At 46.0% G+C, this 228,383-nt stretch overlaps 1 protein-coding gene and 1 long non-coding RNA gene across 6 annotated transcripts; one reads left to right on the top strand and one right to left on the bottom strand.

The window, feature by feature from the left end:
• The first annotated feature begins 42,773 nt into the window (after positions 1-42,773).
• On the top strand, positions 42,774-164,304 carry Cracdl (CRACD like). 5 transcript variants are annotated; one of them, XM_076557469.1, is made up of 11 exons: positions 77,231-77,421; positions 90,305-90,407; positions 121,200-121,279; positions 127,566-127,734; positions 133,110-133,245; positions 133,593-133,754; positions 136,560-136,769; positions 141,709-144,184; positions 161,210-161,379; positions 162,452-162,596; positions 163,490-164,304. In XM_076557469.1, the coding sequence occupies exons 3-11, from the start codon at positions 121,210-121,212 to the stop codon at positions 163,630-163,632; spliced, it is 3,681 nt and encodes a 1,226-aa protein (XP_076413584.1). In that variant the 5' UTR covers positions 77,231-77,421; positions 90,305-90,407; positions 121,200-121,209; the 3' UTR covers positions 163,633-164,304. The 5 variants fall into 5 exon arrangements, with proteins under 5 accessions (XP_076413583.1, XP_076413584.1, XP_076413582.1 ...); XM_076557468.1 differs by lacking the exons at positions 77,231-77,421; positions 90,305-90,407 and adding an exon at positions 42,774-42,990; XM_076557467.1 differs by lacking the exon at positions 90,305-90,407 and having other exon boundaries at positions 77,233-77,421.
• On the bottom strand, positions 95,617-103,478 carry LOC143269921 (uncharacterized). The gene is made up of 3 exons (XR_013046721.1): positions 103,346-103,478; positions 96,802-97,014; positions 95,617-96,087 (listed from the first exon to the last, which is right to left on the bottom strand). It is a non-coding gene; the product is annotated as an uncharacterized LOC143269921 (long non-coding RNA).
• Positions 164,305-228,383: the final 64,079 nt, after the last annotated feature.

Here is a 228,383-nt window from a genome sequence, read left to right on the forward strand (position 1 = left end):
CCTGAATGCTACTGTATTTTACTGGTATAAGCTATTTGTATTCTTACATTTTAATAAAAAAGCAAGCCCTGTCATTAATAGTATTCCTATGATGAACAGTTTCTCATTGTATCTAGTTATTATTCGATATGGCAGTAGTGACGAGGATAGTGGCCTCTTGAGATCTGATTTCATCATGACACAATCTCTAGTCCTCTGATACTTTATTACAAATTCATGTCGCATACTCACTTTAGCTTGGTCTTCCAAAACCTTCAGGCTTAGTCATGTAGTTTTAGACAACCATTACAGACTGGCTAAAAAATCAGATAAAGTACGGTGCCTGCTCATAAATGTGTTAAAGAATAATATGCAGAATAACTTTCCTTGCTCATATCAAATAACACACTGACATACATATTGCAAAACTAACCTTTGTTAGGGTCACCCAGTGACCTTGGCACTAGATCACCACAGCATTAATATTAATCTGTTCTCCTAGACAACCAACAAGAGCTGAGCACCACTGATGGAAAACCCTCGCCAGGTCATATGCAGAGTACAGGGTGTTAGGAGAGGGGTACAGGAATGAAGTGTGCGAGAGAGTCTTTCCATACTTGATTACAGTTGTACAGTACTTGATTTGTGCCATTAGTTACAAACTGTTTCAAAGGAAAATTATATGGTTCATACAAAGGAGCCACTGTTATCTAAAGGCAAGAGAAACCTCACCCATGTTCTAGATTAAAACGTCAAAGACGCTGGGTGGTGGTGGCGCACACCTTTAAACCCAGCACTTGGGAGGCAGAGGCAGGTGGATCTCTGTGAGTTCGAGGCCAGCCTGGTCTACAGAGTGAGATCCAGGACAGGCACCAAAACTACATGGAGAAACTCTGTCTTGAAAAACTAAAAACCAAACAAAAACAAAAACAAAACTTCAAAGACAAGATTTTTTTATTAAGGTAAAATTCAAGAATATTTGCTTGAAATGGAATTCTTGTCACTTGATATAAATACTTAATAGCCTGTTGATGTGGTAGAGCCTGACTGCAAACACAGTATTTACCAAACTTATTCTTTCTTGGATAACAGCAACAGCAAAAATCTCCTGAAAAGGGCTCTAAGCTCAGAAATGTATATTCAATACAAAATGTGTACTCTTGCTGAAGTAAGTGTGTTAAGAAGAGAATTGTTAACTCACTGAGTAATTTAAAAGACAGGAGTTTTGAGCTGGACGTGCCTATAGTTCTAGGACTTGGGCGCAGAGGCAGAATGATTGCCAAGAGTTTAAGACCAGTCCTGTACTATGTAGTGATTCTAAGCTAGTCAAGGGTACATAGAACCTATCTCAAAAAACATTTTTCTACAGAGAGCCCACTTTGAAGTTCTAGGCACCCTTGGGACTCCTTTGGTCTCTTTAGTAAATAAGAGTCATCATTTAGTTTTCTTTAAGAAGCAGAAGTCATTCGTGTGAAAATCTGTGCTGCAGTTCATAAGAGAGTTTTGAAGGGAATGGGTGTCCCCCTTTGATCTTTAGAATATAATTATTAGAGAGTACAGATGTGGCTCAGTGGGAGAGCTTGCCTCACATATGCAAAGGCCCAGGTTCCATCCCCAGCTTTAAAAATCACTCCCATAGGAGTTCACCTCATTAGAGTTGAACAACAATAGGAATAATGGGTTAATAGTGTTCAGACAGTGTCAACTACATAGCACGTAGGTTGAAATGAGCCAATGTTGTTCAAGGCATGAGAATCTGACTCTCGGGGCCTGATCGGTGTCTGCTCCTCTTCCCTGCCTTCAGTGCATCTCCCCAGACAGTCTGGCTCTGGCTTTTAACAGTCTCCTCTGCTCCCCAAATGCTGTGCTCCAGGTTGCATTCCTTGCATGATCAGCAACAGTTTATAACTAGGCTGTTGAGACCCATTTACTACACTAAGGTCGCACGAGAGCTGCCAATGGAGACAAAGACTCCTCACGGCCCATCTGTCTGCAGTCCTCTCCGTCAGCACTCACAGCAAACCAGAGAGCGGGCGGCACAAGCTTTCACTCAAGGACAAATCATAAACTGTCAGAATATAACGTTTTAAACCATGGTCTGATCTGAATTTCAAAAGTAAAGAAAAATTGTCTTTATACCACAAAACATTAAAAACCTCAGGATAACTGACCCACCCTCTCAGCTCCTGAAAAAAACAAAACAAAAACAAAAACAGAAACAAAACCCAGAATGAGTTAGACTAATTATTTTTAAGTTTTATATAATTTCCCAATTGAATGGAAAAAGCAACATATTTTATAAGAAGACATTTATGTTAAATAGCTTCCAATGCAACTTGTCTTAGATATGATTTCCACCAAATACCCAGCCTTGCGTCCTGAACACCATTCAGAATTTACCCCCCAAGCCGTTTCAGTGGGCCAGTTTGAACTTGCCTTGTTCTTGCAATAAATTCTTGACTTGAAAACAAATGTCTTGTAAATAAATTTTTAAGGAAAAGTATTCTATTAGTGCATTATAATTTAGGAAAGACTCTGAAATCACCAGGCTGAAGAGCCAGAGTATGGTTATAATCACACATCAGGCTGTTTCTCTTAGCTGTACCTCACTGGGTTAGAATTCAGAGAAATAAGGAACATGTCCAACTGCATGATGAATGTGCAATCAAACATATTCAAGTATGTTCGTGTATGGCCTCTTCTGTTAGGCAAGAATTATGTAAGATGCTTTAGGTAACAGTTCTTATTACAAAAATGTGATTCCTTGGTAGAATATAAAAATAACATGTGTAGCAGGGTGATGAAGTGCTATACTGTATTAAATCCATACAGTGCAGACTGGAATGTGACACAGATAATAAGAAAGATATCACCAAGTGGTGGTGGCACACACTTTTAATCCCAGCACTCAGGAGGCAGAGGCAGGCAGATCTCAGTGAGTTCGAGGCCAGCCTGATCTACAAAGCGAGTTCCAGGACAGCCAGAACTGTTATGTAGAGAAACCCTGTCTTGAAAAACAAAACAAACAAAAAAATCTATCATTTGATTATTGTCTTATTCATTAATTCCTAATCCAAACTTTACTTTGTGTAGCAACTTAGACACCTCCACAGAAAAGTACAATAATATTAGTTGACCTAGGGCACCAGCAAATGTGCCTAAAGAAGAATTAAACATTATAACTAAACTTTAGAGACTCTAACCAATTCTTGTGAGTTTTACAAACATAACTAAATAGATTATAATAGATTTATAATACATATCATACTTATCTCATATTACATATGCTATAGTATATAATGCACATGCCTCAAATTGTATTAAATTTTTTCTTGTAACATTAGCAGTTTTATTTTGCTGTTTCCCATGAATTTCTAGAATGTTTTATTTTTTAAGATTTACTTTTTATTCTGTTTTTCAAAATTGTTTGTTTTATTTTATATATATGCATATGTTTTGCCTCTACATATGTATGTGTACCACATGCATGCCTGGTGGATGCAGAGACATAGAGAGGGCATTGAATACCCTAGAACTGGAGTTATCTATTTTTATTTTTTAAATTATGTGTCTATATGTGGCACATATGAGTGCAGGTGCCTGCAGAGTCCAGGAGAAGGCATCAGATACCCTGGAACCGGAATTACAGCTGGCTATGAGCCACTCAATATGAGTTCTGGGAAATGAACTTGAGTCCTCTGAAAGAAGAATATGCACTCTCAGCCACTGCTTGCTGATGTTTAGACCATATAAAACACCTAAGAGATGAATTTTTCAGAGAGATCCTATCCAGCTAACCTTTTTGAGGGTCTAAGATGACTAAAAATGAGAGGTAATAATGGAAATGCATACACACACACTATTTCTCTGGGTGACACATACAGACAGGGTTTGTTTGTGTTTTAAATGAAAATATTCAAGCGTGTGTGTGTGTGTGTGTGTGTGTGTGTGTGTGTGTGTGTGTGTGTGTGTGTAGACATTTGCTGATGCTCAAGAAATTACTTCCAATGGTTTGAATTTCCCACACACTTAGTCTTCAAATGCATATGTTGATGGTAGTTAGTGGTGGACACTCAGGGAGGCAGTTAGCATTAGGTGAGTTCATGAGGGAAGTACCCTCTTGGTGGAATTGGCAGCTTTATAGGAAAAGGAAGGGACAGCTGAGCATACATGTTCCCTTGTTCTTATCACATGATGCACTCTACTGCATTATAATGTGGCAAGGAGGCATGCACTCACTGGTGGACAGCACCTCTATACTGGTGTTTTAGACTCCAAACTATAGTAAATACATTTCTTTCCTTTATAAATTACCCAAACTGGTGTTCTATCAAAGTAACAGAAAGCAGACTAAGCAGTCATTTGAAGGAGGCTTAATTTGGTTAAGAGTTTAATATATAAGCCAACTAAAAGGCAACTCCTTAAAAGTTAACCCCCTCAAAAGCTAATAATATTCATTTATTGAAGAAGTAAAACTCTCAGTTTGATCAGTTTGTCTCTGAGAAGACAATCGAGGATATTAGCCAGCACTAGGGACCAGCAGGTGGAAGAACAAAGAATTGGATGGTGGTGATGCTGTGCTCCTGATGGTCCTCAGGGTATCAACAGACCGAGTCCCCTCTTTCTCCCAGTATGTCTCGGTGTTCAGCTATCAGGTTGGGAGAGCCTTGTCCTGGTCACTGCCCTATTTTCTCACACCTCAGTCACCAACAACACTTCTAGGTCCCAGCTAGGTTTCCGTTCTTATCATGAACAAAAGTGTTTAGAGCCCAAGGTATTTACTGTAGAGATTGGGGCCACTTGGTGTTCAGAATTACTCATGATGTTTTCATACCCTGTGCCTTTTTTAAAAAAAAAATTAACAATCTGAACCTTAGAAAGTTCTGATCCCTTCTTGCTTATCAAAATCATACTGGGTTCAAGCAAAATCTTTACTACACATTTGTTGAATATTTACCGAGTTCTGGTCACCTGGACTACACAGATAAAAGGCACAGTGTTTGCCCTTCGAGAGTTCACACTCAAGTTTCAGGAAAACGAGTAAGTAGAGAAAGTAATAGAAGGATAGATTAGGGAAGACACCTCCAGGACTAAGGAGAGTGGACAGGCCTGCAAGCAGCAAGTGACACACGACCGGTGGTGAAGAATGGAGAAGAGCTGTGTCACGGGAAGGAAGACCGACTTGTGGAGTGACAGCCAGGTCTGAAGTTGAGGTCTGTGGAAACGGCATGAAAACAATCACAAGGTGGAGTATTATTCGTGAGTCTGGGCACTGTGGTTTAGAAAGCATGGGTTACAAAGGGTTTTATATACTATAATAAGAAGCTTCCATTGTTAGCCATTGGAAATATTTCAAGATGCTGATGAAGAATTTTAACTAAGGGAACGATGATTCAGATTTTCATTTTGAAGAATTACTTGATATGGGGATGGTGTAGGCTACACGCCCTGAACCTAAAACACTGCCAATGGGGACATGGAGCTGACTGCCCAAGTGTTTAGCAGGTAACAGTTCAATGAGGAAGGTGGGAAGGAGAGTGGCTTCTCCATTGCTTTCAAGGTTGCTGGCTCAGGCACCTGGGGACGTTCTGTTTTCCACAACAGTGAACAGAAGATGACTAGCGGGAATAGGTGCACATCCTCACTGAGATCCTCGAGGGAACTGCATTCACTCCTGGTTTTCCTTCTGCCTCTCTGGCAGCTTTCAGATTCTTACATCTCTCCCTTTAGATGATAGCTTTTTAGAAGAGATCTGTTTTGATACCCCTTCCTTATAATAAATTGTCCCTGAGATCTCATTTAGTTCCTTGGTTTTAATTGCCATCCCTATCCTGGTGTCTTCCTTATTTCTGTTTCCAGACTTGATCTTTCTCTTGATACCATATCTTAAAGGGCCTACTTAATATCTCCACTCAAAATATTTGGGTTCAGGCTCAGGATGTCTAAAGAACAGCTAGCAGTATTTCTTCCTGGATCCTCTGTTCTTGCCATCCAGGATGCCACCAGTCATGGTCAGATATCTTGACTTTTAAAGCTAGTTGTCATCCCACAAAATTTTTTCCTTCATTGTTAGCTATAGCAGCTAGTCAAAATATCACTTCCTACCACCAAATACTGCTGAAAGAAATTGATACCCAAATAGTTGGAAAAGCAGCCTGTGCTTGTGGATTAGCAGGCCTAAGATTGCTAATATGAGAATACTCCCCGAAACCACCCACAGGTTAAATGCAGTAGTATCAAAACCGCGATGATGTTCTTTTACAGGAATGGGAATCTGATCCAAAAAATTTATGTGGGATTTTGAGAGACAAGGAAAGCCAAAATAGTAATGTAGAAAAGTAAAGTTGGAGGGTTCATATTTCCAAGTTTTCCTCTGTAGTAGTCAAACAAAATTGACATTAAGATAAACATACCGGTCAATGACATAGAATTTAGAGCCCAGAACAAAACCTATTGATCTAGGATCTGTTAATTTCCAATGCAGGTACCAAGCCCATTCCATAGGAAAAATGACAGTGCCAGGACAACTGGATAGACTCTTGCAAAATGATGAAATTGAACCCTTATCCTCACTTCATACAAACAGAAAGTTAAAATGGACCACACACTTGATTTTAAGAGTCAAACTATAGAATTCTTAGAAAAAAAAACAGATCTGAAGAGATGACCCAACAGTTAAGAGCATTTGCTGCGCCATCAGTGGACCAGAGTTCTGCTCCCAGCACCCATGTAGGGCAGCCCACCACCACCTGTAACTGTAGCTCTAGGGGATCTCAAGTTCTTCTCTGGCCTACATGCATGTGTGCTTGCATGCACACACAGATGTACACACACACACACACACACACACACACACACACTCATAATTTAATGATATAGGGACAAATCATTACTTTGGGTTTGGCAATGGTTTCTTAAATACAACTTAAATCACAAGCAACAACAACAACAAAAATCATCAGACTCTTTAATTTTGTGTAACAGAAGATACCATCAAGAAAGTTAAAGATAAAGACAATAGACACACTAGGAGAAAATATCTGCACATCATATCTAAAAGGATTTATATATTAAAAACCCATAACAAAATCTAGTCCAATTAAAAATAAGCAAAAGCACCTCAAATATTTCTCCAAAGAAGACCGATAATCTTATGAAAAGATACTCAATGTCATTAGTCATCAGGGCGATGGGAATCGAAACCTTAAAACACTAGATCATAGTCACTGTTACAGCTATAACTAAAAGAAAAGGTGTCTAATGTACTGATGGAAACGTTTGGAACCAATATTCATTGTTGGAAATATAAAATAACATGGCCACTGTGGGAAACAGTCTGGGAATTCCCAATTCCCCAATAAGTTTAACCTTGAATTATTATATGAACTAGACATTCTCCTGAATATATCCCTAAGTGAGCAAAAAGGAAGTGTTTATAAATAAAAACTTTCATACCAGTGTGCATAGTATCTGTATTCACAATAGACAAAAGGAGTTAGAGACCATGACTATTAGCAGGTGACTTGATAATCCAAAAGTAGTAAATCCATATGATAGAATACTATTCTGTCATAGAAAATGGAGCAGTGAGTGATACATGCTGTGGCATGGATAGTCCTTGAAAACCTTACCCAACTTTAAAAAGTCAGACATAAAAACCATGTACTCTATGATTTAATTCATATGAAATATGGGAACTAAAACTCACAGGGGCACAGTTAAGATTAGTGGGTGCCAGATGGTCATGCGAGGAGACTGCCTAGGGCGGACAGGTATCTAGATGGAAGAAATTCTGGAATAAGCTAGAATGGAGTAGTGGTTGTACTGCATTGAAAATGTACATAACGATGGAATTGTACCCTTTACAGTGTTTAAAATGGTAGATTATGTGTTATGTCTATTTTATCACAATGTTAAAGCTTTTTTAGATGGTCTCACATAGCCAGACTGGGTTTAAATTGGTGATTCTCTTGCCTCAGCCTCATTAGTACTGTGATTGTAGGCATACACCAACCATTCCTAGCCTCTGTTGGTTTTAAAAAGTCATTTTCTCAGGGTTTCTATTATTCCCTGTATTACTCTGTTGAGTATGTTTCCCTGTAAAAATCACAGAATACTTCTCCTTTGAAGGGTTTATAACAGACAGTCATCCATCTAATTACTTAACTAATAAATGTCTTTCATCTGTGATGATTAATCTCCACTGTTGACTGCCCTTAGAATCAGGTAGATGGCACAACACTTCTGGGTGTGTCTGTGAGAATGAATCTGTGTGGCATCTGATTGTCTCAGGTCCTGGACTAAATGAAATGTGTGAAAGAGAAAGCAAACCGAGCTCTGACGTTCATCCTCCTCTTCTGTTTGATCCACCAGATGTGAGTAAGCAGCTTCCTGCTGCCCTGCTTCCTCTCCCCTGAAAGACTGTACCCCTTCAAACTGTAAGAGAAAACAAAGGCTTCATCTTTTAAGCTGCCTTTTATCAGCGTTTCTAAACTTCCTCTGTGGGGAGACAGAAACAATGTCTACTCTTCCAGGGTCCCAACCACAAACCCAGGCACAGTTCCACTGAAGTTCACTCTGGAGGATAGATGAGTTTATTGGGTTTCCTTACACCATAGGTGAAAGGTTACTTTCAGGGATGAGGTGTAGGTGCTTCTCCCCACCACAAGCTGCCCCTGGAAAACATTTATCCAGTAATGTGTTTTTATATATTTCCCTAGTGGTTGCTCTAAGGATTCACATATACTTCACTAGAATTTGCTTCTTATTTTTACTTAATTCCAATTAGATAGTTGATAGACGGATGCTTATCTATCTACCTATATCTACTTTATATCATATGTATGTGTGTATATTATTCATATATACAAGCCCAGCAATAATAATTATGTCCTTACGTTTTTAAAAGAATATCACATAAGAAAGGGGAGCATCATTCTCTTTTGAGAACTTTAAATTTTTTTATTATTATTATTTTATTTTATAATTAATTTAATTTTACATATCAGCCACAGGTTCCCCTGTCCTCCCTCCTCCCACCCCCCAGCCTTCCTCCCCAATCCACCCTCCATTCTGACCTCCTCCAAGGCAAGGTCTCCCCTGGGGATTCAGCTCGGCCTAGTATATTCAGTTGAGGCAGGTCCAGTCCCTATATGAGTGCTTTTTTTTTTTGTGATATGAGTGTTTTGCCTGAATCTGTGTATGTGCAACATGTATGTGCTTGGTGCCCATACCAATCAGAAGAGGAAATTGGATCCTCTGGAATTGGGGTTACAAATGGTTGTGAGTCACCATGTGGGTGCTGAGACCCAAACCTGGGTCCTATGCAAGAACAGTCCAAGCTCTTAACTTCTAGCCACTCCCCAAGCTTCAAGAGAACATTGTTCTTATATTTACAGAGTTTTAAAAGAATAATAACATTGTCTTCCCAGTTTTGCTTTTCTCCAGTTTTTCATGTGAATTCAAATTACCAAATGGTGTTATTTTCTTATTCCCTGTCCTCTTCTTTTGTCATTGTCAAATACATTGCATATCTATCTCTTATAAGACTAATTAATATGATTATAGGCATATTATTTTATATAATGCTCTTAAAAGTCAGTTAGGACAATAAGAAAGAACTGACTTTGTACTGTCTTGTATAATCACCTGAACAGTTACTTTTACTGGAGCTCTGTTTTCACTTACGGATTTGAATGACTCATGTTATTCCTTTTGTCCTAAAGAACTTCCTCTAACATTTCTTCTAAAGTTGGTTTGTCATTAACAATTTCTCTTCATTTGGGGAAACCTGAAGGTCTATTTCTCATTTTTGAGATATGGAAATCTAGGTCAATGATGTTTTTCTTCTAGCGTTTTAAACATGTCATCTCATTGTCTTCTGGCCTCCATTGTTTCTGTGAGAAATAAGCTGTTCTTCTCTTAAGGTTATCATGTAGCTGCTGAGAAGTCAGAAGAGGCAGAAAGTTCTCATGGGATATAGGTTACTTCAAGGGAGGTTGATACAAAAGAGCTAGCCTGGGCCCGAGCTGCTGCTGCACTTCTTTTTTTTTTTTATTTAAAATCTTTTTCTTTTAAAGATTTATTTTATTATGTATACAGTGTCCTGCCTGCATGTATGGCTGGTGCCAGAAGAGGGGGCCAGATCTCACTACAGATGGTTATGAGCCACCATGTGGGTGCTGGGAATTGAACTCAGTACCTCTGGAAGAGCAGCCAGGGCTCTTAACCTCTGAACCATCTCTCCAGCCCAGTTGCTGCACTTCTTAACATACATTTCCATAGGTTGTGTCCTTCTGCCATGACACAGCATATCAGTCATGAAAGGATGCAATGACAGGGCCCCTACCCAAACAGCATCATCCTGTTCAGACTTTCATCCTCCAAATATGACCCAAATAAACCTTTTAATAAGTTTTTATAAAAATTTATATTCATAAACTTTTTAATTATAACATTTTATTTTTAAAAATCTGCCTATTGTTGATTGTTGTGAAATACACACACACACACACACACTTTATATGAAGATGTGTTACATTTGTTTATGTTGTAGACTATTACTTTAACTAGGCAAAGATGTGTTACTTTTGTTTATGCTGCATTTGTTAAATGATGTAAAGATGTGTTGCTTTGCCTGCCTAAGGCACCTGATAGATCTGGTAAAAAGCTGAATGGCTGATAGCTAGGCAGTAGAGGGATAGGTAAGGCTGACAGGCAGAGAGAATAAAGGAGAAGGAATCTAGACTTGGGAGAATGAGGAGGAGAGAACAAGAGAAAACGAGAGGGTGATAACCAGGGCCAGACAGACACAGAGCAGGACATACATAATGAAAGAGTATAAGTAAAAAGCCCCAAGGCAAAATGTAGATGAGGAGAAACAGGTTAAATTAAGTTATGAAAGCTAGTAAGAAATGAGCATAAGCTAAGGCCGAGCATTTATAACTAATATTAAGTCTCCATGTCATGATTTAGGAGCTGGTTGGTGGCCCAAGAGGAAGCTTGCTACAGTTGATGCTTTATGAGACATTCTCATTATATCTTATGTGTATGTTTGTGTGCACACTTGTGTGCTTGTGTGTATAGGTGCATATGCATATGGAGACCGTAAGTTAACTTTGGGTCTTGTTCCTTAGGTCATGTCCACCTTGCTTTTTGAGCTCCAGAGATCCACCTGTTTCCAACTACCCAGCACTGAGATTGCAAGTGGGTACCACCACAACTGGCTTTTTTTTAGCATGGGTTCTGAGGTTCGAACTCATCCTTTCACAGCAAATACTTTACTGACTTGGGTATTTCCTCATCCCATATTTTAATTATTTAAACATGGTTCCTTTTAGTTCTTGGAAATACTCATAATACTTCTTCTGAAGTTTTTGTCTACTAAGATCAATAATGTCTTGGGACCCTCAAAAGCACTACCATTGTTTGCTTTCTCTCTCTGTAATGGTCAACTCTAACACTTCCATTCTGCAAGCCCTGTCCTGATTGGTTTATTTTTAAGATGTATTTTTAGTTTTAGTTATGTGTATGGCTATGTATATCTGTGTGTGGAATTGTGCACATGAGTGCAGGTACCCACAGAGACCAGAAGAGGGCATTAGATTCCCTGAAGCGGGAGTTATAGGCGGTTGTGAGCTGCCTGATGTGGGTGGTGGAAACAGAACCAGGTATTCTGCAAGAACAGCAAGTGACAATTTTTTTTTTCCGAGACAAGGTTTCTCTGTGTAAAGTCCTGTCTGTCCTGGAACTCACTTTTGTAGACCAGGCTGGCCTCAAACTCACAGAAATCTGCCTGCCTCTGCCTCCCAAGTGCTGGGATTAAAGGCGTGTGCCTTGACCATTGAAAGTGCTCTTAACCATTAAAGCCATTTCTATAGCCTCCTGGTTTTTTTAAAATTTATTTATGTGCATTGGTGTGAGGGTGTCAAATCCCCTAGAGCTGGAATTACAGACAGTTGTGAGCTGCCATGTGGGTGCTGGGAATTGAACCTGGGTCCTCTGGTTCTCTTTTACTTTAAAAATGTTTGTTCTGGTTTGCATTTGTGGGTTTTGGTTTGTTTTTTCCTCAACTACTGGTGAAAATATAGGAATGAATTGATCAAGAGTAGCTGTTGATGTGGGGTGAAGGTCTTAGAAGGTTGATTGTCCTTGATGGTCTCAGAGAGAAAAGATGAAGTTGACGGGGTCCTCTTTTGTTAGGCTGTGGGTGGGACACTTATTTTTATTCATTTCAGTTGAGGTGGACGGGAAGTTGAAACTGAGAAAAACAACTGAGATTAATAAAGAGGAGTGAGGGAGGTGTGGCTCACTCTGGCAAAGACAAAGTTTTTCAAACAGTAGATGAATATTTGCTGTGCTTTCTGGGTGAGCCACGCCACTACGAGAGTCTAGGATCTAGTGCTGGGAAGATCCATTTTTTCTTTGTGTTTTAAATTTCTTGTTTCTATACTTACAATTTCATGTCTTACATTTACACTTAGTAAAATGAAGACTGAATCTCCTAAGTCTTGAACAAAACCAAAAAAGATAAAATATATAAACACTCCACTGTCCCTCATTAAATAATTGTTATGGGAGGTAATGTGAATTGTATATATGGTAATACTGAACTGGGATCAATTCAAGCAAGACAAATATGATGTCACGTTTTTGAGACTGAAGGAGGAAAAGTCCATTTTCTGTTTGCTGCCTATTTAGATGTGCATTCTGCTGAGCCCAGTTTAAACCAGTTTCATCTTGGCAGGATACAGGCTTTACAGTAATGCATCTGCATCATCTCCTAGGCTACAGCATCTCTGGGCAGTTTGCAGTTGTCTGAGACAAAACATGAGACTCTTCAATGTGACAGAGCTCTTGTGCTTCCCGAGTTGTCCTGACGGGGGTTGGAATCTCAGAGATGAATATTAACAGGGTCAGTTTCTTTAATGATGTTTCCATTGATGTCAGGACGACTAGAAAGAAGCCTAGCTCAAGGGCAACTAATTAACTCCACGTGTGCATGCCTGTGGTTCAGGAGAACAGTGTCTAGATAAGTAGAGCCATCTGTTTATCTAGAGGCTTACATCTGACGGGAGAAGTGGGAAGAATCAGAAATATCTTGTGGCTGTTTTTGACATTAAAAAAAAGTCTGAACTGGCATTTGTTTCAATATAAAATAAATCTATTTTTTCATTAGATTGTTCCCATCCTTCCCATTAATTTTACATTTTGCACCAGTGACTCAGAGATGTTCAGTGACTATTCGTTGAACAAATGAGTGTAACTTTTTACTTTCATCACTGTGAAAGGCTTTTCTCAGTGTTTGTCTATAACTCGGGGGAGTCACCAAATGATAAACTCATGCAGCCAGTCTAATATGTTTCTTACATCCTGCCAAGTGCTGGTAAACCACACACCTATCCACTGGCCGCAGCACCTCTCCACTCGGGGAGTCCTGCAGTTGTGATCCAGTGTCCCACATCTGCCCATCTTCTAAGGCATTTTAAAGCCTGGGCTACTAGCAATAGTGGAGAGGGTGCCTGAACTGAACTGGCTTGCCCCAGAGATCAGACTGGTGAATACCCTAACTGTCATCACAGAACTTTTCTCCAATGACTGACAGAAGCAGATGCAGAGATCCACAGCCAGTCCCTAGACAGAGCTCCAGGAGTCCAGTCAAAGAAAGAGAAGAGGGATTCTATGAGCAAGTGCATCAGGATCATGATGGGGAAACATGCAGGGATGACCAAACGAAACTAGAGGGAACCGGTGAAAGTTGGATCAATGGCTGTGGAGCCTACATGGGACTGGACTAGGCTCTTTACATGGTGAGACAGTTGTGTAGCTTGATCTGCTTGGGAGGCCCCCTGACAGTAGAATCAGAATCCATCCCTGGTGCATGAGGGGGCTTTTTGGAGCCCACCACCTATGATGAGACACCTCCTGAAGCCTTGAGGTACAGGGGAGGGCTTGGACTTGCCTCTACTGGATGTGCCTCCCCATGGGAGGTCTTGCCTTCTTGTTGGGGGGAGTGGGGGTGGGTTGGAAGGGGGAGGTTGTGGGGGCTGGAGGAGGAAAGAGGGGGATCTTTGATTGGTGTGTAAAATGAATGAAAAAATTTTCTTAATAAAAAAATAGAAAATGGCCAGGCGATGGTGGCGCACGCCTTTAATCCCAGCACTCGGGAGGCAGAGGCAGGCGGATCTCTGTGAGTTCGAGGCCAGCCTGGGCTACCAAGTGAGCTCCAGGAAAGGCACAAAGCTACACAGAGAAACCCTGTCTCGAAAAAAACCAAAAAAAAAATAGAAAATGAAAAATGAAGATAGATGTATTTCCCTCAAAAATAACATAGATTTAATAAGACAATGCCATGGTTTATACACTCAACCATGCAGAACAAAAAGCAGACAGTGAGTCTTCGAAGTGGGAGGTGAAGGCAGACCTAAAGGTATAGTCACAAAAGGAAAACAATCCAAGAACACATCCTGAGATGCTGAGAATTGTAAGTCAAGGGCAAGTTAACTCACAATGGAACCCGGATCTGGCCATTGTCAGGACTTCAGTAAATACTGAGTGAACAGATAAGATTGGGGTTTATAGTCAGTAATACATGGACTTGAGTATATCTTTTGGAGAAAAATTATAGATAGTGCCTTTTGAAACACCCTTTAACAACTACACAGGTGTGTGTGTGTGTGTGGGTGTGTGGGTGTGTGTATGTGTGTGTGTGTGTGTGTGTGTGTGTGTGTGTGTGTGTGTGTGTGTGAGAGAGAGAGAGAGAGAGAGAGAGAGAGAGACTGTATAAAACCAGAACACTCAGTTGCCTATTACAAAATCTGTACCTGTGTTAGAAAATTCTAAACTGTATTTGTGATACTATGCTTGCTCTAGTACAAGAAGAAAATCTTCCTCTAATCTGTACCTTGATTCAACTACAGTTATTGTTATAACGGATATATATTTGAACATGACAGCCTTCCTATGACATCTTTCAAATCTCTCTGCTTATCACAGTCCTCAGATATTTGTGAAGTTGGGTTGTTAAGAGAGAGAAGGATTCTCAGAAAGTACATCAAAAGACAAATGGCTTCAGACTTCCAGTCCATGCCCATCAGGCAGGTTAGCCTTTGGAGGTTTTGAATAAACCCCTTGTCTAGGGCAAGTGAGTGATCGTATGTGAAGCAACAGAATAGTGCCTTCCTTTATAGCAGTGAACGAGATTTTAGAGGCTAATGCTCAATGAAAAAGGATGGATAGGCATCATCTATTTGAGTTACCATAGCATCGGAACCAGACAGGGCATTCTGTTGTCCCCCTGGCTGCTTCTCTGTACTATCTGTTCTCTTGGTGTACTGTGTTCATTGTTTAAAAGCCCTCTGGGGCAAAACAAAGCAGACATCTCTGGTTCTACAATGAGGAGGGAAATTTTTTCTTTCCTTGGAAAACAGTCTCTTTGTGACTAGGATCTCATGGGATCCTAGATCTGACACCTGATATTTCAGATACATTGAAAATGACTAGGCAAAGCCACTTGCTGGGATGAGTTGAGGGAGAGAAGCATATGGTTCTGATTTGCTTTTTTTTTCAGTATTAGAAAAAGACAGTAAAAAATAGAGCCAGCAGTGCGCTTAGAATGCATCTTTATTATACATGTTACAACCAGGCAGAAAAGTACACAATGCTCATGTTTTATAGACATAATAAATTATGAGACGATAGAACCATAATCCGAGTAAACATATGCACTACATCAAGTTTTAATAGTTTCCTTTGGCCCCAATTTCAGTCACCATTCCTGTCTCCTCCAAGTAACCAACATCCCGATATCTAAGACTGACAATTTGGTTTTATCATGCAGAGGCTTTCATCGGGGAATCACACTTGTGTTTCCCGTTTCCACTCAGTATTTTATTCCTGAGGCTTGCCCCTATTGGCAAACAAGATGATAGCTTCAGCTTGTTCTTTCCACTGTACAGGCATGCTATTACTTATTCATCCTGGTCTGCCAGGGCTGGAGAGGGGCTCAGCTGTTAAGTGTGTGCTCCTCCCCCAGAGGACCCGAGTTCAGGTCATAGTACCCATGGAGCTCACAACCACCTGTAGCTCCAGCTCCTGAGGACCCAACCCCTGCTTCTGGCCTCCTTGGGCACCTCATACACACATGACATACACTCACATAGACCTATACACACAATAATAAAAACAAATCTTGAAAGAAAGAACAGTGCTGCAATGTATATCTTTTGGCGTGCATGTTGGGTATACAAAGTAGAGACGATGTGCTAACGATGTCTGCTTGAAGCATTGTCTTCTCCATTATACAGGGACTTCATTTAAATTCCTTTCATATATCTGCAGGGTAAAGGGAGCCAGGCTATCCCTATAGTAAGTGTATATTTTAGGAAGCTTCTGCAGCAGTAGGGTTCCATATGGTGTAGCTAGAGTTTTCCTGCCTTGCCCACAGTCAGGACAAATCTTTGTCACCCGCCAGTCCCACAGCTGCTCAGACCCAACCAAGTAAACACAGAGACTTATATTGCATACAAACTGTATGGCCGCAGCAGGCTTCTTGCTAACTGTTCTTTTATCTTAAATTAACCCATTTTTATAAATCTATACCTTGCCACATGGCTGGTTGCTTACCAGAGTCTTTACATGCTGCTTGTCCTGGCGGTGGCTGCAGTGTCTTCCCTCAGCCTTCCACTTCCCAGAATTCTCCTCTCTCCTTGTCCCACCTACTTCCTGCCTGGCAACCTACTTCCTGCCTGGTCACTGGCCATCAGTGTTTTATTTATATAGAGCAATATCCACAGCAATATGCCTTCTCAGAATGCCTTTTGTGATAGTTGTCCCTCCTCACATTCCCTCCTTACCCTGCTCTCTCATCCATGTCCCCATTTAGTCTTCCCAGTTTCCCCTTTATCTTTCAGTCATACTATATTCCCCCTTCCTTGGGAGACCCGCCTCCTTCCACTTGATCCCTCACTGGGTACCTAAAGCTCTGTGGTTATTTGGATCGAAACACACTTATTGAAAGATTAAAACTTAGCCAAGTAAAACCTCCTGGTGTCAGGAATGGGTTACATCTTGTTGGATCATTGACCAAAGGGGATCCCTGGAAGCCCCCACACAACACCGGCTGTGCCAAGTCCATTGGTTGTTCTGCACAGCCGGAGACCAGGGCCCTGTTGATGAAGACAACACTTACTTAGGTCTGCAAGCACAGAGAAATGGAGCTACTGCCTAACTAGGAGCTTCACCCTGACCGACTGGCATTCACAATACTGGAAAATACTCTGCACGTGACTGGAGGAGAGAGGTGATTACCGATGTTTCCCAGCAACAGCTCCCGAGTCCTGCAAGTTCCACGGGTGAAGGAGTGGCACCAATCTTTTGAGAGGGACTCAAAAAAACCCACCCACGTTTTGATTGGAACCCAGACTGGTCACTACTAAAGTGGCCAGATACCTGAACTAGACAGTCATGGGCACAGGGGAAAACCTTTGACTGTTATTGTACTAAAGGACCTGTCTTAGTTTAGGTCACTATTGCTGTGATGAAACACCATGACCAAAAGCAACTTGGGGAGGAAAGGGTTTATTTGGCTTACACTTCCACATTACTGTTTATCCCTGAAGGAAGTCAGGACAGGAACTCAAACAGGGCAGGAACCTGGAGGCAGGAGCTGATGCAGAAACCACGAAGGAGTCCTTCTTACTGACTTGCTCTCCTGGCTTGCTCAACCTGCTTCCTTATAGGCTGGGCCCTCCTGTATCAATCACTAATTAAGAAAATGCACTAGAGGCTTGCCTATAACCCACTTTAAGGTGACATTTTCTCAAGTGGGTTCCCTTCACTCAGGTGACACTAGTGTGTGTCACGTTGACATTAAACTAGCCAGCGCAGGAGCACAGCAATAAAATGACTTCTAGTGACCTACTGTTGTACTCATAGATCTGCATTCTCTCACCTTTCATCGGAGAAGCTCCTTTTTGCCCTAGATGGTAGTTAACACAGAGACTCACAACTGGACAGTGTGCAGAGAGTGAGACTTTGGAGTACACAGTCCTAAGTGGGACGTCTTCATCAAACCCCTACCCTTAAGAGTCAGGGGTTGGGCTGGAGAGATGGCTCAGAGGTTAAGAGCACTGACTGCTCTTCCAGAGGTCCTGAGTTCAATTCCCAGCACCCACATGGTGGCTCACAGCCATCTGTAATGAGATCTGGTGCCCTCTTCTGTGTACATAATAAATAAATAAATCTTTAAAAAAAAAGAGTCAGGGGTCTTTGTGGAAGATTGTGTGATCCAGAGGTGATGGGTGACTCCAAGAGAACCATGTCTTCCAGACACAAGACTGTTGTTGCACATACACATCACAGAGACTGTAACATGCACAAGACCTGCACAGGTTCAAGCTGGACAAAAATCCCAGTTCTGAAAAGAGGAAATGGACACTAAGTCTCACCCCTAACCAAGAAGCTATTTGCCGTTGGTAACCACTAGAAAGTGAAAACTAGCTTTCTCCAATGGCGTGTTACTGGATATATCAATCACACTCCAGGTGGACCCCATATCCAGGAGTAGTTGGCCAAAAAAAAACAAACAAAAAAAAAACAAAAACAAAAACAAAACAAAACAAAACAAAAAACCAGCACCACGTGCTGTGGGATGTCTTTCTGTATGCTGTGAATATGTGTTGCTCTGATTGGCTGATAAATAAAGCTGCATTGGCCTATGGCAAGGCAGCTTAGAGGCAGACAGGAAACTGAAGGAGAGAGACAGGAAGAAGAAAGGCAGAGGCAGGACAGACGCCAGCCTGCGGTCCAAGGAGCAACATGCTGGCAGACTGGTAAGCCACAGAACACGTGACAAAACATAGATTATTAGAAATGGGTTAATTTAAGACATAAGAGCTAGCTAGCAAGAGGCCTGCCATATGCCATGCAATTGGTAATTAATATAAGCCTCAGAGTATTTTATAAGCCGCTGTGGGACCATGGGCCAGGCGGGACTGTGGGCCAGGCGGGACCAGAGAAACCTAACTACAACCATGCATTACAGGAAGGGGGCATTGTTTCCTTTTGTTTTATTTTTGAATTTTCTTGTCACATTGGGTTTTTTTGAGGGGGGGGTTGTTTTTGTTTTTGTTTTTGAGAGGAGAGAGAACATGAAGCTGAGTGGGTAGGGAGGTGGAGAGGATCTGAGAGGAGTTGGGGAAGGGGAAAACATGATCAAATACATTGTATAAAAAAATTACAAATAAAAATTAAAATAATTAATGAACCAAATAGTGTGCATGTGTTCAAGCCAGTAGATAATCCATACTGTTTTCCAAAGTAACTCTCCTAATTCACACACTCACCAGCTGTGCAGTCGAGTCCTTCTCACCCCATACGTCTGTCTGGAACTGTCAATTGGTTTTATTTCTGCCATCTTGGTGAGTGTGAGATGGCATTTCTCTGTGTTTATAATTTGCATTTTTCTAATGACTAATGAGGCTCAGTACATTTTTAGATGCTTATTTCACAGTTGGGATATATATATATAATTTCTGAAGTTCTGATTCAAGATTTTATCTAGTTATCATTACATTTTAGTGATAATTCTTTATATTCCCTGGATACAAGCCATTACTAATACTGTGTGTTGGAAACAGCTTTCCATGTGGCTTGCCTTTTCACTCATTTACTTTTCGAAACTTTCTTTTATTTTCTGAGATTATGATATAATTGCACAATTTCTCCCTTCCCTTCCCTTCCTGCAAACCCTTCCACATACCACTCATTGCTCTCTTTCAAATTCATGGCCTCTTTTCTCATTATTTTTACATGCATATATGGATATGAATGTGTATATACATATATATTCCTAATATAACCTTCTCAATCTATGCGTTACTTGTATGTTTTCAGGGCTGACCATTTGGTATTGGATAATCAATTGGTGTGCTCCTCCCTGGGGAAGACTCTTTCTCACTCACACTCTCAGTGTTCCTCACTTGCCTACAGTTCCTTTTGTAGTGTTGAGGCCTTTCCCACATCCACTTTGGCATGTCTATTACTGTTGTCCTCTTTCAGTTCATGTTTGGGCAGTCATGTTGGTGGGACTCTATGGGTGTGGTTTCTGACATTACTAGGAGACATATCTTACAGCAAACTCCCTGATCCTCTGCTGTTACAATCTTTCCACAGTGTTCCTGAGACTTAGGTGCAGGAGATAGTTTTGGATATATATCCACTGGGACTGGGCTCCACAACTCTGCATTGGCTGTGGTTTTCTGTAACGGCCTCTGTGCGTTGAAAAGAAATGTTTCCTTGATGAGGAGTGAGGACTCCATTTATTTGTGGATATAAGGACAAGTATTTAGAATGTAGTTAGGGATTATGCAGGTTTGGTAAAGTGATTTTCCTCTTGTTGAGTAGGCCTTAAGTTCAATTAGAGAGGTGTTAGGTACCACCAAGGTATGCACGCCACTGCTGTACCCTCAGGGTTATCGTGCCATGGGCAGTGGTTGCCATGGTTCATATGTGTCATAGCTGGGTAGGACTGTTGGTTGCTTACCTCCTTTGAAGCTTACATGGTACCTTCTGGTACCTTAAGGAGGAGACATTTAGGGCAGTTCCAACTCAGGGGCCTCTGGGCCCTGTGTCCAAAGTGCACGGTGTCTCCATCAATAGGGACTTACTGTCCATCTCTGAAGGCCAACCAAAGGCACTAGTAATAGCCTATAATGTTTTAGGATGTTTGAGGAGCCTCTTAGAAAACCCTGACCAACAACTCAAAAAGAGGGCTTCTCATGCTTGGTGGTTTTTTTGTTTGTTTGTTTGTTTTGTGTGTGCATGCACGCGAATGTGTGTGTGTCTGTGTGTCTGTGTGTGTGTCTGTGTGTAGATCTTTGGCTCTTGGAGGGGCAACTATCAGGAAAGATAAGAAATTTTCATTTAAACTATATATGTATGATATATTTATGCACAAACTTATGTGTATCATAGGGTTTTTATTAGTTGGCTAGTTGATAATATGTATGACTCCTTAAGACTTTTTAAGACATCCTTACTCTTCTTTTAATTTCTACCTCCTTCTCCTGTATCTATCTCCTTCCCCCTACATAATTAGAGCCCCCCTTTTTTCCCATTTCCCTGATCAGATATCTGTCCCTTGCTATTCCCCTTACGATTGCCCATTCCCCTCCTGGCAGTGGTCCCTTTTAATTTTCCTGGTTTCTGCAGTCACTCCAGGATATAGTCTCACATCTCAAGATTTGGATCTAGGAGCCTCTGATGAAAGAGAACATGTGATGTTTGTCTTTCTGGGTCTGGGTCACCTCACTCAAGATGATCTTTTCTAGCTCCATACATTTACCTGAAATTTGATCATTTCATTTTTCTTTACAGATGAATAGTAAGTATTTCATAGTGTGTATATGCCATATTTTCATTATCCATTCATTGGTTGAAGGACATTTAGTTTTGTTTTTTCTATTTCTTAGCTATTTTGACTAGAGCAGCAATGAACGTGGCTGAGCAGGTATCCCTGAAGTAGGATGTCAAGTCCTCTGGGCATATGCCATGGAGTTGTACAGCTGGGTCATATGATAGATTTACTTTTAGCTTTTTGAGAATTCTCCATGCTGATTTCCATGGTGGTTGCACCAGTTTGTAACCTCACCAACAGTGAGCAATGGTTCCATTTCCCCCATACCTTCTTCAAAATTTGTTGTCCATTGTTTTGTTGATTTTTGCCATTCTGACTGGGGTAAAATGAAATCTCAAAGCTGTTTTGGTTGGCATTTCCCTAATTTCTAGGGATTATGAACTTTTAAAAAGGTATTCTTAACCATTTTTTATTTCCTTTGAGAAGAACTCTCTGTTCAGGTTATAGACCCATTTTTTGAATGAATCATTTCCCCCCAATTCTTTGGTTATTTTTCTTTTCAGTTCTTTATATATTCTGTATACTAATCCTCTGTCAGATGCATAGCTCACAAAGATTCTCTCCCTTTCTGTGGGCTTCCTCTTCACCTGAATGATTGTTTCTTTAGCTGTATAGAAGATTTTTAGTTTCATGAAAATGTCAATGGTTGGTCTTAATTCATGGGCAAATGGAGTCCATTTCAGAAAGTCCCTTCCTACAACTATGTAATGAGGGTACTCTCTGTGTTGTTATCTGGCAGCATTAGTGTTTCAGGTTTTACATTTAGGTCTTTGATCCATTTGGAGTTAGTTTTTGTGCAGGGTGATAGATGTGGATCTAATCTCATGTGGACATCTAGTTTTCCCAGTACCATTTGGTGAAGATGTTTTTTTTTCAATCTTACATTTTTGGCATCTTTGTCAAATATTAAATAGCCAAAGTGATGTATACTCGTTTGAGTCTTTGATTTTGTTTCATTGGTCTACATGTCTGTTTTTGTGCCAATACCATGTTGCTTTTATTACTATGACTGTGTAGTACATCCTAAGATCTAGAATGGTAATCCTTCCAATATTATTCTTTTTGCTCAGGATTATATTGGCTACCCATGATGTTTTGTGGTTCCATATGAATTTTAGATAGCTTATTTTTCTATTTCTTTGAGGAATGAGATAGGGATTTTGATTGAGATTGCATTAAATATGTAAATAGTTTTTAGGAGAATGGTCATTTTTACAGTGTTAATTCTACCAATCCATGAGCATGGGATGTCTTCCCATTTTCTAGTGTCTTTATCTCTTTCTTCAAAGGTTTAACATTTTCACTGCAGAGGTCCGTCCTTTGCTTCCTTGGTTAGGTTTATTCCTAAATATTTTATTTTCTTTGAGGCTATTGTGAAATGATTGAGAGTGTGTCCACAAGCTCTGTCTTTGCATATTTGTTGTTGGTAGATAGAAAAGCCATTGATTTGTGCAGGTTGATTCTGTATCCTGCCACATTGCTGAATTTGTTTACGGTTTCTAGAAGTTTTCCGGTAGAATTTTTGGAATCTCTAGTGTGTAGTATTTCACCTGCAGATAGGAATAGCTTGACATATTCTTTTCCTATTTGTATCTCTCTAATTTCCTCTCTTGCCTTGTTGCTCGTGCTAGTTCTTTGAGTACAATATTCAAAAGGAGTAGACATAGTGGACATTCCTATCTTATTCCTGACTTCAGTGGGATTGCTTCAGGCTTTTCCCCATTTAGAATGATGTTGACTCTGGGTTTCTCAAACATAGCTTTTGTTGTGTTGAGATACGCTCCCTCTAGCCCTATGTTTTCTAGAACTTTTATCATGAGGGCATGTTAGATTTTTTTTTTAATCAAATGCCTTTTTCTGCATCAATTGAGATGATCATGGAATTTTGTCTTTAAGCTCATTTATGTGACTTATTACATTTATTGACTTGCATTTGTTGACCCATCCCTGCATTTCATGAATAAATCCAACTTGGTCATGGTGGATAACCTTTTTGATGTATGTCTGTATTTTATTTGCAAGTATTTTATCGAGCATTTTGAGTTAATGTTGATCAGGGGTACTGGTCTGTCATTTTCTTTTCTGTTGTGTTTTTACCTAGTTTTGGTATTAGAGTGATACTGGCTTCATTGAAGGGGTTTGGGAATGCTCCCCCCTCTTTCTCCTTATAGTTTAAGAAGGATTGGCTGTAGATCTTCTCGGAAAGTCTGGTAGAATTCTGCTGTGAATTCATCTGGCCTTGGCTTTTTGATTACTACTTCAATCTCCTCGTTTGTTATGGGTCTGTTTGGGTTGTTGACTTCTTGGTTTAATATTGGTGGTTTGGCTGAATCTAGAAATCCATTCATCTCTTTTAGATTTTTCTATCTTAATGGAGTGGAGGTTTTTAAAGTATTGTCTTACAGTATTCTGTATTTCTCTGGTGTCTGTTGTATGTTTCCCTGTTCATTTCTGGTTCTCTTAATTTTGGTCTTCTCGTTTTCTCTTTTGATTAATTGGACCCAGGTTCTGTCAATCCTGTTTACCTGTGCTCTTTCTGATTTTTTTAATGTCGGTAGTTAGAGCCATAAATTTCCCTCATAGGGCTGCTTTCAGTGTGTCTCAAAGCTTTTGTTGTGTTGTGTTTTTATTTTCATTTAGTTCCAGGAAGGTTTTTTTTTCTATCTTGATTTCTTCTTTGACTCATTCATCATTCAGTGATTAGTTGTTTAATTTTCATGAGTTTGTATATTTACTAGAGATTTATCTGCTGTATGTTTTAAGTTTTATTGCATTGTGGTCAGGTAAGATACAAGAAGTATTTTTAATCTTTTTAAATTTGTAAAGATTTATATTGTGTTCCAGGATGTGGTCTATTTTAGACAACCCACAGCCCCAGAGAGGCTAGATAACAAGGAGGGCCCAAAGAAGGATGCATGGTTTTCTCTGGGAAGGGGATCTCCTGGGTAAACTGGGGGTGGGGAAGATGAGAGGATGGTAACTTAAGGGAGCAGGATGGGTAGGCTGGGCGCAGGAGGCAGGTTAGGGGTGGATGGAGGGGAGAGTAAAGAGACATCTTGAGGGGGGCACATCTTGGGGTTAGGGATAAACTTAGTGTCAGGGAAACTCCCAGGAATCCACAAGGATGACCCCAGCTGAGACCCCTAGCAATGGTGGAGAGGGTTCCTGAACTGGCCCTCTACTGTAATCAGATTGGTGACTACCCTAATTGTCATCAGAGAGCATTCATCCAGTGACTGATGGAAGCAGATGCAGAGATCCACAGCCAAGCACTGAGATCTGGGAGTCCTGCTGAAGAAAGGGAGGAGGGAGATTGTATGAACAAGGGGAGGTCAAGGTCATGAGGGGGAACCCACAGAGACAGCTGCACTGAGCTCATGGGAGCTCATGGACTCTGGACCAACAGTTAGGAAGCCTGCACGGGACCAACTTAGGCCTTCTGCTTGTGTGTGACAGTTGTGTAGCTTGGTTTGTTTGTAAGGCTCCTCGCTAAGCAGCTGGTGTTTGGGAACCCACTTGGGCTTGCTCCCATCTGATTGGAGTGCTTTTGTCCATCCTGTCCAGCTCTGAACCATGTGCAGCTTTGTCTTTTAAAAAGGCACTTTTACAACTCTCTCGGTCTCCTTACCTATGTGTCAAGCAGATCATTCTCCTAAAGACTGAATTTACGGTGAAGCCTCGCTATCTTCCATAGCACGGGTGGCTTCGTGGCCCTGTTCTTTGCGTTTCCACATAGGACTCAGATGATGGAGGCAGAGTCGGGGGGATCCCTGTGAGTCCCAGGCCAGCCAGTGCTATATAGTGAGACTGTCTAAGATGAAGATCATTTAGTGAAATTCTGTTAGGACCTATCAAATCTGTGGATGTATATAGAGAAAACTGACATCTTTATAATAATGAATCTTATAGTCAGTAAATATATATATATATATATAATTTTCAATAATGTTTTGTTGTTTTCTGTGTGAAATTATTGGTCCTAAATTCTGAAAATTTGTTACTAGGCATATAAATTTTCCCATGATTTTAAAATAGGCATGATAGATATGCATCACTGTTTTAAATTACAAGTTTTCATTCTTACTGATGTATAGCATTTTTTATTTTATCCTTCTAATATATGCTAAATAGTTTGATTTGCATTTTCCTAATGACTCACATCTTTTTGTATTTATTGTTTTTTTTTTTTTTTGGTTTTTCGAGACAGGGTTTCTCTGTGTAGCTTTGCGCCTTTCCTGGAACTCACTTGGTAGCCCAGGCTGGCCTCGAACTCACAGAGATCCGCCTGGCTCTGCCTCCCGAGTGCTGGGATTAAAGGCGTGCGCCACCACCGCCCGGCATCTTTTTGTATTTATTAACTTATATGTATATTTCTTGGCTATTCATATTGTGAGAAATGTTTTTTCTATCTAAGGTGGCTAATCTGACAAGGATCAATTTTTTGTATGTGTCCTCCACCTTGTAAAACTTTTTTGTTGTTGTTGTTGAAACAGGGTTTCTCTGTGAAACAGTCTGGCTGTTCTGGAACTCATAGAGATCCGCCTGCCTCTGCCTCCAGAGTGCTGGAATTAAAAATGCCACCACTACCAGGCTCCCCTTGTAAAGCTTTTATGCAAAGGTTTTCAAATCTTTTAATCTCTCCCATCTAGTAAAACTTCTGGTTATGCAAAGACCCTGCTGCGTTCCCAGAACTTGATGGCCTACATCAGCTGTGCATTCTCCTCCTTTGTTTCCGTTACACAACCTTTCAAATTAGCCAATCAGAGCAGCCAGTGAGGAGCAGCCAATCAGAGCAGCCAGTGAGGAGCAGCCAATCAGAGCAGCCAGTGAGGAGCAGCCAATCAGAGCAGCCAGTGAGGAGCTTCCAGTGAGGAGCAGCCAGTGAGGAGCAGCCAGTGAGGAGCAGCCAATCAGAGCAGCCAGTGAGGAGCAGCCAGGCTTGCTTAGGGGGACACAGACAGATGTGTGCTAGCCTGGTTTGGGCTGTGGTACACCCATTTCACAAAAAGAAGTCCTTGCTGGGTTACTTTGTGTGTTTCTTTGTCCAACATTGAGAACATTCTTTTCCCACGACATGTCTTTGGAGAAATGTCTGTATAAATCATTTGTCCACTTTAATGAAGTTATTTGCTTATTTATTATTGAGTTGTAGGGAGTTTTTCTACATTCTGAACACAAGTCTCTTGCCACATATGTAATTTACAGCTGGTTTGGTTGCTTTCTAACTTGGCTGATATATTTGGTGTGGTGGTTTGAAAGAAAATGGCCCCCACAGAGAGTGGCACTATGAGGAGGTGTGGCCTTGTTGGAAGAAGTGTGTCACTGTGGGGGTGGGCTTTGAGGTCTCCTATGCTCAGAACACCACCCAGTGAGTCAGTTGACTTCCTGTTGCCTGCAAGATGTAGCACTCTCGGCTCCAACACCACAACAGCCTCACACTGCCATGCTCCCCGTCATGATGATAATGGACTGAACCTCTGAAACTGTGAGTGAGCCCCCTCGATTAAAGGTTCTCTTTATAAGAGTTGCTGTGGTCACAGTGTCTCTTCACAGCAATAGAAGACCCTAACCAAGACACTTGGAAACACAAAAGCTTGTGGTTCTGATGAATTTTAACATCTTTTTGTTTATCGTTGTGCCTTTTGTGGCATATCCAAGAGAAAGAAGTGCCTATCCTAAAGATACAAAGGTTTACTCCTGTGTTTTCTGAGAGTATTACCATGTTAGCTCTTCCATCTACCCATCCCACCCACTGTGACTTTTTATATGAAAGGAATCGGATCCATTTTCTGGAATACAGATACCAATTACTCAATCTGCATTTGTTGAAAAGATTGTTCTTTCCCCAGTGAGTCTTCTTGGTGTTGTGGTTGAAAATTATTTGGCTTTTAATGTGAGGAATGATTTTGGTATTGCATATATATGGAAGAATATATATATATATTCTTATATATATATTCTTATATATTATATTCTTAATATATATATATATATGGAGGAATGTGTGTGTGTATATATATATATATATATATATATATATATATGTCTGTCTACAGCTGTGTGGTACTGCCTTGGTTTCAGTAGCTTCACTCTAACTTTTAAAAAATATTTTCAGGCCGGGTGGTGGTGGCGCACGCCTTTAATCCCAGCACTCGGGAGGCAGAGCCAGGCGGATCTCTGTGAGTTCAAGGCCAGCCTGGGCTACCAAGTGAGTTCCAGGAAAGGCGCAAAGCTACACAGAGAAACCCTGTCTCGAAAAACCAAAAAAAAAATAAATAAATAAATAAATAAATAAATAAATAAATAAATAAATAAATAAATAAATAAATTTTCTTTTTTGTTTGTCTATGTCTGTCTGTCTGTCTCTCTCTCTCTCTCTCTGTGTGAGTGTGTGTGTGTGTGTGTGTGTGTGTGTGTGTGTGTGTGTGTGTATGTATGTGTGTGTGTATATACAGGTACCTGCCAAAGCCAGAAGATGGCATCTGCTCTCCCAGAGCTGGAGTTACAGGTGGTTATGAATGAGCTCCCGATGTGGGTGCTGGGAGCTGAACTCAGTCCCCTGGGAGAGCAGAAGGTGCTCTTAGCCACCGAGCCATCTCTCCAGCCACCTTCACTGTAACTTTGGGTCTGGAAAGGCTGAGGCTGACTATATTTGTTCTTCATTTTCAAGATCATTTGATTCCTCTGAATTTCTTATGTTTCACTATAAATAAGCTTTTTGGTTGCCAGCGGGGAGGGCAGGTGAGCTATTGTTTGGTAGGCATGATGTTAAACCTGTAAATCCATTTAGGGTACATTGTTATCTTAACAATGAATAGTAAGACTTCAGACCAGTGTCTGGGGCTAGCTCTCCACCCATTTAGATAGTCGTTCATTTTTCCCCACAGAGTTATTGTTTCCATGCACAAATCCTGTGCTTCTGTTGTTAGACTTATGTCTATGTTCCCTATTATTCTGATGCTGTTATAAATGGAATTTCCTTAACTTCAGATGGTTTGTTGTCAACATATTATTGATTTTTATATACTCGATCAGAGACCTTCAACCCTGCTGAATTTGATCATGGGTTCTAATATCTCCTCGAGAATTCTTTGGAATGCCCATATGTAAAATAATAATATCTGCAAATGCAGTTTTCCTTTTCCTATCCCGTCTGGATGCTTTTGTGTCTCTTACCGCCTGTTACTTGGTGTCTTAGTTCCTGTGTTATTGCTGTGAAGAGATAGCACAGCTAAGGCAACTTGCAAATGAAAGCATTTAGTCAGAGACTTGCTTACAGTTTCCGAGGGTGAGTCCAGGATCATCATGGTGGGAAGAACGGTGGCAGGTAGGCCAGGCATGGCGCTGGAGCAGTAACTGAGACCTTACATCTGATCCACAAGTAGAGGCTGAGAGAAGGAGAATGGGGCTGGTGTGGGCTTTTGAAACCTCAAGTCCGTCCCCAGTGACACACCTCCTCCAGTAAGGCCACACCTCCTAATCCTTCCCAAAACAGTCTACCACCTGAGAACCTGACATTCAAGTATAAGAGCCTAGGGAGGCCATTCTCTTTCAGACTGCCACATTTGGCTCTACTCTCCAGTACAGTGTTGAACAGAGGTGGTGAAAGCATGTGTCTTTGTTCTCTTCCAGCTCTGTCTCGGTGGGCAAACATTCAGTGTTTCATTCATTAGTGTGAAGTTAACTGTCTGGTTACTATAGATCACCTTATCAAGTTTCGATGTTTTCCTTCTCTTCCTACTTCATGAGAACACGTTGGGCATGGTGTTTGTCCCTTTTTATATGTTGTTGAGTTAACTTTGCTATTATTTTATTTTTAAAGGGAAGAAGTACTTTCCTTGTTACAAAAACATGTGAGGCAGGTGCTAGAAACACACATTTCATCAAACACTTTATTTATAGTTATAAGTATAATTATAAAGTTATAAATACTTTCATTATGATCTTCCTTAGATCCCATTCATTTAAAAAATGCACCCCTCATGATCAGTAAAGCAGCTTTACCTTCAAAGATATTTTGTTGTTGTTGTTTCTTTATTTTGTTTGATATGATGAACACGACTTAGTAGCCAGGTGAACTACTTGTTGGACTGTAGTAAAGCCACGTTACAATTGACTTAGGAGGTGACAGCCCTGGCCATCACACTCAAATACTCAGAACGATGTGCTTTGCATCTACAGGTGTCTGTGGAACAACAGGGTAGATTTAATATGGACAGCCAGAGGGATAGAAGGGTCCCAGTGTGTGAAAAAATGTCTACATGGAAGAGGCTGGGGTTTGCGGCAAAGCGTAATTCTATAGCGACTCCAAGGAAGGTCAAATCATTTTAAAATAGAGTTCTTCAGTATCCCAAGTTAGGCCAGTTACTTTGGGGCGAATTTAGAACAATGTGGGGGAAAGACTGCTTTTCTTTTCTTTTTTCTTTTTCCCCTTTTTGTGATGGTTTCCTCCTCTTTTACTCTTTGGTTCCTTCTTCTCATCCTTTGTTTCTTTTGTTTTGAAGAGTCGTCTTCAGTGGAGCTGGAATAAGACCTTTTCCTCTCTTTCTTCTTCCAATTTAATTTTCTCAGTGCATCCCTCTTAGGATTCTGTGCCACTCCCGCTACATGAAGGACCGCACATGCGCAGTTTGGGGTCTTGTATCTTACATCATCAGTGTGCGTTGGCAACTATGTATGCGCCTTAAAAGCCGGACACAGACCCCACCCTCTCTCCCTGCTCCCTGCTCTGCTCTGCCTTGCCCCCACACCCCCATCTTTCTCTTTCTCCAGGCCTGGCTCTCCTCTCTCCTATCCCCTCCTATCCCCAATAAAGCTCTCTGTAACTCTGGTAGTTGTGGCCCTGGCTTGTGACTTTCCTGCTGGTAACCTTCCAATCCCCCCTTTTCTCCTCTTCCTCATGCATTCTGTCCTGCGAAGGCTGCGGTGGTTTGCCCAGTTCCTCGTTCTCTTCAGCCCTGCCCTCACTGCTTCCGTTGCTGACATCAAACAAAATGTGTCCCTTTTGGGGTCGATGCAGGGAAAACCGTGGCGCTCAGGAGTCAGACGGCCAGGGTAGCCACATTTTTTTTGCAGCCTGCTCTGACATTGCCTGTGTTGTGACCTGAGATTGCCATGACGCAGGTAAAGCGGGTCACACGTGAAGTGAAAGAAGAAAGGGGAAGGATGGGGACCAAGACGTGAGGAGATGAGGAATAAGGGAGGATAGTAGTGGAGGGGACAAGTAAGAGCAAAGGATATTAAAGTATAAATGCAAATATGTTATAATGAAACCTATTATTTCTGTATGATAACTAAAAAAATAAAGTCACGGTATCATTCTGTGTTGACGTGCATATTATATGTGTATTTATAGTCAGTAAAAGTAACAACAGTAATTGACATACATATAAATGCATATTACATAACTATATGTATATCAATACGTAGATATAACTTAAAAATTTTTTTTAGAATTTCCTACACAAATACTGCATTTACATTATTTCCATCCCTTTCTCTTCCCTTTCCAACTCTTCCCATGTTTCCACGCTCCCTATCAAACCCATGTCTTCAATTCTCTCTCTCTGTCTCTCTTTCTCTGTCTCTCTCTCTCTGTCTCTCTCTGTCTCTCTCTCTCTGTCACACACACACACACACACACACACACACACACACACACACACATACACACACTCGTATGACCTGCTGAGTCCATTTAGTGTTTCTCATAGTATTTGTTTAGGGCTGACTACTTGGGATTGACTAAGCTGTCAATCAGGAGGCTCATCCCTGGAGATGACTGATTCTCTCTCTTAGCAGCCAATCATTGCCTATAGCTCTGCATTTAGGGTTGGGCCTTGTGAGATCTCCTCCATCCATGTCGGCATGTCAATTAGTGTTGACATTATTTTGTTTAGGCAATTTTGGGGATTTCATGGGTGCAGCTTCCTCCTCACTCATGGAAGACACTATTTGAATTAGATGCCCTGGTCATCCGGCTCTCACTATCTTCCCACCCCCTCTTCTGAGATGGTTCCCAAGAGCCTTAGGAGTAGGAGTCGCGTTGTTGATGTAACAGTTGCAGCTGGGCACACCATGGTCAGTTGCTCTCTGCATTTGACCAGTTGTGAACTTCTGTAGTAGCCTCCATCTGCTGTGAAAGCAGCGTATTGATGAGGGGTGACAGCTACGGTTATCTGTGAGTATGAAGATATGTATTTAGAATGCAGTTAGAACTATACAGGTTTAGGAAAACGGCAGCAGTAGGTTCTTCTTTAAAGTCCCTTCCTCTTTTCCTCCATGTATTGAGTGCTAGGATTGCTGTTGTGTGATACCAGGCTCAGCAGAGGGTCTTGATTTTGTTGTTTTTGTGTTTATTTTTTTAAAGAAACTATTTAAATTTCTGTCATATGCATTGATATAAACATTAAAATATTTCCTTCCACTAGATTAAAAAATTTCTGAAAGACAAAATATTCTAAATTATTTTTCTATTTAAGGATATTATTCAGTCTATAAAGCTTTTCTCTTCCTCTATTAGAGTATATTTTAGTTTACTCACTGGAACACCCTTTGCTATGTATGCATTCATAGACTTAGAACTCACATATATATATATATATATCCTTTTGGATACAGTTAGCAGAAGGCAAGCTTATAATAAGAGAAAAACAGCCTCGTTGGTTTAAAGTAGAAATAACCAGGTGATGGAGCCCATGGCGGTTGAAAATGCTGACCTAGTGAGCTGCAGGACCTAGAAGAGCAGCTCTTCACAGCTGTGCCGTCTCTCGACAGCCCCCCAGACCACCCGCTTTGCATCTTAGCATGTATAATAAAGAGAAAAACAGTTCCGCTCTCCCCCCCAGCCCTTTTCCTTTGGACAGCTTTACTTTTCCTTAAGACTTTCGTCTGATGTGTTGTCTTAGTTACTTCTCCATTGTCGTGACAAAACACCATGACCAAGGCAACTTATAGAAGAAAGAGTTTATTGGGGCTTACATTTTCAGAGGATTAGTCCATGACTGTCATGGCAAGACCATGGCATCAAACAGACAGGCATGGCGCTGGAGCAGGAGCTGAGAACTTACATCTTGCCCATAGGTTGAAGGCAGAGAGGGGGGGGAGTTAACTGGGAATGCCATGAACTTTGAAACCTCAAAGCCCACCCCCACTGATACACCTCCTCCAACAAGGCCATATCTAATCCTTCCCAAATAGTTCCACCAACTGGGGACCAAGCATTGAAATATATGAGGCCATGAAACCCATTCCCATTCAAACCATTCCATTCCATTCCCTGGCCATAGACTTGTGGCCACACCACAATACAAAAAGCATTGAAGTCCACCTTCAAAAGTCCCCATAGTTTTTCCATCTCGAGACTATTTAAAAGTCCTAAGTCTCTTCTGGGACTCAAGGCAACCTTTTTAACTGTAATCTCCTGTAAAATCCAAGAAGCAATTACATATTTCTAGCATACAATGGCACAGAGTATACATTATCATTTGAGGATCTCTTGGACCTCCCTGACCAACATCTTGAGAGGTTTCTCATGTCTGGTGCTGGCATTCTTGTTAGCTAGTCCACAACTCTTGGGGTTATCATTGTCACTCAATGAGGTGATACTTCATTATACTATGGATATATATATATATATATATATATGCCTTACACATAATTTAAACTATGTATCCATGTATATACACACACACATACATGCCTTATACATAATTTAAACTATGTATCCATGTATATACACACACATGCCTTACACATAAATTAAACCATGTATCCATGTATATACATACACATGCCTTACACATAATTTTAGGTAAACATGAAGTAATACAATTCTATCCATTTTTTTCAAACATCTTTAAGGTAATATACCCCCTCCCTTCCTCTCCTTTTGCCTACCATTTTGATTTAACTTGAATTCATTAAGTAGACATTCAGCTTTTTGATGTTGAGAATCTAGTTGAGGCAATACAACTGCAAACTGGCTGAGCCCAAACCGAGACCCGAGGCTTGCAGGGTGTGCCATCCGTCCCTTTCTACCAGTGACCACTGCCTCCCCCACATCTGCTCTTAACCTTTGTGTGTTACTTTGCTAGGGAGATCATAACAAAGTACCCCAGACTGGGGGTCTTGTATGACAGAAAGGTGTCCCCTCACAGTTCTGAAGCCGAAGGTGGGGGCGTGGCTGGTTCCTCTGAGAACTATGAGGAAGAGTCTGTTCCAGGCTCCTTCGTTTTGTGGGTTTGCTAGCAGTCTCTGGTGTCTTTGGCTTGCATATTCACCATCAGGATCTCTGCCTGTGTGTTCTCATGGCATTCTTCCCGTGTGTGTCTGTGTCTAAATTTCCCTTTCTATAAGGACACCAGTAACGTGGTGTACTGGCTAGCATTATGTCAGCTTGACACAAGCTAAAAAGTCATCTGAGAGGAGGGAACCTCAATTAAGAAAATGCTTCCTTAAGGTGGGGCTGTAGGCAAGCCTGTAGGGCATTTTCTTAATTAATGATTGATGGGGGAGTGCCCAGCCCATGGTGGGTGGTTCTATTCCTGAGCTGGCAGTCCTGGGTTCTATAAGAAAGCAGGCTAAGCAAGCCAGAACGCAGTATTCTTTAATAGCATTGGCTCCTGCCCTGTTTGAGTTCCTGTCCTGACTTCCTTCAGAGATGAACAGTGATGTGGAAGCCTAAATCAAATAAACACTTTCTTCCCCAAGTTGCTTTTGGTCATGGTATTTCATCACCCTAACTAAGACACATGGGAGTAGTGGTCCACCCTTAATCCACTGTGACTCCATCCTCACTAACCATAGCTATAAAATGGCATTTTCCAATAAGGTCATGTTCAAGATGCTTGTGGCTAAGTCATGAACAACTGAGCCCGAGGACAACAAATTCAACTTGCAACACTTTGTCTGGTTTGTCTAAATGGTGATTAACCCAGGGACGATTTAATGACCCCTTGGGTGTCTCCAGTGATGCGCTGTGTGATTTTCATCAGTTCACGAGCAGGTTGCACCTCGAATATCCCCCAGTCTGTGCATGCATCCCTGGGAACCATGTGTGGTCTGCGAGGCCCTGGTCACCTTTGCCCAGCCCCCTCCAGCTCTTCTCCCTCAAAAGTGTCTCCTTTCCAGACCCGCCCTTCCAATCCCAGCTCCTTTAGCCGCCCTGGATTCCGAGCTCCATTTCCTTAACTCAGCAAAGCTGCCAGCCTCCGGATTCCTTCTCCCTCTGCCCACGCAGCAGCACAGAAACCACCTTCAGGCAGGAAGCCAAGGTGATCTTCAGGCTCAGCATCCCTTTCTCCTTTCTCAGGGATCACAGGCTTAAGTTAAATGAACGTAATTATTTCCTGTCTTTTTTCCAGTGTCCAGTTGTTTAACCCTTCTTATACCACTGTACTCATCTGTATTGACTTTTTTTCAGTGTGTTGAATACTAAGATAAGATAAAAGAACCACAGAACCATATTCCCAGGGTTCTCACAAAGGCCCACTACCAACATTTGATCATTGGCCTTCTCCCAGACACACCTGTAAGCCGGGCAATGTTCGCTGGGTACAATCCCCTCTGAAGCCAAGGGGAAGGTAACTGATTATAGCGCAGCATCCCTAAACATCAGGCAATCCTGAGAAACCATGGGATCTGCCTTGCCGTATGTAGCTGCTGTGGCTCCCTGGTTTCATTGTTATGCTCCATGGAGTAACTGGGAAGACATTCAAGTTTCTGTCAAACATTTGAGTTCAGATGTGCCAAATTATCTTAATCCAACTCAATACTTTCTCTAAATTCTCCAGAAAGACAGAAGAAATAACTTCCGATAGAATGTGTAACTCATCCTAAGTGTCTTGGGGTCTGGCCACTGGGTCTCAGTTCCCACTTGTCTATTTACTGCTATTTGAACTTTGGCAGGTTCCCTCTGGGTTCCCTGGTGCCTGGAATGGAGATTATACATTGCGTAATTGTATTTTGAGTATAAAAAGGAGCATACGTCTGCCACCATAACCCACTTTGCAGCTGACTCACAGGAAAGCAGCCTGGGCTTAGCATTGTAGTAGGAGGTTCCCAGAAGGACCTGTACCCCAACATCTTCCACAACACCTTCTCCTGTGCTCTTCACCGACAGATAGGCCAGCACGTCTTGGGGCTTTGTTCGGCATTTTAAAAAATTACACTTACTCTTACGAGGCAGAAACCATCAGATCAGGGCTTGCTGTTGGTCCTTTGGAAGGGGCTGGTTTCCAGGTGTTCACTGGTGGAACTTTATATAAAGGCAGATGTGAATGAGAGTTTGGAGCGGGGAGGCTGGCAAAACAAGGCCGCCTGCCTACCCAGGGTGAGTCCAGAGCTTCTTCAAGCTGCAAGAGGAATCTCGTGTGCACCCAAACTGAGACTCAGTTGTATCACCATTCCACAAAGAGTTCCCACCCCAAGGCGATTTCATACGGGCTCAACGCTGATCGGGCAACAGACGTCTAGATTCAAAACCCCGTCGAGAGCATTTGTAACACAGGCACGAAATAAGCCATGGATACTCCCATCCCTGGGCGTTCTGAAGGGGAGGAGGTGGTGTGATTCCTAGTCCAGGGAGTGACTGTTGTCAGCAGATGTTGTCCCATTCTCCTCAGCCAGCCTGCAGACCCGCCGGAGGCCTCCTCGGCACAGTCAGACCATGGACTCACCCACAATCCCCTCTCCTGCTTTTCCATGGAAACAATGAAAAAATTATTCCACATCCTCCCAACACTATTTTTAGTGCCACCATTTGCTACAGAAGCACTGGCTTCGTTCTCTCACCTTAGAGGCACAGCATTTCACTGACAGGGGCTGAGGAACAGCTACCTCACACGGTTTATCTGTCACTCAGCCACAAATTAGTAACTGCCCAAATACTGGCTATTAAAATATTTTTGTGATTAAGAATTCCATACTCTGTATCAAATCAGCAAGATACCATTTTCCTATCAAAGAGGTTAAGGACATTGCTGTGAAGATAGTTGACTGTTGACGTTGTGTGATGACCAGAGAAATACTGCAAACTGCAGAACCGGACCAGGAGGTAGGCTGTCTGTAAAGGAGGCGGGCAGGGGTTGTGCACACCCTCGCCGGGATGCAGATGTGAGGCTGTGCTTGGCCGTCAGTGGTTAAGCTTGGAGCAGGCCCTCCCTGATCCCCCAGAAAAGGAGGATGGAAAGTACATTCCCTAAGATCCTGGGCAGATCTCAGTTTCCAAATCTAAATTCCAGTCACGTAGCACATCGTGCTGGGGAGGCAAGAGAAGCTCCGGGAAGCTCCATCTAAATGAAAACCGTGAACGGCATTGGGTACCAGAAGCACAGCAGCGTGCTCATTGGCAGAGATTATCACTCTTATTCAGCGCCTCACATTTAGACTCCCACATTTGTCCTCCTTGTTTCTAAATTAGTCAGGGTAAAGACTTTTAAAAGATTAACTGGTTTAAAGTCACATTTGCGAAAAGGAGCTATGTGGGCCAGCACATAAATCAGAGACACACTTGTTTTCTTTCTCTGCCTGAGAGAAAAGTAGTGATTTGGACTTTTCCTTGATAATTAGAGTCTCCAGCTCTCTTACTTTAAATATTATTCCATATGAAAGCAATACTATTGTTATTGGTATTGTCCTCAATCAGCTTCCGGATTCTTCCAAACCTGACCGCACATTAGGATAAACAAGTAACAAGTCTTCTCAGAAACAAGGGGGGTTAAGCATTCAACCACGGTTTTCTATGGAAAATAGTGTTATTGATGTCTAAAACCAACACAATTTTGACATTTAGGCATCCCAAATGAAAGAACACATCTTTTTGAAAGGGAGGAGAGGATTAATAATAATTCCTGTAACATCTGGGAGGGCTAAATGGAAATTGTTTTAGAAGCAACGTGATGGACATCGAGGAAAAGTCTACATGTTGTGGAAAGACATTTAAAGAGCTGTTAAGATTCCAAAACAGATCACCAGTGTTGAACAGGAAAAGGATCACCAACAGCAGTAGGAACAAATGGAGCCTCTTAGCTAAAGAGTCTGAGTCCTATTAGAGGGGGTCAATGGTAAGTTTAGAAGAGTAAGGATTAAGCTTATTCAGGCAGCATTTGACCCTAGTGTGTCGGCTGGACCACTGTGACAGACCACGCCAGTGAGCAGCGACTGGAACATATCTAAATAAATGTTTTATTAGTCACCTATTGTGATAATAAATTGCCACAAACTTAGTGCGGTGTGAGTGTGTGTGGTGCATGTGGATGTTTGTGTGCCTGACATGCATGTGGATGTGTGTGTGGTGCATGCACGTGTACCCATGCATATGTGGAGAGCAGCAGAAAATGCACGTGTCCTGTTCTAGTTCTGTGTTCCTTTATTCCTTGGAGACAGGGGTTCTCACTGGAGCTGTTTCGCTGTTTGGGCTAAGCGGGTTGACCAGCAAGCTCATCCGTCCTCCTCTCTCTGTCCCATGATGTGGGTGCTGAGGATCTGAACTCAGGTCTCCACGAGTGTGCAACACTGAGCATCTCTCTAGTTCAAACTGGTGGTTCTAAACAACACAATCCTTTTATAGTTCTGGGGATTCGAGTCCTGGTAGGAATCTCACTGGGGTAAAACCAAGGAGGCTTAAGGGGGAAGACACTGTCTTTAGCATTGGGATTCCCACTTTCCCGGGCCTGTGGCCCCTTCCTCCACTCTAAAGCAGTATCCAGTGGAGTTCTACTGTCTCCTGCAGGCTCTCAGGACTGTCCCTTCTCCCATGAGCAGCTTTACGACTGTGTTGCCCCCCCAACCCCGCCCCCATGATCCAACAAACTCCTCCCATCCTGCACTCGGCTGACGAATGATCACATTTCTGTAACTTTAACTTCCTATGAAGAAACAAACCCATATATTCACAAGAGTCTATGGTGGGAGCTGGAATACAGTGTCTGGGAGTAGCCATGGGTGGCAGGGACTCAGGGACAAATGAAAATAGGAACAGTTGTGTCTCAGGCCTGTGGGTGCCAGAGCCTTAGGCTCATTCATACCAACTCCCCCTGGAAGTCCTGTCTGCAACTCTTAAAGGAAGAAAATGCTGGAAAATACACACCGGAGGTCATCCACATACCGTCAAGGAATGCTGTGACATATCCCAGAAACACAGCAGTAGTAAAATCCTAAATATTAAATTGTAAAATAAGCCACGCACGTAGCAAAATGTTAGCAAGTTGTTAAGAATTTAGACTTACGAAGACTTCATTATCACATGGGGAAATACTTGTAGTATAATGTAGTTCTTTAAAAAGATTATAAAATTATTTGTCTTTACCTTAACTATGTTTGTTTGTTTTTTGTTTTTTGATGGGGATGAGGATTGAGCCGAGGTTTGGGGTGTTCTAGGCAAGTGCTCTGCCTTTGAGGTACATCCCCTTCCCTGTGCCTTAACTTCATCCAAGTAGGAGACTTCAGTACCATTTTTAATAGTAAAAAAAAAAAAAAAAAAAAAAATAGAAACACACCAACGAAACAGCGGCAGCAGTGGCCTCTGGGGTTGATAGTGCTGGTGATCTCCTCTTCTTTCTCATCATGTTGGGTCCATCTGTTCAGAAAACAATTAAACACACAAAGAAAGGCCCGGTAAGGCTAGAGAACTCTTTTATGTGTTTCATCCGAGCGGTTCTGGGCATTTTCTTGGCAGCCAGGCCTGGCTGTAGGATCAGAGGAAGTTGGTGTAAATTGTGGTTTTAAACAGAAAAGCATCATGGGAGGACCAAGGGCTCAGGGCACTCACTCACTGCCGATGCCGGGGAGAGTGAGTGGTATAGAGTGGCTGCCATGGGGATCAAGGCCATGGGGCTGGGCTGGGGGAAACCTGTGGGCTAAGGCAGAAGGGAAGGGAACAGAGCATTGAGGAATGACTGGAAGTAGGTAGGTCAGTTTGGGAAGAGTGGGAGCCACAGCCTCATAGGGGGACCACGCCAACCGTGGTGGAAGTTGACTTTGGGAGTCTCCCTTCAGTGCTCTCTGGAGGTAGACTCTCTCAGTTGAGCCCAGAGTTGACAGCTGTTGGAGGATCCCTTGTCACCGCTTTCTGAGTGACGGCTAGAATTCCTGGCCAGACGGCCATGATCTCAGCCAGCGTTTACGTAGGTACCAGGGGTTCAAACTCCAGCCATTGCTCTCATACCTCCCAGCTCAACTCCACCACTGCCACCAAGGCTTTCCTGGGCAGCAAGCCTGTGGCTTAGAGGATGACAACCAGGCTGGTTCCTGGCTCCAGAGCTCCACCCACAGAGCTTGCCTGTGGGCTCTCTGCTTTCTGAATCTAAGTGATTCATTGGATGTCTTCCAGGAACCCACAAGCAGAGTCTGGGGATGAATTGTCCCAAAGGACACAATGTCCCCACTGCCAGCTTAGGTGAGAAAGCCCATGGCTTACGTCTCTTCACTGCACTATAAGCCTTTCATTTAACCAAAAGAACCTGCAAGGCAGTGGAGGCTCGTTCTAGCTAAATCTCCTTATCGACAATGGTGACGACGGTGCCAGGGAATGTCCTGGTCTGCTTTCTATAACTGTGGCAGGAAACTGACCAGAAGCAACGTGGTGGTGGTGGTGGTGGTGGTGGTGGTGGTGGTGGTGGACCGGTATTTGACTTACACCCCACGTCACAGTCCATCATTTAGAGAAGCCAGGGCAGGACCTCCAGCAGAAACTGGGAGGCAGAGACCTGAAGGGAGACCCGTGGGAATGTTGTTTCCTGGCTTTTTTTTTTTTCAACAGCCCAGGACCACCTGCCCAAAGGTGGCACCACCCACAGTGAACCGGGGCCTCCTCCATCAATCATCAGTCCAGATAATGTCCCCCAAGAATGCTTACAGGCCAATCTAATGGAAGCATTCCCTCAATTGAGGTTCCCTTTCTCTGATGACTCTAGCTGGTGTCAAGTTGACCAAAAACTAACACCGGAATAATTGAGTGGAAAGGAAATAGAAATACTTTAAAATGTAAAAATTAAAAGCTTTTTAAAATGTTGCTTTCTGATGCCCCGAAGGAGGCCTCTTTCAGGGGGGCTAGTTAAGGCTCAGTCTCCTTTTCTAAATCCGAAAGCTTCTTTGTCGTTGGTGTTAGAGGCCCCTTGGAGAGGGGCAGCCCTGCTCAGCAATAAGAACACAGACCGTGGGTTCAGACGCTGGCTTTGCCACTAGGTACCTCTGTGACTGTGGCTGCGGTCCTTGCTTTTTTGCCGACAGCATGGAAAAAGTCCCTCGCTTGTAACATGGCAGTCACCGTGGATCTTGGCTCAGGGTTCTGCTGGAGACCAAAGCGGTTCACTGAGTGACCTGCTTGGGAATGGCTTGGAACGGCATCTGACTTTTGACATACAAGACTCAGGATAGCACGGCCTTCTTTGTCCTGTCAGGGGGGTCTCCTCCCTTGGAAGGGGAGGTTTAGGGATGGCTAAGACAGATTTACTAACATCTGGAAAGCCACCCAGATGTGCTCTTGGCTGAGCTCTGGTTTCTGTGGGCTTTAAGAAACTGTTTCCTTTGAAGTTCCACAAAGCCTTACTTGAACCTATTAGCTTTTTCTCGACTGTCTTGAAGGCTTGGGGATGGAGGTGCTAAGTAAGGGCTTCATGGACAGCAGCTGAGAACCAGAGTTGTCCATGAAGGGAAAAGTCCCTGGGAGTGGGCAAGACAGGCAGCTCTTCCTTCTCACATCCCCTCCTTGGAAAGCAGAAAGGTCCTCACTCTCCAGCCTACAGATAATTTTCCATGTTGCTAACCTAGTCACAAAGTTCGCAACCACTTTCTATTTTGGGTGTTGACACCGTGTTCTCAGCCTTAGCTAATCACCAAGATCCTCTGGGTTTTTTTTTTCCCCCCTCTGAAACCCTCCAGGAACTTCAAAAGCCACCCACAAGCACATACAAATAAAGCCAGAGGCTTCTGATACTCTGGAAACAAAATTCTTAGGTTAGAAAGACAATTTATGGAGTCAATAAATATTTAGTGGTTACAGCCGTGCAGAATACATGTGGATCAGAATAGCAAGCATCAGCAAGCTCAAGGTGGGTGAGGGCATGGGTTTGCTTGTAGCCGTTCAGTTTAGTTTGAGGATTTCAAACAAGGCAAACATACACACCTAACCAATTCATTTTCTCCTCCGTGAGTCACCTGCTCACTGTGAATCGTTGTTAATTTGGGGGCTGGGAGACTGATTCACGGTTTGTTTATGTTCTTTTCATAGAGGGAATTTAATTCATTTAACCATCAAAGGGGACTTTTAAGTGACTAGCTTGAACCAAAGGGATTGATTACATCAAAAAGTTAAAAAGGCAACTAACTTCCTTTCATGTATCCAACAAAATGACATCTATCACCAAGTTCTTTTCCCGTCTTCCTATTCTGCTTGGGATTTTGGTCTCATTTTTCAGCCAGCTGTGGGGAGAAGCTTTTCCAAATATTGGTGCAAGTGTGGGCTTTGGGGGTTCTGGGTGTCCCTGGTCGCAAGCCTTCACCCCCACGGCTCAACGGTGGGGGTGTGGATTCCTCTAGATCTCCCAATAACTCGACATCGCTGCGAAGTCAGAACTCCGAGGCCACCCACTCCAGTGCCACTGTCTGATGGTAGAATTATCTCTTCCAGCTGGGGCTCATGTTACAGCAGCCTGGGTGCCCTTCTGGGACTCAGTTGACTTTCCTCGTACTTTCTCCTTGGCACGATGATATCGAGGTGCTGGTTGGTGTGATCCTGGAGAGATGGTTGTGGGCCGTGCCAGCAGACCAAAGCTTGGGGGAAAGTGGCACTCTAGAGGTAGCTGATTAGCTGAGCAGGTATTCAGAGCCAGTTCGTGTCTTCCCAAAGTGGGGCAGCGCCTCAGTTAAATGTGAGGGGGGTGGGGAAGCAAGGCTGAGCTATCTCCTCCAGCCTTCCTTCCCACACTTGCCAGTGCCACAGCAATGATTCACCTAGAGACGGGGCGGCAGCTTCCCCCATGAGCCTTCAGACGCTCGGACCCACAAGGTTATGAAACAACAACTTTTACTTGTATTCGTATGCGTACGTCCCTCCCTTGCACCCAGGCGCCCACTCTCCGAGGACCAAGTGGCAGGGAGGTGGCGCGCAGGTGTCCCGATCGGGGGCGTCCCCGTCCCCGCGGGGTCCCCGGGCCCTCGGGCCGCGCGCAGACAGGGGCCGGCCAGGCTCCCAGCTCCGCAGCGCCGCCGCGTGGGGTGGCCAGGGTCCCGCGTGCCCGGCGGGAGCGGCGCGGGGGAGGCGCGCGGGCCTGGGCGGCGCGGAGCAGAGCTGAGCCGAGCGGAGCAGCCGCGTCCGCCCCCGCCGGGCCGCGCGCAGCCGAGCCGGGAGCCCGCGAGCGCGCGCCCAGCGCAGGGCCAGCGCGGCCGCCCGAGGGTCGCGCCCGCGTCCGCGTCCATCCCCCGGCCGCAGACCCCGCGCTCCCCCGCGCCCTACCGCCACCTGCTGCGCGGTGCCGCCGGCCCTCGACGCTGCGGCCGGGGGTCAGCGCGCACCCCGGCGGAGCAGCCCCCGCGTGTCCCCGCGGACTGAGCCCTTCCCGGCGCGCTTGCCAAGCACGGCCACGCTCCGGTGCCAGGTACCTGGGACGGTCTGAAATGGCGTGGCCACGCGGCGCGCGTGGGGCGCAGACCCCGCAGGGTTGGAGGGAGTCGGGGCCGGGGGTTTGGTGTGTTCCCGAAGTCTTGTCCCCACATGGAGCCGGGGAGGTGGTGGAGGGCAGAGCCCAGACAGCTCGGGCTCTTCGGACCTGGGGCCCACGCCAACCTCCCTCCCCCCCGTGGGGGCCACGGCCACGACACCGTGGCCGGTGGGGCCGAGAGGAGCCAGACGCGCAAGTGCCCGAAGTTTTCCTCTGAGCGCTTTGCTGGACTTAACTTTGAAATGTGAGGCAGAGCCGAGCAGTTTAACCAGTTTTAACACTAAGAAAACAGAGGCAGAGGGGGAGAAAGGCTTGCTGCGTGCGGTTTCAATTCTTAGTACTGGGCATAGTCGTGTCTGTCTCCAAAGGCCACGGAGAGGGAGACGAGTGGTCACATTGTCTTCCTTATGCTTCGGGTCATGGTTTATTTAACAGGTCTGGGGCTTAGGTTACAAGCCACCGGGAGGGATTCTGAGTTTAATCTTAGCGCTGTTCAAAATTTGAATCAACAAATATTTGTTGAGCAGTCATTTCGCTTCCAGTGGAAGGTGTACATGTGCTGAGAGTCTTAAGTAGTTGCCCAAAGGAGCTCGCGTTTGGCTTTTGAAATGCAAGGGGAAAGGAAGACCGCCGTGTGACTGGACTTGTGGCCTGCAGGTGGACAGTTGGCATCGCGTCAGAATTGAACCAGAAAATCCAAGTGGGAGACAAGCACCTGTGTGATCCCTTGGGAGCCCACCTGGCGCCTTCCAGAACTATTTTGAAGTATGCCCCCTCCTTTGGCGGAGGCTGGAACTTCCTTCCCTTTACCTAAACACATAGCAACGACGAAATAGAATCTCCCCGGGCTGGTGTTCCTTGGGAGCTTAGTCATGCAGACACACACCTGAGATGACTGAGGACTGGGGCCACCTCGAGAGCGCTTTGGGATTATAAAATGGTGGAGAGACAGCTCCGTGGGGTGGTGTGAAGATGCCTTCCCTGCCTCGAGCTGGGCTGGATTCCAGGCTCAGTCCTAGTGTTGTGCAATTCCTTGTCTTGGAGCATGAGACAAGAGGGAGAAATCAGGGAGACTGGTCATGGATTTTCATATTTAATGCTTCAAAAGGTTGCATGAAACATTCCTAGTAACATTACTGATTTTTTTTTTTTTTTTGGTAACCCTGGAGACATTTGTCTTTGACTAACGGATGTTGTGGGTTTGCTATGCCTCTCCAGCAGTCCTTCCCATGTATTGAATCAGTGTAGTATCCAGTAAGTGTAGTATCCATCTGGCAGCCCCTGGCAAGTGCCATGAAATTTGGCACAGGGTAGGCTGTCTGCTAGGATAGTTGACCTAGGTGATCACCACTCAGCGTGGTTCCTTGGTCCTTATCAAATCTTGCTGTGAAGTCTTGGTTTGCCCTTATGGAGAATGAGAGAAATGGAGATAGTACTCTGAGCACGTGTGTGTGTGTGTGTGTGTGTGTGTGTGTGTGTGTGTGTGTGTGTACGTGTGTGTACATGGACAGCCAAAGTCCCATACTGAAAGCCTAGCCTCCGTGGTGATGGTTTTATGATATGGTACCTTCTTCATGGGGTTAGAGCGTGTTTCCCCTCCTTTGGCAGTGTGAGAACACAGTGAGGTACCATCTGTGAGTCAGGAAACAATCCTCGCCGGTTACCAGATCAGCTGATGCTTGGATCTTAGACTTCCAGAACTGTGAGCAACAAACTTCTGCTGTTTATAAGCCACTCAGTCTCCAGTACTTTGTTACAGCAGCCGGAATGGTATGTAGCAGCCAGCTCTCAGAGTGTTCTCAGCTACAATGAGAGACTATGTGGGAAGGCCTGGGGGCCCTCCTGTGGGCTAAGTTTTCTGGGACCGCCTGGTAGGCCCGCATTTGACTTGGCAAGCTTGAGACTCTGTGCCTTCCCCCTGGAAGTCAGCCCAGGCAGATAGTCTTATAAATATTGTTTGTGTTGTACAGAGACTCAGTGAAAGCATCCGAATCAGAATAGATACATTTCCTGCTACAGGCTTGTTGTGAAGGGATACAGCTTTGTTTTTTGTTGTTTGTTTTTTGTTTTGTTTTGTTTTAACGTGAACTTAATTTTGCCTCCCAGATAGAGTGTTTTGGCTTCCTTTTTGGTATACTTAGTGGTAGGATTCTGTTTCCTTTGGGCCTGATTCAAGGGATATTTCAATCACTGTATAGCTTAAAGCAGCTTGCTCCCCCTGTCTTTCTTGTTGAGGTGGTGACTAGGCACCAGGAAAAAGCCACAGTGACATCTGGACATGGGGAGGGTGGCCTCTTTTGTGTTGGTTTTCTTGCTGTTCTCCAGGGAGCCTCTCCTCCTCAGCCCCCCCCCCCCCACCCTGCTCCAATGCTCCAATGGTCTCCTGGCTAGGGTTTCTACTGAGTATTATTTAGCTGGGTCTCACTCTTGGCTTTTGCATAGCTCCTCAGACTCCTCCTCCTAAGGCTTCATCAAGGTCCCTATTAGGTATGGGACAGCCTGTGGAGGCTCTCAGAAACCACACTAGGCTGCCACTTTTGCATTTCTGGGCAGCCCTTTCCCAACATTACACATGGGAAGCTGGACCAACGCTCCCCGTACTTGCCGCCTCCTCCTCAACCTTTCAGAGGTTCTGAGGGCAGAGATCTTTCCCAGTCCATCTCCTCCCAGGACCAGAAGAGCTTTTCCATACCTGTGGCCAAGAATGTTTCATAGGTTGTTTCTGCTGTAGTTGAACTCCAGGCTTAGAGCAGGACTTTGCACTGGAACAGGTAGGCTTTTTCACTGATCTGTGACAGGAATATAAACATAAGTTTTTTTTTTTTAGTATGAGGGCATCATTTTCTGGCACAGCAAGGTGACTATAGGCAAAAACAACTTATTATACATTTCAAATCCAAAAAGAAAATATTTTACAGAGTGGTGGTGGCACACGCCTTTAATCCCAGCACTCGGGAGGCAGAGGTAGGAAGATCTCTGTGAGTTTGAGGCCAGCCTGGGCTGCAGAGTGAGTTCCAGAACACCCAATGCTACACAGAGAAACCCTGTCTAGGAGGGGAAAAAAAGAGGAAGAAAAAAATATTTTGCATGCTCCTAATGCAAGGAAATAATAAACTGCTTGGGGCGATGGATATGCCTCTTGTCCTGATTTGATCATCACACTTTGTGGTACACAGACGGAAATATCACAGTATTCCCCTCCACCATAATTTAAATTGCAATCTCATACTAACTACCCTACTCCCCTGTCCCTGGAGAAACTGGGTGTCCCAGGGATGTGGGAGAGAGGAAAACACGGAGGGAAAAACTAAGAAAGCAAGGCAGGAAAGTGCCTCCACTCCCTTCGGTAGGCTGGCCTGGGCTGTATGCACCGGACTTCTTAATTTCCACAAATTAATGCGGATTCCTGTTTCTGGGGCTGCCGCTTCATCTTAAGAACACCCCACTGTGTGCATGGCATTTGGGATGAGACAGTAGATGACGGAAAAGCCTGTCCCAGTTGCTTCTTCCGAGGGCTTAGGAGTCATCTAGGGGGCAAGGCAGGCCCTTAGGAAGGCTGACGCTCTGTGTCTGAGGCCCGGCTTTTGCTCATACTAAGGTGCTGGAGGTGAAGCTTCTTGGAAGAGGTGAGCTCTTGGAAGAGGTGAGCCTTCAAATAGACTTAGCCGCATGAATGTGAGAAGGAGCCCGGGACCACTAAAGCATCCTTTGCATCTGCCAGCAATGTGTCTGGCTGGTGTGCACATCTGTGGACCTGGTGGGACCAACAGTGTCACCAGCAGGCAGGACAGCTAGAGTACCCGGCATACTAAGCTCTTCTTGTTATCTCCAAGCTGAACGGACATGCTGACTTCTTATCACATCCTGTTAATGATTCTCATCAAATCCAGAAAATGATTTTGAACTTTTAGGTCAGGTTAAAAAAAAAAAAAAAAAGATCCTGAGAACATGTGTGTGATTCTGAAAATGTGCCCCCAAACTCTTTGTATTGATTTAAGAGCTCTCTTGCCCCCACTAGCCTGAGCTCAGTGGCTGCCATGTCTCTGTAACCTTAGTAGTGAGCAGACAGGAAACGAAGGCACAGGTGTGCCAGCATCAACCGCCAGCCTCGGAATTTCTGTCAGCGTTCCTGAGGAGATTCCTGGGAGGAGGCGATCTCAAGTAGTTTTTGTGATTAAGTTTTCTGTGAAAAGTAACCAAAGCCTTTGGGGAGGTGAGGGAGGCGTGGGAAGGAGGTTATCGGTTCCTCAGGCCTTTGCCTAGCCGTGGTGTGTGGGACTAACTTCTAAATGTATGCAGTTGCAGAACTTCCAGAAATACTTGCCGTTACCTCTGAAGTCCACACCCGAATTTCTCATGGCTCTGCATCCAAATTCTCATGTCTGTGGGAGGCACCAGCCCATTAGTTGTGCTGCACACAGTCTCCAGGAGACACTTAGAAGGACATCGTCTCCGTGTGGGACATGGGAATGTCAAAGGGACTTTGCTTTCTCACCGTGGGGAGTCCATTCCAGTGAGGTCAGGCTTTGGTTTCTGCACTACTGCTTAGAAGCATGTGACCTCAGGCTCCCCATGGAATAGGAATGGTGATGTACACACACACACACACACACACACACACACACACACACACACACACACGCTCTACACACGTATTATGTTAGGTATTAAATAATCCCTTATTAATTATTTGCAAGTACTGACCTTAGAAGAATGCAGAACGATGATATGTCTCAATGGATAGAGGCATCTATCCCAAGTCTTTGACCTGAGTTTCATGCCTTGAACTCATATGGTAGAAGGAGAGGTTGTCCTCTGGTCTCTACATGTGCACTCACACATATGTGCACGCTCACAAAATAAAATGTTTAAATAGAAGAATGTGTGAGGGCATTGATTAGAATTCCCAATTAGAATCTCCTGTGAAGCAATACAAAACATTAAAGGGTTCTTCAGTGTTTGGGGTCTGATATTATTTCAGAAGAATGGGCATATCTGTAGTACGTAGTGCTCCAGAGCAGAACTGATGATAGATGATGCCATGTGGGCAATGACCTTGATGCAATTTTAAACATGCAGTGATAAGCAAGGATAGGTGGAGAGATACCGTTAGGCAAGATGAAGGCCCACAGCATCTGCATGCTATATTACAAGTATTCCCATTTCCATCTCTCTGCAGTATCATACTTCCCCACTAAAACGTGGTTCCAAAGACCAGACTTGAAGTACTAGCAGTGAAGCCATACATATTGTAGGTGCTCCGAGCCAAGGATGTACTTGCTACTAAGGGAACATCGGACTACTCTGTTCTCCATATCTGGACTTAGATGACCAGAACAGGTGTCAACCCATGGGTAACTGGATTATGCCTGGATATTAGGTTCCTCTATATAGAGTCATATGCATATGAATATTGAGTGTCTTTTCTGTATTTAGAGTGTCATAATATCTGAGGCCCAGCTGTCTTGGGTATATTTAGGACTTAGTGAACATCAGGCATCTTTTGGGCCTCCCAACTCTTGCTATCTGTATTTAATACACACATGCCTTATTTAGTATTTCTTTGTATTACATATATCTTACAGGATTCATGTAACGCGTTTGCAACCTTTTCCTCTGAACTCAATGTTTTAAAACAGTAAACCCAAGGCATATAAAAGATTGCCTCAAATTGGTTTCTCAATATTGTTTTCTGGATTGGTTATATTTTTGTGAAATTATTCTCTTATTGATATAGGTGAGCTGAGGTGCCTGGGGACCTTCTGGGAACAGGTGAGGTCTATATCAGGCTGTGAAGCTTGTTCATACCCATTTCAGGTTTGGGTGCTGGACTTGATGCTTAGGATTGGCTTTGGCTCTTGGCTGCTTAAGAAAGAGAAGTGGCCATGGGAAGAAGCTCCCTGTTATATGTGCTGCTTTGAGTCTTGTTGAAACTGGTCCCAGTGGGTCACTGTTCTTGGTCTGGTTATGGCTCTGGGGCCAGGTGCAGTGTCTGTACTCAGTGTATTCGAGGGCACAGAGTCCACACATTCTCCTAGGGCATAAGCTGAAACCTGGATTTCTTGAGTTCTGTTTTCTTCTCTGCAACTAACATGGGAATTGCAATGACCCACTCTGGAAGACCATCTCCAATCTGTGCCTGCTAGTTTAATAAGACCTTGTTTTATGCTTTAATCATACATATATACATATGTGTATATTTGCAATACATAAGTATTTTTTTCAAACAAGTGTTTACCAGCACACTATTTTTCTTCTTTTCATAGTGTGTGTGTATGTGTGTTTGTACGTGTGTTTGTGCTTATGTGTGCAGTATCTGTGGAATCCAGAAGAGGGTGTCAGATCCCCTGGAGCTGGAGTTACAGACCCTGTGAGCCACCCAGTGGGGGTTTGCGAACTGAACCCTCTGCAAGAGCAGTATGTGCTCTTAACTGCTCAGCTCTGAAGGCTCCATCCCCCAGGAAACTCTTTTTGGTCTTTCCTGTGCACACAATTTGTGACTGAGAAGCTACTGCCGTAGAGGTGAGGAGGGTGAAGAACAGAGCTTGCTGATGGATGGGTCAGACTCAGCCACTAAAGGTCTGAAATCACTTGGCCGTACCTATTCCTGGGGCAGGTGATTCACTCTATAAACTGATCATTTCCAGAGGACCCAAGATCCATGTGGTTTTGAATCAGTGTTTCGCGTCAGCCAGAATCTCTGTGGGAATTTAGTTCCTTGCCTCCTTTTGTGTCTCCGCCTTCCTATGCTTTCAACATGCTCTTGGGTTGCAGATGAGATCTCAACATACATGCACAAGCATTTGGAGGGGGTGAGCTACCCTTTTCTGAGGGCTGGCCCATATTATCTTGTTTTCTTCATGATCTTCACAAGAAAAGGAAGGCCTTTGGGTTGAGGTGTTGTGGCCGGTGAGTGTCATCTGGTACCACATTCTAGAACGGAGAGACATCAGGAGGCTCTGATGGGGGGTGGGGGTGAGGACCTGGCCGGGCAAGCAGGGAAGGCCAGGAAGGAACAAACGGCCTTGAGCAGGCCTGTCAGACAGACGGGGTTGTGCCCAGGCTTGTGCTTTGGCTCACTGCCACTGCTCAGCTGCTCTTTGGCTGCTCTCTTGTGTGGTGCCAGGCCAGAGGCCGCCGGCAGACTCAGTGGTCTCACCATCCAGCAAACCCAGGGACAGAAAAGGAGCAAGTATCTCCAAGTCATTTGGGGCATATCCTTCCAAGCACCTGTGCTATATGAAGCCCCCTGAATGCCCTGTGTTAGAATATACAGTCACCCTTTGGTAGCTAGCTGTGAGTTCTGCATCCATGAATTCAGCCAACTGCAAATTGATAACACTTGACAAAAAAAACTTGTCTGAACTGAATGTGCCTGGACTCCTCCCTGCCCCCCAATCTCTGTTCTCTAACTACGTAGCTTATCAGCTATTTGCATAACATTTGCATTGTGTTAGGCATTATAAATAATCTAGAGATGATTTGAAGTATGTGCGAAGATACATGTAGTTTCTATGCAAATACTAGGCCGTTTATAAAGAATTACTGTTTTTGTTTATGTGTGTGTATATGTGTCTATGTGAGTGTATGCCACATGGGTGTGGGTGACCTCAGAGGACAGAAGAGGGCACCAGAGCCCCCGGAGCTGGAGTTGCAAGTGATGTTTGAGGCACCTGATCTGGGGGCTGGGAACCAAATGAAGACCCAGCAAGCACTAACCACTGAGAAATCTCTCCAGCCCTGACATTTTAGTGAAGGGTGTACTACTGTATTGCTATGATCAAATAATTGACGAGAAAACAATGTGAGAGAGGAAGGACTTTATTTTGCCACTGTCTGGAAATACAGCTCGTTGTAGTAACGAAGGAGTTCATAGTGTTCATGGCGACAGTGAGACTCCTCACTTCTCAGCAAATTAGGAAGTAAGCCAGAGTTTGTGCTGGAAGCGAAGCCAAGCTGTAATTCTCCCACCAAGCCCTGCCCTCCAGCAAACCTTCTCTAGCTAGGTCCCATGTCCTAAAGATCCCACACCTGCCCCAAAAGTGCCATCAGCTAGGGACCAAATTCATACAAATGAACTTGTGGGAGAAATTTTATATTCAAAACGTAACAGAGAGTCTTGAGTGTCTGCAGATTTGGGTTGCTTCGGTTGGGGCTCGGGGACCCCAGTCTTTTGCAGCTCCTGCGACATGAACGTGTTTACTAAGCAGAGGTGATGCCTATATTGTTTTGTGGGCTGCCTTTTCAAAAGTAATGTGGGCATGGAGTTTCTCTTCCACGTTGCTGGATTATTAGACATTTCTTCTTTGCATCAGTCCCGTGGCTGGGAGAAGTTCCATTCTGTAGATAGGTCTTAATTTCCTCATCTAAGCCCCATCTTGGATAGACGTATCATTAGGTCATTTCTAACTTTACACCTTTTAGTAACAGTACAACTGTGAACACCTTCGTCCATGTTTTGTTTCTTCACTAGTAATTGTCCGATCCCTCCTGAGTACTTAAACCTGATGTAGATTTCCTGTATGTATACAAGACCCCTCCCCTGATGTGTCCTGCCTGAATTAAGTTTTTCACTCCAAGATTCTTTCCCGTGAGATGAATTGGTACTGAGATTTCACGCGTCTTGGTCGACAGCATCCGTGTTATTTGGGATTCAGTATTAATTAATCTAAGCAGAAGAAGACTGGGGGCAGGAAATGCAGGGCTGACAGATTGCTAAAAGCCTGGTCCTCGGCTAGACACCCAGGTGGAACCTCAGCAGCCGTGCAGATGGCCCTCCAGGAAGTTTTGGTGGCTTCAGGCCACATGCCTGTAGCCATCTACTCATTCCGCGGAGAGTCTCATCTGCTGTTCAGAGTCCCTGGAGACATGCTCGAGGATCCGGGACCTCTGCCAGCACTCATGGGAGGACTGCATGGGTCTATGCAGGGGCCTCTTACACGAGCCCTGAAGTCCCAGCCCTGTTAATCTTAGAGAAATCAGAGGGAAGCTCCCAGCCTGAGGATCGGAAACAGGTGGGAAAACAGGGTGAAGACACATGCAAATAACTCTTCAGACTTGGGGTGCTTGCAAGCCAAGAGTTGGGAAATCAGGTCTCCAGGGGACCTGCCTTCAAGGAGAGGGCACAGGAGATGCGAGATGGGAGGTGAGTGTTCTCACACTTTCTCGGTACTGGGTGAATACTGAGGAGCCCTCCATGGCCGGGCGTGGGTGGGAAGCAACACTTAATTCACTGCTATGTAAATAGCTGTTTTTTTTTTTCATGAGTCATAATTGATCAGCAGTCAGCTTATTTTTTCCTTTCCTGTTCATTGGGCTTTTGTATGTAATCACTATGAATTCTGGCGTCCGTGTGGTTCTCAGGAACCCCCTGAGTGGGGGATTGTATTTTCTCTTGGTAAGGGGGCAGCATGCTGAGAAAGGGGTTCATGAAAGACCATGTTTTTAGCAGCGTGGAACACTGTCAGGGGCCCAGGGAATGTGAGAGACAGCGGATGGAGGTGGGCAGCCACGGATCTTATGGTGCAGGCCCTTCTGACCCCCAAGAGCAAACATCATTCCTGATGGATGAACTATTTAAATGATCTGATGCTCCCTCTAGTTGGTGGAAGCAGGTGGGAGCCCTTACCTGCTCTGGGGATAAGCCCTACACGGGCCCAGCAGGTCATGCTTTTATTAGGTCTGTCCAGGAAACCTGAAGTTTTGGACAAAAGGGAAATTGGGAGTGATTTGACATTCACCAAATGATTTGCCCTTCCTCAGCCCCTCCCTTCCTCCCTCTCTTTCTCCCTGCCTCCCTTTCTTCTCTCCTCATTCTTTCAGTCTCCCACATCCAAGCTCTCACCTCAGGTTTCTATGGCACCTTCTCTTTACAAATTTAAAGCAGGACTTGATTTCTATACCAGCCATTTTCCTTTCCTTTGGGGGAGTGCACCGGTTGTGTTGTATGAAGGAAACTATGATAATTATTTTACTAGCAGATGTGTTTCTCTCAATTCTTCCCATGTAGAATGAGTCTCTTAGGGGTGCATTGTGGGGGGTGGGGGGAGGAGGAGGGGGTGAAGGCTGGATATTCAGAAGGCCTGGTATAAACCCTCACTGCCCTGGGCTTTCAAACAATCAATAATTGGAGAAGGGCTCATTGTTCTTCTTACTTTGGATAATTTCTCCTTGACCTTACGATCTCGTTTGATTCTTAAGGCCACTCTGTGAGTTTAGGAGGAGGGAAACTGAGGCGTAGGGAAGGGAGGTGTCTTGGCCAGGGTTGCTCAGGTGGTGAGCCAGAGAATGGCACACTGTTTGCTTCTCCAGTGTGACTCCGCTGCCCTCCGGCTTGCCACATGCCCTGTGGGTGTTCCTCTTATCACCACGGAGACAGCTGAGCCGGCCAACAAGGGCTTCGGGGTGGCTTTCTCCTTTGCTGCCGCCATTTCTCAGAGAAGCAAACCGAGGGGCAGCCTAGCCACAGGACTTGTCCACGTCATCATGACGTAGAAGGGCAGGGCCTCTCTTCATCTTTTTTTAAAATTTATTTTTATTTTAAAACTTATGTATATGTGTAAGAATGCCATGTGAGTGCAGGTTTCTGCAGAGACCGGATTCCCTTGAAGCTGGGATTCCAGGTGGTTGTGAACCAGTTGACCTGAGTCCTGGGAACTAAACTCAGGGCCTCTGGGAGATCAGCAAGTGCTCCTCACCACTGAGCGTCTCTCTGGTCTCCATCCTCTTTGTTTTGTCATGAGCTCTGAACTTGGAAATGCCCAGCGAGGGGGAAATGTCCTTGTGAACTCCTCAGTGTTCCAGTCAACCTAAGGAATGGCTGGCTGGGATGTGTGCATGGCGAGAGCTGGATTGGAGCTCTGGGAGGGTTTCCTTACTCTCCAGTCTGTATCAGGGCTTTCCCCTGTGGTTCGTCCTATGCTGAAGCCCCAGACTGTAGTGGTGGCAGAGACCCCCTCTACCTCTCCCTTCCCCCTCTCTTAGCAACTGGCAGGAGGGCAGAGCCGGGAAGCTCACGGGTAGAGGCCGACTGGACCGAGTCCCACACTCTAGCCAGGCCCTCGCTGTTCAGTGCAGCCTTGACATCATCGTCCTCACACCGTGGGAGGCTGGGATGCTTGGAGCTGGGGGAAGGTGTAGACGGTGTAGACGGTGTCTGGTATGGAAAGAGCAGATGGGGGTGACAAAGGTCAGAGTTGGGGGCCACATTGATGTGGCTAGAGATGCTGGACACTTGGTCAGACTAGAGTGGGTGGCAAGCTATGCCCTGGGTGGGGTGGCAGGCAGGACTCTGCTGCATTATGATGGGTACTTGACAAAAATCAGCCCATCTCAAAGTAGAGCTCCAAGTCCAAAATTGGGCTCTTTCATTCTCTAGATGTAGGGGTCTCCTGGCTTCTGTCCCCCTCCTGAAAATTGGGAAGGGGTGACTACTGATGACTCCTAGGGTTGTGTGGAATCGGTGGGGTGTACTACTACTAATGCCGGTGTAGTGCCTACCCCATGCCAAGCCCAGAGTGAGCACATGTACAAGTCCATTTCCTATGGGTATAACAAAAGAGTCAAGACCAGGCACTTTGTAAAGATAAGAGGTTGGTTTAACTTTGTCATTCTGGGGCTTTAATAGCATGGCTCTGGCACCCTTTGGCCACATGTGAAAGCTTTCTGACTACATCAGATGATGGCAGATAGCATCATGGTGGGGGAAATTGTCAGCAGAGGGGGAAATGATATGGCAAGACGGGAAGCGGGAGAGAGATTCGGGAGCCAGACTCCCTTGCGTTTGTTGGGTAATGGACTCTCATGGGAACTAACTGGGATCCCCTGAGAATTACCTTAATTCCTTCTGAGGCACCACTCCAAGGACCTCATCATTTTCTAGTAGGCTCCACTCTTTATAAAGGCCCCTCTACCTCCCCATCACCGCACTGAGGGGCAAGATTCCTGCACACGATGTTTAGGGGAACACAAACTACACCCAAGCCTCAGCAGCAGGCGATGGACGCTGTTGAGTCTTCCTTACAGAGGGAGGGAACATGGCCAGCTGACCAAGTGCTGTGCTCCAAGCTTGGTTAGGCACTTACGGAATAGTTAGGTCTGATGACTCTCCCTCTAATGAAAAAGGTTTGAAATGGTAGGGGATGGTGACTGGAGAGAGGGTACGTGGTTAGGACCACTAGCTGCTCTTCCACAGAACTTGGGTTTAATCCCCAGAACCCATATGGGGGCTCCCAACCACCTGTAACTCCAGTTCCAGGGGATCCCATATCCCCCCCCCCTCTGGCCTCCCATGGATCTCGGCGCATATGTGGTGCACAGACAGACAGACATGCAGGCGAAACACCCATATACACGTAAAATAAAAACAAACATTTAAAAATAGAAATGATGATCTATGTTTTAAGGGCGAAGAAACTCCAGGTGGGAGGCAAGCATGGCTCCCCTGTCGCCAGCCCAGGAGACGCAGGTGGGTCTGAGGGAGTGGGCGAGAGTTCAGATCTGGTGGCTATAGCCCAGAGTTGTCCATTGGATCCTGGGTGGGCACTGGGTAAGGCGGCATGGCTGTGGGTGGCTGTGTCCTGAGTTGTCTGCCTCCTCGGGCTATCCCCAGTGAACTGCTTGCTTGCCATGTGCATGAGGAACAGATACTTGCCAACCATTCTGTTCCTGCCTCTCCCAGGATAACTGTGGGTTAGTATCACAGATCCTTCCCTCTTCTGATGGACATCCAGTCTTTAGTACAGAGTTGCAGTTTCAGCTACTGATTGTTCACCGAATTCAAGTTCATTCTGGAACCTTTCCCAGATTTTTCTAGCCAGCTTTCTGTCACTTCAGGAAGTACCCAAGGTAACCGATTTATAAAGAGACGTTTGTTTTCGTTCACGTTTGAAGGTTCCAGTGCATGGCCAGTTGGCCCATTGTTTTAAGATCTGTGATGTTTAAGGAGGGTGATGGCGAGGAGTCTGTGGCTGGGCCAACCTGATGACATCATGGCTAGAAAGCATAGAGAACAGGAGTCCTCCAAATCTCCTTCAAGGGTGACCCGAAGACCTTCCACTGAGTGTCACCTCTTAAATGTTCTACCGCCTCCCAGTATCACCACCTTCTCTCTGGGGATCAAGTCTTCAACATATGGAAAACAATGATCTAAAAAGCGGCAAAGGATCAATGAACAACATGCCATAGTGTTTGGTTTCTTTCTCTATTGTTTATGTTGGCATGTATATGTGGTGCGTGTGTGTGTGTGTGTGTGTGTGTGTGTGTGTGTGTATTTGCACACTTGTGTACATACATGTATACCTGAAGTCCTCCTCCATCACTCTCCACTTCATTTACTGGGGTGAGGTCTCTTGCTGAACCCAGGCTTGCTAATTCCAACTACTCTAGCCAGCCAGCTTGGCCAGTCTCCTGGGTGCTGAGACTAGAGGAAGCCACAGTGTCTGCTCAGCTTCTACCAGGGTCCTGAACTTGGGTCTTCATGCTTGCATAGCAAGCTGTTTATCCTCCCTAACCCTGGTGTTTAGTTTCTTAAAAACTGACAACTCTTCCCAAAGCCACAATTCCCTGTTGTATATGTGACATTGAACATTTTGGAAAACCTTTACATGACAGTGACTATATTTTCACAATCCATCACTAGGAAGGTCATCATTAACAACAACAACAAAAAGACACCAAATCTTGAGGTTTGCATAGGTGACATTGTATTTTATTAATCCTCTCCACAGCCACACATACTTGAAAAATCACTTGCATACATGGTATAATATTGATTTCTTTCCAATATAGTACTTGTCTATAAAAATTTCAGGTACAAATTAAGGGTTGTGTTTGGAAAATTCTTATTTGTAGGCTTCCAGAGAAGCTGATAGGGCAGCCTGCCTTTGTAGTTCATTTTTCCTCTTGAGAATTTTGCCTGTAATTTCAATAGTTTCCACCAGGAGGTGCTATACTCATGCCATTCTGCATTTGAGAATTTCACCCCCACTATGAGATGAAGTATATAGCTTTCCACTCCCTAATATTTTTAAAATAGAAATATTTTATATAAAAACCTATATGACTGAACAGAATAATGTCTTAAAGAAGTAACGAAACATAAACTCAAATTAAGCAGCGGGGCTAAGAGAACAACTGAATCCCAATGAGTAGTCACTGTTCTGTTCTGTTTAATTCTGGATTTCATTTATTTTTAGCTTTCAGGCATTAAAAACAGTCCCAAGCATTAAAGCAAATTTTCACTACCACAGAGACGGAAGTATCCTAGCCACATGGCGCATTAGCAATAGAAATTGGCAGGCTGTCTGCATTGCCCACTCAGAGACAGGACTGTATCCCAAGTCCTAAGTTTCCTATTGAACCCAGGTATGAAGTTCTGGGTCTCTTATAGGTATGTCTTGCCTCTCAGAATCTGGTTTCTTAGTGAACATCAGCCTGTACCTAGCTCTGAGACACAAGTAGTGTCAAGCCAATTTGAGTATGAACTACATCACCACCAGGAAGTCAAGTAGGATGCTGACTTAGTTTGGATCCTGGGAGGTTGTGGAATCTTTCAGAGGCATGGCCAAGCAGGAGGTCATTTCATTGGAAGTAAGGTGTGTCCTTGAAGGGGCTGTCAGACCCTGGTTCCTTCCTGTGCCACACCATTAAGTAAACAGCCTCCTTTGTCATACGTCACCCCAGAGAGCCCGGTGCCACCATGGTCCAGAGCACCAGGATCTGTCATCGTGGTTTTGTGTGAGTTTAAACCTTTGCTCCTTTTGAATCGACTTATATCGAGTGTGTGTTACAGTAAGGAAAATTGATTCGTACAAATTCCTTTAAGCAGATCTCAGCTGGTGCAACTGATGCGTGAGTCTCACCGGGGAAAGCTACGTCTCTTCATCTGTCCAGGGCTCCTTCAGCCCACAGCCATTGAGGATCCTGGGGCGCACTCAGTGAATCTGTCACTTATGTGCAGTGAGGTTCCAGGAGAGAGCAGTGAGGGTTCTGAGGGATGTATGGATCTAAGATGTGGGCATAGCCCATGCTTGAGCTGGGCCTTCCACTTGGGAGGTCCCTAAGATCCCCCATGGGAGGCACAGTGTCAAAGGACCACCATAGTTTTAGGGGCCCATCAAAGGGTTTTAATTTTTGACTTTTTCAAATCAGAAGGAAAATGTGACCTTTGGGTTAAAGAAAATGTTTCAATATACAGTGTTGATATATTCATTTTTGTACTGATTCAATAGTAAAACAAGCTTTAGTCAGTTGTGTTATTTTAATGGAGGAAGGGGGTCTTGAAGACAAAAATATATGGGCCCAAGAAATCCATAATGTCCGCATAGGTAGGAATGAGACAGATGGTCCTTGTGACCCAGAATCACAAAGATATGAATGACCCAGAACAGTGGGGCTAGGCTGGCGACTTGACTTATTGTGGTACAGGATGGGACATGAGGGGCTGCAGAGATCCACCATCACCAGAGCCCATTCTATCAGTGAAGATGTCTTGTTTCTGCAGGCTCAGGACCAACTTAGACATCTGTGAGAAGTGGATGCTTGGGAATCACAGGATCCTTAGAGTTCTAGCTAGGCCAGTAAAGGGTGGATCTTCAAATACCGTGAACTGTTTGAGGTCTTCCCTGCCCTGGCCCTTGGACATGAGAATTCCATCTCTTCTTTCTCAGCTATCCAGGCCTCTCACCCTGCAGGCTGACTCGGGAGGTCTGGGTGGGACTGAGTCTAGCAGACCTTGCAGACAGATTTGTTGTGCAGTTGGAGCGAGAGGTACAACCTTCAACCAGGCAAGTCTGGGCCATGGTCAGGGAGACTTGATTTCCAAGTACAGGCTCCAACCTTCCCTTGGGAGGTAGGAGCCTGAGACCTGTCAGGAGATCCTAGGAATGTGACTGGTCGGGCTGACAGACACTCCCATTGGCTCACTGGGAAGAAGCATAGGCCCTCCTTTGTCCTCAGCGCCCATCTTCCTGGCCTTCTTCCTTTTGACCCATGGAGTGAGTTGGGGGAGCTGCTCCACCGACCTGGGTGGGTGCACATTGCTGCTGCCCTGATCCATTTCCTGCACACTGCCGATTCCAGGCAGGGGAGGTTGCACCTCCTCAATGGCACTGCATGGAGGATGCTCCATTACACTGTGCACAAGGTGCAAACCCGGTGGGATGCGTGGGCTCGGAAAAGGGGGAGCCTTTTCCAAGTAAGGAAGCACAGGGCACATTTGCAGTTGGGAGAAAGGTCTGGCTACAGAGCAGGGTTATGTCTGGAGGGATGAAGGTGGCTCATGCCCAGGCTAAAGGTATCCTGAGTGGGGCTTGGTGGCGAGGGTCTGTGTCCTTGTTACTCAGGAGTCTAGTTTTGAACCAGCCTGGACAAAGCTCTAAGTAAGTAAGTAAAGTAAAAAAAACAAAACAAAACAAAAAAACACTAGGCTGAAGCCAAGCTAGGGAAGTGCTCAGGCAAGGCTTTGGGACCAGCCAGGACTGGCTGGCTTGATGGGAGTAGCAGAGTTGCCTGGCACAGACCTAGACCTAGAAAATACTCAGGAAAGGAGCCAGGGAAATGCTTTTACTCATGATAGGATCAAAGCTGGATCCTCAAGGAAGGGGACTCAGAAAATCTGGGCAACTGGTGTGAAGGACATAACACAGTTGTACGAGGAGCAAACACCAGCAGGTTGTACACATGGAGATGTTGAGATGGAGCCGGGCGGTGGTGGCGCACGCCTTTAATCCCAGCACTAGGGAGGCAGAGCCAGGCGGATCTCTGTGAGTTCGAGGCCAGCCTGGGCTACCAAGTGAGTTCCAGGAAAGGCGCAAAGCTACACAGAGAAACCCTGTCTCAAAAAAAAAAAAAAAAAAAAAAAAAAAAAAAAAAAAAAAAAAAAAAAAAAAGGAGATGTTGAGATGGTCCACCAAGGGAGTCGTCAATGCCATCGATATTTCAGTTTTCCCCGGATAACTTGTTGACTTACTATAATGTCCAGCTAGGACCTAGGAAGATGACCAGATGTTGAAATATGTATTTATAATGATTTGAACATTTTGACATTGGGGTGAAAATAATGTTTCATGGAAAATACTAGAAAGTCTGGAAATCGTAGTTTAATATATTTAGTTGATATTTAACCATAACTAAGGTTAAAATTTAATCCCAGGCTGTAGCCTAGTTTTTTTTTTTTTTCTTTTTTTACTTACTTAAAGACAGAGCTTTGTCCACATGGATTAAAATTTAAGTGTAAAAATAAAAATGTTAAAGTACTGAAAGAAAAATGTCGGTAAGTGAGCAATTATGAGATGGGAAATACCATTCTGTACCATAGCACTAGAGAATGAGCTTCAAGGCTTCAGCTGTTGTATTTGAAGACTGTGTGCACGTGTAAACTTTAGTATGCATAAAGAAGTAAAACAGGAAAGGAAATCATCAGTAAGATAGTAAACCAGGAAGAATGCTCACAACATGTAAGACAGATAAAATAATCAATATACCATTTTTTGTTGTTGTTCATTTAAGATTGGATCTTTCTGTTTAGCCCAGGCTGGCCTTGAACTCAAAACCCTCCCGCCTCAGCCTTCCAAATGCTGAGATTAAGGGTGCGTACCACCACTCCCAGCTGAACACCTGTTATTGTGAAGGAATTTCCAGCTAAGAATAAGGGGAAAGGGTAGGCATTAGTTCACAACGGGAGAAATGGTGACTTGGGAAGACGTCAGTCTCGGTCGCAGAGGTGTGTGTAAAATCCGATACAAGATCTGCTGGCAAACTAGCTGACTTGTGGTGTTTTCTTATTCGTTGGTGTGGATGATGGTATTCCTCCCAGGTGGAGGTGTGTGGCAGGGACTCTCCTGGAACTGTGGGAGTGGAAGATACGAACTCCTGCCAAGCAATTTGGCAGTCTGCCCCACAACCTTTAAAAGGTTTCCTCCCTTTATCCTGCTGATCCCATTTCTAGGGATTCATCCTGGGGACACAATTAAGTTGGCAGGTAGAGATTCCTCTGCAAGGATGTTCCTTCCAATGTTATTTCTAAAGGGGAACATTTGGAAACCACTAGTCATGGGCAGTGAGTCATTCCTATGTCAGACGCAGTCAAGCCCTGAGGAACACTTCCGGAAAATGCATAGTCGCACGAGAACGCGGTGCTCTAAGGCGGGAAGGACGATGGGTCGGCACTGCAGGAGGAAAGTGCATCCGTGGGGAAGAGGTAGGAACCAAGCTGCACACAGGATGTGTTAGAGAAGGGGCTGCTCTTCCTGTTTTATTTTAGATTTTGTTGTTTTGTTTTGAACCCTATAACCCCGGCTGCTTAGGCCGTCCTATACCAGCGGTCCTCAACCTATGGGTGGAGATGCCTTTGGGGTCAACCAACACTTTCACAAGGGTTGCATATCAGATATTTACATTACAGTTCATACCAGTAGCAAGGTTACAGTTGTGAAGTAGCAACAAAAACATTTTATGGTTGGGGGTCACCACAACATGAGGATCATTAAAAGGTCGCAGCATTAGGAAGGTTGAGACCACTGCCCCATACAGGACCAGACTGGTCTGGAACTCGCAGGGATCCTCCTGCTTCTACTTCCAGAGTGTGGGACTTCTTAAAAGTGTGCACCACTACTCCTGGCCTAGTCTTCATGGTTTGCAGGTTGCCTTCAGTGAGCTGGGCAGGTATTGGTAAAGAGATGCTTCAGTGAGGCGCCTTCGTTGCTTTTCTATGCTGTGAAAACAACTTATGAAAGAAAGCATTTAGTTGGAGCATGTGGTTTCAGAAGGTCAGGATCCAAGACGGAGGAGCAAGGGCATGGTGGCAGGAACAGCAGAGAGCCTGCATCTTGATCCACAGCCAGGAGGCAGGGTTGAGGGGGGAGGCAGACACACAGAGAGACAGAGTCTGGGAGCGTCATGGGCTTTTGAAACCTCAAAGCCCATCCCCAGTGACATGCTTTCTCCAACAAGGCCACACCTCCTAATCTTTCCCAGACATTTTCACCAACTGGGCACCAAGTACTCAAATCTATAAGCTTACGGGGGCCATTCTTAGTCAAACCACCATGGTGGGCTATACCAAAACAGGGCGGCAACACACCTGTAGACTCTTCATGATCTGCCTTAGGTCCACGGGGCTCCTCCCCTTTCCCGGTTACAACCACTTCCAAAGAGCTGCTGTCCCGTCCCCCTGTTCCTCGTGTGCATGATGGATCGGGGGAATTCAAAATCGAACCAACAAAAACGTCTTCTGAAAACTAAAATTACAAAAGTTCAGGGCTGGGGCCTAGAGAGATGGCTCAGAAGTTAAGAGCACTTACTGCTCTTACAGAGGTCCTGGGTTCGATTACCAGTCCTCAACTCTCTGTAACTCTAGTTCCAAGGAATTAGAAGCTTCGCCAGGCACCTGTAGACATGTGGTATACATAAACTCATACAGACACACACACATACATGCTTTAAAAAAAATCTTAAAAGAAATTCAGGACATAAAACTTTTAAAAGACGAGTAACATTCATGTATTTATAAAATACAGCTCCATTTTTTTTTCAGCCCAATGAATGGCTTGATAATTAGGAAAATCCCTATTTTTCTAAGCATACCCTAGGAATGGCTGGTGTCTCGGGAATTTGTTTTCTTCTGTTCTCCTTCTTTGGAAGTTTGGGGGCCAGTTCTCCTGGCCTGACAGTGACCCCATATGGTAAGCCCATGCATAATGCATTCACACTGTATTGGCTCACAAGTCTCAACCAAATTTTAATATTTGAGATGCATATAAGATGTATAGTCTTATTAGAGACTCGGTGCTAGTCAGTGGCATTTTTAGGAAATGCTCATGCTTGGCTCTGTCAGAGTTGAAGACAGCTTTGCTGGAAAGAGCCGAGCCTCTCCTGGTAAGTTAGTGCTAACTTTCATGTATTGCTCCTGTCCCTGCCCAGCACCAAGTGACTAACAGCTCTTTCCCCTGCCTATACTTGGCATCCCATCTGTGGTGATTTGAATGAAAATGACCCCCACAGGCCCAGGGGGAGCATCACTATTAGGAGGTGGTGCCTTGTTGGAGGAAGTATGTCAGTGGGGGTGGGCTTTGAGGTTTCAGATGCTCAAGCCACACCCAGTGCCACTCTCTCTTCCTGCTGCCAGCCTATCCGGAAGTAGAACTCACTCTCAGCTCCTGCTTCAGCACCATGCCTGCGTGCTGCCATGCTTCCCGCCATAGCGATAATGGACTAAACCTCTGAACCTTTAAGCCAGCCCCAATTAAATGTCTTCCTTCGTAAGAGTTGCCGTGGTCATGGTGTCCCTTCACAGCAATAGAAACTAACTGAGACACCATCTCTGTGCAGAGTGGTCCTCCTGCTCTCCATCCCTGACACCAGCAGCTCAGGCCTTCACCTGGCAGAGCTGATGGTCCATCTCCCGGTGATTTCCATGAGTCTCCCCATCTTCTGGAATAGCAGGAATCTAGGCAGCAACTTCAGGGCTCCAGATGCCTCCAGATCTCTAGAGCAGTCACCTAGGCGTCCTAGTCCTGTGACCAGAGCGGCTGACTGTGGCATGTTCCCTCTCACACATTGCTCATATCTCTAGGGGATCCCAGAAGGTACCCCCTTGAGTGCTCAGAAATGATGCCATCGTGATACTCTGTGTTGGCTGTCTCTCAGACATGGCCATCAGGGCCCGAAGAGAGGACTTATCTATTCCAGAGAAGGGGCAACTAGGGGTGGATCTTCTCCGGTCCGCTGTACCCCTTTGTATCTGGGCCTGGCTGTCCTGATATATGGCATGTGATGTCCTTCCCTGTCTTTCTCTGTTACTCCATGAACTGTCTTGAACACATCATGATACTCCTTTACCCACGCCCCTTTGCTAGCAGGGATGCAGAATGGTGAAAATATTGCGGATGCTGTGCCGGGTTACCTGTCTGGACCCTACCTCCCGCTCACTGGGACTGCTGCTGACTTGGGACACTGCCCCCCAGGAGCTGAGGTCTTGCTCAGAGAGCAGCCTTCCCTTTTTTTTTTCTTTCCCGGAGGTCCTAGAGTCCTGGTGATGCTGTGTGAAGCAGACCCAAACAAGGGAGGCGCTGATGGCATCTGGCCGTTGCCTCCCAGCTCGGGCGCTGCTCCTTGGGCCCGTACGTCAGCAGAAACAATGAGGGAGGAGCCTGTGGGTGGTGTCAGGCTGTCACTGGAGTGAAGAGTCAGCACTGGGAGCTCGGGAAGGGGTGGGTGGGGCAAGTGCTCCCCTCCGCCCCCAGAGGCTCTAGTTTGGGGAAAGTCTCCGCGGAAGAGTCTCCGTTAAAGGGGATGGAAACAAACAGTGAGCCCGGCTGGCTCCTGTCCAGCCAGCCCTGTCACCTTAGAGCCACCAGTGGCGGTGACAGGAGCCAGCTTATGTAACCCGAGGGGGTAGTGAGACTAGCTGAGGAGCCGGGGGAGTCAGGCACGTGCGTGCGCGATTCAGGAAGCTCCTGTGGGGCCCTGCCTACCTGGTCCCCATGTGGCTGCGGGGCTGCCCCTTTGCCTGAATCACAGTGAGCCCTTGAGCTTGGTGGAATCCCAGGGGGTGGGGGGGGTGGGGGGTGGAGCAGGGCTTTGTCCCGTTTCTGCAGGTGAAGACCCTCAGGTGTGCAATTACACGTTTATCCACAGCACCTCCATACTTTGGTACAAGGACATCTCCATCTCCCTGGAAACCTGCTCTGGGGTTCTTAGCCTTGGGGGGCAGGCACAGACCTTGTTTGCATAGGCTAGGCTGCAGCCTGGTGCTCGAGGCATGCAGAGGAGACCTGCTATTTTTGAAGTGAGGGCCTTCACCAACATGCTACCTGGGCTCCCGGGGCTCTGCTTTCTCCCTTGGGGCCTGGCTCCTCATATAAGTGGAGCTCATGGGTCACGTGGTGATAAACATTGGGCTACAGAGGTGATATCTAGCCCTGACAGGGGGCCCAGATTGTGCCATTCTTAGTGGAAAGCAAGCTGGGAAGTCTAAGGAGCTTCTTGCTAGGCCCTCACCGTACTCTATTGTGTTATTGTGGTTCCTCGGACCCACAGGTTCAAGGCCGGGCCTTCAACATAACTTCGCTTATTTGCTTTTCTCAGAACAACCATCAGTGTAAGCATTGCCTGGTGGTTTATTGGGATTATCTTGGAGACTTGGCGTACTTAAGTAACTTAGCCTCTTTATTAAGGTTGTCTGCTCTGAAGATGCAACTATCCACGACCTCTTGAAGACACAGACTACCCTTAGATGGAAGTATGGCCCTTAGGGACCAAGAGACCAGCTGGTGAGATGCTACCAACCCGGCCACGTGGTTCTTCCCTGTGCTCTTCCTTCAGCCCTGCCTACCCAGAGCTCGAAGCCCTTCAGAACCTGCCCAGAGTGTGTGTGTTTAACCACCAGTAGTACATCCTCTTCTCCGTGCTCCCCACAGGTCCAGCCTTGATTCTCCAAACAGACTCATGAACCATAGGCCTCACAACTGTGCGTTCTCTGTTCTGAGGGCCTTGCTCACCTGGCTCACTGCCCACAGGCCACTTAAGGCAACTCCTCTTAGTTCTTTCATCTTTTACCTCATGGACAGAAGTGACTGTTCCGGCTTGGGTCCCCTCTAGAACTCTGTACTTACCTATTACAGGCAGGTTAGGGGATGTCTGCCTCCTCCTTCGACAGTCGGAAGTTGTTGGCATTGATGACCTGGATTTGAAAGACATGGGGAAGAATGGGATGTAAGAGGTGTTTAGACACTAGTGTTTGAACCAGGTTGGCTGGATCTGTTAGATGCCTATAATCTTCATTTTTGGTGTAAATGCCTTTTGTGTTTGGGAGTTTTGTCAATATGAGAAGATTTTGCCACACACGGAAGAAGGTGTTGATGATAAAGAATAATCTCTGGTTTAACATTTAACTCCAGGGTCATATTCGATGGCTCTGTATTGCGAAGCTGGCGTCTGAGTTCATCTTCTGGGAGATTTGGTGAAGGTAACTGGGAGACCTCTGAGTTACCTCTGGATCCCTTGTGAGCCTGAGGTTGGCGCTCCAGCTGCTGCCCAGTGCCCGGCAGGTGCCTTGCAGCCTCTCTCGTGGTCTACCTTCTGAGCGCCTCGGCATGAGTCAGAGCATGTGCAGCGTGGGCTTGCAAGGGGTGGCAGGGAGCCTAGAATTAGCTCAGCTGTGCTCCGGGAGGGCTGTGGCGGGGAGGGTAAGACTATGCCATGCAGCAGCCGCAAACCACAGAGGGAGGTGGGGGGGGTCACATCTCAGGAGCCACCACGGGCTTCAGAGTGAGGCAAAAGCCTGATGGATCCTGGCACGTGCCCAGCTGTAGATGAGCAGTTGGTTAAAGAGTGGGTTTTTCTGTACCCACCGCTAGCGTGATTGGCACACTGAAGATGAGGGTGGGTGCAGGACAGATGTGACCACGCCCCTCCCAGGATGAGTGGCAGACAGGCGTGGTGATCACCGTCCTCGCTGGCCACAATCTGGCCAGATAGAGCAGCGCAGTGCATTTACCTGACCACGGCACACCCAAGCAGGTAGAAGTACCCCTGAGCCGAGCCAAACGAACGGCATGGGGCCCCTCTGTCTGGCATTCTTCCTGCTCTTTGCAAGCTGCGTCTTTGTTAAAATGAGACGATGGTTAGCACATGACTTTACTACGCTGCGGAATGTTTATCCTGCCCTCTTGCCTTTTCCTGCTCGCCCCAGTCTTCGGCACAGGTGTGGTGCTGAAGATGCCAGTGGTTGTCATCAGAGAAAACAGGGAAATAGAACCTGTCCATCTGCCAGTCCATGACAAAACACAAGGGCGAGTCCATGCCTTCAGGGGAGCGGAGGGATTGGACTCTCATGAGGTCAGCTGGAAGGAACACTGAAATGTTGACTTGTGAGTGTGTCAGCATGGATCTAGAAAAAAAATGAATTGTTTTAAAGATCCTTGTGTGCAATATGGGCACGTGGTTGTTACCTTTGCGGGTTTCCCGTTGCCTGGTGAACTCCATGGGAGCAGTGTGGCCGGTGCACACCATGTTTCTGTGTGGTCATGTGAACAGAACAGTTTGGGGAGAAAATAAGACCTCTGAAGGTCCTCAGGGTATTCAGCTCTGTGGCTGTACCAGGTAACTTGTGCTTTCACACCCCAGATGATCATGGTCACCATTGTCTGGTTTCAGGAGGCCATGTGGCCGGGCTCTGTTATCACTGAGTGAGCCGATAGTGGACTTGAAAGGGCCTGTGCTGTAGGTGGCTTGTCTCCCTGCTGGGGCACTGGTACCTCAGATCAGATGTGGTCTTCATTGGCCTGAGGGCACAGGAAGGTGTCAAGAGTGGTGGTCTGGACCTCACACATGAAGTGGGAATTTGTTCCTCATCCATGAGAGTTGACGATCAGGGACAGTCTTCCAGCAGCTTCACCCCCTTTAGCACTGGATGCCATCTCTGCACACGGAGGCTTTTGCTTAACCCCAGGGCCTCCCACCCTCTTCACACCCCTCTTCTGGTACCCAGGCTAGGCACTGGGGACCTTTGTGCCAAGAGTCCCGTGAGCCTTGAGATGATGCCGTTCTTGGTTCAGATTTGGTTCTTTTCAAAGTACAACATGTACTCGACAGCCTTGTTGGGGCCTCCAGCTCTACTGTGAGGTGGGCAGGGCCCCGAGGCCCGGAGAGTGGGAGGCCCTTGCAAGCACTGTGAGCAAGGTCGCGGGCATGCTGGGTCTCTTGCCTTTGGATTCAGTGCTTTGCCCAGGTGCCTGCTGCCTGCCATTGCCCTACCAGTGTGTGCTACCCACACCCTCTCCGCCTTTCTCTGAAAATCAAAGGCTTCTCAGCATTTTCTTTGCCCCTTATTTTCCGGCGATGTCTTATATATTTATTATTACTGTGAATTGTTATTATTTGCTGTGCTGAGGAGTGAACCCGGGGCTTGGCACATGCCATGCAAGTGCTGACCGCGGAGTTGACCGCGCTCGACCGTTTTCAGCTTCTCTTATTCTGTCTCCGCAGCAAGCTTCTTAGGACCCAGAGGTAACTCTGGGGCAACTTCGAGCTAAATGCTTCATCTGCACCAACCCCCTCTTGAGAGTGGGTCCGGGGGTTAGTGTGCAGGTGTCCTTCGTAGACCCTTGTTGAGGTCACTCCACAGGTAAAGGGACAGCAGGTGGGTCGGGAAGGGAGAGGTCTTCTTAACTCTGTCCTCTGGGCTGTTCAGGACAGCGGCAGCGAGAGACTGGTGATGGAGGAGACGGGTGCCGCTGCCCGCTGGTGGCGTTTGAGGAAAGCCGAAGGTTGAGAACGTAGACGGGATATGGCAGTCCCCTCCTTCCGAGTTCCATTCCCCCCAGCCTAAGCTGCTCAGCCCCGCCACCCACTCACTTTGTCGCTGGCTTCCCCGGCCTTATCGCCGGCCCTTTGCCCTCTCTCCCTCTGCCGGGCGTGGTGCCTGGGGACACGCTCGCTCCGCGAGTTTACAGGCGGTGAGAGGGAAGCAGACAGAAAGCAGCGCAGCGGCAGGTGGCCCGGGGTGTGCACACAGATGGAGGGTTCAGTGCCAGGCTCCTGGTCCCCAGGGAGGCCGGCTGCTTGGAGTCAGGTTTCCCCGATGATGCCTTAGAACAAGCAGGTAGGTCAAGCAGGAATGTAGTAGAGTAGGGACTGGCCATTCCCTGGCAGGGTTTGTTTCAGCCCTCCCTGCGCCTGGCAGCTCCCATTGTTTGGCGCGGCCTTGGTTACTTGGGTCGCGGAAGCAGTTAGAACCTCCTGCAGGATTCTTTAAAAGCGCCACGCTGCTTTCTCGGGCACATCGCGGCCTCGTTCCACCCTTGTCCACTTCTTCCACCTTAGGGCAGTGACACTGCAACGCTGGTACCCGGAACCAGAAGAAAAGCGAGTCAGAATGAAAAAAAAAAAATCTGTTCAAATAAACAACTCTCGACAAGCCCAGGGGCTCTAATGCCAACAGCAGAGGAAACTCAAGAGTCCGCTGCTGCTGTTCAGGGCTCCTGAATTTCAGTGTCCACATAAATCTCACCCAGAGTCTGCCCAGCAGCCGCCCGCATCTTTACCTGAGGCCTTCTAAGAGCTTCCAAGACACCAACTCAGGGCGTGAGTCTTTAAATGGGGTATGTTCATACACTCCATACTCCGTGTGTTTGCATGAAGTCATCAGAGCCTGTGGGCTTTGCTTACATGTAGGTTTCTGAACCTTTAGGATTCTGAATAGTTAGGAAAATGGATCTAGAACCTTTGTCTGGATTGAGAAGGTACGAAGTGTTAATGAAAACCACCCATGTGGGCTTTCCACGGAAACCTTGAGGCTCAGTCTACTTCTCCACTATATTCTTATGTAAGTTCCAAATGTCATTATGCTATGGATGGAGACCACACCAGGCAGAGGAAGGTCACTGAAATGTAAGCTACCGGAGAAACCAGAGCCCTGCTCTCCTGTGCAGGGCAAGTGGCAGCTTGTACCAGGGCCAGGAAGGGTCAGCCCTTTGAGGTCTTTATCTGCCCGAAAGACCTTCACAGTGATAGGCTTGAGTTTGGCTTTGACTTTTTATTAGGGCTGATAAAATGTGTTCACTGCCGAGCTGTTACGTTTACAAACGACCCACAGGCTGTGGGATGGGAGATGCCATGGAAGCTGGGTAACCAAGGACTGCTTGCCTAACTTCCACCCAGACCCATTCTTGTGCCAAAGGCAAGCATTTGCCAGAAAGTCGCCTTTGTTGGGAGGTCAACTTGTGTGTTAGCCAGCTTTCCATTACCACAGCACATACTGGGGATCCTCAGCCTGTGGAAAGTTTCTTTTGACACACTTTTGGAGGTTTCAGTGACAGGTTGGTTGACCCACTATCACCGGGCCTGCGGCGAGGCAGCACACAACGTCGGAAGTGCGTGCAAGACAGAGAGCACCCCGTCATCTCAGGACTGGGCGCGGAAGAGTCAGGAAGAGACCGAAGTCCCGTGGTCCCATCAAGAGCACACCTCTAACGACCTTCACCTTTTGAGGTTCCTACTGCCTTCCACTAGTGCCCAGCTGGGGACCTTACTTAACACAGCTGTCTTAAGGAGGCATTTCATATCTAAACTGTAGCCACCTAGATCTGCATGTGTTGGCAGAATAGATCCATTCCTGCCCCACAGCTGAGGACTTGCAGTCATCTCAAAAGGACTCAAGACCTGGGTGTAGTCCCTCCAGGCAAGGTCCAGGCCACACATTTGTGCTCTTCTGTTGTCCTATGGCTGGTATTCCAAATGAGATGGCCAGTCAGTCCAGTGGTCGCAGCTTTGACCATGGAAGGAGCTTTTAGAGGTTGTCTGTGCTGGGCTTTCCACCTGAGCATACCAAACTGCCTGCCTCTGCCTGGTGTAACCGAGGATAGCAGGCCTCATGCTCCGTGGGTTTTATCTTGGAGGCACACATTTTACTTCCGCTTGCCACATTGGCACAGGCGTTCGGCAGGTGTCAAAATATCAACATTTTCTGCTTCAAAAAAAAAATCCTTTATCAGTTTTTTTTTGAACTTGTGGTCTTAGGGGATGTAGTTCATTTTGCAATCTCTTCTACACAACATTGCCTTCTAAAGGGAATCAGAGTCCCAACCCCAGACATAATGGCACAATCAAATGTTGGATTTGCTTTCTCTTCTTAAAAAAAAAAAATAGAACTAATATATGAAGCAACCATTTTCAAGAATGGACCACCACCCAGTGCAGGTGTTTGACGAAAATAAAGATCCACACTTGTTCCGATGTTCCCTCTGAGAGTTTGTTCTGAACCATGGCACAGGGAACAGAGACTGTGACAGAGCAGAGACCGGGAGTCAGAACCAGGCATGTTGACATTGTTAGCGTTTGTGGAGAAGTGTATTGGAGAGAGGAAGGTTCTGAGCAGAGAAGGCACTGTCGCCATGGAGCTGAGTAAATACTAAGCTGTGTGTTTACTGAGGCTGGACCTGGAACAACTACTGGGAATATGGAAGGGAACAGTGAGAATCTGGAGGTGGCCGAGCCACATTGCTGAGTGTTCTCACCTGCTGGAGTAACGGGACCTTCCTGTACTCTTGATCACCCTCCTGGAACTGTGGAAAGGCCATACCTAAGGAGACAGGGAGGAATGTATCAGAGCTCCCATAGCCAAACCTAAACACAAGCCCTGTCTAGGACTAAGGGCCTACACCAGTCAACTGAGTCTACCCAAATGAAACTCAGCACTCTTTAAGGAAAGTATTATCTGCTGTATACCTACCACACAATAAAATAATCATGAGACACAAGGACAAGGTGGGCAGTAGCAAGGAAAATTAGTCCAATAAAGCCAAGATCATGTAATGCAATACGATGAATGAACAGTCAGGAATTGACTCAGAATGCAATCCCAAGTCTTACTCAAGCGCCCTAAGTCCTTCTGGCTGTTTCCCTTCCTCTCTCGAGCAGCCAGCGATGTCTGGCCTCCCTATTCTCCCCACTGCTCTGCTGTTTCTGGGTCTGGGGGTTTGCCCTGCTCTTGTGTTGGCATGCTCTTCTTCCACAGACATCAGGGCTCACTCACCCTTCAAGCTCTTCAGCCTCTGCTCACCTGTTGCCCTCTCAGAGAAGGCCATCACCAGTGTTGGTAGAGCATGACATCCTTTGCAAAGTTCTTCCTGAATATTGTCACAGGAGCTCTGCATAGGACCTAGTGATATAAGTCGATGGGACAGTGAGTCAAAAATATTCAGTTGTCTGCCCAGAGATATCCAGCAAGCTCAGACCAGAAGTCCTGGCTTTCCACCATGTAACACGAGGAGAAACAGGCCTCACTTTTCATATGGCACTTGCTTTGGAAGTTTGAGGTGTTTGTTTTTGTTTGTGTCTGTGTGTGTTAGGCAAGTGCTCCACCCCCGAGCTCCCATCAAGCCCCTCCCACTTTGCTTTTGAAAACTTTACCACTGCCCTACATGCTGTTTATCAGTCTTTTGTCCCTCTCCATCTTCAGAACAAGAGAACTAGGCTTTGTCTTTGGTTGTTGATCACCACTGAATCTTCAGTGCCTGTGGCTGTGTCTGGAGCTTAATGGTGGCCAATAAATATTTGTTTCATGAATAATTGAAACTAAAATGTAATGCCCATGGGGACAGACTCTGGGAATAAACACACTGAAATGAAAATACTCAGCATGATAGGCTTTGGGTTTGCTTTATTCTGTTTTGAATATCTGTGTGATTTTACTGTGAAAGAAATTTTTCAATTAAAATTTTTTGAGGAGCTAAAGAGATGGCTCAGAGATGAAGAGCTCATATTGCTCTTGCTGAAGACCCAAGTTTGGTCCCTGGAACCGATGTTGAGTGGCTACAACCATCTGTTAACTTTAGCTTCAGGGGATCTGGCGCCCTCTTCTGGTCTCCATGAACACCTGCACTCACATGCACATATGCACATAATTTTAAAATTTCGATATTGTTGGGATAAGTGTATAGTTTAGTGGTTTAGTGCTTACTTAATATGTGCAAGTCTCTAGGATTGATCTCCAGATTCTCTAAGTAAATAAATAAATTTGATGTTGTGTTGAGCTTCTAGGCAGCACAGGGCATGTCTGTCACATGGTCATGCAGGTCCCAGTGTTGGCAGAACAACAGGGCATGATGCCGTCTTTGCCAAGGACCTTCCTAGACTTTGCCACATGGGATCTGTACATGTGATGAAAGTTACCTGTGCAGAACTACACCGCCAAGCTAAAGCCAGGAATTGCCAATGTATCTTGTAATGAGAAGCAAGTCCTGTTACGGTGTTTTTATATGGTCCTATGGCAAAGGCAGTCCTTGGAGTCTGATGTTTGTGAAATTAAATGTACTTCCATCTTCATCTTTCATGTATGTGTACATGTGAGGTGACAGGTCAGGGAAGAATTACCTAGGCATTCGAGGTGTGTTAGGGAGGCAAGACCTATGGGGATAGAGATTGGGCCCAGCCCAGCCTCAGTCAGGCCTGAGATTTCCTGAAAGGGAGGAAAAGGCTGAGGAAGGGCCTGCCCCTCCTAGGACTAAGAGTCTCATAGGTCCAGACATATCCAGCAGGAATAAAAAAGAAGGGCAAGGCCCTGTGGGCATGATCGATTTTTGAGCTACTAAGGCCCAGCTTATATAACATAAGCCACCTAGAGTGGCATAGAGGTCCATTTAGAGACATAAAAGCAGTTTTTTTTTTTTTAAATCTCCAATAGAATTCATGTCAATAACACTTGTGGATTCATTGCCAGAAGAAAAGGGGGGGGCATTTGTGTGCAGGATCTCACTGGAGTCTCAAAACAGACAAGAAAAAAAAAATCTCCTCCATCTGTTCCTGTGAAGGAGCAGGCAGAGAAAGAACACGTGAATTTCCCAGTTCCTTCCCATATCGGGTGGTAAGCCTGGCACAGGTTCCGGGTCTTAGAAACTCTAAGCTGGGGATGGGTGGGGGCGTAACCTGGTGGTAGAACATTTGCCTACCGTGTGTGGGGCCCCCAGGTTTGCTCCCCAGCATTGCAAACAAAACAAAACAAAACAAAAAACCAAACAGAACTCCAAAGCAGGAGCTCTCTTGGAGGCTCCCGCTGAGCTGTATTTTATGTGGAACAAATCGCATAGGGGAGCAACAGAGACAAAGAAACGTCAGAACAATGTGATGGTTAATAACTGTGGTTGGAGGGCTCCTGCAGACATGTTCCAGGGCAAAGACCAATGAGATGGCCCTCAGACAAGAATAGGGGCTTCAGATGAACTCCTTAGAGGGGGCATAAAAGGAAGCAGGCATGAGTTGGCACTGCTCTGTATTTAGTGTTTGGGGGTGGGGCTTTGTTTTTATGAATATCTCTCTTTGGGCATCATCTTTCCTGGTTCTCAGAGCGATCTAATGTTGACGGGAGCCATGAGGATCACAGACACCTCGAATGAGAGAGGCTAAAGGTTGTCCGACATGAGGCTTTGTCTGTTTTACAGATGTTGTTCTAGGTGTCAAGCGGCTAGGAGCCATGCCAGAGATCAGACAAGGACACACTCCCAAGACAGATGCAAAAAAGAAAGCTGGACCCCAACTGAGTATGCCTAGCGCCTTCTCAGAGTTTGAGGTTAATCCTGATGCAAATGTGTTTTCATAGTTGGCACGTCTGTGTTTGGGGAAGAAAACCTTTTCCCTTAATGTAAGTGTTTGCAGTCGTTTAAAATGAGGCCAGAGAGAGGTGGCTTCTTCCCACAGGTGGAATCATTTAACACAATGAATCATGATGTCCACTCTTACGTCTCACTGAGGAAAAGACTGCCTTGTTTTTTCCTACATGAGATTTTTATAAAAGGGGTGGTGAGAAACAGCATAGATTAAAAAAAAAAACTTTCATTTTAAATTGTGTTTGCGTGTGTGTGTGTGACGACAGAATCCAGGAGATGGTTTTTTATTCCCTGGTGCTTGACTTACAGGCAGTTGTGAGCTGCCCAACATAGAAGTTGGGAACAAAACTTGGGTCTACTACAAGAGCAGCGCCCACTCTGGATCTCTGAACCACCTCTCCAGCCCACAGCACGGATTTTTTTAAAATCAGGGGATTGTGTCCGAGAAGCAAGCCCATGGTAGTGTGTGGTCAGGAGGTTGTCCGTGATGACATCATGCATCCACTCCCTGCATCCTCTCATTCAGACTTGCTGTGGTTGGCTGTGATCCCCAAGGGTTCCTGCCCTGGCTGCTTGGTCCTTGAGGGTGGGACTGTTGGAAGGTATTAGAAACTTTTAGAGATGGCCTTTTGTGTAAAGTTGTCTGGCAAGTCATTGGGGGTGCTGTCCTGGCCTTTGGAGGGGCCTGTGTGACTCTTGTTAGTTTTCACAAGAGGGGACACTGTGAGAGCACAATCCTGGCTCCTACTCACTTTCTGGCTTCCTGTCTCTCTCTGTGATCCTTCTCTGTGCTCTACTGTGATGCTATCTGCTGGGAGGGAGGCCTTCACAAGAGAGTGAACACAGGGGCCACTCAACCTCACATGTCCACCCTCTGAAACTGTGGGCCTCTCTTTTTCCCCCTATGTATTACTCAGCCTCTGGTTCTTTGTTATAACAATAGAAACTCAAGTCTGCACAATCCCCAAAACAGCTGAGAGCAGGTGTTGTCTCCTTGTGGCTTCAGGGGTGCGCTTGGCTTTCTTGGGTAGCCAGTCTATTGGAGCAAAAGAATGACAAAGAGCAGTGGTCCTTTATTAACAGTCCTGCCACTTTCCAACACACACACACACACACACACACACACACACACACACACACACACACATAGGCGCGTGCACACGCATGCACACAGACAGAGGGTTGGGGAAGGAGGGAGAGAGTGTGTGTGTGTGTGCATGAGTGCATCTACTCATGGTGAAATGTGTAAGTGTACACATGATTGATGTGGGGCACTGGGTCCCCACTGTGCTTTTCTTCTTCCTGCTCTCCATGGTCCTTGGAAAGCCAAAAGAAGCATGACCAAAGAGGACGTTGCTGGTGGGTTCTGTGGCCGGACCCTGACGGGGGAAGTGACCAGAGCAACCCTCTTGCTGAGCCTCTGGCCCACCCCCTGCCTTCCGGTTGGGCTGAGATGTCCAGAGCACACTTCCTGCGGTCCTGCCTGGACACACCATTCTTAGGCCTGCCCTTCCCATGCATCTCTCTTGTTTCCTCCTGACACATGGGTGTTTGCCGCAGCCAGTTGGGCCTGCCTGTCCGCTTTGCACACCTTGCCCCCATGCTCTGGTGCCTCTCCCTGGGCAGAGTGCCCTCACCACGGCATCCCTTTACTTGACCCGTTCCCTGCCTGTCCATCACAATTCAGCTGTGGTTCTCAGCTGCTGGTATGGATTTGGCACCTGCTTTGGGTCTATTTGAAGGACATTTTTTTTCCTTCTGGTGTTTTCTTTGACTTACCAAGTTGTCTCTGCCACTGACTGAACCACAAGTTTGTATATTGTATATATATTTTACCATACTTCGATGCTTATTAAACAGTTTCATGTTTTTGAAAGGATTGATGTCTTGAGACCTCATCTTTACTCTGTGTTTTCCCCAACAGCCACCATCACTCTGGGCACCCAGGAGGCCCTCAGATAGGTACTTGTTGACAGACCTCCGTACAGGCTGTGGGAGAGTGAGTGTCTGTATGGACTTGATGGAGGGTTGGGGTTGGGGCTGACTGAGCTAACTCACATGGCAACAGGTGAATTTCATGTGCCCTGCACTGTCTCAGGGTTGGGTGGGAGGTCCCAGTTCCAGTCCCAGTTCTTCAGTGCTCAGGCCCTTTTCAGGTTCAGTGAAACAGGGGGGGATGTTCCTGGTGTCTCCACTTTGGGGAGCCGGGGAGCCATGAACTGTTACGGGGTTTCTCCTGGTCATCACGAAATGGGCTGTTTACTGAGACCCCCGCGGCTTCAACCTCTGCCTTCTTCCTTTTGGAAGAAGGTTGCCTCCTGGTGAAAGTGAGAACTTCCTCCTTCTTAGGAAGGAACAAAGGTTTACTTCTTCAGCATAGACTTCCACGGTCCTAGGGATGAGAACAATGTGCTTTTGTGTGTTTTGAGCCCGGTGGTGGTATTGCTAACTTGGGATTTTGCGGAACATGACTAGACCCATGGCGTCCTGCCACATATTCTTGATGGCTCTGGCTTCATGCTGTGCTGCTGGGGTGAAGGGTGCAGCTAGGCAGAAGCCACTTGGGAAGGTGATGGGAGCCTGGTGGTCTCATCGGCTCCTAGCTCATGAAGGAGCTCTAGACAGGTAGCAGGGAGGAAGACAGACCGAGTCCAGCCTCAGGGTCAGGCTCTTGTGTTCTAGCAAGTCTGCCTGAGTCAGGTGCCTGTGCCGCACAAGGCCTTCTGGGCTTTCATGCTTTCCTCGTCGGTTTCAGCAAGAGCCGCAGATTTCCCCGCAACGCGCCATGCTGCAAACTCAGACTGCGGTGGTTAGGGGACCCGTGACTGATGATGTCTTTGGCGTCCCAGGGAGACGAAATGTAGGTGCTAAAAGGAGCAGAGGCTGCAGCTGCCGGCGTGAACAGTCGCTAGCAGCAGGTAGGGGGGCAGAGCAGTGGGACACGGAGCAGCTTGGATGAGTGTCAGAAGCGTCGCGCTCGGTGAGAGAACTGAGCCCCAGAATGTTCCACGGTGTTCTATTCCATTTCTGTGACATTCTCGAGAAGACAGAATGTGAGTGACGGAGAACAGATCCGTGGTTGCCAGGGGTGGAAGAGGGGTGGTGTGCACCCCCGAGTGAACAGACGGGGGAAGTGTTTGGGGGTGAGGAGATGCTTGTGTACCCATCGCTCCCCAGCCAGGTGGTGGCCATGTGACTCTACATGTGTCGAAACTCGTGGAGCTGTACATCACGATCATTTGGAAATAAAATAAGTGCCAGAAGGGTGAGCATTGCCTGAATGGAGTCACCTCTGAGAACAGGCGTAGGCCCCTTACCCCAGAAGTCACCTCCTCGGTAGCAACATTTACCCAAATCAATATAGGTTAAGCATTCAACCCGGGGCTTTCTCCATCATTTGACGGTGGCTTCTAGGTTCACTCAGGATTGTGGGATGGTTCCTCTTTTGTATAAAAATAGACTGCAGAGTTACACCTCTGCTCCAGACTTGCCTTGAAGACATGTATGGAGGATTCATATTGGGGTAGAATGTAAGAGCCTGTCCGGATTTCTTTCTTTTTGTGTTTGATGCGTGTTTATATGAATGCACTTTCCTATGTGGAGTTGATCAACCCAGAACCATTACTTTTCAGCTCTCTTTATTATTTTGAAATATTTTCTTCTAGGAAGCCATTCTGGTGACCAGTAGACGCTGTGACTGTGTCCCAACCTCAGTACCCTCCCTTTGGCATGCTTGCCCACATTGGAAACTGGGGTACACCCTTGGTGTCTCTTCTCCTCCCTGCCCAGTTCTGTTCCAGGGACCCTGTCCTGTGTATTCCCACTTCTAAATGGCCCTCCACCTGGTGCCAGGCTGCCATCTCATCCCTCCTGACTTAGTCCCTGGTAGCCTGAGTTTCTTAGTCAGAGATTTATCTATTCAGAACGTGGAGGACACAGAGAGACTCCTGGCACTTTTTTTTAAAGTCTTTTTTTAATTACATGAGTAATAGGGGTGGGAAGCACACAGTTTCTGAAGAGGTAGTTCCTTCTGCAGAGAAGCTGGAGTGTGTCCTTCAGATCACCTCCATCCTGCTGCACAGCAGGATATCAAATGTGGCTCCCTGTGCCCTCCAGCTGAGAGCAGTGTGAGGCTCTGGGGAGACCCAGGACTGTGGTGCTGAAGGTCCGTTGGCCCACCTCCCCTGATTTGAGGAGGCGGATGGATGGATTTCTGTGTCTCATGCTACAGCAAACCTGTCCTGGCGGATGGATTTCTGTGCCGCATGCTATGGCGAGCCTGTTTTCTTCCAGATTTGAGTGGACATTGTGGAGAGTGCCTGGGAAGGGTCCTCCCTGGATCTGTGGTACAGTCGGGGTATGGCGTCAGGGTTAGTGCATCCCAAAAGGGAGGAGGTCAGAGGGCAGGGGTTTATGAGCAGAGAGCAGGAAGGCTAGACACTGGTCTGGGAGAGACCAGAGAAAATGATGGCAGAGAATCTGTAGGTAGCAGGGAAGGTTGGCCCTTGTAGTGAGTTTGGTGAGTGTAGCTGGAGTTATCTCCAGTCCCGCCCAGGCCGCAGTCACTCAGATCCAAATAAACACACAGAGGCTTATATTATTTAAACTGTTTGGCCTAATGGCTCAGGCTTCTTGCTATATAGTTCTTACATCTTAAATTAACCCATTTCTATAAATATATACCTTGCCACATGGCTTGTGGCTTACCAGTATCTTTCATGTTGCTACCCATGGCGGCCGCTGGCAGTGTCTCCTCACTCAGCCTTCCTCTTCCCAGACTTCTCCTCTCTCTTTGTCCCGCCTATACTTCCTGCCTGGCTACTGACCAATCAGCACTTTATTAACCAATCAGAGCAACACATTCAGAGCATACAGAACATCCTACAGCAGGTGAGTGTGTGAGGAAGCTTACAGTTGGCTTCTGTTCTCACTCTGAGGCCAGCTGGACCTGGAACTGACTATAGTTTACATAAAAGTATATGCACATGAGTGAGGTATACATTTTTTTTGTAAAAGTAAAATTATACAGGTTGAACATCCTAATACAAAATCCAAGATGCTCCAAAATCTGGAAGTTTTTTTGAGCATCAACATAATGTGACAAGAAGAAAACGCCACACCAGCTGGAGCATGGTGGATCATGCCTGTAGTCATAGCACTTGGGAGGTAGAGGTAGGAAGACGAGACATTCAAGGTTTTCTTAGACTACATAGCAAGTTTGAGGCCAGCTGCCTGAAACTGTCTCAGAAAGACAAGAGCAAACCAACCAACCAACAAAAAACAGTTCCCTCCAAAAATGAAAGACAAGGAAGGAGAATGTCACACCTAACCTCCTGTGGTGGGTTGCAAGCCAGATACTTTATAAAATACCTCAAGCTCTGTATATAAGGTGTATATGAAACAAATGATTTTTCACATTTAGTTCTGATACCATCCACAGGATATCTTGTTATGCATATGCAAATATGGTAGAGCCTGGAAAATATCTGTAATGCAAAACTAATCAACCTTCTGTGAACATGTTTCACTAAGGGTTTTTTTTTTTTTTAATAGTCTTGCTGTGTATACCAGGCTAGCCTCAAACTCTTAATCCTCTTGCTTCAGTCTCTTCAGGGCTGGGATGAGAGATGTGCACCACCTGAACATCCCCCTCCCCTCCCCCCTTTTTATAATATGACATAGAGATACTTCCATGTCATTAAGTAGAGCTACCCCATGAGTTTCTGTAGATTTGTGTTTGTTTTGAATTATATGTAGGTGTTTGTGTCTACATGTGGCTATGTACACATGAGTGCAGGCACCCTTGGAGACCAGAGGCATTGGATCCCCTGGACCTGGGGTGATGGGTGGTTGTGAAGCTGCATGACATAACTGTTAGGAACCAGACTCGAGTCCTCTGGAAGAACAGCAAGTGCTCTCAACTGCTGAGCCATCTCTCCAGTCCCCTACCTCATTGTTTGGACTGTTTTCCAGTAGTTAACCATGCTCACACCAAGGACTATTTATTTCTTTTATGTTATTTTTTTTTAACTTGGCATACAAAGTAATGGGTTTCATTGTAGTATTCCGAGGGGTATTTATGATAGATGTGTCTAATTTTTTAGTAGAAACATGATTGTAGTGATCATCTCCACTCATTTATATTTAAGTGCCTCTCTAAATATTGCCGTAGAAGGAACCTCCAGAAATGGAATTGCTGGGTTAAAGAAAAAATACAGTTAATATTTGAATATCAACTGCCAAGTACTAGTTCAAGAAATGTACATCATTTTTAAATTCTTATGCTTTTTCCCCCTACCGGTGTTTACTCTGCTCTCATGCAAGTGGATTTTACATATCATTTCCCACTTTGCCTTTGAATTGTCTGATTTCTCATAATACTTTTTAGGAGTGCAGTATAAATCAAAGATGGAAATACAGATTGTGTGTGTGTGTGTGTGTGTGTGTGTGTGTGTGTGTGAGTGTACATGAACACCACATGCACACACCTTTATTGAACATATTGTAGATGCTTCTTCCTAATATACTTTATACCTTTAAACTGTATTTAAAGCTTTCCCTGTATAGAATAGGTTTGGGAGGGAAGAAACATGAAGCCACTTGTTTTTAGAATAAATGTACTGAGGGAATGGGTATATGGCCTGGTTGGTAAAGTGATTGCTGTACACACGTGAGAACCGGAGTTCTGATCCACAGCACTCATTGAAAACTAGGTGATGCGATGGTGTGCCCTGTAATCCCAGAACCAGGCAGTCGGAGAAAGGCAGGTCCCTGGGGCACCAACCAGTCTAGCCAAATCAGTGAGCCTTAGCTTCAGTAAAAGACCTTGTCTCAAAAAAGGTAGAGGTCTATTGAGTTAGACATCAGGCATCAACCTCTGTCCTTCACACACACACACACACACACACACACACACACACACACACACACACACAGAGCCACACTCCCACATATATACACCCACACAAATACATACATATATACAGCACGCACATATACAGGAAGAGGGGGAAAGCTCAGGATTTATAAACTTCAAATTCTGTAATAAAATATGTGAAAAAGAAGTAGGAATTTCATTGTTACAGTTGTGCTGGATTACATGTGCTTACTATTCCAGTAGTTTAAAAATAATTGACATATAATTTGCATATCCAAAAACAAGGTTGTGGATGATACCAGTATCTAATTCCAGAACATTTACATATCCCACCAAAGAGGTCATGTGTCCATTAGCAGTCTTCTGTAAGCGCTTACTAGAATTGATTTGTGATGCTGTAAGGGCATGAGCATCTCATCATGGAAAGTTTAAAAACTCCTAATTTAGTCATTTTAGCAACAACTAAACCTTAGGTCTACTCATAGTTTCTATGTCTTCTTGAGTCATTTTTGGTAGTTGATGTTTATTTCATTGTTATCTGGTTTTTTGGGGGCACATAGTCATTCATGTAATCATATTAATTTCTGCAGTGTTGGTAGCCATGACCCTTCTTCCATTCTTGATTTTTAACGTTTTGAATTTCCTATACTTTCTTGGAAGATTTAGTCAGGGATTTGTTAATTATTTTTCAAAGAACTTCCCTCCAGATTGTTGTGTTAGTTTTCTCTATTCCTTTTCTATCTTTAATTTTATTAATTTCTTTTCTGCCCTTCGATATTTTCCTTCTGCCTGCCTTCAGTGTAACTTGTTCTGTTTCTATATTTTTTTCTATCTCTATTTTTAAGGTAGAAATCCACTAAATCAGGATTTTTTTTTCTTAAAGCATTTACAGCCATAAACCTCCTCCTAAGCACTGTTTTAGCTATATCATATCATACGTTTTTGGTAGGTTGTCGCTTTGTTTTGATTTATCTCCAAGTATTTTCTAATTTCTCTTGGGACTTTTTCTTTGACCTGTTGATTATTTGGTAATATGTTGTTTAGTTTCTGCATATGTTTTACTTTCCCCAATTCCCTTCTGTTCCTCTCTAACATAATTCTGTTGTGGTTGGAGAATAGTCTTTGCGTGACTTAAATATTTTTAAAGTATTGGCTCTTTTATGGCCCAACAGATGGTCTACCCTGGAAAATGCTGCATGTACCCTTGAACAGGACCTGCATTCTGCAGGTCCTTAGATCCTCAGTGCCAGGTCTCTGTTCACCATGCTCAAGTGTTCTATTTCTTGTTCATCTTATGTTTTGTTTTTTTTCCCTACTAATTACTGAGATGAGATATTAACATGTTCAGCTCTTACTGATGGATCATCTGTTTCTCTCTCCAGTTCTGTCACCTTTACCCCATGTGCTTTGAATATCTGTCATTAGCATGTTCTCTGTAACTGTTAGATCTTTATCGGTCTTTTCATTGTGATACTTTATCTCTGGTAATTCTTGTCTTGGGCAATGTTTCATATTATAGTAACATGGCTGCTATAGCCATGATTTGGTTGGCAGTTTCATAGTTTTACTCTTAATTTCAGTTTAGTGTCTTTGAATGTAACACATCCCTCTTTGTAGACATTGTATAGTTAGTTAGGTCATTTTGTGTTGTCTTTTCTGTCAGCCTCTATCTTTTAATTGGGGCATTTATCACTCCATTGTAATTATGAAGATAGCATTCATATATGCCTTTTACCTTTTGGTTTTGTATCTTATCTCATTCTGCATTGCTGCCCCCCGTTATATTAAATAGATGTTTTCTAGTGTAGCATTTTAAATTCTTTTGTCATTTCTCCTGTGTTTTTAATGTATTTTCTTAACAGTTTCCCTGGGGGGTTCAGTTTACATCTTTATTTATAACAGTCTAGTTTGGATTAATACCGGTATAATTGCAAAAGCATGCCAAGCCTTTGCTCTTATGTAGCCTCATTCCTGCTGTCATTTCAGTGCTATTATTATACAAACCATATCTTTATATACTATGTGCTCATTAGTACAAGTTCGCAGTTACAGATTTAAATGAGCGTCTTTTAAATTAGAAGGAAAGAAGAATTACAAATGAAAATACAACTATATTTTCTCTTTCATGTGGGTTTGAATAACTGTCTAATGCCCTTGGTTTCCTGTAACTTGGTGATCTGGTAATAATTTCTCTACAGTTTGTCTTTATCTGGGAGTGTCTTAATTTTTCCTTCCTTTTTAAATTAGTGAAAAATCCATGTAACAATTTATTAGCCATTTCACAGTGAACAGTTCAGTGGCATTCAGTACATTTAAAGTGTTGAGCAGTGATGACCTCTTTTCTAGCCCCAAGACATCACCCCACCCCACAGTGAAACGTTGGGACAGCTCAGTTTTTGGAAAATAATTTTAATGGGTTTAGTATCCTTCATCCACGGTCTTTTTTTTTTCCATCTTGTGGAGTAGTTTCATGCCTCTGTCCTCCATGACTTCTCATGAGAAGTCAGTTGCTGGACTTCCTGAGGATCTCGTGTGTGATCTGTTGTTTCTCCCTGACTGCCTCCTCTTCACTTCTCACTTAGGTTGAGTCTCATGGGTCTAGGTATGTCTGTCTGTGTGTTATCCACCTGCAGTTAGTTCATTGGCTTTCTTGGATGTGTAGATCATTTACCTTAAAAATTGCAAGTGTTCAGCTCTAAATCCTTCTATTCTGTCTGTGCCTTTTGGTCTCCTCATGAGCTTCAAAAATGCATGCATTGGATACTCAATGGTATTCCATAAGTCTTTGGGGCTCTGTTCACTTTTTTCTACTTTTCCCCCCTAGTCCTGAGATTGGTTAGTATTATTTGACCTAGCCCAACAAGTTTTTCCTTCTGAAGGTCCAAACTTACTATTGAACTCCTTTAGTGATAGTAAAATTTCAGAGGCCAGTTCATGGTGGCACACATCTATAATCCTGGTACTCGGGAGGAAGGAATATCAGGAGTTCAAGGTTGCCCTTGGCTACAGCTGGAGTTGGCTTTTTTCAAAATCATCTGAAAAGAGAGACACTGAGCAATTTGTTTTTATCTGGTTGGTCTGTGGGCATGTCTGTGAGGGATTGTCTTGACTGGTAATTGATGAAGGAGGATCTTGCACATTGTGGGTGGCACCTTTCCCTATAATGGAAATTACAGGCTAAGGTCCTGGTTAAGCATGAGTCTGTGTGAGCCAGAGAACAAGCCAGCAAACAGCATTCCTCCATAGGTCTTGCTTCCATTGAGTTCCTGTCCTTCAGTGGTAGGTTGTGACCTGGAAGTGTAAGTCAAATAAATCCTTTCCTTCCCAATATGCTTTTGGTTAGAGTGTTTATCACAGTAACAGAGTAAAAGTAGAACAGCTACATAGCAAGTTCAAGGCCAGCCTGAGCTACTCAAGAATCTCTCTCAATAAAACAAATAAAATAAAATTTCAGTTATTGTGTTTTTCAACTCAGTAATTTTTGTGGTTCTCTTTTGAACTTTCTTTTGTTCTATTTTTATTGCTTTTTTTTGGTGGGGGCACATGTGCCAGGGCCTATGTGTGGAGGTCAGAGGACAACTTTGTTTTAATTACTTATCACACAATGTGTTCTGATCACACTCTTCCCCCTCTCCATCCAACTTTGTGCCCTTTCTTCTCTCTTTGAAAAATAATCAAAGAAAACCCCAAGAAATATACACACACTCTCTTCCTCTCCTTCCCCCTTTCTCTCTCTCTCTCTCTCTCTCTCTCTCTCTCTCTCTCTCTCTCTCTCACACACACACACACACACACACACACACACACACACACACACACACCAAAACAAACAACTCCCCCACAAAAAATGTAAAAAAAAAAAAACATACAAGCAAAAGATTAAGCAAAAAAAATTGTCCAAACAAAGCAATTGGCCGTCTGCTGGGTGTGTGTCTGCCCTGAAGTGTGGTTAATATGCCCAGTGAGGCTCCATTGGAAAAAAATGGTTTTTCCATTTGCAAGCAGTGTCAATTGCAGAAAGCTTCTTGGTTAGGGGTGGGAGCCTGTGTGCACTTCTCCTTCTGAGCTGAGACCCTGGCCTACGGCCACAGTCTGTGATGTGTGTGCATCAGCAAAGGACAACTTTTTGGAGTTGGTTCTTTGCTTCTATCTTGTAGGTCCTGGGGATGGAACTTGGGTCATCAGGCTGGGGGGCATGTGCTTGTATCCTCTAAGACATCTTATCTTTTATATTTTGTATCTGTTTATTTGTATTGTCTATTTGTTAGGGTGCATTTGACTATGTTCCTTTATGTATATATATTTTTTTTACATCTTTGAATATCTTAAAACAGTTCAACTGTGTTCTTAATTTAGTAAATCCAACATCTGTACTTCATGGGTATGGATCATATTTTGTTTCTTTTGGTGTCCTATAATCTTTAGATGAAAATTTTAAAAATATGGAGACAACTTGGAATATCCTCAACAGTTTTTTTTTTTTGCTTTTTATTATTGATTATTTACTTTAGTGAGACAATTCTATATGGCTTGTATTTTTGTCATATACAGCTACTAAAACCTTTTACGTGGCTAGCTTAGTGATCAATCAGATAATGAGTAGATGGGCATTTAAAAAACATTTGGGACTAGCGTTTGGTGAGAGCCTCCTTGTGTACCTTTTGGAACATCCCTTTCAACACTCATCCGGGCTGTTGACAACCCTGTCTCCATCCTTACTTTCTATTTCTGCAAAGCATCAAGGTCAATCAGAAGTAAGAGAACTAAGTTCATCTCAGGTCTGAGTATATACCCAGACCTGCATGTGGCCTTCTGTGTTCCCAGGAATATGCTGATTGTCCCTTTAATAAAGCTTTGTAGTTAGTCTGCTGTTCCCCTGAACAGTTATCAGCTGCCTCAGGCGTCTGTGAAGTTAAATATTTGGCCGTAATTGTCTCTAACAAACATCATACTTGGGAGGTAGAGTACTTTTCAGGATGGGTAAGAAGCACCATCATAAGTTACAATGGGTTTTCCCTTTCAAAAGTGAGGAAATGACCACATAGATAATCATCATCATCCCCACCACTACCACCATCATCTTCATCATCACCACCATCATCAGGGAATAGAGAGGTTTTTGGAGACAGGGTTTCTCTGTAACCACCCTGGTTGTCCTGGATCTCACTCTGTAGACCAGACTGGCCTCAAACTCACAGAGATCCACCTGCCTCTGCCTCCCAAGTGCTGGGATTAAAGGTGTGCACCACCACCACCCGGCTGGAATGGTGCTCTAAAGAAACCCCAACCTCACTTCCCCCTGACAGTGACTGCCCAGGCTGCCAGTTCACCCCGTAATTGTGACGCTGCTGGTTTTCAGGGCTGCCATGGAGCTAGAGAGTAGAGGGAGTGCCGGGGGTGTGATACAGCAAGGGAAAATGCCCTAAAGCTCGGTTTTACTGAGATCGGACTGTTCCTCTTGAATCAACGCTCCTTGAATTCCCGTATTGATTTCTAGAACTCTGACAAATTAATTCTGATTGGTTTTTGCCAGTTTCTCATGGCTTCCATGGAGGAGTGGGTTTCCAGGAGGTCCTTCCTTATTCTCACATTTTTCTAATGTCAGTTGCCTTTACTTTTGCAGTTAAGTGTTTTGAATCACATGGAATGTGCACTAAACCAGCTCAAGGTGGTCCCTTGTCCACTCTGCCCTGAGGCAAGTCGCACGCCCTGTCATAGTTGGGTCTTTTACGTCAGGAAGTTTTGGCTGGCTGCCAGGTGAGAACCCAGCGTTTATCACGCTGGCCATTCCCAGCTTCTAATGGCCATTTTTTTTCACCTGTGTTTTCTGTTCTTCTGCAGTTTCACTGAGTTTATCCATCTAATTTTTGTCATGCTTCACAGGCGTATCTCTGCAATAATTATCTCATTTTAGATTGTAAACATCCTCTCTATTGGAAGCATCATCATGCCTCTTAGGTATGACTTATTTCTGCCAAGAATTTTTAATATATAGTTACTGTGTATTTAATCTCTGTTAAAAAATGGTAGGTGAAAATGCAGGTGCTTTTCCCACCAGCATCCTTCCCCTTGGTTTAGCGGCTTCTTGATATGATGTACAAAGAGCGGCTTTTGAGTCTATCTTCATTTAGGGTGTTAATCTTAAGCCTAGAGTTCAAGGGTCATATTTATTATGCAAGCCCTGTGTCTGCTGCACCCTTCATCATTGATGAAAAGTGATTTCAGCCCCGGGTTTCAGTCATTGTCTTGACTGGATCGTCCGTGTAAACTGTAGCTCTTCTGTTTGAACTTGGGCTCCCTCTGGATACCTGATGGCCACAGACACACCCCTGTCTGTCTGTGCCATGTGGCCACTCCACCATTCAGTGGTCATTTGTTTCAAGGTTTGAGGCAGGAAGTGCGCAATCAGAGTTCATGCTCTAAAAGGCCCTGGTCTTGGTTGGTGTGGACTTCTACAACAGAATAGCAGGAACTGGGGGGCTTAGACACAACGGAAACCCAGTCGTTAGTGTTCTGGGGACTGGAAGTATATGATCACAGGACTGGGTTCAGTGTCTGGGGAGGATCCGCCTGGCTCGTGGATGCTACCTTCTTTACCATGTCCTTACATGGAAGGAGAGGCAAAAGAGTGCACATATACATATGCATTGGTTCCTTTCATCAGGGCTCCACATCCGTAACCTAGTCCCCTTCCAATGGTCCCACCACCTGATACCAGGAATTGGAACTTCAACATATACACCTGCAAGGCACACTCATTTTGGGTATGACAGGGTCGTACTAATTGCTGTTCTGTCCATTGGAGCTGGACTGGGAGACAAGGATGGTAAGGATGGCCTGGTGGTGTGGCCAAGCAGGCTTGATATACTTCACTGTGGAAGAGAGTGGGGTTCCGGTCTGGCCCAGCATCTTAACCCCTTTTCTACCCATTCCCAGCTCTACCTGTCTCTTCCCCGAAGGCCTGTGTTTGTGATAGGGCCCCGGCTCCATTTCACACGTGTTGTGCATGTCCCTCTGCGTTGAGCCGTCACCATCCCTAGCTCCGTGAGTCATGTTGACCTCTGAGCCATGTGGGTGATCTGGGGACTTTAGTGCGCCTCCCGGCTGTCTCTCTAACTCAGGGCCACCCATCCATGGTTGGGAGGACAGGTGTTTATCAAGCACCAGGCTCTAACCCACTATCCCCCTGCTGCCCTCTGCTGGCCGTGCCGGGTGATGAGACACCTGTGGTTCTGTCTTTCCCTAGCACAGGCTGCTCCCCAGCCTCAAATCGTCTCCCGTGGGTGGCACTATTTCTGAATCCCAGTGAGTGAAGACGGACAGCCAGAGCAGGCTTGCCTGGAGGTGGTGTGGGTGGGTCTCCATGTGCTGCATTTTGAGAGCTGCCAAAAATACCAATGAGCAATAATCCCTTCCATTAGCTCCCCGCCTCCTTGATGCATGACATCATCTCATTGGGTCTGGAAGAACAGTCTGTGTGACAGACCTTGTCATCCTCGTGTGACAGGTGAGATACTCACCAGGCCCCGGCTGGTGAGTGACACCAAGGCTGTGGGGAAGGCATCGAGGTGAAATTCTTCTGACTCTACTCAGACCCCGGTGTGCCATTCTGTGTGCCTGGTGGAAAGTTACCACATCTGGACTCGGACCCCGGTGTGCCATTCTGTGTGCCTGGTGGAAAGTTACCACATCTGGACTCAGACCCCGGTGTGCCATTCTGTGTCCCTGGTGGAAAGTTACCACATCTGGCTGATGGCACTGGTTGCACGTTGCATTAGTTCTGTGCGAAGACATTCTTGCCGAGGGACCACAGAGCTGGTGGGAGCAGCTCGCTGCTGCCCCTTGTTGCACTGTGTATTGTACACAGGCCCTGGCTGGGACCAGCAGGGAAACACAATTCACAGCTTGAGTCCCAGCAGCGACTGCTTCCCAGGGGTAATTTCAGCCAGTGCCGGGCACACAGTAGGTAGCTTGTGAGTCCTGGAGGTGGATGCAGAGTTGGATAATTCCAACTGGGATCACTCTGAAGAGGCTGAACAGATCCTTCCTTGCTGGGTAAAAAAATGTGAGGCCATCAGAACACGCTGAACCCATGTAGACAGTGGGCCAGAGCAGAGAGTTTGCTCTTTTTCCTGGTTACTGGGCTCTTTAGTTGGGACTTAAAGGCACTGTACCTCTGCCATGGACAACTTGACCGCATAATACAAAGATAGCCTCTTCATTGACTGATACCCACCGTATTATGATTCACCACCATCCATCATGAGTGCAGCTGTACTGGAAGGGTACCCACCCCATCTGTCCTATAGATCCCAAAGTCAAATCAGAGAAAGCAGGCCCAGACAGCCCAGGGGATTCAATGCATTTGACATCATTCAACCACCCTCCTATGCTTGAGGAATTAGTTGGGATTTTTTTTCTCTCTTGCCAATAAGCCTTTTAAAAACTTGTTTAACATTTAAAAAAAATGAAAGGCAGATTTTTGTGGTACACATAACTGAAGTCTCATATAGCTGACTTCAGGACTAGCTGCATCCAGGACTCCAGGGGCTCTAAATGTGTGTGTGTGTTTATTTTCTCTACGGACATCCTGCCAGGCTTAAGAGAAAAACACTTGCAACAATTCCAGAAAGCCCCGAGCCTCATTCGCCTTGGTCTGAAGCCTGTCACATGCTTGCCCAGGAGATGTAGCAGCATTGATTGGATTGATCAGCTCAACCCTGAGCCACACCATTGTCTCCTGTCTTAGGCTACACTGTGTATTAAGAATATGGCCTTGGCAGATTCTTCTGGGATCCCTGGGGAGAACCAACCAGTTCTTCTCAAAGCACGGTCCCCTCTACCCAGTGGTGCCTAGAAGTGGAACGAACTCCTTTTGAGTGAGGAGAAACCTAAATGGTCATTCATCCATTACCTGTGGGTCCTCATTTCTAGGTGCTTCACACTGTGTGGTGAATACTGGCTGAAATTCCACCTCAGCTGGCCTGCACATGCTCTCCAGTAGTTCATGGGGAAAGCCTTGTCTGTGGGAACTGTAGCCTTGGACATGGAACTGAGCACTGCTCAATCTGGTCCCACCTGCGCTTTAGATCCGCCACCCTTTACTGTACCCTTTTCGGTTTGGGAAACATCCTGCCCTTCCCTGACAACTCTAATTGACAGCTCTGTGTGGAGGGTGGGGCTTCCAGGGCTACCCAGAACCTGTGCTGTAAGATGCAACTCTCAGAGTAGCCTGAGTCAGTTCTGAGGGGTCTCTACCTCTTCCCCAAAGATGGTGTTCCTCACTTCCGGCACCAGAAAGATCCCTGCTGGATATGACTGGCTTCCCCGTCTGCATGAGGCAGGTGCTGAGCTGGCAGCTCCTTGTCTTTCAGGTGAGCGCTGCATGTTTGTTCCTGGGGTGTATCCCCACAGCACCCCGGCTTAGGCTCACCTAATGCAGACAAGGTCACACCCAAAGCTCTTGGCACACCCCGGGAATAGTTGCTTCACCGTGGCTGCCGCCAGAAATTACCTGGGAACTTAAAAATGGCTGACCCCGGAGTCCCACTGAGAACCAGCTGGTTTCAAGCTGTTTCTCACACTTGGATCTCAGAAGGGTCCTGTTCGGGTTCACATGCTGATTGTGTGGGTGAAGGCTGAGGGTGTGTAGCTCTGACCAGCTCCCAAGCGGGCTGAATTACTGCACCTCAGGCTTCTCTGTGAGTGTCAGGGACACTTAAGTCCCCTCTGTAAAGCCTCTGAATCTCCCATAGTGGATGTGTACATTCACCTGTGACAGGTCCTACCATCATGGACTCTAGCCCATGGGGCCACCTGTGGGTAGAAACCAAAACTAGATCCATGGCCTCCCATTCCTGGAGTTGTTTGCTTGATTTCAGGCAGGTGTCAAGTGTACCCCCATCTAACCTGTCAGCCAGGAAGCCATTAGGACCCCCAAGAGAGCACTTACTACCCTCTGGAGGACAGGCTTTCTAAGGAGGAAGGCCAGAGCCTGGTTTGCCTCCCCCTCAGAGCCTGGGACAGTGAAAAGGAACCCAGAAAGTCCCCTGAGCATTCACACCCTTAGGGGGCAGAGTCCTTGGGGAGGAGCTTCCTCCTCTGAAGGTAGGTGATGTGTCAGAGTGGTCTAGACAGGTACCTGTTCATAATTTCCAGGCAGCGATCCACCCGGGGCTCCCCTGACACTCCCCTCTTCCCTTGGAGTACAGAACCACAGCTGTGTGTCCAGTGGTCCTGGTGGCCATTTGCCATAGCAACGCTCTTGTCCCTGGCTAGAAGTTTGGTAAAATGGAGATGAGGGAGAAGAGCTTTTAGGGTGTCTCTTCTCCGCTAACCTCATGCCAGAGGGCTGGAGACCCTGTTATGCTTCGTGAGCAGGCACCCCCAAATAGAAATAGGAATCCCATCACCTATGGTCTTGGAGTCACCCCCCCTCTTGTGTACTGATGCTTCCTGTCAGTCCTACTTAACCACTTGATGTCCCGACTCTCTGCAAAGTGTGTGTGTGTGTGTGTGTGTGTGTGTATGTGTGTGTGTGTGTGTGTGTGTGTGTGTGTGTGTGTGTGTGTGTGTGTGGTGTGCGTGTGCATGCACTGTGCTGGGTGGAGATCAAACCCAAGTCTGAGTTTATGTGAGGCAAGCACTCGGTCCCTGAGCCATACCCTACCTTAGCCTGCCTGGTGATGAAGGACTCTGTCACCTGGCTCAGGTGAGACGTTCCTAATGTTCAACCCGGTGTCCATTTAAGGAGAAAACACACGCACTTTAGAAGAGTTGCAGTTCACGGTAAACTGTGTGACTGTCACACTTGGGCTTACTGGAAGGGGAAGGCTTGAGAAATCCCCAGTGTCCTTATTTGTTTACAGACTCCCGCCTGCCCTCCTTGGTCACTTTCCTGTGCATCAGCCAGTGGAGGAGTGTGGCAGTTCTCTCCAGGGAGCATCATGCCCACGGCAGTGTTGCAAATGACCCTTGCCAGTGGCGTTATGTACTGTATGTCCTTATATTAGTAACTGCGAGTTTATTAAGCGCCCACTTGGTACCATGGCATTTGCAGAAGCCATCAAGCTTATTGGTGCCATCTTCAAAGATTTTCAGTCTAATTGAGGAGCCGGCTGGACCCAAGAGACAATAAGTGCTGAGTGGTGTGGGACATCTATCTACTGTGCCCACCCCCGGCGAAATAGTTAGGAAAATGGGGGGGGGAGGGATTGCTGCTTTTTTAAGCCTCTGAAATACAGAGACTGGGGTGACTTGGAATATTAGGTGTTTGCACATAATGAGCCAAATGTGTCTCCATATTGCTCCATGTCCCCGCTCTCCAAATGTAATGCTTTGGAATTATAGAAGAGGGAGATATTTATGTCAAATCAAGCCAGCCCCCGCATCTGAATCACACAAGGGCATTTTGTCAGAGAGTCTTACCAAATGGCTCAAACAAAATGAACTGTTTGGGAATAATTTTTGTCTTAGCTGTTTAGAAGAAAGTTGAGATGATGAAGACTTCTAAAAGTGAGTGTTATGTGTTACAGCTATGATGGGAACAGAGTGGGGGGGCTAACCAAAACTAAGGATTATAATAGAGCCTTACGGAATCCCACTAGTTTGTAAGCCTATTAAAATATTCTAATGTATTTTGAACCAAAGTAACTCATATTAGCAAATGATGCTTCTCTCAAGACATGGCCATTAAATGAAAACCTCAGCGCCAGGTAACTTCCCTACAAGTTACTGGTCAGAGGGGTCCTGGAGACACCCAAAACAGCATAGGCTAATGCCATGGCTCTTGGTTGCCCACTGTAACTAGATGGTAAGGCATCATTGCTGAATATACTTCATACTTTGGTTATAAGAAATAGAGAAATCAATCTCAAACTGACCAAGACAATCTCCATGCTGGCCAGCTTTCATAGTGCCAGAAAGAGCTGTGTAGGCTGCTAAGGTAACAGACGTCAGTGGTCTTATCCAGCACCAACCCTGCGTGCTACAGTATAGACCTAGATGTTCCCACTGGTGTAATAGTAGCAAGACTGTTTATGGTGATAACCAAGTGTTGTCTTGATTGGATTTGAGGCTTCCTCCACAGGAGTGATTTCTTGCCTGGTAATGTAAACGTGGTCAAAATCCATGACTAGAGAAGTCATAGTTCTTAGTGTATAACTGTTGATGTTGTTTTTCTGAATGGTCACATTGTCAAACTACCTTCTAAATATTTATGTTTATATCCATATCCAGCCTTGGTCAGAGAAGCATAGTATTGCAGTGGGTAGTAGTTAATGGACAGACCCTTTACTGTTCAAAGCGCTGAGAAGAACAGAGAGGGCTTAGCCTTAGAGGGACCATCTATCCCGTACTCCCACACCCCTCTCAAGGCTAGGGAACACATCACAAAAGAGGGAGCAGAAAGAATGTAGAAGAGTACCACGCAATGCTGTCCTCAGGCCATGACAGCGATTGTACATGAGAACTCACAAAAGCAGTGAGTACCAGCACAGAGAAGGGAGGAGCTCCCCGGGTCCCACCACTAGCTGGCAAGTTCTTGTGAGAAGGAGAACCGCTTTTCTTTATGTGTTTGGCCACTGGTAGGTTCTCTGGCCCATTGGATGAACTCATGCCCACATGCATGTGAGCAGCATTAATTAGACTCAGTGGGTTAAAAATAAGTATTTAGGGAAGACATGAAGTTGGGAAGGAGATGAGATGTGGAGTCTTGGGGGAAAATGGAAGTGAGCAAAGGGTGGATATGACCAAGATGTATTGTTCCATGGATGAAATTTCCAAAGAAGACAGTTTGTTTTTAATGAGTGAAGCTTTGCTCTCTGCTGACCACTCTCCATGAGTCTTCTAAGCCTAGGTCATGAGGCTTACTGAATCATAAATATTTATCAAGCCTCTACTGAGTGGAGAAATCAGGACATCAAAGATAAAAAAAAAAAACCCAGCTGCCCCACACCCCAAACCTCAAAGTCCAAGAGAGTAATGTGTACAAACCAAATTGTGAGTAGGTAGGGAAGCTCGCTGGCTGCCCAGGGAAAGGAAAGATTTCTTATGACCAAGGTGCTGGTCAAGGTTGCCGGTGTGTATGTGGGCAAGGCAGAGGGCTCACATTCCCCCTGGAGACCGTATGGAGCATGAGGTGTGGTAGTTGGGGGACATGTGGCAAGAATGGTAGGAAGGGCTTTGTGGTGTTATCATGACTTGATTTTTCTGGAAAACCAACATTTGAGAATTAGATTTGTTTGTATTTCAAGACAGGGTTTCTCTGTGTAGCCCTCACTGTGCTGGAACTCACTGTGTAGACCAGACTGCCCTTGAAATCACAGAGATCTGCCTGCCTCTGCCTCTGCACCACCACTGCCCGGCTGAGAACTAGGTTTTTTAAAATAATTGCTAGGTGGTGACAGTGCAGGCCTTTAATCCCAGGGCTTGGGAGGCAGAGGCAGGCAGATCTCCATGAGTTCAAGGCCAGCCTGGTCTACATAGTGAGTTCCAGGAAACAGCCAGGGCTACACACAGAAACCCTGTTTCGAAAAACCAAAATAAAATAAGATGAATATTGGCCTCAGCTCAAACATGTGCCATGTGTTGTCTAAGTAAAACATCTTTGCATAAAAGGAACTTTGTGCTGGACTGGAGAGATAGCTCAGTCAGTAAAGCAAGCAGAAGGAATTGCGTTTGACCTCCAGAACCCACATATAAAAAGCTGTGTGTGGTATTGTGTGGTTGAAGTAACAAAGCTGGAGAGGTAGAGACAAGCAGACACCCCCCCCCTCATTGCTTGCTGGCCAGCCATCTTAGCCTATTTGGTAAGTTCCAGGCTAGTGAGAGACTCATTTTTTTTAATGTCATTTAAAAAAATAATAAAGTAGCTAGCACCTGAGGAACCACACCTGAGATTGTTCTCTGGTCATTCAGCTTGTTGGTGATATTAGAAGGATAGACCAAGTTCTACAGATTTATCATTATTTCTGCTAGTATTTTGTGGTCATGTGTAGATCTGAGCAGCTGGCAATAAGTAGCTATCTGTAGTATTGTACTGCGAGCAGTCCAGAGAATGGTGCTGTGATAGATTGTTGATGTCTGCCAAGGACAGGCAATGGGAGGAGAGTGGTGTCAGGTGTTGTCCTTTTGCTTCACCTTTTCTTGTGATAAAAATGAAGCCTCTCCTAAAGCAGAAGCTGTGGTTGGTGGTGACTTTAAAATGAAATCCCAAATACATTCATTCAGATGAATAATCTTTACTGTAGTCTAACACATGCGTCCTGTGTTGTGAACACAAAGCTGGCTCTTACTAGGTTCCAGCTCCTGGAGAAAAACACTGTCAGTAAGGAAGGAACCTGCCTTAAACACCAAATAGCTTGTAGCAGGAAGAGGAAACATGAATACAGTTAACAGAAGATTTAAACTCTGTGGTGCATTTGTACTGCCTGGCTAAGCTATTTTTAGATTAAAGTTAAAATAGAAGCTAATTTAATACCTTTACAGTTGCTAATGCACCAAGGTGATTTTAGACTTATAAAGGCATTAAAATACGACCTGCATTTTTGCTGAGTTTAAAAATACAGGCAAACGAAGATGTAATTTGGGGTTTGATAATTTCATTATTTCTTAAAATCTTCACATTCAACTCCAAATTCAAAAGACCTTCCAGGATGATCCCTGGAACACTGTGACTTTGCTCCCGAGTGTGACAAGCCAATCTGTAGGTGTCTTACCCTGGGATCAAGATGGTTGGAGGAAAACTTGGAAGGTGACTAAGTACAAGCCAACAGATAGACAGGTCACATTTATTGGCAACAGAGTTCAATATGTCTGTGAGAGTAAATTGTCTATATTAGTGGCCGCCCTCTAGCCCACAGCCCACCAGCCTGCCCACCCACCAGGGCAAACGTTGAGTCCACTAGTCAGCTGGTTCATGTCATGTATTCCCCTTCATTTCTGTTCTTAGTGCCAAAGCCGGTTTCTTTAGTTTCTTGCTACACATTATTTCCAGTGATTCCTGATGCTCCTGGTTGAGTTCTGTACCCTCAGGGTAGTTCTGCACCGAGCTTCCTGTGGATAATAGAACATTGGATAACAGTCCTGCTGCTCAGGCTTGTTCCGTTCTCTCCTGCTCTGTCTGTCAGCTGGGACATTCCTTTTTTCCCTGTCAGAGAGAGGACCTGCCTCCTCACACCCTGCGGAGTGACTGACAAGCCTGACAGCTGTCGCATGAGAACACCATGTCTGGGAGGATAAATCTAGGGCTTTTAATCTGCTGGGCTTCATCAGGAGCCATCTCGGCATCAGGACGAAGAGCAGGGAGCTGGAAGTTAGGTGGCCAGGCATCTATTCGTGCCTCTACTGGTAACTCACCACAAACCAGAGCAAAGTCTTTATAGCTGTGCCTTCATCTGCTGGATGAGGGGCTGGGTCACACTCTGTCCGTGGCCCCAGCCTCCCAGTGCTTAGCTGTGGCACCTGGGTAGAGGGACAGTGCAGTGTGGGAAAGGACATTGCTATGGCTGTGATGCCTATGCGTGTGGTCTACATGGCGACTAGCTGGCATTGACCTGTGTCACGTGGCCCCAGGGAGAGGAAAATGGAGGATAGCCAGGCCCAAGATAGTCAGGTGACTGGGAGTGGGGTTGTGATGAGAATGCTTTGCCTTCCCCTCACATGATCTGAGGGAGAGCTGGGGTGATACTGGTCCCTCAGTCTCTGTCTGTAGCTCCAGCTAGAAGCGGCACTATGGCAGTCAGGAAGGACGAGGCATGTCTTTCTTACCTGTGCTTGGCTGCCTCTGAACAGCGGATGACAGAGGAGACTGGCCTCAGACCAAAGCAGAAGATAATGCCACTCGAGTCAACTCTTGTCCGGGGATCTTCAAGGGAGCTTCCAAACCCCCTCATTTCTGTGGCGTGGACTTCTCAAGGGCCTGAGAGGAGGTCACAGCACTTGGCCTATCTTGAAGAATTCTCAAATGGTTTCCTTTGCATTCTGGGAAAGGGCAAGGGTGCATGGGGGTGTGCTGATGGTAAATGACCCCATGTGGCCTGAGATGGAGCAACTTCTGATGTCTCCTTTTTTCCCAGAGGGGAGTTATTCTGGAGCTTTCTCCGTCTCCTCCTCTTTTTCTTCTTGATCTTTTTATCTTATTTTTTAGATGTGAGTGTTCTGCCTGCATGTATGTATGTGCACTGTGCAGATGCTTTGGTACCCATGGAGGTCAGAAGAGGGTACTGGATACCCTGGAACTGGAGTTCCAGTAGGTTGTGAACCACCATGTGGGTGCTAGGAGCAGAACCCAGGTCCTCTGCAAGAGCAACAAGTGCTCTTAACCTCTGAGCTGTCTCTCCAGCCCAACCCTTGGTTTCTCCACCCCAGTTACTCTCTGCTGGAGAGAACAATGGAAGCCTGTGCTCGGGCCAGAGCCTTACGGGAACTCTTCCTTTCGGGGGACTTGAATGAATATCTGTGTGGTCCATCGCAGATTTTGGGTACTTTGTGACAGCATTGTTGAGATATGAAACAAGAAAATGAATATGTAACATTATAAAGGTTAATCTGAGCAACACCTGTCTAAGGGAAGATTCAGAAGCTAACATGTGCATTAATGACATTGACATTGTAAACGTTTCTGGTTTAGGGTTTTTTTCCCCCCCCCTTAACTAAACTTTGCAGCTGTCTAAAAAAAACAAAAAAACCTTAGGGCTCACAAACCTCCCAGAGTTGTTGAAACAGCCTGAACATTCAGAATTTCACATGAGGTGAAGCACATTGCAATGTCTAGAAATTCATGCATGAGTGAGGGTTGCCCTTAGCTGGGGTAGGTTTGTTTAGTGGTACGTGATGTGAGGCTCCTTCAGCTCGTTTTCCAGACGGCTGGACCCCAGGGATGCATTCCTGTCCTAGGCCATTCTACTTTAGGCCCTGTTTCTGCCCTCTAGACAGAGCACAGCCACTGTGTGGGGTGTACAAGAGGGGCTGTGGAGAATGGAGCTAGAAAGAGAAGTTCCGGCTGTTTTGGAAGGTTCCGGGCTGCTTTGGGGAAGCTGGCTGCCTCCTTTACAGCACAGTGCTCTAAGCTCTAAGCCTCCTCCTGAGCCCTGTGGAGAGACAATATGGAGACAGACAAGGAAGCCAGGGCATAAGTACTTTGGAAAATCAACAGATCCTGCTCGTCATCTCCAACAGTGAAGGGGTAAGGGCTGAGACTGACAGTCCCTGTTGTGTGCCAGGCACAGGGTGGAAACTCAAACACAGGACCTGCTTGAATGCCCACAGCCTCTCAAGGGCTTCTGAAGAAGGGAACAGAGCCCCGGAGAGGGAAAATAACTCCAAACTCAAGTCTGACTCATCTTTACAAGGAACTGTTGGAGCATATTCTAATTATGAACAAAATATGCATTCAGTGAGAAAACTGACACAACCTAGTGGAACAGTGAGCATTTCCAATGCAGAGTCCATGACCCAGACATGACTTCAGCCCTCCCCCTTCCTTCCTTCTAGGTATAAGCGATTCTTTTTTTTCAGAGCTGGGCACTAAACCCAGAGGCCCTATGCATGCTAGGTTCTACAATTAAACTACACCTCCACCCAAGAGAATCTTCTTTGTAATGAAGATTAGGTTCTGCATGTACCACCTTGTCGTCAGAGGAAGTATGTGGGCAGTGTCATCAACCTCACCTGGGAGTATCTCAGAAATCAAGGGTCCCCGGCCTCAGCCCAAACTGACTAAATCAGAATCCTTGTTCATAAGCCTCTTGGATGATGATGCTCATGTCCAGAAGCACTGTTGATGCCTCCTTGCAATTTCCTATGGGCATTTTCCCATATTCACAACGTGACTTTCACTGGCTGTGTCTTGAGTCTCTCTATGGTTCACACCGATGAGTCCCTAGGATGTTCCCAATGTGGTGTTAAAAGGGGGCCTTGATTTGTCTCTATAGGACAAATGCCCCAGAAGAGAAATGGCTGGCACATCAGGATGAGATCTAAAAAGGCTTTTGATACAGTCTGCCTGATTGCCAGCCCCACAGGGATGGAACCTGACCAATCCCTCAAGCTCTTGGCCAGTGCTTCTTGGCAGGTAGCTGCCATCATAGGATAGATGCATACTTGGGGTGATGTACAAGCTTAGATTTGAGCATCAGATTTTCAGTTACTGGCTCAGTGATCTTGGGCTAGTTGTCCAACCTCAAAGACCCTGTATCCTCCTCTCATAGTATTGAGCTAAAGCTTTGAACCCCTGATGGATGTGAGCTTTAGATGAGAGAGAATAGAAACTATCCAGGACCTGCTTCATTTGTGATAATCCTTCTAAATAAAGCAATCCCAGGGAGCCTAGGATGTTACTGTGGTTTGAATGTCCTCACCAAAACTCAAGTTGAAATTAATCTCCATTGGGAGGCATTGAAAGATGATCAGGCTGGGGAGTTGGTCTAGTAGATAAAGCACTTGCCTCAAAAACATGAAGATGGGAGTTTGGATCCCTGGAAACCCACATAAGTGCCAGGCGGGCGTGGCAGTCTGCCTGTAACCCCAGCACTCTGGAGACAGAGAGAGGGGATCCTTGAGACAAGTTGACAAGCTGGATAGCTAAACTAGCTGAATCTGCAAGCTCTGGGTTCAAATAAGAGACCCTTCTTCAATATATAAGTTGTTGAGGAAGACACCAGACCTCAACCTCTGGTCTCCATGTATGCCTGTGTGAATGCATGCGTGGGTGCATGCGCACACGCGCACACATACACACGTACCTATACACGTAAACATGCACACATACCAACACACAGAGATACTTGTAAAATAAAAGATACAGAGAAAGAAATGAGCAGGCAAGGTCTTTAAGAATGAATTGGCTTATCCATGGATTCCGTGAGTTGCCTCCAGTGGGCCTGTTATAAAAGCCAGGTTGAGGCAGGTGTGGTGGTGCACATGCCTTTAATCCCAGCACTCCAAAGACAGAGGCAGGCAGATCTCTGTGAGTTCTAGGCCAGCCTGGGCTACGGAGCAAGTTCCAGGACAGCTGGGACTATTACACAGAGAAACCTTGTCTCAAAACAATAAACAAACAAACAAATAAATGCCATTTTGGCTCTGGCTTCTGTGTTCTTCTCACAGCGTGGTGTCCTAGGCTGTTCAAGATTCTTCAGAGTCCACACCAAGAGCAGCCCCCAACCTTGAACCTCCCAGAAGAGCTACAAGCTAAATAAACCTTCATTCTTTATAAATTATCCAGTATGTAGTATTATTCAGCTATAAAAAAGAGAAAATGGACTGAGACAGAGGTCTTATTATGAAAACAGTAGATATTTTTGCATAAAAGATTTTTCTGTTGCAGTTTATAAATTACATTTTGAAAGACACACATGAGTATTACTAGTCTTCATCCCAGAGATACATGGCTTAGACGTTGGAACAACACCAAAAAGAGTCATTCCTGGATACTTGGGCTAAAAATGAGCAGCCATGTAAAATGTGCTCACTGCCTGGAGAGCATGCTGAGAGGGGGAGATGTGTCCTGAAGCTGTGAGGGCTGCATCAGGACCTACCTCTCATCTACCTTCCTGCTCTTCGGAGAAGCTTGATCCTTGGACGTGCAAAGGTACAAGATGCCCCCCCGTCCCCTCCTGGGCCACTCTGTGCTGAGCACCATTCTGGATGCTAAGCCACTGCGGTGGTAGTGCACTTTTGAGGTGCCTGAGAGAGGACAAGTCACACCTGAGCGCAGGCAAGTGGCACAGTGGCCTCTCTTAGTTAGGGTTCTTATTGCTGTGGAGGAGCACCATGACCATGACAACTCTTATAAATGAAAACATTGAATCCAGGTGGCTCGCGTACAGTTTCAGAGCTTCCATCCATTATGACCATGAAGGGGAGCATGGCGGCACGCAGGCAGACCTGGTGCTGGAGCTGAGAGTGCTACATCTTGACTCAGAGGCCACAGGAAGTCGGCTGACTCTCACCCTGAGGGAAGCTTGAGCGAAAGAGCCCTCAAAGCCCGCCCCCACAGGGACACACTTCCTCCAACAAGGCCACACCTCCTAATAGTGCCACTCCCCTTTGGAGACCATTTTCTTTCAGACCAGCACACAGCAGGCCCCTAAACTCAGTCTGTCTGGTTCCACAGGGTGGAATTGCCAGTGAAGATGTCACGTGGTCTGGCCTCTTTGCGAACTCTTACTGCTCCTTAGGAGCAGCAGCCCGGAGGTCCTGTCCCGGTCACTTCAGTTATTTCACTCTGTTGCACCGACTCCTGAGTTGCTCCTGGGACGTAGGGACTGTCCGTCAGCTTCTGTCCCTCCCCCCAAGAGAAGGCAGGATAGGTGGCAGCAGGGGTCTTGCAGACTCCAACCCCTCATAAAGAGAAGAGGGGTATAGATGGCCCCCGGAGCCCCCCGGTGTCCACTGCTTTTTGTCATCATTCGCTGTTCTTGTCACATTTTTGTCTTCAGGGTGTAAACGGCTGGGCAAGAGTTCTGTATCGAGCAATTTGGGAAAGTAGGAAAACAAAGGACTGTTTTAGAACCACCCTCAGAAAGCCAGAGTGCTGCTTGGATTTTAATAATACAGAGTCACACCCCACACTCATTAGTTGCCTAGCGCCTTCTGTCAACGCTTGAGACGTTGCTTAGAAGCTGCTGTCTGTAGCAGCTGCGGTGGTCGGCTGGCAGGCGTTCGGGCTCCGCTGAACTTGAGTCAGGTGGCCTTGCCAGGCTGGTTGCCGGAGTCTAGTATTTTGAAGTGACAGCTGCAGGTAGGCAGAGAGGAGGATATCACTAAGTTCTTGGCTGTGTCACAGGGAGAGGCAGAGATCCCAGCCAGAGAGGCTGGCCTTGGTGACTTCTCGGGTGGGTGTGGCCTTGCACCTTCCAGGCGTGGTCTGCCAAGGGCAGGTGGGGGGGGGGGGATGCTTCCAGGGACTCAAGGAACGTGATTAGCCTGTACACAGATACAAGCAGCATTTGGGAGGCCCCAGGGAAAGCAGTTCGAAAATGTGTGGGGCCCAAGGAGTCCTGATAAGCTTCAAAGAAAAAACCAGAAAGAGGGGTAGGCAGCCTGTAGGGGTGGAGGTGAGTTGCTGCCCCACACACCGCCCCCTCTCTCTGCAGAGTGGACCTGGTGAGGCAGGAAGGGCCGTGTGGCTCAGGGGCAAGAATGGGGGTGGTTCAATTCTGAGTATGTTTTAGATTTTTCTGCGCATTAGATCTCTTTTCTTCCCAGGCTCTGACCTTCCTCACATGGAGAGTTGTTAGGGTCAGAGCCTGGGCCATTAGCCCTGACAGGCTAGGCCGGGACACCCTGTCCTCAATCAGCCAACTGAAGAGATAAGTTAATGAAGAAAAATGGAGAGAGGAGTGTGTTCCTCGTGGCCACGCAGGGAAGAACACAGAGATCCAGTCATCTAGCCCCTCCCAAAGCCCCTCTTCAGGGTCCTGATAGGAGACGTAGGTTTAAATAGAGGACCAGGGGTATGCATAACTAAGCAGCCTTGGCCAGGGTCTGACCCCCGCTGCCCGTCCCTGAGCTGGCATTGTCTGAGCTTCATTCTCTCCTTCGAGGTGATCTGAGTTGTCAGAACTGTGAAATCTCTGGAAGACAAATTCCTCCCCTGCTTGGCTTCAACCTTCTCCTTCCCTCGGCGGCGGCGGCGTGTGAGGCCCCTGGAGGAATTCCGGTGTCCTGGGGAAAGTGGTTGCAATAGTCTGATCGCCAGGGGGAGGAGCCAAGTGTCTGTCCTGACCTCAGCCTCTGCCCCTTCGCTGGGTGAGCCCAGGGAGCCGGTGCCCGAGCTGGTTATGTTTTGTTATCCGTGGTGGTGCAGAAGCGACTCCACAGTCACCGGGAGGCAGGTGACAACCACTCCAGACCAACTCCCTCGAGGAGTTAGGCCACCCCCACTCCCGGCCCTCGGGAGAAGGAAGTGCTTGCCCTTCTCAGAAAGCTCGAACTGCCCTGTGCCTGCACACCTGTCCAAGGAGCTCCGGAGCGCCCGCCCGCCTGCCGTGATTGCCAGAAACCCCACTTCCTCATGGCGCAGAGGAGTTGCTGGGGGAACAGGGACAAGAATGTGTGCCCAGTGACCAGTGGTGTCCTGAGAGCCCCGAGCCCCTCGCGGGTGGACAGGGAGGCCCACGCTTCTCCCCGCTGCTAGTTTCCAGAAGGATGAGAGAGCCAGAGGCTCGCTGCACGCTCAGGAAGATGGCTGCCTTTTACCAATGCGTCAGGCCTGACCCCAGGTGCGCCCCTGAGAGCAAGGTGGTGAGGTGGGGGGTGAGTCCAGAGAGGCAGGCCACTTGGTCATTGCCAGGGCCCGGTTACTTACCCTCCTTGAGACTGAGGCCAGACCTTCAGCACCCAGTGTCTCGTGTTCCAGAACATTTTATCCTGTCTTCTCCAGTTGTGTGAATTTGGGAGCAAAATAATTTTCTGTGTTTCCTTTAACACACCTTCAGATACAAGAGGAAGAGGAAGGAAAGAGGAGGAGGAGGTGGAGGAGGAGGAGGAGGGGCAGAGTAGGCTGGGTAAACAGAGTGCTCTGTATGTTAATGTTTCGTTCTTATACCTGAGTCTACATGGCATACTTGATACCCTTGGAGTTGAGGGACAGAAGCCAGAGGTGGAGAGGACAGGACATTGCGGTTACTACTTGAAGCTCAGCATTGAAGGCCTGGCTCCCAGCTGACAGACACAGACACAGCCATGGATGACCCCCTCCCTGTGCTCCTGGGTACATAGCCACCTCCTCCAGCCCACTGACCTCAGGCCCAAAGGGTGTTCAGCTCTCAGCGCCTTGTAATTCTGTGCACTGGGTGCAGAGGGAAGCGTAGCTATATGGCTGGTTTTAAATTCACTTGCTTGGCATAAGTAAAGACATTGTATGTCTCATACCCCAGTTGGAAAATCCCTGGTATGGCGACCTCCATAGGGCCCGGGAGACTACTGCCATCCCTCGGGCTGGATGGGTGGTCTTGAGAAGTTGATCTTTGGAAGGGACCCACTTGCCATCTTGAGGATTTTAGTCAGATAGTCTACCCTGTAAGCCTTGTTGTTGTTTTTCTATTGCTACAGAGGAATAATGACCCAACAACAAAGAAAAGCCACTGTGTGTATGAGCTTCGTCTTTGCTACTATTTCATAAGGAGTTTACTGATAGTTGCTTAACCTTTATGCCCAATTCTGCCTGTTCTGAATGGTCCAGAGTAGCATGGTGACTTGTCTTGCTGATAGGCTTTGGATCATGTTTTCCTACATAATTCTCAGCTGTGCATCTGCTAATAGTCATGTATGTAATATTCTGGGAAACTCAAGCATTCACTTCGGCCTGTGTGTGACTAAGCGGTGTATTGCCTTAGCACACTCAGAAAGTTAAAGACAAGCCAGCTTGTGAAATTGTCCCTTGTGCCCAGATCCCAGGATCCTGTCTGTCACACATGTGTTCAGCAGTCAGCACCTGTACTGCTGACATCTGGAGACTGGAAGTTTTCAAGTTAAAGACATCTTTGCAAGACACACCCCAGCCTTACTTAGCATGGATTTATATTCTGTTTCCCCAAGAATTATGCAAATAGAATTTCTAAAATGAGGTTGTAAAGTTTGAAGCTCTGTGCTTAGCTATGTTTGAAATAATGATTTGGTCAGAAATCTGAAAATATATATATATTTTTTTCTATGCTAATAACCTGAAAATGTCTAAACTAATGTTTTCACCCCTGGTTTTGTGGAAGCTGTCGTATATTGTCATTCAAGAAGTGAATTTCACTCCGGTGTGTTTGTGTGGTAGAGGTTGCTGGTACACATGGACTCCTGTGCATATGAGTGTCTGCTGGACTGGTCATGTGGATTCCACCGAGGAACTTAAGTTGCCTGTTTATAGGGTCTCCAAACACCACCAAATCAACGTTTATGCATTTTTTCAGAAAACAGCAGTCTGTCTTACCTAAGATCCTATTTGTGTGCTCGTAAACGACGCTGTCTGTTTTGTGAGAGGCGGAGCTGTCATGTTTACTTTGCAAAGAAACACTCCCAAGAGTTGTGGCCCGATGGCTCATTCTCTCTCTCTGCCTTTGCTGTCCCTGCCCTGACCACAGCTGAAAGGAAGCCCCGGGGAGGAGCAAAGCCTCATAAACCAGGTCCTCCGCTGCCCCATATTCCTTTGCTCTCTCCCAGCAGTCCCTCTGAGCCCACCAGGCTTCAGCTCCGTGTGACTGTAGTGTGAAGGAGAACAGGGATGCCTCTCAGGCCAATGAACTAACTGTGACGCAGTCAAGCACAGTCACAGATTCTAAAGTCTGTCCCACAAATCCGGGAACGCTGGGTGGCCTTGTAGGTGGCCTTGGCAGTAGAATTGTCAATGAGATGGGCATGCCATCTCATTTTGAATAGGAAATTTAATAGGAATTTCTCTAGTGAATGTTACTGAGAAGTAGCTCATTCATTCATTCATTCATTCATTCATTCAAGTGTTTTGGTGCCCCTGCGTTGTGGTGGTGCCCTGTTAGTACCTAACCTAGTCTTTTTTTTTTCATAGTTACTTTCCAATTTACATACTTAGCAAAAAAGGGTGTGGCTTGTATTTCCAGGCCACGCTTTATTATTATTATTTAAGATGTGCGTTAATTAAAAGATATTAGGAAGCTTCAGTACTGACGAGCCATCCAGTTCCTTTACTTTCTCTTCTCTGTTCAGTGCAGGCTCTAACTGCAGTAGCTGGGTGTCACCCCATGTGAGCCCTTGCTTAGGACCCCCCCTCCATTGGTATAGGTCTATCACTGCCTCCTCCTCTTCCGGGCATACAGGTAGAGGAAAGGTCGCAAACAGCAAGGTATCTGCTTCAGAACAGGCAGGCATCTGTCACTGCTAGAGAGAGATGTAGGCTGGAGTGACATCCAGTCCCAGTGCCACTGCCTCTGTTCCGTGGGTACAGCCGTCCAGTTCCTCCGTTCCCGGGGATAATAATATCATTAAGCAGCAAGCTGGCACTGTTTCTCGTCAGAGACTTCTCACAAGAACTTTGTGAGAATTGCACATTCCATTTGCCTCAATAATGTGGAACTTATTTTTGCTAAAAAAAGGAGAAAGGCAGATCCTCGCATGACTCACTAGAGAACAATAGTTTAAGTCATAATTTATTTTTGTCTTTTTCTTTCCCCAAGAGAAGGAGAGATTGGTTAAGTGTACCGGCTCTGGGAGCAGGTGTACATCTGCAAGCAGGCACCAGGTCGGGTAATCACACCACATCAGCATCCGAGAGGTCTGCTTTGTGAGCGGAAGAGTGCAGGGGCGCCTGCAGGCTGTTGAAGGAAATGCTGGCGCACCCTGAGGGGCCTGAGAGCCTTCCAAGATAGTCAAAGCTGAAGTCTGGAGGATGGGGAGGGTCAGTGAGACCACCTCGGAGCTGGAGGCGGGAAACCTGGTATCCCGTCAGAGGGGACGACGTCTGTAAAGATGCTGGCCTGGAAGGACACGGGTATCTGGGATGGGGGGAGCAGGATTGAGGTATGGACTTACGATGTCTATACAGGGGGCCTCTGATTGGAATCCAGCCTGCCACCTCCTGATGATATTTGGAGTTCCCCACATTTATATCACTTTCTGTTCCTGGCTACATCTCCATCTATCTCACGTTGTATCATCTTTCCTCTCGTAGCTGTTTTTAAGATAGATAGATAGATAGATAGATAGATAGATAGATAGATAGATAGATAGATAGATAGCATGTAAGTGTGTGTTTATGTGTGAGTGAATGTGTGTGTGAGTGTGTGAGCATGTGTGTACATGTGTGTGGTATATGCACGTTTGTGCAGTACCCTTGGAGACCAGCAGTGGTGTCAGATCCTCTGGGGCTGAAGTTCCAGGGAGTTGTAAGTTGTCTGATACGGTACTGGCAACCTAACTCACAAGAGCAGGGAGCGCTCATAACCACCAGGCCATCTCTCCAGTCCCACTTAGTACTTGTTTTAACATGAGTTTGTTGGAGACAAATTGTGTCAGGTTCTCTTTCTGAAAAAATGCCTTTCCTTCATCCTCATCCCCCTCTGCCAGTGAATGACTTTGTTGACGTAATAGACCTACCATAGTGTTAGCCTTTCTACACAATACAGCCAGTGGTTTTAACAGCTGTGCTTATGTGAACATGATCTGATTTTAGACATTTTTTTTTTTTTTTTTTTTTTTTGGTTTTTCGAGACAGGGTTTCTCTGTGTAGCTTTGCGCCTTTTCTGGAGCTCACTTGGTAGCCCAGGCTGGCCTCGAACTCACAGAGATCCGCCTGCCTCTGCCTCCCGAGTGCTGGGATTAAAGGCGTGCGCCACCACCGCCCGGCTTGATTTTAGACATTTTTAAACTCCCCAAAAGAAACCTTACGCCCATGAGCAGTGACTAACCCCTCCTTCCCACAATGCTCCTCTTCCCACTGTGGGCAGTCCTTGGTCTATTTTGTGTTCCTGTGTGGTCTTTTACAGCGTTTAAAGGAATGCTTTGGATAAAGGCTTATAACTAACTTGAACAGAATTTAATGGTGTTCTAATAATATTTCACTCCCGTTCTAGTGCCACAAGGGAAGGGCAGGTCCCTCTCATCTGTCTTAATTTCTCTCTTGCTGATTTAAAGATATTTAATCTTTGTCTTCCAATAGTTTGATTATAATGTGTGTCTTGTTTTGGGGCTGAATTCAGCCTGCTTGGTTTTAACTCAGCTTCTAAGGTGTTTCTATCTGTTCCTTTCATCAAACTTAGGGAGTTTTCACCAACTCCTCTGTGCTTCGCTGGCTTCCACCTTTTTTTCTTTCTCTTCTTTAGAGTCACTAATTTGCGTCGTCCTGATTTCAAGCTTGTCGGTTCTTTGGCCTCTTCAGTTCTGCCTTGGAAGCCTTCTAGTTGGTTTTCCACTTCCTTCCTCGTATTTTTCATTCCCAGGATTTCTTTTTTGCCTTCCTCCTCAGGTTGTCTGTTGCTATTTCAATATTGTTCACACACTGTTCCTTGATATTCTCCACATCTTTCGTAGCTTTTTGAGCCTCGTTAAGACAGTTGTTTAAAACCTTTGTCTAGTATAGCCACAACAGGTCTTTTTCAGAGTCATTCAGTTGGTTTATTATTTTATTTTATTTTTCTTTATTTGTATCCCGCAAATGAGCCATATTTTTCTGTCCTTTGCATCACCTCCGATCTTGTTGCTGTTGTTACTGACAATTGGACAGTACAATCTAATGATGTAGTAATTCTAGAACTCGGATTCTCTCTTTCCTCAAGGTTTGCTGGGGTTGTTGTCTGTTTGTTTGTTTTTATTTTGATTTGTTTTTGCTACTATGAGTCATCTGATTGGTTGCTGGCGTTTGTGGTGGCTGTTGGGATTCGAACTCTGGTCTGTACGATTGTGCATCAAGCACTTTCAACCTCTGTGCCATTTTACAGCCCCTTTGATAAGATTTGAGAGTGGAGAGTGAGTATTTTATTTTTATTCTTATTCTTCAAGACTGTTTTTACTATTCTAGGTTTTAAAACATTTTTAAATGGAGTAAGATAATTGAATCATAATATGTTGATTATTATGATAATCAATATATGTTGTGAATTTTTCAATATTTGTTCTACCAATTATTGAAAGAGAACCCTGGCTGTGGAAGTCACTGTTATAATTGAATCATCTCTCCATTTTATCAATGTTTGCTTCAAGAATATGTGGATTCTCTTTTTATATGGCTTAATCTTCATGTTTATAACAGACATATTTTCTTGATAGACTGATAATTTTACCATTATTAAATGATACTATTTATCTAAAAATTTTCTTCTAAAACCTGTTTTTCTGAAATTACTATAGAGCCATTATCTTGGTCAGTTCAAAATATTGTTTAATTTCTATGTAGTTATATTTTTATATCTGCCTTCCCTACTTTTTGTTAGAAAACATACTTTACTCTACTCTGGCCCTTTTAAGTGGATGTAGACTTGTTAGGACCTTCTTTGTGTGTCCTGGAGAGTCTTTCCTGTGATCTGCAGGAGGCTGTGTGTTCAGTTGCTATGTTTTCTGTTGCCAGGTGGGGCGATGTGTAGATTCCTGATCAGTCTAGTTAATGTTGTTCGTCAAGTCTTATATATCCTGTTGACACACTGCCTGTTTGTTCTATCAATTATTAAAAGTCAGGTACTGACCTGCACATCCACATTTACTGTAGCACTTTTATGTTACCTAGGTGCCAATCAACAGGTGTATTGGGGGTGGGGGTGTATTTATGTGTGTTTATGTGTATCATATGTCACACACACATACTCACCATTAAGAAGAACAAAGTCACATTGTTTGCACAAATGTGCATACATGAAAGATGTATGTGGTGATGCATGTCTGTATTCGCAGCACTTGGGAAGTGGAGGCAGGAAGATCAGGAGTTCAAGGCCAACTTCAATTATGTGCAAGTTAGATGCCAGCTTAGGCTACAAGAGACCCTACCCCCCACTCCCAATACACACACACACACACACACACACACACACGCACGCACGCACGCACGCACGCACGCACGCACGCACGCACGCATGCAATACACACCCAGGCACTCACGCAAAAGTCAAGTATCGTATGTTTTCTTTCATATGTAGGTCTTTTTAAAAGACATAGGAATAGGAGGAGGACCAGTGGGAGGGTGGAGTTGGTACATACATGTAGCAGATGGCAGGGAAATTGATCACAGTGTCCTCTGTCCATGTATTAAGTGTCTTCATGAAACCTGTTAGTTTGTACAATTAATATATACTAATAAAAGTGATTTTTTAAAAAGCCAGTATTGAGGTTCCTAACTATGATTATTGAATTTTCTGTCTTTGAATTCATTTCTACCAGTTTGGACATCATGTCATGTAAGGCTGTATTAGGTCAATATATATTTCTTACGTTTTCCTGATATATAATGATTCATCGCTATAAATTCTCCCTCTTATCTCTAAGAATGTTTTTATTTTAACATTTATTTTGTCTATTATTAGCACAGCCATTGTTGATTGTAGGAGATGGCATTTTATCTTTAACTTACTTGTATTTGTGAGGCTAAACTTTTTTTTTTATTTAATTCAGTTTTTATTTTATGTGTATATGTTACTTGTCTGTATGAAATGTTTGTGCACCACTCAGGTGCCTGGTGCCCAAGGAGGCCAGAAGAGGGCGTCAGAGCCCCTGGACCTGGAGGTACAGATGGTTGTGAGCTTCCATGTGGGTGCTGGGAACTGAGCCTGAGACCTTTGGAAGAGCAGCCGGTGCTCCTCTCACCATTGAGCCATCTCCCCAGCCCCTAAACATGCTTTTTCAATGTAGTCTGGTAATTTCTCCCTTGTGAGTGACTAAATCCTTTTGCACTGAGCAGCATCACTGACATGGATAGATACATTATTTTGCCTCTCCTTTTCTTCAGTTTATTCAATGAGTACTTTATACCCTCTATAACTTCATTCTTCTTTATCTCTGAAGTGAGTATTGTCTAGCAAGCCTCTGACTTCTGTATTGATTTTTACCTACATTTTCTTCAGTTATTTTTAGTGGTTGATCTGGGCCTTACAACATGTATCCTAACATGCCAAAATCAGCTTTAGATTTATACCAGCTTAATTCTTTTATTTAACATATGCCTGTGGTGTGTGTGTGTGTGTGTGTGTGTGTGTGTGTGTGTGTGTGTGTGTGTGTGTGTGTGTGTATGTGTGATGTGTGCGAGTGTGTATTCATGTTCACGTGTGTGGGAGCATATGTGTGCAATGTGCATATGGAGTCCTGAGTTTGACACTGGAAATCTTCCTCCATCGTTCTTTTTGTTTGTCTGTTTTTCAAGACAAGGTTTCTGTGTATCCTTAGTTGTCCTGGATCGCTCTTGTAGCCCAAGCTGACCTCGAACTCACAGAGATCCACCTGGCGGTGCCTCCCGAGCACTGGGATTAAAGGTGTGCACCACTGCTGCCCCACTCCTCCTTACGCTTTACCTCACTCATCTACAGGGTCTCAGTTGAACCCAAAGCTCCCCTGTACATCTCATCTATCTAGTTAGCTTGTTCCAGGGATCCTCTGCCTCTGCCTTCAGAGCACTGGGATTGCAGGCAGCATCTGCACACAGCCAGCATTTACACGGGCCTTGGAGACCCCAGGGCTCCGAACTCCAGCTTCCCACTTACACATGGATTGATTTGCCCGTGGAGCCATCTCAGCAGACCGCCAGCTTCATTCTTCAGCGCTCAGTGCCCTCCCTCTTTGGTAGGCTATTATTGCTATGTATATTGCATCTATATTTGTTGTAAATCTGACAATCACAATATAATAAGAATCCTTTGTCTTTTACAGGAGCTAAGAGGGGGGGGAAGGAACAAAATAATGCATCTATGGAGAAAAGTGTACACACACACACACACACACACACACACACACACACACACACACACACTTTATGGTATAGGAGATCAAGCCCAGGGCTGGTTGGGCCCCACCCCTAGCTGTCCCTCTTTTTCTGTTTGCTGTTTCATGAGTCATTGTCATCATGCTTTCGTTTATTATTAATCGTGTATATCCGAGGCTGTGCGCATTGTCTCCGAGTGTTTGTGGTAGCTGTGGTAAAGGCTTGTCTGCTCAGCCACGCCCGTGCCCTCTCGGAGGTGGTTTCTATTGCCTTCTCCTCCATGTGAGCCCGGCTTCCCTTTCTCAGTGGTGTGGGCTCACTGTAGTCTTCACACTGCCACCCCCAAATCCCTGCCTTTTCTCTTTGCTAATAACTTCCAACACCTTCTGTTGGCTCTCATGACCAACTTTTAAAAATCCAAAGGCCCAGAATTTTCCCGTTTAATTTCTGGCCTGGTTTACAGATTGACATTTTGCCTCATTTGCTGTGTATCATTGTTTCTCCAATATTTATCTGGATGTCTATACCATTCGTTTTTAAACTATTTGATACTGATTCGGAGAAGCCACTGTGTATGTCCTAAGAACATTATTTTAAGCAACCATAGTTATAAGCATCAGGAATATTTGGCTTTTGTCGTTTGTCTCAATGGCAGGTCCTACGGCATGCGTTGTGTCTACGCTGGAATGGTTCCTTGATCTTGCTCCCTGTCATTGCTGAGCTTCTCATGGTGGGGCAGTTCATTTATATGATGTTTCCTGCTGGCTTTACCTGCATTTCATCATTGGCTGCTGTCCTCTCTTCTTTTCAATATGTCCATTCAGGTCTATGGCCTAGCATTGGAGGAAGGAAGTTTTTTTAGTTTATATATGCTGGATGCAAGGGGGTTTGTTTTTTACTTTTTTTTTTTTTTTGCACATGTCTCCCCACCTGTGACTTTACTATTCATTTTTAATGTCATTTTTTAATGAGCAGAAATATTTCATTTCAATAAAGAGCAAAGTATACATTTCTTTCTTTCGTTTGTTTGTTTGTTTGGTGTTTTTTTTTTTTTTTGAGACAGGGTTTCTCTGTGTAGCTTTGCGCCTTTCCTAGAACTCACTTGGTAGCCCAGGCTGGCCTCGAACTCACAGAGATCTGCCTGCCTCTGCCTCCCGAGTGCTGGGATTAAAGGCGTGCGCCACACCGCCCGACAAAAGTATACATTTCTTATGAGTTGTTAATGCATAGCAAGATATTTGGGTTTATAGCATTATCAGGAAGGCGGATGCCTGCGCTTTCTTTTAGAAGTGTTATGCATGTTTTTCTTTTTTGTTTATATCTACTTGCCGCTTTATATCGCATCTTGTTCATTACTTTTTCCTTTGTATTCATTCATCTCTTTGTGTGTAAGTGTGTATACATGCACATATGTGCACCACAACCTGTATGTGGTGGTCAGAGGACAACTTGTGGGATCAGTTCTCTCCTTCCACCGTGTGGACCTGGGGACGGAACTCAGACTGTCAATCTAGGCATCAAATGCCTGTCACCACTGAGCCGTCTCTCTGGCCCTCCAATTTTCTTTCTTTCAAGTTAGCTAAATGTTTCAGTGTTCCATTTTAATTAACGTACAGCTTTTTAGCTAAACTTCCTTGTATTAAATTCTGCAGTATTTACTCAGAGATCACAATATTACATTTTTTTAAAGACAGGGTCTTACTATGTAGCCCTGGCTGTTCTACTATATATACTCACTATATAGGCCAGTCTGGCCTCAAAGTCACAGAAATCCACCTGCCTCTGCCTCCAGAGTGCTGGGATTAAAGAAGTGTGCCACCACACTGGCTACAATATTAATTCCTTTTTTATTTAAAATGTAATTGTATGTATGTGTGTTTTGCCTGTGTACCACATTCATGCCTAGTCCCTGTAGAGGCCAGAAGAGGCATCAGACCCCCTGACACTGGAATTACAGAGGGTTGTGAGCCGCCATGTGGGTGCCAGGAATCAAACCCAGGTCCTCTGGAAGGGCAATCAATGCTCTTAACCACTGAGCCATCTCTCCAGCCCCTCTGCTAATTCTTAATATATCGTTGTCTGTATAGAGTTAATACTGAACCACTTGATGTAAAATGCAAGAACCTTATGACAGTGTAGTCTCATTTACTGACCCACCTAAAAGGCATAGTCTCATATCTGCATACGCTGCTCACTTTATTTAGATTTTTGCACTCCTTTAGATTTAGAGAAAGAAATTGGACACTTAGATTTTCCCATGTAGTTTATTCTACCCACTGTATCTTATTCTGCTTTCCTCCATACAAAAGGATTTCTTTGGCATCCCAAAGCATGTCTTTTATGAACAAATTCTTTTTACCTAAATATTTATATCTACACATTTATTTATTTACATATGCTTCATTACTGACAGATTATTTTTCTAGACTAGAAGCCAGGTTCCTGGGTCATGGTGGGTTCTTTTTCAGGGTTTTGAAGATGCCATTCCGTCTCCTTGTCTTGCCCGTTGATGGATGGCCTTTCATATCGCTGGCTGCCTGCATGAGCTCTATCAGTCTCCTTTGAGTGTTGTCAAGATTTTGTCTTTATCTTTCCTTTTAATACCCGAGGTTGCATCCTCCACACTCTGGGGTCTATGATCTGCCCACCTGTGAGCTGAGGTTCTAACACTTCCGACCTCACCCATACTTGTCTTTATACATTCTCTGGATTCCTTCTCTTCTCTTTTTCTTTCTCCCTTCTCTCTTCCTCCTGCCCTTCTTTTCCACTGTCAGTTTCAGTCTGATGTATACTTTCCCAGAATCCTAAAGAACATCTTTTTGCATCTTCCATAGCAATGTCTATTGTAAACAAATTATTATACTTTACATTTACCTAGGGATAATTAGGTAGATAAATATATTATTCATTATATAAATTAAGTTTAAAATTTAGGTTGATTTACTCTAATGTGTACAAGTGTTTTGCCTGCATGTATGTGTGTGTTACACTATGTGCATGCTTGGTAACTGCAGAGGTAAGACGAGAGCATCAGATCCTCTGTATAGCTGTAACTATGGAGTTACAGATAGTGGTGAACTACCATGTGGGTGCTGGGAACCGAGCCAGGGTCTTCTGTGAGGGCAGCAAGTGCTTTTGACCACTGAGCCATCTCTCCAGCCCCATATGTCTTCGTTGTGGAAGGATAATCACTCTCCTGCTCCTGGGACTCAATTGCACTTCTGTTGGATCAGCTGGCGCTGTACCATGGTACGCTGATGCTCTGTCCATGCTTCATGTTCACCTTTCCTCTCTGCTTTAAGAAGGTCGTTGCTGTTGGTTTTCCTGATGCCTGTCTCCAATCTACTGTTGATACCTTTCGGTGAATATTTCATCTGGGAAATGACACTTTCGTCTGTAAGGTTTACGTTTGTTCCTCATGTTCTCATACCCGCTTTCCATCTGGAAAGTCTTCAGTTTACTCCTTGCCACCACATTTTTCCTTTTCAGTCCTCAAACATCTTGCAAACCTTTGTCAATTCTGTAAGCAATTGGTCACTTGGGTTCACTCTCTGTGAATTAACATTTTTTTAGTCTGACCGTTGGTCACATTTTCCTATTTCTGTACGTGACGAGCACATTTGGATTCTGTGGTAGACACTGAGTGAAGCATTGCAGGAACTCTGGAATCAGCTATGTTCTCTAAAGAGTGTTGATTTTGCCTACTACTAACTTGGCTGGACTCAGTCTCTTCTGTCATGGGCAGAAGAAAATCTCCACCCATTTTCCTCAGCTTCCCAGGTGTTGTCATCTGCCTGGTTCCTTGACACATCTCTAATCTAGTCTACAATTCACAGGCACCTAGAACTGTGGAAGGCTGTACCTAGGTATCAGTGCTTCTCTCCAAGTTCTAGCCTCTCCAAGATCACCTGCATTTTCCCACCTGCTCAGGTGGCCCTGACTTCTGGCCTTTGAGTCAAATGTGTCCTTTAGCCACTTCACCATACAAACTGATGCATCCTAATCCTCCCATAGCCATTTCTAACATCCGCCTACTTGAGGTTGCTCCTTACTGCCTTCAAAATGTTCAGAATACCAATGCACAGTCGGTCACTGTCATCTGCGCCAGGCTTGCCGGGATGCAGGCCTCGCCACATTAGCAGCAGCTTAACCCACCTTTAGAGTTGAAGGCTATTATTTTTCACAGTTTAAAATTCATGTAGGCAATCACCTTCTGTCTGGGGAGCCTTCTGCTTAAAATGTTGCTTTAAGACAATGCCATGAAGGTTGGTGGGTACAGAGACCCCTATAAATACAGAACCCTGCCATGGGATGAAAAAAGGTAGGAGGAAGAATGTTGGGAAAATGTCAAAGGTGTGATCCTCCCAAGTGTGTGTATGTGTGGGGGGGATTAACGGTGTGAGCCACCACCACCTGGCCTCTGTGATTAACTAGTGGCTCCGCCCTCTGATCTCCAGGCAAGCTTCATTTGTCAGAACACAAACAAACTATCATACAACAGAATTAAAGTTCTTTTGTTGTTTTGTTTTAACCTAGCCTCCTCTAAGGCTGACAAATGTCTGCTGCCAGCCTTGGGGGTGTGTGGTAAAAAGGTCCAGGAGTGTGTGAAAGAATCCATGAGGGTCGGAGCTGATCTGCATGGCACACATCAGCTTTCATCTGTAATTGCACACTTACATGTCTGTACCTAGTGCACAGATGTTTTCTGCTGTGTAGGTAAATTTAGTGGACGGGAACATTTAAGATACCACATTAAAACCTATGTTTCACGTGGACAAATTTAAAGGATTTTTTTTTTTTTTTTGTAGAATTTGCAGCTACTGGTGGAGCTTAGCTGTTAGCTGAGAAGGAGCCTGTGGTCACAGTTAAAATGGAGAGAAAGAGTAGGGCTGCCCCCCCCCCCACATTGAGGTTTCTTTTGGAAACAGGACTTCCTGGAGTCCGTGGGTACCCACATTCACACTAAGTACTGCACACTGCCGAGGGGGCTGGAGGAGAATGGCATCCTTGTGAGTTAATCAGAACTCCTGAGGAGGCCCTTGACGTCCAAATTAAGTCTAAAGAATAGGTTTTCTTTGATTGGGACTTAACAGCTGACAGAAAAACAAGGGCAGGCGGCGGGGAGCGCAGATGCCTGTTGTGGACCGTTAGGTAGGGATTGACTTGAACTGTGAGTTCCCGAAGCAAATGTTTTTTCCTGCAGGAAGTCAAAGATGATCTTGCCCTATTATGGCTTTCCACTTGGCTTTACTGATCTTCGCAAGGAAGACTCAGTCTTCGCAAGGGCCCAACGTTGTTAGAGCGGTGAGGTTTTTCCCCTTAGAATGCCCATGTGATAGACACACCTCTCCATTTGCGGAGTGTATGGTGGACTCTTGGGGCAGCCACCCCTCTGGGATGATGGAGGTGCCTCATAAGTTACCCTGCAGCCGCTTGAGTGAGGATTAGGAAGGATTCTAGGATGGACAGCAGTGACCCCAAAGGTTTTCATGAGATAAAGTGGAGACACCTGCCCTGAGATACAGCAGTCATGTGTGCTGGGGGGCATGATTGAACACAGACAGAAATACCTGCTGAAGAAGGAGCTGTGGTATCCACAGCAGTGCTCAGCAAAGCTCTTGCTTTAGGCTGGCTTCTGGTCCTGTGGTGGCTACTCTTCATTGTCATCCTGACAGGGTTTAGAATCACCATGGAAACCCACCTCCAAGTGGGTCTAGGAGTATGTTTTCAAAAGAGGTTTTCGCGGAACAGGGAAGAGCCGTGCTGAATGTGAGTGGCACCATCTCATGGGCTGGGGCTCCGGGCTGGACAGAAAGAAGAAAATGGGCTGAGTACTGGCATTCATCTCGTCTGCTTCCTGGCAGTGAGAGCGTCTGTGACCCACTCCCTCATGCCCCTGTTGCCATGGCTTCCCCACCAGGATGGACGATACTCTCAACTAAAGTAACTAAACGCTTCCTTCCTTACGAGGCTTTGTCGGGTATTGGTTACAGTGATGGAAAAAGTAATTAGTGCAGGTCTCATCAGGTTAAAAGTGTTATTGTCCCTCCTTTGTAAATGGGGAACCTGAGCCCAGTGCTGGTAGATTTTAAAATTAAAGTGCAACCCCAAGACATCCCAATATCCAAGTCTTTGCTCGTTTCCTCTTAACTGCGTGGCCCACATTCCAGTAGGAAGAGAGCTGGAGCATGAAACGTGAGCAGGTGTTGAGATCGCCATGCAGAGTCCATCATCAGTGGGCACCGTTGTCTTCTTGAGTCTGCTGGCTGATGTGGCATCTCCTGGTACCCTGTGTTAACCTTTAGCGGGGTAGAAGGAGCCACACAAGTGAGGCTAGGTCCCTTCTTCTTCCCCATTGCCTCTACCTGCTCCAGAGTCCTCTGTCCTATGTAGCTTTGTTACAGACACATCATTCAATTTGGGAGAAGCAGGTCTGAGCCTTTGGGCTGTTCCAGGATCATAGGATAAAATCAGGGTGCCCTCTACACACCTACCCACGCACACTCTCTCACACAGCCATATATACCCTCAGTAATTCCTGTCATTGACACTTTTCATCTGTCGGAGGGGACATCACAGTTTCTGTAGAATTCTATCTTCTCAGTTAGGAGACATATCCCATCAACCTTAAACTCCTTCCATCGGCTTGAGAGTCCCTGTCAGCCTCGGCCCTGGAATGCTGGCCTGATCCCAGGCAGGTGTTGCTCGGTGGGCAGAGCTATCTCAGTGGGAAACTCTACTCTTTAAACTCCCTGGCTTACCTGGACCCCATCCAGGACATCTCAGGGTGCACGGATGGAGCCATGCCAGTGCCCGCTCCCCTTCACTAGGGCAACACCTGAAAGAGGCAGGGACCATGTAGGTCTTGTCTGTCCCTGTATCCCAGCGGCTCAGAAGCACACTTGAGAGCACAGTCAGGGTGAGCATTCAGAATGAACTCTGCCTCGATACGTCAGACAAGCTACTAAACCAGCTAAGGGGATGTGCGTTCTCCCCTCCTGGCTGGCAAAGCAGAGCTCTCCAGGACTGCATGGGATACGTGATGATATGTTGGCTCTCGGTGTGTGATTGTCAGTCATTGTGGTTGATGTCAAGTTCGAGGGATGGAAAGCCCCTGTACTTCCACCTCAGCCACAGCCCAGGCAGGTGATTACCTGGGTTAATTCACAATTGGTGACTCCACCCACCCTCACCAGGTTCACTCTCCCCTCCGCCTTTCGGTCCTTCCTCCGGCAGCCCCTCACCCCAAGTCCCCTGGCAGATCCTCGGCTTCCAGTAGTATCCCTGATCAACAGGCCTTGCCGACATCAGAGATGGCTGACAATGCTGACATCTTGGAGGCCTCTGGGTGGGGGAAGGTGTGTCACAGCCATTCACCTCTTCAGCTGCGTCATCTGTGACTTTGTGAACACAGAGAGTGATAGCACCGTGGTCCACGATGTGAGCCGGCGCTGTTTCCACCTCCCCCTCACTATTCTGTATAATGAGAGCAGGAGCATGATTTCCCACCGGTAGGTTTTTGATAGAACATCTGATGTTCACATCAGATGTTTCCACGAAGCCAAACTCCATGAAGATCGAGAAGCTAAGTTTTAAAAAAGGGTTGTTTTTTTTTTTCTTCAGCCTTTAAGAAATCAGCCAGAGAACTAGAATGACGAAATGAACTAAGAGCACATACTGCTCTTGCCAAAGACTCAAGTTCTGTTCCCAGCACCCACAGCAGATGGCTCACACCGCCTGTAACGCCACTCCAGAGGATCCAACACTCTCTTCTGGCTTCTATAGGCATCTGAACAAACTCTCTCTCTCTCTCTCTCTCTCTCTCTCTCTCTCTCTCTCTCTCTCTCTCTCTCTCTCTCCCTCTCTCTCCCTCTCTCTCCCTCTCCCCCTCTCTCCCTTCCCCTCTCTCCCCCCCATCCTCCTCTCCCTACTTCCTTCTCTCTCCCCCCTTCTCCCCTCCCTCCCCACCCCCTCCCTCTTTCTCTCTGTCTCTTTCACACACACACAATTTTAAAAACGATAGGTGTGGGCATATGCCTTTAATTTCAGCAACCAGGAGTATAGTGGCTAGCTTTATGTAAACTTACACAGACTAGAGTCATTTTGGAAGAGGGAACCTCAATTGAGAAAAAAAAAAAAAAAGCCTACCAGATTGGCCTGTGGGTATTTTCTTGTTTGATGATTGATGTGGGGGGTTCAGTTGTGGGTGGTGCCCTCCCTGGGCTGGCGGTCCTGGGTTCTATAAGAAAGCAAGCTGAGCAAGCTAGTAAGCAACATCCTCCATGGCCTCTGCATCAGGTTCCTGCCCTGTTTGAGTTTCTGTCCTGACTTCCCTCGGTGATGGGTTGTTGGAGAACTATAAATTGAAATCAACCCTTTCTTCTGCTTTTGGTCATGCTGGTTTATCCCAGCACTAGAAACCCGAACTAAGACAGGGAGGAAGAGATAGGCAGATCTCCAAGTTCCAGCCCAGCTAATGCTACGTAGTGAGAGCCTGTCTCAGGTGATGGTGATGATGATGATGATGATGATGATGATGATGATGATGATGAAAAATGTTAAAAGAAACCAGTCTGGAGGGAGGGCAGGCACTCTAACATTTATATTAAACATCAGTGCCAACTCTAGCACAGAATGGTGTGCATGTTTCTTTCCTTCCGTTAAATATGTTCATTCTATTCCCCCCATCATTTTATCCTCTGTAAGAGCCAAACTATGAATTGGTTAATCAAACATTTGAACCTCTCTTTTTCAGTATGAAGATTCATAGTCACTCCCAGGAAACAATAGCTTTCCGGATAGAGTGAGCTGTACACAGAGGGAGAGCTTGTTGTCCTGGGTTGGGTTTGGGAGGCAGAAATACAAGTAGTACCGATTTCTGTAGTAGGATTATGGATGAGTAAATCAGGTACTTTTATTTAGGAAGAAGGTAAACCCATTTGGATGAAATGGTAAAGGTAACTGGGATGATTTACCTGGAAATGATCTAGGGAGCGAGCATGGGTGTGAGGTACAATGACAGAGGATAATTTTATGTGGAGTTCACTGTACTTCCGTATTTGCTTGGAATTTTCCCCAAGTTCAAAACCACAAGACTCAGTGTAAATAATAATAAAATATTGTGTAGCCATTCAGATAATACATAGGAAGAATTTTAATAAAGTAGTATGCTACAAAAGTCAGAAGTCAGGTTTCTTAATGCGTGTGCATGGATAACAAATATCTGTGTGAAGAAGGTAGTTTGGAAAGAGACTAAAGCATTCATTGTGATTATACTTAGTTGGTGGGATCATGGGTGATATTTTTATTCTTCACATTTTTCAAACTTGCTAAAGGAAAAACAAACAGCAATTTCTTACCATTTGAGGGGAACTTTGAAAGTCTCTGACCTGGGTTACGTTGTCTGTGAAACTGCTGACATCAGTAATTAGAAAGACGCTTCTGGCCGGGCAGTGGTGGCGCACGCCTTTAATCCCAGCACTCGGGAGGCAGAGCCAGGTGGATCTCTGTGAGTTCGAGGCCAGCCTGGACTACCAAGTGAGTCCCAGGAAAGGCGCAAAGCTACACAGAGAAACCCTGTCTCGAAAAACCAAAAAAAAAAAAAAAAAAAAAGAAAGACGCTTCTGTGGTTGCTACCCACGTGGCTGTGGACATGGCCTGCACTGTCCTCCTCTCTGCCCTCGTCTCTGACTTTTCAGAGTTATATGCAGGTGAGGTGACAGGCCGAAGCAGTCCCACCACCACGGCACTCACTGGTCACTCTGCTCCGTGTGTTCTTCTAACATGGGTTTCCGTCTGGTTTTAGTGAGCTGGACATGATTTCCACAAGGGTAATGGACATCAAGCTTCGGGAAGCTGCTGAAGGCCTCGGGGAGGACGGCACAGGTAAGGTCTGGGAAGAGGCTGTTTGGTTGGTTGGAGCTGGGCTTTGTGGCTTCCTGTGTGGAGAGGCGTGTTCAGGCCCCGCGCATGCGCAGTGTGCTCAGAGATCCCCAGCCTCGCACTCACTCCTTTTCCATTTAACGCCATTCAGCAGCATTGATCTCTTGCTGCTCTGCCCAAGAGTTGGGGCTTTGATGTCCTTTTCCTTTTCCTAGAGGTAAACATGGCCCTGTATTTGACTTGAAAGCAAAGGTGCAGGGGCTAGCCCAGGAGCACCTGCACTTTGATGTCATGAGTTCAAGGCTAGGCGGAGTTACATGGAGAGGCCAAGGCTAAATGGATTCATTTATCATCCAACACTTTCCGAAGGTAAGCGTAGGAGGTTTTGTAAAGCACAGGATGAGCTGGTCCTCCAGAGAAAATAATTACAGCTAAAGAGTCTTTGACCCTTCTCTTATGACTTTAACAAGGCCTTTATCTTAGCTTCTGCTGAGCCAACTTCCAGGCCTGTGAATCATCCATTCGGAGCACATTCCAATCTAGTCATGGGGTTGCTATTTATGTCTTGATACAGTCGTGAAATCAATATTAAAAGACACTGATCTCCCTTGGTGCACATCCCCCTGGATTTCCAGCCATTTCACTCACTTCATATTGTTAGCAAAGGTCTCTAACCTCTCTTGTTGAAATTCAGAATCCCAGGAGTGATTTTCTGTGACTTAGGTCAGGAAAAATAACTTCCAGTGATATTAAACCCAGCGGCCGGCTGCTGCCTTTAGACACTCATCCCAGTGAACACTCTATTTCCTATGTGAAGATGGATTGTTCATTTTATATTAGGACCACTTTTCTGCTCGTATTTCAGTAGGTACCAAGTAAATCCAAATACGAGGTAAGGGTACTGTAAGATTAACCCTCAGTGGGGAAAATGGTCATTCAAACCATATCATATCGTGGGACACTGAATTATTGCTTTTTAAAATAAGAAAATATTATAGTAAGTATTTTGTCTCCCCCCAAAGAGCTTCAGTAGATGCCAGTTTGTTCTACATAGGTCACCATAAGGAATCAATCTTAGAAAATGAGAGAATCTAGGTATTGTATTTTTGTTTCAAATAATAGTGGACTTACTGTAATCAGAGCAACTTTTCCATGTTCAGTTTTGAAAATTCTAGATGAGAACACGAGTGGAAAGGAAAATAGTAACTCATAAAGATGGGTGAGCACATTTTTCTTTAGTCTTTTACTCTGAAATTTTGAATCTCATTTTCTTGTGGGGTAAGATGTGAGGGGTGAGTAGAAGGCGAGATACAGGATCTGAGGAGACCGTCTAATAGAAGGCCTTCGCTTTGGTGAGCCACAGAGGTGGAGTGGATGTGAACCACAGATAAATCAGCCCTCCGGTAAATTTGTAGCTTCAGTTGGATGACCCAGAGAACCTCCACCCTTGAACTTGGGTCAGCGGTGCTTCTAGATCAGACATGATGACCCAGGTACTGTGCAGAAGCAAACTGTTTTCTCAAAAGACTGCCCAACTGTCCTACTTAGAGTAGGGCACTTGGGAGGTAAAAACTGGAACTTGAGGCATGGAAGGTCATCTTCATCTACATAGGAAGTTCAGGGCCAGTGTGGGATGCAGTAAGACCCTGTCCAAACAAACAAACAACAAACCAGAGAAGAGGGGCTGGAACAAACCAGGGAAGAGCTGGCTCAGCAGTTAAGAACACTTGCTCTTGCAGAGGACCTGAGTTCAGTCCCCAGCAGTCACATGGTGACTCAACCATCTGTAACTCCAGTTCTTGGAGATCTGATGTCTGCACGTGATACACTTACACACATGCAGGCAAAACATTCATAAAATGAGATAAAATAAAATTAATAACAGAGGAAAGAGAAGGGAGAGCAGGAAGGAAACAGAGAGAGAAAGAAAGCAAAAAGCATCATCGATCTGCACCTCACCGATGATCCGAAACAGCTCAAAGTGTGCTACAGACATGCATTTAGACCCTAATCCTTCATAAGGAGGCTAAGAGAAAACATTTCTTACATCAGAGTTCTTAGATTCAACACCTTAATTTGTAAAAGAAAATTTTATGAATGGAACCTCATCAAAATTTAAAACTTTTTCTCTGCAAAAACACTATTAAGAAAACAAAAATATAAGTCACAGATTGGGAAAACTATAAATCACACTGGTTAAAAACAAAACAAAACCTTACGCTATACATTTGAAACTATGTGAAGTAAAATAACAATAATTAATAATAATGATTAACAAAACAAGCCTAATTTTAAATTGGACAGGAACTTATAATGATGGTCTACCTAGGAACATGGACAGATGGCAGCATCTATATTCAGTAGGTGATACAAATTAAAACTATAGCTTTAAGCTATATTAAAACTTAAAAAATACCCTGACTAGTACTCGTCATGATGTTTTTCCCTGTAGAAAACAAAATGATAGAGCCACTTTGAAAGACATTTTGGTGGGCCAGGCAGTGGTGGTGCATGCCTTTAATCCCAGCACTCTTTGAAGCAAGGAAGAAGCAGGTGAATCTCTGTGAGTTCGAGGTCAGCCTGGTCTATAGAGCGAGTTCCAGGACAGCCAGGGCTGTTACACTGAGAAACCCTGTCTCAAAAAAACAAAAATAAACAAACAAACAAATAAAAATAAATATTTTTTTTTAAAAAAAGGAAAGACATTTTGGCAATTTCTTATGAAGTTAAACACACACCCCTACACGGAAGTATTAAAAGGGCAATGAAAATTTAGGTTCACACAGGAACTGAAAGTGACTTTATTCGTGATTGCCGAAAGTCCTTTGCCCAGTCAACCAATCAGTTTATCTATATAATGGAATACTGCTGGGCAATAAAAAGGACAAACTACTGGTATCTAATAACAATGTAAATGAGTTTCTAAGGGAAAGACTGTATACTGAGACCCGATCTACACACTGTGACTTGACCTGAAACTCTAAGAGCAGAGCCATGAACAGCTGCATGTCAAGGGTGGGAAGCATGAGGAGATGGTACAGACTGATGTTCTGCATCTGGATTGAGGAAGTAATTGTGCTGCTGTACAGATGCAAGAGTGATTTTTCTTTACCATAATTTAAAATAATTTTAAATGATATTGCAGTTTTTAAAAACAAGTGGATTTTTTTAAGTGAATATAATTAGTAAAACTTCAGTGTTCAGATCAAGAGCAGTTTACACCGGGTCAAGATCACTGGGAATCGTATCAAATGCAGAGTGGAGTGATGAAAAGATGGGAACCAGCACAGAAGACAAAGGCAGAGCTAAGCTATAGCCTGCAGCCTGCATCCACACAAGCTCAGAGAGGAGAGGATGCCCAGGAAGTTTCTAGGATTGTTTAAAAAAAAATAGCCTGGTCCACAGATTTAAGATGCCCAGTGAGGGCCTGGAGAGATGGTTTAGTGTGAAGAGCATTTGCTGCCCTTGCAGAGGACCCAGTTCAGTTCCCAACAAGGCTTCCTGAAACTCCAGCTTCAGGCCGTCAGGCACCCTCTGCTGGCCGCTGAAGGCACTGCGTTTGTACAAACACCTACACCTAAATAAAAATAAATTAATCAAATAAATAAAAGAAACCCAGTGTCTCTCCTAGGAGGGATAATTAAAGGGCAGTAAAAATACAAAGGGGAAGATGTAGAAAGCCAAAGTTCAAATTAGAAATCTTAAGTCCCAGGAAGTGGGGGGTTAACCTTCACAGGAGGGAAAGGAAAAGTGATGGCTAATTTCTAACGATACAGGGGAGCCCATGAAACTGTGCCTCGTTAGAAAAAATAACTACCAACCTAGAAGGCCAAACCCGAGAAGGATGTACGTCATAACTGAGGGAGAAACAGATGCTGTCAGAGACCTAAGTTTGCCACTGATAGACCCTTAAAAGTTGTAAAGTAGAAATTGACAGCTAAAGACGGGTAAATAACCCCCCCCCCCTCTGATATTGTTAGGATGAATTTATTTTAAAAATTAGTAGAGAGATGAAATATAAAAACAAAATTAAAATGGCAGTGTCCAAATTGTCATCTTTAAATCAGAGAGGAAAATGCATTGCTCTCCGAGCATTATGGGAAGTGTATGGGAACTGTCAATATGGTGAGCCGTAAGTCAGTCTCAACAGATTAGAGTGGAACAAAATTCAGGGTGCATGATCTCACTACAGTGAAGTTAATAACAAGAGAGAGAAGGTTGCCAAGTGCTTGGGAATGAAGACCTGCCTTTCTGTATAACTCGCAGATCTAAACAGGTACGATCATGGAAATCAGAAAATACTTTAACCAAATAATGATGAAAACGCAAACTTTTATAATGCGTAGAACTTAACAGATCTAGAGAAAACTAAAATGAAATGTATTTATTGGCGAAGGTTTTAAAAAATGTAGGCTTTCATCAAAAGAACCTTTAAAAAAAATAGCAAGTCTGGGCCTGGGGGTGTTACTCAGTGGTAGAGCTCTCATCCAGCATGCTGGAGAGACTTTTCACAAGTCATCAGTATAGCTGACCTAGGAAGAAGGAGGAGGGACAGATAATTAACCCTGGACACGAAAAAGGAGGCACTACTACAGATCCTGCAGTAGATCCTCCATGAGAGAGCCTTTTTGCAAGTAAATTTGAAATTTCAAAATGTATAGAAATCCCTAGATATAAGAAACAACAGAACAAACTGAAGAAGTAGGAAAGTGGATCAGTCCTGTAACTGTTTGAGAAGTCGGGTCACTAATCTTAGGAGAGGAAGAAATAAAAACAAACGAGATGGCCGATTGAACTTGAGGTTCTTGTGATTAAACTGATTTAGGCGTCTGTATACATGCAGTGACTGCAGAAGCCAGAAGAGGGCGCCAGATCACCTGAAGCTGGAGTTACAGTTGGCATAAAAGGGCACAGCTGTTGGATTCTGCCCTTTATAGCCACCTCCTACCCCCACTGTTCATGTCCTAAGCACACCTGGGTGTCAAGACAGAGAGGCCGTTTATTTGTTCAGGTCTCCGGGGACACCTAATAATTTGTTGACTATTGGAAGGCCAGGTGGTGTCCCTGTCAAATGCAGACACCTCCTGGGAGTCTTTCAACATAACCTCTGATGGAGAACCATCTGCATGCAAGATAAACATTTTGAGACGTAAAAGGAAGTTTCCACTGGGGATACACACACACACACACACACACACACACACACACACACACACACACACACACACACACACACAAACTGCCATAGAACGTTGTCCCCCGAGGAGAGACATTTGCTCCAATCTTGCTGGCAGAATCTCAAGTGAAGGCAAGGTGAACTTCCAAGGGGACTTTAACACAAAGACAATTAGGAATGCCCTCCCTTATATTTTAAACTGATTCCATTTTTAAACTTATAAAGACTGTTTCAGCAAACTTCTGCCGGGCCACACAGCGTACTTGTGCTCTCTGGCTCTGCTTCCTCCTGTTGTCCCGCCTGACAAATACTCACAAGGGAAGTAGTGAACGTGTCTGGGTTGCCCTGGTGACGTCATGGGCTCCTGGGTCTGATAGACCCCGTGGGAAAGAATAAAGTGACAGCCGAGGAGCTCGGCCTGGACACAACCTCTCTCCACTGTAGGGACAGCCACGGTTTGCTCATTTTTCTCACCCACCCCAACACGCAATTTTAAAAATAAAATAAATCCTTAAAAAAAAATAACGTATATGTTTTCTAAGAAAATAACTTAGGTTATCATACGCCTTTGCCTCATCTGGCACGTTATGTGTACGGTGTGTATGAAATAGTATGCATATTCCAGAGACTTAAAGAACATGGTATCTGGTAAGAGGAAGGTCGCTTGGGTTTTGATTTATTGATCATACTCCATCCAGCATTCTTGGTTCATATGCTGATACCCTAAAGATGGAAAACAAGGGGACCTGGAGAGATTCAGCGCACTGGCCGCTCTTCCAAAGGACCCACTTCCAAATCCCCGTGCCCCTATGGCAGCTCACAACCATCTGTAACTCCAGTCCTGGGGAATCTGATACCCTCATCACGTCTCTTTGGCCAGTGCATGCACGTGTGGCCAGACACACACCCAGGCAAAACATCTACACACATACAATTTTAATGTTTTAAAAGATGGAAACCAATATTTGTTTGGGAGGTGCAGACTTTAGGTCATGTGCTTCTCTCTGTGGTACGTTGAGTCCTTGATTTCTTGTTACCTGTGCCCATCACACGCCTGCACTCTGACACACATTCCTGCTAATCTTTTTTTTTTCTTCTTCTTCATCTGTACAGGAAAGAAAAAATCCAAATTTAAAACGTTTAAGAAGTTGTTTGGGAAGAAGAAGAGAAAGGAATCGCCCTCATCCACGGGAAACAGCACCTGGAAGCAAAATCAGGCCAAGAGCGAGGTCATTCCCATCGAGTCGGGGCCGGTGGGCTATGACTCCGAAGATGAGCTGGAGTAAGTTGCTTTCCCATGCATCTGGCTTGCGAGCCTCAGGGAGGAGGGGACAGTGGGCACAGGAGATGTCCAGCACTCTTACTTCAGTGCCTTGGTAACTGGTCCGGCTCCTGAGCCTCCTCCCATCCTGGGTGATCCCCTTAGGAGCTTCTCAGTATGTGGTGCATTTATTAACTTTCCAAACATGGGGTGGAGGAAGGTGGGGGAATCCTGATTGTGTAGTTCTACCCGCTGGGTGCCATGAGTATTTAAAAGTTCACAGTGACTGGGGCTGGAGAGGTGGTTCCGCGGTTAAGAGCAGGTGTTACTCTTGCAGAAGACTGGGGTTTGGTTCTCAGCACCCACATTCTGGCTCACAGCCATCCGTAACTCCAATTCTGAGGTACACGATGCCTCTAAGGGTGCTAGGCATGCACATGTGGTGCATATGTGCAAATCACTCATATGTGTAAAATAAAATTTTAAAAATCTAAAAACCTCTAAGTTCACAGTGAGGCCTAGGGAGATGGTTCCATGTAGGTCTATACTTCCAGAGCTCCTATAGCCAGATGGAAGACAGAGACGAGACTCTCGAGAAGCTCATGGGTGAGCTGGCCTAGGGGCAGTGGTGAACAACAGGCTGAAAGGCAGGGACTGCCACCTAAGGTTGCCCTGTGACATGCACCTGGACACTGTGACTTGTGTGCACCAACCTAACACCCCCCCCACACACACACACAGATATGTTTGTTAAGCACACAGTAGCTGTATGAGACAATGCCATGAACCATCACAGAAATGAGCAAAATCAGCCATAAGCAATCTAGGAGCCTGCCCAGCATCACGTGGCAGAAAGGGCAGGATTGGGCTGCAGGGCCCTGGTTTAATGTAACCAAGAATGCTCAAGGACCTGGGACACAATATGGGGAACACACATCTCTCTGGACTTAAAGACTGACTGATCGAATAAGGGCACATGTGCTAGACCAAGGCCAGCAGATGGAGGGAAAAAAAAAAAACGGTTTCTTGTTGTCTGGGTTTAATAAATGCAGACGCTCTGGGGATGGACACTCAGGCAGCTCTCATGGGCAGAACTTTGATTTTCTAACTTGTGCTTTATCACACTGCAATTATGTTGCCCCCGTTACCCCCACAGTCATATTCTGGACTGAGGAGGAGAGAAGGCAGCTTGTAACGTCTTTGACACATTGACTCAAATTTGAAACATTGATCAAATGCCAGAAAGAACGGTAGTGCTCCGGAGACGGGGGCGGGGCAGCCTGTCTCCCGAGGTGGAGAAATTGCACTGACCACTTGGTGGCACTAGATGACCGAAGATAGAAGATCAGAGTTTGCGTCTCCTCCCCCTCCCCCCAGAGCTAGCTAGAAGCAGAGTGGGCACGTGGGTACCTTGTAAGACTGTGCACCATTGTGGGGGTGCGGGAGGGGCGGTCCTCCTGGGGCGTGAGAGCCCCAGGAGAACTCTAATGCCCACCCCCCACCTCCTGGTGTTCAGAAACAAACCTGGGAGTGTGCCACCCAGCCACAAACAGGAGCGTGGCCAGAGGGCCAGGCTCCGGGGAAATGCTCCTTCTTGTAGGAACCCAGGGAAAGTGGGGACAGGAGGACCCTTGATATCTGCCTATGACCCGCACCTGGTGGGGACGTGATTGACATTCGTTAATAAGGGAGGGACGATGGTGGTGGGCTGCTGGCGGAAAGATAGCTTGGCCGCTAAGATTGCAGACTACTAACGCAGAGCGTCTGAGTTGCTCTCGGCAGGTGGCTTGCACCTGCCTAACTCCAGCTCCGAGATTCAACCCCTCTGGCCTCTATGGGAACCTACTACCTGGACTTACCGAGACCCTTCCTTTAGACTCTGTGAGAATCTGCCACCAGCCTCTGCAGCAACTTCTACAAGGCCATAGGCAGTCCAGGTCCTGTGCTGGGGTGTCTTGGTGCTGGCTTCATGGGTGACAGCCCCCTCTGGATCCCCTTGCCTACAGAATGGTCTGCTCTCTTCATCTGCTCCCAGTACGCTTGAGCTACACAGCCTGGGTCCTCCCAATTCTGTAGGAGCTCATGTTGATCTAGAGGAGCAGTTCTCAACCTGTGGGTCCCAACCCCTTGGGAGGGTCACCTATCAGACATCCTGCATTTCAGCTATTTATGTTACGATTCATAGCAGTAGCAAAATTTACAGTTATGAAATAACAACAAAAATAGCTTCATGGCTGGGGGCAGGGGGTTCACGACACCATGAGGAGCTGTATTAAAGGGTCACAGCATTAGGGAGGTTGGGAACCACAGCCCTAGGGGCACACTGAGCTTGAGCTGCCCCTGATGTGTGAAGGGGCCCCTACTTTCTGGGTATCTCTATCGACGCTGCAATTAAGCGCTGGATCCTGGGCGATCAGTGTCAACATTACAGCAACCTTCACCTGATGCTGTTAACATGCGGACGGTCCATTTCCTCAGTGCAAAACTGTGGGCGTTCCTAAGTCTTCATTCTCTGTACATTTTGCTAGCGGAGTTTCTTCTGTGAAGAACTGTCCTGTGTCAGGGGCTGGAGAGACGGGCTCAGCAGTTGAGTACTTGCTAACTCCTGCAGAGGATCCGGGTTTAGTGCCCAGCGCTCACACGGTGGCTCACAACCATCTGTAACATCAGTTCCGGGAGATCCAATGTCCTTTTCTGACCTCCTCATGCACCAGGAGTTCATGTGTTGTGCATATGTGTAGGCAAACCCTTATATACGTGTAAATTAAATAAATTTGAAATAAAAAATAGCTTTCCTTTGTCAACTTCATGATAGCCTAAAACACAATCTATTCAGGAAAAAAAAAAAACAGAATGATGCTTGTTGCTCCACTTCCAGAATAGTACCTGATACCTTCACACCTTCTAATAGCAACCAAAATATTAGGTATTCCTCCCCCCCCCCCCCCCCGACTAAAGGATCATTGTGAACACAGTTGGTTTTTAAAAAATATTTATTTATTTTATTTTATTCAGACAGAATTTCATGTAACCCAGACTGGCCTCAAATTCCTTATGTAACCAAGGGCAGTCCTGAACTTTTGACGTTCCCTCCATCTTCAGAATGCTGGGATTATAGGTGTGTGCCGCCGCACCCATTTTTATGTGGTCCTGCAGATTGGACCCAGGGCCTTGCGCATGCTAGGCAAGCACTCTACGGACTGAACCGCGTATCAACTCCAAACGCACTGGTTTTGAATATATTTGGTGAGCTTTGACCCACAGCAGTCTTTCTTCATTGTCTCATGCTGAGCTATCAAGGGTCACTTCCGATTAGCTCCCCGGCCTTTTGGTCACGAGCCCAGCCATCTCGGAGAGGCCCCTTGCTTTCCTGGGCAGTGAGTGATTCCAGGCTAATGCCGGATATTTCCTGGCTTGGATCGTTTTCACAAACCACGTTTCCTTCCTTTTAATGTGAAGTTGTCTCGGAGATCACAGTGTGGTCGTGATTCAGTGGCCATGATTGCTAGTTGGCCATTGCCTCTCGTAGACCTCTCGTGGGTTGAAGTAGGAAATGGCTTTATTTTTAAGAGAATCCTGAGCAGTTCACTCACTGACACTTCCAATTCCAAGAAAGATGAAGTTTTTTACTTTTTTTCGTCGTATTCTATTTCCTGTTAGACTGAAAACCTTGGACTTTTAACAAAATTACTGTTTTCCTTCTACAGCGGAGTAACTTCTCTTTCCCCTTTCCCACAAGGATCCTCCTGCCTCTGCCTCCCCAGTGCTGGGATTACAAGCATGAGCCCTCATGTCTGCAAGAAAATTAGGCTTCTTTTTTTGTTTTTGTTTTCCTAGTCTTAGAGACTTCCCTTTTTGATTGATTTTTGTCCAGTTGTGTAACACATTAAATAGTTCCAAAGACAAAATTGAAAACGTTGTTACCTTTGACCCTGTTTCCCCGTCTAGTTCTGTCCTTCCCACTTAAAGAAACCACTCTCATGTATCTTCCAGGTACCATTTCTTTTTTATTTTACAAGTTATTAGCAGGCATGTGCACATGCTCACCGCATATTTACATATATACGCACCCTCCACTTAACACAGCTGGGCCACACTATCCCGTGTGTTCTGTTTCCACTCAGTGTCCTCTGGTACGCCCACGCCAGTTCAGAGTCCTCCTCCCCTCGGTCACCGGCCCAGCCCTCCATCACACACACCAGTAGCTCCTCTGATTTGAAACCTGCTGAAGGACATACATAATACTGCAATCATGAATGACCATGTGCCTGTGGCCTCTGGTGGGTTTTCCTCTTCCTGCTGCCTTTACTCCTAGTTACATCTGGCTAGTTACATCTGGCTAGTTACATCTGGACTGGAGGTATTTGGCCAGTAGTTGTGGTTTCTAGGGGGTGGCCCCAGGCTGTTGACTGTAGGGAGTAAATCTAGGTGTGTGTATGTATGGCTTTAGCATTGAGAGTTGCTGTTAGTGTGTGCTCTCTGGGCTGAGTCCTTCTGAGGGCCTGTGAAGATACACCGTCTGGGCACTCTGGATTTCCACTTGCAAGCTTGCTCTTGCCGCCTAGAAAGGAAACACCTTTGAGCTGGGGTGCTCAATAGAGCGCTCACTAGTAACACAGCTGGATAGGCAGTGGGACGGGCCACACCTCAGAGTCCCCTGTGCCCCATAGACGACAGGATGCCCAAGGAGAACAGGGTGGGGCTGCTGTGCACAAGATGTCCCATGCATGCCGAGGCGGCTTTCCTTCCTTAACCAGTGGCCTCAGTCATCTCCTTCCACCTATTATTTAGGAGGCTAGGGAAGTCTGACAGCTAATTCCCACATCCTCTGAGAGCATTTTATGAGTGCCCTGTGATTTCAGTTCCAAATCTGGGTCCTTGGGCTTGGAGCCAGGCTGCCATGCTTCGGGTCACAAGCACAGTGGTAGGGTACGCAAACCATGCCAGATCATCAGACAGGGGCCATAGATGTGTGATCTGGACCATCTTGGGGAGATGCTGTTGTGCCAGCAGCCTCCAGCTTATGGTGGGGCTACACATGAGCTTAGCCCACAGTCCGTAACCTCACCCTCCCAGGACATCTGAGACAGATTCCCACAGGACCCAGCCAGCACCAGCCTTCCCTCTCTAAGGCTTGCTGTCTTGGACCTCACACCTCATCAAACTTTGTTTTTTTCCACTAATCCAAAAAAAAAAAATCTCCTACAACCTTCAAATATCTTCTGTAGAGTGTTCTCATTAGTATTTGACAGGGACAGAGACAAATAGCTGCTAACTACGCGTGACGGAGGGCTTATGGGACATGCCACTCACGCGCCCCCTTTCTCCCTCTAAGTCCCTAGGATCAGGGACAGGTGGAGGTGGGCAAAAGCTCACAGTGACTCTTTTGATCCTAGGGAGTCCAGGGGCACTCTGGGCAACCGCGCCCTTTCACACGACAGTATTTTCTTTCCTGAATCGGGGCAGGACCCTGCTCGGCCCGTGCGGGTGTTTTCCCAAGAAAATGTGTGTGACCGGATCAAGGCCTTGCAGGTAAGTGTTGGCTGGGCACTGTCGCTTGGGTGTCTGTCCAGGGTTAATTAACCCAGAAGTCCCTAAAAGATTTCAGCTTAGCAGTTTGATACAATCGAAGGTAGAGTCACAGGGTCTTCACAGTTCTCCTCCGGCAGGCAAGTCACATGCGGATGCACTGTTGGTGAGTGCCTGATTCACAAGGACATCAGCGAGGGAACTGGGGACAGGCAATTATTCAGGCCGGTGCTCTGCGTCATGCAATGGTGCTGACGTTATTTCCCGAATGAATGAATCAGAGCAGGAAGACTTGTTGCTGGGTGTTATTGATGAAAATGCTAAGAATGACTGCTGTTCCTTCAACCTAGTTAAAGATACAATGTAATGTGAAGCTGGGGCCGCCGCCTCCAGGAGGCATTCCTACCAAGAGGGCAGAGGAAACTGGTATGAGCTCTGAGGATGACGGACTGCCCCGGAGCCCCCCAGAGATGTCCCTGCTGCATGATGTGGGTCCAAGCCCAGCTATAAAGGCAAGTGCAATATGTGCGCCCCTAAATGTTTCTATCCCACCTGTCACTAAGCGTTGCTAAAATTCTGGAGGCCCCTCATGTCTCCCCACCAGATCTCTGTGAATGAGGGAGACTGCGCACTATCATGTCGTGTGGTTGTGTGGTCACTCAGATGCCATCTGCTCTGTGCCTTGTCTTGTCTGAGCAGATGCCCAGATCCAGAATGCCACTGAAAAGGGAACTAGCTACCTCTGCCTCTCCCTGCTGTCACGACATTGGCCAGAGGACACAGTGAACAACAGTAAACACTTAATAGCATTCAGCTCTGTGTCCCATTCACAACGAAAGAAACCTGTTGGTTTGGGCAAGTCACATGGGACCCTCTGGGAAACAAGGCAGCCCATGAAAATTTGACCAGCAGGGTCTGGCTGTAGTCACTGGAGAAGTGATCCTCAATACTGCCCTCCCCATAGACTCCATCTCATGAATAAACACCCCAGCACGCTCATGATGCCATTTTGGTTTGTGGTAAGAACATTAGCATCCATGTAATGTATTCATATATAAATGATAAAACAGATGGCCATTTCCCCCATACTAACAAGCATTATTCCTGAGGGCAGACAGAATTGAAATGATCCAAATTATATTGACCTATGAAAAACAAAGAACAGAGTTTGTGTTTGAGAGCTGTACAGCACTCCTGCCTTGGGCATACTTGGATCACATCACCCCTGGCCTGGCCAGGGCATTGCTTACAATGAAACTGTAGAGTTACCACTTCTGGATTGCTTGGAGTTGTATTCAGTAACCTCTCAACTTTGGACATATATTTTCTCTCCCCTGCATGCGCACACTAGCTGGTTGGGTTTTTTTGTTTTGTTTTGTCTTTTTGTTGTTGTTGTTGTTGTTGTTGTTGTTTTGTAGTTGTGAGCTCCCAGAATATTACTAATGAAAAGTCAAGACTGGGATGTGGCTGATTTTTAACCAGCTCTAGGGTTGGGAACTCCCATGAAGTTGCCCAGAGAATTACTCCCAGAATTTGGCTTCAGGGTAAGCATATCCCTGCTCACAGTAAGAGCTGGGTCTAGGGGCAATAGGCTACCCATACCTGCTCTCCAACTTCAGGAAGGGCTAGACGATGAGAAGGTTGTCTGTCCAGTCGCCTTACTCTGTGGAGTTAAAACTGCACCTGTTAGTGCCTTAAAACACCCCCAAGTACATTTCCATTATCCCTCTTCCAGATTAGATATGGTTGTGTGTGCCAGGCTCTGTGGTGAGGAGATTCCTGTTGGGAGCAAGCTGCTGCTGACCCATCTTTGACTTCCTGTACCCCTTGAGCGTCTGACTTTCACAGCAGCTGCTTTTGTCTGCAATTGGCTGGATCAGGCCAGAGGAGCAGCTTCATTCATTGAAGATGGAACTCAGCTCCAAACCCGATGGCCACTGCAGTGCACAGATTTTAATTAGCCAAATGGGGGTCGCTTGTGCTGGGCAAGCACTTACCTAATCTTTTATTCCTCTGATTATTACTTTATATTTTAAAATGAATTCTGAGGGGTTTTACCAGTTATTCGATAGTATATCCAGTCTACTATCATCATAGGAAACCAAAATTTGGGAATGGTGGCATGCAGCTTTAATCCCAGCACCCAAGAGACAGAAGCAGACAGATCTATGTAAATTCAAGGCCATCCCGGTCTATATATTGAGTTCCAGGACAGCCAGGGCTGCATCGAGAGACCTTATCTCAACAACCAAACAGAAAATATAAGCATAGCACTAATATTTAGTCCAGTGCTCCAATAGAAAGGTGCAGGTTTTTGTTTTGTTTTGTTTTGTTTGTTTGTTTGTTTTGTTTATCTGTGTTTGCTTGCTTGTTTAAAGGTGGCAGGAGTGTTCTCAAGTCCAGCACATCCCAGATTCTCTGTGTCTTGCTCCTCATCAGGGCTGCGTGTGCTGTAACGTCCATGCTTTGCCCTGAAACACACCTTTGTACTCCCAGAGGGGATGGCTGTATTGAGTGGGACAGGGCTTGCTGTATTGAGTGGGGCGGGGCTCGCTGTATTGAGTGGGGCGGGGGCGGGGCTTGCTGTATTCAGTGGGGCGGGGCTTGCTGTATTCAGTGGGGCGGGGCTTGCTGTATTCAGTGGGGCGGGACCTGTTGATTCAGTAGGGCGGGGCTTGCTGTATTCAGTGGAGTGGGACATACTGATTCAGTAGCGCAGGGCACGATGTTTCAATGGGCGGGTGTCTTAGGGTGTTTCTCTTTCTCCACATGGCTGCCAGAAGCCCCTTCCCCCATGGCAACGCACTTGCTGTTGCTGACTGTCAGTCCCTCCCCACTGAGGTGTAAACTAGTAACACATCTGTAGCTCACCATATGGTAGCTGGAAGCCCGGCTCCTGGGAGGCCCTAGAGACCCTTTAGAATGAACAAAGGAAGCACCAGGAGAAGGGCTGGCTGGGCAGGGGCCTCAGCCCTTTCCTGTGAGATCCCACTGCGGGGCCACAGTCCCGGCTGGATGAAATCAGCAGGTCCCTCCACCCCTGGAGACTCTGGGCTACTCTGTTTTGTTGGTGAAAGTAGCGTGGAAACTCTTCCTGTTAAAGAACCCTGTTCCCATGGCCTTAGGATTGGCCCCCACCCTTTGAACTCCCATCCGTTTGCTCTAAAGGAGTATTCTAAAACATTCTCTGTCAAGAGCCAATTGGAAATATTCTCTCCCAGGTACAGAAGTGCACTAAAGAGGGGTTGGTAGGACAGCAGTCTCCGCCCTTTGTCCCTAAATTAATGCTTGGTGTGTTTGTTCCTTGTACTGTGAAGATCTTGGTGTCCTCATCGCGGCCACAGTCTCCTGACCACACGAGTGATGCCGCCGTCTCCTCCCGGACCTTGGATGGCAGCCTGGCACCTGTGGCTGACTTCAGCCACCCTCCAGAAATCTCCTCCTGCCTGGATAACTCTGCAGCTAAACACAAGCTCCTGGTTAAGCCCCGCAACCAGAGATCAAGTAAAATGAGGCGCCTGTCTTCGGTAATTGGCCTTCCTCCTCTGTGTAGGGGTGGGGTGGGGGGGCATGACAGCCCCACCCACTGCCTGGCCGCACAGCCATCTGAGCACCTCCATGGTGGATAAAACCACACTGTAGACGCTAGTCTTGCTCATCTTTTGCACCTTGAATCGGGCATCTCTCTCTTGCATAAACAGCCTCCCCAGGCCTTAGCACTTGCATGCATTTGTTCATGCTACAAAGACCAAGAATCCACTGTGTCATGCGCCAAGCCTGACACTCCATTCCTTCACTCCTCTTATCCTGACAGGGATTAGATGCCTCCGCTCTAGAGGGCAGGGGGCAGGGCAGGCATGGCCAAGGAGAGTCACCTCTCACACTGAGAAGGACTTATAGAGTAACGTCTCCCCTGCCCTTTCCCTCAAGACACGGTTGCGGTTGCGGGTGTTGAAGGTTTCACGACAAGCTAGATGCATCAGCTGGAGAAAGCAGCAGGGCCCACCTGGGTGTGTCGGGGACTTCCTGAAGGGAGTGACTTTTTTGTTTGGCCTGTGGGAGGTGCTTTGTAAACACAGGCTGACAGGGTTGACTTTTTGGGAATCAGTACCAGAGGCACCTGGATCCATTCATTGTGTCCAATGAGTGTATAGAGCCACATGCTCTGGGACCTTGAGGAACTCCAGGAACCCAGGCATGCCTGAACTCATGTAGAATGGCCCTAAGTAGCAACCCTTCTTGCTGCCCCCCTCACCCCCCCCCCACTTTGCTGACACTCTCTTTAGTTTTGAACTTGCCAAATACCATTTTGTAAAATAACTACGACAAAAATATGATGTCAGTCAGCCTGGGGAAACATGGAAACCCGGTTGGTCCTTAATTTAAACTCCATATTTCTTTTCCCCTGTCCTGCTTGGTAGAGAGCAGGCATGAGACTCAAGTTCTCAGAGTATCTACACTTTCCTACTGGTCCCCACTGCCCCTTCCTTCACTCCAGGAGCTGTGTCTGCCCATCAGTATCCACAGCCACTTGGCTCTGGGTCCTAAAGCTCCTCTTCTCACAGAGGCCTTCTGCCTGCCCCAGATCAGGCTTTCAGGTGCTCCCTTACTCCAGAGGTGGAAGGGGCCACACACTGCCCCATGAGCTGCCGATCGGCCGCAGGACACTTCTATAGAGACCTCATGATTCTTTAGGCTCCGCTCCACAGTGCAGCCTACTTTCCCCTCATCTGATCCCCCATAGCACGTGGGACTGCGTTCTCTATCTCACCCAAGCCCCAACACACAGGCATCCCCGGAGCTTCCACAGCAACCCCTTCTGATCCGTGCTGCTCTCCTCGCTAGGGTATTCACCGCTGTGTCACCAGGGCCTAAATTCTCCACTCCATGGCATTAAGGCTCTGTGTCTTTTTTTTTTTTTTAAATGCCAAATGCCGTTTATTGAAGGAGGGAAGAGGTCTTAAATACAGGCTTACAGCACAATGGGAGAACCCTGGAGGGCAGAAGTTCGCTACTGATGTTTTACAATCTTGCATCTAAGCTGTTAACGCCCATTATGCAGGATACACGGACAAGGAACTTTCCTTAAGCATTCAGGAGGGTGGAACCAAGGAGGGAATTAGCATAGGGAGGATATCAAGGTCAAGGTCAGCAAGCAAGGCAACAGTTACCCAAAACAGGGGCCAGGACCCTACAGGTCCCCTTTTTACTAAAAAATGAGCTTCTGACTTAGGTTGTATGGGAGCGTCAGCAGGTCACCTTACCCTTCATGGAGACACCTGCCCAGGCCACACAGGTGCTCTGTCTTAGGTTGTTGAGCACACCCCAGGCATTACCTGTCTCTGAATACTCATTACCATACAGGCTCAATCGTGTGTGAGCTGCAGAATTAACTGCTGCCAAAGATCTCAAAGTGGTGCTGGGCTTGTAATCTGTGTGTTCGACACAGAAAAGACCAACAGAGGTCCTATCCTACCCATAGCCAGTAGGCTAAAGGCAACTGAGCCATTCCCTTCCTTAACGAAGGGCTCTGAGTCTTTTATAAGCTCTAGAGCAAAAGAGGGGGGCTAGATAGATGGCTCAGTAGCTGTCATGCAAGTGTAAGGACCAGAGTTCGGATCCCCAGAACCCAAGCAACTGTTGTGTGTACATGGCAGTCCCCAGAGCCAGCTGGCATATGAAACTAACCATATCAGTGAGCTCTGGGTTTGATTGAGAGACCATGCCTCAATAAATGAGGTAGAAGATGGGTTGAGGATGATTCCAGACATCACGTACATAGGCACCTATATACATATGCATCTATATAACATACCCACATATGTACAGACATACATATACACACACGGACACCCTACACACATGTAAAATACACACAAAAATGCAAAAAGACAAAACAAGGAAAAAAGAATAAATAGTGTTGTTATTAAATGAAAAAAAAAAACCCTCTATTTTGCACAGTGAAACCTTGGCTATCGAGGCTGATATTTATTTCAAAGCTGAAACATGTTTGACTGGGCCACTCAGCCCCCACCTCAGGAGAAGTTGGAAGGGATAGCTGCCAGTTATTACCTCAGTGTTTTGTCCCGCCACCCATGCTAACAGAACCGTGCTTTCGGTGTAACTCTACTTGTAGTTGGAGCAGAATGCCTGTAAAGGTTTACACCTTACACCACTCGGTCCTCAGGCCCAGCCAGACAGTGCCGGGGAGAGGGAATGTTGTCAACTCCATTTTAATAGGAGCGCTGAGACTGGATGACTAGTTCTGGTCTGGTGGCTGGAAGAGCCGCCAAATGCATGACCCAGAGCTCAGACAGAGACCCTGCTGCCCGTGGTTTGGAGGGTCCTCTGCCCAGGGACTGCTGCACACTGCACCGTGGAACTTGCCTCCTGGCGTGATGACACTGGTGTACCGCTAGCCTCAACCGACTCTTCGTCTTGGTACAGGCTGAGCATTTCTGTTTCCTCAGGATGCTTCCAGAGTCCCACCACTGTGAAGCCCCAAAGGAGGAAATGCCCAGGAGGTGGCCTAGATGGAGTAGGCACAGTGCACCCTGGCAGTGATGGGGAGACTGAGTTCCTCCCTAATGCAACTGCTAGCCAGAGGTCCTAGGCTATGCGGGAGCTGCTTTTCCACTCAGCATCCAATTCCCTCCTCTGGACGGTACACCCCATGACAGCCTTCTTCCTGCTGTGTGCCTCCCCCCACCCCACCCCCCACCCCCCACCCCCCCCACCCCCCCCACCCCCCCACCCCCCCCCACACCATAGTCACCTCCATAGCTGCCGGTAGCTCAGCTGGAAGGTGCTCTAGCCAGACTGGATCCCCAGCTGTCTGCTGAATTGGCCTGGGTTCTGTGATGGATGGTTTCCAATCATGACCCATGTCCTCCTGAGCCCTCCATATCAATAATTTCCGATAGTGGCAAAAGACCAGTGACATGACCAAGTCAAGAACCTGCAGCTTTTGGCCAGACTGCTTGTGTAAATTTCTTCCTTCAACTTCTTTTGAAATCCAAAAGAAGAGAATTGTGCGTTTTGGCAGAAATGAGCTTAGGTATGGTCACAGACATCCCAGACTTCTTGTGATCTTTAGCAAGCAGATGCCAGCTGGGAATGTTAAAAATAGCAGTTGGGGATGTAGCTTGGGGTTAGAGCACTTGCCTCACTCCACAAGGCCCTGGATTTGATCCCCAGCATCACAAAGATAAAAATACAGTATCATCAACAAGAACCAACGCCTTCGTACCCAAGGTCACATTTCCTACCTTAGAAGACAAGACAGAGCACTGTTTAATGCAACGACCTGAATGATTCCCAAGGTTTGATGTCCTGAACATTTTGCAGTAATCAACCCTTAACCTTTGAATCATGTTCACATACTGCTTTTGCATGACCTGTGTCTGCCTCGATTTTCATTTTCTTCCTGAGAGGAGGAATTAAGTGTGTGACAGCCAAGAGGAAGCCAGGCCAGCATCTAAATTCCAGAGGCCTTTCCAAAGAAAAAATGCCACAAGGCAGTGTGGATTCTGGGTGCATTAGAGAGCCAGGAAAGGAAGCATCATTAGCTCAGGCAGGTTATCTGCAGGAAGTAAAGACTGAGGGAGTCTGGCTGGTAGAATGTTCTGGAGGTTCAGAGCAGGAGGCAGCATCTGGCACAGTGGAAGGGTCCTGGCTTGGTATGAATGTAAAACCACAGAATGTGAGACTGAAATCTTTGGCTTTTATCCTGCGGTTTACCATTCACTGTGTTTGATGTGATACAAATATAACTTTTGAAGAAAACTATCTGATTTTTTTTTCAATGAGGGCACAACCCTGGAGAGCAATGCTGTGTGACGACTTGGTATCGCAGCCCAGGACCAGAGAGAGAGACTACCTGTTGACCTGGGATTCCTATTAACAGTTAGTTAGTTCAGTCTTGACCAAAGTTGCCATGCCTTTGGTCTCCAGGCTCTCCAAGGGAAAAAACAATGGCAGTCCACTCCTCACTCACATAAGTCTAGAGTGAAACAGAATTAGCAAAGAACACAAAGCAGGACAGATCGTCGCTCTATCTTGGTCCTTAGTCCCTCTGTTCGGCTCTAGGCAGGCAGGCACCCGTTTGTTTTGTGGCTTAGACCACTCACTGTATAGATCTAGCTGGTCTAGAACTCAGTATATAGACCAGGCTAGCTGACCTCAAACTCATAGAGACCTGCCTGTCTCTGCCTCCCGAGTGCTGTGATTAAAGGTGTGTGATAATATATCTGGCTGCATGAGTTGCCTTGAATCTGCTGAGTTTGTGAACCAAGGTTCCATGTGAACTCCTAAGGCAGCTGAAGAGATCTGTTTGTGGACATCTACTCCAGCATCAGCCTTTGAGAGCCACGGTGTTTCCTAAACCACATTTAGTCCTAGAGGAAGCAGGGACAGGCTCTAGTATTTGCTGCAGTGTGGATGTCTCTCACCTCTGTTCTCTCCTAGAGGGCACAGTCTGAATCCCTGAGTGATCTGTCATGGACCCTGGAGGAGGAAGAATATGAAGGGAAACGATTACTCCGGGTCAATACAGAAGACCACCCCAGTGCTGGGCAGCGGGATTTGATGCTGGGCAGAAGGCCTGAGTTTGGACCCTTGCTGCTCCCTGGAGGAGGGGCCTGCGCCAGGCGGGCTCGCCTACAGCACAGCATGGCAGTCAGTGCCAGCATGGAGGAGGGCGGTTCTCCCGGAGATGAACCCTCAAGCCGCCGGGCTACGCCAGAGGCCACGGAGCCCATGGCAGTCTCAGTTCCATGCCCAGAAACCCCATCTCTGCCAGTAGGTTCTCCGTACCATATTCCCCACGGCGAAAGCCGGAAGGAAGAGCCGTCCTCTGGAGGCCTGAGTCCTCTAGTCGAGAACGTATCTGAGGAGATGGTTTGTGGTTCTGGAGATGCGGAAACTCCACCGTCTGATGTCCCTGAGGGAGGCATGGTGCCTTCCGAGGAGGACTCTACAGCACCTCCTGAGGGAGACCCAGCATTTCCCAAAGGGGACACAGCACTTCCTGAAGGGGAGACTCATCCTTCCAAAGAGGATGTAACACCTCCTGAGGGAGACACAACACTCCCCAAGGGGGTCATGGCACCTCCTGAGAGAGACATGTCGCCTTGCAAGGGTGATATAGCACCTCCAGGTAGAGACATGTCACCTTCCATGGGAGATGTGGCACCTCCTGAGAGAGACCTGTCACCTCCAGAGGGAGACATGTCACCTTCCAAGGGGGATGTGATACCTCCCAAGAGGATCGTGGCACCTCCAGACACAGACATGTCACCTTCCAAGGGGGATGTGACACCTCCCAAGAGGATCGTGGCACCTCCAGACACAGACATGTCACCTTCCAAGGGGGATGTGACACCTCCCAAGAGGATCGTGGCACCTCCAGACACAGACATGTCACCTTCCAAGGGGGATGTGACACCTCCCAAGAGGATCGTGGCACCTCCAGACACAGACATGTCACCTTCCAAGGGGGATGTGACACCTCCCAAGAGGATCGTGGCACCTCCAGACACAGACATGTCACCTTCCAAGGGAGATGTGGCACCTCCCAAGAGGATCATGGCACTTCCAGAGAGAGACACATCACCTTCCAAGGGAGATGTGGCACCTCCCAAGAGGATCATGGTACTTCCAGAGGGAGACATGTCACCTTCCAAGGGAGATGTGGCACCTCCCAAGAGGATCATGTCACCTCCAGAGGGAGACATGTCACCTTCCAAGGGAGACGTGGCACTTCCCAAGAGGATCATGGCACCTTCAGACACAGACATGTCACCTTCCAATGGAGACATGGCACCCCCCAAAGAGATCATGGAACCTCCCAATAGGGACACAATACTTCCAAAGGGAGAGTCACCAACTCCTGAGACTGTCGCTGACACCAACTTGGAGATACCCTCAGATACAGAGGGACAGGACCAAAGTGTCCAGAAGGAGGAGGAGCTGACCCTGGTGGTACCCAGGCCTGAGGGAGCAGGGACGGAGCCCTCCACAGCCCCTTCCCCGAGCCCACCGGTACCCAAGAGCTGCCTGAAGCACAAGGCGTTGGCCTCCGGTGGGTCCCCCGCAGAGTCGCCTCTGAAAGACCCCAGCCCTGGAGTCCAGGACAGAGCAGTTGTGCCCCCGGCCCGCCCCAGGCCTGCACAGGCTGCGACATCAGGGGGTCCAGAGAAGGCAGCCGTGGGGAAGAAGAGCGAGCGGAGTACTGAGCCACAGCGCAGCGTTAAGAGGTTCTCCGTGACCTCAAGCAGAGCGCGTGCCCGGGCCAGCAGCTCTCGCCTTCCGGAACATTCCGGCCATGCGCCTGCAGGGGGCCGTGCACCATTACTACGGAGTGGCCTTGCCTGGAGGAGTGAGGCAGCTCTTGATGACCTGCAGGTGCTGCCAGAGCCCCAGGACAGAAAGACTACGGGTGGTGACCCTCAAGTCTCAGGGGATATGGGGGCCGGCCAGGCAGGACCAAGCAGGAGCCTCCAGGATGCTGATCCTTGTGTAAAGGAGCCAGCCCCTGGAGAGGACCAGAACCCCTTCCCAGTCAAGCTACGGTCCACCTCGCTCTCACTCAAGTACAGAGACGGCTCTGCCCAGGAGGCGAAAGCCATCAAGAGGTACAGCGCCGAAGTCAGGTTGGAGAGAGGAGGTCTGACTCTGCTCCCCAAGGATGAACAGAGCCATGCCGGGGCTGCCCCTGCACTGCGAAGTTCCAGGTCCCCCAATGGGCAAGGGAAAGGGAAGTCCAGGTCTCCTGAGCAGCCCAGTACCAAGCCACCCCTGCCCAGGAAGCCTCTCCTGCCGAGCCTCACCCTGCCGTACCCACCTGCAGGCCTGGATGCCAGCCCTGGGGAATCTGAGAGACTCATACCGGTCATCCTGCCTCCCGAGCCCAGGAAGGAGAAGTCGCCCCACCAGGGAGCTGGTAAGAGCCTTCCAGGGTCGTTGTTGGGAATAGATGGGTCCGAGGGAAAACATTGTTTGCAGGGAATGTGTTGCTGGGACGCTCATGAAACCGGTACAGATAGGCGCGGACCTTAGTACAAAGACAAATGGAAGAAAAATCAAATTTTCTTAGATCCGCTGATGTGTTTGAGAGGAAGCCGAGGCTGTCACTCATGCCTACACAGACCTGGGGTTCAATCACCAGCACCACAGTAGCGGGGCTAGTGTGATGGCTCAGTGATTCATGGTTCTGACATCCTCTTCTGACTTCTGCAGGCACATGGACTCGCACATGACATGCTACAAACACCATACACACAAATAAAAATAAACAATTTAAAGGAATTGGGACTAAAATGAAGATAGGCAGTCCAATACCAGAATGTTGTGTGATGGAGAAAAATCATATATATAGACATAGTAAGAAAATCTAAAAACTGATTTTGCAGAATACTCCCAGGCTCTAAATGGGTGATGCAAATGCTTCTCCTACATTGGGTCTCAGCAAGCCGACAATGTGGGTGCTAATTTTGATGCAGGTTTTCCCTGGGTCTGATCTCCTTCTGGCTTGTAAGAGTTCTTCTGATCTTATCCCCTAAGGAAAAGCTTCTTCCCCTACCCTAATCGGGCCTCTGCAGCTCGCCTCACGTGGAAATCATGCTGTGCATGATTGGAGTCATAAGAATGTCAGCTGTTGCTTCCTGTCCCCTAAGGGAGATGATGTTAGGTTTGGAACACTCTTCTTTAAAGGAAATGGTCTTTAAGATGAACAGAGACAAAATAAATGATTTGGATCCCTCTTTGATTTATTTATGATGCTCCAGATCAAAAGAAATCTGTTGGAAGTGAGTGTCTGCAACCCAATTATAGAAGCCACTCATTGCAGATTTACGATATTAATGGAAAATAAAACTATACAACTAGTGAGTCCTGTGTGTGTGTGTGTGTGTGTGTGTGTGTGTGTGTGTGTGTCCCCATACACACTTATGCATTTAACAGAGAGACTGGGAAACTTAGCAACAGTTTTTCCGCCGCAAAGTTTATTTTAAAATGTTCCCTCTATTTTTAAGAAGCTCCTGTAAGTCCGGGAGTCCGTTTAAGTACCGTACTGTGGGACAGAGAGGAAGCCGAGCTTGGTGCCTCTCTTGAGAAATCCAGAACCCTGAAAAAGCAGATGCAGACACAGGAAAAAATGCTCTCAAGGAAACATCATCAACACAGGCTCAAAGATAAACTGGTGTTTTCTGTGTCCACGTAAGAAGTTAGTAAAGCATTAGGTAAATAAGTCACTTTGAGTTCCTAGGGGATGCTGGACGATCCCAGCACCTTGGAGGGAGGGTAGCTTTCTTGGTCCCTGAGCCTATTGGCTCAGTCATGAATTTGTGATGATTTCCTTGCCACTGTGTCAAGGGAGAGTTTGAGGGGAGGGTCAAGTCCTAGGTGATGATCCGCTCTGCACGTTTTCGGTGTGTCATTGAGGCAGCTGTAGAGCGATTCAGAAAGCTGTTTTAATGGCAAGGAGAATTGCTTCGTAGGTGAAAGTTTGATATCATCACCATCTGCTTCCATGGTCCGGGACTGGAAATGTCTCTCAAGGGCCTAGTGAATGAGTAGAACTCAGGGTCACAGCTAGAGCTGAAAGGGGAGAAGCTTTGGGTTGGAGGGGCAATGTTTGGCCCCTTAATTACGTTTGGCCTCTTTGACCCTATAAAATGTCCAGGACAGGCAGAGGCAGGAGGATTATGAGTCGGAAACCAGGTTGACCTAAGTAATGAGATCCAGTCTCCTAAATAAATAAAGAAATGTGCCTGGGATGGTGTGCAGTGAACCTTGTATTTTGTGCGTTGCTCTGACTTACATAGAAGGTGAAACTGTCTTCATTTTGTGAGGACCTTGCTTCAGTAATACAGTTAGCTTGCTCGTCTCTGTACATTGACATTTTCCAGCCCATAGAAATAGCCACTGGTTCCCAAAGTGAATGCATTTGGGTTCTTTTACTCAGCACGGGGAATGGTTTGTGTTTTCCTAAGAATAGAAAAGAATAGGAATTAGCCACAGTCTGTTAGGAACCCATCGGCCCAGAGGGTGTGAGATGTGAGAGACAGGGGTCATGACTAGCACGCTGCCTGGTCCCGTCTCCTCAACCCCACCTGGGGGTCTGCAGGGTGCCTCAGACAGACCAGAGCAGAATCTCAGGTCTGTGTGGTTGAGGCTCACCTGTGAAACTGTCCCCACACTGTCCCCACACTCCGCAGCTCTGTCCGTGGCTTCGTTCATTAGTTTGACTTCTACACTCATCCTCACTGTTCCAAAACTATAGCAGCTGGAGGCAATTTCACCCACATAAAACATATAGATAATGAAAGATTTAAATGGCCATGTTCATCTGTTTCCTACAGATAATTAAGTCTTGCTATCGACTCCCTGGTGCTGGCAGGGACTTTGCCCCGAGTTCACAGATAGGCTGCCATGCCTCCACCCCCCTCCCAGGGGTGTGCCATAAAGTGAGTGTTGAATGTCCCAGGTGGGTACACAGTTCTAAGCTGCCCCCATATCTCCGGCTGCTCTGTCCCCAGCACAGATGTTGGCCCTGCCCTTCCACACCCTGTGTTCCCTTTGAAGGGAGGAGTAAACTTTTCAGCCGTGGCATGAGGGCAAGAGGCACAGGAATGACTGTAATGAGTCCAGGAGCTCTGTCTGCCAAAGGACTAGACATCAGGAGGCTATGATGAAGTAGTTACACAAGCGCAGTTGTGTGCGTGTGTGTGTGTGTGTGTGTGTGTGTGTGTGTGTGTGTGTGTGTGTGTGCACGCACGTGTGCATGCTCCTCAACTCAGAGCAGGCCTCTTTATAGACCTGAGCCACAATTGGCTGATCCGCCATGAGGGGAAAATGGCCTAGGGTTAGCCAGCTTGTTCATTTTCCAAGACACCATCCTTTGTCCCGTTACACCAATCCATCTCGGAGTCTAAATTACAGGTCAGGAACACAGCTTTCCACACATTTGGTAGGAATTGTTTGTAAAAGGTGGCAGTGTCTTGTTTTGAAAAATTCTAGAACACAGAAAAAGCTTGCTGTGAGCCTGATATATTGGCACATGCTTGTAATTCTAGCTACTGAGAGGCAGGGGCATGCCAGTGGCAAGATGGAGGCCAGCCACTACAGTCTAGCAATACCCTGCCTCAAAGGAATGTTTTTAAGGGGGTAGAGAGATTTATATCTCGTGCTTTAATTTGCTTTTTATTGTTCTGATAAAACACCATGACCAAAAGCAACTTGTAGAGGAAAGGATTTATTGAGCTTACACATCCTGATCACAGTTCATCACTAAAGGAAGTCAAGGCAGGAACTCAGGAAGGGCAGGAACTGGGAGGTAGGACCGGAAGCAGAGGCTGTGGTGCCCAGGTCGCAAGACCCCCAAGCAAGACCACCACAGAGCTGATATCCAATGCAAGCACACAGAGCATTTTTAGTAACAAAACAAGTCCGGGGCTTGGTCCACGAGTCCAACATCTGACACAGCGGGTGGAGGAGAACCACCCCGAGCACTCACTTTAAGGGGTTTATATAGGAAAGGTTTACATGCAGCTTGGGATTGGATGAGGGGGCTAGGGGTGAGGTAGTTCGTTGAAGTTACTGGCTGAACTATAAGCATGAGGTTACTGATGGCTAACAGGATTCAGGGTATCTACAGAGACATAAATTTTTTACTCCCCATGTCCTGCTGTTCTGAATCCAGGATATACACATTCAGATTTATTATTCCAGTCCTATTTTCCCATAAGTTCAATTTCTGGTCGGTCGAGTCCATTACTCCCCATATCCTGTTTTACCAAGCCCAGGATATATAGATTTATTGTTTCAGCCTTATCTTCCCATGAGTTCAACTTTTGGTCAGTTCTAAAACTGCTGGTCAGCAAATACCTTTAGAGGAGGCAGGAGTGGGGGTGAGGGGCGTCTCTCGAGATGGCTACTGATTTTTCCCTTTCAAGGCCATGGAGAAAAGCTGCTTACTGGCCTGCTTCCAGACTTGTGTTCAGCTACCTTTCTTACACCTCCTAGGACCACCTGCCCAGGGGTGGTACTGCCCGCAGTGAGCTGGATCCTCCTGTATCAATCAAGGACATGCCCCCACAGACATGCCTACAGGCCAATCTGATGGAGGCTTTTTCCCAATTGAGGTTCCCCCTTCCCAGATGACCCTAGTGTCTGCCAAGCTGACAAAAAAAAAATTAATTAATTAATTAAAAATAAAAACAAAAACAAAACAGGACCACTTCGCATGCCCAAAGGCCTGGAGTCAATCTCCTGGGTCTAGTTTGATTCTTTTGGAAGAATGCCTAACACATATCTTGAATTTTTTTTTTTTTTAGGAAAGTCATCTCTGCTCACACTTAGGTTCTTTTTTTAGCCTTAGCCTTCCCTCCTCAGCCCTTTCCTGAGAGTGTTATTAGCCCTCTGACCTGTTTCCTGGCCTTCCTGTGTTCCTCCGTGTCTGTGACTCTCTCAGAAATGGGGGCGTTTCACTATGGAGGAAAAGTTCAGATAGAGACTCCCCAGTCTCCTTACCTTTGAAAGCCTCCTAGCACAGTGACCCCTCCCACATGCTCCTTAGACAATGAAATCGGGAAGAAGACAGATCGGATCTTACCAGAGGTGGCTGGAGAGCCTATCACGCAGGAGCAGGACAAGCGAATTCTTTAGCGTATGAACCCTTGTCTGCATCCTATCCCTGACAATTTTAAGAATCTAAGCATATGTTAAAGCTCAGAACTTAACAGCAAAAAGGGAGAATTTTACTGTATGTAAAGTTTAAAATAACTTTTAAATATACAAGACACAAAGAAAGCCTCCTCCCTACCCTTCTCTGAATGTCGTCTAATCCCACCCTACACAAAGAGCCACCACAAAGAGACGCGTGCCTGTTCCTTCCCACACACACCTCAGTTGTGGCTCTAACATACCAGGATAGGCACATGAATGATTTTTTTCCCCCATGCTATTCCTATTGGCTTGCCCTTTGATATTTGAAGTCCACAATAAAGGGACATGTGTCATGACCAGCTTGAGTGACTTGACCCCATCGTTGGAAGTACTGTCTTCTGTGAGTGCCGCCCGATGAAGGGCATTGTGCTGGTTTGGAATCTTTTTCCCTCTTGGTCACCGTCCTGGTCACCTTGACATAAGCTAGAGTCGTTTTAGAAGAGGGAACCTCAGTTGAGAAAATGCCCCCACCAGATTGGCCTGTGGGCAAGTCTGGTGAATTTCCTTCACTGATGATTGATGTGGGAGGGCTCAACTCATTGTTGGTGGTGCCACCTCTGGGCTGGTGGTCCTGGGTGATATAAGCAAGCAGGGTGAGTAGCCATGGGGAGCAAGCCAGTCAGCAGCACCCCTCCATGGCCTCTGCATTAATTCCTGCCTCCTGCCTTGAGTTCTTTCCCTGACTTCCTTTGATGATGGAAGACTGTGATGTAGAAATGTAAGCTGAAATAAACCCTTTCCTCCCCAAGTTGCTTTTGGTCATAGTGTTTTATGCCAGCAACAGAAACTCTAACTACGACAGTCACTGTACTGTGGCTACCGGCCAGTTTCACTTCTGAATCACACTGTGGCTCTCCAGGACAGATTCCCCAGAGTGGACTCCTGTCCGCTGTTCACTAGGTGACTCTAGATTGTCCTCCATGAAGATTGCACTGGACTTCAGCGCAGTGGAGACGGTTCCCCACACCTACCACCTCCCGGGTTGTAGGTGAGGTTGGTTAATCTGTGCCCCACCCCTACCTGGCCTGAAGGAAGAAAAATACCGGTCATGTTGTGCAGCCTGGTCAGTGAGTTTCAACCATCCCCACGGGAAGTGCTGCTGCTTTCCCTCATCCCCACAGCAATACGCGTTTTCCCAGCCCTGGGAACTGAACCCAGAGCTTAGCAAATACTACGCAGGTACTCTCTCACTACACTCTAGACCCCAGCACAGAACGCCCCCATCATCAACCTGACTTCCTTCCAGTTCTCATCCCACATCTAACCATGGAGTGTCCCTCTTTACAAATCCTCCATGCCTTCCCAACACATGTGGAGTAGAGCTGTAATTCCTGGGTCAGGCACTTGAGGCTTTTTAGATTAGGGCCAGAGACGACAATCCTGCATTCTAAATCATTTGCCTCCCCTCGGGTCCCAGGCTCTCACAGTCTTATACACTTCTGCTGTGTGAGGCACACACAGTACCCTGACCTGAGCAACATGGATTTGGAGGGTTTGCTCTCCGGAGTCAGTTGAGTTTCCCAGAGTGTATTTTCTTCTTGTGTAAATGAGGTTGTTGCTAATGTGGGTTTTGGGAACACAGGACAGCAAAGGCATTTTACCTGTGACATGTGACATCATTTCCCAGTACAGAGCTATTTTCCCAAGGAAGTGCCACTTTGCTTGTCTCAGAGACATAGAACACATCATGGTGAGGATTCTTCATCCTTGCTCAGACGGAGGCGCCAGTCCACAGATGGAGGCATCAGACAGAGCCGAGCAGTTCAGGACCCACTTACCGACCTACCCTGAGAAGTGGGGATTGTGGGACCTTCTATGACAAGCACAGCCACAGCTCTGTGATCCCCCAGTGCAGAGACTGGGACAGGAGTGGACACCTCCCATACTCTTGAGTCTCCGAGGAGATACCACGAAACTTCATGGGAAGCTGGGCATGTGTTTCCCTGTAGTTGGGCACCTGGGAGGATTGGTGGCCAATTCCAGCTGCTCATAGACGTTTGACAGATAGGGCTTCCCTGTGAGCTTGCTGTGTCCTCAAAGCCCTCTTGGATGAGCTACCAAGAGGACAAAAGAGCTCTGGGGAGCAGCTGAAACCGAAGAGGCCTAAAAGTTGGTAGGAATTTTCCAGAGTCCTTTCTGGACATCTGTCAAGCATAGGACAAGCCCAGTATGATAGCAGGCATCAGTCAACAAAGAACTCTCTTATTCTCCCGCTCCTTCTGGACCTGCAGCTGTTGAGAAAGGAACCTGTCCCCAGCTCAGACACCTGGCCTTCAGGGAACAGGAAACTCAACTTGACTCAGTTCAGGGACTGCGTTCTGGTTTCACCCTAGGGCAGTTTTGTCTTCCTGTGCGTGTTTGGCCATCTTTAGAGATGGATTTGATTGTCAAGAGTCAAAAAGTGGGTGGCGTGAGGGGAGGAAAATGGTGAGCATTCTTCAGTGCACAGCTCCCCCATGGCGGAAAATTACCAGCTTCAAAGACAGTACAAAGCCCAGGTGGAGTAACTCTTAGTCACTCAGAGTGAAAGTTCAATGGGGAGGAAGTGGGTGTGTTAGAAATGTATGGGACCATCTCCCCGAATATGGGGTGCGTGTGTCTCTCTAAGTGAAGATCAGAAGTCAGAATGGCTGTGTTCACGTCTCAGCTTTGTAACACAGTGGCCATAGCTATTAGGGGTCTCTGGAGGAATAAAGGGTTTGCGAAGTTGGTTTACACAATACCTTCAGAACACTAGCAGCAGCACACTTGGAAGGCCAAACCCTTGAGGCTAGGTGCATCAACAGTTGGCTAGTCCAGCAGTGGCTGCCTCACACCAGAGAGGCCATGAACCCGCAGTTGGTTTGTCTACCAGGCCGAGTGTCTCAGTGGCACCCCTCTGAAGGCCCGGAAGGTTCCTAGAAAGCCACTTGTCCTCAGTCCATGTTGGAAGCCCAGAAGAAAGGACTGGTTTCTGAAACCAGTGAGTAAGTGGAGTAATGCTCCTCCTTCTTCTGTGTCCTTTTTATCTGGGCCGCTAGCAGAAGGTGCTACCCACATTTGGGGTGGGTCTTCCCACACCCTTTAAGGCAAGTAAGACAGTCCCACACAGACTTGCCCACATCAGGCCAACCTGATGTAGACAATTCCCCCACTGAGGCACACACCTCAGATGATTGTCATGACCTGTTGACATTTCACACCAACCATCCTGGGAAAGTGATCCTGGGAAGGTCACTTGACTCCATGAACCTCAGGGTCGTGGCGGTCCTTTGGAGCCCTCTCCCCGCTAGCCTTTGGATCTTGGATGTCCCTCAAAGGTCCCTGTGTTGTCATGTGTTGAAGACTTGGTCCCAGCTAGTAAGCCTTTTGGGAGGCGGAGGAACCTTTGGCAGGCAGGCCTAGAGGAAGGAGATTAGGTCATCGGTGGTGAAACTTTGAAGTGACTATTCAGACCACGGTCCCTTCCTGTCCCTGTTTTGCTTCCTGGTTCCCATGAGGTGAACAGGCCTCCTCCTCTACCACAAGCTTCTACCATCATGGCTTTTGTTTGCCACCACAAGCCAAAAAAGCAGCAAGGTCAAGTGGACTGAACCCCTGACAGTGTGAAGCCAGACTAAATACGTCCTCGGTTTAAGTTGGTTCTGTCAGGTGCTCTGCTGTCGAGACAGAAGGCTCACAGCGCTGCTCTGGAAAGCAAAGACGAGTGGAACTCAGTTCTGACCATCTCTTTGGTGGGGAGACCTTACCCACCTGTTCGTGCTTGGTGAGGGAGGGCCCAGTGTGTAATAGAAGGGAGATCTTCACTCTGCAGAGAAGGGCCATCCCTGCGAGTGACTACTTACGCCTTCATGACTACTGGAGGTAGTTCTCATGGAGTTCCAGCTGTTCTTAGATAGTCTCAGGACGGACGGGGCAGGGAATCTCTTGGAAGGCATGTGTGCGTCTTTCCAGTTGTATGAAGAAAGTGTCATACAATACAATGGTTTTCTTCTCACTATTCTGCCGCAGCTCAAAATTATTTTCAAGAAATTGTCCCCACATCCTGTGTGCTTGCAAGGTCCCAGTTCCATCCGAGGTAGGTGACAGAGACCTGCAGGCTCTGGCCTGAGAGCTGGGCTTGGGTCATCGCTTTTGGCCGAGAGACTAATTTTAATTGCACAGTTGGTGGCAGTTGAGAAAAACCAAGTTCTTTGGGGCTGGCACCCTCACTAACAACTCACCTCGGCTCCCCAGGGGCTCCACTGTGAGGTGTAGCTGTTGGGCTGGGCCAGTCTGGGCTGTCTGCTCACCTTGCCTGGCCAAGCATTGAGCAGCTAGCTCTGCTTGGATGAGGAAAAGAACCTGACAGATGATCTCTGCCTTCGGGTGTCCCCAGTAAATGTACCTGCACATGGATGGCCAGACTCCTGGCCTCACTCCACATATCTTACTCAGATGTGAATCACGTGGTATTTTGTGAACACCTTCTCAACACAGTTTTTCCTCTGGGCAGGAGAGCTTTGAAACACCACAAACTAGAACAAATAAACCAGAAACTAGGCCCTTGGTTGTGAGAATGGGAATTCCTTCTGTGTACTGCAGCTTGACCGTGTGCCCTGTGCGGATGAGGGAGTGTGAAGTTCCTTTAAAGGCAGACTGTGACACAAAGGCAGAGAATTAGCTGGATCCCCACCAGTTCTCCCCATCCTGGAAGGGGACCATTTAGAGGGACATTTTAGAAATCATTACATTTTAGTTATTTAATATGTGTGCATATATGAACAGCCAGTGTGTATGGGTAGAGGTCAGAGGACAACTTTTGGGATATGGTTCTTTCTTTCCAGCATCTAGGTCCTGGTAGGTGGAGGTGGGGGAGTCAAGTCAGGTCTTTGGGATTGGCAGTAAGAACCATCTTACTAGCCTGACAGGCTGGTTTTTTTTTTTTCTTCCCATCTTGTGGGTTTGAAAAATGAGAGAGAAGCTGTGTAGGTCAGGCAAAGGTGAGTTTCTGGGTTGTGGTTGGAAATTAAAACCACAAGAAGCCTGGGGCTGAGGAAGCAGAGGTAAGCAAGGAGCTCCTGCCTGGGCCTCCTGACCCGAGAGGAAGTCACAGGGTAAGGACAGTGTGGTCCTTGTGGCCTTGCCTTTGGCTGGAAAAGAGATTTCAGACATGGTAGGCATCCTCCTGAGAGGTAGGGAGTGGGATGAGGGACAGCCATCAAAAGGCAAATTGAGCCAGGTCCCAGGGTGCCTTGGAGGCTGAGGGGGTAAAGAGAATGGGAAGGAGATGCCAGCGAGGGAGGGGACTTCCTTCAATGTCCCTTGATGTCCCTCCTCGTGGCATTGTGAAAATAGCTCTGAGGCGAAGGCCTGACCTGTCTCTCTGTGTGGGCAGGAAGCTAGACTCCTCTTCCTGGCCAGTGTCTAGCACCTAGTGAGTCCTGCTGATCTTATGGTTGCCTTTTCTAGTTTGTATTTACTTTTGTGTGTTTATGTGTCATATGCATGTGTTTGTGTTCCTGTGTGTGTACCCATGTGTGCATGTGGAGGCCAGAGGTAGATATGGGGCGTCTTCCTCCACCTTATTTTTTGAGAGTGGGTCTCTCACGGAACCTCGACCTGACCCATGGGGCAAGCCTAGTCTAAGATGCAGGGATCATCCCATCTGTGCCTGCCCAGCACTAGGATTATAAGCGCATGCCCCCATATGAGCTCTTTGATGTTGGCACTAGGGTCCTGAACTCAGGTCCTCATGCTTGCACAGAAGGCAATTCCCCTCCTGAGCCATCTCTCCAGTCCTCTCCTTCGTACTCACTGTTTATTGAAGAGTAATATAGGCATAGAAAAAATCCACACATGATATTTGGGCCGGGCGGTGAATTTCAGTTAGGTGAGGCTCCTGTGAGTGTCTGGTCTCAGAATCAGCCTGTCGGCACATAATCTTGTCACAGTCTCTGTGTGTTTCTGTCCAGAGACATCTGATTTCATATGTATCCTCGATCTGTTAGGGTTGAGCTGGCAGCTAACAGCACGGTACCTCGGGACTGAAGGGCCTTTCTAGCTCACACTCTCCTGTGCGATATGGCAAGGCACAGCGTAACCATCCTGCACTTAGGAACTCCGGACAGCAAGCACTTCGGCGCTGCTCTTGGTGTGATTTTTAAACACCGAGAACAGCTGGGTGGGGTGCTGTGCGCCTTTAACCCCACACTTGAGAGGCAGAGGCAGGTGGATCTCTGTGTGTTTGAGGCCAGTCTGATCTACAGAGTGAGTTCCAGACCAGCCCTGGCTACACAGTGAGAGCCTGTGTAAAAATAAAACACTGAAAACACCAAGAAAAAGCCCAAACACGGGGCACTAAATAAAGACACATGGACAGTGCAGGAGTTGAAAACAGAAGGCAGAATGTCCTCGTATTGCGTCTCATCGGGGAAACTCAGGTTTTTCTCCTGCTGAGTACATGTCTCCAGGTAACCATACAAGTGCCTGATCCGGGATTGGGAATGCATTTTGGCAAGGAGAGCATCCTCAAACAGGGAGTCAGTGAGCCATGAGCATTGATTATCTGTTGAATGAGAAAGGAAGGTGTGGTGGTTTCATTCAGAGTTGGAGCTAGTACACAGCTTTATGCTATGTGGGAACTTGCTTTATGGGAAACCATGGCCCACTTTCAAAATGCTCAGAAGTTTGAGATAAAGCCTCCAGCAGACACTGCAAACCTGAGTTCTAAGATTGCCCAGAGGCTGCTGGACAGAACCAAAGCCACCAAAGACCACAAGTGTATGCTGACCAGGAGTGGTCTGTGAACCAGGACAAACAACAACAGATCAGTGAATGCTTTGAGAACAGAGCTGTAGTCGGAAGTTTCTCGGGTCCTGAGTTCCTCTTGTCCCGCCTGGCCCCTTTGCCTGGCCTGGTGGTCCTGCAGCCGCTTATAAAATAATCACTCAGAGGCTTATATTAATTACAAACTGTATGGCCATGGCCTATGGCTCAAGCTTCTTGCTCTTATAATTAAACTCAACCCATTTCTATTCATCTATATATCACCACGTATTTCATGGCTACCTGTGTGCCATTACATGCTGCTCCCTGGCCTGCGGGATAGCATCTCTCTCTGCCTCTGCCTTTCTTCTTCCTGTCCTTCTCTTGGATTTCTTGCCTGGCTATATCCTGACTCGTCATAGACCAGAGCAGCTTCTTTATTAACCAATCATAGCAGCACATATTCACAGCATATGTGACATCCCACAGCACAGAGCTGTGGTGATATTGTGTTCCCCAAAATATTGTGCACCCTAATAAACTTATCCGGGGTCAGAGGACAGAACAGCCACTAGATAGACATAGAGGCCAGAAAATGGTGGCACACACGCCTTTTATCCTATGGCTTGGGAGGCAGAGATCCATCTGGATTTCTGTGAGTTTAAAGCCACACTGGAAACAGCCAGGTATAGTGTGACTCATGCCTTTAATCCCAGGAAGTGAGCCTTTAATCCCAGGAAGTGATGGCAGTAAGCAGAAAGGTATTTAAGGCTTGAGGACGAGGAACTAGAGCCTGGTTAAGCTTTTAGGCATTTGAGAAGCACTTCAACTGAGATCTATTTGGATAAGGACACAGAGGCTTCCAGCCTGAGGAAACAAGATCAACTGAGGAGTTGAGAGGTGAGGAAGCTGTGGCTTGTTCTGCTTCTCTGATCTCCCAGCATTCACCCCAAAAACTGGCCTTGGGTTTGTTTTTATGAATAAGACCCTTTAAGATTCGTGCTACACAGAGCTGAAGTCCTTCGTACAGGAAACCCAATATAAACCCTGAAGTAAACACAAGATCCTATATATTCCCAGGACACAAGGTCCACGTTTGCCCTAGAGGTTCCATTAGCACTTATCTGTAGTTCCTACACCCATCGTGTAGATCAGGACTGTAGCTGGGGACCTGAAAAGCCAGCAGACAGGACTGAGCGGGGGTATGAAGGCACTGTCCCCTGTTCTGGCTTCAACCACTTGAGAGACATGGTTGATAATACATCCACTTCAGATCAGAGGTTTTAGTGAGACTCTCAGGCCTCTTCTTGCTGGAGACAGTTTTAAAACCTGGGAATGAGCTGTGGATATACATTTTTACATTGACAGTTTAGGATCTGGGAAGATGACTTCAGTCAGTTAAAGTATTTGCTTCACAAGCATGGGGACTTGAACCGAATCCCCGACACCCATTTGCCTATTATCCCAGCACTGGGGGTTGGAAGACTCCGGGGCTTCCTGGCCAGTCAGTCCAGTGTATCAGTGAGCTTCAGGTTAGGTGAGTGACCCTATTTCAAAAAGTAAGGTGCATAGAGATTTAGGAAGACACTTGATGTCAACCCCTGGCCTTTATGTGCATACATGCATGTGAACTTGTATACACACACACACACACACACACACACACACACACACACACACACATGCTCACACACATACACGCAGATTGTTGCTTCAAGGAGGAGAGCATACACCAAGTTTTTAAGAAGTGAAGACACCATCCTGTTTCAAGTTTGCCGCGAGCAGAATATCTGCCTCATTTTCTCAGCCAAAGAGGCAGGGAGTCCCTGGAGTTCACCAACTCCAGCTCATGGCTTCCCATCCACCGACTGTGTTCTCGACAGCTGTAAGCTTCCAGGCTCAGCTTCTGGCCGAGTGTCATGTGTGCCGGGGCCCACCATTCGCGTTTCACCCCCGGCCCCTCAGCTGGTCACTTCAAGGATTCTTTCTGGAAAAACAAAACACAAACAAACAACAACAACAAAAACAAAACAGTACCTTATGTCTGAATTTTAATAGGCACCCAAACCCAAGAAAAAGGAGCGAATCAAAGCGAGGGACAGTGTTGCCAGTCTGTAGGTCGGACATCGCAGGAATGTCTCAGTGGTTAGGACTTGGGGAAGCTGCTTTTTGTAGATCTTCTGAGTAACAGACAGCTCAGCTACAATTTTAGGGGACACTGGGTCCATAAGCCTGATGTCTTTAGTTTCCCCATTTTCCAAAAGAGATTAGGAAACAGAAATCAATAAAATGCTTGTATTTATTTATTTATTTATTTATTTATTTATTTATTTATTTATTTATTTATTTATTTATTTATTTATTTATTTATTTATTTATTTATTTATTTATTTATTTATTTATTCATTCATTCATTCATTCATTTATTCATTCATTCACTTATTTATTCCTTCCTTTCTTTATCTATCTATCTATCTATCTATCTATCTATCTATCTATCTATCTATCTATCTATTTATTTGCCAGCAGCAACCAAGTAACTCTTGAGCACACACTGCAAGGGAGAGCAGCTGGCAGGTAGCCAGTGCTGTGCTGGGGCCCTGGGGGAGGGGGGAAGGGGGAGGATGACTTCACTGAACCTCTTTGAATCTGGGAGGTGTAGCTGGCAGGTTGTCTTGCAGGATTTTTACACCCGCATTTACACCCACTCTAAGGGGGGTTTGTCTGCCCAGAAGCGTGTTGCTAGTCTGAGGCCTTCCACCCAGCCCCAGGACAGGCTGTCTTGAGGATTAGTGCTTTACACATAAATTTCCCCAAATAGACCTTGAGGGAAGAGAGTATGTAAATGAGGAGGAAGGAATTTTGAAAAAAAGAACCAATTTATCAACTGCTCCTTTGATAGAATCCTATCCTTAAATCACAGAAGGATAATTTCCTCCGTTCAGAAGTTGCTCTCCCTTGCATTCGGGTTGTCTGGGATGAGCTGGGGGGGGGGGGGGGATGGACACGACCCTCCAGCTCCCGACACCGACACCTGCAGCACTTCAGCGTCTGGAAGTGTTGGTCTGGATTTGTTCTAAGGCAGATTATCTTGCTCCCTTCCCTGGCAGCTGTGTGTGGGGAGTCCGCCTCTCCCAGACCCCCAGCAAAGGGATCGCACAAATTCCAACATGCGGTTTTTGGTCCTCAGTCAAAGAAATGCTCAGCTCCGGGGGTGTTGGCTGCAGATCTACTTGACAACTAAAGCCCTTGTCTCATTCAGGGAAAAGGAGCTGAGGTGTCAGAGGCCTTGAACCAAATCCCCAGGAAATTAAGGCCTGTCTATTGAGGCAGAAAGATAAACAAAGGAGTGTTTTATTTGGACTGACACCACATCTATGTTCTTGGGACTGACCTTTTGAACAGATTTTAATCCCAGAAGAGATTTGATGATGCAGCCTTGACCCTGAGAGGTCATGCTTTCAGCTGTCACTTATAAGCTCTTTGGCCCCTGAAGGCTTCCGTACGCTGTCTGTGGCCCATGTCTTCATTCCCCTCTCTAGCCCTCCCCAGCCCAGGTAGAGCACAGACCCAGCCAATGTGCAGAGAGTGAGGGTGCAGGCCATGGAGGTCACTCAGACCCGTGTCACAGAGGAGAATGGCTGCCACCCAGCTCTGCCCAGACTTACTTGGGACAGAGACGCAACATTTCTGAGGCTCGGCATTGTGGGAAGTGTCCAAGTTGGGGGAAATCTAGGAATCAAGAAGGGAAAGAAATGGTTCCTGAGAGATCTTGGCCACTTGCCCAGGTCGGTGCTTAGTGGAGCTGCCCGAGGAGGTCACCTGTCTCATCCTGGCACAGCCAGGTGCAGCCGCAGGGTTCACCGACTCCTGAGGGCCGGCATGTGAACGGAGATACATGGGCACACAACCGTACAGTTGGAAACATTGCCACCCTACTATGGACGGGCAGCTCGGTGGATGACCCCTCTGTGCTTAGAATAGAATTCTGTCAGCACACCCTGATACAGGGAAAGGAAAAATCGCTTCCCGCCAAGCTTAATGTCGTTGCCTTGTGTACAAGACCACAGTTTCCATGCAAAGACTGGGGAAGAAAATAGGAGTTGTCACAGTCCCCCTGAGATGTCGGCCTTGGGTCTAGTCGACTAGGCCCCTGTCCTTGATCCAGCCCCAGAGTCCCAGTGGCCTCCTCTTACACCAATTCACCTTACATGCTGTTCCATATAACTTTCCTGTTCATTTCTTTTATTTATTTATTTATTTATTTATTTATTTATTTATTTATTTATTTATTTATTTGCTTTATGTGTATGAGTGTTTTGCATGCATGTTTATCTATGCGCCACGTGTATGCCTGCAGAGGCCAAAGAGGGTGTCATAACCCCTGGAATTGGAGTTACAGATGGTTGTAAGTCACCTGTGGGTCCTCTGGAAGAGCAGCCAGTGTTCTTAACCGCTTATCCGCCCAGCCCTCTTCATGCTCAGTTTAAAAAATTTAGATAAAAAAAATCTAAAAATCTTTTAGCTCGAATGAAATTATTCAAGTGCGTATGGCATAAAGACTTTGGGCTAAGAGGTGCCCGGAGTGCAGGGAGACCAGGACCACACTAGATCTGCTGAGGCTGCCCTGGCCCTCAGCAAGTTACTTCTCTACTTCCGATCTAAAACTGGAATGGCAAGCTCTTCCGGTTGTGAATTTAGTCCTAATCAGAACTGTTCCCGAATATGTTGTCAACTGAGAGAATTAAGTTCAAACCCAGAGAGAAATTTTCATCTTTTTCCAAGTGAGGCAGCTGCCTCTAGCCAGCACACAGTTGGATAGGGCGGGGCGGTGGGGGGGGGGGGGATGGGACACACGACCCTTGAGAAGAGAGTTCATAGGGAACCCCTGATCACTAAGGGTAAAGAAATGCTAGGAGAGAGCAAAGAGAACCCTTTAAGAAAAAAGAAAATCCCAGTGAGCCTCTAAGGACTTTGCGGAAGGCAGAAGAGAAATCCAGTCTGTTAAACATGCGGGCACCTAGCATTTCCTGTGTCAGGTGATAACTGGCCTCTGCGTAAGGAATGAAGCATGAAATGATTTTAGACATGGCATCACATCCCGCAAAGGGAATGTTGTTAGGACGCCGGTCCCAAATGAAGACTGTCAAAGACAGCTTATCTGTGCACACATTGTATTTCTTTCTAGACAGAGTGCTCTGGTAGAAGAAATCGCTTTAAAATGCATGTTGAGGTGGCAGTTACATATAATTTTTTTTTTGGTGGCTCAGACCGGAGGAGATAATCTCTTTGAGGCATCTTTAGAAAAACTAAAGTCTGCCGAAGAAGAGAAATAATATCATCAGAGAGGCTTTGGCTCAGGGAGTAAGGGAAAGTGGGGTCTCCCTAGACTTCACCCCTCAACCCACCTCCCCTTGCCCCCTGAGCCAAGGCAATACAGAACTCCTTGTGTGGGAGAGAAGTTGGGGGATGAGACTGTGTACCTAACCTTGCTCCCTTACTGCCTCTATCCCAGAAAAGGCTCAGCCTCCTGCTGCTACAGGTCCTGGGGCTGGTGGGCAACCCACCCCACCCTGGATCACCATGGCCCGGCAGAAGCGACGAGGAGCCCCAGACCTGCCTGTCACCCAGGAAGACAAGTCTGGGTCACGGATCCTGAAGACAGAAACTGGAAAGCAAACCCAGGTGCTGAGAGCAAAGACTGTTTCTGTGGAGTTCAAGGGGGGAGGGGGGGGGTCTTGGCAGGGTGTGGTGGGGGCAGGCACTGCGGTGATGGCAGAGATCCCGCGTGAACATCACAGAGCCCGTGCCTACAGTGACTGCTGACACGCGTGAGTACCAGGGAGACCAAGTCGGCATGTCAGCTTCTAGCCCCCACAGAGCAGCAATCTGCCCGTTCTTTGCCTGTGTGGGCTGTTATGAAGACAGTGGAGACGGCGCTGTGCTCTGGCCTCCTAGGCAACGGCGGCTCAGCCTCTGGAAAAAAAAATTGAAGACAGTTAGAATGACATCTCCCCTTAGACAGGCGGTGACACCGTCACCGGATCCATCTCAGCTCATTGTGCAGTGATAAATGACCCCTGTTGCTGCTGCTGCTGCCTGCTGGGTTCCCTTATTCCTCACCTGGGGCTGCACAGCGGAAACCCAGGGTAGCATTCTGCATTCAGCTGAAAACAGCTTTCAGCAGCCCAAGCCACTGTGGCTCAGAAGCAGGCATGACTCGGCTTTTGTATCCCTCCACTAAGCAGCAGGATAAAAGGGGTTCTGCTGTATGGGAGAGGGAGCCTGCCCTGCACTAGGACCTGTTTCCCTTCCTGCTAATGCAGTCCTTTGCTGTAGCCACGGCTGCAGACCTCTGCGTAGTGCAGGGGAAAGGAAGGTAAAGAGGGAAATGTTAGCCCGTTTCGGCCTGTGCCTTCACCACGTGTCAGAAAGCTACCACACTATTTCCAAACCAAATTTGTTTGGCTTTCCCATAGAATCCTTCCTGTCCACCATCTGGGGCTGAGGCGACGTTGTAGGTACAAGGAAGCAGCCACCGTGTGAGCATGTGGGCTGGAAGGGGCTGGTGCAAGTCGGAGCTCTGGCATTTTGATGGGTAGCATCGGCGAGCCGGTGCATGGCGCCCTTTCCAGAAAGTGCCAGCAGCATGATTCATCTTGAGAGAGACATCTTGCAGCTAAGTCATTTTGGGTGTTTGCCCCCCTCTGAGTCTGTATAGTTGGGCAGCGTGTGTGTCTTTCTTGTGTCTCCATAGGAGCCTGTGAAGCAGGGTGACTTCGTCCGAAGCAAATCTTTCCTGATGACCCCTGCAAAGCCTCCTGTGACCCAGAGGCAGGGGTCAAAGCTGAGCCTCAAGGAGGGACTACAGAGAGGAATCTCACTGTCCCACCAGAACTTGGGTATGAGATTGGCATGCATTTCCAAGCACTTTGCTGTCATTATAACCAAAGTCTTCCTGCAGCTGAAGTTTGTTTTGTTGAATCATTTTTACCATGTCGAGCTGTTTTTTTTAATGGAGCTTTTATTGAGATGAAATTTACACATCTTAAAATTCACCCGTTTTAAATGTACATTTCAGTGGATGTGTCTTACAATGAGACTATGTATATTTGCAGAGTCCTGCCGCCCTGGTGGCAACCTAAGAATAGAACGTTCCCCTCACACTGGAAAGAAACTCATCCCCGTTTGTCACATTCCCTTCCCTGGTTGTAGGTAAACACTAGCCTACCTTCTGTCTCTATAAGATTTGCCTTTTGGGGAACATGAAATCATAAAACATGGGCCCTTTTCTCTGCTGTTTTTGAATGTGATTCTGAGCTCACTCTGGTAGCATGTGTCAGTTTTCACTTTTAATGCTGCTGGGCAATGAGCCCAGGGTCTCCTGCACACTGATCACATGCTCTGTCACCGAACGACACCCCAGTAGTTTCTAAATCTTATGTGTTTTGCACTGTAGTTGAAGACACAAGAATCTAACTTTCCAAGCTGTCTTTTAAGTGTGTGGTTGTGACGGTATTAGGCTTGTTCCAATGTGCAGCCTACTTCCAGGGCTCTGTGGTTAGACCCTGAACATTCTCAACTCACTTGACCTCCAGAACCATCCAAGCCTGCTCCTCAGCCTTTTCAATCCGCTACACTCCATCCCTGATGCTTAAATCTTCACACATTTACGTATTAACGGATTGTGTGTTCTGGAACACAGTGGAGACTGTAACGTATATTTAAAGCTGTTCAAGGGACTTAGTGAAAATCCACACTCTTGTCTCTTGCTTTTGTTTTGTCTCCTTTTCAGCAGCTCAGGCTGCATCGATGACAGAGAAGGAGTTGCATCAGCTGAAGAGAGCCAGTTATGCGAGCACAGATCAGCCGTCCTGGATGGAACTCGCCAGGAAGAAATCTCAAGCTTGGAGCGACATGCCCCAAATCATAAAATAGATTGGCAGCCTGCTGATGAAGGATGTCCACTGCATTGACGGGCCACTTAGTTTTAAACTGCCAATAAATCATGGCAAACAGACTGTGAAACTTCAGATTGATTTTTGTCATCGAATTATGATGTGCTCGGGGAAGAGAGAGGAACCAGATGGATCAAAGAAGACAAGAAAGCCTCAGTCCTGAGCCAGAGGGGCTGCAAGCAGGAGGAACCCCGTAAAAGCTCCTTCCTGTGCTGAGGTACCAGTGTAAGCCTTCAGCATCCCCTTTCTAAAGAGGCCCCAATAGCCAGCGAATGGAAGTGAAGAGAGGTGAATGTTGGGTGTCCTTTAAGAACAGAACTGGAACTTCTTATGAGTCCCAGGTCTGGGCTGTCCCTTGTCATCAGCCAGTGCCTCTGGCCACTGTCTTGCCGTGGACCATCATTGTCGTCGTCTTTTGTGTTTACTAATAGGCATGATGTTTATGGGGAAGCAGGGATGTCGTTTACAAGAGCAGCTACAGAAGTCTGGTTTCCTGAAGCTATCCACCCTTGAGCAGGGGAGGATGGGACGTGACAGGGTTTGTCAACTCATAGACTGTTTCCAAAAATAATTTTTAAACTTTTCCACTAGGCATCTGTGTCCTGAACCATTGCACAATGCATTGCCTGTTTAATAAAAGATTTCAAACACGCTTCGGCTTTGTGTGTAAATGTTATTTCTGCTCGCGGGGAACATCCTCCTGTACTGAGTCAAAGGCGGTGTATTGAGTCCCCCCTTCACACTTCACTGAAAATCCTGGCTGGGTTGGGTGTTTGAATTTTGGGGGGTTGGCCTGTTTGTTTTCATTGTTCTAACAGAACATTGGTGTGCCTTTTAGGGAGAGAGAAGAATATGTTGGAGTTTTTTTTCTCATTTGCTCTATGTATCACAACATTGTAAGAATATAAAAATTTTAAAGGCTGTCTGTCTTAGTTTGCTTTCTGTGGCTGTGAGAAACACCATGACCAAAAGCAACTTGGTGAGCCAAGGGTTTATTTTGGCTAACACATCCCAGGTCACGGTCCACTCAGGGAAGTTGAGGCTGGAACTTGGAGCACAAACTGAAGCAGAAGCCGTGGGGGAGCGCTGCTCACCAGCTTGCCGCCCATGACTTGTTCAGTCTACTTTCTTATACAACCCAGAACCGCCAGCCCAGGGATGGCACTGCCGGAAGTGGGCTGGACCTCCCATGTCAGTCATTAATCAAGGAAATACCCTTGATGTGCTGTCCAGTGAGGTATTTTCTCAACTGAATGCCTTGTGTCAAGTTGACAAAAAAAAAAAAAAAAAAAAGTAAAATAATAAAGAAATAAAGAAACTTAGTCAGGACACAGTCAATCCTTTATAGCATTTCATGCATCCAGTCTGTATCTTCCTATTGATAACTGGATCACTGGGACAGTAGCCAGGAACATAGAATGTGGTGAAATTGGGCTGGAACACCAATTTGGGATCTCAGAAGTTTCTATATAGTTGTTGCTTTAAAAACAGTTCTAATCCGTTCTCTGCAAGTCAGTCTCCATGGAAGTTAGTTCAGCCAGACTCAAAATCAGCCCAGCATCCCAATATATTGTATTGTAATTTGATTTTAGGTGCCCTAAGGGTTGCCACTTTTAGTCTGTTTTCTATCCTCATGAAAATTATTTTTCTAGCCATTAGTGTTACAATTTTATTGCATCTGCCTCTGTTGAAAAAGTCTTGGGACAGGATTTTTCTTTCCCTCCAGCCAAATGATTTACTAATGACATTCTCTTAGAGAACATAAAACCCGAATTCCACAATGACTGTGTCTACACAAGAACGCTAAAGCTTCGGCATTAATAGTTTTAGCTAGAGACGAGTCAGTTTGTCCATGCTTACCCTAAACCATCATTTCTCTGGCCAGCAGTGCATTTTCAAGGATCCTTATGGAGGTAGTGGGCTAAGGCCATCGAGGGCCTACATTTTTAAACCCTAGTGGAAATCTTGGTTTTTTCAGAGCTGAGGCCTACACCCTCATGTTGCCAGGCAAGCACTAAGCCACCGGGCTAAATCCCCAATGCTAGCATTCCCGTCTTTAAAATACAGTGAGTCCAGGAGTGAACCTTGTCCTCAAAGACAACTGGGAGCATCCTGAATGTGACCCTGAGAGCTCCTGTCTTAGGAACAAGTGTGCATCTCATGCTGTCTCCTTGGTGACCACCTTTGCCCTCATCCGTTAACTCCTTTATCAGGACGAGAGAAAGTTTTGGCTTTTGGTGGCTTTCATTTTGTAATTTTTTTAAGTTGTTGAAATTTTAAGTTTAAGTTGTTTTTAAGCACATTTGAACAATGTGTAATGCTTCTAACTTGTGTGAAGGCTCTCTGTAAGGGTCTCTACAATGGGGCCCAGCCCCATGAAATCTCAACTTTTGTGGCACACCCATTTTTTTTTAACAGTGACTAGACATTAAATATACAGAAGTCAAAGACAAATGCTTGTAGGGACAATGATGAGCCTAAACCAGAGACTGGTTGTAGCCGAAAGGACACTTGAGGTTGGGGGAGGGGTGGTTGATGAGGTAGTCTAATTATGTAGCTGATCCTGGTGGCCTGGGCTAAGGTAATGGTCTAAGTGGGTGTGTGTGATGTGGTATGAGAGGAAAAGAATGTAAAAAAGGGTTGACACTTAGGTTTTTGGCTGGAGTTCTTCATTAAGTAGGGAAATCATTTACAGAAATGGAGCCTGAGAGTGAAATACACAGATTTCTTTGGGATATCTTTAATGATATAAAGGATATCTTAAATGACTTCCCATTAAGTCACTAAGTAAATATACCATGTCCACAGATCGAGTTATAGATTTAGGAGAGCTCAATCTGAAATAAAATAGGACACATGCCAAGCGGTGGTGTGCACCTTTAATCCCAACACTCGGGAGGCAGAGTCAGGTGGATCTCTGTGAGTTTGAGGCCAGCCTGGTCTACAGAGCGAGATTCAGGACAGGCACCAAAACTACACAAAGAACCCTTGTCTCAAAAAAACCAAAAAAAAAAAAAAAAGAAAGAAAAAGAAAAAAGAAAGAAAAGAAAGAAGGAAGGAAGGAAGGAAGGAAGGAAGGAAGGAAGGAAGGAAGGAAGGAAGGAAGGAAGGAAGGAAGGAAGGAAGGAAACAGAAATTCAGGTCTAGAAGAGGAAGAGAGGGCTGCCAGGACTGAGCTAAGGATGCCCTGACTCTAGGGGTCCAGGGAGAGCAGATGTATCCAGTTTGCCTTTGGAGCAAGAAAAAAGCAGAGCTGAGAGAAGAAAAAGAAGAGTGTTGGGAGGGAACTGTGCCAACCGTCTAGGCTGAGATCTGCTAGATGACGTTGGTCAAATGAGAACAGGAGTGGCCATCGGCTCTGGGCACACACAAGTCATGGGTGACCTCGGTAGAGCCCTTTTGGGGATGCTGCTGGGGTAGAGGCACAGATGAAGGAGGTCAAAGCCAGCTAGCCTACTGCTACTTCAGCTAGAGCTAACTTTCAAGAACTTCTATGTGAAGGAGAGCAGAAGAAATGGTGGGATTGTGTGGCAAACGGTGTCGTTTGTGCCTTGGAAGGAATATATAGAGGGGTTTGTGTGTAGGTGGAAATAAACTTTTAGGAGAGAGGAGAAAATCAATCATGGTCTTTGGAAGCATCCCAGCTTCCCCATGGATTTGGGCAAGGATGAAATGCTCACATCACGGACCACTCTTGTTCCTGGAAATGGGAGCCCCGTATTCTGATCCAGTTGTCAGGCGATGGACAGCCAGCCCGTTGTGATGACAGTCTCATCAAATGCTCCCCCTGCTTGCCCTGCTGCCGACTTTTTTTTTTTTACCTCGGTGCTGAGCTTCATGTTGAGAAGCAATGGATAAAGTGTTATCTGGGTGTGTGGAGCTCTAAGAGTCCACCACACATTCGCTGAATCTGTGGTCTCTTTTCCTCTTTAAAGAGCTAGCTAAAAATCCAGTAGATAGCATCAGATTTCATGCTTGGGAAAACACAAAGTTGTCACCGCGATTCTTGGGCATTCTGCTCCCCCCCTCTGCTCTGCACTTGGAACTCCTGCATTTTGGAGGATTGTTGCTGTCTTAACTCAGAAGGTGGCTCCTTCAGCAGTCTATAGAATTCCATGTACACATGACACTCGTGTGTGTGTGTGTGTGTGTGTGTGTGTGTGTGTGTGTGTGTGTGTGTGTGTACATGTGTGGAGGTACAAATGCACATGTACGTGTATGGAAACCAGGAGTCTCCATTGATATGGGAGGGGGTGTCTTCATCACTTCCCCACCTTTTTTTTAAATTTTTTTAAAAGACTGGAGCTGATTGGTTAGGCTGCGTAGTCAGCAAGCTTCAGGGATCCCCCTGTCTCTGCTCCCTAGCATTGGGATTACAGGGGTGCACCCAGCCCCACACCTGACAGCCTTTGTCTTGATGGAACTCATTAAACGTGGGGTAGCATCATAGTTTTGTGAGTGTGAAGAGACACGGCTTTTTTTTTTTTCTTTTTTAAGATTTATTTATTTATTATGTACACAGTATTCTGCCTGCATGTATGCCTTCATGCCATAAGAGGGTACCAGTTCTCATTATAGATGGTTGTGAGCCAACATGTGGTTGCTGGGAATTGAACTCAGGACCTCTGGAAGCGTAGTTTAAAGCTCTTAACCTCTGAGCCATCTCTCCAGCTTTCTTTATCTTGCTGGTCCCGTAGCTCCAGCCACCCACCCACAGCAGGACAAATCTCCTTTGGTTGCCTCAAGAGCATCAGTTCATCTACACACATATGCCACTCCAAAGAACTAACAGAGAGCCTCTTCCAAACAAATGGCATCGTCTCACTGACAGGAGTCATGATGGATGGAACTTTCTCCACCCCATTCAAGCCTGCCCTTTGATTAATGCTGGATAGCACCAACCACGAGATCTGTGTTTCCCAGTGTGGCCAGCATGGACTCCATCTATCTGAGCTGTCACATTTCTCAAAACAGCCTTTGTATTAGACGACTGTCAACAGCCCCGAAGATCTCTCTGCTCCAGCTAGCTTCCAGGAAGCTCAGACCTGTGGCGGCTGCTCTAGCCTCGTCAGCAGCCAGCTTGGGGATAGCCGAGGCTTCCTGTGCAAGCTGGGGTGAGGGCGGTAGGTGAGAAATCAATGCGAAGAAAATGCGTGCAGCAAATACATCACCCCCCTGACACCTTAGAGAGCATGCACTTTAGCTGTGCATCCGACTGGAATGGGAAATGGACGGAGAAACTAAATGGAAGATATTCTTTATACTAGAGCCTAGGAGAAAAAAAAAAATTATGGCGGTGCCTTAAAAATAAAAAGCAAACATTTTAGGCCGTGAATTTAAAATATGCCCACAAATTCTTCAACAATCTTCTCTTCAAAGTGTGGGGCATACTGACCATCCTGAGCGTGGATCAACCTGACTGCTCACTTCTATTTACCACAGTGTCCCTATCCACAGGGGATATGTTGTAAGCCCCCCGCCCCCCGCCCTCAACAATGGATACTGCCCACAGCTAGTATCAATAAGAGTATTGTATGCAATGTGTACATCTGTGATAAACCTGGACCGTTGAACTTGAAGAAGCGCTTTGAATGGGGAGCATTGCTGCTCTTGTACCCCGGGACCTTTTCTTGGGTAAAAATAAGGGCTTCGTGGACACAGGCACTGTCATGCCACTGTGATCCACCAGGTCACTGAAATAGCTGCGAAGAGCTTGGCTGCGGTGACAAACCAGGTATGCTCGCCCTCAGACAACCAGAAGTGTCCGTCAAGGGGTCACCCATGTCTCAGGCAGGAAGCAGCAGGCTGATGGAGGATGCTGGGAGACTTCTCATTCTACTTAAAAATAGAATGTGGGGGTGGAGAGGTAAGGAGAGTGGACAAATTGTTGTTATTATTATTATTATTATTATTATTATTATTATTATTATTATAACCCATACAACAGCATGCAATTTAAATCTCTAGAGTTTCCCATTTGATATTTTGGCCCAAGGCTGACTGTGCACAGGGAAGCCAGTGTGGCTGGAGCAGAAGTGGGCCGGGGAGATGATGGCCCAGTCGTCAGGAGAATGGTTACCGCGCAAGCAGGAGGTCTTGAGTTGGACCCCAGGACGTACATAACAGAGCCCATGTGGTAGCCCACGCTTGCAATCCCAGCCCTGAAGAAGAGGAGAGAGGAGAGTCTCTGGGCTGGCTGGCCTGTCAGCCTAGATGAATTGGTGAGTTCCAGGCCAGAGAGAACCGGTCTCAAAAAAATAAGGTGGACCTCATCCTGAAGAACTCCACCCGAAGTTAACTTCTGGCTTCCACACACAGAAGTGCATGTATGCACCAGCATGTACACACACACTCACACTCACACACACACACACAAATGTAGCAGAAGTGACAGTGGGTAACACCTAGAGCTAGGTAATGAAAGGCACTGCTGCTTTTTAGTTCAGTATTTATTTATTTATTTATTTTATTTATTTATTTATTTATTTATTTACTTATTTAGTGTGAGCATAGGCTCCTGCTGGGGCCAGAAGGTACTGGAGTTGCAGGCCGTTGTGAGCCACCCGACGAGGGTGCTGGGAACAGAACTTGCATGCTCTGGAAGAACATTAAACACTCTAAACCACTGAGCCGTGTCTCCATCCCGGCCATTGCTTTTATACCACACTCGGGGGCCATTTGCTCTGAGGGGAGTCGGCCCCATAACTTAAAAAATACTCCAAGAGCCTGTGGAGAGGCCCGTGTGGCTCATTTACAGGCCTGCAAAGTTGCTTCTGGGATCTGAGGCCGCCTGCCAACCACCCGCACCGGCCTGCCTCTGTGGGAAGAGCCCATTCGCTCCACGGCCTTGAGACAGCCTCCTCCAGCCCTAAGCTGTCAGGTGACCGCAGCCTGCTGATGCAATGATCGCCGTCTCCTGAGAGATCCCAGGCCAGACTGCCCAGGGAGGACACTGAAACTGTGGGGAATAAATGTTTACCGTTGTTTTCAGCCATTTCAACTAAGTGGTTTATACAGTAATGGCAACTAAAAGCACCTTTTCATGTCCTTTTTTCGGGGGGGGGGGGGTGCTTTAGTTCGGATTTTGACTGTACTGTTGAGAGGTAGTGGAATCTACTGGAAGAAAGTTAGGTTATTGATGGCATTATTGAAGGGGATATTAACCCTCCTCTCTCTCTCTCTCTCTCTCTCTCTCTCTCTCTCTCTCTCTCTCTCTCTCTCTCTCACACACACACACACACACACACACACACACACACACACACACACACACACTCACTTCTGAGCAGCCATGAGGTAGAGTGGCTTCTCCACTATGTGCTTCTACTGTGACGTACCGTGTAGCCTAGGCCGGCCTGAAACTACCTGTTCTCCTACCTCAGCCTCCAAAGTGTGGGATGACAGGGATGTGATACTGTGCTCGGCTCCTGCTTAAAGTTCAGATGGTAGTTCAGGTTGAGAAGACAGCATGCGAAAATGTAGTTAAAGCCTCTCCAACTCTAGTGTGCCTTCACGAGCCTGCAGAGGTGGCTAGAGGGAGGCACCAAAGACCTGTGGTGCCCATGCGTCGTGGAGAGCTCTGCTTGGCAGCCGAGACCCTCGGCTCCAGCCACAGCCAATGCACACACCTGTCGACGGTGGCAGTCTAGTGAGTTCCAGCCGGCAGAGAGCAGACGCCAGCCGTGCCTGCCCCACAGACAAACGGCCAATTTTCTGGAAAGGATCCGGCGGGGAGAACAACCAGGCTGGCAAGCTACGAAGCCCTCACAGAGGTATCCTGAGAGGAGGGAGGGATGCTTGACTCGCGGGAAGCAGAAGTGTCTCCGCCAGATGTTTGAAGGAGGAAGAAAGAAGCATTGGGGCAAACCAGAGCCATAAATTCAAACTCAAGGGGGGGCAGGGGCGGCGGAAGAAGAAGTGGTTTAAGCTATCAGAGTTTTCCAACATGGGGCAGGATGCCCGGGCAGGAGTGAGCACCGCTGCACCCTAGGGGAGCAAGCAGAGTCGTGGGGGCGGGGTGGGGGGGAAATGGCCATCTTCAGGATGCCAGGCAGGGTCTTTACCATCCCAAGAAGACAGGGATAGAGGATGGGAATAATCACAATACATTATATACAAAACAAAATTAAATTAAAATTAAAGGAGTGTGCACACACAGAGAGAGGGGGGGAGAGAGAGACAGAGACAGAGACAGAGACAGAGACAGAGGGAATAATCTCTAGCGACCTGCATTTTAGCAGTAAGCAGCCACAGTAATGGAGGCCGACTGCCTGCCTTGGTGGCAGAACGCAGGTACTCGGGAAGTGGCTGACACCTGCTTTATATGCACTGTTCAGCTTCACCCCGCCCTTCTCCATTGGGGAATTGGCTTCACTAACATGGAGATAAGGAGGGCTGTGTTTGTGATGCCCGGATTATTAAAAACAACAGCGAGGCTGGCTGTGGGGGAGTGCCGAGGGCACATGTTTATTAGCTTCCTCTGGGAGCACCCTCAAGTATTTGCAGGGAGGCCGGAGGCCCTGGAGTCCAGTCCTCCTCCCTGCGGGGCGCCTAGCTCCACGGTTGCTGTTACATTTGCAAAACCCAGAGATTCTACTTTTAGCCTGCTATCCAATGAAGAACACGTTGCCCCTGAAAGATCCCCCATGGGGATGACAGGCCTGCTCTCAGACCTAGGACAATTTCAAATTGCTACGGAGACAACGGAAAAACTAGAAGCAAATCACCAGGGAGTCCTTTAAACAAAACAAACCCAATCTTCTAGAAGCAGAGGCCGTTAAATTTAGATCCTGTTTCCTCCCAGGAAACGGGTAGAATGAGATGATCAAATTGTTTCCATTATCAAGTCATTTTCCTGACACCCCCCCCCTTCTATCCCAGGTTCAGGTGCTCCACCAGGTGCACTGTGCAGGCTCCCCAAAGGCCAGGGTGGGAGGTAGAGGCTGGACACCCATAAAATTGCTAAATGCAGGGCCTCGAGTTGCCCTGTCTGCCGGGAACACTGCCTCCCAGGTCAGGCTGGAACCTTTGAGCACATGAAGAGTTTACAAAGGAGGATCAGCTTGTTCTGCTAATGGCCGGACCTACACATGTCCTGGGCCACACAGGGACCAACAATATGACGACGTCCTTACAAACCCTTCCAATACGGGCTGCATCCACCAGAAACTCTGCTTTGGCTGGATCGGCTGTGTACAGAGCTTTCTTTTCTGATCTCTTCCTGTGGGGCACTGGGCTTCCACAGTGTCTGACCGAACTGGGACCTGTCCCCGTCAGAATCCTATGCTTAAGTACTCACTTGCGATGGGGATGGATGCTTCCGTACCTGACTGTGTTTGGAAACAAAGCCATCAATGAGATAATTAAGGTAAAACCAGGTCACTGAGGTAGGCCTAGGAGATCGGAAGGAGAGACGACACAGGTACATGCAGTGAGGAGTCCATCTACAAACCAAAGAGGCCTCTGAAGAATTAACGTCGCCAGTGCTTTGATTTCTAGCCTCCAGGATGAAGAGAAAATGAATCACCACCCATCCTGTGTACGGCCCAAGCAGCCTGACACACAGGGCTGGTGTGTCCGTATTCAGAGCGAGGGTTGCCTCCTGCCTGAGGTCTGGACTAGTACAACGGGCCTTTGGGGGCCTCACATCTGAGCCTTGGTGAAGAGCCACAGACAAGCTTTCATACCTCGGCCAGGGAGCCATCTCTTAAAGAGACTAGTCTCCAGTGTTTAATTCTCTCGGCTTTGAATGACTTCAGTTTCTGTAGGCTCACTAGTTCTCAGCTCCTTGCTTCGGTCCGGTCTTCAGAAGGTAGACCCTTGCAGCCCCCTGCCTGCCCTCAGCAGTGGGGCCCATCTGTGGTGGGCAAAGCAGGGTGCCTGATACAGGTGCTCAAGCAACATCTACTGAAGGCGTGAGCAAACAAACCATAGCTAAGGATGTGCGTGAGTCCGTGAAGGGTTGGTCTATAGAACCCGTCTTTCAGCCAAGTCTCGCGTGTCCTCCCTGCTCTCACTCACCCTGTCGACTGCCAAGATCCAGTCCAGAGGTTCTTGGTGGGAGCGGCCGGGCAGGGCAGATGCAAAGGAGACGGCAGAAACAGGCATCAGAAACACCTGAGGAATTTCTGTCCAACTGCCCAAGGTTTCTCCTCTGCTTGTATCTGACCCAACACTCTAGTGTGTAGAATGCTGGAACATTGTCTGTTCAGTGGCAGTTTACCGCCCAGAATATGGCACCTGTGCCCGTGGGCAGGGCTGTCAGTGGGGTCTGGAAATGTTGATGGTGTTGCTGGAGTCATTTATACTTTCTCAGATTTTCTTCCTAATGTTTTATTATTGACTGTAGAGTGTCCTCTCTCGGCCTTCATATCCATCCAGCGTGGCAGCGTGCATTTTGAAGCTCTGCCGTCGCATACAGAGAATTGTCCTGCCTCCCTCAGAGGTTGATATCTCAAATATGTCTCTCTTCTCCTGATAAGCCTCCTTGCTTGAAAGCTTACTTTTTTTTAAAAGTATGGCTTTCTCCTGATTGCTGGTATCCATAGCATGAGTAAGGCTTCCTGAGCCTAAAATCCCCCAAATCCAAAATCCAGACTACTCCAAAATCTAAAACACCACAAGTAGAAAGTCTTACAGTGGATATATTATGAGTCCATGATCACAAACTTTGTTTCATACACATGTTTTATTGTGTTTCTAAGATGGGGTCTCACATTGTAGCCCAGGCTGACCTGGAACTCACTATGTAGCCCTGGCTAGTCTCAAATTCATTCCTCCTCCTGCCTCAGCCTCCCAAGTGCTCAGATTACAGAGTAAGTCATCACCTGACTTTGCTCAAAATTACTTTTGAGCTTGTAAAATTGCCATCAGGCTATAAAAACAAGGGGTACACGAAACATCCATGAATTTCATGTTTTGAGCCCCATCCCCCAGATATCTCATATTTACATTTCAAAATCTGAAAGAAGTCCAAATTCCTAATCACAAGAGAAACTCATACAGTACTGCCCTCCAAGCCAAACTACCGCCATCTTCAGAAGTTCTGATGGGCCTGCTTGGGAAAGATCATCACAGCAGGACCTGATGACGATGACTGTTTACTTCTCTCACAAACAGACGGGGGTGGGGGTGGGGTGGGGTGGGTGGGGGGGTGCTGGGACCTCCCCTGAGTATCCAGCCATCCTGCACAACCAGCTGACTGCAGTCCTCCTTAGCTTCAGGAAGCCTCTGGCTCTTAGTGGAAGGGGCTGGAGAGTATAGGTTGGGGAGGACTCCATCTATGTGGCAGTGGAAAAGCCATCATCCCTGCTAGGTAAAGACTTTCCAGTGCAGTCTTTTTGATGGGAGCACCCACACTCCAGGAAGTAACCCCTCACTTAGGCTCTGTAAGTAAGCCCAGCAAACTCATTGGTTCCCCAGAGTGAACTTTGGTGGAATCACACCTCGGTTTGTTACAGAGCCTTAGGAGGAGACGGAGACATTATTTACATCTCCTCCTGAAGAAGGAATTTTAGTAACAATGCTCAATATACTTGTCTTTGGTCATCCCTTGCCTCCCCTAACCCTATGTGAGGTATTAAACTCAAGGCCCTTTGCATGCTAGGCAAGCACTCTACCACTGATTCAGATCCCAGCCCCAACCTCTTACTTTTAATCTGTGTATGTCCTTATACTTCCAATGGATTTATCATAGACTATATTTATATGTGTGCTATTCCAATGTCAGTCATCTCATTGATGTGTTTATGCCGTTCACATTTGAAATGAGTGTTGATACGGCTGCATTAAGAGCTAAGCAGTCTGCCAGCTATTTTCCGTTTGTCCCATCTGTGTGTGCTATGCTTTTTGCCTCTGTTACTGCCTTCTCTGGTTTTCAGCGGGTAGACGGGGGTCTCACTGTGTCACCCAGGCTGTTCTTGAACCCATGGGCTCAAGCAACCCTGCTTCAGGTAGCTCAAACTGCAAGCATGTACCAGGCATCCAGCCTTCAAAGGTATCTCTTCTATTGATTTGCTGTTTACATCTCTTTTTATAATATTTAGTAACTCCTCTGTTTACAGTGTATATGTATGTATTATTATTGTTTTTAGAGTCATACATGGTAATGGATTCCATTGTGGGATCCTCCTAAGTACTTACTTCCTGTTGACCTCTTCCCTCCTCTCCTCTCACCCCTGTGCCTGCCTCCTGCTAGCATCCTTCCCCCACCAGCTCCCCTTTCTCTTTCATGTATTCTCTCACTCTCCTTCACCCCACTCCCCAAAACCCCCTTAATATCTCTTCCCCCCCACCTCGGAGTATCCCTTCATGTTCTATACACCCCACACACATAGGCACACATATGAAAATTAAAATCAAAGATCTGCTTATGAGAGATAATGAGGTACTTGTCTTCGATACCTCACATAACACAATTATTTCCAGAGCCTTCCATCTCCCTGTAAATGTCATGATTTCAGTTTTATTCATGGCTGAATGAAAATCTATTGTGTGTGTGTTCTACATTTTCATTATTCACTCATCTGTTAACGGGTGTATTGAGTGCACTGCAGTGGGCAGTGGGATGGGAGGCAACGAGAGGACTGCCTGCAGCCTGCAATATATCGGTTTAGGAGACTCCAAGTATTCCTTCAATTAACATTACACTCTCTCACGCAGTACGTTGCAAGGATTACGGGGTACACTCCCAATCCCTCCCTCCCTCCTCTTGTGCCATGGTTAGCTTCATCTCCCTGTCCCGTGTGCTGTGAATATATCTACCACTGCTACTGCAGGTGCTCTTCAAAACCCACCTTTTAGAGTAATTTTTAAGTCTGTGCCTGGATTTATTTTATTTCTTCTGCCCTTTAATCGTAACCCTTCAACCTGAAGATTTTCCTTTAACATTGTGATGGCATTTATGGGACAGTTGGAGAGCATTGGGGTACCCTTGATTTTTGTCTATCTGAGAAAGTGTGTATTATTTTTCTCTTTCACTTTCTGAGGATATTCTAAGTCACTATAGAATGTTGGATTACCAGCCCACCCTGCTTTCCAGCTCTTTAAAGATATTGCCTGGCCCTGGCGATTTGTATCTGTAATTTGGGCACTCAGGGGACTGAGGCAAGAGAATTGCTGCATATTAAATGCAAGCCTGGGCTACACAATGAGATCTTGTGTCAAATAAATAACAAAATGGATGGATGGATGGATGGATGGATGGATGGATGGATGGATGGATGGGTTGATGTGTGGATGGATAAATGGGTGGGTGGATAAATGCATTCATGCATGGATAGGTGGGTGTGTGGTAGGTTGATAGATGATGGATAAATGGGTGGATGAATGAATGAATGGATGAATGGATGGATGGATGGATGGATGAGTGGATGGATGAACGGATAGATGGGTGGGTGGATGGATGAACGGATAGATGGGTGAGTGGGTGGATGAATGGATAGATGGGTGGGTGGATGGATGAATGGATAGATGGGTGGGTGGATGGATGTATAATGTTAGTCTATTGCCTTTGGGTTGTCATGGTGCTGATAGAAGTTGTATACTCACTGCTCTCTGGAGGATGTCTGTTTTCTCTAACTGCTTTCAATGTTTTCCCTGTCTTTCATTAGTTATGGCAAGCTATGTCTAGGTGTGTTTCTTTTGCTTTAGTATCTGTCCTATTGGTGTTAACTGGTATTCCTTGAAATATGGCTTAGTGTCTGTCACTAACTTTGGAAAATTCAAGCCATTATTTTTAAAAATATATTATCTGGTCCATTTTCCTGTTTCTTTCCCAGTTATGTGTATGTTAGACTGCCTGATATTTTTGGAATTGGTCTACAACTCTTGAAGGGTCTATAACTGTTTATTTTTAGCTTTTTTCCATTGCATTTTCTGGGAGTACTTTTTTTTTTGGAGACAGCTGGCTGGCCTAGAACTTGCTAAGTGGACCAGGCTGGCTTTGAACTCACAAATGTCCACCTGCCTCTGCCTACCAAATGCCGAGGTTAAAAGCATGTTCTACCACATCTGGCTTATTTGGACAATTTATATTCCAATATTCGGGTTCACCAATTTCTTACTCTGCTCTATCAATTATTAAATTGTTACATTTAATCAATTGATAAAAGCAGTTTTCATCTCTGTTAATGTGTTTGTTGTTCAGTAATTCCATTGAATGATTTCTAATGGTTCCCATTTCTCATTGAGATTATGTATCTGATCTTGTATGCTGTCTACCTTTTTCTTTAGATCCTTTAAAGTATTGACCACAGTTAATATTTCCCAGTTCGTGTGTGTGTGTGTGTGTGTGTGTGTGTGTATGTGTGTGTGTGTGTGTGTGAGAGAGAGAGAGAGAGAGAGAGAGGGGGGGGCGGAGTATATTTAGTTCTAATGATATTTTCAGCTCTTTAGACTGAGGCTATTTTTTTTCTCCTTTGCCTATTCTGGGTGCCACATAATTTTTTCTTGTCATAATAAATCAATAGATATTAAGGTAAATGATATCCCCAATGTGTGGAGATGATCTGTCTTTTCCTGGACCTTTACTATGAGGAGTTACATTAATCTAACCAGGAACTGGGTTGGAATTTCTTGTTGGTAACTCCAGTGCAGAGACTCAAGTCCTTTACATCTGTGCTGTGGGATGGTATTCCACGGTGATTTCTGAGAATGTAGTCTCATTTTGGTGTTGAGTGGATCGGTGCTTGCCAGAGACAGTCCATGTCTTGAAGCTCTCCTGGACATTTCCCACAGTTACTTACACTGCACACTTTCTAGAAGGTAGAAGATCTGAGAAAGACGAGGTGGTGCAACCTGATTTAGGATGGACTGGCACTCAGAGGTGTGACCTTCACCAATATTCCTGCTCTAGTCTGGAGGCCAAGCTTTCTGTTAGCTCTCTTTCCTACCCTATCTTACCCCTGATCTTAATCCATAGCTTGTCCTTCTCCACTGAAGCTTTGTTCCAAGGGCAGAGAGAGCATGTGGGCTTTGCCGAGTTAGACGGTGGCTGCTGCCCTCCTTCCTGGCCATACCTCAGAAGAACGTTCCTAGAATTACTTCCCTACAGCAATGTGTGCCCAGTGGAAGACCTGAAGGTAACTCCTGCAAGAGAGAACTGAACATTGCCCCATCAACCCACCTTCGACTGTCAGCAACTTGCTAAGAATTTCCTACTGGACCCGTTTCAGCGACCTATGCAGCACTCGGTGGCTGTTGTCCGAGATGAGTGAGCACATACTCGGGTCCTGTTTCACCTTGCAACTTCAACTCTCCGACGAGCACAAAATGAGTCATGAGTTTGAGGTTCATCTGACTAATTTCTTATAAGAGTGGGAGAAATGCTCTGATTTTTCCGAGCTAAGGGGGGGGAAGAGTCTGGTTTGGAGGTTTAATTAACTGGCTCCCTAGCTGAAAAAATATAAACAAGCCTGTACCAGATTTCCAGTTTTTCCTGTTGCAAGTGTCAAAACCCAGGGGCTGGAAAAAAGGTCTCAGCCACATGAAGGGCAGCTCTAACACAGAGTCCAAGACCAGCTTCAAATCACGATGCAGTGAGTCCCTTCCTTAGCAGGTACAGGGTCAATACATTACTAATGGGATGGAATAGAAATTCGGGAAAAATTAAGGGGCAATAGAAGGAGAAGGAAGTCCCTTACCCAGAATCCAAAGACTGCTGTGCATTTCCCACTGGCCGAGAATCCAGAATTTCAACACAGTTGACAAAGGAAAAGTTACCCATGTGAAAACAATGCTTGTTTTTCTGAGGCTTATCTTAGATACGAACAATTGTGCTGGCTAGTCTTAGGTCAACTTGACATACAGGGTAAAATTATCTGAAGGGAGGGAACCTCAGTTGAGAAAATGCCTCCATAAGGTCTGGCTGTAAGGCATTTTCTTAATTAGTGATTGATGGGGGAGGACCCAGCCCATTGTGGGTGGTGCTATCCTTGGGCAGTTGGTCCTGGGCTCTATAAGAAAGCAGGCTGAGCAAGCCACAGGGAGCAAGCCAGTAAGCAGCACTCTTCTGTGGCCTCTGCATTGACTTCTGCCTCCAGGTTCCTGCCCTATTTGAGTTCCTGTCCTGACTTCTTCCTTCAATGATGAACAACAAACAATACGGAAGTGTAAGCCAAATAAACTCTTTCCTCCCCAACTTGCTTCTTTGTCATGGTGTTTCATTGCAGTAATAGAAACCTAACTAAGACAAGTGTTAAAGACAACTAATTACCAGGACTTACATGAACTTTGAGTTTAATATATCAGCATTCCTCTTTCATCTCTTCAACCTGAGCGATGCACCTCATCAAACCACCTTGCAGTTACAGAAAGGGAGTTCCTTAAGATGAGAGAAGCGGACCAGCTCATATTTCGAACTTAATTTTTAAACTCTACTTAATCTTTGAAAGTGGGGATAAAATACAGATTTTTGAGCAGTGTGACTTTAAAGGCCACAAAATCGTATCTATTATTCAGACACTGGGCCTCTCCTCCATACTTGACTGTAAAGCATGCGCTTCCACTCACCTCTGTCTCTACTCAGTGAACTCAGCTCTGTTTCATACTGACTAAATCCTTCCCCATGGTAAAGTCAGGATCCTGGCTCCACGTCTGGGCCTTCCCAGTCTCTTCCTCCTTAGTCAACTGTATCCAAATATTATTTGACACTCGGTTGTTAGGCAACAGCGTCTTATTAAGAAGCTCTGCATTCTTCAGTTTCTCTCATTTGCATTTTTTTTTTTAGTTGAAAAGATTTTGACATGTCATGGGGAATAAAACAAACACTTTCTAAAGACCTTCTGAAGAACCAGGCTTTTCTTGAGCAGAAAGATTTAGTAGACAGAAGATTACATTTCTGTTTCAACCCCTTCTCTAGGTTCGTCCATGGCGAAGGACCCATTCCAAGATCAAATGCATCATAATGGGAGACAGTTTAAGAATGAATTGAAGTTGTTGGAAGCTTTTTATAACCTAGATTTCAAGTTTACAGTCGCTTGGAAATCAGTTCTGAGACGTGGAGAGTGCAGACTTTTCTCTCATTCATTTCCCTTTAAAAAAGAAAATACAGATGAAGAGCATACGGTTCAAAAGGAAGTTGTATTCTATGGCAGAGTTTAGCAAGGTTTTTTGGTGACAAAAGACAGAGTAGAAACTTTGTTTGCAGCCATGTGGTTTCTGTCAGAAGTACTGAGCTGTGTTATTGACGTAAAATCAGCTGTATGTCACTCAAACGATGATGACTCTGTCCCAGTTAAACTTTATTTACAGAAGCAGGAAGCCAACCCGTTGACCAGAGTTTGATGAGTCCTGAGTTATAAAAGTGAGTGAGTTGTAAAAAGTGAAAAGTTAAAACCTAACTGACTAAATCCTAAGCATGTCCGTAATCCTAGCACTTGGGAGGCAGGGATAGGAGAAGAGAGAGAGAGAGAGAGAGAGAGAGAGAGAGAGAGAGAGAGAGAGAGAGAGAGAGAGAGAGAGAGAGAGAAAGGGATGGGAGTGTGGGGGGTGAGCTCTCAAAGTCTCCTGTCCCACGATTGGAGAAAATATTATTTTAATTCTAAATAATTTTTCTTCCTTCTTTTCATCTTCCCTCCTCCATTTTTTAAAGATAAAGTCTCTTAAATCCCAGGCTAGTCTCATGAGGCTGGCTTTCAATTCTTGACCCTCCTGCCTCTACCTTGTAAGTGTCTACCACACCATTTTCTATTTCTTGATTTGATAATTTTACCTGGTCTCCACTGTTTCCTTTGTGAAATATGTGAAAACTGCCTAACTCATATTACCTTTCCTTCTCTGCAACTCTCCAAGATTTGTCTTTGCATTGTGTGTGTGTGTGTGTGCACACACATTCATGTATGTACACACATGTTCATATATGTGTGTATATGAGAGAGAAAGCGAGTGAGAAAGTGTGAGTGAGTATGGAGGCCAGAGGTCAATATCCAGTATCTTTCTCTATCATTCTCCATCTTTTTTTGAAACAGGCTCTCTCACTGTGCCGGCTTAAATGAGAATGGCTCCCATTGACTCACATGTTTGAATTCGTGGTCTCCATTTGGTGGAGCTGTTTGGGAAGGATTAGGGGTGTGGCCTTGTTGGAGGAGGTGTGTCCCTGGGGGTGGGCTTTGAGGTTTCAAAAGCCCATGCCATTCCCAGTTAGCTCTCTCTGTCCGTCTGCCTCCTGCCTTTGGAGTAGGATATAAGCTCTCGGCTACTGCTCTGGTGCTGTGCCTGCCTGCTTGGAATCTAACCCTCTGGAACTGTGACCCCAATACACTCTGTCTTTATCAGCTGCCTTCGTCATGGTGTTTCTTCACAGCAATAGAAAAGTAACCAAGACACACTCACTGAACCTGACGTTCAGCAATTTAGCAAGACTAGCTGGCTAGCCAGGCTCAATGGCTCCATGTCCACCTCCCCAGTGCAGGGGTTACAGGCTGATACTGCTGTGCCTAGCTTTCTGCATGGATGCTGGGGATCTGAATTTGGATCTTTGTGCTTTCGAGGTAGCACCTGACTGACAGAGCCATCTCCCCACCCCCTTGTCTTTATAAACACACATTCTTATGGGTTTTCTCTGTGTTTATAACTCAGCTGTTTCTTCCTCCATTGACAGGTGTTGTGATATGGGAAATCCTGTCATCCTTCATCACCTCATCCTTCTCCACAGTCATGCCAAACCACTGTCAGCTCTGTGGTTATTATTATGGTTTTTTTTTTTTTACAAGACTACTGTTAGAATGTGTGCATTCTGTTGCCACGATAATTAGCTCTTTGGCATTCTGCCAGAGTTAGTTCTTAAAAAGTCATGAAACAAAAAACAGCATTTATAATATTTCAATTATATAAATAATAGTCATGAAAGAGCTAAAGGGTTTGCTTAGAGAAATAAATATAATCCACCTGTACTTAACACACCTCTATACTGAGTGCTCCATGCATCAGAGCCATGCAGGTGGATATTTCTTAGGCTCCAACAAATTGTCAAAATCAGGTTCCCTTTCAGCTTTCAGTCTCCCCTATCAGTGACCTTCAAGCTGGCCCTCACTTCCCTCCTCACTTTTTCCTTCAGACCAGGTTTCTTAAGTATAGCCTCCATTATGCCCATGCTGGGATTACAGACCTGCCACAGGAACTCTTGCTTTCAGCTCCTTTTGTTTTATGTGTCAATTTATCACATAACACTCTGAGACTCCACGTCTTGAGCTCTTTGTCCTTTCCCTGAGAACCATCACTTGTCTCAGTTCTTGAAGCTGTTGGCTTTGCTCAAAGCTGTCTTGGTTATATGGATGGATAAAAGCCATTCTGATCTGGAAGTGTTCAGTGGATTCCTCTGTATGTGCATAGCCCTTTTCTCCCCAGACTTTATTTCTGGAGTGGGAAAACTGTGGGAGGCCAGCTCCCACTTTTTGAAGGGTTCTTATGAGAGAGGAATAAGAATATATTAGAAAGATAGACCTAGCTGGGGAGAAGAAGACAGAAACACAGGATATCTTCAGGAGGACCTGGATCACTACCCAATGGCCTCAAAAGTTTATTGAAAAGGCTTTTTATAACATACCAAGGAGAGAAGCAAAGGACCTCTCCCTTGTGTGATCAAAGCATACCATACAGCCAAGTGTAGACCCTTCCAAACACCTGGTAAACACACCTGTGACCAAATCATCTTCTTATGCAGCCCTGATGGGTAAAGCAAGCTCAGATTCTCTGACCCTAAGTTCTCACTAGGAAACCTCTGTGGGCCTCCACACGTTCCCCTTCTTAATAATTTAAAGGGCCCCTCAGACTGCTCAGATAGACTGTGTTTGTCTTAGGTCACCTTTGTCACTAAAATCCTTACTCATTATCAAGATACACTTTCCACCAAGTGTACTCTGTCTTAAGTTGGCAGCTAGCAAGAAGGACTTACCTGTCTCTGACTACCAGCCTCTGGCAGGGGGAGGTACAGAGCTTAACTCTATGCAGCTCTGAATCAGATTCCCACTAAGAGCTTGCAAATAGCTGGAACAATCACATCAATACTCCTGCTCCCTATGGCTGACACATCTCCCAGTAGAGGAGTAGAGAATGATAAAAATAGAATGGCCTTTTTGAATGGGTCTAAAATGTCTATCACAGTCTTAGCTGCACCAAGCCCTTTTTTAAATCAATAAACTCTTGATACAACTGCATCAAATAAGTCAGTAAACTCCTGATGCAACCACATCAAACCTAAAGACTCCCTTAGCATCACTGAACCATGGTTTATCAATATCAACAGGTTAACATAATTCTAGTATGATTACTATACACAATTATAATTCTCACAAACTTACATCCAAAAGCAAACTCCCAATAGGACACTTTATAAACTTTAGCAAACATCCAAAAGCAATTTTCTAATAGACCTATTTACATTTCCTAACCTTTAGCAAACATACAAAAGCAATTTTTAATAGAAATATACAAAATATAGGGTATATTAATACAAGTTAACATTAATAAACTCAAGGGACAAGAAAAAAATTTAAATTAAAAAGACGGAGGAATATGAACTCCCCCTTTCCTTTATAATTTTTTTGAAGCTTCATCTTGAGCCTGGTTAGAAAAAAACAAAACTTGTACATTTCTACACAAAACCAGTTCCATTCATTTCTGTATAACAGTTCCATAGTTACACAGTTTGTGAGTCACAACAGTTAATAAAACATAGATGTATACACAAAACAATTCATAAGTCATCACAGTATATAGGTGAAATCAAAATTGTTGCATTTCCAGGCTTTGCAAAAGTTCAAAATGTCAGTTCTAATACAGTCCCAAAGTTCAACTGATGATCCAAGATCAGGGCCTGGCTTGTCAGCCGCCCTGAAGTCTTTGTATAACAGTCCAAGTTATAATAACTCTTAGGCAAACAGTTCCAAATATGAGGAGTCTCATTACTCAAATTTGTTGCAGCTCCCCTGAATGCCACAACTCAACTCAGTTCAAACAAGCATCCCTGAAGCCTCATTCTCAGCTACAGAGGCACTTTCAATGAGCTTTCCCCTAGGCAAAAACTGCTCCAGGGCTGGCTGAGGAAGACCCCTTCATACAGCCAGCCTGAACTGCCAGCAAACGAACCATGTAGATTTTGCTGCTGGCTTTCACAGCTTTCACAGTCCCTGTCTGTCTGTGCCTCCCATAACAGGCACATCCGCCAAGGACCCCTGTGTCCTGAGGCTAGAGGACTTTGAATCGGCTCACGCCACATGGGTTCAAGGTTCCTACGGGACTATGAGCTGTGGCTTTCAGCAACCCTGGGAGGAAACTCAGCCGCTAGGAGCTGCAGCTTCCTTGGGTCCCATTACCTGCTCTGCTGGCACTTAGCACCCTGGGTCCTGAAAACCTCTGTGTGCTGCCCTGCCTGCTAGGCCAAATGCTGCTCCCAGGGTAGCTGTACAGCTCTGTCTCACTCTATCACGGGGAGCTTGAGCTGCTCTAGATTCTAGCATTTCTGCCATTCAGCCTGGAGCATGGCTCTGTGTCACCTCGGCATTTCTCGCTACCATTCCGTGCAGGGGCACATCTCAGCTGCCCATCTGGCTGATGTCTCTCCTGAGGTGTCTCTACTGGGCACTTGCCATCAAGACCTGCTCTCTGCTGCACTCCAAGCCACCACTGCCTGCTGTTCGCCTCTCTCGTGGTGCAGCATCTCTGCTTGGCTCCTCGCCCCAGCTTCTTCTTGGCAGAAAGCTTGCAGACCCTCGTATGGCCAACACCACTTCTCTGTCTGGGGCAGCACATCTCTGCAGGGCTCTAAGTGTCTGCTGTTGGTGGTGGCTTCTGGAGCCTCTGAAGCCACTCAGACTGCTAAGTTCACAGTGTCTGCTCAGTCCTGGATGCTTCTTTCTGCATCCCAGACTCCGCTCATACTCAGGGGAAAAACTACTCTTACCCTAAGTGACGTTCTTATTAAACCTTTGCTGTATCCCTAGACCTAAAACTTATATTCTTCAAACTTCACCAAAACTTTTTTACAACTTTACAGAGAAACAGAGAAACAGACAGAGACAGAGAGAGATACTTGCTGCAGCCTAACTTTCACCAATTGCTTCTTTAGTTTAACTTTAACTGCTCTGATTTATATATACAGTTTTACTCCAAAGAATAGAAAAGCACCACATAACCTTAATTCATAACTGGACATGTCCCCTTGATTCTGCGGTGCCTCTCTCTCTCTTATCCTTTGTACCTAAGCCCCATGTTGGGTGCCATCTGTGGGAGGCCAGCTCCCACCTTTTGAAGGGTTCTTATGAGAGAGGGATAAGAAAATATTAGATAGAAAGAGGGACCTAGACAATGGGAAGAAAGACAGAAACACAGGGCAGCTTCAGGAGGACCTGGATCAATAACCAACAGCCTTGTCCTCTATTCAAAAGGCTTTTTATAACATGCCAAGGGGAGAGGCAAAAGATTTCCCCCTTGCAAGATCAAAGCACACTGTACAGCCAAGTGCAGACCTTTTCAAACACCTGGTAAACACTCCTGTGGCCAAATCATCTCCTTACGCAGCCCTGCTGGGTAAAGCAAGCCCAGATTCTCTGACCCTGAGTAAGTTCTCACTAGGAAAGCTCCGTGGGTCTCCACAGAAGACTAAACCCATGGACAGGGAAGGTAAAATGATGTCTTTTCAGGATGAAAAGGGAGGAATCAGCTCCTCCCTCCTACCCACAAATGCCTCAATAAGTATTTTCTTCCAGGGTGAGAAGCAGATAATCAGATGAGGCCTAGCCCTAACCACTGTGCCCTTCCCTGCCCTGCCCTGCCCTGCCTTGACCTTTGATCTTGGTGTGATAATTCTTGGAGATGGGACTTCAGGACCTTCATTGACAGGTGCTCCTCCCCCAGAGCAAAGTCCAAGCCTCTGTCTCTGAGTGTTTTATTTGTTTCTCATTTGTATCTTCTATTAAATCTCTTTAGTGGGCCACAGGAAAGTTGACAACATTCATACATCATATCTACTTCCCATATTCCAGAATTCTGTCCTGCCTCTGGTACCTTTTCCTGCCTCTCTTTCATGGAATTCTGCTGTGTTCAATCCATCTTACAGCATTCTCAGTGGCCTTCTAGAAAGGAGGCAAGGTAATGAGTGGATGTGGTCACCCTCTGTCTTAGCCAGCTTCCCTTTGCTAAACAATCAGCTGGCTACCCCAGACACCTGAAGGTCCATTTGCCCCCTATTTCAAATACACGAGCTACCTTTGACAAAAACTTACACTGTAATTCACATAAATACACAGTAGACATTCTGCAAAGAGAGAGGGACCTTGCAATGCATGGTCTAGGAATGGGGTGTCTCCATCAAATCCCTCCTCTCAGAGCTCAGGGAAACCTGATGAAGAGGAAGTGGAAAGAGTGTAAGAGCCAGAAGGGATGGAGACACCAGGAGAACAAGGCCCTCTGAACGTGAGCAAAGCTCATCTGAATTCACAGATGCTGAATTCAGGGCTGACATGGGTCTGCACTGCACCAGGTCCTCTGCATATATATTGTAGCTTTCAGTTTAGCATTTTTATGGGGCTTCTGAGTATGTGAATGAATGGGTCTCTGATTCTGGTGCATGCTCTTGGGTTCCTTTTCCTTTTGTTGATTTGCCTTTTCCAACTTCAATGTGATGGTTTTGTTTTATCTTATTAGATTTTATTTTGTTAAAAAAAGAAACAAAAAACAAAATATGGTATAGATAATCCCAGTTTCACAGAAAGCAATCATTTATGTTGTCTGTTGCTTGAAAACAAGGAATGCTGATTGATTGATTTGTAGACAGGGTCTTGCTATAGAGCACAGTCTGGCCTCAACTTACTATGGAGACAGAACTGGCCTTGAACTCATGGCAATCCTCCTGCCTTAGTCTCCTACTTGCTGGGATGACAGGTATGAGTGTAAGAATGTTCTTTTATAAGAGAGGGCTGGAGATTTAGTTCAAAAGTAGAGCATACACTTAACATACACAAGGCCTTGGTTTCAGTCCATAGAACTACAAAACATAAACTGAACTGAAAAGAGATGGGCCCAGATCTGTTCGTAAACATGCTTGCTACACAAGCTTGGCAACCTGCATTCAATTCCTGGAGCCTATGATGGAAACAGAAAACTGACCCCTGAAAGCCGTCCCCTGACTTCCACACGTCTGTGTACCATGGCCCACACAGTTGAGTGCATGCACACAAAACAACAATAATAAAATCGGGAAATGATAAATTTACTAGTTTGTAAAGGTTTTTCACTAGACAGGGTTTTGATTGATTTTTACCTTCTTCACCAAGCATTAAATTATTGGACACAGTTCTTCATGTATTGGGATATTTGAAAAGCTATGATTAATCCATTAGGCAAAATAATTTCTCCTTCCTCCATTGATGCTATTGGTCATTTCATACAGCAGCCCAAACTACACTAGTTAAGAACTGGGTTCACTAACTCCAGTCGGTGTTTACAGCTTTATGGGTACAGAAATCTCAGGCTTGCTGTGCCTGAGAAAGGAGGTCTCTGTCTCTGTCTCTGTCTGTCTCTCTCTTTCATTCATTCATATTCCTTCTCTCCGCTCCCTCTCTCTCTTCCATTCCCCCAACTCTCTCTAGGGTTTGATGCATCCCAGACTCATGATCTGGTGCGCAGGAGGCCTTGGCAGGTTGAGTCAAAGTGTCCCAGTAGGTGGGGGAGACACACCACGCAGGGCTGCAGCGTGGAGTGGTGGAAAGTCACTCACACCACGCAGACACGGCATCCACGTGGAGAGTTTATTGGGGAATGGAGGGAAGGAGAAAGGGGAGGGGGTAGTGAGGAGAGAGAGAGAGAGAGAGAGAGAGAGAGAGAGAGAGAGAGAGAGAGAGGACTGCACACCTCATGGGAATAGAGAGAAAAAGAGAGAGGGAGAGGAGAGGACGAGTTTTCTCTTGCAGTGGGCTTTACATAAAATGACGTCAGGATACTGGGCAGGCCAGGGTATTATCTGCTTATTGGCCAGGATTCCAAGAAGTGAGTCTGAATGCTAACATTACTGACCTTGAACTCCTTCCCAATCCTGCTAGGATTGTACACACGTGTCATTGTGAGGGTTTATACAGTGCTGGGGATCGAACTCAGGACTTCACGTGTGCTAGGCAAACTCTCTACCACTTTGCTATAGCCTCAGCTTTTGCTTACTTTTTTATTTTGAGACAAAGTCTTCTAAGTTGTCCATGCTGGTCTTGAATTTGCAATTCTCCTGCCCCAACTTCCCAAGTAACTAAGATTCCAAGCCAAAGCCATCAGCTTTGGTGGGTGGTGGGAGAACTCTTTTCCTTGCCTCAGCCAGAATTTAATGATGGAGTGAGTGTCGTCATCATCGCCCCCCCACTCCCCACAGCTGATCTGAAGAAGCTCCCTTAGAGGGACAGTCTTCCAAAACTTCTTCCAGGTGACTTTAGCTCCCTTTGAGGTGCCCAGACAGTAAATTCTTTGGTCTTCCAGATGGAGAAAGCTATGTTGGAGGGGCTGAGCACAAGAATAAAAGATATGAGCCTGGTTCCAGGAATGGAATATTCTATTCTTGATGAAGAATCATCCAAGCAGTGCCAATGAAGCCATTTTTTAATTAATTGGATCTCTTTACAAATCCAGAGAATAAATTAAATTAATGAATTATCTGAGGTCAGCTGATCTGGAGCTCGCATTTCCCCTGCAAAGACTAGAGATTTATGATTGCCTATCTGAAGCCATATGATTTAGTGCTGAGGCCTTTTGGTACACTGATAGCTGCCATGATTATTAAGGCCATAGTGTGACTTGTATCATTTTTACAAAATGCACAAACATGTTGCCAAGAATGTTTCTTCCAGTCAAAAAATAAACAACAAAGGACACCTTCTTCCTTGTTCCCTTAAGCCCATGTCTTATGTGTCACTTGTCAAGACCAAGTACTCAGCTTGTACAGTTGGATCAGATTCAGAGAGTGCAAACCCTTCCCATATAGAGACACCCCAGCCTAGGAACTGATCTTCAGCTATTGTGAAGCTTGAACAGGAAGCGGAAGAGAAACCAGCAGTAGCAGCATGAGCAGATGTAATAGTTGATTTTACTTGAGTGGATCTAGGAATTCTCCCCCCACCCCCCATCCCCCAGCTGGCTAAACATTATTTCTAGATCGGTCTGTGAGAAGATGAGGAGAAGCCTTCGGCTTTTCCTCCTTTGGTTTTTCCTCCTTCGGCTTTTCCTCCTTTCTGGGGTTCTGCTTCTCAGGACTTTCACCCAAGTAGAACTTATGCCCTTGGCTCCCCAGTTCATGCCTCCTGTACCACAAGCCTTCCTGTCCCAGACGGCGCACAGGGAGCCCTCTCAGCCTTCAGAATCATGGGAACCCACAACTCACAGCAGACCTCCCCACTACCCACAAAGACACACTGTCCCTGGTGTATGACAGTTCGACTTACAAATTCTCACCTTTACCATGGTACAGGGAAGAGACAGAGCCACTCAGCAGAAGCCATGCTTCAGGTTTGGAGCCTGGTTCTGTCCCTCGGCTAGCAACACAGTCCGACGCTGTGTTGGGATGGTGAGTGGGTTCCAGTCAGGAACTGATGACTCATCCAGCTTCCCTGTCACTCAGACCTACCTTGAATGTGATGTTTCTCACATTCTTCAGGCCCAGCATGCTCTCAGCTGTGGGTCTTCATGGTGACTACCTCTACAACCATTCTGTCCTCCCTTCCATTGCTGACTCCAGGAAATCACCTGTGGTAGTCAGTTGTAAGATGAGCTTGATATCGGATGGCTTGGCCCTGCTGTGCACTATGGAAGAAGTGCTCTGAGCATGGTTTAGGTGGGCTAGGCTGGACATATTGCATGTTTTTTCTTTTTTAACTTGGTATTTATTTTCAGCTTGCAGTGGATTTATCAGGACGTAACCCCACAACAGATAGAGGAAGATATGTATGTGTGTGCATCTATCTACACAAGTGTGTCTCTCACACTGGTTTTGTGTCCCTGGAGAGTCCTGAGCAACACCCCCAACAGTGGTTTTGAATACACTGCAAGAACAAGTGTCTATCATTGGGCTGACAGGGAGGATTTTCGGCTGTAACTCATACCCCGTTTGAAAACAGGTTGGTAAGTCAAGGCTACAAGAAATTGTGTTCACTGAGAGGTGAGCCCACTCACTGCTCAGATAGGTGAGAGCTATGGAGACTGGTAGATATTCAGGAGTCAGGGGAGTCACTTCCACTTTAAAACTCAGGTGAAAGAACCAAGTCATATGTTTAACTGGACTTGGCAATTACCTCTGTGGTCTAAACCAGCTGGAGGGGGAGGCAAAAATTCACTCATATCTGTTGGAAGTTGGACCTCAGCTCAAAAGGAAGGCTTTGTATCCCTCCCCCAATGCCAATACACACACACACACACACACACACACACACACACACACACACACACACACACACACACCTGTGCATACACAAAGTTACTCAAGTCTGTAAACCACAGGTTGTCAAAGGTCTTCTCATGACCAGCTTTTGAAGCCTTCTACCTTTAATCAGAACCAATCTACAGCCCTCTAGGTTTCTTCCAAAATCTCTCATCACCATGGGGAAGCATACCTAGCTCTTCTTCCATTGCCAGCAGGAAGCTGCCCAGTGGGCACTTAGGGCTAGATAGGAGGGCAGGCCAGGCACCTGGAGCTCTCCTAGCCTCCCAAGGCCATTCTTAGCCACAGGGAACTTGGAGGACACCTTGATATTAAGCAGCTTAACAAAAAACCAAGTACAGCTGTTTCCTGTTCAGATTAAAAAACTAATTCCTGGTCCAGGAGTTTGAAGGTTGTACTGATCTTGGCCCCTAGCACAGTATCAGAGTATTAATCTGGAGTGGACGTTCTTTCCTGTCACCACGGTTTAGTCTCCCCCTCCCCACCCAAGGGTGCCTGAAGTTCTTCCAGGAGGCCCTGTGCCAGCTGCTAAACCCCAAAGTCCCTTCTGATCCTTCTTTATCCCAGAGAGGGTCACAGTCCAAGAACCACGTTGCTTCCATACAGAGGCCCATCAGCACCTCACTGTGTGCAGCCAAGCTGCCAGTGAGCACGTGATATAGAAATAATAAACTAAGAGCATGATGGGGGAGGGTTTGGGTGGTGGTAGCTGTGTATTTGCCCAAGATGGGGCTGGGGAAAACTTCATGGAGTGGTCAGGTGTTTCAGACTTATTTTTAATGTGGCCGGAAAAGGTAGGGCTGGCTGCTGAAAGAAAAACTAGGCACGTGTTTCTGGCACCGTACGACATTTTTCATGTCTCCGCAAGCACACAATGTACAGCATTCAGGAGTGCCTGGCCAGGACCCAGTGACCAGGTGTTTCCAAAACCAACAGTTAGACCCTCATTCTCTGGAGCTCAGAAAGCTCAGCTCATTGCACGTCCTGAGACATAGTTCTTTCATTTCACCCATGAGCTAGGAACTGGGTGTGCGCTGGGAAGGAGGAAAGGGATGAGGAAGGGGGCATTGCAGAAGAGGGTCCCAATTCACAGGATGGAGAAGTTGAACAAGTCCCATGGCAGAAACGGGATGATCCTCCCTGTGCAGTGATACAGTGTGACAAATGCCATGAGAGACAGGCAGAGTGGAGGCTGAATGTTGATGGCCACCCCCCAAATTCATGTATTGAAATATAACCTCCAAATGTGATGGGATTTTGGAGTGAGGTCATTAGAGCTGCCTAGGTTATGAGGGTAGAGTCCTCAGGGGTGTGTGTGTGTGTGTGTGTATGTGTGTGTGTGTGTGTGTGTGTGTGTGTGTGTGATGCACAACTCTTTCCACTCTTTCACCATGTGAGGATTCAGCAAGAAGATATCATCTGTGGAACATAGGTTTGGTTAGACACCCAATCTACTGCACCCTTGAGCGTGGACTTCAGCTCTAGAACTGTAAAACATGAATTCCTGTTGTTTATAAGCTATCTTATCTATGGCAGTCCGAGCTGATTAAAACTGACATTTGCCATCAAGACTTGGGAGAAAGTTGACCCTGGCCTTGGGACCCAAACCATCTTCAGAGTAAACTGAGGTGTGCACTGCAGGGTAAGCAAGTTCAGGAGTTTAGAATACACCCTAAAAATCCACAAAACCCACTATGTATGTTTGTAGCTGGATTTTTCTTTGGGCCACCAGCTCACAAAAAAATGATATGGAGACTTATTAATTGTGAAAGCTCTGCCTATAGCTTAGGCTTGTCCCACTAGCTCTTATAACTTACATTAGCCCAATTCTATTCATCTACATGTTGCCAGGTGAGTCGTGGCTTTGACCTCCCCTCCTGCATGTCTTGTTCCCTCTGCATCAGGTTGGCACCTCTGCCTTTCTTCTTCCCAGAGTTCTCTCTTTGCCCTCATCCTGCCTAGCTATGGGCTGTTCAGCTTATTATGCTAGTCACAGCAATACATTTTCACACAGTATACAAGACTATTCCACAACATATGTTTTCACTTGTGACGATGATGTCACTGCCATCCATATGCTAAGTAGCTCCAATTGAACATCTCCTTCCAGACCTCTGTAGTGATGGCGATCTGTCTCCCTAGCTCACCAGGAGTCCAGTGGCGCCTGCAGGTCTAGACATCTCCCAGCCCATGGATCTGCACATTCTATGATGGTCTCTGTGATGTTGTAAGTTCCTAAGAAATACACATTTAGTCCTCAACCCAGGTTTTTGGGAGCAAGAGCTCTAAAAGCCATGAAATGTCCTGAATGGTTAGAGGTGAATATACTCTCCTTTCAACAATCCCTGAGTTTATGGGGTGGGGGATGGTTGTAGGAAGAAGTGACCTCATGCTTATTGGGTCAAAACTTTCAGGTCCACCCTGGAAGGGAACAGAGACTGAATTAATAGCCACTGATCATTGATTTAGTCTTTTGTACCTAAGTAATGGAACCTGTACAAAACCCTGCAGATGGCAAGATTTGTAAACTTCCAAGTCAAGGTGCTAATAGAATGATGTGCCTGGAGAGGGTACGAAGCTACCCACCCCACCCATGCCCTGCCCTGTGTGTCTTTTTCATCTGGATGTGCCCCGATACTACCTTAATAATAAACCAGTAAATATAGACGAGGGCTTTCCTGAGCTTGTGAGCTGTTCTAGCAGATCACAATTGTCTCTTGTTATCCAAGGAGACAGTTCCAGGACCTCTCCATCCTCTGTGGGTATCAGAATTCATGGATGCTCAAAGTCCCTTATATAAAATGGTGCAGTGTTCACACAACCTTGACACATCTTCCTGCATACTTTAAATCACGTCTTGACTACTCACAGCCCCTGACACAATGTCACTGCAGCGTAAGGAGATATGCTGTGTTGTCTGGGGAATTATGACAAAAAGAAAAGTCTGTGCACGTTCCACAGGAACACTGGAACGCCAATGGTTTTGCCTAGGAGTGGTCTGTGAGGAGGAAGGATGGATGTGATGCTTCTCTTGAGGAGTTGTCTTCAACAATGAGTATTTCCATTGGCCACTTATTGACATGAAAGGACAAACTGAGACAGTTGGGGCTTCTGAACCCGAGGAGCCTGGATGTGTGACCTGATGCCAAGGACTCAGAGGTAAGAATGACGGGAGTGTTGCTCAGCACTGGCGCGTGAACCTGGGTCCCATCCTCAGAACAGGAGGTGGAAGGTGATTGGGAATGGTCAACACAGGCTCTAGGAGTGCTGGAGACAGAAACCAGGGCCTCATCACACTGAGGACATGGTCCTCTGAACCACACCCCCGGGCCAGCACGGGCATCTCTAAGGCTATGAGATGCCTATAGATGCCTTATAGACAGAGAGGAGCAGAAACTCCAGGACACCCTGAGGGACACCAACGTTCAGGACAGGGTAAAAAGAATGGAGCTGGAGGTGAAATCTGGGAGAGTGTACATGCACCTCCTCACCCAAGATTCAAAATAGAAAGCTGTCACAGGGCTAAGGACTCAAAGACTTACCCCATCAACCCCTACCTAGAAGATGCATCCGGAGGTGCATATCCCTGGTTTGGATGAGATGGCCTGTCAATCATTGCTGTCCAATGGCTGGAGAAAGGGTGGAGGTAAGAGCTGCCCATATCAAATCACCACGTTCTCTGCATGGAGGGACAGGTGGTGGGTCCCAGCCTCTTGCCCTCCCTGTCCTGTGCCTATTCTCATTAAGAGATTAATCGATGCTGGGCGGCGGCGGCGGCGGCGGCGGCGGCGGCGGCGGCGGCGGCGGCGCACGCCTTTAATCCCAGCACTCGGGAGGCAGAGGCAGGCGGATCTCTGTGAGTTCGAGGCCAGCCTGATCTCCAAAGTGAGTTCCAGGAAAGGCGCAAAGCTACACAGAGAAACCCTGTCTCGAAAAACCAAAAAAAAAAAAAAAAAAAAAAAAAAAAAAGAAATTAATCGAATCATTTAGTCACTGTGAACCCCATGATCATTGTCTTATAATTTGTTTATTACTATTTTTATTTTTACTACCACATTAGACCTTTACACACGGGGGCCTGGAGAGGACATCTTTGTTTATTAGTTTATAGCTTAAGATGAATATTTTATACTAGAACATTTCAAATAGGCAGAATAACTCTTAGCCCAGTTTTATCTATACTAAAATTTGATTATCCCTATTTCCCTAGCTTCCCAGCACTGTGCAAATAATCCTTGAGGAATGGGTGTTATCAATTATTAATAATTAACAAATTAGCATAGAGTCTGATTCTCCCCTAAGTATGTTTCATGACTGTGGGACAGAGGAAATGGCTTTGTTCCCTCCCGGATCTCAAAGTGACAAACAGCCACGGGCACCTGGTCATCCTAGAGTGACAGCTCTTGCTGTCGTGCCCTGCAAGACACCTCAGGAGCATTAGGAACCGCGGGCCTGGGGCACGCTCTGAGATTACAGAACGGACCATTCAGCACAGGTGACCCTGCTATTCCCTCTGAGCTGGGAGGGGAAACTTTGGACTCGCCCCTGTCACTGTCTGTGAGGACTGTGTGCATCCCTCTCTCCAGGTTCTTTTGTGGAAGCCTTAAGGCCAGGACCCCAGGATGTAACTGTCTTTGGAAATGGGGCCTTTTAAAGGGTGACTGAATGAAATGAAGGGACTTGAGTCCAATTTCACAGGTGGTGCTGTAAAGAAGGAGAAATTTAGGGCTGGAGAGACAGCCCAGGGATTAGGGGTAATTGCTGTCTTTTCCTATCATCCATAACAAGTGGCCTCTAGATCCAGGGAGTCTAATGCCCTCTTTTGGCCTCCTCAGGCATCTGAACACACACACACACACACACACACACACACACACACACACACACACACAAAGAAAAAATCTGGATATAGACCTATGGAAGGAAGACCACTGAGACTTGAGGAGATAGACACCTGAAAGCCAAGGAAAGACTTGGGCAAAGCCCACCAGCTGGCAGTATCTTTAGGCTTCCGGACTGTGAGAGAAACCATGCCTGCTGCTTTAGTCCCTAAATTACAGGCTTTGCTAAAGTAACTTGAGCAAAAAGACATACCATCTCCCACTAGAGGTGTTTGCCTGCTAAATGTCATTGACCCCACTTCCTTCCCAGCATCCACCTCCTCCAGTCTGGCCCTTGTGTGGCTCTCATTCCTTTTCTTCATTTAAAACGTCACTTGCAGCCAGATCTTGTAGTTCAAGCACTCTGGGAGGTAAGAGGAAGGGGGTGCAGCGTTCCTGGCCAGCCTGGACTAAACTTAAAGATCTTGTCTCAAAAAGCAAAAATAACATGGACAAAGTTCCAAAGCAGCTGTGCTTTAGAGGATCCTCCTGGAAGAGGCTGTGACAGGTGAATTTAATCATACAGTGGCCTGCCCAGAAGATAAGAAACCTGTTTGGGGACACTTTGTACGTCACCAGCTTTCCAGAAGCAATAACCGATTAAGAGGACAAAGGAACAAAGGAGTTCTTTGGTCCATTCCACACCTAGCCTGCTCTCCACCCATACAAAGCAATTGAGTATTCGCCTCCACCCCAGGGTGCATCCAGAAGGCCACTTTTACAAGGACATAGTCCTCTTGAGTCCTTTTTGAACACTGATCTGCTCGTTAAGAAATTCAATACCAACACCAGCAGGCTTCTTCCGCCACATTCCAGCTGCTTTCTTAGCCTGAAGTTCCCCCATCCTAAGGAACAAACTGCCCTCTCTTATCATAGCCAAGCTTGGAGACGCCACTGGTCTGATCAGGTTGAGAATGGCCTCAGAGGACCAACCTGGTGGGCTAGCGTTGGCTGGGGTACCCTCATCACAAGACAAAATAGTGTGGGCTAGAGCAACAGCTCAGTCATCAGAAGCTCAGGACAATTACAAGGATCCGAGTTCAGGTCCCCAGCAACCACATAAGACGCTGGGTGTGGCTATGCCTGCTGGGAACCTCGGCACTGAGACTGGGGGTGCGGAGACAGGGGGATCGCTGGGGCTTGCTCTCAGCCTAAGCAGAAGCCAAAACAAACCCTGAGCTCTTGCAGCCATCTCTGCGACCACCACAGCCAAAAGAGTAACAGCCACGGGAGACAAAAAGGTAGTTCGGGTGTTCAACACTGAGTTTGGGCCACGGCAGCAGCCTGTCTCTGCCGCCAAAGCAGTTACGTCATCCCTTGTTGCCAGGCACCTTTCTGCCATATGTGCACCCCCAAAAGTGCCTGCCAGAGCACAGCTCTCGTGTCTCTTGTCTCTCTTGCCTCTCTTCTTCCTCTGGTCTCTCTGCCTGCCTACCTGCCTCTCTCACTCCAACACGGCCTTTCGCTCTCCCCTCCCCCAATAAACCTCTTGCCCTAACTCTGTTGCATGTCTGCTTAGTGGCGTACCTTGTCGGGGCTCACCGAAAGGTACCTGTTAGAATTCTTCGCCATTCCCCCAGCACTGGCAAGATGCTTAGTCATCCCAGGGCCTACATGTGCAGTGTGATCACGTAATCTACGCACATGCGTTGGAGTAGCTACGTAAGCCCATATGCTCATGTGTGTGTGGAACCTATAAAAGCAGGGTTCATGTATTTCTCCTCCCTCTTCCGGCATGGTCATTCTCCATAGGCTTAAGCACACCCCTTCTGTTCCCTTCCCTTAATAAACTGTTATAATGACTTTTCTCACACGGTAAACAGCACCGCTTAATAAATAACAGTACCCACTTTGCCTTTCTTTTTTATTTATCATTATAAACATGACTAAGTAGCCAGTGTTGGTTCAAACTTCGGGAGTCTGACGCCAAGTAGTTTATTTTAGGTATACTTAAGCATAGCACAATTTGGTGAAAACTTTCCTGATGATAATTAACTTAATCCTGCATGCACGTTAAAACTTAAGACAAGACTACGTCCAAACTCTTTGTAAAGTACCTATGACGTCTTCCCTAAAGATGGGGTCTAGAGATTGACTGCGTGTGACACCTTCCACAAAGGTAGGTTCTATAGCTTGACAACCTCATGATAAGGGTCTAGGGGAGGATCTGATGTGGTCTCAGCCACACAGATAGGGCAAAGGTCACCAGGCTATTAATCACATCTGTTCCCAGCCAGGTATAAAACAGATTATGCCTCGCTTCCTTTGAAGGAATAACCCTGTGTGTTTAAAATTCCCTTAGTGCTTCTGTGTGTATGAGAGACACAAGAACCTCTGTGTCTCCCACAAGTTCCAGTTACAGTAGGAGACCTTGTTTCCAAGAATGAGGCTGAGAGAGAGAACACCTGTGTACACAAGCCCATGCAGGCGCACATGTACATACAGGTACACCACATTAATTAATTAGAGTAATACTACACCTTTATGGCTAGAAAAAAAAAAACAGGAAAAAAAAATCTCTTTAACTATTAACTATTGGCCTTGAGGGGAAACTCATTTTCGGAGGGGCTCTGCACACACAGCTTAGCTTTATGCATCTCACCCTGCCAGCATGAACGTGTATTTTTAAACACACTCCCCCAAACTTACCCCAATAAGTAAAAGGTATGAGATGCAGTTGTTGTTATTAGGCTCCTGACAGCCTTGTCACATTGGCCTGTCCCTGAGGCACGAGAGATGTATGGGTCCAGATGGTTTGGGGAGCAGGAGGCAGACACTGACGTGTGCTAAAACTTACCATTTGGCATCCTGGCACTGCAGACATCAAGCAGCTGGCTGCTGTCCTCCATATTCTGGGATGTCTGCAAGGAAGACACTTGCCTGACCCTGCAGTCAAGTTCACTGCGCTTGTACAGACAGCAGACAGGGCTCCTGCTTCTCTATGTGAGAGGACAGGTGGATCTCGGGAGCCTGAGGGCCTCCCTCCAGAGACTGCACAGAAACGATACAGAATGGGCTGGCCTCTGGAGTGGAGGGTGGAAAGGGAGAGAGGGAGCCAATGTTTCTCAGGTCCTGTCCTGCCTTCCCGAGACCCCTGGGGCCTTCACCACCTTCCTCTCGCCTCTGTATAAAACTCTGTAAGGCAGGAAGAAGGGAAAGATTAGAAACTCAGACAGCTGCAATTCTATCAACAGCTCTCAAACCACAAAGAATCTTAATCTTAAAAAAAAATGGCACTTTACATGTATATTCTCAGAGAAAAAGGCTAGGAAGCCCAGTGACCCTCAAGCCACCCCAGAAGAGCCAACCTGCGTGAGACTAAATACTGTCCATTCAATTCATCTAGCACCATATGGAGTCTACCTTATGAGTTCTTTTCTTTTCTTTTTTAGTTTTTCTTTTTTTTTTTTTTTTTTTTTTTTTTTTTAATTTTTTTTTTTTTTTGGTTTTTCGAGACAGGGTTTCTCTGTGTAGCTTTGCTCCTTTCCTGGGACTCACTTGGTAGTCCAGGCTGGCCTCGAACTCACAGAGATCCACCTGGCTCTGCCTCCCGAGTGCTGGGATTAAAGTCGTGCGCCACCACCGCCCGGCATTCTTTTTTAGTTTTTCAAGACAAGGTTTCTCTGTATGTAGCCCTGGATGTCCTAGAATTCTCTCTGAAGATCAGGCTGGCCTCAAACTCACCAAGGCCTCTGCCTCCCAAGTGCTGGGTTTAAAGGCATGTGCCACCACTCCACATCCATGCATGAGTTTCTTAAACTTCCTACTCAAGACCCCATTTTGCCTGAGAAACTTTTACATGACCCCATGCGTATAGATAGTCTGTATAAAATAGGTATACAAATCAAACGTTGGTAGATAATCGTAAGGGAACATATTTTAAAAGAATCATTTGATATACGTATAACTTTGCCATTTATTACAAAGTAAATTTGCATATTAATGAGATAAATGTGCTTATTTTATGTAAAGAATCACTTCTTGCAGGCGCGGTAACATACGCCTTTATTTCCATCCCTATTGAGTCAGAGGCAGGTGGAGTTCTGAGGGAAGGCCAGCCGTGGGTACACAGTGACTCCTCATACACCCCAAATTCAGTCTTGGCTATTAAATACTGCAGGGTATATATGTAGAGTGTTTCCAGTATTGCCAGTGTCTTTTAGAGTTGATCAATATTTTGACTTTATAAACATCAATATGAGAACACCATTTCTCATAGATACCGACTTGCTATAAAATGGCAGAAGGATATTAAGGGCCACTTCAGAAATGGTTGGAAATGGTATCCTAATCCCAAGCCAAAATTCATTTAATGATTTGTTGTTGTTGTTGTTGTTGTTGTTTGAGACAGGGTTTCTCTGTGTAGTTTTGGTGCCTGTCCTGGATCTCCCTCTGTAGACCAGGCTGGTGCCTCGAACTCACAGAGATCCGCCTGGCTCTGCATCCTGAGTGCTGGGATTAGAGGTGTGTGCCGCCACCACCCGCTCTCATTTAATAATTGTTTTATGAAACACAAGTCAGCAATTCAAACAGTAATTTTTAAAATCAAATATTCAAATCTGGTATTATCCACAAGATATACTACAGGCACATGCTGAGGCATGATGGTGGGGAAATATTAAGTCTTTGTTTTCATCAAGTCACCTTGCTTCCATAGAAGCAGAAACCTGTATGCCCAGTAACAATAGTGCAGTTCATAATGTTCAATAGTGTTGACTCTAAGCTGAGGTGTTTCCGGTACCATTCACTGGTTATTACATGGTGTGTCAACATGCATAGTACAATGTGCCTGTGTTGTATGTTAGGAACCAAGTCTGAGGTGACATGCATCAACATGTGGCCTCCTGATGCCACACACAGCTGACATTCACTGTACATTTGATTGTGAATTAATTTTTTTGTCATTGTGTGTTCAGAAACCTTTACTGCTGCTAAGTATTTTATGACCCTTGTAATAGGGTCTCAGACCTTAGTAGGCCCCCAGACCTTAGCACAACTGACTCCATGATGGAAGTGCCATTCCGGCTGTAAAACTGAGCATGTAGACAGCACCCCCTGTCAGAAATGAAAACTGAAACTTAGTCCATCAAAGTCCATAGTTATGGGAAAGTGTCTAAATGAACTAACTTTGCTTTTTGGCTTCCGTAGTTCTGCTTCTGGCTAACTGTTCTTGTTAACTGAAGTATGTCAACCCAGGGAGGGCATGGTTTTTGTGCTTGAAAGCTCAACCGGAGAAAGGCTCGGTGCTACCCTGGGATCCTGAACACCCAGTGTAGTCACGGGCCAGCTAATAAAGACTTTCTATTGGTTTAAATCCATGTTTGCGCAATCTTCTCTGGTGAATACCCCACAACAACCCTCACATTCAGTCATGTAACCCCAGATGACATTTTACCTTATCCACCAGGTCTTTGTTGGGTACAGGGTTGGCGAGGACCCATTGCTGTGTTCCAGTGACAAGAATAACAAGGAAGGGACAAGGACTCTGGATTGGATTTCTGCTTTGATCCTAGATCTGTTACTTAATGCTTCTCTGCCTGAGTGCCTACGTGTAAAATGAGATAGTAATGCTAACTCTCTCATGGAATTGACTTGATGCGAACTGACTGAGTTTAGCACGTGACTTTAGCCAGGTACATTTAGTGGATTATCAAGATTAGCTGAGTGTACCTCTGCTTCCCTATCTCTGTAGCTTGGAGCTATCACTTCCTGCTTTATGATTATACTAAGAACTAGAGGAGACCCTAAATGTCAAGTGTCTGACACATGGTACTGGCTTGACATTTTGTCCCCTTCCCTGCTAATTAAGTAGCACTAGTTGATCCCCATATCTTTGGCCTCTAGACACTAGATAAAATAAGAACTGTGTGGAATCACCTGCTTTCCTTTGGCCTACTGCTTTCCTGACCTAGTAACTTTAAAAGCAGCCAAACGTCCACAGGAGTTACTTGGTACACAGTAGAAGAGCTCAATAAATGTAAATTAAATTGAATATGATTTTTATTATAAATGATTGCCCTTAGTCCTCAAGGAGGACTGTGTTATTCTTCTGCATTCTTTTAAAAAAAGAAGAGAGACAAATGATAGCATTGGGGGGGGGACAGAGGGGGGACCTGTTCAGAAAAGAAAAAAAGTAAGAGTAATGGAGCTGGAGCGATGGCTCAGTGGTTAGCGGTGTGCAGCGGCTCTTGCAAAGGACCCTGGTTTGTGAGCAGCCGTGTTAGGTGGCCTACAACCATATATAATTCCAGCTGCTGGAGATCTGACACCTTCTCTGGCCTCCAAGGCACCCGCATGTATATGGTATACACACACACACACACACACACACACACACACACACACACACACACACTGGAAAAAAATCTTTTAAAGCAGAGCAGTGCCTTGGAGACTTTCATAGCTCTCTGGAGGGATCAAGTCTTGGGACTCTAGACAGCATCTGTGTTCCTGTGTTGTATGTTCATTTCATGTTGACTTGCTTGCCTGGCTCGTCTTTAAAAGGTACCCAATGCCGTTGAACTTCATTCTCTGTGACTGTTCTTCCGCCTCCAATTCTCTCTTTCCCTCCTGTTGTCAGTGGCTACTGTTAGCAATCCTAACCCCATACTGGAGCTGCCTATTCATCTATTAGTGCCCCCTCCTCGAGCATCACTGGCAAGAGGTTCTGATGCACTGGCCCAAGACCGCCATTCTACATGCTCTGTCCTCCCAATACTGTTACTGTGTTTTCCTAGTGGGTGGAGAGGCTTTTGTGATGACTCTAAACCCTTGATAGAAGTGAAGATGTGTGAAGAAAATGACAACCTTTGATTTACCAAACTTAGAAGCAGTAGTTAGAGTTTGCAAAGCCAATAGGATTTGCTAATCCGGCAGGCATGCTGAAGAGAACTATGTGTTTATCCCTGGGGAATAAGCAGTCAGCAGTCCACTCTGACGATGATTGAGAATCTTCTTTTGTGAGGATTAGAGAAACAGTGTCACTGTTTGTTTTTTTAGGGACCTTGGTAGCTCTCCTTAAGTTACTAATACAGTAACAGTTGTTCAGTTTCTCTAACCCCTGGGACTTCCGGCTTCTGAACACTAGTTTCAATGAACATATAATAAATGTTTTTCCATATTTCTGTATTATTGCCCTTCGAATTCCTGATTTTAACGTTGAATCATCACATAACACAGAGCTCGCATCAGTTGTAGCAATTACTGGCCCAGGTCAAACTTGGGGTGTAGACTCCTGCCTCGGTGCACCCCACACAGGCCTGACTTCCTCCTGAGAGTCCCTGAAATACCTAGAAACTGCCTCCTGATTACCCTCCAGGACTTTATGGGGCTCACACAGCCCCTTCGCCTTGAAGTTTGGACCCGTGCCTCGGTCTCCACCCCACCTTCCTTTGATTTATTGTGTGCCCCGTGGTGCACTCTGTCCGGCTGATTGTATCTGGCAGTTAGCGAGAAGCCGCCTCTGCCAAAGATGGAAGTGTGGTCAGAGCAGGTCGACTTCTATGAGCTGACCCAGCAACTTGCCATTCTGTGGGGAACTTCCTCCTTGAGTACTTGATTGCATCAGATTCCCAGAGCTGACGTGTGTTTTCCAGCCTCGGTATTACTTCCCTTTTTCGGAAATAAACTGACCCACTCTCGCGTTTCTATAGCCCTAATGACAAGTGGAAAAACTAGAGTTTCACAGAAAAATAAGCAGAACCCTCCCATGGGCTACCACCCATCTGTCCTGCATCTCTCCATTCCTTTGGAAATGTAGCCTATCACTTGTTTCTGAGGCCAGATGGCACAGAAATTGTCCTTCGTTCATGGTAAGGTCATCAACTGCTGCAGTCTTTTGGAAGAGTACTTTGTAATATATTTCCAGACCACTTAAAACAAGCCTGGGAATTTCTCCTTCCTCTCCTAAAAGTTAATCCTAAAGACATGACCAGATGTGCAACAAAATTCATGTGTAAAAATATCACACAGAATATCTGTACTGAGAAAATTGGGAGGCAATCTAATTGTACAAAACAGGAGTGTCTCAATACAGCCAAATATGATATAGTTTTAAGAAATATTTTTAAAATAAAAGAAATTCCAAATTTTTTAAGGATTTTTCTGGAGTAAGGTATGGGAATTGTATTAGTCAGGGTTATTTAAAGGAACAGAACTTATAGAACATGTACATATATGTATATATATGATTTATTAGAATGGTTTACATGCTGTGGCCCAGCTACTCTAATAATGAATGGCTGTCAACCAATTAAGTTCCAAGAAGGCAGTAATTGTTCAGTCTATGAGGCTGGATGTCTCAGCTGGTCTTCAGTATGTGCCAAATCGTAAAGTAAAGTAGGTGCTAAGGCCAGTGAAGGAATGTGCTCACTAGCAGAGGTGAGAGCAAGCAGGCAAATAGAGAGCTCTCTTCCTTCTCCGTGTTCTTTACAGAGGCTGCCCACAGAAGGTGTGGCCCAGATTAGAAGTGGGTCTTCCCACTTCAAACGGTTTAATTAAGAAAAGACTGTCTCACAAGTGTGCCCAGCCATTTGGGTTTTAGTTAATTCCAGACATAGTCAAGTTGACAACCAAGAATAGCCATCCCAAGAGTTAAGAAAGCACCCATATACATGAAATAAAACAATAGCAATAAAAACTACATTAAAACATAAAGAATGAGGATTTACTACTTTAAAGGACAACATTCCAACTTATAAAAAGAGGAAAGACATTTTCTTGTAAGCACAATTAAGGCAAGCACAAAAACATAGTTACTATTTATCTCTGGGCACTATAATTACTGGTGATTTTAAAAATGCATTGTTCTATAATTTCCAAATATGCTACAATAAATGTGTTACTTTCCTAATCAGAAAAAAAAACAATTATTGTTATTTGTTCACAGCAATTAGGTCCCCAAAATACAAAAGCAGAACCACCAAAAAACTCTAGCTGTTTGTCTTTAATTGTTCACTTTTCTAACTGGTGTAGGAAGAAGGAAACCCTGGAGCTGAGGAGATTCTCAGTGGGTCAGGTGCTTGGTGGGCAAATACAGAAGTCTGAGTTCTGATCCCCAGCAGCCACACAAAAGGCTGGGGACAGCAGTGCATGCCTGTAATCGCAGGACTGGAAAGTAGACACAGGAGGCTCTCTGGGACTTCCATGACCAGCCACTCTTGTCCATGAGTGAGCTCCAGGTTCAGTGAGAGATCCTGTCTCAGAAATTAAAGGGCCCTCAAAATGACTCAGTAAGTAAAGGGGCCATGCAAGTCCCATGACCTGAGCTCGGGCCCGGGAACTCACACGAAGATAGAAGGCAATGGCTCCATAAAAGGTGCCCTCTGACCTTTACACATGGGCCATGGCACCTGCACCCATGCAAACACCCTTCACACCAGTCAAAAAGAAAAGGAAGAAGGAAAGAAAAAAAGAAAGGAAGGAAAGAAGGAAGAGAGAGAGAGAACAGAATGACTATTAAAGGTGGTTTAAAAAAAAAAAAGTCCAAGTCCTTCTAGTAACTGAGAAAGGAATATCCTTCCCCTGCCCTTAGCCACCATTTTCAAGGTCAGGAAACAGTCGCACAGTATGAGAAAGGCAATATCCCTATTCATTGTTGCCAGCATATATATATATATATATATATATATATATATATATATATGTAGGTACATTTACTGGAGCGTGGATGGGTAGCCAGCCTTTTGAGGAGCCACATCCTTGAAGAAAACTGACTCTCCTTTACCCAGCAGCCATCCATCCATTGTCAATACTCCTCAGCTAGGGGTGGGACTCTGTGATCATCTCCCCACTCCGTACCGGGATTTTGCCTGGCTTGTTCTTTTACAGGTCTCAGACATGCTGTTAATAACCACCATGGCTTTGTATGTGCTCCTAGCCTACCGTGTCTTGACAAAATTGTTTCACTGTGGCCACCCTCTGCCTCTGATTCTTACAGTCCCTCCACCTTTTCTTCTGTGAGATCTCTGAGCCTTGGGAGGAGCAGACCTGGTGTAGATGTCTTATTTAGGTTGAACTCCACAGTACCTTATACTCTTATACAGTTTAATACTATGCCCATTTAGCAGACTCATGGTAGCTGGTTCTCCCTCGGGGCCTATGACATGCCTAGCCTTGGGTCCTGGTAACAGTGCTAGGCATGAGTTCTGTCTTGTACCATGGGCCCTAAATCCACTCAGAAAGTGGTTGTTACTCCTGCAGTGTTTGTCCACTGTTGTACCAGTGAGCCTACCCTCCAGCTGTTATTGTGGTTCACAGGGGTCATAGTTGCGTAAGATTGATGATTACTTTTCCTCCAATGGCATGCATAGCAGCTTCCAAAACTATGAAAACTAGTCAGTGGGGACAGTTTCCAAGCTGTACCAGCTTGATGTCTTCGTTCGTGTTCCTCGACTTAAGGATGCAGTGATTTCAGTAGTTGGGTCTCACCATCAAATTCTGGAGAATAGTCAAGAGTAATGACAATAGCGTGAAATGCAGTGGGGTGTATGGGACCCCACTGACCGACAATTTCAAAAGAAGTAACCCATTATCGACATGAAGCTTTTCATTTGCTAGCCTGTGGTGTCTGAAGAAGGGCATTTCTGGATGGGCTATGGTGGCACATGCCTTTAATCCCAGCACTCAGGAGGCAGATCTCTATGAGTTCGAGGCCAGCCTGGTGTGGTGATATTGTGTTCCCCAAAATATTGTGCACCCTAATAAACTTACCTGGGGTCAGAGAACAGAACAGCCACTAGATAGACATAGAGGCCAGAAAATGGTGGCACACAAACCTTTAATACTAGCATTCCAAAGGCAGAGATCTGCCTGGATCTCTGTGAGTTCAAAGCCACACTGGAAACAGCCAGGCATAGTGACACACATCTTTAATCCCAGGAAGTGATGGCAGAAAGCAAAAAGGCATTTAAGGTGTGAGGACCAGGAACTAGAGTCTGGTTAAGCTTTTAGGCTTTTGAACAGCACAGTTCAGCTGAGATCCATTTGGATGAGGACTCAGAGGTTTCCAGTCTGAGGAAACAGGATCAGCTGAGGAATTGGCAAGGTGAGGTAGGTGTGGCTTGTTCTGTCTCTCTGATCTTTCAGAATTTACCCCAATACCCGGGTTTGTTTTTATTAATAAGGCCTTTTAAGATTCATGCTACAGCCTGGTCTACAGAGCAAGATTCAGGACAGGCACCAAAACAACATAGAGAAACACAGTCTCCAAAAAAGGGGGGTGGGCATTTCCCCTGTTATAGAGTAACTGTATTTAACCCTTTTCATATATGTATATGTATATGATGTATATGTATGTGTGTGTGTGTATGATGTATATGTATATGTATATGATGTATATGTATATATATATGTGTGTGTGTATGATGTATATGTATATGTATATGATGTATATGTATATATATATGTGTGTGTGTATATGATGTATATGTATATATTTTAGGAAGTTTCTGTCATAGTAGGTTTCACATGACTTTCTCAAAAGTCTTAACTGTTAGTCATCCCGCCTCCCATTCCATTCTCTACTCTGACCTCCCCCTGCTCCACCCAGCCACTGTGAAAATCAGTGTGGCAGTTCCTCAGAAAACTAGAATGATCCAGCCATACCACTTGTGAGTATATACCCCAAGGAGTATACCCGACTACAAAGATACTTGTTATTGATGCTCTACTCACAATAGCCAGGAAACAGAAACAACATAAAGATCCATCAGCTGGTGAATGGGGACAAACGTGGTAACTTTACACAAGAATTATTATTTAACTGTTAAGAAAAATGAAGTTTTCAAGTATATTGATAGAAAATAATCATTCTGAGTGAGGCAACCCAGAGCCAGAAAGACAAACATTGCAAGTTCTTTCTAATATGTGGATGGTATCTTTGGTTATGTGTATTTAACTTGGAGTAGCCATGGAGGTCAGGAAAGTGATAGGGGACTCTGAGGGGGCACTTTCAAGCGAGGAGGAGATAGAGTGTATGTGGTATAAAGAGGAAATGGGGAATAGTGGATCACTTCAGATTTTTGTTGTTGAAAAAACGAGGTCCTGTTGTGTTGCCACAATGGCCAAATTAAGATCAAGCCGTCTAGCTGGGCATGGTAGCGCACACCTTTAATCCCAGCACTAGGGAGGCAGAGGCAGATGGATCTCTCTGAGCTCAAGGCCAGCCTGGTTTACACAGCAAGTTCCAGGACAGCCAGAGCTACATACAGTGACCCTGTCTCAAAAAAATAAAATAAAATAAAAAGTTGAGCAATCCTCCTGTCTCAGTGTCCTCAGAGCTGGGAGTACTTATGAGTGCCATGGTTCCCAGCCCATCTGCGATATTTTTCAGTTACATCTTATTTTGTACAATCCTCACACTAGCCAACTTGACACTAGCCAGATAGCTAAGATTTTTGCCTAAATAGCACCAATTCTTCAACAATGTCACCTGATTCATCTGAGTAAAACTGAACAGCCGCAGCTGTCTACAGGAGATGGCTGGGGCAGTTTTGTTTGTGTCTTTTAAGTCTGGTTCAGCCACCACTGTGAGCTCGCTTCCGTCAACATCTCTTCCCGTGATAAGGTTGAAGTGTTCATCTCCCCTGTTCCTCATAGATGATGCTCCCAGCTTTCAGAAGCATTAGGGAAAGCCTGGCAGGTTGCATGAAGTCTCTGGGAAGAGCTGCCCAGATGCTACTGTGTCATCCCCAGTAGAATGCAGATGTAAAATCAGCCTTCAGGCATCTACATTACCTGCCACTTCTAACTAGGCAGAGTATCACCTTGCCACTGTATGGAGGGCAGACACCCTGCCCAATGGAACAATGACCCTTGTGCCTTGCTTACATGTGATCCTAAGACTAAGGAAGGACTGTGGAGATAAACCTATTTGTGGTGGTGATATACTGTGTACCCTAATAATTCTGTCAGATATGCTAAGCCTATAGGCTAAAGATGGATTCCTCAATGCTACAGAGGAACCTTGAGTGACTGTCCAGGTAGCCAGCCGTTTCTGTCATTTCCTATAATTTTGGGAAGTTGCTTGTTTGCACTTCCTGCCTTCTTAATAAAAATTATTTCCCTCTCGGGTCTCCAAAGGAGTTGAAGACTAAATAGTTATAGTTTCCCTTGTTAACAAATTTAGAAAAGAAACTCACTAAAGAGGTATAAAGTGTGTAAGTTCAAAAAACATCAAAAGATAGTTTTGGGTTGGTAATACAAGTTAGGATAGAAAGTGAATTAGATACAACACTTTGGACTCACCAAAATAGAATAAATAACGGAGTGTTTTCTCGGAATCTGTCAAATGTTAATGGACTGGACATTGTTAATGTAATTCTTGACTGTATATATTGTATATACTTATTTTATTTATTGTATATAGTTTTTCTTATATTAGTTATAATCTTCTTTTATTATTTTAGACAAAAAAAGGAAAATGTGGTGATATATTGTGTACCCTAATAAAATTTACTTTAAGATCAGAGAACAGAACAAGCCACTAGATTAAACATAGAAGCCAGGCAGTGGTGGCACACACCTTTAATCTTAGCACTCTGGAGGCTAAGACAGATCTCTGTGAGTTCAAAGCCCGGACAACATGAGATTGACTCAGTCTAGGAGAGAAACAAGGCCAGGTAATGGTGACATACAACTTTAATCCCAGTGCTTGGGAGTCACACGCCTTTAATCCCAGCACTTGAGATCTTATGCTTTTGCTACCAGTATCTGGAAAGCACACATGCTTTTAATCCCAGCACTAAGAAGAAAGTGGTATGGCTGGGCAGAGAAAAGTGTATAAGGCATGAGGAGACAGGAACTAAAGGCTTTTCGGCTGAAGCCTCCTCTTTGGCAGGAGCACTTTTTTGGCTGGACCCCTTTCGGCTGAGGACTCGGAGACATTCAAGTGTAGATGTAACCAATCGTCTTATTAAAATAAGAAACACAGAGCCAATGTAAAAGAGAAAGCCGAGAGGTCAGAGCTCAGAGATAAAATCTTACCTCCTGCAGTGCTCCTAGCTTCCCGAAAGAGCTACTTCCTGTTTGTCTGTGTTTAAATAGTCTTTCTGTTCTGCCTTCTCATTGGTTGTAAACCCAACCACATGACTGCCTCATCACTGCCTGTAAGTACCGCCCTCCAGGTCTTAAAGGCGTATGTCTCCAATACTGGCTGTATTCCTGAACACACAGAAATCTACCTAGCTCTTCTAACCACCACGCTCTTGCTATGGCTCTAATAGCTCTGACCCCAGGGCAACTTTATTTATTAACATAAAATTAAAATCACATTTCAGTACAAATAAAATATCACCATATTCAAGTGAGAGGATTAATATGGAGTTAGCAAAGTGAGATGTGGCAATGGCTTGTTCCTATGTCTCTCTGATCTTTCAGCAAATTTTATTTGATACACAATATATCACCACAATTTTCCTAAGGCCTGCTAGCGAGCATCATCTCTTAGGTCAGGCAGCCATGGTTGTTGCTGGGGCACTTGAAAAGTGCTGAGTATTAGTATGAGGGATGTCCTGGACTTGGAAGACTTAGTTTTAAAAAGAAAGAATGCAAACTATCTCATTAATTTGTTTATTTATCCAGAGACATGGCATCAGTGTGTCACCAGCTGGCCATGAACTCCAGATTTCTTTGGTTTAGCTTTGGCTGGGATTACAGGCATGAGTTACCACACCAAGGTAATATCTCATGAATACTTACTAAATTTTTCTAATATATATGTACACACACACACACACACACGTGTGTGTGTGTGTGTGTGTGTGTGTGTGTGTGTGTGTGTGTGTGTGAAACAACCCTGGGAGTCAATCCTCACTGTCTGCCTTGTTTAAGATCAGGGTCTCTCTGCCTCTGTCAGACCAGCTGGTTCTTGAGATTCTGTGGGTGGGGGCTTCTTGTCTCTACCTCCCATCTTGTCCTAGCAGTACCAAGATCACACATGTGCCCTGTGGCACCTGACTTGTATGTAAATTCTGAAGATTTTAACTTAGGTCTTCATGTTGTGTGACGGCCACTTTGCCCATCTCCCTAGCTCAGTAGCTACTAAATTTTTACATCAACTACATCTTCAGTGAAATGTTTTTGACTACTGAATTAAGTAAAACATGTCATTCGAATTAACTTTACCCTTTTTATTTTTGTCACTTGAAAGACGATCATTCAATTATTATTTAATTTTTGTGATGCTCGTGATTCAATCCGAAGGGTAGCCCATGATAACGAGAAACTTTCAGGTACGAACGTGACTCCGTAGGCTAGAAATGTCACAGAACCGAAATGGCATTAACATGGGGAGAACAGGCATTCCTTATTGTGCTTTATGGATGGAGGTGTTGCAAGTACTGCATTCCTTTATAAATTGAGGGCTTACTGCAAATCTGCATCCAGAAAGTCCCTGTCAGTTTCCCCAACGGCTTGGATGATCACCAACACTTAGATTTATTTTTTAGTAGCGTTCAGGGTCAAGCCTGGGGACTGGAGCCTGCTAAGGCAAAATTTCTGCCACTGAACTTCTCTGTGGGCCCCGTAACATATTTTTAAAGTAAGGTGTGCACATTGCTTTTTTTTTTTTTCTACGTATAATACTGTTACATATTGACAAGGCTGAAGTACAGGGCAAACCTAACTTCTGTGTGCACCAGGAAACCAAAAACAACCTGTATGACTCACTGCTTCTTTTTTTTTTTTTTTCCAATATTTGCTTCAAGGCAGTAGTCTAGAGTGGAAACTTCCATATCTCCCAGGTATGCCTAGGCTACCTATAAAGTTTCCCAAATAGCCTGTACTCTCAAAATCCATTTTCCTTCCCACCCCCCCACCCCCCCCCCCACCCCCCCGACCTCTAGCCTCCAACCACCTTGCTTTTGCTTACATGGTCCAGATGCATTTAAAAAACAAAACAAAACAACTCTGCTGGAGCTGCGTGAGGACTCGGTGGTAAAGGTGTTTTCTGCTAAGCCTGGCAGCCTGGTGTTCCCTAGAAACCACTTGGTAGAAGCCGAGAGAGACTTGACGCCTGCAAGCTGTCCTCTGACCCTCCGCCCTTCCCCTGTGGCATGCGCGCCCTTCCCCCAACATACACACATAAAAAAGTAAAATAAAACAAAACAACTCCAAACAAAAAAACCTGAAAAAAAAAATGCTATTACATTTCCACCCAGGTTCCTAGCGGAGGAGGAGGGAGCATGTTTGGTTTGTTTTTTTTTTTTAATTCCTGTGTTATTTGAAATCTTAGGATATAGTTTGTAAATAGCGAGTCAGAAATCTGTTAACTGGAGCCAAGATCCCAAAAGTGCCTCCCTAAAAGCCCAGGCGTCAGGAGAATGCACTTATTCATAAGCTCATCCCAGGCGCCAGGGAGGGGTCCGCTGACGTCCAGGCAGGAAGCACACACCAGGTAATTCATGCTCACTGAGCATCAGAGTGTGATGTGAATTATTCATGGATTCCTCCACATCACCCTCAGGTTGAGAATCGACTTCAGGGCAGAACCCAGAGTACCTCCCAGCAGCACCCCTGCTAAGTATCTAGACACAAGTGAGGTCAACACCCTGGCCTAGGATGGGCCTGTCTTTCCTGGGGCAAACGACTAACAGGCCACTACTATTCATTTTCGTCGTCTATCTGGCAGAAGTCAGAGGATTCATCCAGCGGAAAATCCCCCAACTCTAGACAGCTTGGGAAACTGATGTATGCTGGATCTCTATCCACAGAGAACTTTTGGGTGCCATGGAACAATAGGATACTCATTCAATATAAGCGACCTTTGTAGAATTTTCAAAATTGTCCTATGACCAGACACAACAAATTTATACAGAGACCAAATAGGTACACGGATGAAGACTTTTTAAACTATAAGGCAGCAGAGCATGGTGGAGACTGCATTCAAAGAGCCCGGACCCACCTGCCTGGCCAGCTGCTGCCAGACACCTAGCAGGTTGTAGCCTTGCAGAGATGTGCCTGGTGCTGCAAATTTTCTGATCATAAATGTCAGATTCTCAGATTTTAATGTAGACATCTGAATTTTTTTTAAGTAGTGAGCAGGACAGACCCATCAATTAATTGATTCAATTTAGCTGGGCTGAATTATCTGTTTATCTGATTCTAATTCACTTTTTTGTTTGTTTGTTTGTTTTTCGAGACAGGTTTTCTCTGTGTAGTTTTGGAGCCTGTCCTGGATCTTGCTCTGTAGCCCAGGCTGGCCTCACAGAGATCCGCCTGGCTCTGCCTCCCGAGTGCTGGGATTAAAGGCGTGTGCCACCACTGCTAGGCTGTAATTCACTTATTCTCTCTCTCTCTCTCTCTCTCTCTCTCTCTCTCTCTCTCTCTCTCTCTCTCTCTCTCTCTCTCTCTCTCTCTCTCTCTCTCTCTCTCTCTCTCTCTCTCTCCTCTCTCTCGCTGTAGGCCTGTGCATGCCATAGCATACACATAGGGTTCAGAGGACGACCCACCCATGTCAGCTTGAAGCAGGGTCTCTCGTGTGCTACTGTGTGTGCCAGGCTAGCTGGCCTGCAACCTTCCAGGGATTCTCAGGTCTCCGCCTCTCACCTCATCATAGGTACATGGGATTGCCTATGAGTGCGACTATGCCTGACTTCGCCATGGGTTTTAGGGGACTCGAACTTGGGTCCTCACACTTGCACAGCAGACGCTTTAGCCACTGAGCCCTGGGTCAACCCACAGATGATAGATTTCCGTGGGAAGGAACTCTAGCTTCTACTCCACTTCCATCCACGGTGCGCGACATTTGTACCAACGATAGTTTCCCAAACTAGACACCAGTTTACCAAGTCCGTAATTGTTCCAGACTGTTCTCCCCAGGTTCTCCTTGTTTCTCAAAGTTCTCTAGACAGCGAGTGAGGAAAAGGAGCATGAACAGGAGCGAGGATTGAGTCTTCTCTGATAACATGCCCTCGTCTCTAAGAAAACGTGGTCCCGTTCTCTTTTCTACCTCCCATCTTCTGTACCACGTGACAGAAGCCCCAGAGAGGAGCGAGGATTGGGTCCAGAAAGTCTCTTTGTGAAGCCCCAGAGAGGAGCGAGGATTGGGTCCAGAAAGTCTCTCGGTTTGAAGACAACACTAGATCCCGAGCCACCGTCCCGCGTGGGGCAGAGACCTCACCCGGCCACACTCGCGGCTCTCTATTTCCCACCACCTTCTGCGGTACTCTCCTTTTCCTGGGCTTGTTTGCATATGGCATGTTAAACACTTCAGAGTTAATTATCCTTCCCACACTCCTCCTCCTGCCCCACCCACCCATCCGTCTACCCATCTCAGCCTCCCTTCCACTGTTCCCCGCTCCCCTTCATATCACTGGCATCCTATACCCACGCCGCTGTGTCTCTTCTCCCCTTCCCACCAATGGTCCCTTTCTGGTTTCCTAGACTCTACGTTCTCCAGATTAAACACACAAATCTAAAGATTCAATGCTAGGATCCGCTCATGAGTGAGAACATGAGACACTTGTCTGGCTAGATCAGAGTTACTTCACTCAGTGCAGTATTTTCCGGCTCCATCTGTGGTGATATACTGTGTACCCTAATAAAATTAACTTCAAGATCAGAGAACAGAACAAGCTGCTAGATTACACATAGAGGCCAGGCAGTGGTGGCACACACCTTTAATCCCAGCACTTGAGACACAGAGAGCCATTCGGATCTCTGTGAGTTCAAAACCACCCTGGACTACATGAGATTGACTCAGTCTAAGGGGAAAAAACAGAGCCAGGCAGTGGTGGCACATACCTTTAATCCCTGTACTGAGAAGCACTCATGCTTTTAATCCCCGGAAGTGATATCTGAGCAGAGAAAGGTATATAAGGCATGAGGAAACAGGAACTAAAGGCTTTTCAGCAGAAGCCCTTTTTGGCTGGAGGGTTTTTCAGGCTGAGGAGTTGATGAGGTAAGAGGTGATGGCTGTGGCTTATTCCTTTGTCTCTCTGGTCTTCAGGCACATTTTATTAGGGTACACAATATATCACCACATCCACCCATTTACCTGAAGATTTCATATTTCTTTTATAGCTGAATACAATCCCGTTATATACAGGCACCACATTTTCATTATCTATTCACAAATTGATGGGCACCGGAGCATCTCCTACCTATTGTAAATAGAGCAGCAATGAGCATGGATGTACATGTGTCTCTGTCGGAGGAAAGAAGAGTCCTTTGAGTATGTGGTGAGGGGTGGTATAGCTGTGCCATATGGTAGATCTATTTCTGGTCTGCTGAGGAAGTGTCACACTGATTTCCGCTGTGGCTGCACTCCCATCAACAGGGCAATAAAGGTTCCCAGTACCCAAAGCCTTTAAGTAGAATTTAGGTAAATGGCCTTTTGACCTTCACAGGCAGTTTGTTTAGCTGTTTGCCCTTTTCCTGTCACATGGATACACAAATTAATTTCGGGTAACAAAAAGTAAGTCTAGATTGCTTTGTAGTTTTAGTTGGCAAAATCTACGTGCTTACAGTATACGACCTATTTTCCATGTATGGTGCATGCACTGTGGAATGGCCGCATCAAGCCAAACACCTACAATATATTCTCTTAGCTATTTTCAAGTATGTAATATTGTCTTAGTCGCTATTCTACTGCTGTGAAGAGACACCATGACCAAGGCAACTCTTGTAAAAGAAAGTGTTTAATCGAGGGCTTGCTTATGGTTTTAGAGGTTTACTCCATGATCATCATGGCAGGAGGAACGGCAGGCATGTTGCCGGGGAAGTAGTTGAGAGCTATGTCCTGATCCTCAGGCAGAGAGGGAAAAACACTGGGCTTGACATGGGATTTTGAAACCTCAACGCCTACCTCCAGGGACACACTTCCTCCAGGGACACACTTCCTCCAGGGACACACTTCCTCCAGGGACACACTTCCTCCAGGGACACACTTCCTCCAGGGACACAAGTCCACACCTCTCAATCCTTCTAATCCTTTCAAGTGGTGTCACTTCCTGGTGACTAAGCATTCAGTTATATGAGCCTGTGCAGTGCGTTCTTATTCAAACCACCACAGATATATTGTTACTGATTTTAATCATCAATCTGTTACTAAGTCTCTTGAATTTGTTCCTTGTGTCTAACGTCTGTGTCCTTTGGCTAACATCTAGGCTTTCCCCCACCCTTTCTCCTGCTCGCCAGCCTTGAAACCATCACCCTACTCCACGCTGTTAGAAGGTCAGTCTTCTCGGGGTCCACACACAACCGGGATCCTGCAGCATGGGATTTGGCTTATTTCCCTTAGCTCCATGTTGGCAATTACAGGATTTGCCTCTTTTCCCAGGCCAAAGTGTGTTTCATCTTACACACCCTACATGTTTATTTACTCACTTATCCATTGATGAACATCTAGATTGCCTCAACATCTTGACTGCTGTGAATAATGCCACAATTAACGTGGGAGTGCAGCTGTCTCTTCAGCATCCTGATTTTTATCTCCTTTGAATAAAAACCCAGTAGTGAGATTGATGGACCACAGGGTGGCTCTAGTTTCCATTTTCCAAGGAACCTCCATTCTGTCTCCCACAATTTACTAATTTGCACTACCCTGAGAGTGAAAGGGGGTCCTCTTCTTCCCTCATAGAATGTTCTTTGTTGATGCTCTCCAGTCAGAATTTGGGGAACCACACTATTATTGCAATAGATGTTCGTTTGGGGGAATGAAAAACGGTTGCATTTTCAGGAAATAGACTGAGAAACAATTAATGAAGCAACATTTGTGCTCACACACACGACCCAACACACTGCAGGAAGTTTGTTGGGGTCATCCACTCGTAGCCCACATGGAGAGTCAATCTGACGTTGGTAGGAGCAGGCACCTGACTATATGGGTCAATATACCAGAAGAACAACTTTCTGTAAAATATTGTTTCTGGGTGGAAAATGCAGTTTTCTGTCACCCGCATCCTGCCATGTGTTTATAATTTCTTGTGTCTAGTTGTAATTACCCAGTCTTGAAGCTGGTAGGACTTCCTTATGTGTGGCTAATAACCCCAGTAAAGAAATTTCTGTCACTACCCCCCACTTTGGGAATAAGAGACCAGCCTAATATTTTAGGATTTGATATGCACACATTTTTGCCTCTGTGTTTTGTCTTGGGTAATAAACACACACACACACACACACACACACACACACACACACACACACACACACTTTTTTTTTTTTAAGTTTTTTGAGACAGAGTTTCTGTGTGCAACAGCCCTAGCTGTCCTGGAACTAGCTCTGTAGACCAGGCTGGCCTTGAACTCACAGAGATCCACCTGCCTCTGCCTCCCAAGTGCTAGGATTAAAGGCATGCACCACTACCACCTAGCTTGGTTTTTTTGTTTTGAAATAGCGTTTTACTATGTGGCCTTGGGTGGCCAGGAACTCACCAGTCTGAAATTCATAGATATCTGCCTGCCTTTGCCCCCTGAGTGCTGGTATTTTAAAGGTGTATGTCACCACACCCAGCCTTGTTTTTTGCAATCTCTTAAACTGACTATCTTCAAAAAATATATTCTACACTATGATGGTTCGTTTTCATTCTCAACTTGACACAACCTAAAAATCCCCTGGGAAGAGAGTTTCAGTAAGGGTTTGTCTATAGTGTATTGGCTTGTGGCATGTCTGTGGGGGGATCAAGTTAATTGATATGGGATGTCCCAGCCCACCATGGGTGGCACCATTCCCTAAGCAAGGAGTCCTGAACTGTATAAGAGTGGGGAAATCAAGCTGAAGACAAGCAAGTGAGGATTCATACTTTTATTTCTCTCTGCTCTTGACTGTGGGTGTGATATGACTGGCTGTTTTAAGTCCCGACCTCTGTGACTTCCCACCTATCATGGACTATAACTTGGAATTCTAAGCTAAAATAAACCCCTTTCCTCCCCTACATTACCTTTTGTTGGGGTGTTTTATCATAGCAACAGAACTGGGACACGTGGTATCCCTATCAGACACATAGGCTATCAGACTATGCTGCTGTTGTTGCTCTATGCTCTGGGATTAGTTTTGTCTAGCAGCCTTAAGTTCTAGCTTAGCATACACTGGAGGGTCTACATTTATTTTATCTTATTTTATTTTGTGCAAGCTGTGTCCTGATGCTTTCAGTTTGTATCCTGGGTGCACACTGCCTCCCCATCCTGTGACTCAAGCATGGTACACAGCTGTTGTTTCAGACACCCAAGGTTTTTCTGAGTATGTGTCCAAGTATATTGTGATGAGGGGCTGTGGCTGATGCGCTACCAGCTCCAGATCAGATATGCTTCCCTAGATGACATGTCATACAGAAATACATCACAGCACCCGAATTTCACAGGGGTGAGTCAGCTCACCATCTTCTGCCCTGTGTTCCCTAGCATTGCCTCCCTTTGATGCTTATTTCATCTTTGTCTTGACTGGAGCAAGAGTTCTGACATTCTGCCTCCCAGCTACAGTCAATGGATATAAAACTGTGCTGGCCATTTGCATACATTTTTTTTTTTTTTTAAATTCAGAGCTGAGGACCGAACCGAGGGCCTTGCACTTGCTAGGCAAACACTCTACCACTGACCTAAATACCCCAACCCCACATACATGTCTTTACCATGCCTCACCACCGGGCCAACATGATCCACAGTTGGCTAATTAGTGGGGCTTTAAACTGGCAATGAGAAAGAATGGGTGTCCACCAGCGTAGGGCACTGGACGAGTGAGGACACAGAGGAGAGGCGGAGCCAAGGGAGGGAAGGTCTTCCAATAACCTGGGAGATCATCTCCTTCCCCATTCTCCTGGAGCTTCTAATTCAAACCCCTTCTTTTTGCTGAAGTTTGTTCTAACTGAGTCCTTCCTCTTGCCACCAACACTGTCCTGATTATCACAACGAGGTTCAACAACACACTGCCAATAAGAACAAGCTACGTACGTAGCCAATATGACTTCTGCCAGGGTTGTGGGCCTGAAGACCTTTTATAATTCTCCCAGGGTGGGTGCTTCTGTCTCTCAGTCAAGATGGCACCATCATGAGTCAATACTGCAATGACAGTGTGTGACTTACAGAGCCTGCCGGCGTCGGCTGGTGTTCTAGGGAGCTCTTTCTTTTTTAAGTACTTTAAATTTGAGGGTAGGGAGAGGATTTTTGGTGGTTGTCAAAGATGTCTTAAAAGCAGTCTACATTTCTTTTTTTCAAGATTCATCTTTTCTCTACACTCCCAGACAGTCTTCCAATGTATTTATATTAATTACCCTCCTCCCAGTAGAGTAGGAAAACTCAGCAACCTTTTATGTTCATTTTTATTTCAGTCATTTTCTATCAGTGGACAGTAGATATGTGGACATCACATTATAGTTTTAGTTTTCATTTTCCTAATTACAAAGAAGGTTGTGCAATATTTTGAGATTTTTAAAAAAAGTTTATGGGTATGTGTGTGCACGCGTGTGTGTGTGTGTGTGTGTGTGTGTGTGTGTGTGTGTAGTTTATGTCTGTGTATGTGCACATGCAAGGTACCTGCAGAGGCCAGAAGAAGGCATCGGATCCCCTGGAGCTGGAGTTACAGGCAGGTGTTGAACTGCCTGATGTGGGTTGGGGGAACTGAGCTCAGGTCCTCTGGAAGAGCAACAAGCACTCTTGACCCCTGAGCCACAGGCTGAGGTCATGAGACTTTGTCATTATGAGGACACAGGACACATGAAGGGAGATGCATGTCCTCCAAACAGTTAAAACAAGCTGGCAGTGGGCAGCTGACTCAGTGCACAGGGAAGGGAAGGAATGAGCAGCAGCTGAGCCTGAGATATGAGCTGCAGTCACAGTGAGCAACGGATGCTATACTCCAAATAGGAGAGCTGGGGTTTTCGTAATTGGTTTTCTGTTACTGTAACAAAATGCCTGGGGCTAGCTAATATATAAAGACAGGCTGATTAAACTTACAGTTTTGGAGGCTGGAAGCCTGAGACTGGGCAGTCGTATCAGTCTTGCTCCTGGCGAGGCATCATGGTGGATGGCATCATGGTGGATAGCATCATGGCAGGAATATGTATGAGAGGGAGCACATGGTGAGACAGGAAGCCAGTGACTCTGAGAAGGTAAGCGTCCTTCTTTCTTTCTTCCTTTTGTTTTGTTTCCTTTCTCTATGTAGCACTCACAATCATGAAACTTAAGGGATGCTCCTGCCTCTGCCTCCTGAGTACTGGGATTAAAGTTGTGCCCCACCACCACCACCTGACTTGCTCCCTTCTTTAAAAAAAAAAAAAAAGACTGACTCCTAGCCAGGCAGTGGTTGGACACACCTTTAATCCAAGCACTCAATAAACAGAAGCATGCAGGTCTCTGTGAGTTCAAGGCCAGACTGGTCTACAGTGAGTTCCACATCAGCCAGGGCTACACAGAGACACCCTGTCTCAAAAAAACAAAACAACAAAATCCTGACTCATAAAGAACTAATAGAAGTCCCATATGAACTGGATTAGACCCTGTTCTGGTACATGCTTGTAATCCGAGATCAGGAGCAGAGAGAGGCAAGAGGAGTGAGTCAGAGGGTAGCCTGGGATCACAGCAAATTCAAGACCAGCCTGAGCTCCCCAGTGAGTCTCTGTCTTACAAAACCAAGGGTCGGGGATATATCCCTGAGATAGCTTGCTTGCCTAGAATGAGCAAGGCCATGGGTTTGAAGCCCGATGCTGAAGGAAAAACTCCTTAGTCCCGTCTGAAGATGATGTGGCTTTAATGCCTTCACTTTCCACTAGGTCTCACCCCTTGGAGTTTCCACTACCTACCATTGCCACATTGGGAACCACACTCACAACACAGGAACCCTTGGAAGACACCCCCATCCAATGAGCTTGGTTCTAGAAGGGTCAGGGATGGCAGTGGGGCCCTCCCGTGCCCCTGAGAGAAGATGCTCTGGACTTAGCTGTGTCAAACTCTGCATTCAAACAAAGAGGCAACAGGTAGCTGGGACTCCAGATGCGGAAACAGAAAAGTGGGGCTGGAAGAAAGCCCCGGGAGAGGCGAGAGATCAGAAGAGTCCTCCTCTCCACCCAAACCCCAAATCTGGCCCAGCAGGGGACAGGTGCACAGTTCGAGAGGGAACGGAGTGGGGGTGGGCCTGGCTGACACAGAGCTAGCAGGGGCACAGCTTATCATATCCCAGGCACCGCCGAGGGCTGCCCCGAAAGGACTGGGAGAATTCCATGCTGCTGGGTGACTGAGGACAATGCCAAATTTAGGAGCTGGGATCCTGGGCAAACTTGCCCAGCCAGAAGGGGAAATGTCACTCTCCTACCACCACTTTGTCCCACATCCCGATGCCCTCTGCACAAGAGACTTGCTTTATTTGCCAACATAGATAGTTAATTTTAGTGGTTAGAGTTGCAGTTCCCATATTGGCTGCAAGTTGCTTTTATCAGGCTGAACACCCATTGATTGCTACAAAGTCTGGCCAGGTCTGAGATAAAGCAGACAGCAGGGCAACAGGAGGGCTGTTTAGGCTTCCTGGGGACTGTACAGCATGGGGGGTGGGGGAGAAGCCCCCTCTAGGCTGAGAACACACTCTGCCCCAGCCCTTCCTGACCATTCAAACCTTTGGTGATCTTAGTCCCACCTGAAGGATATACTTGCGAAGACTCACAAAGGCTGAAGCAGTTGGAAAACAAAGAAAGAAGAACTTGCTTCATGGACAGCGTTTCTCTGTGGCTGCACCAAGGTCTTCCCATTTGTTAACCTCTGCCGGCGGGCCTTTCCTCTGGTGCCAGGAGAAGCTTCTGTATCAGATATGGAGTCTAGGAGGTCCTGGGTTTCAGGGGTCCCGGGTTTCAGGGGGCTTCCTTACAGCAGGCCACCAAACGGGAGAGGTTGCCAAGAAACACATGCTGCTGCTGCAATGTAGTTGCTATTGTTTGCGTAATTCTTTGTCCCCTGAACGCAAACAGGAATTTAATCCCCGAAGTCTTCCTTGAATTGGAAGAGGAACATGGACACTTCATCCTACTCTGGTGTTTAGAGGTGGGGGATATAATTATAGTAAGTTAGGTCACTGGGGTGGGGTCCTCATAACTAAAACTGATATCTTTATGTCCTGCTATGTGCAATACAAAAATTAGCATATCCTTCCCTGGGCCCTGCCCCACGCTGATGGACCTTGTACACAGTTGTGAGGCAAAATGAAGCTCCTTTCTTTGCAAAGTAGTTCGCCTCAGTATTTCATCATAGTAACAGAAGGTTGATTAGAAGAGTAGCTGATGTATTTATTTTACAGACATGAGAACTGGACTTCTAAGAGTTCTTAATTTCTAGTATATTATTATATGTAATATGTAATTAACATATGTAACATGTAGTATGTTAGCATGCTATAATATTACATACAGCATACTAATAAACAGTATACTAATGTAAATATATGGTATAGTATATTAATATGATATATAACACATGACATTGATATGTAATGCACATATTAATGGAAGAGAAGCCACAGATTCATGGGCAACTCAGATACAGGATAAAAAAGTCTATGATGCAAATAGTATCTAAGGTCTCAACACATGGGTTCACATTAAGAGAAATAATTAAGAGGGTTTCACAAAGCTTTTTACACAGAATATGATTATCAAATTTATTCCATCTTGCTCTCCTGCTGTTTTAAAGTAAGAGAAATTAGTTTTTGAATCAGAATTTCAAGACTGGCCCAATGGCCTGGGCTTGTTAGTTTAGATACTTAAAAGGTTGAGACAGGATTATGAGTTCAAAGACATCCTAGGCAACTCAGTGGTAGTATGCCTCCTAGACACATGAAAGCCCTAGATTCTAATCCAGGTGTGTGTGTGTGTGTGTGTGTGTGTGTGTGTGTGTGTGTGTGTGTGTGAAAATTTCCATTTTTTTTTTCTGGTGCAGAGGATGTGGCTCTCCTGGGTCTCCATTCTTAGGAGGTGATAATGGGCTTGAGCTAAGTAGTTCCTCCTTCACACCAGGTGGGCGCTGGCTTGTCACCAGTTCCCAACACTCCCTGCTCCCCTGATCTGGGAGCAGGCTCAGCTGCTCTTTAGTCCGTGTTTGAGCTAGAGGTGTCTTTCCTTGGCTCTTGTTTTGATGACCTGTCTGTACTCACAAACAGGCTTCTTCAATGTGAGGCAGTGCCCTTCCCTTCTACTGGAACAGACAGAAAATCTAGACTGGAGGAAGAGACCATAATAAGGTGCCTGTGCCCAACTGTCAGAGAACCCCCCGAGAAAAGTTCGTCATATTTCTTAATTAAACCTGTGTGGGTAGCTACCCATTCTACATACTTTCAAATCCAAGCCAGAAAACAGTCAGTCATAGTTCAGATATGAAAAGCAGGTGTTTTAATTTTTTTAAAATAATTTATTTACTTTTATTTCATTTGCACTGGTATTTTGCCTGCATGTCTGTCTGTATGAAGGTGCCAGATTTTGGAGTTAGAGACAGTCGTTAGCTACAGTGTGGGTGCTGGGAAGGGAACCCGAGTCCTCCGGCAGAGCAGTCCATGCTCTTGACCGCTGAGCCACCTCTATAGCTCCGTGTTTTTAATTTTTTACAAGTAGTAGAATGGCTTCAAAATATAATACATCCCTGAGTCAGATGCAAATGATGGCAAAATTTAACACCACCCCCAATAGGCTGTAATAGTTTGGGGAGAGGTCATTATTTAGACAAATATGTTTTTTGGTTTTTGTCTTCTGTGTAGGGGCATTTAAGGAATGACCACATTTTCACAGTAAGCTGGCCCTCCTTCCTTCCATGGAAAATTGTTTTCATAAGGGACATGTTTGGTGTCTTCACACTTCTACATCCAGGTCGGCAGCAGGATGAACTGCCAGTCAACGGCCAACATTACCAGCTGCAACTCATACACTGAGATGGTAAAAAGAATTGACGAGTCTTAACAGACCACCAGGCACACTGCACAGTTCACCCTGGGACAGACCATGCCTCTTCTTGGGATTCAAGAGATTCTTCTCTATTCTTACTTGCCTGGTAGCTGGGGAAAATATCCACCAGCCAACATGGCTGCTACAATTTTCCTTTGATTGTTTCCTCATGCATGGGTCAATTAATTAATTGCAAAGCACTAACATGTCAAGTTTCATCAACATTTTCTTCTGGTTATAGGTAGCATCAGACCCCAGGAGAGGTCTAGGGAGATGGCTCAGTTGGTAAAACACTTGCAGCACAGGCGAGGCCCTGAGTTTTGAGCTCCCAGGACCCACATAATCCAGGCTGAGGGGCAAGTGCATGCAATCCCAGTGATGGTGAGATGGGAAATAATGACTAGTGGGTCCTTAGACGCTCACTGACTCTCTAGTGTAACCTCCGTGAGTGAAGTTCCAGGCCAGGGAGAGACCCTGCCTCAAACAAAAGGTGGAAGTATCTGAGGAATGTTGGCACCCCAAGTTGTCCTCTGACCTCCCCATGCATGCACACACATGTGAATGTACATACCTGCACACACACAAGTGCACCCATTCACCCACAAGCACACACATACCCAGAGACACACAGACACACACACACAAACATGCAGATCAGGGGATAAAGAAAGGAGGCAAGAACTGTGCTAAACTGTGGAGAGAGCATGCCAAGTCAGGGCCATCTCTTAGGAAGAGGCCTGATGTAGTCTGTGGGCTGTGTACTTGATTCTGGGTGTAGTCTCTCTCTGGCTGCTTCCTTCCTGTCTCATCAAAGGCCTGTTTCCTCCACCCCTACAACTTTGGGTGCAGTGGAAAGACTCTGGATACTGGATTACAGCCTTAGTAGCTCCTTAGCCATGCTATGACCTTGGCCAAGTCACCCCCTACTGCTCTTGGTCATAGTTTCTTATGCAAAAGACCAAAGAGTCTTCTCCTTTCCAGCTTCAAGGGGTCTCAGTTCAAGGCTGAAGGTATTGGTGGAGTTTTCAGCTCATCTGTGTTAACTGCTTGCCCTGAAGGATCATTCATGTTCCACTTAGTGTGTATCACTGTCTAAAATGAGCCAATTTATAGATACTGTGAATGAATGAAAGCTTTCTGGTTGGGTTTAGCTTCTGAAGACTACAAAGCTTCCTCCTATACTTCTGCAATGGCTGGAGGGAGCCAGCATCCAAATTAAGAACAGATTCCCAAAGATGGCAGAGACTGAGCCTGAAGCTAAACTGCTTCCGGGTTATGTCAATCAAGTTTTTTAGCTTTTCTTTTCTTTTTTTTTCTTTTAAGATTTATTTATTATGTATACAGTGTTCAGTCTGCATGTATGCCTATACGACAGAAGAGGGCATCAGATCTCATTACAGATGGTTGGGAGCCACCATGTGGTTGCTGGGAATTGAACTCAGGACCTCTGGAAAAGCAGCCAGTGCTCTTAACCTCTGAACCATCTCTCCAGCCCTTTTCTTGCCTTGGTTTTCCCATCCATGAAATGGGCAAGGTAAAAGTCCAGCCTGTTAGGGTTGTGGACAAGATAAAACCAGCTAACGTGTGTATCCTTAGTGTGATGCCGGGCAGAAGACAAGGACTGTTACAGTTTTGTCCTCACCTGCAGTTACAAAAATCAGCAGGTGAGATGGTTTAGTCGGTGAAGGCACTTGCTGCCAAGCCTGACGTCTGAATTCTCTCCCCAGAGTCTACATGGCAGAAAGAGAGAGCCAGCTCCTGCTAATTATCCTCGAACCTCCACCCACACACTGAGGTAACACACACACACACTTACTCACATACACACACACACTCACACACACACTCACATACACATGCACACACACACTCACTCACATACACACACACACATGCACACACACTCACTCACATACATATGCACACACACACACACTCACATACACTCACATACACATGCACACACACTCAGACACATGCACACACACACATGCACACACACTCACATACACTCACACACATGCACACACACTCACATACACACTCACTCACTCATACACACACATGCACACACACACTCACATACACACTCACACTCACATACACATGCACACACACACGCACACACACATACACACATGCACACACACACATGCACACACACTCACACACATGCACACACACTCACACACATGCACACACACTCACACACACACACTCACATACACATGCACACACACACTCACTCACATACACACACACACGCACACACACTCACTCACATACATATGCACACACACACACACTCACATACACTCACATACACATGCACACACACTCACACACATGCACACACACTCACATACACACTCACTCACTCATACACACACATGCACACACACACATACACACTCACACTCACATACACATGCATACACACACACGCACACACACATACACACATGCACACACACACATGCACACACACTCACACACATGCACACACACTCACACACATGCACACACACACACACACACACACACACACACACACACACACACACACTAATGTAGAATTTAAAAACATAGCAGCAGTATCAGGAATGGTGAGGAGAACTAAGGCAAAAACCCAAAGGGGCTGCCTAGCCAGTTACGGGAGATCACGATTTTCAACTAGCACATTTCGTTTGTGTGTGTGTGTGTGTGTTTGGAGACGGGCTCTCATACATCCCAGGTTGGTCTCTAGTTCTATATGTAGACCTGAGGAGGACTTTAAACGTTGGCTCTGCCTGCCTCGACCTCTGTGGTGCTGGGATTACAGACTTGGGCCACCCTACTGCCTTATGCAGTGTGTGTGAAACAGCCTGCCACCTGAGCCACGGCCCAGCTCCGTCCCTTCTTCCTGACTCTGCTGCTGTCTCTTATCTTCAAGTGAAAGCTAGAAGGCCATTACTTCTTCCAGGAAAGAAAGCAGAGCGCAGGCTCCCTCTCCCACCCAACAGCTCATACAGAGGGTGGGAGGAGATGGAAGGAGATGCCTCCTCGCACCCTGCTCCTTCACAAATGGCCATGGGGCTTTGGGCTGACATTGCTCCCCAGAACGAGCTCCTGCGGGTAAGAGCGGATAAGCCCCATTTTTCGCCATCTCTCTCCTATCTCCTCCTCTTCCTTTTGAATTGTTTGACTAGCTATTTCTCTACTATTATTTGTTTTGTTTTCGCTATACTGAGGATTGTACCAGAGGGATGGCAGATGCCAAGCAAGCCCTCCTTCACTGATCTCTGTACATCCTCCCTTCTCTTGAGGTCTAAGGCTCATTTCCCAGCAGCGATGATGTGTCTCTTAACAGTCTGGCCGTAGGCCCCTGCTGAAGTCATCTTCCTCCTGAATGCCTTCACGTAGTCACTGCTTTCGTCTGGAATGCAGCCATCAGCCTGACCCCGGGCTTGACATCTCCGAGTTCCTCTTTTGCCTTCTCTTCTTATCTGGCCCCTCAGCAGCCACGGGCTCCTGCTCAGAGGACCCACCCTCCCCTCCTCTCCTCCTGCCTATTGTGCCGGCTGTCACCAGGAGAATCTCCTGAGGCATAGCTCTGAGCAGGTCATTCTCAAAAGAGCTCAGTGGCTTCATGTTATCTGCATAGTACAGTTCAAATTCTTGAGTTAGGGATGACAGTTCCCCCACTCCAGAAAGCAAAATAGCAAGCCCAAATGCCCAGACCCCAGGCCCTGGGCCCCGGGGCCTAGCCCTATTCCATGCTTCTGTTCTCACCCTGTATCTCAGGCATGATGCAGAGGCGTATCAGCTGCGTGTACGGGCATAAGGAAGCTGCTCAGTAAATATTTGTTGAACAGGATGCAATACTCCATATAATCAAAGAGTAATGGTGTGTCCATGATCACAGTTCCTAAATATTTATTCTCAGCAGAGGTCAAGACAAGGCCTTTTCCTCCTGGGTCTGGAAGATGAAGGAGCCATAGGCCTTTGCTGTGAGAATGATGCTCCTAGCAGAAAGGAGGCCTTATTTTGCTGTATGTTTTAGACAGTACTTTCCCTAAGGTGTAATGGTTTTTGTTGTTGTTGTCGTTGTTTTGATAGGGGGCATCTCTCACTGGTCTGGAGTTCACTGAGTACCCAAGGCTCACTGGCTGGCTTGCAAGCCTTTGAGATCTGCCTGTCTCTGCCTTCCCATTCCTGGGATTATAATTTTTGCTACCAGGTGCCCCCCTTTTTTGTACTCTTTCCTGTGTGTGTGTGTGGGGGGGAGATGTGGACATAGTCACGTGAGTGTCACAGCATCAGCCTCAGGTGTCAGTCCTTGCTTTCCACCTTGAGACAGGATCTCTTGTTCACCGTTGCACACGCCAGGCTAGCTCACCTGTGAGCTCAGGAGATCCTCCTGTCTCTACCTCATCTTGCTGTAGGAGCCCTGGGGTTGGGATTATAGGTCTGTGCTACTGTGCCTGGCTTTTAGCTGAGTTCTGGGCACTTGAACTCAGGTCCTCACACTTACATGGCAAGCACTTTATTCACTGAACCATCTCCAAAGCCTGGTGCAATGAAACAAAACATAAAAACCATCAGGTGAGTGGAGCCCTGCA

Source organism: Peromyscus maniculatus, chromosome 21 (assembly GCF_049852395.1).
Source record: "Peromyscus maniculatus bairdii isolate BWxNUB_F1_BW_parent chromosome 21, HU_Pman_BW_mat_3.1, whole genome shotgun sequence".
In the NCBI taxonomy this organism is placed as follows: Eukaryota; Metazoa; Chordata; class Mammalia; order Rodentia; family Cricetidae; genus Peromyscus; species Peromyscus maniculatus.

Excerpts from the sequence above, each read along its gene's own strand:
- Cracdl (XM_076557465.1), top strand. The coding sequence starts at position 103,186 with ATGAGAGAGCCAGAGGCTCGCTGCACGCTCAGGAAGATGGCTGCCTTT. Across the intron at positions 127,735-133,109 it reads GACTCCGAAGATGAGCTGGA|GGAGTCCAGGGGCACTCTGG; the intron begins GTAAGTTGCTTT and ends TTTTGATCCTAG. Across the intron at positions 136,770-141,708 it reads AAATGAGGCGCCTGTCTTCG|AGGGCACAGTCTGAATCCCT; the intron begins GTAATTGGCCTT and ends GTTCTCTCCTAG.